This window comes from Callospermophilus lateralis, chromosome 5, assembly GCF_048772815.1.
Source record: "Callospermophilus lateralis isolate mCalLat2 chromosome 5, mCalLat2.hap1, whole genome shotgun sequence".
NCBI classification, from domain to species: domain Eukaryota; kingdom Metazoa; phylum Chordata; class Mammalia; order Rodentia; family Sciuridae; genus Callospermophilus; species Callospermophilus lateralis.
In genome coordinates, this window is record NC_135309.1 from 28,102,787 (window position 1) to 28,391,144 (window position 288,358).

A 288,358-nucleotide genomic window follows, 5' to 3' on the forward strand; every position below is an offset into this window, starting at 1 on the left:
TGTGCAAAAGACAGGTTTCCTGCCCCCTTGGGGCTAGGTATCTACCAGTATCCAGTTAAGGCTGAGAGAAGCCCTGTCAGGTGAAATGACAGAACAAACAGGCAGGGCTGGGGTAGAGACTTTCCACTAAAGCTTGCTGACTAGTGCTGCTCCTTTGCTCAAAAGAACGTCTCTCTTCCTTTCAGATCCTTGGAGCAGAATCCTGAAGCTGCCATTTTCATAGCAGGGCCCTGCTTCTACTTCATTCAGGCAGAATCGCCTGGCAAAAAGATGACAGGCACTTCAGGAAAAACCAGGGCTCTGAAGGAACTGAAAGGACAGGCACCTTTCTCCTCAAGGCTTTTCTGCCATTTAGGGCTCTTCAAAGAAACTGTTCATTGAGATGCAGCCTGAGGACCCTCAGACCAGACAGAAGTCAGGCTGGATCCAATCCTAACCTTGAGACATCTAAGTAAGGCATTTCTCCATTCTGCTCCAGAGATGCTGCCATACTCACAATAAAGGGATTATAGTTACATGAGGTAACTAAATTAGGTGACTGATTTAAAAGCATTTGAGGCATTGTAAAATGTATATAGATATAGGGGATGAAGTCTTGTTACAAAAGAACCCTTCTGTAATGTTTTGCTAGAGCCCACAAATTAAGCACCCAGCTGTTCCTACAAAGGGCTATTTATAGAGGAGTCACTTTATTCAAGTCTCAGGAAAGGGCTTGTGTGAAGTCTTTGCCTTCACCCATCTCACATCATTTCCCAAGTGCTGAGGATTCTTTTGTGGCTTGATGTTGCATCACTCATCCAATTTAAATTGCTATTTTAGAAATGATGACTTACATATATATATACATACATATTATTCCTTTCCCTGATGCCATGTGAGAAAATTTGTGGGGGTGTTTGTGGAGGATGGCTTTAAAAACAGAACTCAGGTTTCTTTTCTTTCTTTTTATTTTTTAATTTTCAATTTTCCACTGTGATGGAAATTTGATTTTAATTCTAACAGGCACATTATTCTGAATGTTTCCATTTTCTGGAAGACATTTTTTTTTTTTTGCCTGATGTTCCATCTTGTCTTTTCACCTTTCAGGAAGAAGTTGTTCAAAAAATTAAAAAAAAAAAAAAAAAAAAAAGCCAGGCTTGTTGGCGCATGTCTGTAATCCCAGCAGCCAGGGAGGCTGAGGCAGGAGGATCACAAGCTCAAAACCAGCCTCAGAAACTTAGCAAGACCTTGTCTCTAAGTAAAAAAAAAAATATAAAAAAGGACTGAGGATGTGGCTCAGTGGTTAAGCGCACCTGGGTTCAATCCCTGGTACAAAAATAAATAAGTAAAATTAGAAAAAATGACTATTACATATGTAGTTGGCTAGATCTTAGGAAGAAATATTTCCCTGATGCCTGGTTTTATTTACTTATAAGGGGGAAGGAATACAACCTTTTGAAGCCACCTTGTTGGAAATCCAGAAGCTTGCCTTTTGCTCCTAGTTTTGCAACTAACAGAAAAATGATCTTAGGCAAGTGGCTTTACCTCTCTTGTTTCCTCATCTATAAAGTGAAGTGGACTGGCTGCACTTCAATATCCCCTGAATGTGAAATTTTACATAATGTCCTTAAAACAGAGGGCATTTCCCTCTCAGGCTTAAAGTACTTCACTAGCTCCCCACTGTCCTCAGGATGAAACCCAAACTCACTTGCAAAGCCTCCCAGGGTCTTCCTGATCCAGCATCTATCTCGTGGGGCTCTTACATGTGAACATACATGTTGTGCCTCACCTAAAAGGAACCTCTTTTAGTTCCCCAAATTTGCTTGGGTTTGACCTTTGGACAAGCCAAGCTTCTTGCTGAGGATGTTTTGTTCTCCCTTTTCTCTCCTCTCCACTCTTTCTCTCAGTTTCCCTACCTAACTTTACTCCTCCTACTGGTATCCCCCTAGCTGTTATGTTACTTCCTCCAACATTCTCTGTGTCTGGCAGATTAGCATTCCTTACCTAAACTCCAATAGCCCCTGAATTTCTTCAAGCATACCACTATGTTGTTGCTTTTAATTACTGATACACTTGCCTTCATCCCACCCATCAACCATCACATCTAAGAGTGTGGAGTATGTCTTGCTCCTGCTGCATCCTCAGAGTCTGGCATGGAGAGTGGAATATCATGGCAGTTCAAGAAAAATGGTTGAATGAACATTGCAAAGTGAAATCTTTATACTTTGCCACTTAAATTTGTAGCTCTCTGTCAATTGTCTTCAGATTTCCTTTACATCCACCCCAGGCTGCATGTCAGCAATGACAGGATCCTGGCTATCAAAGGAGAATTGCTTCATCACTTGGAAAGCTGTGTTCCACACATTGTGGCTGCATGTGTGGCAGGACTGCCTTATTTTTAGATAAGTATCAAATCACTGAGGATATCTAGGTTTTCCTTTAAAAAACCATCAACAGACACTGCTTCATGGAGTATCTGGAAGAAGCATGAGAATTGGTTCTAGAGAGAGAAAACATTAATAATAATAACAACAGCCAGATGAATAAGAAGTTATACTCTATTTATGTATGATGTGTCAAAATGCATTCTACTGTCATATGAAACTAATTAGAATAAAAAATATAAAAAAATAAAAAATAATAATGACTAACATTTACCAAGTGTATTATATCTTTTAATTTTCACAAATTATCTTATTATAAAAATATAATTATTTGTCTCATCTTATAATTTTGGAAACTAAAGCAGTTAAAATAATTTGACCAAGGTGTGAAATCAAATCCATGCTGTTTACCACAATTATACACCTTAAAACAGAGGGCATTTCCCTTCTTCCAATTTATGGATTTATTAACATGCTTTTTTTTATTCCTAAAACATACTTAATATAAGTTGCAAGAATATTTTATATTAAAATTAAAATCTGAATTTTAAAAAAATTAAGGAAAAGTGTATAAATAAGAGATGGGGAGAAAAAAATGTACACACGAACACCCCCCCCCCCCAAAAAAAAACCTCTACGAGCTTGTTAAAATATTTGTTCTAAACATTTCACAGTTAGCAGGAAAAGAGAAACCTGATAGTTACACAATTTACATTAACCATGAGATAACACCTGACCACTTGCTCCAAATTGCCTCATTTTATAGATGAAAGAACTGAGATTCAAAACAGTTATCCAAAGCTGATATTCCCAGAATCCATGAAACTAGGTCGCCTGACTCTTTGAGCATGAAAAAAATTCATTAAAGCCTATAGTTTAACCTGACATTCATTGAATTTTTAGTTGAAGCAGACTATAAGCTAAGCACTGTATGTGAATGAACTCAATTCATCCACACAGAATTCTGAGTGGCTGTTATGCTCTAGTTGAAAATGTAAGGATTTTTGTGGTTCAAACCTCTCTCCAAGGTCATTTGAAAATGCAGACCTTCTGTTTATGTTTTCTTTAATTTTGCTGTTTTCCCACCACTTCAAGAGACTGATCTCCCTTGAAGGTCAGAGGTTTACACACAGCTTGATGGCCCAGAGTACTTCTTTATTTAAACAAATGCTATTTCCAACAATTTTGAATAAGAACAGGTGAAAGAGGGTCTGAGATAGCCCTAACAAGAGATGGAATGCAATAATGTAGCCAAGGTAGGTTTAGATTGCAACAATGTAACAGGTCCAGTCAAGCAGTGCTTCTGTATTCTCAGAGGCTGGTATAAATGGCTTTATGATCATTTCCACAGAATGATTGGGAGTATTGGAATTTGGGGACAAACAGCTCCAACTTCAAGCCCCCATTCTGCCACTTACTTTATTTCTCACAGTTATAGAGGCTGGGAAGTCCAAGATCAAAGCTTGGAACATGTGAGGAAGGCTCCCTCTGGCCCACAGTTAGCACCTGTTGCTGTGTCCTCACATGGCAGACAGGTATAAAGAAACCGAGTCCTTCCAGTCTTTTCATAAGAGCACTAATCCCATTCATGAGAGTGGAGGCCCCATGACCTAATTCCCTTGGAAAGACCCAGCCTCTTCATACTGCTGCACTGGGGATTAAGTTTCAGCATGAAACATTTAAACTGAAACAACTGCTCAGCTGCTACCTCCCTCGTGTTTCAAAGAGTCATTTTATAAATGAGCCATCCTTAAATTATCCTAATTTGAATGTGACGGGTTTGGTCCCAACAGATAAGATGTCCTATTCATTTTTTTAGACCCTGCACCTACAACAGAGCCATAGTAGGTCAATAGCAACTTTTTATGAAATAGATAATCTCTACAACTTCTTCTAACAATATGTACATGATTCTGTTCTCCTACAAGTCATCAATACATTATGCCTTGGGGAGAATCATGAAGTCTTTGTAGATAGGGTCACACGCGGCATACTCAAATGCACACTTGCTCACATACACAGTGCTGGCATCAAGAGGTGACTCCGGGGAGTGGGCTTTAGCACAGTAAATTTCCAACATTTTCCATAAAACCATAACAAATTAAAATGCATTCTAATGTAAAAATCTGTGTTTATTGTGCAAATACAGCTTCTACTCCCAACTCTCTTTGAGAGGGTACTTGGGGAATCCATAGTTCCTTCTGCATATGTGCTCTCTCCCTTCCCTTCTGTTTTTCCCCACCCCCACACTCCCTATCTTGTCAAATGGCATATATTCTCTCTCTTCCTCAGAATGGTAGGATGATGGGTTTGTGTGTTGGGAGACTCAGAGAGAATTGGTGTCTGTGGGGGGAAAAATATTCTGAGAAGCATATCTGTTCATCCAACCTACTTTAGAACATTTCCATGTGGATTATTTGTTCATGGGAGTTGGGCTGGAGGCGAATCCTAGGAACCACTGAGTAGAAGCCACAGGCTTTCTTGCCTATGCCTGCTGGTCACTGGGCCAAGATCTGACTCTGCGATGGACACAGGTATGTGGTGAGCTGAAACATACAGAGTGCCAACACATCAGGGCTGTAAGAGCCCAGCTTTTATTTCACTGAAATTTTAAGAGCAAGGGGAATAACTATTTATTGCTGCCCAGCAGTGACTGAGGAATTCTGAATTATAATTTCCACATGTCACCCACACAGCAGATGACAGTGAGTGAGTGAGTATGAACAATAATCTGGTACTGTGAACAAGGAGAAAAATCATCTCCAAACTGATGTCTCTTCCATCAGCTTTGCCTTTAACAAGTTTACCCATTACGCTGCTGCTAGGATGTATTTTTAAAAACAAATTTGACCTTCCCTTTCTGCTCATTGATATTTCTACCTACAGTGTAAAAGTCTGCCTTCTTAGACTTTTAAAATATGCCTAGATTTATATTCTGTTTCAATTTACCACCCTTTCAGAGCATGCGCGCGCGCGTGCGTGCGCACGCACACACACACACACACACACACACACACACATTTACACACCAATAACATCAAACTGATAACAGCTTCCCAAATATTTTATTTCCTCTACCTGGAAATTATTTCTTATTTCACTTACTTACCAAAACAAAGTTATATTTTATCTCTCAAACTGAATTAGGCATTTCATCTTCTATGACAATGCTACTCCAACATTAATGTATGTATGATCCCCTGCACCAAAATATAAATAAATAGTTTAAATGCAGATTATTGTTCAGTAAGTGATAATGAAGCCTGAGAATTTTTTCTTCTCTCATAAACTGGTAATTCTGTTGCTGCTGGTCCAGGGACCACATTTTGAGTATATTATCCCTCTCCTGATTAATTCTATTATTTTCTGAGTTTCTTTCTGGGTTCTTCTCTTCTTTGACTATATTTCCATTGCTGTACTATAATTTTATTTGTCTACATATCTGCTGTATGCCTTCCCTACCAGACCCAGTTTCTTGAAAGTAAAGACTGCCAAAATTCTTTGTTTCTATAAAGCTGTGTACTGTGCTGAGTGCATGACACATCAGAAGCATTGGAGGGTCCACACTTAATGAATAATTTTGAATGATATACTTTTTGAGGGGAGATAAAACAAGGTAGCCAATTTTTTTTTGGGGGGGGTACCCGGGATTGAACTCAGGGGCACTAGACCACTGAGCCACATCCCCAGTCCTATTTTGTATTTTATTTAGAGACAGGGTCTCATTGAATTGCTCATTGCCTCGCTGTTGCTGAGGCTGGCTTTGAACTTGGGATTCTCCTGCCTCAACCTTCCAAGCTGCTGGGATTACAGGCACTTGCCACTCCAAGTAACATTTGTGTGTGTGTGTGTGTGTGTGTGTGTGTATGTGTGTGTGTAAAACTTTTAAGAGTTTACCATTTGGATAAATTCAGAACTTAAGTCATGAATGATACATTTATTAAAACACAGTTTTATTTTCACATATGCAACTTTGTGTGCTCTATAAAGGGTAAGAGATATTTGTAACATTTTTATTTTGAACACTAACAATGACTGTACACTAATAAATAGTCATCTGACTTAAGTATAAATACGAAGTCTAAAAAGATACGTAGACTCAAAATCTACAAAATGCAACTACAACAAAAACCTTGTGTAAGGGAATTCTCTGTGAATGCAGAGCACCATTTTCAATATGTGAGAGGGAAAATCATCTGACAAGAAGCCCGTTTTGCAATACAGGACACTGGGAGGTGAATGATGTACACGTGTTCAGTTGAAGCCCCAACGACTCTGAGCTTAAAAAAGATAATACCATGCAGAGGAAAGTTTTCTAAACCAAACCACAGAGATCAGTCCATTCTGATGTTTTCCTTCAGGGCTGAATGTCCCAGAAATGGTCTCTAATTAAGGGTTCCAAAGAGAATGCACAAAATGCTAAAATGTAAACAGGGACGATTGTGGATAAGTTGAGTAAGATCATCTTCTGAATGATAGAATTTTATCTTGAGGCTCTGTTTCACAATAATTATGGTTAAAAGTTATGCATCTAAATCTCAAGCCAGCCAAAAATAAAATAATTCAAAAGAGTTGATTGCAACACTATCTGATAATTTCTCTAAGAGTTTAAACTGAACATTGGAGAAAAAGCAAGTTTGTCTTATATAGGGAATACCCCCACATACAAAGTGTCCAAGAAGACTGCAGCTCAAAGTTGAGGTGGATAATTAAGGGAAATATTTATCCTTCTGCGGTAGGATCTACTTTGAAGTTCATCTGTAAATGGCTTCATGCAATGTGATTCGGGTGGGCAGGGAAAATTAAAGGGTTAATTAACTGAGTAACTACAAAGTCACTAACCATGATCAAGATGAGGATGAAGGTGAAGAAAGCGAAGATCCTATTTCAAGTTGGAGCTCCACACGGTCCACTGAGTGGTCTCTGCATAAGCAGCATTCCTCATTGGTGCTGTATTGATTTCTTTATGGGCAGTCTGTGGGTTTCTCCAGTTTTTGATCTCCTTTGCAATCCCTTTCACTCTCAGTAGGAGGCAGTGTTGAATAAAAACAAAGATTCTGGGCTGGGGTTGTGGCTCAGTAGTAGAGTGCTTGCCTAGCATGTGTGAGGCACTGGGTTTTTATATTCTCAGTATCGCATATAAACAAATAAATAAAATAAAGGTCCATCAACAACTAAAAATATACATATTTTTTTAAAAAATAACAAAGATTCTGCAATGGAGTCAGACTTTGGCTGGTATTTCAGCTCTATACTTCCCAATTCTGTCACCTTGGGCACATTTCTTGGCTTTTTAAAATGGGGGGAAATAATATTATCTTCCTAAATTGATGTGAACTCAGGTGCATTCCCCAGGAAGGGCTTGTAGCTCAGTATATGTATCTACTTTGCCATACAAGAACTCAGTCAACAGTTGGACATCCTGTATATCCTGGAAGCACCACAGTGCTTGACTCAGTTTCCATATAAATAGTTTAACCAAGAACAAAGTTCTTATCCCTCTCCTAGAATTTTGGGAGACTTGAAGTCTCAACCTTAGAACTGCTCTCTGTAAGACCACACTGGCCGACACAATGCTGCCCCCTGTTGATGCAGGTAGTATTGTTCAGAGAGGGGGCTGATTCCCAGTGGCTGGAATGATGAGGATTCCGAAATAATCATTTCCTAAGCACTCTGCGTAGAAGAGGAGGCACAGTCACTTGCATGACTTGATACAAAATGGGAGCATTGGCATGGTAATGCCTTTTTTCCTGTTTGTTTGTTTGTTTGTTTGTTTTGGGGCGGGGGGAGGTGGTCCTCTCAGATGCCCTCTTATTCCTGACTAGACATCTGATACCTCATGGTCCAATCATGGGATCTGAATGGTTCATCCGGATCCATCCAAGCTCCTCCAAGGAGTGATGAGGCAGTGTGCTCTGTGAAGCCTCATGAAGCTGCTTCTCAGGACATCCGGCCTCTGGTGTAAGCAGCTGCTTCAGTACATCTACTGCAGGAAACTGCGGCTGACTGCATCACAGCAACCGAGCATGCTTCCTGGCCTTAACCAACTCACTGGTTTTCTTAGAAAAAGAGTCATGCTTCTTATTCTCCTTGGCCCCCATATACTGGTATATTGTGTGGTTGGGTCAAATGAAAATCCCCGGAACCATAGCCTTAGATCCGTGCTTAATGTTAAAAATAAGAATCTGAGCTCCTACACCTTCTCTGCCTATTGTTAAGAGGTGCAAGAAGTGCTCCCTGAAAGCCGTCAGACTGAGGTCTGTGCATTCAGGTGACAGGAGGCCGGAGAGGACACAGTGACATTGCTGCTGTGCTGGCCTGCTCTCAGCTTGGTGGACAACCCCTTGCCTGTGACCTGGCTGCAGGCCTCTGTCAGGAGGCTGCATTCATCACAGGGGCCAGTGCTACAGGCCAAGCTGCCTCCAGGAGTCCTGGGCTGGTGGCAGTTTTTAATGCTCTATGAAAGGAGGACACTCTGCCTTCGGTCACCTGCAGCTCATGGCCTGGCAGTGAGTTTACTAAAGTCCTGATTCTGCGATTTCAGCCAGTTGACCAAAAAGTCTGGAGAAGGGTGGCCGGTCTTCTGGTCTCTGAGGAGGAAGAAAAAGAAGTCTGAGTTCCTTCTACTTATGTGTCATAGATAAATCCAACACAAACCAGTAGAATGCAATAAAAGTATCTTTTGTTAAATTTTAAACATGATTTTATATGTATTGTATTGGTAGCATTATTCTCTCGCTATTATAAGCAGGTATTCTGAAATCAAATCACCTAGCTTTAAATCTCAACTTTACCACTCATTAACTGGGTGATATGGAACAAACAGGTTCCTAAGGCTCTTTGAATTTTAGTTTTGTTATCTATAAAAGGAGATAACAATAAAATTTACCTCATAAAATTGTTTTGAGAATATAATGTCATACATAAAAATACATCATAAAATTAAAGCTAAATCTCATCAAAAAGGAAAATTTAAGCATAAATCACACAATATGTATGATCTAGATGAGGAAAAATGTAACATTCTAATAAAAGAAACCAAAGAAGATCTAACTAAATGGAGACAGATTTTATGCTCATGGATAGGAAGACTAGGGTGTTAAGATATCAGTTCTTCCCAAGTTGATTCAACACAACTCAAACAACAAAAACAAAAACAAACAAAACCAGTAAGTCATTTTGTGGGCACTGACAGACTCTAAAGTTTATATGGACAGGCAAAAACAACAATGACAAAGAACAAAGTTGGAGATGCTGGTCACCTGACCCTATTTTATTTTAGGACTTACTGTAAAACTACAATAATCATGCCAGGATTGTACTGGTGAAAGAATGTACAAATAGATCAATGGAACAAACTGGAGAGCTCAGATATATATATATATGTGTGTGTGTGTGTATATATATACATACATATATATATATATATACATATATATAATATTATCTATATAACTATATATAATATATAGTTATTATGTAATATAGATATTGTATATAGTTATATTTAAATAAATTCACAAAAATGGATCCATCTAATGTAATGTTTATAGCAACTTCATTCATAATTGCTGAATAAATATTATATATAATATATAATTATACTATGTATAATTATATACATTATATGTTTATTATATATATATGTATATATATATACACTAATATATATATATATATATATATATATATATATTAATCTTTTACAAATAAAAAATAATGCTAGAAAAATTGGGTATCTACACAAAATTATTCTAGTAACATGCCTCATCCCTTTCATAAAAATTTACTCAAACTGCATAATAGACCTAAATATAAAATGCATAACTATAAAACTTCTGTAAGATAACAGGAGAAAATCTGGGAAATTTCAGGTTTTACAATGAGTTTTTAGACACAACATCAAAAGCATAGTTCATAAAGAAAAAATTAATATTGAATTTTGTTATAATTAATGACTTTTGCTCTGTAAAAGACACAGATATTATGTTAACTATAATACACTAATAAATATTTAAAAATATACAGAAAATGAAAAAACAATCTATAGGTTGAAAGAAAATATTTGTAAAACATACATTTGATAAAGGATTTTCACCCAAAATATACAAAGAATCCTTAAAACTCAACAATAAGAAAACAACCTGATTGAAAAATGGGCAAAAGATCTGAACAGACATTTCACCAAAAGATACACAGATGGCAAATAAGCATACAAAAAGGTATTCACCATCATGTGTCGTTAGGGAATGCAACTTAAAGCAACAGTGAGTTATCACTATACATCTATAAGAATGGCTGAAATCTGGCACAACTAATACCAATGGATAAGAACAAAGCACACCAGGAGTTCTCATAGCTGGTAGGAATGCAAAGTGGTACAGCTAGTTTGGAAGGCAGTCTGGCAGTTTCTTACAAAGCTAAACATAGTATTACCATATGATCCAGTAGTCACACTACTAGGCATTTACCCAACTGAGTTGAAAATTTACGTCCCATAAATAGATCCACATAAATGGATCCGTCTACATGTAAATGTTTATAGTAGCTTTATTCATAATTTCTGAAAACTGAAAGCAATCAAGATTTCCTTCAGTAGGTAAATGTACAAACAAACCATGGTATATCCATATAATGGAATATTATTTTGCAATAAAAAGAAATGACATACCAAACCAAGAAAAGACATGGAGTAACATTAAATGCATATTACTAGTGAAAAATGTCAGACTGAAAAGGCTACATATTGTGTAATTCCAACCATATGACCATCTGGAAAAGGCAAAACCATGGAGACAGTAAAAGGTTTGGTAGTTGCCAGTAGTTTGGGATGGGAGAAGAATGAATAGGAGAAGCACAGATGATTTTTAGGGTGGCAAAACTATCCTATATGACACTTTAATGGTGGATACATGACATCATGCATTTTTCAAAATCCTTCAACTCTACAGCATCAAAAGTGACCTTAATGTAAATTACAAACTCTAGTAATGACAATTTATTGACAGAAGTTCACTAATTGTTACAAGTATACCACATTTGTGTAAAATATTTATAACCAGAGAGCAAGGAGAGTATTTAGGAGCTCTCTGCATGCATTATTCAATTTTTCTGTAAATTTAAAATTTCTAAAAAATAAGGTCCATTAATTTAAATATATAAAAATGTTAAAAGAGAAAAAAATGTTAAATTAACATCAGCTATTAATATTATTATAGCATTTAATCCTTGTAGAGAACATAAGATTTGAGCCCCCTTTTATGCCATTGTTTGTTTATTTGTTTTGGGTTATAAAAAGCTCTAAGAAGTTGCAGATCAAGCATTATTTAATGATCTTACAGGAAAAATGAGGTTCAGAGACAATTGCCAAGATTAATGGTAAAGAAATGGCAAAACTGTGACAAAATCCAAGTGTTCTGTATAAGTATATATGTTCACATTCTACCTTTTTGTCTTTTAACAATCTGAGTTTTTACTGAGTCTCCACTTCAGCTATTTTCTACTTTAGCTGAATTGTACAATTTTGTAACTCACCAAAAGACAATTAAGAATCACATCAATGTGGCTCAAGGCAGAGCCTATGAACTAAGGATGGGAGTAAGTGAGCTATCTGGGAAGATACGAAATGACTCCAGATTCTGAATTGTTGAATAAATAATAAAAATTTTAATTTAATCCTTTTAATATTTTCATAGTAAAAGTGAACTCCTAGTCCCCTATTTATAGAACTAACTTCCTGTTCTTTTCATGCTTTTATAAAGTTTTTTTTTTTTCTGCTCAAAAAGTTGAGGAGGGTGTTGATATAGCCCCTCTCTATCCTCTTTGAAACTATACTAATGACTTGTGATATTACATAGAAAATTGAATAATATTTAAGGTTGATGTTAACTTTGTTAGGGTTGGGGACTCTATCCAATTGATTAACAGAAAATAACCAATGTTGGTGAGGATGTAAAAATAAGGGAGTGACGGAATACATACAGTCTTGGTAGAAATCTGAATTAATATGTTTATGGAAAACACTATGGAGGTTCCTCAAAACACTAAAAATAGAACTAGCATGTGACCTACTTCTCAACACATCAGAGAGATACCTGTACTCTCATGTTTATTGTAGCACCATTCACAGTGGCCAAGAGGACATTATGTTAAGTAAAATGTTAGACACCAAAAGACAAATGCATGTTCCCTCATATATATATAGAAAGTTAAAAAGTCAATCTGAATGTAGAATAGAGATTAGTAGAGGCTGGAAAAGGTAAGAGGAAGGAGAATGGGGGAGACTGGAAAATGAGTACCAAAAGATATGTTAGATAAAAAGGAATGTGTTGTGTTTCACAGCACAGTGGGCTGACTGTAGTTCACTATAACCTATTGTATGTCTTATAAAAAATTAGAAGAGAAGAGTTTAAACCTCCAAACATAAAGTAATGATAAGGATATGGAAATGTTAATCACTCCAATTTGATCTGCACACACTGTATTCATGTATTGAAATATCATATTGTATCCCATAAAACATGTACAATTACGATGTGTAATCAAAAATTACTTTTAAAAAGTTTATGGATGTTGAAATGGTAACTACCCTGATTTGATCATTACACATTGTATACAAGTATCAAATTGTCAACAGTGCCCCAAAATATGTACAATTAAAAATAATAATTTAAAAAATGTAAAGACTTTCAAAGTTACCTTCCTGCTAATTTGTTAGTCAACCTGCTGCCTCATCCTTCTAAGAGGGAGCCATTCTCCAGGGAACAGGGTAGGCCCTGGCTTAGTGTATTATCATGTATTAAAGAGGGACACCACTTCACCTACTGACCTCTTTCCAGCAATGATTCATGATCTGGTAGATGTGGGAGGAGGCCAGTCGGGGCTTGTATAACCGAAATCCGGTACTGATGTCTTCCACTACCTCTGAGTTGCTTCTGTTTTCATATGGGATTCTGCCTTCGCTGAAGACTTCCCACATCAGCACACCTACAAGCAACAAGGAGCAAACACAGCTAAGAAAGAAGTCAACCAACAAACAAAAAAGGAATCAGGCACTTGGCATTAACATTCAAGCTTCTCCCTCCAGACCACAAGAAGTGCAAAGCAAGTCTGCCTGTGGCCTATTTGGCCTGCCAGTTATTTACTTATGTATTTATTGTCCTACTTTTAAAAAACTGCAATTTCTCAACCTGCCTAAAGGCAAAGAATTCTCAAGCTAAGCTTTTTATTATTTCTAACTCAAAAGCTACAACTGAAAGTTGCAGGGGACGAAAACTGAAATGTCTATACATGCATGAAATAAATGAAGGGAGTGGGAGAGATGTGACACCATGGGTACTGGTGAGGACTGGAAAACTGGAGATCAAAAGTTCTATCAAAACAGGACAGCTATGGTTTGCTCCAGCTAAAGGATGCCACATGGAAACAGAGCTCAGGATTGTCACAATTTCTGATCTTTAAAAACAAATCAGAAATTGGAGACTTCAAAAGGTGAACTCATTATAATTTTTTAAAATGCAAGTCCAGCATCCTTGAACCAAAAATCCAAATGCAGCAGAATCAAATTGTTGAGTATTGGCATGAAACCACAAGCGGAAAATTCCACATCATGAAACTTTGTTTCATGTACAAGTCATTAAAAAAATATAGCTGGGTGCAATAACACAGACCTGCAATCCTAGCATTTCAAGACCGAAGCAGGAAGATCAAGGCCAAACTCAGCAATTTAGCAAGACCTTATCTCAAATTAAAAAAATAAAAATACCTGGAGGTGTAACCCAATTGTAAAGTGTCTCATTGTTTAATCCCCAGTACCCCCCCCAACACAAATGTGTGTGTGTGTGTGTGTGTGTGTGTGTGTATAAAGTCACCCTCAGGCTAAGTGTATAAAATGCATATGAAACAAATAAATTTGTGTTTATATTTGGGTTCATCTTCAAGAAAACTCATTATGTATATGCAAATATTCCAAAATCTGAAATTTGAAATACTTTTGGTCCCAAGTACTTTAAATGAGGATACTCAACCTGTACTATATAAACTAGGAAAAACACATGTTCAGGTTGTCTGTTTTTGACTTCTGATTTAATCCCATTTGCCCTTCTGCCCTCTGTAGAATGGCCACACCCAACCAGGGCTTTATATCGTACTAATATAACCACAGGCCACCAGAACCAGAAGGAGCTTACATATCACCTAACCTAGTGTTTTCAAGATGAGTTCTAGAAACTTGAGGCAGAAATTCCCAAAGTGTGAGCCCCCAACACCTGAATAAGGATCATCTCAGAAGTTTGTTAAAATGGCCAGCTCAGAGCCCTTGGCTCAGAGAATTCAGGGGCTCCCCAGAGGTGCCTGAGGAGTTGGAAGTGCTGAGCCATAAAGAAGACTGTTCAGTACCCTGAGATGCCAGAATTTCTCATGAGATTTCTTTTGAAAGCATAGTGTTGCTGCTAAGGCAGGACTTGGAAATTATTGCTTAATACAAATGTTCTAATGTCTAGATGAGAAAACTGAGTGAAGCTCAAAGAGGTTACTTAACTTGCTCAAAATAGCATGGCTAATTATGGCAAAAAATGTATTTAATGACAAAGTGCAAAGGGCTGAGGCAGGCAGGAAGCTCAGTCCATCCAGGTCTCTGCTGCTCAGGCTTGCCACCCCAGTTTTCTCACACTTTTCTTCACTGAACCATTTATACTCTGTACCCATCCATCAACCTTATTTCTGGACGCTCTTCAGATAACCCATCACAGGGAGGGAGCATTTCAGCCTAACCCTCTAATTAGAAAATGTAGCAGAAAATTCCCAGGCGACACCCTGTGGATGAATAAGCCCCATTCAGAGTCAGAAGATGAAGGTGCCAGTGTGGTCATTGCTTCAAACATCTCTTTGTGTGGCCCCAGCTTGGCACAGTGTGATCAGCTTTGTCATCTACAGAGAAATGGCCATATATTAGTCTTAACCTTTCTAGTTATATGCTCTGGGCAGAGAAGAGTCTCCAAGAATGACGTCAGGACAACTTCTTCCAAGTTCATTCTATAACTTCAACCTGCTTAACAAAGTAGCAGCTAAAACTGCTGAATAGTGATTTGCTTTAATGCAGAAATCAAAAGGATTAATAATTAAAAAACTACTCAGTGCTCAGAATTAGACATTCTATAATGCTAAAGGTTTTAAAACTGGTACTTTCCTTAGACATTTAATCAGCCAGGATCCCCCTTGTTTCTATGATTAGTAAATTCTTAGCAAGCCCTTGGTGCAGAATGGCAAGACCACTCTGAACAGTTCCTATCCAAAAGATAATCCTTACTGTAATCCAAATTGAAGAGATCATCTGGTGTAGTTTTGTGCACATCTTTAGTATGCACTAACCTTGACTTGATTTGACATGACAAATTCAGGAAGAACATTTAGCTTTTCCTACTACACTGGCTTCATTCATTTACTCGTGCCCATTTACACTTTTTAGAATTTCAAATTCCTTACTATGACCTGCAATTTCATTGTGTTCTGTTCTTCCAAGAAATCATTACCCCCTGCTTTGGGGACATATTCAGCTGTTGCACTTGCTGGGCTTTCCGTCAGAGACACTGCTCCCTGGTCCTTGAAATTGTGACAGTTTTCTCTCATCATGCAACTTTTTGCTCAAGAGTCAGCCTTCACAGAGCCCTTTCCCAGAGCATACTAGCTAATGCTGATCTACCCCATTATTGTTTAATTTTATTTGTAGCACTTATTAACCCCTGTTTTACTAATTCTTGTATCTCTTAGCTTCTTTATGTTTCTGTTGTTTCCTCTCCTCCCTAAAATTTGGCTTCTATCTTATGCACTATTACAGCCTGTGCACCAAATTAGCCCCTGGTTAATGACAGATTACTCAAAAAATTGTTGTTGAATGAATAAAATACTTATTGAGGTTAAGTGTGGTGGTATAATATTGGACAAAACATGGTCCCTGCCTTCAAGAAATTTATATTCTAATCTCCTGAGTCTTTTGGCTTTTGACCTTGTAGTAGCTGCTACCAGAATTTTGCTTTTCACTTTGTTTTTCTCTCTCTGCCATTTCAAAAATCTCTAGGAACAAATACAATAATTAGGGCTCTTTCATATATTTCTGGGCTGTTCTTACATAGGACTTCAGTGGGATGCCCTCAACATACAGGGATCAGGGCAGGTAGAGTTATCTACATCTGACTAAGGAAATAGCTGGTCTCCCGCAGTCCTAGATCATATGGGAGTGGGGCCTGGATGACACTTACCAAATGACCACACATCTGACTTGCTGCTATAGCGACTGAAAGAAAACACTTCTGGGGAAGCCCACTTCACTGGGAATTTGGTACCTGTGGAACTGGTGTATTGATCATCAAGGACGAATCTGAGAAGAGCACAGAATAGAGAGATCAGAATGTATGGGGGGCCTCAGTCCCACTGCTGACATTGTGCAGGTACCATGACCCCGTGTTACCTTGTCATCCCAAAATCGGACACCTTGATGACTTGGTTTTCTCCCACCAAACAATTTCGGGCAGCCTGGAGAAGAGATGGGCCAACAAAAGAGAAAAGAGAAATGTTGGTGGCTAGGCAGTAATCCAGGAGTCTCCCATCATCAGTCTGTGCCTTTCCATGGTATGTTGTAAGAGGGCATGGAGGAGCTCAAACGTTAATTAAGCTTCACAAGCACCTGCTGCAAGTTTGCTAGAAAGTTAATCCTTTAACAGGAGAGCAGGCTCTTCTTCACTTCTGGATTCTAAGAAATCCACAGTGTTGTCTAACCAAAGATAGGCTCCAACACAACCTGATAACCAAACCCATGTGAAAGAAAATACTGACACCAGGGATGATATGAAGAAACTGTTTCCTATGTGCTTAGTATAAGAAGTTTTTGAGGTTTTTGATCATCTTAAAGTTATTCCTTAATACGGAGAAACAGACGGCTGCACTGGAAGAACCCTTGGAGATTGAAGACTCCAGTGAGTCTCAAACTTGAAATCACATGGGGAAACACATGAATATTCCTGAGCCCCCCAAACCAGAGATTCTGACGGTGGCCTAGGGTTATTCTAATGTTACTCTGGTAGATGGTGGATAACACTTTAAGAAAAACTGTGCTTGTCCATTTCCCTCATTTTACCAGGACAAAACTGAGGCACAGAAGATCAGAAGGAGTGGTCATTAGCTCCATTCTGGAAGCATGCAAAATGAAACTCAGAGAGCATAAACTATAGGAAGGCGGGGATTAGAGCCCACAAATGTCCTCATGAAACACTTTTCTACAGGACCAATGGGTGGAGAAAGGAAGAAGCTGAGAGAGAAAGGGAGGTGGTCTGTGACCTGTCATTTATTAATACATTCTCAGTCTTGCTAACCCTACATTTCAATGGGATGTGCCCTTCACCCTGCACCTGCTGGTGTTGGCCATGCATGCTCTTACCAAATCTCTGTGGATGACACACTCCTTTTCCAGGTAGGCCATGCCTTCACACACATCCAGGCACATGCCAAGCAAGGTTCCTGCTGCAAAGAGTCCCCTCTGGCTGCGCAAGTAATCCGACAGGCAGCCATGCTCCATGAACTCAAACACGAGGCAGATGGGGGCCTGCTCCAGGCACACTCCATGGAGCTGGACCAGTTTGGGGTGGGAGAGTTTCCTGGAGACAAAAGGCAAGGGTAAGAGCCCAAATCCAGTCTCCCAAAGTGCTAAACCTTCTGTGGCTGAATTGTCACCTTGTCCGACTCTTGGTTTTGAAAACAGAATCCACACCCTCCCCCAAAAGAAATATGTCAGTGGAGCCAAGACCTGAAGGATAACATGGAGTCAGGGAATGTGTGGACATGAACAGAGGCCAGCATAACCGGCATGATATGGAGCAGAGGGGAGACGGGGAGAAGATTGGGAGGTGTGCAAGGTCAGACCATGGCAGACCTTGGAGACCATGTGAGGAAGTGCATTTTATTTGAGGTGCAGTGGGAAGCCACTGCCAGAGTTTGAGAAGGTAGGCAGTATGATGTGGTGTCAGAGGGGTTTGAAAGAACACAGCCCAGGGCACGCTCCCCAGGGTGTCTGCAGGTGCTTCTTTTACCACTCACATCATGACTTCAGCCTCCTCTATGAAGTCCTCTTCTGACATTGCCCCTTCCTGAATGGTTTTGATAGCTACCTTGTCCTTGTTGAGCCAGTAGCCAAGATGCACCAACCCAAACTGTCCACTGCCAATCTCCTGCACAAAAGTGAGCTCCGAGGGATGGATTACCCATTTCCCTGAAGAGAGAGAGGAGGGTGGCACTTGATTTTTAGGGCAAATAATAAGGAACAGGGGCTACCAGAGAACATCATAGCTCTACCTAGAACTTTAGCTTATGTGTAATATAACTCAAAGATGGCACATGGTATAAATCCTAGCCTTAGAATTATTATAGCTAATTACCCTTTATCCCAAATAGTAGCATGGAATGTACATTTAAAACTATTAAAAATGCATAGGTGGCAGTAACATGGAAAGAAGAAGAATGGCAATAATGAAGCTATAAAGAAAAATACATAAATGGATTATTGCAAAGTCCCAGCCATTTCCTAAAATGTTTTTCACATAGAACAAATTTCATTTGCATTTATCACTCATCATCCATTCACCCATCGAAAGCATCTGCTATGTACACAGCACACTGCTAAGCTTTAGGCAGAATGGCAGTGAAAGAGGGGATTCAGAGGGGCCTTCTATAGAGGCCCAAGCTGGTACAGTGACCGGTACATGGCAGGCTCTCAATAAATGTTCAGTAAGCAAACAAAAGGATCGGAGCCTCAGTTTTCCTAAGGAGTAGGCTGACCAGACGATCTCTGAGATCCCAACCAGCATGGACACTTTAGGATTCTATAGTTACCAGAATAGCATGGTTTTCATAAGGAGGATAGAGAAGTATTATCCTATACCAATGTTTTTTCTAATACCATAAACAGCCAGGTCTCCACCTCTTGGAGGCAGAGACTCCACAGTAAATAGTATGGAGTATCTACTGTGAACCAGACATGCTGCTGGTTAGGAATAAAGAGTCCACAGCAGAGTTTCTCAAAGTACCCCTGGGCTCCTGCGTCAAAGTCACCTAGAACACTTTTTAAAATGCAGACCCCAGACCCCCACTCTCAGGGAGCATGTTGTGCTAAGTGTTGCCTAGGGTTCAGGAAATCAACATTTTGAATAAGTGTTCCAGAAGATTTTGATGCACATTAAAGTTTGAGAACCACCAATCTAGGAGATACAAAATGAAGATTAGACCAACTGCTTCCTCAAGTAATACACAGTTTTGGACCAAGAGATACACACTCAGATGCCTTCAGGTTTCAGGCAGATAATCCCAAATGGGTGAAGAAGTTACAGCGGACAGGAGGGGATCATTGTAGGGTCTGCTACATTAGAATGCATACCTTGTTGAAGGTATAAAATTGTTTTGCAGGGTGGGGGTTGTGACTCAGTGGTGGAGTGCTTGCCTAGTGAGTGTGGGGCACTGGGTTCAATCCTCAGCACCAGATAAAAAATATGTAGGGGCTGGGGTTGTGGTTCAGTGGTTAGAGTGCTTGCCTAGCATGTGTGGGGCACTGGGTTCAATTCTCAGCACCAGATATAAATAAATAAATACAATAAAGGTCCATCAACATCTAAAATTTTTTTTTCAAAAATTAAAAAAATATGTAAATAAAATGCATTTAAAAAATATTTTTTAAAAAATTCTTTGTTTGTTTGTTTTTGGTGTTGGGATCAACTCTAGAGCCTGGTGTGTGCTACCACCAAACTATACTCTCAGTTCTAAAAAACTTTTAATACTGCATGCAGAAAGATCAAAGTTCTTGCAAAATAAACATTCATTGATGGGCTCAGTAAAACCAAAGGATATTGATTTGATCTAGATGAATGTTCTGTCAGACAATCACTCCTCCAACACGCACTGCAAAGTTCAAATGTTCATTAGTGCTGCTGTCTACACATATACAGTATAGCTGTTTGGATGGTCATTTGAAGTCTGGGGTACAGTTAGGCTCATGGGAAGTCCACTTAGAATTTTCCCCAGACCTTTCAAGTTGTAGCTCAAAGGCCCAACATTCCCGATGGTGCTACTCACCATATCTCAGCCCTGCTGTGACAGGAGCTTTCTGCCTCCAGGAACAAACTGGATACCGGAGTCGGGTGACCAGGCCTGGGTCGATTGAAAAGCCAAAGGCAATAGTTAGAACTTTGCTCTAGCAATTTTCTAAGTTAAATCACAACAGAAAAAATCTGATGCGAGAGCTACTTTTATTTTAGGAAAAAAAAAAACAACAACCCAAAGTCCAGTTGCTCATATTGCATCTGAGAAGATTCACAACACAGTTGGGTGGGGGTTAAATTCATGATTTCCATAGTAGAGTTTGTTAATGAAATGTGTGAGATGAATCAAATACTCAGCATCCTTTTAAAATTGTGTATTCAGTTATCATTTATAGCTAGCTCATCTGGCATGGAGAAACCAGGTAGCGCTCTTGTCACTTCTAAGTTTGGGTCCCTGTCTGGCTCTGCCCGCTAGCTCTTACCTCCTCCATTGTGTTGGTGATAATTGATGAGGAGAGGGATGGAGTCAAACACGTACTTCTCAGCCACATAGTACCGCTTGGGGTTGTCATTTGTTTCTTTGATGTGATAATGCTTTATACAGGGGTTGTTCTCACTTTAAAAAAAGAGAAGCAATGTTGAGACACCAAGTGTCTACTGGCATCCCTTTCTCATTATTTTTGTTTCCTAATTTCTCACAAGGATGGCAGATATAGTTTTCAACTTGTGTATACCCTTGACAGATTGGTCCTGGTGCCCCCAGTGTTGTGCTAAAATGTACTCTGGGGCTGCGCCTGGATCCTATTGGCAACAGCATTGGATGGATTGATTGTTTCTTTCACAGCTTCAAAGTGGAGGACTGGTGATATAGATGCCATTAGCTGACTGTCAACAGTGTCTGTTGACAAAGCCTCTCTGCCCCCTTAATTTTTTTGTGTGTGTGGCCGGGGTAGGGGGCGACCAGGGATTGAACTCAGGGGCACTCAACCACTGAGCCACATCCCAGTCCTATTTTGTATTTTATTTAGAGACATGGTCTCACTGAGTTGCTTAGTGCTTTACCCTTGTTGAGGCTGACTTTGAACTTGATATTCTCCTGTCTCAGCCTCCGGAGCCACTGGATTACAGGAGTGTACCACTGTGCGTGGCTCTGGCCCCTTAACTTTTATTTGACTTTGAGCAGAAGAGTTGACAGAGTAGGCCTGGTTTTCATCCTAAGAAAGTCCTGCTTGCAGAGTTATCCCTTGGCAGGTGTTTGGAAATTCAGGCGGGCTCTCACCATTCTCTAACCTGCTGAGGGTGGCAGGCTATGACTGAAATATGTACCACAGTGTGGCTTATGCAGAATGTAAGCTCTCCTTCTGGAAGTCTGGGATTTTGGTATATGCTAGGCACAGGGTGCCTACTTCAATTGCCTCCAATAAAATCCTGGGTGCTGAGTCTTTCCTGGCTCCTCTGGTGGGCCATACTTCACCATACTGCAACAACTCCTTGCTGGAGGAACAAAGCACGTCCTGTGTGACCCCACTGGCAGAAGATCTTGGAAGCTGTGTTTGGTGTTCTCTGGACTTGGCTCTATGTGCCTCTTCCTTGTCTGACTTTGCCTTCTATCCCTCTGCTATGTTAAATCTTAATAAATGTTGTCTAGCAGCATGTGCAGGGGGTGTCTTCCTAGTGAATCAATGAACCCCAACACAGACTTGACCTCTCATTTCTGTCCAGCATATCTTATGGAGTTTCAGGCCTCTGACTTCCAATAAACATCCCTAGGACACTTTGAAGATTATTTTTTCTCTTAATATTTATTGCATTTTTTGGTTATTGCCAAAGTGCTTAGCGATTTTCTAACTAGAAGAGGATCTGAGACCTAGATAAACTCTTAGACATCATTTTACAAAGAAAGAGACTGGCGAGGGTGGGGGGCAGCTAAGCAGTGAGTGTCTTACAGTCAGTTTGGCTAGAGCATGAAGGGGGCTTGCCCTGTCAGCCCCGTTGGCATAGGTGCTTTTTGAGCCTTGGTTTCTTCTGTGTGAAGTGAGCTTGGCAGTTTCTGCCTTCAGGGCTTCTCAGGATCGAAATGGTCTGTCAAGTTCTTGGCACATAGTAAGGCCTCAATAAATGTGGAGAGTTTTATTAGAAGATCCAGAATTGGAATTCACATATTTTTTGCTTTTGGTTGGAAATTATCTTTTCTGTTACTCTGTGTATTAAATAATATATTCATCAAATGCAAATATTTCATTTCTTTCAGAGCTCTGCTAATGGCAGAGCTAACCAGAGGAGTACCAGGGGTCCAGCCCAGGCTCTGTCCCTTTCTAACTCTCTTCAGTTCTCTTCCTGGCCCCTTTGGCCTTGGTTCTCCTAGAGAGAACAGGGGAAGCTGCACAATTTCTAGTGGACCTCTACCTGTGATTTTGCTCTATATTACCCCACACCTGAAGTGTCTCTCCCTATTCTGAAGTGTCTCTCCTATTCTGCTGAGCAGAGACAGCACCGTACCTCACAATAGCCTTGGTGAAAACAGAGAGCGTGTATGTTCCCGGAGTCCTGGAATCACGGACCATGAAGGCTCCTTCTTTGCCCTAGAATGGGTTAAAGGATAGAAGGTCAGTGATCTCGGGAAGCCAGGCTCAGCCATGCAGCTCCACTTTCTTGATTATGGAAGGAGGAAGAACTATTCAGAACAGAGCAGACTTTTAGTAACAATGGCTACTATTTCTTGACCCTCCATGAATCAAAGACTACGCTAGGACTGTTTTAGTGGTGAATAAAACAGACACAAGCTCTGCCTTCTGAGGGCTCCCTACCTACCAGACTCTGCAGGTAATTTCCAACCCTCACCACAACACTGCAGTCTAGACATTATTATCTTCTAGTCCCAAGGAGGACATCAAGTGCCAGAAAGCTGAGTTGGCTTTCCCATGACCCACAACTAGTAAGTGTCAAAGTTATTTATTTATTCATTCATTCATTTATTTTGGGTACCAGGGATTGAACCCAGGGGTGCTTAACCACTGAGCCACATTCTCAGGCCTTTTTAAAAAAAAATTTTGAGACAGGGTCTTGCTAAGTTTCTTAGGGTTTCACTAAATTTCCGAGGCTGGTTTTGAACTTGTGATCATCCTTTGTCAGCCTCCCAAGCCTCTGGGATTCTAGGCATGTGCCACCATCCAGCTAAAGAGTTGGGATTTAAATTGTGGTACATCAGCCTGTTCTACTGCTCCATAAGGCCTCCATCAAATGGATGTTTGGTGCCACTTCCCCAGTCCTTCATAAGGGAATAAAGCTACCTCTCCTGGAAGCTCCCTCAGTTCCTTAATGGGAATATATTTCCCAGGCTAATTCCAGTGTGCTGATTTTGTTGAAGGGCAGAAAGAACTTCAAATTCCTGGCTTCATGAGAGAGGTGGGGAGAAGGGAGTGCCTGAGAATAAGCCTTTCATCACCCTGACAATTTTGCTAGCAGGAATAAAATTAGGCACAAGCAAATGGATATGCCAGTGTATTCATTGCTGGTTGGGATTTTAAAATCTGAATATTCATTGCTGGTTGGGATTTTAAAATCCGAATTCCATTTTAAGTACTTCATGCCTAACATTATGCTCCTACCCAGCTATAACTCTGCGTTGGTAACATTTGCAAAGCCTATTATGACTCACTTAGACATGATGAGGGTTGTGAGAGAAGGTTAGAGTTACACTAGGACCTGGTGCAAACAGCATAGCATGTAGTACACAGAGTAAAGAAGACACAACACAAACCAACACAAACTCCTCCATCTTCTAGTCTCAAGGTGCATACACAAACACTTGAGAACCACTGACCTAATTCAGCTCCCTAAACCATGTGTCCCAAACTTTGTTCATTATTACAACCAGCTGAAGAACCTAAAGTACAGAGGAGCAACATAACATAACAGCAAATAGTTGAGCAGCTCCCTGCCTACACCTATGCGCCCAGACCTCCAACATGCTCACCTTGGCCCCTAAACTTTTAAAATTCTTATATTTTGCAGTGTAACTTTATGGACTGTGGAGTTTGGTGCTTACTGACTTCACTGAACAACCATACTCTCTTTATACCAGCCACACCAGCAGTCCCTATCTCCCAAAATGGTGCTGATAGTTACAAAGTTTGTCCTCATGCTTGCACAGGGGTATACCCTGCTTTCAGTAACTTGACTGGAACCCTGCAGGAGGACAGAGGTGGGGTGGGGGACAACTGGCCCTTGTTTCATTGTATATTCATGTCAAACCTATAGATTCCCACATGAACTCTGGGTATGAGTTCTGGGTATGACTCAAAGTCAGAATTCTGACGCTCCCAAGCTCCTGTGCTGAAGTCTCTCAGGAGTCTATTTTGGAACGGGAAGCTCAGACTTGATCTCTGCTTTTCATTTGTAGCTTCCTTTTCCAAGGCAGTGAGCTTGGGCTGCTCTCACTGCTGCCTGAAAGCAGGGGAAGAATTGAGGGAAATAAGAAAGTTACTACCTTTCTTTTTCCTAAGGTAATCTAATATTTCATCTTTCTCACACATTGAGTTTATTTTAATTATTCTTTTTTAATGTTCATTTATTTTAATAAGGATTTATTAAGTGATGGGAAAGACTGCTATAGACAATAAGGTACACATCTAACAAACTTAAAATCAAGTAGATGAAAATCTTTTAAATGAAAATACATTAACCTGTTAAAACAAATTGTGAGAGTTTAAATAAGGAAGAAATTACAGGGCAGGTGGAAAAGTATTTGTTGACTAAATTAATTACAATACAATGAAAATTAAGGACTGAGGTTTGTGTATTATCCTGCATGTCAGTTTTTTTTAATTCAAAAGAATGAGTTATAAACCTTTGGAAAACACTAATGCCATCCTGCTTACATCATCAGACTCTTTGTGGAAATATTCTCTATGATGTGCTCTGTGCCAGCCCTGGGGCATGATAAGAGGATTCCTAACCAAATTCTTATATTTTTTCTCTCTCATAGGAATGTAGAATGTAAATTGTTTATCCAATGAATTGTTAAAACTCTTTTAACTTATGCTTTAAAATCATACTTTTAAAAATTTATTTTTCAAAGATTTTTATCCCTTTGAGGTCAACAGTTTTGTTCAGTTTCTGAAGTAGTGGGATATCAAAATCTCCAATTTAGTTCATTTTTTTCAAAAATATCTTCTGAGGTATAAATTACATGCCACAGCATTCATGCCACAAATGCATGCCATTTTAAGTGTATAAATGGTTTTTAGTAAATTTACAGAGTTGTGCAACCATCACTATAATCTAAGGTTAGACCGCTTTTATCTTTCCAAAGAAATCTTGGTCCCATCTGCATGTCTTCCACAAAGTCTAAATTCTGACTATAGATTTGTCTATTCAAGACATTTTGTATAAATGGAATCATATAATATGTGGTCTTGTGTGGGCTTCTTTCACTTAGCATGTTGTTTTTAGGGTTTATCTAAGTAGTAGCAGACAATGGTAGGTCACTTCTTCTTCTGACTAAATAATATCGTGTTGTATGGATATACCACATTTGTTTATCCATTCATCAGTTGATAGGCATTGACTGCTGTGAATAGAGAATTTGTCTAAATTTTTTTGCTCCACCTTGTTTTGGGGTATTATCCATGTCTTGCAGGTAGCTAAAGCTTGTGTTCAATTTTTTTCTCTTTTGCAAATAGCTTTTGCTCTTGACTTATTATAATGCAATAGGTTAAACTCAAGACAGAAAAAATCATACTCTGAGCAGAAGCAGACTGCATCTGAATTGCAACTTTTTCTAAAGGGGAAGACACATAGACTAAAAAGACCAGACATTTCTCAAGTATCTGTGAACAGAGGTTATGTGAACATCTCTCCCATCTAATTAAGAATGAGTTTTTATTGTTATCATTATTCTTACAAAAAAGCCAGTGTTTTTTTTTTTTTGAAAAAAATTTGCAATTGCCTTAGAGCTCAGCTGTTAAGAGGAAATATTCCATAGGCCCTGGAAAAAGGAGAGGTAACGTTTGCAGTCAGCTCTGCTGAGCATGGAAGGTTCATCTTCTTTGAAACATATTTTTCTTCCCCATTAGCTGTGGGTGGCATTCAGTGACAGTGACAAGGACTCTGGATTGGGGCGAGGCAGCCAAGAGATGCAAGGAATGAGAGGTCCCCAGCATGTGCTTTACCAGGCACTTTTTGCAGGGAGCTCAGAGGTGGTTACAGCCACCATGAACATTGGATCACTTCTATCTCAGCTTTGCAAGGTGGCATTAACTTATGCAATGCTGCCAGACGGGGGGTTCTCACTCCCCTGAAGAATACCGAAGGTCTCAGTTTACTTTCTACTACTTTATTGAAGAAAATTAAAAGGTCAAAATAGAAAAATATTACATGGAGATGAAATATTTATGTGACCCTGGTGTGATGGGAAAATAGAAAGTAGCTCATATATTCTCTTATTAACTCAGTGTGTATGTGTGTGTGGGGGTGAAAGACAGAAAGAGAGAGACAAAGCATCCCTGTTTAGTCCAGAACATGTCACTAAACTCAGTTAATCTGCATTTTATACAAAGAAAACAGGCCAGATACTTTTTTTTTTGTGGGGGGTGGGTACCAGGGATTGAACACAAGGGGCACTTGACCACTGAGCCACATCCCCAGTCCTATTTTGTATTTTATTTAGAGACAGGGTCTCACTGAGTTGTTTAGTGCCTTGCCATTGCTGAAGCTGGCTTTGAACTCACAGTCCTCCTGTCTCAGCCTCCTAAGCCACTGAAATTATAGGCATGCACCACTGCACTCAGCTGTGACACATACTCTTTAAGAGGAATTCTAACAGTCTATAAAATTGTGAATTCCAGATCTTTCCTGATTAAGTGTGTGAGAATCAATTTCCTCATCTATAAAATGGTTTTTGCAAAGCTGCCAGAAGAATTAAGTATATAGAATATAATCATATTCCTGCAATAGGATCCCAGAATCAGGCCTATTAGGGTTCTTATTGGCCATTATTATTACTTGCTATGGTGCATCCTCTGTTGGAAGCTTGAATTCCATTGTCTGTCTTTATCTGAGACATGCTGACTGTGTTAGGAGTATTTTTCTTTTTTTCTGTGCAATTTTAAGGGGACCTTATAGCAAATAAGGTCAACACAATGGTAAGAAATTGTCAAAAGACAGACTGATGATTCATGGCCTTGTCACATTGCATTAACTTTAAGAGTGTCTCTGATATGTAGCTAGTTTAAATTTCTTCTATTGAAACACTCCTGTTATTAAGTCAATACTCTCTCTTTGATACATCTTAGACTCATGCAAATATGATGAACTGAGGCCTTAGACAGAGCTCCTGTCTGAATTTGGGGACATCCAATGTGTGAGATCTCTCTGCAAGGTGTACTAAGTGAGTTACGGGGCACCTGCTTGCAAGGAACGACGCATCCTCTACCTACCTAGATTTGTTGAAACAGAAGAGAACTGCTGAGCTCTAAGGCAGAGTGAGAACAGAGCCACTGAAGAGGTAAGAACAGTGTGTCATGAGGTTAGAAGGTGAGAGAAACCACATCCAATGCATAGGGAAAGAGAGGCCTAAGAGGCTTCTTGGAGGAGGCAACATTTGAAGAAATGACAGGACACTGAGGAGATAGTTTTTAGTGGTTCTCAAATATGGTTAAGTCCAAGAATCACCTGGGTATCACCTCTAGAGGTTCTGACTAGTTAGGCCTAGAGTCCTGGAGTCCAGAAGTTTGAGTTTTTAAAAAATTTTCCCAGTGATGCTCATGATCAGCCAGGTTCTCAAGTTTATTAAGCATTTGATATATACATTTATGCATCCAACAAAATTTATTGAGAAGCTACTTTGTGAAAGATAAAGTTTTGGATACCACAATGCAGAAAGGAACATGATAAAGGGTTTATACTTCAGTGTAGAAAACTGTATGGGGCTATACACTAGAAGCTTTAGCTAATAAAAACCGGAATGAAACAATTCATATCTTGAGAGCCCTAACTTGTAAGCTAAGAAGACTCTAAGTACATCTATAAAACAATATGGCTATTGTTTCAAACAGCAGAGAAGAAATGCAAAATATGGCAAGAAATTTTCATTCAATTCTAGTTGTCCAGAATCTGGACTAAATCTGACAGGACTCACTACAATTTACCCTCAGACTTATCAAAGGAGGAGAAGAGAATTTGGCAAAGGAGTTCAAAATACTAGTAAGGAGGAATTTTTTTTTTTTAAGTACTTGAGCAAGAAAAATGGATTAAGTGCCTCAAAAGGACTGCTATAAAACAGAAATCATCTTTAGCTAGTCATTGTTCTGAGCTGTTTGAAGTGCTGTGTAGACTTCATTAACCAATGTGTGGTTGAAAATAATAAAACAGCCCTTGTTTAAAACTGCCCTTGTTTACCTCAGGCTTTTAATTAATTGTGCCATCTCTTAATTAGTTCTGATTAGCCAGGTTTTAATATGTTTTTCAATAACACAGGTTGGCGGGTGGGTCCAGATGCAGAGCAGCTACAAAAGCATTGTGAATTTGGCTTCAAATAAAATATAGATTCCTGGGACCTAATTTTGAAGATTCTGATTCTGCAGATCTGCAATGGAAATGAGACCTGGAGAATCTTTTTTTTTTTTTTTTTTTTAAAGAAAAAAAAAAAAACATTTACAGTAATTCTAGCATGTTTTCCATAGGGAACCACAGAAACTGATTAAGTGCTGAATTGACATAGAACCAAAGAGTAACCAAATTTGATAAGGACTCAACTAAATTCTTCTTTCTCCACAAAATTCTTCCCAATTCCTGCAGCGTTTACTTGTTTACCTTAGACCATCCTCTGAGTCTTTCTTCAGAACTTGTCTTGTTTCCCCTAGAGCCCCAAAGCCAGGTGCTGTGGTCAACAGTGTCCACAAGACCAGGAGCAGAGGGGCAGCAGGAGTACAGGGTAACTGATTTAGTGCACTGTTTCCTTGTACTCGTTAAGGCTCAGAAGGAAGAGGGATGTCCCCAGGGTCACACACTGAATTGTGACAGAACATGGGCCCAAATTCACTACTTGTTCCTCCATACTATGCTTCATCTCTTCTCATCCCTCTTTCCTATAGTTGCTAGTTCTGCAAATCCTCAGAACATTTGTCACCAGAGATGAAAGCCATTGCTAATCTGACATGTCAATCCACTGCCTTGGTGTCAACCACTGCATGGCTGGAAAAACAGTGCAATTTATTTTATTTTAAGTCAACAGACAGATGAAGGAGACTTACTGTGTCCAAAAGAAGTTTTTCAGCTTTGTCTCGGCTGATGCTCTTGTTATACCACCTGAATGAAGCAAAGGTTCTGTGTCAATAACATTTAAAATGGTTTCATTATTTATTTATAAAAGATAATGCTACCTTTCAGAGGATAGGAAAGGCAGCAGAATACAACAGACACTAGTATGGCAATAGGTAAATCAATGGATGTGTAACCGATGTGATTCTGTAATCTGTATACGGGGTAAAAATGGGAGTTCATAACCCACTTGAATCAAAGTGTGAAATATGATATATCAAGAACTATGTAATGTTTTGAACAACCAACAATAAAAATTTAAAAAAAAGATAATACCTTCTCCCTTAAAAAAAAAAGAATTGTAATGCAAAAAAACAAAGCATATGTATGAAGACATGAATTGGCGTGAACATACTTTATATACAAAGATGAAAAATTGTGCTCTATATGTATAATAAGAATTGTAATGCATTCTGCTGTCATGTTTTTCAAAAATAAAATCAATAAAAAATGTAAAAAAAAATAAAAGATAATGCTAGATGACTGCATGACTGATTGACTCTACAACATGTACAATGAGAAAAATGAGAAATTATACCCTATGTATGATATATCAAAGTACACAACTGCATTTTACTGTCATGTATAACTAATTAGAGCAAATAAAAATTAAATTTAAAAAAATAATGCTAGAAAATCACATGTATATATATTTTTTCTACTAGTGTTTTCAAACTCAGAGGCAAAGTCATGATCCATTTCCAAGTAGTAAATGTTTACTTGGTGAGGAAAAAATAAAACAGAATTGGTAAAATATTGATCATTGTTGAAACTGGATTTCAGAGCATTCATTATATTATTCTCTCTACTTTGGTAAATGTCGTAAATTTTCCATAATAAAGCTTTAGAAAACATTTTTCTTCCTCTCCATTTCATAAGTCAGTAGGTGGTAGGAGTAGGAGGGTGTTAGGATAGCTATAAAAAGCTAATACCAATTTGAGAAGTTAGCAAATATCCTTCTAAAACAACTGCCACATTTTCCTCTTTAAGACAGGTCTTCCAGATCTTTTGTAAAACAATTGAATTATTTTTATAATTTTGGTATCTGATTAAGAAAACAAATAAAAAGTGGTGAAGAAAAATATGTATAATTTTTAGGGAATAAGTTTTTGAATGTTATTATAATTTTGAGTCATGTCCTGACCTTCCCTGCCACTTATTTGGTAGGAGTAAAATGATCTTCATTTGACAATTAATCCAGAGAACAGAAATTCTAGGTGTGGAAGGAATAAACTTGCTTGGCTACAAGAATAACAATGGATAAGAGAATTGGTAGATTGATTTGAGTCTTGTAAACATGGTGGAATGAACTTTATACCTCCATAAGCTTTTATGCTTATTTCATGTGTATACACCAAGCAATTAGAAGTGGCTGCCTAGAGCTGTGCATTGTAAGGTTTGAAGTCAGCCTGGGCACAGGGGTGAATAGGGTCATTATCAAAGAGTGAGGTCTACTTGAATTCAGTTCAGAGGGAGGGAACATCAAGCAAGGGTGTCACAATTTGCCTCCTTCATCTTGTCTGACCCTTCATTTTGCAGAGAAGAGATCTGAGCTCCAACAAGGTGAGGTACAGTAGTGCCTCATTTGTACTTTCCCTTTCTGTGATTTCACTTACCCATGGTCAACTGTAGTCCAAATATATTAAATGGAAAATTCCAGAAATAACTCAAGTTTTAAATTGTGTGCTTTTTCTGAGTAGAATAATGAAATTTCATATTTCCTATTCAATCTCACCCAGGAGGTGAATTTTCTCTTTGCCCAGAGTATCCACACTGTATACACGACCCACTACTAAATGACTAGCTGTCTTGGTTATCAGATAAACTGCTACAGTATCTTAAGTGTTTTATGTTCAAGTAACCTTTATTTTACTTAATGATAGCTGCAAAGTGCAAGAGTAGTTATTGGGGCTGGGGTTATAGGGCATGTGTGCCTAGCATGTGTGAGGCACTGGGTTCAATTCTCATCACCACATTTAAATAAATAAATGCAATAAAGGCCCACTGACAGCTAAAAAAAGAGTAGTTATTATATCAATTTTATTATAGTACTTTGTTATAATCATTCTAGTCAGTTACTATTCTATTAGTTACTATTAGTAACTTCTTACTGTATCTAATTTATAAAGTAAACTTTATCATAGGCCTGATTATGTGGGAAAATATATCTAGAGTTCAGTACAACCAATGGTTTTAGGCATCCACTGGGGGTCATGAAACATATCCCCTAAGGATAATGGGTATGATAGAAATTTGTTCAAGGTCATGTCTCCAAATCAAGGTACAATCAATATGCCAATTTATGATTATGATACCATGTGGTACATGTTTGTCTTATGCAGAGCTTACCTGACAACATTAAGTTCAAGGATAAAATATCATCACACTGAATATCTTTTATATATCTAGATGAATGTTAAATATCTGGATGGTTAGTTATAAGTCTTTTTATTTTCTATATGAGATTTTATAATCTAAAAAATGCAAGCTGATAGTCTATAGCATAAGTAGGGCCAGTGGACTGTTTTGTTTGTATGGTGTGGCATTTTATTTTGAAAACTATTAAAAATTCTTTAGGTGAAAGAATATACCTTTTTATTTGGCCACTTTCCACCATTCCTTACTAATTTATATTCTGTTGAAATTTTTAGTTTCTTTTCTCAATCTACACAAAGAGATTCTGATTAAACACACAAATGAAACCATTCACCTTAGTGGTCATTTTAAATAAATGCCTATTATTTTTCTCCAAAGACATTGACTATAAAAATAATTTTTTTTTCTACTTAAACATATCTCATATATGTTCCATTTCAACTTGAGTATTCTTGTAACTAATGAATCATGCATATACTTGATCAAACTAAATCTCAGGTTGAGAGATTCTTAAGAAAATGATGACTCTTCACTACAGAATCTTAGAATTTCAGCAACAAATAACATGACCCCATTTGAGCTAACAAGGACCACACTGAGTTAACAGGAGTCTTTTTTAAAAGATAATTTTTAATTATACATGGACACAATATCTTTATTTTGTTTATTTATTTTTATGTGGTGCTGAGGATGGAACCCAGCGCCTCACATGTGTGAGGCAAGCACTCTGCCACTAAGCCCAACAAAAGTCTTCATTAGCTCATATTCTTCAGTTCTGGCACCTTACATTTAGTGAGTACTTAATTTTTAAGAAAAGTTTTAAGTAATTATAAACTTACAGAAAAGTTGAAGGACACTATAAAAGAACTACTATATACACTGCACCCAGATAAACAAGTGGCTGAAATTTCATACATTTGCCTTTCCATTCTGTCTGTATATATATATGGATAGTCATTTCTTTTTTTCCTGAACCATTTGAGAGTGGATATTTACTCCTAAGTACTTCAGTGTCTATTTTCTAAAACTTAACATGCACTTATATGGCCAAAGTATAATTTACAAAAACATTGCAACTTAACATCTGCCTAATTGCAGAACCTACCAAAATTTCATTTGTCAACAGAAAAATTTTATGGTTGACCATCCAATGCAGGATGGGGGCATTTAGTTACTATGTCTCTTCATTCAACAATTTCCAAAGAGCACTGGTGATTTATTTTACAGAATATTCCTTAATTTATCTAATATTTTCTCATGACTGAACTCAAGCTGTGCATTTTCTGGGTGAGGAATATCACAGAAGTGATGTTGCACTGGATATTATTCTCAGTATATTACACAGGGAGATACATGATGTCTTTTTATCCCATATTGATATAAATTTTGATTACTTAGATAAAATGAAGCCTACCAGTTTTCTTCATTTTGTAGTTAAAAGCTATTTATAAGGAGATACTTTGAGACTATGTAAATATATTGTACCTCATCAATTTAGTTCTGACATTCATTAATTTTTGCCTGAATAAGTTGGTACCTTGTTATTTAAACTTTATCATTCCTTCTACGTTCTTTAATTGGCCCTGGACTATGAAAAAGAGTCGTCTCTTATTTATTTACTTACTTACTTACCTATCAATCGAACTATATAGTATACATTCTTATTTGATTCAATGAATTATAGTCCATTACTGTCATTATTTATTCTGATACTTAAATTGTCCCAGTTTAGGCCAAAAGGAGACTTTTAAAGGTGACTTACCTGTCCATTTGACATGTTCAATTGTGTACTTTTCTATTTTCTGGATCAAAAAAATATTCCTGTTCTTTCCCTGCCCCAACCCTGGAATCCTGAAGCCATTTCTTTAAGAAGTTCTGGTTCTTTCCAGTGGGGAGTATTATTTAAGAATCAAGACCTAGTAGTAGGTGTACATGTTGCTACTGCGGTGTCTTGGCTTCTGGACCTTTCAGGCCCTGAACTAGGGCATTTATGTACATGGTGAGTACTTTGCATATTATGATCAAATTTTGTTAAACATTTAGCAGTTTCATTAAAATTACATCCACATGGACTTTCTTCTAAATGATGGTTTAGCAAAAACTTTACACAATCTGAACAGATATTTAATATCTATTTGTTAACCTGGTATTGGAAGCATTGCATTAAACCATATTTTATGTCCATATCTCATCTAGTGTTGAAAGTATTTTTTTTCTTTTTAAGTAAGATCAATATTCTTGGGATTCTCAATAGAAACTTTTATTATTACCACAATCTTCTCAGGCACCTGAGAATCACCCTTTTGATAAAAGGAGAGGGCAGCATATGGACTACCATCCTTTCTTATTTAGGGTGGACCTTTATCATCCAGCAGGTCAGAGAATGGAAAGAAGACAGTAGGTCAAGAAAAGAAACCATCAATCAATATTTTACTCTTAACCTAAGGAGAATTCCTTAGTACCATATATATTTTTTTAAATCTTACTCATAGGTTTCCAGGTTATTAGGAGATTTTTCCACCAGATAACTGCTTGGTACATATCCTTCATGCCTGTTAAAAAAAGAAATTAGTGTTTAGACTAATACAGAACTTTTATATCTTCATTTTATAGGTTGAAGTCTCACATAATTTGGTGTTTGTGATATTTTAAAGTTTCCAAATAAATGTTAAAAGTAACAATTACTTGTTTGTTGTTAAAAGTAATTGATTTCACTGCTAAAATATAATAAATAACAAGTGGCTATTTTACTTTAAAAGCTTTGCTTGCTGCTGTCCTCATTGCAAAATTTCCTCTACTGGAAAAAAAGATTAATGTTCAGTCTCTATTTTCTATAATGAAGCATTTTTGTGTGTGTAATATCAGCATTTTTTCCACTTTAGTGCTATCATTTTATAGTCAGGAAACCAACATAATTAAAAAATTTAAAAATGACTTTCCAACCACAGGTTCTGAAAGATACTTCCAGTTGTATCACATGCTTTTAAATTCAAGGCCTCCCTAGTTGAGTTTCTTCAGATATATAAACATGAGAAAATACAATAAGGTCAGGCTGGATTTGGGGGTGGGGAGTCACTTTTGAGTAGAAATATATGCAGTTTGATAAAAACATAATAAAAATAATTATATATAATCATATATATGTATACCATATATATACCATATATATATATATATTACACTTGTAAAGAGTTCTGTAGTTTTCAAAGTACTTTCCTATCCATGATTTCATTTAAAACCAGGAGGTGAGAACAGAACCCCTGTCATTCTCTGGTTTCTGACTTATAAAATGAGATGCCTGAACTAGATTATACATATAGAGTCCTCTCACACTTTGCCAATGTATAAGAAGATATCTGATATTTTCTTTCTTCTTGCCCCATAAAGTGTTTTAATTCTTTACATATAAAGCCAATTTTCAATCTAGTGATTATGTTTCATGGGGAGTATGTAATCTATATTACAGAGTTATTTTGAAGAGTGATGAAAACAGAAATACAGGTGCCAAATACAGAATGATTATATTACATCTTAGTAAGAGATTGCTAAATAACCATGGTACACTTTCTTTGGAGAACTGACATCAGGATCATCCTTAATATAGTGCTCTTGGGAGCCATTGCCAAATGATGGAAACCATCTTGTTCTGAAATTTGTCATTTCTCTCTCTCTCTCTCTCTCTCTCTCTCTCTCTCTATCTCTATCTCTATCTCTATCTCTATCTCTATCTATTTATCTTTTATTGATTCTTTTACTTATACATGAAATTAGAATTCATTTTGACAAAATTATGCAAGCATGGAATATATTGTATTCTAATTAGGCACCCATTGTTGTGGAAGTACACAATGGTGGGATTCACTTAGGTATTTTCATATAAGTACATAGAAAAATTATATCAGATTAATTCCACTGTATTTCTTATTCCTATCCCCCACTCTTCCCTTCATTCCTCTTTGTCTAGTCTACTGAACTCCCCCCGCATTAAGGTTTGGCTCCCACATACTACTGAAAACATTTGACCTTTTTTTTTTTTTGGATTGTCTGATTTCACTTAGCATGATTGTCTCCAGTTTCATCCATGTATTGGCAAATGTCATAAAGTCATTCTTCTTTATGGCTGATTAGTATTCCATTGTCTATATATCCACAGTTTCTTTATCCATTCATCTGTTGAAGGGCATGTAGGTTGCCTCCATTGCTTAGCTATTGTGAATTGTGCTGCTATAAACATTGATGTGGCTGTGTCACTGTAGTATGATGATTTTAAATCCTTTGGATGTATGCTGAGGAGTGGGATAACTGGGTCAAATGGTGGTTCCACTCCTATTTTTTTGAGTAATCTACATATTGTTTTCCAGAATTTTCCCTGTTTTTTGCCACATCATATATTTACAATTATATTATCAGAATAAATAATATATTTGCTGTTGAATAGAATAAATGTATTTTAATAGTGAACTAAAACTGGGTTATGTACTCAAATGATATTCATTCTTATCACTTTTATGTGGATATATAGGACTTACAAAGCTCTTTTGCTTTCCATAATCTCATTGATTTTTCTCAGCACTGTGAGAAAAAAAGCTGATATTATCATCTGCATTTTGCAGATAAAGAAATGGATTCACAGAGCAAGTGACTTGATTATAGTCACACATGACAAGAGTGGCTGATACTGAAGTCCAAGTCCTCTCTCTTCCATCTCGTGTACTTTCCACTGTGCCACACTATACAGGAAGTCCTTTATAATGCCCTTGAAGTGCAGAGCTGAGCCTTCCCACAGGCCACTGAATAAAGGGTAAACGGTCATTTGAGGAAGGAAGACCTAGAAGAAAAAATTCCCTGACACATTTGATATGATAAATAATGTCCATTGATTGAACTGATGAATTTCTGAGTAAGTTCATTTGTTTGTAGTTACAGGGATTTTATCTGCTTCTCCCCAGAACTGGCAAAGAGAAGATGAAGGGAGAAAGCCATGATTCAGCTAGAAAGGGCAGCTCCAGATGAGCTTTGGGATCTGTTCTTAAACTACCTGCCTCTCAAACCACAGTGTGATCACATCTTGCCTATCTTCTTCTGCCTCCAGCTTCCCCTACAGTGGGGTTGATAAGGATCCCTAAAGGGAGGACACCTGGAGAATGTAAATTTCTGTGGATGATAAGTCATGCCTTAATCTTAAATGCATTGTGTCCCTCTATTTTTACCCATCAGATTGGCTTTTCTTCCTTCCTTCCTCGGTATTTATTTTTATTTTTTGAAAGTTTAAAGTGTTTGCACTTCCTGTTGGAAGAGTATGAATTTGGCAAGCTTTTTCAGGATATTATCTATCAGAATTAAGATATCACATACTCTGACCCAGAACTGTTAGAAATGTGATATGTATGTATTTACACACACACACATAATCAAACACACACACACACACACTGGAAAGATTGCCAAGGTGCTAACATACATGAACAAAGCAAAATCTTCATTATAGCCTTGTTTGAAATAACAAAGAAAAGAAATAACCTGAAAACTAAGTGTTCATTACAAAATTATTATAATTAAAAAAAAATTTTTTAGTTGTTGATGGATGGACCTTTATTTTATTCATTTATTTATATGTAGTGCTGAGAATTGAACCCAGTGCCTCACACATGTGAGCAAGCACTCTATCACTGAACCAATTATTATAATTATCATATATTCTAACACTGTACAATTGTGTTAAAAGAGGTAGATTTGCATATGGTGATATGAAAAAATGTCTGAGATACATCACGAAAGTTTAAAAGAAAGGTAAAGGACAGAAAGAATCATCTTAAGGCAAATGAACAAAGGATGGATTTGTATCTGTGTAACTTTCTTGTCCAACACACACAAGAAAGTATTAATAGTGATTATGTTTGTAATTGATAGGGAGGGAAAATAGAGGAGAGCTTATTTTTTCATGCACATTTCTTTCTATTAGTTTATTATTTATTTATTTGCAGTGCTAGGGATCAAATTCCAGGCCTAGCATATGCAGGTAATGGCTCTATCACTAAACTACACCCTACTTTTTTCCTTTTAGCTTCCAAAATCTCCTTGAATTTGTTGTTGTTGTTTTTAAATAAAATATTGGCATAGACTATCCAGATGTTGCAATGCTGGAATGTTCTTTTTCATGTTTTAAATTAATAATAACCTCATACTTGAAACATTTAAACCCCTAATATGAACATGTAAGAATGTTAACACAAGCCAGGTGTGGTGGTGCACACCTGTAATCTCTGTGGCTACAGAGGCTGAGACAAGAGGATCACAAGTTCTAAGTTAGCCTTAGCAACATAGCAAAGAGCCTAGGTAATTTAGTGAGTCCCAGTCTCAAAATACAAAATAATAAGGGCTGGGGATGTGGTTCCATGTTAAGCACCTCTGGGTTCAATCCCTCCTGGTGCCAAAAGGTTAAAAAAAAATATGGGGTTGGGGCTGTGGCTCAGTAGTAGAGCATTGCCTACATGTGGAAGGTACTGGGTTCGATCCTTAGCACCACATAAAAATAAAGGTACTTTGTCCATCTACAACTACATTTTTTTAAATGTTAATACAATGTTTTTATTTGCAAAATGTTGAAAATAACCAATGTCTACCAGAGGAATTTGCTAAATTAGGATACATTTATGTGCTGAACCTATGCAATTATTCCAATTATATTCTGAAGAATATTCCAGGGGTTGGCTAAATACCTCAGATACATTAAAAGGAAAAAAAAAAATAAAGCCGTATAAAGCAGTGTGGATCTCATGCATTTAAATTAAGCAGTAATAACTAGGTTAATACCTCCTAGAGCATTCTGAAGGCTAATAATAATAATTTGATATTTCAGATTAGTGAAGGGCTATGAGACATTTTCCTTTTAAAAATCCTATGGTGAGCAATCATTTATTCATCCAACTATATTTTCTGTACCTATAATGGACTGAACAGTTCAATGGCTGTGGTCACAACTAAATCTTCAGAACCTTCTTTCTGATGCTTCCTAATATAACCACACATCTGCACCATCTCTACACACCTTTTCTTTCCACTGAAAATCAGCACTTCAAAATGGTATATACCTTCAGCCTTACTTCAACACTCAAGAACAACAGTGCTGTGCAGAACAAGTTGCCAATCTCCCAAATTGCTGGAGTCAGTGGAAAAACCCAGGGGGTTTTCAGATGAGTTTAGGGCTGGGAGTGTACAGGGAGCAGGCAGAGAAAGTGGCTACCTTCCGGCCACTTCTGAGAAGAGCAAAGATTCCAGTCACCCCTTCCTCTCCCTCCTGCCTCTGCTCTCCTCTCCTCATCAGTGAGGTGGGCACACTGAGGGAGGAAGGACAAGTCATTCTGGTATGTTCTTCGTTTCCACTGTACCTCCAATGCTGGGACAGGAGCCATGAAGATGCCTTACCCATTCTTGTCTTGAACTCTCCACCAGTGGATCTCAGAACTGTCCAGTAGGTAGTACTCTTCATTGCGCTGCAGGGCGAGTTCCTGGGGATCGTTGGTTTGGTAGTCATACAGGGCAATAACCAGGGTTTCTTCAGGTTCCTGCAGGGATCGCTGGGGAAGAGGTGCCAAGACCAAGCAGAGTCATAAGAAGGAGGTAAAGGTCATAGCAAAGACAGCAAATCCCTGCATTGTAACTTGCTTCTGGATCTATGCCAGCTCAGCCCACCAGCTCCTACCAATCCCTAAGGTATCTGCGGAGATGATCTGTTTTTCTCTAGTTAGCTTTCTTTATATGTTAGAATTATGATGATGAATAGAACTTAAAGGATATCAGTGCCCAATTTTTTTCATTCTACCAAATAAATCCTGACTACTGTGAATGCCAAGCAGTCACATGCTTTCCACAAGTCTGCTGATTTCTCTGCCTGCACCCTACCATAGGCTGCAGCCTCTCCATCAGAGCATCATGCTCCTGTGAAGGAAATGCAGGTGACATTGGTCCATGCTTTGCAGATTTGATTTATGGGTTCACCCCTAATCCACTGAATCATGTTGGAGCTGGGATTCCTCTGAGAGAGATCATTTAATCGATTCTTTCATTCAAGATGGGGATACAGGCCCAGATGGGGAAATGAACACAGCCAGTTTGGGTAGAAGTAGTCTTAAAATGCTATTAACACATAGGCTCTTTCTTTCACTTGAGACTGTCTGGCCTATGTCTCTGACCTGCAGTACCATTCTTAGGATGAAATATTAAAATGAAGAAAAGACTAATGCAAACAATCACCAGAGTTCAGGATGGGCATAGGTTTGGGAATGAGGAAACACTGGAATGATGTAGTTACTGGCTAGAATGTGACTTAGTGTCAGGAAGTCACAGGTTCTCTGAGTACATTAAAGTATTTGGTAGTATTAAAAACACTGGAGTTAAAAAAGAAAAAAAAGGCTTTCTTACTGATGTAGGCATGTCATCCTAGTGCAGCCCAGATGCAGATCTGAAATCCAGGTATTTGTGGAGTTTGTGAGGTGGTGGTGTACTGGGTACTACAGATAAGAGTTGATGGACATGAGGCTTTTGCTGAGGAACTAATGGGCAGAGAAATTGTGCTCAAGGGCCTCTGAGGAAATATAGGAGGGATATGGTATGGCATTTGTCTCCTGATAAGTTTATCTCACTGGTTAATTCTTATGAAGAGAAAGGTCAGAGCAGATTTCTCAAATAATGGAGGTATCCTTCTAAAAGGGTAGCACAGAACATCTGGGGGGAGTATTAGGAATGTTACAAAATTCGAGGTATGCTACACTACAAAATGCTCTTTGGTGCCCTACAGCCTGTACAACTTTTGAATGTCTTTTTAAATATTCTTCTGGTGAGAAACCTGCTTATAATTATGATATGTAAGAAGACCCGAGGCCTAGATCCTACTCAATCTAAGACAGAGTACTGAATTTCCCAGGAATGCTACTACCCAGTGCATGGAGGAGCGCTTACACTTTGCTTAACTGAGAATTTTACCAAGAATTTTTAACTATTTTGAAAAAATCACATCACAAGTATTAACATTATATTTGGGTCATCAGTAAAACATTCCTGCATCAATTGGGTTCCAGCTGTCAATTTCAGTGGGATTCTACCATAACAAGCAATTGGTTATTCCTCCTTCTTCGAGTACAGCCATGCCACAATATTGATATAGAGCAACGTGCTATATTTTTTTGTTTTTGTTTTTAGTACTACACTTACATCATTTATTGATTCTTTTAAAAGGATGTTTAGATAGGTTATGTTATTTATGACTGTCTTTTCAGGATAACAAAGGGATCTTTATAACATGTTTGTCATAAAAAGCGAACAATGGGTTTGATAGGGTTAGGAACCACTAGATTAGAGTAAGAAGATCAAGGGAAGACATTTGTAGAAAATGATGGACTTTGTGCTCAAAAGGCTTCTTGGAAGCTGAGGGGGTACAGTGAGGCTTGAAGTAGATGAGGGTCCCACATCCTGGCTTCTCTGCTTTAAGCCTCAAAACATCCCCTGATCCCCAAGAGCTCTCCTGGACCCAGGTGGGGAGAGCTCCCCTAGGCTGAGGGGCCCTCCTAGACAGCCTGGGTGGCAGTGGCAGGGGTAGAATGCCTTGGTAGGGAGTGAGGGAGAAAGGACATAGGCAGACACAGTGCTGAGTGGCCTCTTAGGAGGCTCTTCTGGGTTGACTGGGAGGCGTCTTAAGGATGAGCTGAGCTCCTGTAAATAAGGGGGCCAAGAGGAATTGGAATTTGGACTTCAGTGGAAACCATGACCTTGTTTGCTCCCTGGAGAGGTCTGGGACTGTCTGACCATGGAGATTCTCCATTTTGACCCCAAACAGCCATCCTTCCTCTCTGGAGGACCTCTCCACAGTCTTTTCTCTTACAGCACGAGGCCTAAAACAGCTTAAAAACATTGTTCTCCTCAGTTAAGAGAGCAAGTAGGTAAAAAGAGAAAATGACTTCAAGCAGCTCAGAGTAAGAGAAATGTTGAAACCGCTTTAGAGGTGTGATTGAAATTAGAGCAATGGTTCAGAAACCCTGTGGTCACAATGTTCAAAACAGTATGGATGCTGCTCCTTCAGGTCTGAAAAGCCAAATGGCAGACCGAGGGGCGATGGACTTCACTTTCATGGACACTGAGAATAAGGCAGGGGCAGACTGACTTAGGTCGAGTGGTATGGGTTTGGGTGGGATTGTCAGGGGAACCATCTGCAAGCGAGAGCAGAGGGGTTCCAAACCACATCTGCAAGGAGAATGTTAAAGCAGTCTTCAGAGGGCCAGTGGAACTAAAGTAAGGAGCTCATTTTCTGCTACAGCAGCACAGCTCTTCCCTGTTGTGAGGGAGTAGGCTGATGACAGATCTAAAAACCAGCCTGAAGTTTTCAGGATTAGATCTTCCTTCATGGGGAAGCTGCCAGTTTTTGAAATGTCACCACGTTGGCTGTTGGGGGTGGGGGGAAAGCAGAGCTCAGTCTTCAAGAAGAAGCAGGAAGAGTCAGAATTGGTAGATTCTGGAATAGAGGAAAAGTGCTTAAATGTAGGTATTGGGAATTATATGACCAGAAAATGAAGGCCAATTCTTTCCTGTTTTTTTGTTTTTGTCTTTTTCCTGTCTTCTTAACAATCTTCCTCAGAGTTGGTGCTGTACCATGGAGTCATATAAATCAGTACATTACAGATTCTCAAACTTGAATGTACCTTAGAATCACCTGGAGGCTTATTCAAAGGCACACTATAGGCCCCTACCCTAGATGTGTAGATGCAGCAGGTTTGGGGTGTTGCCTGAGAAGCTGCCTTCCTGTTAGGCTCCCGAGTAATGCTGATACTGCTGGTCTACGGACCAACCACTGAGAACCACCACTCAAGCTAAAGACTAGCACACCAGAAACTGCATCCTGCTAAGTGTGCTTTAGAAAGCTTCCAAGACATCTCTTGGGACTTGATTTCCCAAGCTCTAAAATGAGAATAAAACTATAACCCTCTGAGGTGGGTAGAAGAGATACTTAGTTTTAACACAAATAATGAAAAATAAGGATATGCTTCATGACAGAGTGTTATCAAATTTATATCTCTAGAGTACTAGTATGTCAAAGCACAGAGTAAATACACAGTTAAATATCTGTGATTATAAAGTGAAATGGGGAGGTGGGGCTTCAGCAGCCGAGTGGCCCTTGAAGTGGACAGACCCACGAAAGAGCACAAAAAACATGCTGAGTTGTGCTGAATCGCCAGGTCTGCGGTATCTACCCAGGGTTTGAGACGCTCGGGCAGGTACCCTTGGTCCTGCAGCTTTGTTGGCCCACCTGTGCCTGGAGCTGGCTACTCACTCACCCTGTTATCTTCAGGAGTAGGAGGAAGAGGCTTCTTTGAAGCTGAAACAAGAAAAACAGAAAAAAAGAAGGTGAGCATGAAACTCACTGGGCCCAACCGGAGGTTGGGGGCCTTTCAGAGAAAAAGGGTGGAAGGAAAACAACAGAGGGAAAGGGGCCAGAAGGAGATGACGAGACACACAGAAACTAGAGTTGGCCTTGGCAGAGCCTGTTTATCTCTTTCACCGCTGGTTTCCAATTGCCTTTTCTAGAAAACACTAGAGACTTCTAGAAATTAATATTCTGAACTTTCTGTATTCCCAGGAAAAACTTGATTGGGGTGGGGGTGAGTCTTGAGCCGTTTTCTGCAGGTACAGAGACTTCCACAAATGTATGTGCCACCTTCTAAGACCAGGAGTGGGAATTGGTGACTCAGGGGACAGTGACTCACTGGTTTCCTGGTGTGTTGTGGGCCTGAGGAGGGGGTGGATGAGGTGGGAGGTCATTGCGCTCCTCTTTGAGTGGGATGAAATATGTTTTTAATTGGCATTGAAAGGCCTCTGAACTTGTTGCTTTCCCTAAACTACAGCCCATCTCTCTCCACCTCACTGTCTGCCTCTCTCTACTTCTCTTTATGTCTCCATATGTCCCTCTCTTTACTCTCTTTCCTCCTTCCTCCCTTCTCTTCTCTCTCTCCTTTTCCTTCTCTTCATCCTTTCTTCTCTCCATCACCATCTCTCACTTTTCTGCTTTGTGGCACTGTGAAAGAAGGTCAGGGCTGGCATGAATAGGTCACAGTTGTGTGTCTGTGTGGAGAAGCACATGTGAGGTAGGGAGGGATGGCACAGGCTTCAGCCCAGTGCTTTCATCATTAGAGATTAGAAGGGAAGGGTTTATATAGGCAGGCAGTGAGGCCTCATCGCAACATGAAGTGGACTTGCCCTTGGACAGCCCACGTCAAGGGATGTGGGAGAGGAGATGAGCACACTGAGGCTGCAGCCCAGCCCTGTGCCAACTCCTTAAGCAAGGGCAGGCTGGGGTACGAACTTGGGCTTACAATTAACAGACAAGGATAACACACACACTAAGAAGAATGGCTCCTACTGCACTCAACTTGAGCCAGAGACTGGTGGTCTAACCTCAGCTCTATCAATATAAGCTGTATAGCCTTGAGCCCCTTCCAGCACCAGACATTCTGTAACTGGCCTTTTTCTTTTTCTGTGGCCTTGTTCTTTCCTTCCTTCCTCTCCCTGTGTGTGACCATGGTATGAAATGTGATTAGGGCTGGCTCTTATTACAGAAACCAGTGATGCTGTGGGTTGGTGTGACAGGATCTATTTCTACTCAGCCATTTCTGCTGCTTTGCAGATACTCACATTGTCCTATTTCAGCCTCAGATTCTTTCCTCCACAAATAAGAAAGACTATTAGACACAGTTAGCATTTATTGAGAACTCTCTAAATGCCAGGAGCTATGCTAAGAGCTTTTCACAACCCCAAAAACCTCCCAGCAACCACACAAAGTATAGGAACCCTGTCTACATATGGTGGGTGAGGTTATTTAACTGAGGGTTGAGGAGATGCTCAGAGGCAGAGATGGCGGTGGGATTGCAGCAGGACAAACCATTAGCAGGTGGCTGCACAGCACACCCATGGAAGTGGCTGAGAGTTGCTAGGTCTAGGTTAATGTTGGTAGGAGCTTGACATGACCAGCACTAGTTATGGTGAGTCAGTCCCATGCGCCTAGCACCTCAGTCAGGTGTCTAGCATTCAGCAGAGGGAACATATGTGCATACTGCAAAGGAATAGTTGCAACATGCACATTGAAAACTGCAAAGTGGAAAAAAAGATTCAAGGAATTTCAGAGTTGGAAGGGGCCATGGGTATTATTTCGTCTTCGGCCCCTAAGATCTCTCCTACCATTTTAGAGACAAGGGCATTGATGGTCAAGTGACTCATCTGAGGGACCACAGTACGGTGCCAGTAGGAATTTGGAGACCAGATTTCTAGTTCGGGGAAGGGCTTCCACTCACTGAGGCAAGGCTGCCCCATGCTGCTATTGTAGTAGCTTCTGCCCGCACTGAAGGTTCTGTTTTTGTTTTTGTTTTTAATCACACACTGCCCTCCCAAGTGGAACCAACAGGGCCAATGTGCAGGATCACTGACTTCTGAAGCTCAGTAAATATTCTTGTGGGCCAATGGACTGGTGACCTTGAAAGACTTTCTTTCCCGAGGGGGAAGGTGAGAGGTGGTGGTTTCTTGAGTGGTGCTGAGACAGGCTGTGACTCAGGAAGCCACGGAAAACCCAGCCACATGTTACATCCGCCTGCTGTCAGTCTCAAGTATTAAGTTAGTGACAGAGAGAGAGAGAGAGAGAGAGAGAAACGAAGGGAGGGAGAGAGAGAAAGAGACAGAAGAAGGAGGGGAAAGGTAGCCATGGTAGGAGAGTTTAGAGAAGAGGAAAGTGGAAGCATCAGCTTGCTTGGGCCATCCCTCATTCAACAATAGATTTGCAGAGCCCTTCCCAGCATGAATGCTCAAGGCCGTCCATTTCTTTACCATCACACATCTACCCTACAAGGCTGTGGGGAGCAAGAGCGGAACATGCCATGCAAGTCCATTAGAGTGAAGCTGCACTTTATTAGAGGTTAAGGTACTAGTGTTATAATATAAGATATAATCAAGTTGCTGTCCAGTTCCCAGGACTTGAGCCTTTGATGCCAAAGACCAAGAAACCACTTCTTTGCTTTTAAACCATAGCCTCCTTTCCTCTGAGATTGTGTAAGTAAAGAGCAAGTTTGATGGGTAGTAAAATAAAGGTATTTTCCTCCCCTCTCCCCGAAGGGTATAGAGTTGAATTTGTGTAATTAGACACATATGTGATGTGATGCCACTTTAACAAATAATTAAGAAATACAAATAAAACATAAATAAGTATAGAAATAATGAATAAGTATTATGTACTTCTTAAGGCTGTCAATATAACTTAAGATTTAAGTAGACTACACCATCAAATTTCCTACCACTAGGTTATATCTCAAACTTTCCTGTGCACACAAATCTAGAGATTTTTGTTAAAATGCACATTCTGATCCAGTAGATCTGGGACGAGACCAAAGAATTTGCATTTCTAACTAGCTCCCAGGTGGTGTTGATGCTGTTGGTGTGAAAACCATGCTTCGAGAAGCCAGAAGGTACACAGACTACCGACCTTGAAATGAATGAACATGAGCAGTGTGGAGGTAAAGAAAGATAATTCCCCTCTGAAAATTCTGAAAACATAGAAATTCACATCTAATCCTTGACAGCCCAGTCCTTTCACACACACACACACACACACACACACACACACACACACAAATGGAATTCCCCGTCTTACCATTCTTAGTTGGATCATACTGGGCACAGCCTACTGCAAGCTTCTCCAGCTGAGAACAGCACCTCCACCTCCCATCCATCCAGAAATTAGGATGATACTTGGACACCAAACTATTATTGTTCCTCGTTTCTGAAAGGGATTGACACCACAGGAGAGTTATTTCCAGGGCATTCTTTCAAGGATCATCAGTGTCATAACCTTACTGTTGTGTGATCTGAGCAAATATTATCCAGAACAGTCAGAAAAATGGCAAATAAATTTACTGTGCTATCTACCGGGGGAACACATGTTAGATTTGGCTTCAGCAGATCTGTGTTCTTCTCTGGTTCTGCCTCTAACCTGCTGTGTGTGTTCCCAGGTTGGGCAAACCCTCATCTGAGCCTCAGTTTCCTCCACTGTGCAATGAGGTTATTAAACTGAATTAGTGAACTTCACAAAGAGGATTTAGGGGCAATGGGAAGTCTGAGAGGGTAGGATTCCCATCTGTTCATCTTCTCACTTCAACCACAACAGTTTTGCTTTTAACCCTTCCAGATGCGAATTTGAAATAAAATTCTGGTAGGAAAAAAAAAAGGGACTCTGCTATTGGAAAAAAAAATAAAAGCATAAGACCCACAGAACTAGCCAGTTGATCACTAATGCTCCTTCCAGCTTCAACATCCTGTGTGTAAAACCCCTGCACAGAGGGAGGGTGCCAGTGGTTATGCTTGGACCCTTTTGATTACTTTTTAGTGTTTGTTCCATCTGTCCCATGATGTTTTTAATAAGGGCACTTTCTGGCTTACCCTGATTGCCGGTTCATATCCCATTTGAGACTCAAAACAACAACCTTGGAAGTAGATAGCATTTGTAAATTTATTCTCAATTTTCAGATAGAGGAATCATGGCTCCAGAGATATAAAGAGGCTTGCTTCTCCTTAGTCCTTGCAGCTCTTAGAGACAGATTAATATTTGAACTTTGATCTCCTGACAAATTGGGTGCTTCAGACTAAAAGACCATAATAGTCACATGGATCCAGTGCTTTTTGGGGGGTGAGTCTTGTTCTAAATGCCTTACAGACCCTAACTCATTTAATTGTCCCAAGAACCTCATGACTGTTATTAGTCAAAATTTATAGCTGAGGAAATAGAGACACACAAAGGTCAAGGAACTTGGGCAAGGTCACACACTAAAAATTGGCTAAGCTGGAATATTTACCTTAGTGACCTGGCTCTATATGCCATAGAATTAAGACACTGTGCAATTATGTCATCAAAAAGGTAAGGCTTAAGAAATGCACTTTTTGATGGCCTGAATGGCTTAAAAGTTAGCTAGTGTTTATTGGGTGCTGACTATAACCAGGATAGTTTCAAGAGTTTTTCTCACATCAGGTTTTAGAGGCAGATTCTGTTATTCGCTCCTCCTCTTCTTGTTTAATAGATGGGGAAACCAAAACTCAGAGCAGCTAAGAACTTGCCCAAGATAGAAGAGTAAATGGAAGAGCCACACGTTTAACTTAAACAAGCCATCCAACCCCAGGCCACACTCTTACCTCTCACTTGTAGCAGGGGTTACAAACTTTTTCTTAAAAAACCAGAGAATAAATATTTTAGTTTTTTTGCTGAACAAGAGGAAAAACTTGTGTGTGTGTGTGTGCGGGGGGCGGGGGGTTCTTATTTAAGACTTTAAAATAGGCTGTTTAAAAATGTAAATAAAAATCTTGGTCTTAGGGTAAATACTTAGGACTTTATCAACACCAAAAGGGAGAAATGTTTGGGGTCAGTTGCTCTCAAACCACATTCTACTCTATTGTAGAACCCTAGCCTACCGTAAGATGAAAAGTCTCAGTGACTCAATGGCACAGGAGTCTGATTACCTTCTTTAAGGGCCAGCACCCAGCGCTGCCGGCTCTCACGGTCTGGAGCAAACACATACAGTAGGTAGTTGTCGTGCACAACCTGGGGACACACACAAAATCCAATGTAAGCAGGGTGCCCAAAGATGGGTGACTGACAGCAGACACATCTGGCTTACTGGCTGAAGGAGGGGTCTCCAGTGTTCGTCATTGTTCATATAAGTAAATCTGGGTAATCAGGGAACTGGTCTCTAAGATGTTTTTATCCAGATGTTTAGGGGCTGTGCAATCAGAGGGTAAACATCCACATCTCAGGCTGCTTGTCTGAGATTCCATGCCACACAAGCTACTGCTGAATTAAAATAGGAGAAATTTCTCCTCTTGACTAGATAGCATGTTTATTTCTCCGTGATTAAAAAAAATCCTTCCAGCATATGTAAGAATAAGTTCTTAGATGACAAATGTGTAACCAGAACTTTTAAAAATTCTTATTTTAAATAGTTAAAGGCTCACAAGAACTTCCAAAAATAGTATAGAGTTCCTGTATGCTTTTCACCTACCTTTCCCCACTGATAACATCTTACATAACTGTAGCATACTTTCAAAGCAGGAAATTGACATTAGTACAATACTATTAGCTAAATGAGAGATCTTTGAATTTCATCAATTTTTTTATATACTCATTTGTCACTGGGATTTTTAACACCTGGGAAATTCATGTCAATCCATTTACTTTTGCTCTTGAAAATTCCAACTCATAGGGGCCAATTTTCTAGTAGGAAAAAAAGGATTATTTTCTATGACACACTTAGTATGGAATATTCACTTCTTATGTTGGCAAGCAAGTATGGGATGTGCAAGGAGATATCCACATGTTTAGAGCCATAAATATCAAGCGTGATAAGTCAGACATACTATAGGTACCTTCCTCCAGCTCTGTTCAATAGAACTTTCTGCAGTGAAAAATAGTCTATAATCATATGTGTCCAACACAGTATGTACTAGCCACATGTGGCTATTGAACATGTGCAATATGGCCAATGTGACTAGGGAGCTGAATTTTTAATATCATTTCATTAATTTAACCATCCATATAAGGCCAGTGGCTACTGTGTTGAACAGCGCAACCATCTTCAGATAGTTCTTTAATTGCAAAATTGGAACCTTTTTCCCTTAAAAACCTTGAGCAATTTATAACCAAGGATCACAATCTGTTTCCCCACATGATGAGTAACCGGCACGGGAACATTACTCCTAGTTACTCCTCCAGGCGCAGAGTAACTAGAACTTTCCTTGAGATATGGAAGACATGAGAGAAAAGAGAATGAAGAAAAACAACCTTTCAAGATTTTGTGCTTAGCCATTGTTGAATGAATGTTACAGCAGCTTTCTCACGGCTTGGTCTAAGTTCTAGGGCTGAAGAGTTATTCTTTCTTCACTTTCTCTCACAATGACTGAGGATTTTAACCGTGATCAGGGAACAAGAAACTATCTGCCCTAGGCCTGGTAGACTTACCTGAAATGGGTACTTATAGTGGCATGGGATGCTAATATCACTTTTCACAATCTCAACACATTTGATTCGGGAGAGTTCAATGGAGCCCTTCAAAGTACGCTTTTTCTGTGAGAAAAAAAATGTAGATACCATTTAAGTAGGAGATAAGACAATATTTTTAACTGGAATGCTTCTAGAAAGTCACTGCTAGATGAGTTCCATTACCTTTGTAAATTAACCCCAATGTTCTCAACCACAAAACCTAAAGCTGCCTCCTGGCCTTCAGTCTGATTAAATACAGTCTAAGAAAAGCACCGAGTAGACTTGTTGGAGAATGTGCCTTCTGAATGGTCTTCTTGACAAAGTCACTATACTGTCTCTGTCCTAGTGACAAATGGAAGTATTTGCAGAACTCGTAGCTGGGAAGTATAGTTCATTTTCCTATGGAAATGAACTAAAGAGTTGCCAATATTCTCTGCTGTGTACCCATCCAATGACATTTTTCACACAGTAATTTTCACCCAGGCCTGACCTGGGTGGTAATGGATGCTATGAGTGACATCTTTCTTTCCTGAGTCTGGCTTCTCCATGTCCCTTATTTATTCACATTACCACAATTCCTTTCTGTTCTCTGTAACTATCCCTCCTGTCCCACTTTTCCCCCTTTCCATTAAATCTTACAGGCCCATGTCTCATTCCCTTGGAAGCTTGCTAGATATATTTCCCTGGTAATTATGGTGTTTGTGATTTTTAATGATGTTACATGTTGCCCATATGTAAGGGTCTTTATGCTTGGAAAATGGATCCCAGGGGATGGGATGATTCCTTACACAATGGGACCGATTCTATTGGTAGGCTGTCAAGCTTCAAGGAAGGCTAGTTAGGGAAAGGCTTTTAGATAGCAGAGGCTTTTCTCAGGTGCCTACAATTAGGCTGTCATTGAGCACAGAGTTTAATTCAGCTATGTCATTGCAAAACATATGATTGTAGATTGTCCTTTCTAAAGAGGTAGCAAATGGTGGTAAAATCAGGACGACATTGGAAAGGAGAGGTTTAAAAATGGGCTTTGCCTCTTATCAGCTCTGTGACAATTCATCTAACCTTCTAGAATCTTGGTTTCTATATCTTATGAGAATAACACCACCTACCTTTTAAGGGGTTGACTAGGGAATAAAAATATGATTATATAAACACAAATTGCCTGGTTTATAACAGGTGCCCTCAAAAAAGGGTACCTTCCCAAATACAGAGGCTAAGGAAATCCTAACGACTACAAAACAGTCATTATACATAGATGTACTTGGTTATCACTGAGATCCATGACATCATCAAATTCTCCAGAAGTGACTACAGTCTTAACTTCCTGCCTTTTGATCCTCAGGCTGGAAGCACATCTTTGCTTTAGTAGTTGAGGCACAGAACTGAGGTGAAAAAACTCAAGAGCTGAGAAATAGACCTCATCAAATACAGGGAAGCTTTGTGATGTGACTTTTTAAATTTTCTTATAAAAACTATTTTAGGCATTTTTGAAAACCAAAATCTATTCATGTTTAGGCAAAGCAACAACAACAACAACAAAAAAACCAACTCAACATGGAGATATGTGGAGAAAATATTTATAATGCCTTATTGTCTAGCCTTCTCTAACCCTGAGGTAGCCTAGGGAAGCCATTTGGAATATCGTTTTCTTTCTCCTGTACATTTATAGTACACACACACACACACACACACACACACACACACACACACGAGTATCCACTCACATATTGGTTAGAAGTTGCTTTTGTAATTTAACATTACAAGGTCTGTCTTACAAACCTCTGCAAACATGTACCCTTTGAACTCAAACTGACTTCTCATTTAGAGTCTTCCACAGCTAGAAATACATGCCCTTGTTCTGCCCATAATCATAGTTCTTAGGAATGGCTGATCTGTTTTGCAAAACCAGAAGAGCACAGAGGAGCTAGCTGCCTTTTCAACACCCATCTGCAACTCTTGTGAGCAAGGAGCCTGACTTTGAGGTTGCCCTGTTTCTATCGCTATGGGTTTATTTCCTTAGTATATCTCGTAAAATGAAACAAAAGGCTCATGGCAGCATTGTGAGAACTCTGTTGGCTGACATTTTTGTGTTTGAAAAAGACTTAAGTTCAGAGCTTTTTGAAGGGCCAAGACCAGGACATCTGTGCCATGCCATCTCCCAGTGGCTAGCAAAGAGGCTGGCCCATGGCAGAGCTAACTAGGAAGAGAAGACCAACCAGGCCAGAACACAGTTTAAATCATCTTAATCAGATTTAGGGCGTTTAACTATTCAGAAAATATTTATCAAGTGTCAGCTATGAGCAAGACGTTGTTCTGAGTTCAGGAGATGGGGCCCATAAACGTGGCAGACTCTCTCATGGGGCTCATATTATACATAGTCCATGACTTAAGATGGTTTGATTTAGGATTTTGTTTTTCTTTGACTTTACAATGGTGTGATAGCATTCAGTAGAAACTGTACTTCAAATATTGAATTTTAACCTTTTACTGGGCTAACAACATGTGGCACCATACTCTGTCTCTCAGTGCTGGGCAGTGGCAACAAGCCACAGCTACGGCCAGCCACATGATCACTAGGGGAAACAATCAGTGCGGTACTCTAGAGTGCATTGTGTTGCTAAGCCAGGATGTTCAGTAGGTTAGGTGATTAAATGCAGTTTTGACATAAGATATTTTGAACTTATGATGGGCTTATCAGGATGTAATCCTATTGTAAGCTGGGAAGGCTGAGAGACAAACCAAGTACTATAAAGAGAATGGACAGGTAGATTTTGTAGATCTCACTGACAGGTCATTAGAGCAGGACCCTGGAGACAAGGCATTCCTGGGAGTCATCTGTGAGCAGGTCTAGGGGAGTGAACAGTCTCGGTAGAGTGAGCAGCCAAGCAAAATCCCTGGGTAGAAAAGTGCTAGGTAAGTATCTCTTTGCAATGGAGCATAAAGTAGAGGTAAATATTAAATGAAGTTAAGAGTAGGGATAAAACTTCTATGTGCAATTCTAAAGCAGCACTGTCCAACAGAAAAAGGAATGCAAGCTAACCATGGAATTTGCAGTTTTCCAGTAGGCACATTCAAAACAGCAAGAGTAACAAGTAAAATTATTTTGACAATTATGTTATTTAGCCTGCTATGTCTAAGATATTATCATTTCAAACTGTGATCAACATAAAAATTAGTGAGATATATTCCTTCTTAGTACTATGCTTTTAAGTGTCTGTATTTTATAGCACATTTCAGTTTGTACTTGCACGTGTAAAGTGCTCAGTAGCCACACAATGTCGAAGGAAGATTTTTTCATTTCAACTCAGATGATCCCTTTTGATTTCTTAATATTCACTGGTTCCAAACATGGATTTTAAGAGACTTAGTCCATCAGGTGACACCAGTTTTGGGTTTGCTCTTCTGTTGGAATGGATTTCATAGTTTACCATCAACATTCCTCTCATTCTCAAATGAGCGCCAGACTTTCCTCCTTCCAATGCATCCTGTCTGGCCAATGTCTCCAGAGGCCCCGAGGCCAGTTCTACTTGGATCTTAGAAGATCCAATCTGTGGTAAATAGGACCAGTTTTTCACTCCTGTCAGTTCCTGGGGAGCAGCCAGTGAACAGGCTACTCACAGTTCAGTCTCTGAGAAACCATGATTGTCTATAATCATCCCCAACAACTCTATTATTTCTGAAAAATGCCAGGATAAAACCTTCCAAGGAAACCACACAAAAGCTGTCAGAGAAAGAGAGAGACCAAGTCAAATCTGCCCTCATTCTTACTTGTTATTCTGTCTGCACCACTTGGGGTAAAAGCCACAGGGTTTAGCTTAGCCTTGTTTCTATTCTTGGCCCAGCTCAAAGCTACACTGTCCTCACATTCGAATGCATTGCCTGTACATCTGCATGTGTCAAAACAATCCAAGATGCTGATGTGTACAAATCTGCATAAAAGGCAAGCTTGTGCAAGTAGCTTTTATATACTATTTCTTTATATGGTATTATTTTGTATAAAATAGAACTTGGATTGTGAATTTCAAAGAGAGAAGCAGGAAAAACAATAACAGACAATAATGAGGGCTTTTTGAGCATTTATACTTCAGGCACTGAACAATCATTTAATCATGATCCAACAAAGTATTATTCTTTTTTTTTTTTTTTTTTTGTGGTACTGGGGATTGAACTGTTAATCAGGGGTGCTATATCACTGAGCTATATTACCAGTCCTTATACTTTAAATTTTGAGACAGGATTTCATGTTACCCAGGCTGGCCTCAAACTTGTGATCTCCTGCCTCAGCCTCCCAACTACCTGGAATTGCAGGTATGCACCACCTTGCCGAGCCATTCCCCCACTTTATAGGTAAGAAAACTGATATTGGGAGAGGTCAGTTCTCTTAGTGAAAGGGCAGCATACAAGCTCAATTTTATGACTCCAGAGCCAGGCCACATAACTACTGGGCTTCACGGCTTTGTGTTTGCTCCGATTTTCATAGAAAATATTCACTACCCAAATCCGATGTTAAGCAATCAACTGCATGACCTATTTATCCAAGCCATGGCCTGGTAGAGTTTTATCTCTGCTTCTGCTGGGTTTCAAAGGTGGAGCACATTCCCCAGTTCTCCCCATAACAACTGTTCTTGACTCTCTAACAGCGCTCCTTCTCTGCTTGGCTAGCAGGCGGATGCGTGAGGACAAATTACATGTCAGATTCCCCCCCTCCAAAGAGGGCATTTCTACTTTTCTGAAAAAAACAGCAGAACTTTAGCTTTCTGCTTTAGTGAGGCAGAACGAGTCCTGGAGCTTTCAGGTCCGGCAGACTCAGATTTGAAGTCTAACCATGTTTCTTACCAGTTGTACAATCCGAAGCAACTCATTTGTTTTCAAAGTGGCATAATTATAGTCTCTGAATCAATGGGTTAATTTAGAGGATTTTTAAAAACTAGATAAATCTATGAGCAAATTAAAGTCATTAAAATGATAATCGGGTCACTCAAAGGATACTTCCTTTCCTTATCTTTTTCAAATGATATCCATAAAAAAAACTCCTTATTCTTTCTTTCTATGACCACATTTTTTGGGGGAATTTTCTTTTGGCTAAGTATGTAAACAAGAACCACCACTGGGGAGAACAATTCTTTACTGTTGATGATTTTGACAACCAAAAGTCATTTGTCTATTTTGCAAATTATTTGTAAAATCAGGGCAAAATCATGAAAGGTACTGGCTTCCTGAACATCTCAATTCACCACATTTGCTCTCTTTAGCTTTATGTATCCCCTCCCATTCACCTATAAAAACTTTTCCCTGAATGTTCTTTTATTTAAAGTATAACTTACCTACTGGCCTGAAGTTTGTCTTGTCTCACAGGACTTTATATTAGAAATGATATCAGAGATTTAAGCTGACAGGGAGCTTTGGTAATGGAATTTTAAGCATCAGCTGAGAATATTTTTCACAATGAGTCATCTAAAGGAGTAGGGCATTTAAGACTCCTGAGATCACAAAGTAAAATTAACTGCATGCAGCAATACCAGTCTCTCTCTAAGATCAGGAGGTGTTTCTTTTTTTTTATCATTTAACATTTTAATAATTGCAAATATATTTATTACAATTTACAGGTTAGTTAAATTATATACACAAATATAATTTTAGCTATAAAATCCCAACTGGTTACATTTAAATCATATTACATTTAAATTGAAGAAGCCAATTTAGAAGTCTTCTAGTCCCTTAACTTCACCTTCCTTAAATTATATAAAAATAAAATCTGATAGTTTTGATTTCAAGTTACAGAGGAGGAGGTGTCATTATCACATTTTGTCACTCAGAAATGGAAATTTTACCTGTCTGTACAAAGTCTTTCACATGCTACATTGACACGTAAAGCACCATTACAAGACTTTAATGTATAAAACGTTGAGTTAAAACCTCCTAGGATTTTAAGATTGGGGGAGGGGCTTATTTACTTTACCATCTAGGAATGGGATGAAATTGACTTGAATTTTTTCTCCTCCAGGTCAATATTAAAATGGTCCCTTCTGTCCTACTTGTCACCATCCGTTCTTTCCTGAAGGAGGATGCAATTTAAATGGGAGAATTCTTAACCAAGCTCTTACTCTTTGACAGTAAGGGCACAATCCCAAGGAAACAATTTTCCAAAGTCCAATGAATGTAAAGATGTCCCATCAAATATGCAGAGTACTAGATTTTGGAAACACAAAACACAACCCAGTGGCTGAACAACAGCATGGTTTAGTCAAAAGAATGTCTAGGCATTGTTACCAAGTCTAGGCAAATGGTGCCTGCTTCCCAACAGACAGCTGGTGTCTGAAACCAGCCTGTTCTCATGGTATTTATTATACTGGACTCTGTAAATGCATCTCCCAGGATCACAACTAAAACGGACGTGCACAGAACACACAGAATAAGGGCTCTGCAAAAATGGGACCAACTTTTATGGTGATGCGCTCCCAGTGTGTGTATGAATGAAGATATATGTATCAACACTGGAGGCAATTCTTAGAGCAAACCAGATAGAAATAAATTAATGACCAGGTAGATATAAACTGAGGTAGTAACCCTACAAGCACTTCTGTTGAAAAATTCATCCTCACACTGAAGTAAGTTCAAAATTAAGCAATCTTCTGTTCTACTTACACTACATTTTGCCTTTACCTGCAGTGAGAGGCACGTGGCAGAAAAATAGACCATTCAAGAGTAGGTTCACATTCCTTCAGCCTAACAGATGCACACCATGTAAAGACAGGAGGTGTTTCTAATGATGATTTTAACAAGGCAATTCAAATATGTTGTTCAATGCCTCTTCTGGATATAGAACAGCCATTGTGCCATCGAAATTCCACAAATCTTCCTTGAGGTGACCCACAAATTCCTTCCCATTCCACTAATTTAGTGTTCTGGGTTTATGAAAAAGGGTGTTCTCAAATGGAAGGCCTAGAGAAACAGAGATTCAGGGCTTGGAAAAGCCAGGATTTAAATCTTTCCATTGACAGGCAGCACTGGGTAAGCTATTTGGGTGCTCTGATCTTAGTTCACTTCCTTCTCATTCTCTTGGATCTTCAGTACTAGTGGGGATGATCACAGCTGCCACTCAGGGATTACTAGGACTTGAGCATCCAATAAAGATGTGATCATTACTGTCTCTGTGGGAAAAGTACCATCTTGTGAAACAGTGTGATTTGTAGTTCCCTGTTGCTGATTCCTCTCCTTTCCAGCCTACCTTCAATGTGATTTAACCCAAATAACCTTTGAAGCCTGGAAAGGCTTGGGCTAAGGCAGCTGATGTCCAGTTCTCTGGACCAATGTAAAACCATGAAACTTTGACCCATCCACACCTGCCTTCTTTTTTTTTCCTTGTTTCCATAAGACCTCTAACTCAGCTAACCCAATCATCTATTTTTTTTCACTTCAGTGTGTTCACATTGTGGTTTACCATGAGGCTGGTTGTGGGGAAAACAATTTAGTTTCTTTAATGTCTGCCTTCTTCAATAGTAGCACCCTGACTGCGCAAAGACAAAAGGCGAGAATTTTAAAAACTGAAAAAAATAATAATGATAAAGAAAAGGAAAGAAATTCTTATGTAGTTTTCAGAAGACAATTTAATCCTCTATTAATATATTCTTATGTAGTTTTCAGAAGACAATTTAATCCTCTATTAATATTATAAATGTATTTTCTTGAAAGAAACTATGAACAAAAGAGTTGTGGAAATGGTCTTGGAATTTGGGAGTAGGTGATAGAGAGAAGGAGTTTTTCTTTTCCCTTCATATATTTCTGTACTCTGGGTATTTTACCATAATCACATACTTCATTTATTGAGCTAAAAAGTAGTTAACTAAAAGAAATAAATATATTCCCTTGTAAGACTTATCCTATGAAAACATTTGTCCAAAATGTATAAGTACAAATGAAAAAGGATATTCACAGTAGTATTATTTACTACACTAAGAAAATCTAGAGAAACATAAAATCCCATTAGTTATGGTTTACCCATCCTGTGATGACTCTGTAGCCATTAACAAAGAATAAAGTTCATTTATACAGAAGGACAAAAATACATATTAAATGTATGAGAGCAGATTTAAAGAGTTGCAGAAGTATTTCATTTTTTGAAAAATAAATAAATATTAATTTATGAAATAACCAAAAAAAGTAAGTTAAGAGAAAAATTATTGTTGCAAGCTGCTAATGTTGGTTGTTCCTTGTGAATGTGAAGGTGGCAGAATTTCACAGAGAAAATAATATATTTCTATAATATCTGAAATTTTAAAAAATGAGCACAAAGAAAGAGGAAAGGCAGAAAAAGGGAAATACAATTTTAAAGTAGTAGACATTTTTAAAACACCACACTGTAATATTACATTGACAGGTGTTTATGGCTACGGGGCACACATTCAACTCAGGGTGGGTGAAATGGTGCAATTCTTTGTGCCTGTAACCTCATAACCCCATTAGCAGAAAGCAGTAGCTAGGCAGCACCTGCCACCTGCTTTTCTGTGTCCAAGGAAGCTCAAGTTCATGACAGTCCTCTTATATTCTTCTTGAGGACTAACAGATTCTAATTAATCTTTGTTCTGTTAGGTGGTAATTTATAAGCAAAGCAAAAAATGCAGAAATAAATTCTATACTCAATTAATGTTTAAGATAACATGGTCCGGGTTGGGGTTATAGCTCAGTTGAGTCACATGCATGAGGCACTGGGTTCGATCCTCAGCACCACATAAAAATAAATAAATAAAGATATTGTGTCCATCTATAATTTAAAAAAAAAAAATTAAAAAAACAAAAAAGATAACATGGTCCTAAGACTAAAAAAGAAGATTTGTTTAGATTTGCTTACAAAAGGGGGCAGAGAGAAAAGGCCTTAGGTGGAAACTAAGATCAGGGACCAAGTGCCATGTGCCAGGCCTGTAGTAGATCCTTCAGGTGTCATACATGCTGCTCTGTGTGCTTTGAGAAGCATGGATGAGAAGGATGAAAAAGAATATTCCCAGTAGTGTTATTTGTTACACTAAGAAAATTTAGAGAAACATAAAATTCCAGTATTTATGGTTCATCTATTCTGTACCTACTCTGTAGCCATTAACAAAGAATAAATTTAGGGCAGGGATTGTGGCTCAGTGGGAGAGTGCTCACCTAGCATGTGCAAGGCCCTGGGTTCAATCCTCAGCACCACATAAAAATAAGTAAATAACATAAAGCTATTGTGTCCAACTACACTAAAAAGTAGATATTAAAAAATAATAATAATAAAGTTAAAGCCCTTCATCTTTACAGAATAGAAAATATGAGATGTTTAATGGGTTTGAAATAATACTTTTTTCTCCAAATCTTTTCAGCACTGAAGAGTCAATAGCCTAAGCATATAGTTAATAATGACTTCACTGAATTTTAGGAAATAACTCCTTACACAAAAGCAATGTTCAATTAACACGGGTTCAGGAAAAAGCAGGTAGAACCAAGTGTAGAGCAGAAAGTGATGATTGTGGGTGGATCCTATGACAAACTTTTAATGGAAATAACTTGGAATAAAAACAAGAGCTCCTATTATTATTAAGGAAGTTACTAACAACTTTGTGGAAAATCAGGTAAAAGAACTGTAGTTGATTCTTGAACATATTTCCACATGCTCAAAGTTGTTAAGAAAACAGAATTGCAAATAAACTATACTTAGATACCATTTTTTTTTAAAAAAAACTTCTCAGACTAGCAAAGATCAAAACATAAGATAACAGTGTTATTGAGGTTTTGAAAACACAGGCATCTCACATGTGGCCCTGGGCAAAGTTAATTGGTACAACTTTTATGGAGATTGATTTGGTCATATTCAACAAGTTAACAGATGCAAATAGCCTTTGACTCAGCAATTCCACTTCTAGAGATTTTTTTTTTTTTTTTCTGTACCAAGGATTGAACCTGGGGTGCTCAACCACTGAGCCACATCCCCACGCATCCCCGGTGCTTTTTATTTTAAGATAGGGTCTGGTTAAGTTGCTTAGGTCCTCATAAAAGTTGCTGAGGCTAACTTTGAATTTGTAATCCTTGTGCCGCAGCCTCCCGAGTTGCTGAGAATACAGGCAGGTACCACCATGCCCTGCTCTGAAGATGTTTTCTATAGACCATGGCTTCTTAAGCTCAGCACCATTGACATGTGGGGCAATTCTTTGTTATAGGCCTCTTCTATGCATTATAGAATATTTAGCAGCATCCCTGACCTCTACACTAATAAAATAAATTTCATTATTTGAAACTGTTAAGACTAGGGACCTGTGGGGATGGAGACAGAGTTTTTCTTTTTACCTCATATTCTTCCATACTCTTTGAATATTTTACCACGAACATATTTCTTTAATTGTATTAAAAAACTGTTAACTAAAATAAATAAACATAATTCCCTTGTAGGACTTAGCCAATGGAAACATCCGTCAAAAATGTGTAAAGATTTAGAAAAAAGTATTTTTTTTTTTTTTTTTGATACTGGGGATTGAACTCAGGGGCACTCAACCATTGAGCCACATCCCCAGCCCTATTTTGTATTTTTATTTAGAGGCAGGATCTCACTGAATTGCTTAGCACCTCACTGTTGTTGAGGCTGGCTTTGAACTCGTGATCCTCCTGTCTCAGTCTTTTGAGCTGCTGGGATTACAGGTGTTTGAGTCACCACAACCGGTTGGAAAAAGGATATTCATAGTGGTATTATTTATTACACTAAGAAAAGCTAGAGAAATTTATATATCCATCCATAAATAGACAAGTAGTTAAATTAGTTATGGTTAACACATCCTGTGGGCTATTCTGTAGACTTTACTGAATTTAATATTCCTTGGCTTTGATTCATAATCTACTTTTGCAATTCTACCATACCCAACTTCCTTCAAATGGTATTGTATACTTAATAGTATTCTTTAAATTGACACTTTTTCCAGATAAGGAAATTGTTTTCCAAAAGAAAACTTTAAACTATCACCATAAATTTTAAAACACAAATTCATAATATCAATTATAATAAACAGAATTTAAATTGAAAATATGTTAAAACTAGTTTTGTCCATGTGCCATCTTGTGTGCTCCTCTTAGTAGAACCTCATTTTGGGTAACACTAAATTGGATCATTACACATGAAATTGACCTTAGTGTGGACTATGAAAAAGGGTGATGTTTGATGTTAATAAACACAGTGTCACTCTCTGGACCCATGATCCTGGGGGCAGATGGGGTTCTGGTCAGCTTCCTCATCCTGTTTCAGCCAGAAACTTGCATTTCTATTTGTTTTCTTTGTGGGGATGAATATAACATATGAGTATGTTAAAAGAGAGTTCTACTATTGAAGAAATTTGAAAAACCCCTGATGCCATGATTTATGAGTAAGAAAGCTAAACCCCAAATAGAGTAAGGAACTGACCAAGGTCACCAGTGTCCAGGCTCCATTCTATTAAGCCACCCTGTTGCTGCTTCCTATCCTCATTCCACTTCTCTAGAATTACAGCCTGTCTAAGTCATCAGTACAGTGGATCCTATTAGTAGATCTAAATCTATGGAGAAGTCAAAAATGACTTCTTTGATAGCTTCCTTATTTCACTTGCTTCTTGATTAGATGCCAGATGGCCTAAACCAAAAAGCTCCTTCATGTGCAATTTTCAGACTCCCTAAGATGGTCAACTAGATAGAATCATATTTTGCAGAGTAGGAGGCTGTCTGAGTATCCCTCAACTCCTACTGTGTAGGTTTGTCTACATATGCCTAAGACTGACCTTAAATCAATTCATCTCACCTCTGCATAAAATACTGTACATTCCCCTCATAACACTCAAAATTTATAAAAGCACTGTTCTTGAAAATCACGATGAGTTTCTTTTAGTTTTATTAGTTCTTTATTAGAATACAATCTTCTCTGGTGGTTCTGTGTACTGCTTCAAGCTGTTTGAAAGATGATTTAGCAGTGAATTGATCAAGGCCAGAAAATGTTCTTTTCCCATAACACAATTATCCTACTTGGGGCAGTCTATCCTAAAAAGTTATTTCAAAAATGACTCAGTCTAACATTAGGTACAATATTTTTTAGTGTTTCAATATATGACATAGTAATCCTACTTAAGGAACTCTAATTTTTTTTTTTTTTTGGTACTAGGGATTGAACTCATGGGCACTTGACCACTGAGCCACATCCCCAGCCCTATTTTGTATTTTATTTAGAGACAGGGTCTCACTGGGTTGCTTAACGCCTCACTTTTACTGAGATTAGTTTTGAACTGTGATCCTAGTGCCTAAACTGCCCAAGCTACTGGGATTATAGGTATTTGCCACCACATCTGGCCTAAAATGCTTATTTTTAAAAGGAGACAGTATAATATTAGATACATGTTTTTTTTAGTGTTTATTATACTTAGAAACAATCAGAATATTGATTCCTAGATGGGAGCTAAGTTTATCCATTTGTCCAGGTACATAAAATAAATGTTTATCTCTCTAATGAACTGACTAAACCGTTAAAAATTCATATATATGAGAAAATGATTATTTTGGAGGATATATATATATATATAAAATCAACCCTTTGGTGCTTTTTATTGTAGCTGGAATAAAATTCAAACTGCTTGCCACGATCCACAGTGGTTCACACAGCTCGGCTCCCATCTCTCACCTGCACTCGTCTCTTGAATTCTGTATGCTCCCAGGCTCTGTTACTCACACAGGTCAACTTTATTTCTAGCTCAGTGCCTTTCCTTTGCTCAGAATGTTTTCCCCCATTTCTTTGCTTGACTGACTCTTTCAAACCTCAGCCTAGATATACATTTCTTCTCTAACCATCTTCCCTCCCAATCAACCCCAACTGCTGCTCAGACTTGCTATAGAGCCTGAGTCTACATCTTCCCTTGCAGTCAGTTACTTGCTTACCGTCTCCTCCACCAAAATGTAAGCTTATGAGGGTGAACACCTCATCTCCATTATTTAAGACTATATTCCTCACTTCTAGAACAGTGCCTGGCATGCAGCAGATGCTTGAGAAATGTTTGTTGAACAAATTACTAAAATATTTCCTTCATGACAGTGTTATATTAAAAATAGAGTTTTTTGTTTTTGTTTTTGTTTTTAAAGAAGGGGGGAAGTCTTATATGTGAATTTTTAAAATAATAAGCAGGTATAATTTTGGTGACTTTAAAACTGTATATTTTACTTTTTAGATTATTATTTTAATTATGTAAATTGATAGTGTAAGATGAAATGGGTAAATTGAACTAAAGTCCCCCATGTTCTGAAGAATACTGTAACTTACTACTTCTAACTATGTTTTGGTTCCTTCTAACTTCCCACTACCCTCCTTTCCTCCTAAACTTCCCAACTCCTAGTTGGAGTTGTATAATCATCATTATACATTCTGATCAACTTTTCTTGACATCCACCCATGAAAGAATATGCAATATTTGTCTTTCAATATCTGACTTAATTCACTTAACACAATGTTAAGTGAAATGCTCCACACATTTTGCTACAAATTATAAGTTATCATTCATTTTATGGTTGAATAATACCCATGGTGCATATATATGACATTTCCTTTATCCATTCATCTGTTGATGGACATCTGGGTTGATTTCATATCTCATGTATTATGAGTAGTATAAAAATAAACATGTGTGCAGATATCCCCTGATAGGCTGATACCATTTCTTCTGGGATATACATTCAAAAGTGGGAGAGATCTATTTTTATTTCCTTGAGGACCCTCCTTAATGTTCTCCATCATGGCTGTACTAATTTACATCCTCACCAACAGTGCATGAAGGTTCCCCTTTGTCCACATTTCCACCTGCATTAGTTGTCTTTGATGACCGCCTTTCTAACTGGGGTAAGATGATATCTCATTGTGGTTTTCACTTGCATTTCCCTCATAGCTAATGAAGTAGACCATTTTTTCATAAATCTGTTGGCTTTTTGAATTTCTTCTTTTGAGAAGTATGTATTTATATCTTTGTCCCCTTTTAGTAGTACTAGAAATTGAACCTAGGGGTACTCTTCCACTGTGCTACATCCCCAGCCCTTTTTATTTTCTATTTTGAGACAGGATATTGCTAAGTTATCAGTCTAGTCTAGAACTTGCAATCCTCCTGTCTCAGTCTCACAAGTTCCTGGGACTCCCAGTGTGCACAGCAATACTCCCTTTTCTTTGCCTGGCTAGATAAGTCGTCATTCTTAGCTTCTAGATGCTTCTTTTGTGAATTCAATTTAAGTTATGTGATCTCTTTTAATTCACTAGATACTGACTGACCTCCTATTAAGTACTAGGCACTCTTAGCTAATGGTGGTACAGTGATGAATAAAGCAATCAAGACTTCTTCCTGTTGATGCAGATAGCAAATAAACAGGGAAACACATAATAAATCCACAGAGTAAGTGAAAACACAAATGACTGAAATATCTATGTACTTATAAAAAAAATGAAACAGGATCCTAGGAAAATGTCTGAAGAGTCAGGGAACAAGACAGAACCTTGTTCTGCAAAACTTTGGGATATTCCAGTCAGTGGGAAAAACTAGTGCAAAGACCCTACACTGGATGATCCTGAAAGAGTGCACCTCCTTAAGTATGTGTCTCATTTATCTCACCTTGGTCCTGGTTCTATACAAAACACATGCACTGGCCTTCTGCTGGCAGTGTTGAAGGTTCAGAAAGAAGGCAAATGTAGTAGAGGCACATAAAAGGAATGTAGTGGGAAATGAAACCAGAAAGGCAGGCAAGGTGGTCTCATAGGCCATAGTTGAGAATTCACTTAAATATTCTAAACAGCCACAAAGGCCATGAAGGGAAGGAAACTATCTGATTTATAATAAGTTTATTCTAGGTGTTGGGTGGATAGCAGACTGTAAAGCTTCAAGTGTTAGCAGAAGTCTTTCTAGAATGGACTGAATCACATGAGAGCCCATGGCTGATGAAAATCTCAAGCAGAAATGCTCAGGTAGGTTTAAGAATATTATCCTCAGAGGATGTTCCTGGATAAGGGAAGAAAGGAAGAGTAAGTCAGGGTGGAGGGAAAAAGAGAACAGAGTTGGGGACTGAGGAGCTGGCCTGACTGCTCCCTCCAGGGAGTCTTACTTATTTACTCCTGCACTTAGGGACCTCCCTTCTGATGGCCTAGGAGTCTTGCTCAGTTTTAGTCTTTAGGCATGACCCTTTTTCTACTTGAGGTTCATTTGTGTAACTCTAACCTCCACTGGATCTATACTTATCCCTTTCTTCCTCCTTTTTTTCCCCACTCTCCCTTTTATCCCTCCAGATGATGATACCATCTTTAACAAATTAGATGCCTGGCCTCACCAAGATATAGTCCAATGGAGACTGTTGTGGGAGAATGACATTAATAAAATAATCATTTTAATAAATAGGCAATCACAACTCTGACATTTACTCTGAAGAAAGGATAGAACATAACAGGAGGAAGAGGATACAACCTAGTCTAGGGAACTCAAGGAAGGTTTTTCTAAACAAGTGACATCTGACATGGAGGCTTTAAAGGTGAATACAACCCAGTGTGGCTGGAGCCTATGGAGATGGGAGAAAAAGGAACATGTGCTGAGACAGAGGAGAATGTGTGGCAGATTCTGGTGCCCATCCTCAGGGCAACAGAAAAAACACTGAAATGATACCTGAGTTTCTGGTGAAGGTCATCAGGACTTGATTACAGTCACCATGTGAATGTCACTTGGGCTGACCTGCAGAGAATGAGATGGCAGGATGGGGTGGGGTGGAGTGCTTGCAAGGAACAATCAATATGAGGTGGCAGTGGTCCCAGGTGGGAGATGTTGGTGGCTTCCAATAGGAAATCTGAGCAGATTTTAGGGGAATGTTCAGAATAAAAGCTGGCCAATTTTCTCATTTCTTTTTGGATACACAAGAGCTCCCCATAGTGAACGAAGACAAAGACATGTCCTGGAGTGAACAAGGCAATTATAAAACTCATAACATACTTCATTGCAAGAGACCGGGGAGCATAGAGTGGTGATTTTCAGGAACACCCTTTGCATTGAAGACTTCAGAGAAGGAACACACCACACACTTTGTCATAAACCAGTCTAGTTCCCAATTACTAACCAGTAACAAATGATAGTAACAATATGCACCATTTGTTTGGGAGTCCTATAGCCTTTGGAGACATAAGAGACCTCAGGCAAGTTACTTAAGCCTTCTTCTCCATTTTCTAATCTATAAATGAGGGTAATAATAGTTCTTAACTTACAAAGTGAATATAAGGATTAGATGAAATAATTCACATTTGGCACGGTGTTTGATACATAGAAGTGCTCAGTAAGTGTTATTACTTTATTGTCATTAGAATAGTGATGATCTTACCTTAGCCAAGGGTTGAGAGAAAATATTTACAAACCACATATCTAATAAAGAACTTATATCCAGAGTATGTGTGTTTGTGTATGTGTTTGTATGTACAATATTTTGAGAACAAGCCAATTAAAAAATAGGCCTTTGCACCAGGCATGCCCATAATCCCAGTGTCTCAGGAGGCTGAGATAGGAGGATTTTAAAAGAGAATCTTACAGCATCATGGGGTTTACAGAGAGTCACAGCTCAAGCAGTAAAGCTGGTCTTTGATTTAGATCTATATGACACCAGAAGCTGTTTTTTTTTTTTTTTAACCACTATGCAATAATGTTTCCTAAAGCAAGGAAAAGCGATCACCTCCACACCTGCCATATTCATTGAGGGAGGACACAGGTTATAAGATATGCTTCATCCCATGTAAGTGATAATGGCTCCCACGCCACAGGAAGCACTACAAGTTTGATCCTTAAGGTGAAATGAGGCAATACAATAGAAAAACCTTCTCAGTTTTCCCAAGGGTCTTTCAGAAGTTCAAGGTGGTACTTGGGCATAACTGAATAATAATCACCTTACTGTGTAGCAATTAGCCTGAAGCTTGTAACATACTTTTTCATGATTTACTTGACATCTCTTGGAACAGGCAGTGTTGAGTCTTTACAATAAGAAAGAGGCACTTCCAGAAAGTAAAGAAGGATTTGAATCCAGCTCTACTTGGCTACACTGGCCTCACCAATCTGTGATGCTTTTCTCCATGTGTGCTACTTTTTCTATTCTGTGTTTACTCAAAGTGAGCCAGAGGTCCTCCATTTTTTCTTTTACCCTTGAAAAAGATCTGGTATCAATCACATGCAACTGAGTGTATTGTTCAGTTAGTGATTACTTCTCCAGAGATTATTTTACTTAAGGCTGCCTGTAGTGTGATAGGTTCAGCTTGCCCTGGATGATTGGTAAATTTCCAGGAATTTGTGAGCTAGTAGACACATCACATTGGTAATCTAAAATGGTCATGATGGGAGCATTTTTTTACAGAGAAATCCATAAAAACTATGAGGGAGGGCTTCTTGACCCCTCTGCCCTCATCACTAACATTGTTATATATTTTATAAGCTAAGCACCAGTCTTTTATCTCTCCTTGTCTTCTGTAAAAGAATTCCAGCCTGTCTATAATCCTGGTGGCTTGCAAGGCTGAGGCAAGAGGTAGGAGGATCACAGGTTCGAAACCAGCCTCAGCAACTTTGCAAAGTTTAAATAACTTAGCAAGAACCTGTCTCAAATTTAAAAAAAAAAAAAAAAAAAAAGTCTGGGGATGAGGCTTAGTTAAGCACCTCTGTGTTCAATCCCTGGTACCAAAAAAAAAAAAAAAAAATTCAGCCACCAGAGACTATTTTGCAAGGAAATTGGCAGGCATAGGAAGAACGTAAAATCATGCCTACCCTCGAGTCACCACCTGCCAACTCTATGCATCTTTTTGACCCCTGCTTCAGTAGGATGAAAAGTCTTCCTGGCCCCTCTGAAAACACTTGTATAGCACATCTCAATAAGGGAAACAGCCATCTGACACCAAAAATGAACACTTGTTAAAATAAAAGGTTCATTCAATTAGCAATGTAATGACAAGAAGAATAGATATTTAAAGTTTAGAATAAACAATTTACAGAATTATTCTTGAGTGTTCTATGTAGCAATTAGCCTGAAGCTTGTAACATACTTTTTCATGATTTACTTGACATTTTTTGACCATTATGCAATAATGGGGTTATTTTCATACAATTTTATAAATTGACAGAAGATTAGAACTGCTGGGAACATAATTTTACAAATGCAAAAAAGAGAAGCTGAGACCCTAAGTGGGGCTGACCCAGGAGTGTACAGCTCCTGATGCATGTCTGTCTCCCCGCATGCTTACATTTAAACATAGAATAGAAGTCCAGGACCCTGATCTTAGCTTGGTTTTGAAGATTCTTTTAATATTTCCTATTATTTGAAGATGAATATGTTATATCACCCTGCCAACTTCTTCAGAGATATAAAAATGATACAAAAATGGCTGTTTTACTAGGTGTTGGCTATGTGACAAGATACATTAAGTAGCTTACGAATTACGTTGAACTATATGAAATTGCCAACATCTGACTTTTATTATCTGCTAAGTGGTAATCTCAAATAGTTGGGCATAAATATATTATCTGATTCTTTGCCATTTTATGAAATGGATACTCTTACCACACCCATTTTAAGATAAGAAGACTAAGGGTTTAATTAAAAAATAAAAGGGTTCTTTCCACAAGGGTAATGCTGTTTATTTATGAGTGATGTACAGTATACTCTTGTGTGCAAATTGATGACCCCAAACTATGTGACTTATATAGGGAATACACAATAATAATTCACATTCATTTTTAGTGACCTTGGATAACTTTCTTACTAATAGATTTCTATCATATTTAAAGAAAATTTTAAAAAAACATTATTTGTGGATATTAATCACTGGTGTTAAAAAACAAGAAATTTGATGATTGTGCATATGTCCTATATAACCTAATGGAAACATTAGGTCACACACACACACATACACTAAAAATTGACTTATGCTATGTGATTTATTAGGTATATACAATGAATCCCGCAAGTTCAAAACTTGGCTATTGATCACCTATCAATGGGCCCTTGCACATAGGTAATTCCATGTGATTTGTGCTTAACTTATAAAATATTAGTAAGAGTCTGCTGAAGATGACCAATTCTTTTCTAAAGACAAGCTAGTGATATTTCACCTGAAACTTTAAAAAGTCAGGCATCCATTGGCTCTAGAACCAGCCACCTCCTCCAGGACTACACTTCATTAAACATTTGAAAACCTGGCTCTCCAAAGACTCCAAACTCATTCCTGCCATTCCTAAGTCATACACTCATGGGGAATCAGAGCACCTTTGTCTCTAAGTAACCATCAAGCACCTAATAGAGTTTCTCCTTCAGTAAAATATAAGCAACAATCTCTCCCTACCTCTCTAGTGATTTAAAAGCAATATAGTGATATAATAAGAAGTCCCAAACATGCTTTGAGGAATTGCTGGGAAGGGCTAAACAAGAGCCACTACATAGAAACAAAGGATTTTTAAAAAAGGAAGAGATTTTGTTAGGTAATTTCCAGTCCTTTAATTTAAGAAAAAAAAAAAAAAACTGACACAGGAGATAGACATTTGTCCAGACTTTATCACTTAATGAGAAACAGAGTTTTGTCTCCTCACTCTTCACCTAATGCTTTATCTGTCAAAGTACATTGCTGTGTTCATTGATTTTTTTCTTTTGTAATTACAGATGCTATGGAATATGAAAATGTCTTCAGATATATCAAAGACTGGCCTAGATAAGCAGCCATGACCCCCTATGTAAGAACCATTGGTCTGCATGCAGAACACTATGGCTTAATATGCCTAGTCTTCTGTGATGTTTTCCAAGGGATAAAGAGGTCTGCAATTGTGCCTTGCAAATTTTAGACTATTAAATGCTTGGGAAACAATTCTAAGATATCATGGAAGTGTTGTCCATTAAAACAAAGAGTTGAATTCGTAAACATGTTTTAATACTGAACCTACCACTTAACCATTCCAAGTACTATTTTTTTCTACTGTAAAATAAAAACATTGGGCTAAATTATTCTTGAGCCCCCTCAAGTACAATATTTTACTAGTCTATGTTCCATAGAATGTAGTATATTTCATACAAAGTTGAAGTTCTATCCAATCATAACATTTGTCACATGAAATATTATTATTTTGTAGGGGAAAAAAGCTGATGAACGTTAAAGTTGTAGTTTTTGGAAGTGAAATCACCAAGTACAACATCTGACCTCTTGACTCCTCTCTACATTCTCCACTGATTTCCCTACTGTGCTCTTTGCTTATTAAACCCAGCGTGCTTGGGTTCCATATTCTATTTTATTCCATGTATATCTTTCAGAGTCAGTGAAGTCTAAATATAACATATTATTAAAAAAAAAAAGACAAAAGAAAGTCTCACATACCCCATGACGATCCTCAAAGTATGCCAGGCTGGTTTTGGTTAAAACAAAGAAGCGAACTTTAAAATTAGAGGGAGAAGTTCTTCTCTTTTGTTGGGATTTCTTGATCAGCTGTTCTTCCAGGAGGATCAAGTTGTTCATGATCCAGTTCTTGAAAAGTGATGCGTCTTAGGCATCACCCCTTAGCACAACAAGAGCAAACAGCCTCTGGGAAAGGAATGTGACAGGCAGGCAGTTGATCTTCAGAGAGCTGCTCAGAGGCACCTCACCTCCAACGTTATCGTTTTATCAACCCTCAGTCAACTTGCGGAGCTTCTCTTCTGATGTCAAAGGCCATAACCACATCCTTTCGAAATTCACAAAACTAAGAGGCACATATAAAAATATATATATATATACCCTTTGCTACATGGTTTGGAAATGATGTTTGAAGAAACTTAGAGTCAAAATTATATTAGTGATTTGATGCTTATTGTCATAGTTCCTGGTTTAGCCCACCCAATAGTTAAGACATCTAGCACAGGAATTAAGAATGTGGGTTCTGGAGCTCATGGAGCCCAGCTTGGGTGTAAATTTCCTGTTGCTACTGTAACAAATTGCTACAGACTTAGTGACTTCAAGTAATGCAAATTAATTGTCTCACAATTTTGTAATTCAGAAGTTTGGAATGGGTCTCACTGGGCTAAAATCAAATTGTCAATGAGCTGTGACCCTTTCCCCAGGGTCTTTATCAGAAAATATGTGTCCTTGACCTTCCCAGCTTCTGAAGGACACCCATACTCCTCCAGTTTATAGCCAACAGTCACAGGTCCAGTCTTCCTTGGAAACCTCTTCTTCCCTCCTCCACTTTTGACCCTTGTGGTTATACTAGGTCCATTCAATCTAGGATCATCTAGGAAAGTCCTATTTGAAGTCAGCTGATAACAACCTCATTCTCTTTTCTACTTTAATTCCCCTTTGCCATGTAACCTAGCATACACAGAGGTTCTGGGGATTAGGACATGGGTCTTACAGGGGCCATTACTCTCTCCTGATCTACCACTGGAACCATCTGTGAGGCCACAGGCAAATTATTCAGTGGTGCTGAGTCTGTTTTTCTTTTCTTTTTTTTTCATCTGTGAAAGTGAATAACAGTGGCTCTAGACAAGGCACTGCAGGGTTCCTCTTTGGCTCACCTCACTTCTTGCTCAAAGGTTCTCACCCCTGTCTACAGTCTGCCCCTGTTCCCAGCCCTCTGTGCACACCCCTCATGCCAGTCTGCACATGCTGCTCATTCTGCCCCAGAATGTCTTTTTGCCTCTGCTTTTTTGGGTTAACTCTGAATTAACCTCGGCCTCCCTGTACTTCCTCAGGGACTCCTTCCTGGTTTTCCTAAGTCAAATCCACCAATCACAACAAGGCACCTTCTACCTTTCTCTTCATTCCCCTCAGAACAGCATTAATCATGCATCTGGAGGGTGACTTTGGGTTGTCTCCTCACTTGAGATAGGGATCTAAGATTAAGAGAGAGAGATACTGAGTCTCAAAGAAAACAACCCAAGAGCCTTTTAAGGTGCAGAAAGCACAGTTGTAAATCTTGAGTGACATGTCCTTGGCCTGTACCCTTGGAAAATAAAATACCTGAGCACAGGGAAAACTGGTAAAAATTTTGTGGCTCCACCTTGCTCCAAGTCCAGTCCCGTCCTAATTACAGCCTTTCTATAAATATTGGACCCCAACCTACAAAAGGGCTTCTCCCTTGAATGTGTAACTACTTTCTAAATAAACCTCTGCCTATGCATTTGTCTGGCTCCTGCTGAAATTCTTTCCATCACATATGCCAGGAACCCTGCTCATCCTGAATTGAATTCCCCCTCCCTCTGGGAACTCTTTGGACCCTCCTGAGACATCTCTTCTCCAGCTACACACTCACTAGTTTAGATGCTCCTCAAGAGTAAGGGATATGTGTGGTTTTACTCACCATCATATACTCAGCAATAAACACATATGAAAAGTTTATTTGAGAAAATGTGTTGAATGGATAATCACCAAATTGGGGTGGGCAATTCAAAGAGAGACTGAGCATAAAACTCTTAGCAGAAATAGATTTGAAGTTTATTTTTAAAATTTAAATTAAAGCTTTTTAAACTTTAAATAAGAGCCCACAGAAGTTTCTCTGTGCTACATATAGATGATTGTTTTTGTTTCCTAAAATTTGTGGAAGAACAGAAATAAATGAATATGCCAGAGCAGCATAATAAAGAATGAATGAGCTCTGAAAACAGAAAAAAAACTTGCACTGGAATTCCAGCTCTGTCACTGATTAAACTCTCTGTCATTTACTAAACTGTTTTTCTTGAAGTACGCTTCTTGCCCTCTCTGATCCTTAGCTTCTTTGGTAGGCCATTTAAGAAGTGCATGGCAGACACCGTGAATACTGAGTTCAAGTAGTCATCTACTTTTGAGTTGGAACATTGTTGAGGTATAATATGTGAGACATACTTCTACCATGAAATCAAAAGTAAGAAATTTTGATGTAAGCAGAGGTGGCATGGACTGGATAGGAATAAATAATGAGACATAATCGTCATTATTACTTTACAGGAGTATGACTCTCAAAAGTTTATTTATTTATTTTTTTTTTCTGGCAAGAGTATTTATTGAGAGAAAAAGTTCAAACAGTTACACTGAAAGATTAGCAGACTGTTTTCCTCTGTGCCAGATCCAAACCCAGAGCCTCTGCATGCTAGGCAAGTGCTGTACCATCCCCAGCCCTTCTCTGAGATTTTTAGTATGACAGATTATTCTATTTAAGTGTCACAGAGTGAGAGATCAGACTTCACTGTTCTATGGCCTGTGGTCACCTTGTCAAAATGTGCTCTATTTGGTACATATCATAACTGCTAATAGATCATTATATGTTGCTCATGCTTTATTAATATGTTAATGCATCATAAAGGAGAGTGCATTAATTATATGATTTAGTCAATTCACACTCAGGCTCTTCTGAAGGAAGAAAATACACTGTTGAATTTTCTACTCTTGATTGTCAGGTTTTCTGAGATTATCTGTTTTTTGTTTTTTTGGTTTTTTTTAAATTAATTTTTATTGTAGGTTGTTCAAAACATTACATAGTTCTTGATATATCATATTTCACACTTTGATTCAAGTGGGATATGAGCTCCCATTTTTACCCCATATACAGATTGCAGAATCACATCAGTTGCACAGCCATTGATTTACATATTGCCATTCTGGTGTCTGCTGTATTCTGCTGCCTTTCCTATCCTCTACTATCCCCCCAAAAGTTTATTTTTGAGTGTCAATTATCATTTAATGATACACTCTAATTTTATTTCATATGTCAGAAATCCCTGCATAATCAAGACACGCACGAGGGAAAAGGAAGGAGATATTTGAATGACCTCTATTCTGTGATTTTAAGACATGTGTATATGGAAAACACTGCACAAGAGTGGTAGAGGTAGGGGTTTTTTTGTTTGTTTGTTTGCTTGTTTGTTTAGGTGTTTTGTTTTCCTGAATATGGCTTGAGGAAGGGATTGCTGTTTTCCTCAAATATCTGCTTCCTTCTTCTTCTTAGGATAACTGACGCCCTGAAGGTTGTCTGGACCTCCAGCCAGGCAGAATAAAGACTATGTTTTTCAGATCCTTTTGTAATGAGGCATAGTCATGTGACTCTTTTCTGGCCAACAGAATAAGGCAGAGGTGGAATTGCCCTTAATAGAAATCTTCATATCGTTTTCTTTAGCTTTTTCCTCTTCCTGTTGATTGGAATGTTGAGATAATGGCTAGGGCTGGAGCAGCTATCTTATATCATGCAGTAGAAATTGCATGTTAAGGAAAAAAAAAAAGCATATGGTAGAAAGAGCCTGGAGTCCTGATGACCATAGATCTTCCATGCTAACCCTGGGTCAACTTTTGTAATACAAAGTGAAATAAACTATTTACTAAGATCCTGCAATTTTGAGGTTTCTTTCACTAGTGGGAAACAGATTCTATCTAATACCATGTACTACCTTCTCAAACTATACTTTAAACTCTTTTGGGAAGGGTAGATTGATACCTGGTTGATTCAGGTTAAGAGATTTATAGACTTCACAGTGTTCTCACTGGGGAAAGCAAAATATCATCAGGAGCTGTTGTAATAGTATCTTTTATTTTGTCATCTTTCTGGAGTACAATCATAAATAATTTTGTTTTCTTTCTCACAGAACTTTCAAAATCACCTACTGGGATTAGTCTCTGTTCACTCTTTAGTATAACTTAAGCAAATCCAATATTTTCTCTGTCATTCTAATGAAAAAGTAAACAAACAATCTCTTAAATAATTTTTTTTTAGTTGTAGATGGACACAGTAACTTTATTTTATTTATCTATTTTTATGTGGTGCTGAGGATCAAACCCAGTGTCTCATATGTGCTAGGCAAGCGCTCTACCACTGAGCTACAACCCCAGCCCAAATAATTTCTTTTTATTTTTTGTTTAAAAAGTTCAGGTTATAGGAGACAAATTTAAGAAGTTCTCACTGCCCAAAGATAGAACAATTTGGGCATCTAAATGAATAATATCTGCAATAAATTGATAAGTAATAAAAATGTTGAAATCATGAGTTCATAAAGTAAATGGGAAAAAAATATTCTAGACAGGTGTGGTTGCGCACACCTTTAATCCCAGCTACTCAGGAGGCTAAAGTAGAATTGCAAGTTTGAGGCCAGTCCCACCAACTTAGCGAGCCCAGCTCAAAATTAAAAATCAAAGAGGCTGAGGATGTTGCTCAATGGCAGAGCACCTCTGGATTCAATCCCCAGTAATAAAAAATAACAATAAAATTCACCCATTGACCATTTTTGGAGAGTGGTGAAGATCAACTTATTATTTTAAAAACTGGAAATAAAAAGGTAAAACCTATTTTCCTGGTCTCTGTAGAACTATATCTCAGTTTAGTAATGAAATATTTAATGATGTGAAGTTCTTTAGAAAGCAAATTAATGATGAAGGAATGAGAAAGCATTGCTACTTTGCAACCCTAATAACATAGCGGGTTATAATCATCAGTGGCTGCTACATCATTACCAAAAAGCTGATAGGAAAATGTACAATTCACGAAGCTGACAACACTTTAACAGACTGAATAATCCTCACATCACAAGAGAGACAATCAGACACTGCACTTCTCCTGAGGTGACCCAATAAAACCACTCACAAAACCACTCACACAGAAGTCATTCCAACAGGAAAAAAAAAATCAAACGTGAATCTAATCAAACCTCTAGATCTAAATTTGAGTTTGTAGAAAATAAAAGAGATAAAGGAATATCCACCTCCCCCACCGGACACGTGATAAAGATGTTAACTGTGTAAGTCCCGAATATTCAGAACACAAAAGAAAAATGACTGGTATCTGCAACAGATAAATTGAAAGGGAACCAACAGATTACAAGAAATTTTAAACACAGGAGGATTTTGTTTGGATTCAGAATTATACAAATTAACTGCATAAAAACTGAATGGGACAATTAAGAAAGTTTGAACACTGACTAGAGATTTGGTGATACTGAGAAACTATTGTTTAGTTTTTAAGGTGTGATGATGACACTATTGTCAAAAAAAGAATACTTATTTTGCATAGAAACATGCCCATGATTGTTGAGACAATGGAATATCTAAGATTTGCTTTGTTACAATCCAGTGAGTGGAAAAAATAGGTAGGGGGAGAATGAAGAAAGTTCTCGAGTAGACAATTGCTCAAGCCGGGTAGTGAATTGGGGGTTTATTAGTGTACTCTGCTCACACTGATAAATGTTTGAAAGTTTCCATGAAAAAAAGTTAAGAAACGCCAGTCTAGTTCAGTGCCCTAATCAGAACTCCAAACACATATTCAATTGAATGCTTTTCTTCAATGTCATCAAGTGTGCTTTGGGATTTGAGGCCTGCTGTCTTTGCCACTATGCCTAACTCCTCCTTCCCCACACACACTAGCCTGGTTTCTAATTTGCCTTCAGTCTCAGGCTACAGAAATGAAGCTACAAAAATAATATAGAGTTAATGCCCTCAGGGTGTGATGGATATAAATTTGCTTTTTATTTTATGGGAAATGTCTGTCATGTGTTCTGTTTGCAGTTTTCCATTGAGGGTTCTGATAGCTGTTCCCAGTAGAAGAGATAACACTCTATCTGGCCAACGAATCCAACCTCCAGGCATTGGGCTTCTGCAGGTCTACCTCTCCCAGCCCTCTGACTCTGTTTTAGATTCCTTTGCCCACTAGGTTGCCTTGGGTGAAATTTCCTTGACAATGAGCCACGTGCCACTTTTTCCTCCCTTGACTACTAGAAGATTAGGGCATTCATGCCCTGCTGTTGATGGATATACCACTTGTTCCAAGTACAACGCCTTCTCCACTGACTCCAAATAAGCAGCTTTTCCACAAGCCTTCATCAGCATTCTGTTTCTCCATATGGGATTTAGACACTGACCCTATATTTCCAAGACTCTTTGAGACTCATACGAGACTCACTGAGTCATTCTTTAAAGTCCATGTCGCTTGGCTTCTGGTGGATGCAAGCTTCCATTCTCCTTCCCTTGGGTTGGAGGTGAGAAAAAATGCACAGCATACTAAAAAAAAAAAAAAAACAAAAAAAAAAACAAACAAAAAAAAACCTCTTTGTCTTGATTTCTCAAGCCTTGTTTTCTAAAGGCAAATACTAAAAAAAAAAACAAACAAACAAACAAAAAAACTCTTTGTCTTGATTTCTCAAGCCTTGTTTTCTAAAGGCAAACACTAAAGGTGGCTGAGCCCTGACTGGCAGAACAGGTTGTGCCTCTATGGATGATATACCACCCTGCTTTAGGATACAGAAGTACTTAATTCCTTTAATTATATTTTTAAAAGGCTTTTAAAAATGAAAGTGAGTTGAGAAAGCCTCACTTAATATCTTATATCAAAAAAAAATCCAGTCAAATTAGCACTGCTGGATCCAGATACTTAAGCAATGACATCAGAAGTCGTGCTTACACCTCCTCAGTTCTGGGCCAGCTTCAAGCTCCTGCAGGTTTTACTCCATGGCAGCAAAATGGCTGCCAGCCATTTCATTTTCTTCCCTCCTAGTTTCAGAAAAGATCTCAGTATTGTACATCAACGCCTTACCGTCAGTGATATGCTCACAAGTACCAATCAGTACAGCCAAGACGATGAAATATTTAGTAGTCCAGCTTTAGGTCTTTACCTACCCTTGGATTTGAAGGTTGGGTTGACTCAGCCCTACCAGAACCCCTAGACTGATGGTGGGGAGGGGTTTCGGTTCTCCAAGGAACGCTGAGTGTTGCCACTTGAGGAAGGTGAATACATGCTTGATCATTGGTGAATGATGAATGATCTCACCCTAACTGGGACCTAAAGACTACTTGATTGTCTTATCATTTGAGGTTCTATAACTCTAGACCTTTTTGGGGTGGAAGATAGCCCCTTTGGATAAGCAAAGGTGCTTCTTATAAAAAAAGAGATCCTGCAAATGTCCTCCTATGATATAGCTTTGAAGTCCTTTATATTCCTATGATTTCCATCCAAACTAAATTGGTATGATATCCATTTTAGCTGTATTATCTAGAACATTCCAGTCGCTACATAGCCTATGCATTAGTCAGCCTATATATTAGACAGACAAACACACACATACATGTATTCATACATATAAAAAGGGGATTCACTAGATTGGCTTACACAACCAGAAGCTGGATAGTCCCACAATGGCCACCTGAAGCCAAGAGAGCTGAAGGAACCAGTAGCTGCTTAGCCCAAGAAGCTGGAGCTTCAGAAGAAGGATCAATGATGTAAGACTGAAGGCCTGGAAACTCCCTGATGAGTCCCTAGTCAGATTCTGCTTTGGAAGAGTGAAGCAGCAGATATCCAATATCATTAGATCTCAGCAACAATCAAAGCCTCCATTCAAGAAGAATTGAGTTTGCATCCTCATTAGGTTCCTTGTTTTTCTACCTTTTTTTTCCATCCATGTTCCCAACCTATTGGAGTGTGCTGCCCACATGTAGAGTGCAATCCCCTCTCAGTGTGCTATCCCACATATCAGTCATTCCTAGAAATACCCTCACGAACATGCCCAGAAGCCTTTTAATCTTAGGCATCTCTGAATCCAATCAAGTTGACAATTCAGATTAACCACCACAGCCTGTTTCTTTTGAAAACAAAAATAACAAATCCTTATTCCTTCTTGTACTATAATGCTAATGAAAAAAGCAGCATGAGTGCAGAGAAGTTACCTGTGTCAAATAATCACTGCAGTGGTCTTGTTTGTTTTGGTACAGGGGATTGAACCCAGTGGTGTTTTGCCAGGAACTACATTTCCAGCTGTTTTCAACAATTTTTGAAGACAAGGTCTGACTAATTTGCTGTGGATCTCACTGAATTGCTGAGGGTGACCTCAAATTTGCAATCTTCTTGCCTCAGTTTCCCAAGTCACTGAGATTACATGGGGTGTTCCAGTCACTTCAGTGTTTTTCATAATGAAAACTACCTATGCATGCATTAGTTAAAGACTAGGTATACTCTATGGTGCACCCATACAGGAGAATATTAACATAATCATGAAGATGAATAAAATATATTTATAATGTATCTAGAAAAGTACAATAAATATTGTTAAGATAAAACAAGTAGAGACAACGTGTACAGCATATCTAATTCTTATAATACAAATGTTTTATGTCTAGATCAACATATATGTATATGCACAGGGCAATATCAAGAATATTACATTATAGGCGTGGTTGTACATGCCTGTAATCCCAGCAGCTCTGGAGGCTGAGATGGGAGGATCACAAGTTCAAAGCCAGCCTCAGCAAAAGTGAGATGCTAAGCAACTCAATGAAACCCTGTCTCTAAATAAAATACAAAATAGGGCTGGGGGCGTGGCTCAGTGGACAAGTGCCCTTGAGTTTAATCCCTGGTACCCAAAAAAGGAGTTTACATTATCAAATTTCCAGCAGTGGAACTAGGAGGGTAAAGAGATGTTTCACTTTTAAATTTATAGAATTTCAAAAAATAATATTGTTGAAAAATATTTTTGTTTCTAATTTAAAAGAAAGCATTAACATGACTAGAAGACAGTGATAATTGAGGTGACCAGGAAGCTCAGAGCTAATTTTTGAAATACATCTGTATCAGGTTCCAAAAGTGATACATATTCTTTATGAAAAAAGCAGATCAGTGAATATAATTAAAAATCCCTTCTAATCTCATCTCTCAGCGATAATCAATGCTATATTTTATATTTTTCCAGAATTAAATTTCACATTTTACTTGCAATAATTATTTTATCTCATGAATCACTTACCTCCCTCTACTTCTATATGGTTTCTGATCTTTATTTTCATTTTTAAGTGACAACTGTTTTATGATTTGTGTGTATGTGCTTAGTTGCAGTCTTCTTCAGTGCAACACCAAAGAAATAAATACATAAACTGAGGTGGACATTGTAAGGGTCCAGCAAAACGTCGGAGGGAGAGACCACAAGAGACCGGCTCCATGCAATTGGCAGAAGGGGTTTTATTGATTCAGCATGCTGAGGCTCCAGGCTCACTCAGGAAGATAGAGCAGCCCAGAGCCCAGAGCAGAGGTCAGGCAGAGCTTAAGTACACTTTTTGGGGAAGGGGGGGGGGTATTTAAATTGATTGATTCTGGGCCCGTGGTGCCTAGTGCCAGGCGACTCAAAGTCCCAAGTTATCAGACCACCAGAGGAGTCAGTGAGATTGTTTACTGGGGCAGCTCCGGTATTGTCCTAACAGCTACAGAGATCAAAGGCTCCGGGGTAGCCGAGGTATTTAACATATCAATGGTCTCTTACTTTACAACCCAAGCCTTGCAGTTACAGACTTCACAATGTCCGGTCTTTTACACTTTAACTCTGGCTCTGCGGCTTAGAATCAGCTTAGAAATTTTACCTTTACAGACATCTCACAATTTATGAACAGCATCAACTAAGAAGGGGTGAGAGGGAAACTGTCCTAAGACTGTGATGAGCAGGAAAGAACTTTGGTTCAGAGTAAAGCTAAATAGAGCAGAGTAGATGAAGGGGACTGGAGGAGGGAGGAAGGGGGAGGAGAAGGGACACTAGTAGGATCATAATGTTGAGAAATAAAATAATTTGAATCGCCTGTCTGACTTCTTTGATGTGTACCAGCTCATTTTCCTTTTAAACCAAGGATGGAGCAGGCTGATTTGCATACTGGGCCACAGGGGAAGATTTCTGTGCCTGCGGGTCTTTTCTGACATCAGAAGGTAAGGCAGAAATCAAGTTGGCTTCCTGAAGTCCTAGGTGCCCAAAGCAAACCACAACTCATCCCACGCCACCTTGGCTTGTGGCAATCAACATAAATGCACTGTGGATTTATTTTAGGCCTGGGGATTTACCCAGCAGGTACATATTGTGTACAGTATGGAAATCTCCCCACCCTCACATCCTGCCTAGCTCATAACATCTCCCCTCACTAGGCTGCATACTCACTGAAAAAGCTGTATACAGCTGTCTCTCTGCCTTGCTTTTCAAAATAATACCTGGGGAACAAAAGATACTGACTTGAAACTTCTTCCCACCATAAATGTACAGGTAGTCTTCAGTGACCTGTAGTCATATGTATCTATATATACTCAGTATAAGTACAGCTTGTATTTTCATTGTTCAAATCTCTTCAACATTGGGCCAATTTAAAATGTAAAAAAAAAAAAAAAAAAAATCCTTAGAACTATGGTTTTGAACTTTCCCTATTTTCTTCAAAACTTTACTTAAGCCAATGGTTCATTAAAAGTAATTTTTTAAAATGTCAGACAGGGTCGAGTTTTTTTGTTGTATTTGTTCTTATTTGCTTTTATCTTTCTTGTTTTGAAAAAATATTATCCTACTGTATTAAATATCTTGGGAGCTGTGATAAAAATCGATTGACATGTGAGACTATTTCTCAACCAACCTATGTAGTCCTATATATCTGTCTTCATTGCCTATTACAGAGGTTCTTGATTGAAATAGTGTTAAGTATTGAAATCAGGTAGTGAAACTAATTTTTTTCTTTTAAAAATTGTTTGGCTATTCTATGTCTTGTGAATTCACAAATAAATTTCATAATAGACTTGATAACTTCTATTTTTAAAAAGGAATAACTTCTATTTTTAAAAAGGAATTGTGGTTTTAACATTTTCCTTACTACAAAATAATGACTATTGGCTAAATATAGTGATAAATATTATTAGTTTCACCATTCACTGAACTCATTCACTATTACCCTATCACATATTTATCTGCCCTCCTCCTATTGTCTCTGTGGCTTCAGTCTATGTTTTCTTACTAGTTTTAACTCCTCTGAAGTTATTAGGATCAGAGCTTATACATACTCCATCATATTTGTTAAAAAAAAGTTACCCCAAACTTGTACATAGAAAACATGTAAAGCAGGAAACATGTATTTTCAATATCTTTAAAGTTCTGTGTAAGGATCATTTAATTATCTAAGAGAATGAAAGAAGAAAATGGAATTGTGTCAACCAGTCAAAACTGGTGTTGCAAGTACTTTTAACAGCTTCAGTGAGATATTTTTCATACAATATAAAATTTATCCCTTGAAAGTGTATAGTTCAGTGATTTTCAGTATATTCCCAGAATTGTACAACTATCACAATTTAATGTTAGAACATTTTCAACACCCCAAGAAATCTGTTACTGATTAAAAGTTTTTGCTCTGTGAAGTTTCACAATAACTTGTAGATCTCTATTCAGAATCAATGCAAATGATTAATGTTTGGTAGAAAAGGTAAGCCCCAAGGTTACAATTTTATTGCACTGGAGACATTTGACCAGTTTTGCAACTAAATTGGCAATGATACTTCACCATTCTTTCTCTATTGCCAGTGTCTGTTCCTTTAAATGTCCTTTGAAGCAGCTTTATTGTATTGGTTCATCCACCATTGATTAATTAGATTAAATCTTTGACATAGGATCATTCTATATTTGTGTCAGGTTTGTGTTTTAAAATGTCTGAAACGTATTTTGACAACCTGAATATTTTTAGAATAATGATGAACACAGAGTGTATGATCAATAACTATATCTTGATCGATTAGAGTTCTGTCATATTTTAAACTCTGGAAGAACACAATGAATTTCCACAAGGTTTTAAAAATCCGAAAATGAATTTAAACATTATTTTGGGCTTTCATCCTCCAATTCTTAAATTTAGTGTCAGAATTAAATTTGGATGAAGCTATGTACTGACTTTATTTCTAATAACAAGGCTTGAGTCAATGAATAAATATTCTAAGAATACATTTTAATGGTGTAATATTTTTACAATCTATAAACCAAATATTATTTATTTGTATAGAGGTGGTAGTATATACAGTGGAACAAAATTTGAAAAGTTTAAAAGGGAATACTTTAAAAATAGTCCCTCTCCTGCTATTTCTCTCATATGACAAGTTGCCCTAAGATAGTTCCTATTATCAGTTTCATGTGCATCTTTTCTCTCTCCTTCTTTCCCTCAATTTTTTATTCAGACCTATATGAAATATTATGGGTGCTATTTTACAACTTGCCTTTTCACTAACATTTACTGAAAATTGTTCAACATAATAATTGCCTCAACTGAAATGAGTCTAGGGGCTGGTCACCTTTCATTACTTTCACTTCCACTACACTTCTTCCTACCATCATATCTTGCAGGAGTTGCTCATTCTCCATTCCTGTCTCCCTAGCACCTATACAAACTCTTTTAAATATGGCAGCTAGAAAGATCATCTTATATATGGATCATATCATCTCCCATTCAGAGCAAAGCCAAAGACTACAATGGCCTACAATACCCATTCATGGAATTTGCTTCTCTATTATCTCCCAATTGCCTATTAGCTTCATCTCCAGCCACCCTTTCCCTAATTCACTTCATTCTTTTCCTGTCCCCTCCTTGGAGTTCCTCAAACATACCAGCCATCAGGGTCATAGGGTTTTGCTATACCCTTTGACTGACAGATCTTCCTCAAGATGTCTACATGCCTGTTCCCCAGACCTCTTTTATGTCTTGGCTTGAAGATCACTTATAATTGAGCCTTCCTTAAATACCACCTCCCCTTCTCCTGCACACACTCCCATCCCACATACCTACTCATCTTTCTCCATAGCCTGTACCAGCACTGGACATACCATATAACTTACTTGTTTACTGTCTATATCCAAGACAAATATCCATAAGGCCAAGAATATTTGTCTATTTTATCTACTGCTATATTCTCAGAACCTAGAACAGGGTCTGGCACAAATCATGCATTTAATAATATTAACCAAAAGAATGGACGAACTTATTCTGCATGGTAATTGTATATTTTTGCTCTATTAATGTGACTTAGTGTAGTACAATTTAACTTTTGCCATATTTTGTAACTTTCATAACTTTTGGTTTCTTGTGACCTCAGTGAAGTTGAGTCTTGTGAAGTTTTGTGAGTCTTGTGAGTCTTGTTGGTCTTGTGAAGACTCAGTGAAGTCTGAGTCTCAGTGAAGTTGAAGTTGAATCTTCTTTGAGTCTTGATCTTTTCCTTAAAAAATAGGGATAATAGTTATACCTATATTAAATATAGTTATACCTATATTTAATCCTATTGTGAGGATTAAAATTTTTTTTAAATGTGAAGCAGTTAGAACTATGCCTAGCTTATAATAAATTCTCAATAATATGATCATGTTATCCATCATTTTTATGATTCACCTGAGAATTCTGTATTGTTGAGTATCCTATACATAATAACATAATGATAATATTAATATATAAGTAGAAAGGGAAAATCAACTTTTTTTTAAATAGTGTTGACTTTTAGCAATTATCCCCTCATAATACAAAAGAAGACACTTTGTTCTTTCTTTAGAGAAGTAACTCAACATCTTTAGCTCTTTATATTTTAGCTCTTCAGGGGTAAAGAAATTTATTATTGCATTTCCCTTTCTATATGGTCCCAAACAAAATACTTGTTCATTAAATTTTGTTGGATGAATAAATGAATGAATAATAAATCTCACTGAACATAATTTACTGAAAAGTTGAAATGTGCTAGGCACTGGAGTAAACACAAGGGATATGAAAAAGAACATTTTGTGACTGAAGTTCATTTCAAGACCTCCACATAGGAATCACTGCATATGGGGGATGTGCATTTATTTCAGAAGTAGTTTTCTAAGTGGGGGAGGGGGAATTTGGATTCATCACCTTGTGTAAAGTAAAAAGAAAGGCTCCAGGAAGTTGTCTTTGCCACAGTTTCTCTGAAGAGCTTTTCAAAGAAACAAAATGTCAATGATTTATCAAAAAGACATAAGGGTAAAGGAGTAGGCATACCAGTATGGGAAATCCTATGGTGATTCAGGACCTCTATGAACTCCTGTGGTTCCCAGTTATGTCCCCACACATATCGCTAACTGCCACATTTGTGTAGAACAAGATTATAACAGTGAGCCATGCAGCTTGAGGTAGAGAAAAACCTTCCATCTTGGGTTCTAAGATCTGGATGAGAATCTGGTGCTGGGTTAGAATCTGACCCTAAGTAAGACTACAAAGCCTCAGTTTTCTCACCAGAAACTTATGTTTTTGAAAAATTAACCTCCTACAGATGAGAAAATGGTTGAGAAAATTGTCTATATCCTGAAAACCACTGTAACTGTAAAGACTCTGGTTCTGACAGGTAGCAGCAGCCCCTCTGGACCATTCATTCAACAGCCACTGTGTGCCTGCCAGCATTTAAATTATTTACACACAGAGGAATGAAATCACTACTTTTGGCAGGCATACAGCCTACTTCCAGGATCTTAAACCATAAAGTAATTCAGCTGAAACAAAAATACATTTGCTGGACGATGGTCTTGGAGGAGTATCTGTACCACCAGAAGTGAATAAATACAAACTAGATATTTACGATAGCAGCATGGTTTCATAAATTGAGCATCCCAACATTTTGGTTAAAAAGAACATCCAGCCTACCCTAGCAGGATCAGCCTGCCCTTGTGGAGGTGGTGGTATATTTGCAGACAGGCTATTGACCCAGCCTTGAGAGGGTAGCTGCTCAGGGGTGAGGACAAAGGGGTGTGTGATGGTGACAGGTCACAAAGGACAGGAGAGGATAAATAAGGTGGTTTGAAGAGACAGAGGCAGAAGCCTTGCAGGGAGATGGGCAGTTGCCATCATTCCCTCTTCTCTCTTAGGGACTCAAATTGTGGCTGGCAAAGATGTCTGGAATAAAGAGACCCAGGAGTAGCGAATGTGTGTTACCTTACTACACAGCCCACAGCTACCGTTCAATGGGTGTGTTCAATACCTCCATGGGGGACCTGCAACGACAACTGTACAAGGGAGGAGAGTATGACATTTTCAAGTATGCACCCATGTTTGAGAGTGATTTTATCCAGATTAGCAAAAAAGGAGAGGTGATTGATGTTCACAACCGTGTTCGAATGGTGACAGTGGGCATCGCCTCCACCAGCCCCATCCTTCCACTACCTGACGTCATGCTGCTGGCCAGACCTGCTAAAGTCTGTGAAGAGCATGCCAGACGTGGCCGGACCATTAAAGGGAGAGGACGGAAGTCTGCGAAGACTCTAGAGCTCACCAGGCTACTTCCCTTGAAGTTTGTCAAGATCTCCATCCACGATCGTGAGAAACAGCAATTGCGTTTGAAGCTTGCCACAGGCCGGACTTTTTATCTGCAGCTTTGTCCCTCTTCAGATGTACGAGAAGACCTCTTCTGCTACTGGGAAAAGCTTGTCTATCTTCTGAGGCCACCAGCAGAGAGCTGTAGCAGTACCCCAACAATTCAGACTGGGGATGGAAATACTGAGGATGACAAAAGCCTACTGGTAAGTACTGACTCAGGAAAATGAGGCAGAGTGCTTTGGGAGAGCATCTCAAAGTGGGTCCTAGAAAGTTTTTTATTGCTCTCTGGGGCTGAGCTGGGAAATGCACTGCATTTGAAAAGGCTCAAGGCCAAATGAGCCACCACTAGGGGCTCAAGTGGAGGTTCAAAGCGCTTCTCCAAAATGTCCCATAAGATTGGTTGTCAGAGATCTTATGTATCAACTACTCTGTCTCACACCTGGGGTTTTAGTTCCTTCTATGACATTCTGATTGTATAATCTCTTCTTGAACTCTTAATACACAAACCCAGACAGCCTCATTTGTTATGGACATTTTTAAAATATATTTTTATTTTTGGTGCATAAAATTGTACCTATTTATGTGTACAGTATGACATCTCAATGCTTGAATACAATGTGTAATGATCAGATCAGGGTAAATGGCCTACCCAACACTTAGACATTTATTTGTTTCTTTGTGCTAGATTCCTAAATCCTCCAAAATCCTATTAGCTACTTTGAAATATAAAGCTAAATGCTACCAACTATGGTCATGCTGTAGTGATATAGAACACTAGAGGTTATTCCTCTTGTCCAATTATACCCCTATATGTGTTAATCATCTTCTCCACATCCCTCCTTCCCTATATCCTTCTCATGTTCTGGTAACCACTAATCTACTCTCTACCTCTATGAGATCAACTTTTTAGTGTAGTACATTTTAGCAATTAGGAAGTGCTTCCTTCATCTGAACCATGTTTGCCTTTCCATGATTACCATGCACTGATTTTTCTTTAAATCAACACAACCCACTTGTGTGCATACACATGCAAAACTTGCTTCTGTAGCCACCAACATGTAAAATGTATCTCCTGACTCAATAATCCCACTTCTAGAAATCTGAAAAGGTAGAGGCACATGTATGTAAAAGAAATTGTACAGCGATGGGGACTTGATTCTGTGTTTTCTTTGGAACTAGAATGGTTGAAGTGAAACTGAGTGATTATTCACAGAGATGCTACTCTTGTAACAAACAAGAGTTTAGATTTGATGGTTGCAAAGGTTCTTCCTATGATAATATCTTGAGTTGTTCAGCTCCAGGATGAAAAAGGAATGGAAAGTTCTGGCCTCTCCTTTTCAATCTCACCTGTTTCTCCTCTCCTTGGCACAGGCCTCAGACATCCATGGAGAAGGAGATCAGGATTCTGGGCTTCTAAAGCTTCATGAACTGTCTGGAGCCTCCTCTTCTGCTTATGCTGGAGGAGAGGGACTTCAAGGTGCTATTGCAGCTGTCATCAGCACTTCGGGATCTACCAAAGAAGGAGCAATAGCAGGGACAACAGGTGGCTTGACTGTTGCAGGGGCAGCAACAGGAGGTGGGTCAGCAAACAGCCCTGCCTCAGGTGCTCTAGGTATAGCAGCCACCATGCCTGGAGGTGGAGGCTCCAGCCCGGTAACTGCAGCCCTGGCAGGAGCAGCCACCAAGGATGCAGGAGAAGCTGGACCTAGCAAGGCTTTAGCAGTTGCTGTCTCCTCAGAAGAAGTGAATGTAGCCTTGGCCGGTGCTGCAAGCGGTTCCACTGGGCAAAGCTCCTCAGGTGGAGCTGTCAGCATCTCCCCAGGCAGCAGCATGAGTGTGGTGTTTGCAGGGACCCTAATGACCAGCACAACAACCAATACAGGAAAAGATGAAGCAGCTGCCGTGGCACCCCTCGTATCAACCTTGCAGAGCGAAGGCTATATGTGTGAACGGGATGGAAGCCAGAAGGTTTCCAAGACCAGCAGTGAAGGCCGGAAGGAAAAAAAGGAAAAAAAAGAAAAGAAGGACAAACATGCCAGTAGGAAAAGTTCCCGGCACCGGAGAGCAGGTGAAACCCATCACAAGGCAAGCAGGGAAAAGAGCCGGAAATCATCCTCCCATCGGTCTGTATCTGAACACCACGGAAAAACAAAAGATGACAGGAAAGACAAAGGACACAGGAAAGGACGCGGCTCATCTCACAAAAGTGCCAGCCATAGTTCCTCTACCAAGGAGTCCAGGAAAATTCACAAAGTGGGGAAGAGCCGATCTGCAACTAGTTCAGTTAACTTAAGTAAGAAATCCAGTAAAATTGGCTCTTTTTTGAGGAGCTTCATGGTTATGCCCAGTTCAAAAACAGTTGTTACATCACGTGATAGAGAGCTAGACATCGTGACCAAGACGGTGGAAAAGCACAACATAGAGAGGAAGGTGGAGAGAGCCCAGGAAGGCAAGGATCTAGAGATCTCTGGTACTGTGACATCTGAGATGACAGAAAGGTTCATCTTTGAAGCCAAATCCATTTAAATAGAAGCTAGAGCAGGAAGCTGTGAGATCAAGGGCTCAGAAGTATACCCAGTGAGCCAATTTCAGTTTTCCTGACTGCAGTTTAAATAATAAAGGTCACACAACTCCAAAATAATGCAATTTTCTGTTTGAATTTCTCTATCCCACAGCCTGGCAATGACCTCATAGTGGCCTCTGTGACATTACCTATGCTCCAGGCAGGTAGAGCCTTTCACCAGAAGTGCAGCAGAGTCAGTGTGAGGCAAAAGCTTCAACCCTTTCTGCCTTTGGTTCTTTAAGACTATGGAGGTCTAGACTATGGGATGAATGCCCCCCACTAGGTCCCCATGGCCATCCTCCCTTTCTTCTGAAGGTCTGTGAACATGAACATTCAGTCCAGTTCACAAACTCAGAAAAGACAGTCTTCATAAACCCACGGGAAAAAGGGAAAGGGTACAGTGGCATTTGAATGCAATGGGGATAGGGGATTCTATCTAGATTAGGGATTGGCAGACCATGTTCAGAGGACCAAATCTTGCCACTGCTTGGGTTTGTGAATAAAGTTTTACTAAAGTGTAGGCACAGCCTTTCAATTATATACCATCTATGGCTGCTTCCACACTGAAATGACAGATTTGCGTTGTTGCCAGAGAGACTATAAGGATCACAGTCTACAAATATTTACTATTTGGCCTATTAGAGAAAAAGTTTGCTGACCTCTGACCCAATCTTAAGAATCCTCCTTCCTCCTATGTAAATACACAGGACAAACTCTCAAAAATACTTACCAGGAGATAGGAGAATGTTTATAGTAAGACCCTTTTAACAGCAAGATCCTGGAAAGAGCTCAAATTTTCATCAAGCAAAAGAATTGATAAAACTGGTATATGCCTGCAGGGCCCGTTAGACAGCAGTGAAAATGAATAGCAGCCATTCACCTTAGTATGGATGAATCTTACACAATTTGAGTAAAAAAATAAAAAAATACCTTGACATTTCAAAAATTTGTCCAGTTCAAAAATAAGATCAAACAATGGTCAGTGGTGCATGTTTTCTGAAAGCAGAAAAAAATAAAGGAATGATAAACACAAAATTCAGGACAGTGGTGACATACAGGGTGAAAGGAGTGACATGTAGGAGGCAGACAAATTTCAACAGAGTGTGAATTGCCATATTAAGCAAGAGGGTGTATCCATGGGAGTTTATTATTGTGACTTTAACATCTTTGAAATCACATGGATTTTAAATTACTGTCAGCTAAGGGGCAGTTGTATATCATTGTCACTACTTTAGAAATACTTTAATCAAATTATTTCACTTATGTTTTCATTTTTATATGTGCACAAGAGAGGTTTGTGACAAACTAATTCTGAAAGATCTTTTGAAAAGTTTAAAATGAAAATTCTGACATAAAAAGAACATGTGGAATTCAGAAATATGGAAAGTGTTTAAATATATTGGTACGAAATAATAGGAGGCCAAGGGTATAGCCGAGAGGTAGAGCACTTGTCTCGCATGTATGAAGCCCTGGGTTTGATCCCTAGTACTGAATAATAATAATAATAATAATAATAATAATAATAATAACGTTCAAAATACTATGTAGTAAATAGCCATATAAATTATGTATGTCTTAAAAGTGATTCTAAAAATTTAAAACTTATTCCACATTAGAAATGAGAATATAAATTTAAAAAATCTCTATTATAAAAAGTTGCATTGGGGCTGGGGTTGTGGCTCAGTGACTAGCATGGGTGAGACACCGGGTTTGATTCTCAGCACTACATATAAATAAATAAAATAAAGGTCCTTTGACAATTTTTTAAAAAAGGATTAAAAAAATTGTTTTTTGTTTGTTAGGGACAGGGTCTCACTAAGTTGCTTAAGCCTATCGTAAGTTCCTGAGGCTGGTTTTGATCTTCCTATCTCAGACTTTTGAGCCACTGAGATTACAGGCATGAGCCATCACGCCCAGCTGCATTGTTCTTTAATTTTTAAAAATGATAAATTCACAAGTCTATGGAAAGACTCCATCTTGAAGTCTTCTCAGAGAATACAACCTATGCCATTTAGTGTAATATTCCTTCTGATTTCACTAAACTTGTGAAAAGAATTAGTGATAGCCAGAAAAAGCATAATGTACCATGGATGATTTTAAGTAATTTTAAAATGGAGTACATTTCCTTGTCACAAAAAAATGTAAAATAATCTATTTCTAAATCTATTTTTAGAAAATTTAGAACACATAGATATAAAAAAGAAGAAAACAACAACAGATGATAAAAATTGGATTTGAGAAAAATGACTGTGGGAAGTTTGTATACCTCTATGAGCCTGAGTGGGGAGACCTACCCAGCCTTGCAACTCTTGGCTTATTCTCTTCTATGACACTAGCATCTATGAGGACAAAATTTGAGTTTATAGAAAAACTTAGGGATCTTCTCCAAAGAAACAAATGTGTGTTCAGAGGTGGAGAAACTCATAGGTATTCTAGGAGGAACAGTGGAGTGCTAGTATAGGGGAGAGCTTTCATCATTGTTCTGGTTGGTGGATAGAAAATCCCATTTTGTGATTTCCAATACTCAAAGACTAACAGGTACCAGAAATTCAAATGTCCTTGGAGTTGACACCTGAATAGTGGGCATAGATAGAAGGAGGGAAAGAGATACATTTAAGGTCTGAGAGGATCACTGGGGAAGGCCCCCTAGGAATTTGAAATCACATGAAATTTGATTGGTTGCTTATGAATTTGAGTGGTTGCATATGAAGTAGAAGAAAACGGAAATTTTTCCAAACCTTTGGCATACAGTCTCAAATTTACCTCTATGCCAGATGCTGAATTATTCAGACAACAAATACCTTAACCTTATGATTGTGCAGACCATGGCTTTATCTTTTGTTCTTCTCCTAGCCCTGTTTTAAACACCTTGCCCCCTTGAAGGGCTTCTTTAATGTGAACATAGTTTATCTAACATGTAAGGTGTTGACTGAATAGACCCACAATTTTAAAAAATGCCACTAAAGTGAAGTGGAAGTGGGGACCTGCCCACCACAGTGTGCTCTGCCAGGCACTTTCTCTGCATTTCCTTTTCTATCTTGATATTTCATCACAAAATACCTAAGTATTTCAAAGCAACAGGCCTCTTCCTCTAGAGAAAAATATCAATTGGGGCATCAAGTCAATACCCCTATCAGATAAAGGACAATATTTTTAGCAGCAATATTCATCACCATGGTAGCAATTCAGCACCTGCAAGTCCAATGAGACAAGATGGTTGATTACCAACAGGTGTCCCCAAATTAAAGTCTGGCATACACACATAAGTACAAAAATAACAGGGAGCTTTTGCCAACAGCAATGTAAGATCACTCATGGGGTTGTCATGTCGGAGTGGAGTCTTTAAAGCAGAGGAAACATATGCTATGGAAAGAAGAAAATAAGGTGCCTGTCATGGGTGGCAGGGTAAGAGAGGTAAGAGAGATGCCAGAGAGAGGGGACAGGCTCAGATGATGTAAGGCTTCAAGATCCATTGTCCTTGGTGTAACAAGAGGTTACCAAAGCATTTTAAGTTAGGAAATGACCATATCAGGTTTGCACCTTTAAAAGGTCACAGTGGTTGCTGTGAGGAGAAATATTGGGGAAGGGGGTCATTACTATGTGACTTTTGTCACTTCCTGACTTTTGCAACAGGATCTAGAAAGATTAGAAGTGATATTCTCAAATACTTCCCATTAGAAACATCTTTATAGACAGACTTAGGGATGTACCACATGGATGCTCCTTCAATGAAGGGCTTGTGGCCCCAGGTGCTGGGCATGGGCCCATTCACAGCCATCAGTTGGAAGTTAACTATGGAAGCTGCCTCAGTTGTAGAGAACTCCCTCATCCAGGTAATGGTCTTCCCAGAGTCCACATGCAGAACTAGACAAGGTCATGTATAAAGCTTGGCTATCCCACAGCAGTACAGATCAACCTGGAAGGGCTCTCTTACTCCCAGAGCTTCCTTTGAAGCCTGTATCCAGGCTGACTTCTCTGTGCACTCATATCTCATCCATGTCTCTTCCACAGGTGAAGGTCCTGAGATTACTTCCCACAACTCCACCTTGAAGTCTTCTCAGAGAATACAACCTATGCTATTGTGTTAGTGTAATACTCCTTCTGATTCCACTACACTTGTGAAAAGAGTTAGTGACCGCCAGAAAAAACATAATGTAGCATGGATGATTTTAAGTAATTCTAAAATGTAGCACATTTCCATATTACAAAAAATACAAAATAATCTGTTTCTAAAATTTGTTTTAAAAAATTTAGAACACAAGACATAAAAAAGAAGAAAACAAATATCCCAACCATTTCCTTAATCATTCACTGTTTACTCAAAACTGGGCAGGCTACACCTAACACTTCCAGAAAGATGAAGTAGACCAGGGGCAATACGGAACTCTCACTTTCGTTCAGCCAGTCAAAGATGCCCCAAGATCTAGGGGTGTGAACTGAGGCCAAGTAGGAAATGTGGATTTCTATAGCCCTTAAAAAGTGAGTGCTAGTGCCCCGCCCTCAGTGTCAGAAGAAACCTGTTAATCAAAAATCCCACTGTTATACCAAGAAGCAGGAAGATCTAAAATCAAATTAAAAAAAAAGATAATCTATAGATGAAAACACCAAGATGACAGAGATGTTAGAATTATCTGACAAATATTTTAAAGCATCCATAAGAGAGAAATTAGAAATACACACACACACACATGTATGTGTATACATATATTGGTACCAGGATTGAATTCAAGGGTGCTTAACCACTGAATGAACACAAAAATCCAGCCCTTTTATTTATTTATTTATTTTTATTTTTTTTTTTGAGACAGGGTCTCAGTAGGTTGCTTAGGACCTTGCCAAGCTGTGCTGAGGCTGGCTTCGAGCTTGCAATCCTCCTGAGCCGGATTATAGGTGTGCACCACCACACCCACCTACAAATATTCTTGAAACAAATGAAGAAATAAAAATCTTCAGCAAAGTAAAAGAAAGTTTCAGCAAAGAAATAATAATAATAAAAGATGTACAGAAGAATCAAGTGGAAATTTTAGAGCAGAAACTATTAAATGGTGTTTAGTAGTTTAAACTAGTTTAATAGTTTAAACTCTTTAAACAATTTAAAGAGCAGAAAACTTAATAGTTGAAAAAAAAGGGAAAAAACTTCAGTGGTTAGGTTTAATAGCAAAATGGATGGAGAATAAGAAAAGAATTAGCAAACTGAAGGAGAAAATAATAGAAACTACTCAGTCTGAACAACTCAGAGAAAATCGACTGGGAAAAAATAATAGTGAACAGAAAGAGCTTCAGGGAACTGTGAGACTATAACAAAAAAAATCTCACATTGCATCATCAGGCCCTGGAAGAAGAGGATAAAGGGCAAGGCTGAAGAACTACTAGAAGAAAAAATAGTAGAAAGCCCTAAAACTTGGCAAAAGACATCAACATACAGATTCAGTAAGCTAAGTGAACACCAAATATGATAAATGCAAAGATTCCACCCTTAGACAAGTCATAATTAAGCTCTGAAAACAAAGAAGTCTTAAAAGCAACAGAGAAAAATGAAAATGTACCTAATAAGGAATTCAAATAACAGTGAAATTCTCATCAGAAACAACAGAAGACAGAAGCCAGTAGCCAATATTTTTCCAAGTGCTAAAAGAAAAAAACTGAAAATCCAGAATCATTTGCCCAGAACAGTTGTCCTTCAATAATGAATACAAAACCAAGACATTTTCAACTGAAGGAAACTATAACAACAACTGTCACCAGTGGGCCTGTCCTAAAAGAATGGCTCTTTTTCTTAAAAAGAAAAAAATATTTCTAGAAAAATAAAATAAATAAATAAAATGGGGGATAGATCTTAGAAGATGATGAAAGGACATGATAAGCAGAAAGATGGGAAAATACAACGGATTTTCCTTCTAACACTTTCTAAATTATGTTTAATAGTTTAAACAGAAATTATTACACTGAGTAATTGGTTTTAAATATTTGTTAAAGAGAACTAAGACCATCATAATGTAAATAAGGAGTAGAATTGAGAAATAAAGGGAGGTAAGATTTTTACATTTCACTCAAACCATTAAAATGATAAAATGAGTAGACTATGAAAAGTAAATAAAATGTAATACCTAGAGCAACCACAAAAAAGCTAAGTATACTTAAAAATTCTATAGACAAATTGAAACGGAATTCTAGAAAATGATCAAGTAACCCACAGGAAGGTAGGAAAAAACAACTAGAAACAAAACCAGAGAGAACATAAAATCACAGTAATTGTATTAAATGTAATAACCTAAATCAATTAAAAGACAATATTGGCAGAGTAGGCTAAAAAGCTCAACCAAACTACATTCTGTCTACCAGAAAACCTCACTTCAAAGATAACAATCTAGGCATATTAAAAATAAAAGAATGAAAAATTATTTTATGAAACTATTAATCAAAGGGAAGCAGAAATAGCTCTATTAATATAAGATGAAATAGACTACAAAGCAAAGAAATCAATGACTAAAACTCTTGTCTCAAGACCAGAAAAAGAAAGGAAAAATCCAACACAACCAAATTGAACCCAAGCTCAAAGACAGAAAGATAGTAAAACAAGAGCAAAAATCAATTAAATTGAAAGCAATGAAACAGCAGAAAAAATAAACAAAACAAAAGAGCTGGTTCTTTGAAGGGGCCAGTAAAATTGCCAAACTTGTAGCAAAACTTACAAAGAATAAAAGAGGAAAGGCATAAGTAACCAACATCACAGATGTGTAGAAATGAAAAAGGTTATAAGCGGATACCACAAATAACTCTAAACACATAAATTTGACAACTTGGATGAAGTGGACCAATCCCTCAAACAGCACATTTGAATATGGAATATATATTGTGAATTGACCTATGTAACTTTTGAAGGAATTGGAACTATGTTTTAAAAATCTCCCTGAAGTAAGTCTCCTAGTCAATATAGTTTCAATGAAGAATTCTACCAACTCTTTGAAGATGTAACCCAATTTTATACAATCTCTTCCAGAAGACAGGAAACTTCTTAGTTCATTTAATAAAGCTAGTAATAGCCTAATACCAAAACCAAAGACAGTATGAAAAAATAAAACAGTAGAACAATAGTCCTCATGAAACAAAAATCTCTAACAAAAGCAATTCAATGGAAGAAAAATAGCCTTTTCAAGATATGATGTTGGAGCAATTGAACATCAATAGGAAATAAAATAAAGTTTGACCTAGTCTTGCACCATATTAAAATATAGAGCTCAAAGTTATCCAAAAGTTATTTGACTTCCTTAATAAAATGTCAAAACTATATAACTTATAGAAAAAATAGGGGATAATATTTGGAATCCAGAATTACAAAAAGAGTTCTTCAATTTAGTATCAAAAACATAATCCACAAAGGAAAAATTAATCATCAAAACAAAAAACACTTCCCCTTTGAATGATCCTAGTACAAAAATAAAGTTGAAAACAGGCACCGTGGCCAGGCGTGGTGGCACAAACCTGTAATCCCAGTGGCTTAGGAGGCCAAGGCAAAAGGATAGTGAGTTCAAAGCTAGCCTCAGCAACTTAGCAAGGCCCTAAGCAACTAGTAAGACCCTGTATCCAAGTAAAATATAAAAAATGGTTGGAGATATGGCTCAGTGGTTAAGTGCCCTTGGGTTCAATCCCTGGTACAGTACAAAAAGCAAAACAAAACAAAACAGGCTTGGTGATGTTAAACTGCGGTCCCAGCTACTCAGGAGGCTGAGACCTTAGGAGGGTCACTTGAGCCCAAGGAGTTTGAGACCAACCTGAGAAACATGGAAAACCTGTTTTAAAAAATACACAAATAAATAAATAAAAGGTGCAAACTGTAAAAAATATGAAATATTTGCAAACCACATATCCAACAAAGAACTAGTATCTAGAATATATAAACAACTTTCAAAACTTAAGAAATACTAAAAACATTAAGGAAATAATCCAATTAAAAATGGGCATAAAATATGAAGATAAATTTCACCAAAAACTATATACAAAGATCATATAAATCCATAAGATATTCAGCTTCATTAATTGTTAAGGAAATGCAGATTAAAACCACAATGAGATAACACTATATGCCTATGAGAATGATTAAAATAAACCTAATAAGTAGGATCAATAAATCCATAGAAGTTTTATCACTCAAAAATTGCTGGTGGGCATACAACATGGTAATGGTACAGCTGAAGTAGACACAGACCCATGACACTTTGCATCCCTTAAGATTAATCTATTTAGTCTCAGACTCAGAACACCCAGATAAACATAAATTGAGCAACAAATATACCATTGATGGTAACTTAAAAAAATTATTACATTTTTAGAGGTCTATTCTTTTGAGAAAAGTAAAAGATGAATAACTAGAGCATTTGAAAATACATATATAAGCACTAGATTATGATTTCCAACCTATTTTAATGTACCTAAGTCAATTTTGTTAAAATATTGGCAAAATTAAAAACTTGTGACTAATGATTTAATCAAATCTCTCAGAAGGGAATGAGACAAAACATTTAGCTTTATAGGTTTAACAGACATACAAGAAAATTAGGAGTTAAGTGGACCAGTCTCCAAGACAACAAAATTATGATAACACACCTGATGTGACAGGGTGAGAAGTCAGCAGAAATACTAAAAACAGGCTGAAACCAGCTAGAAAAGGTCACTGAAATGAAACCCTTAAAACAGGACAACAGTCTTCCCTGTTCTAAAAATAATACTGGGGACTCTCCCAGACAATAAGGAGAAAATTTCAGATGGTGAGGGGCAGATGCAGGAGAGGTACAGTCACTAATGTAACTGCATTTACGTTCACCTCATTATCATAGTAAAATGCAAACCCTTAGGTGGAGACTTAGTAGTGAGACATGTGACACATGGTAGGAAGCATGATGAAGACTGCAGGTACAACTAAAGCCTCATCTCTACATGTGATGACATGAAGAGACTGAGACCTTGCCTACCCTACAGATGCCATAAAAGCCGTATACCTCTGTCTTTTGCTTGAGGCGACCTGACACTCTTATCAGTGCTCTCTCCCTTCCTGCTCTAGAAGACTCCCCAACAAAGCTTTGTCTATGCTTTAATTCTTTCTGGTTGTGTTTCATTTCTACCATCTCCAGACCCAAGGTCCTGAATTACAGTAACACAGTCATTCTGGAAAACAGTTTGATAGTTTCTTAAAAACTAAACATGCAATTATATAACCCAGCAATAGCACCACTGGGCATTCATCCCAGAGAAATTAAGACTTATCTTAATACAAAAATCTTTGCACAAATATTTATAGGAGCTTTGTTTATAATGGTCACGATCTGGAAGAGAAAAGATGTCCTTCAGTGGTCAAAATAACTTACACCATGCCATGGAATAAAGGCTAGAAATAAAAAATAATGTACTATTTATTTATGCAACAATATAGAGAACTATGCTAACTGAAAGAAACCAATCCCCAAAGGTAACATACTGATTGGTTCCTTTTACATAACCTTCTCAAAATAAAATGAAACGTAGAAATGGGCAATAGGCTAGAGATTACAATGTGTTACAGAGATGGGAGTAAGAGGGAAGGAGATATGATATGAAAGGGTATCATGAGAGACTCTTGTGGTGATACGATTGTATTGTGACTACATCAAGGTGGGTATACTGGGTGTGGTATTGTACTGTACTATAGTTTTGTGAGATAGTACCATTAAGGGAAAGTAGGAAAATTGTACAAGGGATTTATCTGTATTATTTTTCACAATTACATGTGAATTGACAATTATCTCAAGACAAAGAATTTAATTTACTTTGCAAGTTGTTTTGGATATGGACAAAAAAATTCTAAAGTTTATATGGAGAGGCAAAAAACCTAGAATGGCTGACTCATTATTGGAAGAGAAAAACAAAGTCAAAGAACTGCCACTAGGAGACTTTAAATTTATGACAAAATTACAATAATGAAGACAGCGTGAAAGGGTAGACAAATAAATCAATAGAAGAGAAAAATAAGCCCAGAAATAGATACACATAAATATAATCAATTAAGTTTTGACACAGAAGCAAAGGTAGTTCAATGCAGAAAGGACAGTCTTTTTGGCAAACTGTGCTAAAACACTGGAAGCAATAAAGATGTCCTTCAATAGTGAATGGATACTAAACTGTGGTACATTCAGACAATGGAATACTATTATGGTATGAAAAAAATCAGCCATGAAGCCAAAAAGAGAAATGAAAGAACTTTAATTGCATATCACCAAAAAAAGACAAACAAAATACTTCATACTGTATGATTCCAGGTATGTAACATTCTGGAAAAGACAAAACGATGGACACAGGAAAAAGTCTGAGGATTTTCTAGGGTTTGGAGGGAAGGAAGTATGACTAGGTAGAGATCAGGGAATTTTTAGGGCACCAACAATTGTATAGAAGACAGCTATTCCCACCACTATATCACCAATACTTCATCAAGATATTCACCCAAACTATTTTGTATAGCACTAAAACAGTGGTGATATGTCAAACCCATGGAATGCACAACACCAGGAATGAACCCAATGTGAACAATGGACTTAAAGTGCTAATGATGTGTCAATGCTGGTTCATCAATATCAACTCTATCACTCTGGTGTGGGATGTTGATGTGAGGAGAGGCTATTGAGTGTGTACAGGGAGGGGGCATATGGGAATTCTTTGCTCCTTCCACTAAATTTTGCTGCAAATCTAAAACTGCTGTAAAAAAATAAAGTCTACTAAAATAGTGGATTGATTATAGAATTACAGAGCCTTTTTCTTCATTCTTGGGAATAAAAGCTTTTACTCCCATTGTACATGACTCTTTAAATGCTCTTTGAAATCTGTAGGATTGCTATCTTTGTCCATTATTAAGAGTACATACAGAGGAAGATACTAATAGGACTAACCAATGTCAAATTTCATAGTAATTTTGAGATCATGTGATTTTTTTTAAATACATGAAATCTAAAATAGAAGGTGAGAACGCTATCATTGAAAGTGAAGACAATGTGAATAGCCTATAGCCCTATCAGCCTGGCTCCATCTGCCTCCTGGAAGGCATTTCCATCACTTAGAGATCACTAACTTTGCTTGATTTTTCTCATTTAACTAGGAAAAGATGTGGTTTATCCAAGGTAACCCATGAGACTGGTTGAACTCTGGTCTCCCGAGCCTTAGGCCAAGACATTTCACATTCTGCTCCATCCTGGTTGAATTGGAAAGCTTCTGAGCCCACGTTAACACATTGAAAGTCAAGTTGGGACTGCGTTAGTGGAAAATAAGGAGACAAAGGAGCCACAGCTTCAGAAGTAAGACAGTTAAATACCATGCATGTCTCAGACTGGAGTCTGTATGAACTAAAGGAATGGCAAGAGTCTGAATTCATAAAATCTGTCTCTGACCTTGGGAGGTCCCAAGTTCTAAGAGTTCTTATAGATCGGAAGCAGAACTAAGTGGGTAAAGATTTCTTCAAATAACTTCAGAGAGGTAATATGTGGGCTTGCAATACTTGGAGCACTATATCTGCAGGATCTAGGACAGTAGCTGGCCTTTAGTATGTGGGCAATAAATACTGCATGAATTAATGGATTTACTAGAAAATTAGCACATCAATAAACTCTTAAAAACCTGGCTATGATGGAATTTTCATCCATATCATCTGAAAATAACTCTGATCTTTGAATGTTAGAGTTGCATAGATCTCCTCTCTTTAATGGTAGTATTAAACTACTGATACCATCTTCATTTAAAATGATAATATTTTGTCCATCATGGATTTCTCAATTTTTATTTTTAAAATGTGGCATTAGAGTATAAATAATAGTATTTATTTTGCACCTGAAGCAAATGATTCACACACCTCACCCTAGTCTTGGTCCTGATGTGATGCTGAATGCAAGCAGCTTGTGTTTGTACACACTTGTCATTCAACATGCAGTTATTTCCTCCTTTATTTTGCTTTTGCTCAATATTCACCTTTCAACCAAACAATATTCAGCATTGGCTATGTGACAGGCAATACTGGGAATAGTCAGGACTGATTCCAGGTTAATCAGGAACTAGGAATAGCCATAGAAATAAAGCAGGCACAAATTACACCTTAAAACAGAGAAAGGAGGACAGAGTCGGTAGAAAGGTAACTCTTATTTGGGTGAACTTGGAGAAACCTCTTGGAGAAAGTCACATTTGAGATGAACTTAAAAAGTGAGCTTAAGTGGATTGGATATATCTCAGATCCTTTTGGGAGTATAGAGGAAATAAATCAATTAAATAAAATGGGTAGATTTTGTGAATAACAGGTATGACAATGGCATGGCTATATTTTCTTTTGTGAGATTCCACATAATAATATAAATATACTTCAATAGCAATAGCTATAGCAAATATTTCAAAAGCACTGGATTGCCTTTTTGTAGGAGTCTAAATCTATTTGTAGTTTTTCAGTTTGGGATTGATAACTGACCATCTCCCTTGGTGGCACCCCATGTGCAGGACACCAATCTTTCTGTTACTGAAGAAAATCTAAACTGCATAATACAGTAGATCCCAAATGCCAGGGTTATTGCTGCCTCCTGCTGGTTAAGAAAAATAAAAATGTAGAGAGCAAAGCAAACTGAATCCCTCCCACATACTGCACAGGTCTGGGTTGTTGAGATTGTTATTCATGATAAGGTCATTCAAACCAATGAAGTAACAACAACAACAACAAAAGAGCAATTAGTAATTGAAATTATACTGCAGACTTCAGGGGAAAAATGCATTATGATTATTCTTGCCCAAAGGACATTCATTTAAATAATATATGTAAGCTGATAAAAATCACATGATAGGAAAAAGCAGGTGCTGGAGATGACAATTTTGTGCTAGCTTCCAATTCTTCTATCTGCTGATTAAAAAGACCAAGATACAATGTCAAGACTGACAAGAGCTCAGAGATTCTTATTAATGAACCTGTCTACCATGATAGAGGTAGGAAGACTAACAAAATCACCAGAGTGCTGAAACAATTAAGACTTTCTTATGCAAAAATAAATAAATAAAACCCTGACCCCGAACTTTAACTATATACAAAATTAATTCAAAAAAGTTCATAGACTTAAATGTAAACCTTAAAACTGCTAGAATAAAACAAAGAGGAAAAATCCTTATGACCTGTTAGGCAAAGATTCTTGGATAGGACACAAAAAGCATGAACCATAAAAGAAATTGATAAACAGAACTTCACTGGAACTAAACACCTCTGCTCTTTGAAGGATGCTATTAGGGAAAATGAAAAGATTAGCCACAAGTTGAGAGAAAATATTTACAAACCACATATCTAATAAAGAACTTATATCCAGAGTATGTATATTTGTGTATGTGTATATATACAACACAACAGTTTGAGAACAAGCTAATTAAAAAATAGGCCATTGCACCAGGCACAATGATGCACGCCCATAATTCTAGTGACTCAGGAGGCTGAGGCAGGAGGATCCCACATTCAAAGCCAGTGTCAGCAATTTAGTGACGCCCTGAGCAACTTAGGGAGACCCTGTCTCAAACTAAACAATAAAAAGAGTTGAGGATGTAGCTCAGTGGTTAAATGCCCAGTACCATCAAAAAAGAAGACATCTAACACTAGGAAAATACCAATTAAAACCACCATACATCTATTAGAATAATCAAGTTATAAAAAGAACAATTACCAGGTACAGTGGTGCATGCCTGTAATCTCACAGCTGGGAGGCTGAGGTAGAAGGATTGCAAGTACAAAGCCAGCCTTAGCAACTTAGCAAGGCTTTAAGTAACTCAGTGAGACCCTTTCCCTAAATAAAATATTTTAAAAAGGGCTGGGGCTGTGACTCAGTGGTTCAGTGACCCTAGATTCAATGCCCAGTACCAAAAAAGTGACAATTAATAAATTCAGATTGAGGAGGCAGAGCAATTATAATTTACAGGTTGCTAGTAGAAATGAAAATGATGTAATCTCTTTAGAAAACTGCTTGGCAGTTTCTTATACAGTTAACAATTCTATTCTACATTGTCATCCAAAGGAAAAGAAAACAAGTCTATACAGTGTCTTATATGTGAATGTTTATAGCAGCTTTATTCATAATCATCCCTAACTGAAATAATCCAAATGTCCATCAGCTGGTAGATGGATAAAAGAATTAGGTACATCTATACAACAGAATATTCCTCTTAGAAAGGAACAAATTACAGATACATGCAACAACTTTGAGAGACTCAAAAGTATTATGTTAACCCATTCAGTCACATCATCCTAGATGTGGACTTATATTGAGCAACAAATATATCACTTATGGTAATTTTTGCACCTGTGCTAATTTATTGCAATATTTGTAGAACTGGACACTTGGAACTTAACAGGTTAAGAGAAAGACACAAGACACAAAAGTCTACATACTGCCTGATTCCATTTATGTAACATTCTGTAAAAAGCAAAATTATATAAACAGAAATCAGAGCAATGGTTACTAGGGGTTAGGCATGAAGGAAGGGAGCTGAATACAAAAGGCCACAAAATAATAAACTTGTTCAAAGAGAAATAAACAACATAATTCCACTCAAAATAGCTACAAAAATACCTAAGAATAAAATTAACCAAGGAGTTGAAATGTCTCCTCAATGCAAATGTAAATATACTGTTGAAAAAACTGAAGGGAACACAGACACACAAAAATGGCAAGATATCCCCCATTCATAGATTGGAAGAATCAATATAGTTAAAATGTCTCTACTACCCAAGGTACTCTATAGATTCAAGGCAATTTTCATGAAGTATCAATGTTATTCTTTACATAAATAGAAAATAAAATCATGAAATTTATATTTAAAAATTGTTCAGGTGATATAAATGTCATATGTGTTAATTCTGGTAGGGGTGGTTACATGGTATGTCTTCATCAAGACTCATTTAAGACTCATATCATTTAAAGTTAGTTTTACTATATATAAATTACACTTCTATAAATCTAGCTTTAAAAACAATCAACAGGGTGAAGAACAACTAATAATATTTCTGATTCCCACTTAGATATAAATGATAGACAATGATATGCCAAGACTCTAAAAGAAGGAAAATGCCAGTTACTATATAACACTGTCTGGTTTTGTCCCCTCACCTCCCTTTACTTTTCTTTTTCTCACTAGTTATAGAGCATACAGGTTTCCTTGCTGTCTCTAATTCAAGAAGATCTAATTCAGTCTCAGGCTCTTTGAAAGTGCTGTTTCTAAGATCTCTGAAAGATTAACTAATTAATTAATAATTAATTATTCATGCTCTATTTCCAAAGTCCCCCACTGTGACTTCCCTAACTACCCTCTTAGATAAAGTAACTACCCCAATCCACATCACTATCACATTAATCTATATATTTTTTCCACCATAGCCCTTATCACTATTTGAAATTCGTATGTGTTTACATACTGTCCTTTGTATCTCTTCATTAGAAGGTAGGGCTTTTGAATTTCTTAATCTTACAGATGTATTCCTTGTTAAACTATAGTAGTTTAGATCCTTCAAACATAGGCAAATAAACATTTTTATGCATCATATGATATGATGTTTATATACCCCCTCAAATGATATGGATTTTATAGCCATTACTCATTTACAGTCTACTGAAAAGAACACTGGAATAAGAGTCAAGTTCTAGATTCTAATCCTGATCCTGCTACTAACTATAAGACACTACACTTTGGGGGTCAGTGATTCCATCTCAAGAAAAAAAATGCACAATTACAAAAACATATATACACAGGGATATTCATCAAACAGTGTAATTACAGTAGCAAAAACTGAGAGAAAAACAATTTTACTCAATGGGGCTCTGGCTAAATTGACTATATCCATCAAAGTCATGCTATGAATTCATTTTAAAAATGATGACTATATACTTGTCCCCACTTATCCAAGGTTTCACTTTCCAAGGTTTCAATTACCTTTGGTCAATCATGGTGTGAAAATAGCAAATGGAAAATTCCAGAAATAAACTGTTTTAATTAATTAATTTATTAGTACTGGGGATCAAATCCAGGGCCTTATGCTTGCTAGGCAAGTGCTCTGTCACTAAGCTATATCTCTAATCCCTTATTAAGTAATTTATAAATTTAATTTATAAGTTTTAAACTGTGTGGCATTTGAATATCTATGGAAAGAGAGTTCCAGGCAAATGCAGTGACCCAGAGTAAGGAATGTGCTTGTTATTTCCTGGAAAAGAAAGAAAGCCAGTGAAGTTGGAGAAGAGTAAGACATGAGCTGGGATCATAGCAGTGGGAGTGGTGAAAATTAGTCCTATGTGAGACTTAACTTGTTTTTAAATTGAAGTAATACAAAAGGCTCATTCCAGTTTCAGTGGAATATTGAGAGGAAAAGACAACTCTTTAGATTTCTGCCTTTGCAAATGAGTTAAATGCTACTGGGTAAAGATGTCTAATACCTTTGGATACAGGAGTCTGATGGGCACAGTGTTCCACAGCCTGCATGTCATCACTTGGATGTGATGGCCTGGATTATATCTGGCTGAGAAGTGGCTTGAGAACTGAGTCCTAGAGCAAATGTGCCAAGTGCTACTGACAGCTGGGAATGAAATGAGGACTGCAAATGACCACTGGAAGTCAGTGGTATAGGACACATAGGTGTCAGGAGTGGAGAGAAAAGCCTGACTGGGGCAGGCTCAAAAGTGGATAAAATTTCTTTACCAAAATACTTGATGTTGGCTGGGGGATTGGGGTGTGTGGTTATTGAGATGGGGAGGAACCTACAGAGCAAAGGTAATTAAAAGACACATTAGCTAATTGAAACACATAGAACTTCTTTGGAACCTGAGATAACTGAAATGCAAATACAAATGTGATAGTTGATAATAAAGAAGAATTATTAATTTATTTTAAAAAAAGAATGATTCTATGGTTATATGAAAAATTGTCCTAACCTTTTAGAAAATCAGGCTGAAACAGAAATGAAATGAGGTCGATGGGCAGATAACTGAAGTTGGGTGATGAGTATTCTTTACTCTCTACTTCTGCTTACACTTGGAATTCTTCATAAGAAGTTTTTAAAAAATAAAACCAAAGAATCTTATTTCTAAAGAGATATAGTTGAGCACTATTATCAGAATTAACAATTTTATTGTTTATGTGTAACATGCTTTGACTTCCACAAATTCCGAAATTTGTGACATACTTCTCATAAAAATAAGCCCCCAAAGAAACATTTACATCAGTTTTCTTGTTTGTTTGTTTTTCACTTGATAATTTGTGGGCTGGAAATATAAAAGGGATCCCTGAATTCCTAAATGAAAATAAAAGTTAATGGATAGTTAAGAAATGGAGATTCAGGGCTGGGGCTATAGGTTTGTGGTACAGAGCTTGCCTAGCACGTGTGAGGCACTGGGTTCGATCCTCAACACCACATAAAAACAACAACAACAACAAAAAAAAGGCATTGTGTCCATCTACCAGTAAAAATAATAGTAATAAAATAGAAACAGAGATTTAGAAAATATTACTGGTTCCCAATCAGGTTCACATATACTTCCAGTATTTATCTACCTATAGATCGGTCAGATAAATATATCTATGAGTATATATCTCACACACAGTCCAATTTCATTTTTTAAACATTACTTTTGACAGTGGGTTAGCGTTAAATTTTTTTTTAAAATACCTGTCTTTATATTTTCTATAAATCAAATGAATGTCTTAATTTTAAGTGCTAAATTTCAAAGGCGGAAAAAAAGGGAAATACTACTTTTGCTGACGAAAGCACAAAAAAATACTCCCCACACCTGGCAGGTTTCTACCTTGCCAAACACAGAGCACAGCTGGGCGACGCGAAGCGGAGATGGCGGGGCAGAGGGCAATGCGCAGGCGCAGTAGCAAGGCACAGTCTGGGGCGGGACTAGGACTTCATTAAAGGACAGTCCTTGCAGCCAATCAAAGGACAGCATCAGCGCCTTCTTCCTGAGAAGGAGACCGGAAATCAGGTTTCGGCTGCGGTGGCGGAGGCGGCTGCTTGAGTAAACCCAGAGCTGCGGTGAGTGGGCGGCAACGGTTTGGGCCTTGGGTCTTCGTGCTGTTTTCCTTCCGAACCCCACCGCTTCTTCTAGGCCGGGCTGGGTACCGGCAGACCCGGCTAACTTCGGCCTCGGAGGCGCTGCCTCGCTTTCCTCACGTGTTGTGAAAGCATGTCCTCCCCGCAGCTCTGAGGCTCTGGGTGGGCAGCCCGGCGAAGGTGCTCTCGGCCCCCGGGCCAACGAGCCCGAATCCAGGCGGGGAGCCTCGGGCTCGGATCCCCAGCCACTGGTTCTCAGCCATGTGGCCTTGGCGAGTCACTTGCCCTCTTTTACGGTCTGTACAGTGAGAATGACCATGGCCATCCCTCCTCCTGGGAGCAGTTGTGAAACGAGCCGAGTTAAAGGGGGTGGCCGCGGAGGGGTACAGCCTCAAACTGACCTTCAGATTCATCCCGCGAGGTTTTAAAATCGACCTGCAGGGCTGGGCTTTGGTGGTGCACCCGGTAATCCCAGCAACTCAGGAGGCGGAGGCAGGAGGGGAGCAAGTTCGAGGCCAGGTTGGTCAATTTAGGGGAGACCTGGTCTCAAAGTAACTGGGGATGTGGCCCAGTGCTGGAGCATCCCTGGCCTGGGGTCACGCCCCATTGCAAACAACAACAACAACAAAATGACATACCGAGGAGTCCATTTCGCAGTAGATAGTTAATCAAATCTCCAAGGGTGGGATCCTGGAGTACTTTTCTTTTTTGATGAAGACTCCCCCAGCAAGCACTAAGTCTGAGAACCGACTAGTTGGTGCTGGTTTTACTAAAATAACATCTCCTTAGGTTTTGAACAGTTCATTCTGAAAGAGGTGATAGAGAAAAGTTATTTATTTTTTTTTTAAAGTTTTTTGTACTGGGGACGGGACCCCAAAGCACTTAACCACAGGACCATTTCCTCACCCCCACCTTTTTTGAATTATGAGACTCAGTTTCGTTAATTTGCTTAGGGCCTGGGCTAATTTCTCCAGACTCCTCAAATTTAACGGATCCTCCTGCTTCAGCCTCCTGAGTCACTAGGATTATAGGCTGAGGCATCACCCTAGGGGTGGAGGGTGGAACTTAATTTCAGTAATATGTGAAGTACTTGTATGGTTTAGACAGTCCCATGCCCTTGTTCCCTCCCCTGCCTCCCCCACAAGAGTTTGTACTTTGGAGTTGAAAGGACCTGGGATTAAGAATTCTCATTGTACCATTTACTGGCCTTTTGATCTGATGTAAACACTTCCCTACATTAAGACTTGGGATCCTCATCTCTAAAATGAACTTGGTAATAGTTTTTAATTGGAAGAATTGTTGTAAAGATTACATTAATGATGGTACTCCTCTTATATTTGGCTCTTCTAATGATAACTGCAATGATGCACATTTGTAAGGAAGCACAGAACTCCCAACCTAAAAAGGTTTGAGTGGTAAAACTTGGGCTGTCCAAATTCTTTTTTTTTTTTTGTAGTTGTAGATGGATAGAATGCTTTTATTTTATTTGTTGTTATTATTATTTTTTTAATGTGGTGCTGAGGAGCAGACCCAGTGCCTCACACATGTTAGGCAGCACTTTTCCACTGAGCTACAACCCCAGCCCTAAAATTTTAAGAACCAGTTCACTAATTGTGTGGCTTTGGTTATTGTACTCTGGTTATAAGAGAACATTCTTGTTTTAGTGTTTGGGTATAAAAAGATGAGAAACCAGTAAAGCAAGGGAGTGGAAATGTTAAGATATAAAGAATGCAGTGGCCCTGGCCTATAATCCCATATATTCAGGGGTCTGAGACGGTAGAATTGCAAGTTTGGACCAGCCTCAACAATTTAGTGAGGCACTAAGTAACTTAGTAAGACCTGTCTCAAAATAAAAAAAATAACCACTGTGAATCAGTGGTTAAGTGCTCCTGGGTTCAATCCCTGGTACCAAAAAAAAAAGGGTTGTAGCTTAGTGTGTACAGTGCTTGCCTGTCTTGGAAAGGCCATGAATTGGATCTCTACACCCCCACCCCCACACCCACAAGACATTTAGAATACAGCTTTTCTGTAAATCTGAATTAAGTTGGAAAAGTTAGTTATAACTGTTTGCAAGTAAACCGTATTATGAACAGTTGAAATGATACATGTTTTCATAAACAACCTTCTATCCACGATTTCTTAATGGTAATGTAGACATTTTTATTCAGCCATCATATCAATGAAGGAGTAGATTATTTCCAATTTTTCTACTCTATTCAGACAATGCTGCATTAAATGTCCTTGTGTACGTCTTTGTGTGCTTGTAGCAGAATTTTTATGGGATTAATTTCTAAAAATGGAATTATTGATTCAAAGAATATCAGCATTTAAAATTTTGGTACTGCCAGATTAAATGTGTGAATCTTTTTTCATTAGTTGTCTAGGTGAATTTCCCCATAGTTTCTTGGGTGGTACTGGCATAAGAACCTAAAGGAATTATGCAGTGATCATAATTGATGTGGCTTTTACTGTGAGGATTGAAATAGGCCTTCCTGCTATGAATTTGGAATGACTACCCTGAAAAACTAAGAGAAGACTGGGACCTGTTACTGAAATCCAGAGCCTACTACATAGGAGAAATTCTAAGATCTGTTTTTTTTTTTTTTTTGGTATTAGGTATTGACCCCAGAGTTGCTTTATGACTGAGTCAGATCTCCAGCTCTTTTTATTTTTTGAGACAGGGTCTCACTAAGTTGCTTAGGGCCTGGTTAAGTTACTGAAGCTGGTCTTGAACTTGGAATCCTCCTGTCTCAGCATCCCAAGTCACTGGGATTACAGGCATGTGCCAGGGGGAATATTCTAATATCTACGGAATAATAGAATGTTTGAAATCTTGATAGCTGTGAGAAGAGTTTTGATAGAGATTAAAGTTTGGATAGAGAAGGAGAGACAGAAGCAACTGGGTGGCCAGGGACATAGGAGGAAAACATGAATGTTGAGGTCAGAGAAGCTGAGAAAAGGGGGGATGTATGTACTGGTAAAGAAATGCATTGTGTGTTGGTATAGTCGTATTGAGTTGGTAACTCATATTGTTCATGACTATTGCACCCTTGATTCTGGCAATATTCTCTGCTCCACTCTGGTTTGGTGGAAACCTAGAGCTGCTTCACAGTTACGGTCAGTTTCCCACAAATTCCAAGAACAGCACTGCTACTAGTATGTTACTTGCCCTACTTAATCTTAGAGGATGCTTTATCTTGAATTTGATAAGATCAGTCTAAAAGAGCACTTGGGAATCTTATTAGATGGTATACCTACCCTTAAAGTGGAACGAGTAAATTATTAAGAGGTTATTGTGACCTAAAAAGTTACTTAGCTTGAGTTGATGTTGAAATTTAAGTAAGAAAGTTGTTGTGGCCATATAAAATTGTGGGGTACAGTAGGATATAAAATTGGGTTATCATTTACTCCAAGAACCTTGGATAACATCAAGAGTCTGAAATTTAGCAATGTTAATTTGTCAAACTGTTTATTAGTATTGCTTTTGGAAATCGAATCTATAATAGAAAACAAAAGTGATTGTGATAACAACGGAAGACAGCATGTGTACTTTAGCTATGGAAAAAGAGTAGAGAAATGGAGGGTAACTAATGAGGGGTTTGGAATCCAGATTTTCTTTGTAGATAAAAAGATGCTACAATATTTTTTAATGCTGATGGAAGTATTAAGGAAAGAAAGAGCATGTGTGCATGGTTGATGATATAATGCTTAATTAGAAAAAAACAGTATCCTTTGCTTATTGTAAATGTTAATAAACTAAGGACACACCAAAGTCAGAAGAAGGAAGAAAATATTCTGCCTCCACCCTGTAATTCCAGCAGCTTGGGAAGCTGAGACAGGAAGATCGGGGGTTCAAAGCCAGCCTCAACAACTTAGAGAGGCCCTAAGTAACTCACTGAGACCTGGATCTCTAAATAAAATATAAAAAATGGGCTGGGGGGCTGCAGTTGTGGCTCAGTGGTAACGTGCTTGCCTAGCATGTGTGAGGCACTGGGTTCGATTCTCAGCATCACATACAAATAAATAAAGGTCCATCAACAACTAAATACATACAAAATTTAAAAAAAAATGGGCTGAGGATGTGACTCAGTGGTTAAGTGCCCCCTGTGTTCAATCCCTGGTACCAAAAATATTATTCTACATTCATTAATGTATTGACAGATTTGATTTGTAGCTCTATTCTAAATCTTTGGTCTGTTTCTGTAGGTTCTTGATCTTTCACAATGGGTGAACCACAACAAGTGAGTGCACTTCCACCACCTCCAATGCAGTACATCAAGGAATATACAGATGAAAATATTCAGGAGGGCTTAGCTCCCAAGCCACCTCCTCCAATTAAAGACAGTTATATGATGTTTGGCAACCAGTTCCAGTGTGATGACCTTATCATCCGCCCTTTGGAAAGTCAGGGCATTGAACGCCTTCATCCTATGCAGTTTGATCACAAGAAGGAACTGAGAAAACTCAATATGTCTATCCTTATTAATTTCTTGGACCTTTTAGATATCTTGATAAGGAGCCCTGGGAGTATAAAACGGGAAGAGAAGCTAGAAGATCTTAAACTGCTATTTGTACATGTGCATCATCTTATAAATGAATATCGACCCCACCAAGCAAGAGAGACCTTGAGAGTCATGATGGAGGTCCAGAAACGTCAACGGCTTGAAACAGCTGAGAGGTTTCAGAAGCACCTGGAACGAGTAATTGAGATGATTCAAAATTGTTTGGCTTCCTTGCCTGATGATTTACCTCATTCTGAAGCAGGAATGAGAGTAAAAACTGAGCCAATGGATGCTGATGATAGCAATAATTGTACTGGACAAAATGAACAACAAAGAGAAAATTCAGTTCATAGAAGGGACCAGATTATAGAGAAAGATGCTGCTTTGTGTGTTCTAATTGATGAAATGAATGAAAGACCATGAAGGGTATTTTTCTTCTTTTTTTATTTTGTTAAATAGCATCATATATTCCTCTCTTTTGGATAGTCTTAAAACAGGTATAACTAAAATATAAAGGAATTTGTTTTTCTTGACTCCAGTTTTTCAATGATGAGATGCCATAGGCAGAATTTCACTGTGTAACAAGCGTAGGTGAATGAGTACACCTGTATTAAAAATAATCACCTTAAAATGCAAAGTGTTTGCTGTTGTGTGGGATATTCTGATTTTTGGAGTTGCAGTAAAATTTTGAAGATATTCTTAATACTAGCAAGCTGTCATCCTTGAAAAACAGTTTTATCATATGCTTGAATAATGAAAGTACAAAGTGTTTAGACTTAATCTCCAAAAAGCATGTTGAGAAAGGAACCCAGTAGAATTAAAAAACGGAACTTTTTCTCATACCTTTTCCTGTAGACTATCTCAGCTTCTTCTCCCTAACCTGCATGGAATGTTGAGGTGGGGATTTTATAAGTTGTGTTATTTTTCCAATTATTTAATCAGTAGGTCCTTTCTTTTCTTTTCTATTTTTTTAGTACTGGGTATTGAACCCAGAGGCTCTTAACCATTGAGCCACATCCCCAGCCCTTTTTATGTTTTATTTTGAGACAGTCTTGCTAAATTGCTGAGGCTGGCATTGAACTTAAAATCCTCCTGCCTTCGACCTCCTGAGCTTCTGGAATTACAGGCATGCGCCATTGTGGCCAGCCCTTTCTTATTTTAGTTGCATGCATTCATTTTAGTAATTAAGATGTCTATGTAGTTAAGTACCCATTTCCTTTAAATCTGAGCTCAGGCTTGCTTAAGGCTGGAAGCCTGCAATGGAAAAAGGGTTTGCTGGCAGAGACTACTAGATGTCTGTCAAAAATGTTTACTTATTTTTGAGATTACTTAGATATGGCTGCCCAGCAAGGGACCACATTTACCCCATTCAGGGCCATGCATCTATGTGGAGACTATGTAACTAAGTTCTGGACAGTAGGAATCTAGGTGAGTCCTGTTAAAATTTCTTGTGTGGTCCTCCTTTTCCTACCATCTGCTCTTTAGATGGGCATACTCAAGATAACTAGATTGGAAGCCATTTGAAGATGGCAAAGATTGTTAGTTTGGACTTTGAATGATTGTGAGAATTAGTTTTTCTTTTCATTAACTCCCCCATCTTTCCCACCCAATTCAATTTTTTGTGAGCAAGAAATAAATTTGTTTTAAGATTTTATTTCTGTATTTTTTTCTCCTTTCACCCTACCCTTCTTCCACCAAGGTGGAGAGGCAGCCTGATATCTGAGGATGCCTGCCTGGTATTTTTGTAATATAGGCCAATATCTCTCACAATGTGGTCCTGGACCTACAGATTCACCTCATCAAGAACTTTTTAGAGATGAAAATTCTTAGCCCTGTAACCAGTCCACTTCATGCTTTGGCTAACCCTTGCTACTCTGCCACTGTGATTTATTTTTAAACTGATACTTTCCCCCACTCCTCTCCCTCTCCCCTTTGCTAACCATAGGAAAGCAAGATAACTTTCTTCCTGTCCTAGGCTGAAGTTGTGTGTTCTGCTCATGACCATAAGAATTAAAGATTCCAGATTTCAGGGCTGGCATCAGTGGGACTGAGAAATGGCTCTCAAGTCTGCAATTATGAGTTAGACCTGAGGTGTAGCCTTTGTATCCCCTCATTAAAAGCCCACCATTTCCCCTGATAGAATCAAATCCTGTGGGAAGGGAATTTCCTGTTTCTCCTTTGCTAGCAAAGCAATAAAACTACTTCTTCCCTTTACTTAAAATCTTGTCCTTGTTACTGTATGGGCATTGGGGAAAAGAACTGAGCTTTCTAAGTATCATCCCCACTCCAGATCTTCTGAACCAGAAACTCTAGGGGTAGCATCCTGTACTCTTGTTTTTTAACAAGCCTTCCATGTGATTCTGATGCACAAGATAGAAAGATAATGCAATTTTCCTAATGTCCACTTTTGACTATTCCTTTAGTGAGTTTCACGTAGCAGAGGATTTGCTACACCAAGGTTTTATTGGCCTTGGAGCTGGAAAAGTTCAGTTTAAAATGTACAGGTGGACTGGGGCTGTAGCTCAGTGGGAAAGTGCTTGCCTCGTATGTGTGAGGCACTGGGTTCGATCCTCAGCACCACATAAAAATAAATATACTGTGTGTTCACCTATAACTAAATAAATTTTTAAAAAATGTACAGGCAGTTGTCTGAGAAATATACTACCTTTGCCTTCATAAACTCGCTTTGTAGGATTTTCAAGTAGACACTTCTTTATTAGGTAGCTACTTTCTGATATGTATTTGATACAGACCTTTGGGCACCAGAGACTGCAGATAACACAATTTAGGTCTCTTAAGCTTTAATCAAAGTGAGGCATATCCTCTGATCCCCTAGTTAGGAAGCAAGATGAAAATTTTCTAGCAATTGAGCAACTCTCCAAAGAAAATTTTGTCTTAATGACCTTGGGGAGGGTCTTGCACTGAGGTACAAAACCGGTTTTTGGCTACTTCTGAAATTCTTGTATATAAAATGCAGGGAATCACCATTATGAATTACAACAGCTAGTTGAATATGTGCATGGGGAGGGGATTGAGGAGTTAAAATACCATGGGTAATCTTTAGAACTCTGGAGGATCTTATTTTGCAATACACAGGACCTGACACTAACTCTTAGACCCTGTCTCAAAAGGGGTTTGGGGATGTAGCTCAGTGGTACAGTGCTTGCCTAACAAGTGAGAGATCCTAGGTTTAATTCCCAGCATCTCAAAAAGTAAATAAAATAAAAAGGGACAGGATGCAGCCCAGTAGTAGAATGCTTTCCTAGCGTGGGCCATACCCTGGATTCCAGCCACCAAATAGAAAAAAAGAAACCCCACATGTTGAACCATTCTTTCTGACTTCTGTGTCTGTCCCTTGGAGTTGCCTGTCTTTTTAAAGAGGTTGATTGAATAGAGGCTAGTTAACTAGGCATGAAGAATTAGGGGATTGCATATCTGATTTTAGCTAAGTCAATGTGTTGAGACCCAAATCCTGTAAGGATTTAACAGTCCCCACTAATGTCCACGTATGGAAGAAGCAGTCTGTTTCTCAGATAAAGGAAGGGATAATACTGATGATACTGGTACATATTCACTACAAAGTAAGCACATGTAAACTTTGATGGCATGTTATGATTTAGATATAAGGTGTCCCCACAAAGGTCATGTGTGACACAATGCAAGAGGGTTTAGAGGTGAAATGATGAGGCTATGAGATCCTTAACCTCATCAGTGTGTTAATCCCCTGATAGGGATTAACTGGTAACTGTAGGTGGGTAGGGTGTGGCCAAAGGAGGTGGGACCCTGGGGGTGTGCTTTTGAGTGGAGCTCTCTTGATGCCATGTCCCCAGTTGCTTTCCCAGCTGCACACTTACACCATGATGTTCTGCTTCATCCCAGGCCACAAGGAATGGAGCCAGCTATCTGGGGACAGACCTCTGAAACTGTGAGCCCCCAAATTAACTTTTCTTTCTTAAAATTGTTCTTGTCAGGTTTTTTAGTCACAGAAGCAAAAAACACTGAATAAAACATAGCAAAAATAAACAAATTGTACAAATAACTGTCGTGAGAGTGATTTCCCCCTGATTATTCATTCATTCCCTGTGTTCATTTGATGAATACTTATTATTGTCCTGTATATGCCTAATACTAGTATTGGATGAGTGGGGAAGGGAAAGAAAAATGAAAGAAAGATAATAAAACAAATGAGTTAAGTTTTGAAGATGATTAGTTTGCTGTCCCACCAAAAATGTATGAGTAGACCTTTTTCCCCACATCCTTGCCAATATACCACAGAGAATCTTGCCGTCATGCCATCATGTATATCCATAAGACACTAATTAAAAAAACAACTATAAATAGCAGAAAAATCTGTAGAGGGATGAGATCATAGGGGAGGGAGGAGGGGAAAGAAAGGAAAGAGGAAGTACTGGGGACTGAATTAGAATAAATTATATTCTATGCTTTTATAATTATGTCAGTGAATCCTAATATTATTTATAACTAAAAAGAACCAATAAGAAATATTGAATGGAAGTTTCAGGAATTAAAAAAGAAAGGCCATTTTGGCTGCAATATTGTAAGGGAAAAGGTGGAGCTAGAGAAAGAAGTGAGGCAGTTGGAGGGCAGAGGCACAGCATGTAGAAAGCCAAAGGAGAGAATATATTCTAAATCTGATGAAAAATCAATTGCAAACATTCATGTAGCACATTGGTAACACTATTCTAATCATTTACATACTGAGTTTTTATTATCCCCGAGTCAACACAATGAAATAACTATTATTTTTACACTCATTTTACAGATGAGGAAGTGGAGGCTCAGAAAGGTTATGTAATTTACCCAAAGTCACAGAAACAGAAAGAAGGCATTGCTGTTTCAAAGCCTAGGTAGTCACCCTGCATTTTAATTTACCTCTCTTGTTTCATCACACTGCTACTAAATCATAGGTAAATAAGTAGAGAAACCAAGAGTGGAATCCAATATGTTAACTGAAACGATCAAATTTGTAAATATGACATGATACCAAACTGAAAGAGAAACATTTTAAGTGGAATTTATGAGTTCCCTTCTTGTATATTAAAGAATTCATGTCTTATTCTCAGACTTCTATATCTTAAAGATATGCTGTCCTTATAGTTCTAATCTTCCTAATCTAAGTCAGGAATCAGTCAACTATTTTGGTAACAGTCCAGTTAGTAAATATGTTAGGCCCTGTGGATTGTTCTAAGAATCAAATGAGAATGGCTACAAAACACTTAACATAGTTCCTGGAACAGTACTTGGAAAGCTATTAAAAATCAGTTAATAACTTCCTTACTAGCCCTTCTTAAAGTTTTATTTTTAATTGGCAAATAATCGTATATATTTACGGGGTGTATTGTGATGTTTCCATACAAGTATACTGTATTTTCACTGGTCTTTTGCTTACCATTGACATTTTGGTTTCAAATTGCAATGTGATGAGGTTACCAGTGAGTGGCGCTCTTCTGTCAGGTTTAAGAAGCTGTAGCCAGTTTTCTAGGAGACTAAAATGAAGCCCAGGCGCACTGCTTATGACACCCTAATATTAGATACCCTAACCCTTAGTAGTTAATGTCAGAATTAATTTAAATCTTTAGATGCCTAGTTGGTAGCCATGAAATCATAGTGGAAAACACCACAGAATGCTAGAATTTGGGCTTCCTATTTTTCAGCTATGTAGCTTTGATTTGGCATACTAACCTCCATGGAAACTGAGTTTCCTTAACTGGTAATTATGATACTCATAGTGTAATGCTAAGAATGAAAGAGAAGTTCCACCTGATTCCTTCTAAAACTCATTTGCCCCCAAGCACATAACATAGTCAGATCTCAGACCTGCTAATCATCTGTAAAGAAGTCTGATTTTGAAAGGACTGTGAGGATACCCAAGAGACTTAAGCTCTGAGTCACTGCTACTGACAAGGGAGAGCGATGAAGGAAAAAAGAGGAAAGCAAAAATAATAGCAGAAATGTAAAAGAAGCATTACTATAAATAGAAGAAACAGTTTAAAAAAGAAGAAAATATTATAGATAACTTTATCCCAATACATTTGGAAACTTAAAGAAAGTGGACTAGTTCTTAGAAAAATTATCAGTACTAATTTAAGAATAGATAACTTGAATAGTTTTCCTAATGATTAAAACAAGGAATCAGGCTGTGCCTCATACTTGTAATCCTAGTGGCTCAGGAGGCTGAGGCTGGAGGATTGTGAGTTCAAAGCCAGTCTCAGCAACTTACTGAGGCCCTAAGTAATCCAAAGAGACCAGGAAAGGACTGGGGATGTGGCTCAGTAGTTAAAGTGCCTCTGGGTTCAATCCCCAGTACCAAAACCAAAACAAATCAGTAGTCAAATTTTCTACAAAGAGAAATTCATGTTCAAATAGCTTTACTGGCAAATCTGTCAAATATTGCATACACACGCACACATACCACACACAAAATAAAAATTGTTCTAATCTTATATAGACTCAGCACAAAAAACTAGGAAGTATTTCCCAACTATCTTTATTAGGCTAATAGTATAAACAAAATATTAGCAAACTGAACCTAGTCATATGTAAAAATAAAATAAAAAGTTAATATTTTATGGTCAATGTTTTTATCTCAAGAATTACAAAGGAGTAGTTAATGTAATCTACTAAAATAATAGATTAAAGAAGAAAAAATAATCTTAACAGATGTGCAAAAAACATAAAATTTAGCATCCATCCATAAAAAAAGAAAAAAAACTGTCTTAGAACATTAGGAATAGAATTTTCTTAATATAATAAATGGTATCTCCACAAAAATCTACAGCATGAATTATAACCAAGATGAAAACCTTAAACCTTTCGTTTGAGAACAGGAATAAAATAAGGATGCCTGCTATTAAACATTAAACTAAACATTAAACTAGATTCCCTAACCAGCATGGTTAAAAGAGAGAGAGAAAAAAAGAAAGATTGGAAAAGAAGAAATTAAACTGTCATTATTTGTAGAAAATAATTGCCAGAGGAAATTTTAATGTAATGTACAGATAATTTATTATTAAATTTTTACTGGTTGCTAAGAAAAATCAATACTCAAAATAAATTTTATCTTAATATACCATGAACAAACAGAAATGAAAAAATTAAACAAAGCTACTATGTAAAATAACATAAAAAATATGAAACACCCAGATATAAATCTAGAAATAAGTTGAAGACTTTTATGGAGAAAATTTTAAATTTTATTAAGAAGTTTTAAAGAAAATATAAATATAAGGGTAGATAACATATATGTTAAGGATTGAAATGCTCAACATTGTAAAGATGTTAAATTTTCCCTGAATTGATCTGTAGATTTAATGTAAGGTAAGCAAATTTCCACCAGGTTATTTTAAATGTGATAAGCTGATTCTAAAATGAATAGGAGTTCAGTGGGGCTGGGGCTGTGGCTCAGTGGTAGAGTGCTTGCCTAGCATGTTCAAGATGCTGGGTTCAATCCTCAGCATTACATAAAAATAAATAAATAAAATAAAGGTATTGTGTCCAACTACAACTAAAAACAATATTTAAAAAAACTAAAAACAATATTTTAAAAAAAGGACTCAGCCATATTACCCTTGAAAAAGGATAAAGAGAATGATATTTCTTCTAAGATATCAACATCTATCATATTGCTACTCTAATCAAACAAAATAGTGCCCTGGCAGAAGGATAGACAAATACACTATTGCATAGAACAGAAAGCCAGGAAACAAATCTATGTCTGTATAATTTTTAAATATTTTTTAGAGTATTATAGTCCTAAGTAATATTGGGGTTCATTTTGACATAACATACATGTGTGGAATTTAATTTGCACCATTTCAGTCCCCAATGCTTCCTCTTTCCCTCCTTCACTCCCTCCCATTAGTTTGAAATATAACAGAGAAGACATTACAAAGTAGTAGGAAAGGGGAAATACTGGGGAATGATATTGACCAAATCATATTGTTGTAGCATGTGCATGAATGAATATGTAACAATGAATCCCACTATTAAGTATGATTATAATACACCAATTTAAAATAAGAAATGACAAAAAAGAAACACAAGTCATGGGAAAATGCTGGAATTTTCAGTAAATAAGTCTGGAATAGAATGTGTGAAAAATCAATTCCAGTAGAATTAAAGACCTAAGTATGAAAGACAAAGCTATAATGTTTTGAAACTAATGTTGCTTTTGAAACTAATGTAATTTAAAAATCTTTAGGAAAGAGAAGAAATTATAAAAGAAAATACAAAACATACTATCCATGAAAGAAAAGATTGGTCAAATTTACTTAATTAAAATTAAGAAATTGCATAAAACATAAAATGAAAATTCACAATGTGGGAGAAAACATTTATAACAGATTAAATCATTATGGAACTAGTACCTAAAATATATAAACTATCTGTATAAATCAATATGAAAAACATAGAAACCCCAAAGAAAAATGGACAAAAGACTTAAACAAACATTTGTTCGTCCCTCTAAATTAAAATGTTTTATAAACAAAAGAAAAAGATGCTTAACTTGTTAATAATGAGGGCAATGAATATTAAAAAGACACTGAGATGCTATTATGCTATATTAGGGGTGGGGTTGGTACTGGAGATATAACCCAAGGATGCTTTACCAATGAGATACATTCCTACCCCCAAACCTTTTTATTTTTTATTTTTTTATTCTGGGACAGATTCTCACCTAGTAGTGAGGATCTTGCTAAGGTGCTGAGGCTGGCCTTGAACTTGCAATTCTCCAGCTTCAGCCTTCAGAGTCTCTGGAATTTACAGGTGCGTGCCACCATACCTGGCTGATGCTATCATATCTTTACCAGTTTGACAAAAAACAAACAAAAACCCCCAAATAAAAAGAGCCAACTTGGGCAATATTTAGGTTTCATGACAATACAAAGTAAGAGAATATGAATATGTAACAATGAATTCAGAAAGCCTTTTTTGAAAAAATACATTTTGTGTGTGTGTGTGTGTGTGTGTGTGTGTGTGTGTGTGTGTGTGTGAGAGAGAGAGAGAGAGAGAGAGAGAGAAAGAGAGAAAGAGAGAGCGAGAGACTGGGAATCTGGTGTGAGTCTTGGGAATTAAGCATCTAACAAGATTCAAGATATTTCTACCCTCTTGCCCATGTATCTCAGAGGTAAAGCATCCTTGGGCTAGACCCCCAGTACAAAAAAAAATATGATAGAATCTCATTATCTTTAATTTTCATTGCCTTAGCTATCAACAAGTTATGCATCTTTTGTTTATAAAACATTCTACTCTTGGAAATATAGTCCAGAGACTCTCATATATGTATACCATGATTTACTTATGAGAGTGCTCAGATGGCAGTGTTTATGATAACTGAAATGGGAAATGAAATGTCCATCTAAAAGAGATTGAACAAACAATTTGAGGTGTATGCATGCCCAGGAAAAGTATTAAGTAACAAAAATAAATAACCTACAGGGACACACAGCATTAGTGGAATTGTTGGATCATATGGTAGTTCTACTTTAAATTTTGAGGAACTCTCTGTACTATTTCCATAATGACTATACTAATTTACATTCCCACCCACAGTGTGCAAGGATTCCCCTCTTTCCACATCCTCACTAGCACTTGATATCTTTGGTATTTTCAAAAACATCCATTTTGAGGTAGTGTCTCCTTGTGGTTTTCATTTGCATTTCCCTAATGATTAGTGATGTTGAACATTTTTTCATTTTTCTGGCCATTTGTATGTTTTTATTTAACAAATGTCTATTTAGATCTATGGCCCATTTTTAAATCAGGCTATTTATTTATTTATGTTATTGAATTTTTGGAGTCCCTTATAAATGCTGAATATTAATCCTTTGTCAGATGTATAGCTTATAAATATCTTCTTCCATTCTGTGAAGGTTTTCTCTTCACTGTGTTAGTTTGATGTAATCCCACTTGCCTATTTTTGCTTTTGTTTCCTGTGCTTTTGGGTCTTATTCAAAATATATCCTTGCCCATTCAATATCCTGAAGCATTTCCCCTGCTTTTTATAAATCCATTTTTAGTGGATTTTTTGTAGCTGGTGAGAGATAGGGGTCTAGTTTAATTCTTCTGCATATGAATACCCAATTTTCTTAGTGCCGTTTATTTTAAAGATTGTCATTTCACTAATGTGTGTTCAGAACACTTTTGTGAAAAATCAGTTGGATGTAGGTGTGTGAGTTGTTTCTAACCCTTTAGTCTGTTCTCTTGGTCTGTGTGTCTGTTTTTTATGCCAAACCATGATGTTTTGATTACCATACCTTTGTAGTATGGTTCTGATATCAGACAATGTTAATACCTCCTACTTCGTTCTTTATGTTCAAGATGGAGTTGGCTATTAAGGGCTTTTTTGGGCATTTAAATTTTAGAATTTTTTTTTCTTTTAAGTTCTGTGATGAATTTCATTGATATATTGATATAGTTTGCATTGAATGTGTAAATCACTTTAGTTAGTAAGAACATGTTAACATTAATTCTTTCACTCCATAATGATCATGGAACATCTTCCCATTTTTTTGTCCTCCTCAATTTCTTTCACTAATGCAATGATTTCTAAAATGATTTATAATATCCTTTGTAGAGATCTTTCACCTCTGTGGTTAAATTCATTTCTAGATATTTTAGTGTTTTTTTTTAAACTATTGCAAATGGGATTTCTATCACAGACAATTCTCTATTGGCCTATAGTAATGCTACTGATTTTTGCATGTTGATTTTGTATCCTACAATTTTGCTGAATTTATTTATTAGTTACTAGTTTTTTTAGTGGAGTTTTGGGGGAATTATACATAAGATCATGTAATCTACAAACATGAATTCTTTTCTAATTTTGCTGAGCTTTGTTTCTTTCTCTTATTGCTCTGCTTAGGACTTCCAGAACTATGTTGAAAAAAATGGTGAAAGTGAACCAGAAACTTAATGAGCTCCTGTCTCAATATAAAAAATTTAAAAAGGGTTGGGGATGTGACTAAGTGTTTAAGCACCCTTGGGTTCAATTCCTAGTATCAAAAAAAAAAAAAAAAAAAAAGAAAGAAAAAAAGAAAGTGGGTACCTTTGTCTTGTTTCAAATTTTAGAAAGAAAGCTTTAGTTTTAGCCCTTTCAGTGTAACGTTAGCTGTTAATTCACTATAAATTACCTTTATTACATTGAGGTATGTTCTTTTTACACATAATTTGTTGAACTTTTTTTGTTACAAAGGGATATTAAATTTTATCAAGTTTCTTTTCTTTATATATTAAGGTGACAATATTGTTTTTGTCTTTTATTTAGTTGATTTGGTGTAACACATTTACTGTTTTGTATATATTGAACCATGCTTGAATCTTTTGTATTAATAGTACTTGATTGTGGCAAACAAATTTTTTTTTTGGCGGGGGGGGGTGTACCAGGGATTGAACTGTGGGGCACTCAACAACTGAACCACATCCTCAGCCCTATTTTGTATTTTTTTTTTTTTAGAGACAAGGTCTCACTGAGTTGCTTAGTGCGTTGCTTTTGCTGAGGCTGGCTTTGAACTTGTGATCCTCTTGCCTCAGCCTCCTGAGCACTGGGATTATAGGTGTGCATCACTGCGCCCAGTAAAACATATTTTTAATGTGCCATAGGATTTGGTTTACCAGTATTTTGTTGAGGATTTTTGCATATATTTTCATCAATGATATTGGCCTATAGTTTTTTTGTTGTTGTTGTTTATTTATCTGGTTTTAGTATCAGTGTAATTTTGTTCTCATAGAATGTATTTGGAAGAATTCCTTTCTTCCTACTATTTGTTGGGATAACCTAAGGAGAATTGGTATTAGTTCTTTAAATGTTTGGTGGAATTCTGCAGTGAGGACATCTGGTTCTGAGCCTTTCTTTGATGAGAGTTTTTTTGTTTGTTGTTGTTGTTGTTGTTACATACTCAATTTATTATTTAGTTTTTCAGGTGTTCTATTTCTTCATTATTCAGTCTGTGGTTGAAGAGTTCCATTGTTCTGGATCTAAGGTGAGGCAGAAATTGTGGTGGAAAGGCATGGTAGGCAGCTAGGAAACAGGAGGAGGGCGGAGAGAGAGAGACATCGGGGCTGGGATAAAATATACTTTTCTAGGGCATACACCCAATGACTTACTTCCTCCAACTAGTCTCTATCTCCTTAAAATTTACAATTTCCAGCTTCCACAATCCATTCAAATTATTAATCTATCAGCTGTATTAATTCACTGAAGAGGTCAGAGCCTTCATGGTGCAATCATTTCCTAAAAGCCCCACTCCTGACATTGCTGCACTGGGGACCAAGCCTTCAAGTACACAAGTCTTTGGGGAACATTCCAGATCCAAAACATAACACCCTGTATAGATCTGAATTATTAGAACTCTACACTGGAAACCACCAAGTGTTAACTTCAGTCAGAAACTATGCTATTGATGATTTTAGTGGGGTCCACTGACTCAAGTCTTGCCTAAATTTGATGTTTTCCATAATACCAGTTAGTAAATCCACATTTAAGCCAGTTCTAGTTGGGTCTTATGTCATTTCCTGCATAAATAAAATATTGGATCTTTGGTCATGAAATGTTGTTGGCAAAAGGACAGCAAAATCAATGTAAGAATATACAAAGACATGTTTTGAGAAGTAGTTAATAGCAAAGGAGAAATTTGCCTGGGTACATGTGTAGTCTTGAAGATCCTGAAATACTCCCTCCAGGTCTGTCCAAGATGTAGGTGGTCTGAAATAGCTCTCTCAGTGTTGGGAACTGGCAGTGGGACAAGTGTTGAAAGTAACTTAAAAAAATGAGCAGACCAAGTCACACACAAAGAAAGTACTTCCATCCGAGGTATGGTTCTTGAACTGACAAATGATTTAATGTTGAATGCAAAGAAATGTTTTTAAATCTTCTCTTAGATCCCATGTATGTTCATGATAGTCACAGTTGTCCAGGAGTGAGGATTATTTTCTGGTTATGTGCCAGTAGGATGTATTGACATTAATAAAAACTACAGAAAACATCTGAGACAGACTCATTATGGAGGAAGATGTAATTTCATGGTACCATGATCATGGCCTTTGCATTTTTTAAAATTCTTATCTTTCAGAATATTCTACAGTAAATGTGACTTACATAAGAAAATAAAGTTTTTAAGTACTGTACAAACACAAGTTAAAAAGCACTTTTAAAGGGAGATTAAATTGGATAGTAATAATTGGGAGTCAGAAGAACTAGGTTACAATTGTTTAACTTAAATTCTTACCCTTAAAATCCAGCCTCTGTGTCTGAGATTAATATAATCTAATTGATATTCTGTGAAATAAATAAGAAAGCATTATCAATTTAAATCAAGCACTTCGAGGGAGCCTGCCTTTAGTGTCACTGTGGCTGCACCCCAATATCCCAATGTCTACTTTTCTGCACTTTCCCATCATATAGGGAGTGAGCTTTTCCAGGCAATTTCTTTCATATCACTCCCTGTTCTCCTGTCTCCTGACCTGGGTAAAATTCTGAACTTCAACTTTATGAATTTTGTAAAGTGACCCCTTAGTTATCTATTATTGTATAATTCTCATTATGCCTAATTCTAATCTTTCCATTTGGATTGTGGAGGCTGTTTTAGAAGTCAGAGATATTTTGCCACTTTTTTTGATGATTAAAGAGGAAACCAAGAACACAAACTTGACCTCTAGAAGAATATCTATCCATTTACATAATTATAGCAAACACTCTACAACCTGCCCTTAAGAAAATGTATGACACAACTTTCTGAACTAATTTAGAAGCTAATTTATTTCAATACAAAATACATCTGATGTGTCCTTTTAAAAATCAAAATATATTGTATATAATTAAAGAATTATAATCTTTGGATGTGTCTTTTATGTTGACCTTTGCAAATGGAGAAACTGGGACATGAAATGTCCATCTGAGGACAACAAATAAACTGTGTTATTTTCATCCAATATTTTCATCTACGGAATTTATGTAGCTGTAATAAAGAATGACATGTTTTCAGAGCTGAAATGCAAAGACATTCAGATTATAATGTTGAAAAAAAAAGTTATAAGCTGACCATCTTTGGTATCTCTAAATCTGGGGCAATTTGGAAATTGTGACGAACTGTGAAGTATCTTGGGACCAAAAGTTAAGCTGAATCTAACTAAACTTTTAGAGCTTAATTTTGATTGCCAGAAATACAAAGAAAAGAGGAGCAATGTAAATGACATACAAGGAAAGAGAAAAATCCAGAATGTGAAATGTTTCACAGGACAGCTGGCTTGTATATACCCAGTCAGTGGCAGAGGGAATAAAGAGAATTCAGACTGAGAAGGAATTAGAGCCACACCAACAAACTGCAATGTGGGGACACTGGGCCTGGATTTAAGAAAGTCAATGGAATAAGAGCACTTTATAATTAATTGGGGAGATTAATTATATACATATATATATATGTATATATATATATACTTATATAATATACATTAATTATTATAATTTATTGTATAATTATAATTTTTAGATAATTATTAATTATATATTGATAAATGTGACTATGGACTATAATATGAGGTGCAGAAATGAAGAAAGTCTTCATTCTTAATTTTATTTGTTTTGTGTGATTATGGTAGTATGATTGTGCAGCAGAATTTCCATTATTTTTAAAGAAGATACACATGAAAGTCTGTAAAGGTGAAATAACATGTCTATGGTTTGTTTTTAAATACCTTAGCAGATAAAATAGAAAAAAGAAAATACAAAGTGCTAAACCTTGTATGTGGCATACTGTTTCATAATAGAAAAGGTTAAGAATATATATTTCATTTTTTGTATGTTTCCATGGGTTATTTTGTGTATTTCCATGGATTTATGAAAGTGGAACCCCCCTAAAGGGTAGAAGGAGAAATGGGGTATGTATGGAGGGGTGGGAACAGCCTTCTTAACATAAGCTTTTTGTATTACTTTAAATGTTTGCATTCATAAGTATTACCTGTTATTGTTTGGAGGTTGTTTGTATAGGTAAATGTGATCCCCAGTATGGAGACCATGAGCCTTAAAGGGTTGGGGCCTATTGGGAATTGAAGAGGTGGCAGGGGTTGTCCCCCTCAAAAGGGATTGAGGTAGTTCTCATGAGGCCCTGAGTTAGTTCTTGAGAGGGATTGTTGTAAAAAGAGCAAGGTTGGCCCCTCACCTGGTTTTTGGCTTCCTGTCTGCCATTTGATGTCTCCCTCTTTCACACTTTCCCACCATTGTGATGCGTCCTCCATGATGTCCTCATTGGAGCTGAGCCAATGCTGATATCATGCCCTTGAGCATCCAGAACTGGGAGCTAGAGAAACCTCCTTTCTTTATAAGTTACCTAGTCTCGAGTAACAGAAAACAGACTAACCATTACTTAAACACTGTTCAAAATTTAAATAACAGCCCAGTGTAGTAGAGCATACCTGCAATCCCAGTAATTCAGGAGCCAGAGGCAGGAGAATTGCAATTTTGAGGTCAGCCTGGTCAATGTAGCAAGACTGATCTCAACATAAAAAGTAAACAAAACAAAGACACACACACACACAACAAAACAAAACAAACAAACAAAAACAACAACTGGGGATATAGCTCAGTAATAGAGTGCCCCTGGATTCAATCTCTAGTGCTAAAGAAAAAAATAAAATTTTATTTAAAAAGGGTGGTGCGGGGGTTGCAGTTCACTTACCTGGCATCCTCAAGGCCTTGGGTTCAATTCTCAGGACTGACAAAGAATTAAAAGATGCAGTGTAGGTTTTTTGTACACTTATATTCATAGCAAGATTATTTGCAATAGGTGGAAGCAACCCAAGAGTTTACCTACTGAAAGCAGAAATGTGACCCAATTTCAGACTTAAAAAGGAAGGAAAATTCTGCCTGTAACCTCAGGTACTTGGGAGACTGGGGCAGGAGGATTGCAAGTTCAGGGCCAACCTGTTTCAAAATAAAATAAAAAGGGCCGGGGAGATAGTTTAGTAGGACAGCACTCCCACATTCAATCCCCTGTGACTGAAGATTTAGATTGTTTTTCAAACAATTGAAAAAGAAATAACTCAGCTAGGCACAGTAGTGGCAGGCCTGGCTGTTGCAAATAAGTCATATTTTAGACAATAGTCATGTGTTTGGGTAAAAAATCTTGAGGACTGTATTAGTATAACAGGTTATTTTCTTTTTGTTTTGTGGAAAGTGTAAAGCATTTGAACAAGGGCTTTAATGATGATTTTTTTCCTTGCACCCATGCTGTTGATGACTAAATGTAATAGTCTGATCATGATATCATATAATTGTGTCTATTAAAAAATCCAGCTGGGGTTGTAGCTCAGTGATTGAGTGCTTGCCTAGAATGCACAAAGCCCTGGGTTCCATCCCTAGCACTGCAAAAATAGGTAAACAAGCAAATAAAACAAGCTTCAAGGAAAAGAAAAAAAAATCACCAAGAAATCAAAACTGAACGAGTGTGAACATTTTCAGGAACAGGCCTCTACACACAAAGAGAAGGGATTAGAGTAGGTCTCTAGATGCCTTCATGCCTGGACTTTAATAAAATAATAAATTGTTAATGTTTTATAAAGGTGATCTCAATGGCGATTGTAGAGATGGATAGAAAATAGAGTCATAAGCCACAAAACTTATTCCTTGTAAGAAGGAATCAAAAGCTGAGAGCTAACACTTTTAAAAGCCTTGCCCAAGGTCATGCTGCTAGTGCATATGTCACCAGCCCCATGTATTATCCACTCTGCCCTATGCTTAAACATGGATGTTTTCTGGCTGTTGTAAACCACGTGGGAAAGCATATTTAGGACAAAGGTTAAATTCATGCAATGTGATGCAAACGTGGAAAAGTCTGGGGCTTAGGAGACTTGTGTTCCTATTCTAAATTACAAATCACATGCCTTTGGGCAAATAATTTTTCTTGAGTCTCAGTTTCCTTGTGTGTGAAATGAGGCAATTAACTATGATCTCTTGAACAACTACCACTATGTTATGCTATTTAAGTACATATACCAAACAAGTTGAATGTTTCTATTAAATGCATTTAATGGCATCCAGGTGACGAGGAAATTCAGGAAGGCAAGACATAGAGGAAGGCCAACTGTGTTTTCAGAAACCACTCAGTCTGTAAACTCACTTCCCTTTTGTAAAAAAGCTTTGGGATTTAAGGTATCTAGATAAAAGTCACTCTCCCAGGGCTGAGGGCACGTGGGGCTGGTATTGCCTCAGGTATGAATGGTGTGGCTGGAACACAACGTTTTCTGGCAGTTCATGCCAGAAGCCCTCCGAGAGTGAGAGTACCTTGTGTTCATGAGATGGAACAGAATACTCCGGTCTCCTCAATTCCATCCAAAGTCAGGGAGTAAAAAAGCATTACCAAGAGGAATATGACTTTCCTAAAAGGCAGGGTTTGAAAGTTTGAAGGTCGAAGTCAGACTATTAGAGCTGTACGTATATCACCTATTCATTTTATAAATTTCTAAGTGAGGAAGCTCAGATTCAACAAGGTATAGGACATGAATGAATTTGTGTTAGAACAAGGACAAGAACTGGGTCATGATCATATTGGCAGTTGTCTATGGATGTGAGGATAAGGAAGTTGCCATCCATTGTTCTGTTCTCCAGCTCCTAGTTCAGTGCCTGCATAGAGTACCTGCTTTATGAGCACTGACTGAATGAATGCATGAACCGTATGACTGCATTTTATATTTCCCGTTAACCAGCCCAACTTGCACACTGTCCATTTTGGACCTACTTAATCTAAGTAATAAGATGAGGGTTCTTTCTACTGGCTATGACTAACACTTTTGTTCCTCTGAAATATTGCTTCCTCTTTGTTGAGGCACCAGGACAAACATCATCATGTTCACAGGATATGTGGGGTGTGGTATGACAAACAACTGGGGCTTCTTTTGATGTGACTGAAGATTTAGCAGCGTCAGTACAGACATCATTGGTAGTTAGACACCCTCAAGTGTGGTCTGGCAATCAGCAGAAGTAGCTGCCATTCATGTGATTGTGGAGGAAAGAGACAGTTGGAGGAAACACTTAGTTCATCTGGAGAGTTCAAACTGTGCCTAAACAGAGTCATCCTCTGACTCTTCCTCTGAAGAGCCCATGTTTTCACATCTTTCTTTTAATGGTATCCTGTTACTGCTGCTGCTGCTGCTACTTACAAGTAAGTGTGGTGTGGGTATTTACAGTTGGAGAATGATGCTGGACGGAGGGCAAGATAGCAAGAGATGCAAGGTGGTCCTCACAACATCATTTGTTGAGGTACAAGTTTGGAACCCACCTAAATGTCCACCGGTGGAGGAGTAGGTAAATAAATGTGATATTTCATGATACACACAGTAAGCCTGACTGAATATACTGGTATAGAATGTCTTTCAATCACAATGCTTTTGAAAATACCAAGGGGTCAGCATAATGTACGGCAGGCTCCTCTCTGTGTGTGTGCATTGGGAAGGAGAGGGCATATCTTAGCCATTTCTTAATGTGGGCTCCAGGGAGGAGAACTGGGAAATGGGAAAAAGATGGGGGAGGAAGTCAGACTTCTGATGCACTTTTTATACTGTTTGAAGGTCTTAACCTATAAACGTGTGTGTGCTGTAAAAGGAATTAGTTTTAAACCTCAAAACAACCTGTGAGTGGCTTCAAATATACTAGCTTCTTATTTGGCCAAAGCTATTTATTCACTGTGCCCCTGGGCCTTTTGAAAAAAAAAGAGAGATTTGTGTTTGGATAGCCACCCTTGATTGATGAGTAAGTAGTTCCTGACTGACAATGAGATTTTCTGTTCGTCCATTCCAACAGCTGTGTCTTCTCATGTTCACAGAACTGTCCACAATTTTCTCCTAGTTCTCAAAGTGGTGGTTCTGATAGGAAGGGTCAAGGACCCACGATACGTGGAAACTGTTAGAAATACATGTTCTCAGACTCCACCGCAAACCAACTGTGCCAGGAACTGCAGCGGTGGAGTCCCCCATTCATGTTTTCACAAGGCTTCCTGGTGATTCTGTGGCTGCTCAAACATTAGCATAGTGAACCATCCTCCAAAGGGGGCATCAGCCGTGTTCTCCTCTGCATTCTATAGAGCTTTGTTTGCTGTATTCCTAAAATAAACTAGCCTCACTCAGGGTCTTGCTCTCCTTCCCTCTTTCTTCAGGGTCTTCGGAAGGGGAATACATAGTTGAGGTGGGTCAGGATGCCAGTTTGCCCTGCAGCTACAAACCCATCTCTTCAGAGAGTCTTGTGCCTGTGTGCTGGGGCAAGGAGTCCTGTCCTATATTTGGATGTAAGGATTTGGTGCTCAGCACTGATGAAACGAATGTGAAAGATCAGAAATCCAGCAGATACCAGCTAAAGGGGAATTTCCACAAAGGTGATGTGTCCCTGACCATAGTGAATGTGACTCCAGCTGACAGTGGGACCTATTGTTGTCGGATCCAGTTTGTAGGACCAATGAATGATTACAAACTAAATGTGGAGTTGATCATCAAACCAGGTGAGTGGAATCTTTGCATGCCTTCTCTATGCCTAAGATTCACATCTTAATCACAATAAACATTGATTTTTTACTACCTCTGAGTCCCCTAATTATAGTTCTGGGGATGGACCCTGAAGACCTAAAGTTTAATAAGCCCTACCTGTGATTTCCAGCAATGTTTAACACCCTCCAATATATTTTGAATGTCCTGGATGATATCTACAGAACTGGAAGACAGCCTAGATTAGTGATTAGGTACCCTAACTGCTCATTAGAATCACCTGGAAAAGCTAGGGTATGGTGGCACATGTCTGTAATCCTACTGACTTGGGAGGCTGAGGCAGGAAGATTGCAAGTTTGAGATTGGCCTCAGCAACTTAATGAGGATGTAAGTAGCTTAGTGAGACCCTGTGTCAAAATACAAAATAAAAGGGCTTGGCATGTGGTTAAGCACCCCTGGGTTCTCTCCCTGGTACAACAACAACAAGAAAATCATATGTAGAGATCTTTTTAACCACTACAATGCTTGGGCCCCACCCACAAACAGAGAAATCAGCATTTCTGGAGATGGAATCCTGAACATCAGCTTTTCATGGATTCTACCCCAGATACAACCAGGATGTGAACCACTGGACTTTGCATGTGTGTTGGGGAGGGGTACAGGTTCTTGTATGTTTTAAGATTTATAAGGCACATACTTTGTGACCGAATGGGGCCAGGTTCCAATCCAAGTCTGCATCGTACTAATTGCATAATCTTAGAAAAGTTATTTGAACTCTGTGACCTCCTCTGTAAAATATGATAATAATACTTACATATAGGCAACTGAATGGATAATATTTTATGCAAAGCCTTGGGTATGGCCACTTGTGTGATTCTTAGTTCCATTAATAGTTAGACTGTCACAATGATGACTGCCTCTTACCTCTGTCAAAAGTTTGAAGTGTGTGTTCTCCCTCAATGAAGGAGTTCAGCTTGGTTTGGAAGCTGAGGATGTGTCTGTCTTCATTTATTGTCTTTCACATTTTTTCTGCTGCTCCTTTGATTCTCTGAAACAAGCTCTCTGCACTCAGAGAAGTCTCATCCTTAATGTTGGTTTCTGACATTAGCCAAGGTCAACCCAGCTCCAACTGCCCAGAGAGATGTTACTACAGTCCTTCCAAGGATGCTTACCACCGAGGGACATGGCTCAGGTAATACATGGGGCATAGGAGGAAGCCTTTAGCAGGTGACTGAGCTCAGAGGATGAGGCATGGATGTTTTTCTGCACCTGAAACAGTGTTTGAAGTGAAGGTGGTAGTGAAGACATCCTGAGTTCAGATTCTGGATTAGCTACACACTAGCTAAGTGACCTGGGCCAAGTTCTTTTACTTCTCAGGACATTAACTTCCTCTTCTGTTCAAGGAATGAGTTTGGAGACTTTTGGATTCCATGACCCAGTGAAGTTCCCCACCCATGCTAAGAAAGAATTTTGGTGATCTATATATTTGCCAAATAAGGAAAGAAAAGTATCTATTGCCATTATTTCATTAAAAAAACATTGTCTTTTAATCTTATTTTACTTTAACTTTTAAACAATAAAATTATTTTATTTTATTTAATTATTAAGTAAATCTAACTTAATGGAAAAACTCATTACATCATCCTCATTATTTTCTGATTTATTCTAGGACCAGTGATATTTCTGCATGTATTCGCCCCAATCCATGTTCAGGGACTCTTAGATTAGATGACTTCTCTCTAGCTGAAATACAGCCCATCAGCTTCCTCAGCTTAATTCTTTAGCTAGTTCACCAAGGTACTTCAGAAGAGAAGGTAGGACAGAATACAGACCTCAGGTCACCTTGATCAAGAATGTTAATACTATGATTCCTGGTCCGAGTTTTTGTCTCTCTCAAATTCTATGAAGCTCTTTTTTTCTTTTTCCTGTAAATTGAGGTTAAAAATAGGGAAGTGTCACCTCATAATGTTATAAACCATATAAGTCATGCCTTAAGAGTTTTAAGTCAAAAAATGTATCTAAAATGCTTAGTTTCAGTACTGATTATAGTACGTACTCAGTATAGGTTAGCTATTGCCATGAATAATATCAGAAGGAAGAATGAGATTATGGTTAACTACTTCAGTGACAAGTAGAATGGGTACAAAATCCAGCTCTTCTTATGAGCTCTGTGAAGTTTCCCACCTCTCTGAATATCAATTTTCTTATCTCTTCAAGGAGGGCAATACCAGTGTCTACTTCATAAGGTACTATAAATAATAAACAGTAGGGGCTGAGGGTGGGGCTCAGTGGTAGAGCGCTTGCCTAGCACATGTGAGGCACTGCATTTGATCCTCAGTACCACATAAAAATAAATAAATAAAATTAAGGTATTCTGTCTAACTACAACTAAAAATAATAATAATAATAAGAGTAAACAGGATAATGTATGTGTAAATACAGCATAGTACCTGGCCTATAGAATTCATTTAAATATTATTTATTATTATTATTATTATTATTATTATAGTGATTAACTTCACGTCCTTAAAGGTTCAGGCTTTGGTTGTTCTCTAGTGACTGGAAGCCTTCATCTCTTTTGTGATTAGTGAGGAAATTAAATACGGCAGGAACAGATGATCACCCACATTGTGGGATAATCAATCATACAGGTGTTTATTATGTGCCATTGTTTTATTTTAAAGAACTTACAAATATAGACCTAGATGGGATGTCAGGGATCATTTAGTTCCACTTTTCCACCCTGTTCTTCCATGCATCTTCCAATATCACCACTGAGTAGGTACCTGCTGTATATCATACATGCAGGCATACAGGGAATAGGGAGTTCACTTCCTTGCCTATACCATGAACTGAAGTCCCCTTCCCCTTAGATTTTGCTTGTTAGTTACTCCCTCCAAGATAACAACAAAGGGGCCATCTCTTACATCAGAGAATATAGGGACTTTACCTAGATAGAATTTCTGAGCTTTTCAAAAGCCTGAATTAAGAAAATAGTTGAATAAGCAAACCAACAATGGCGCCGCCCCCCTCAAAAGGCAATTGCTCCAAAACAGGAAAACAAAACTAAAAGTGAAGTTAATGAACATCTAACAACTTGCCTATATGTAACATTGTGTCAATTAATCAAGGTGAGTCAGTTCATAGGTAGTCTATGATTTTTGTTTAATGTGATGTGATTGCTTTTAATGTGTTCAATATAAAGTGGAGTGAAGCCTTAAAAAGCCAGGGTTCCCAGGGCTTTGGAATGTGCTAAACCCACCTGAACACAGGACAAGTGTCCTCTCCCTTCTTCCTAAAGGAGGTGGGACTGGGTCATGGGTGAGTCCTAAGCTCTGGGAAGACTAGTTTGAATTCCAGATTTCTCATAGGTAAAGTACTTCTGTGATCATAGGTAAAGTACTTCTCTAAGACTCAGTCTCTTCATCTGAAAAAATGGGGAAAATGCTCTTACATACCTGTTGTGGTGAGCACTAAATGGGATTGTGGCTTTATAGTGCTAAGCACCACGTCTGGCACACAGACAGTGCTGAGCAGATAAGGACCACTGCATTCATACACTTTGATGTTCTCTCTGCCTGCAACCCACCCACCTCCTGGGTTCTCCAGAAAGAAACACTGCAACTTCTTCCAACTGTCCCCCTCACCTTGGCTGATGGGCAAATCTGTGAAAATAGGCTCTGATAACTCAATGTGCTCCATCCATTTTATAGATCATTGTCATAGCAAATGAAATTAAAAAAGAAGAAGAAGCAGCAGTCAGTCTTAACAGTTAGGCCAACAGCCAAAATTATAGGGAAGCAGAAACTGGATTTCCATTTGAAAATCTTGCATGTGGTTAAGATTCATGTTTACTTAGCAGTTCCATTGTGGTTTTTATACCTTAATTTGCTAAATTCCTTTCAGGTAATAGGCAAAATATAATCTTGTTCATATCTGTTTCTTAAATAATTTTAGGACGAGAGTATACCTTTATAATATTGAAATCATAGTCTGCTAAACTATTATTTAGTTGAACCTGATATACATCTTAAAGGGTTTAGACTTCAAGGTTTCCAGGAGACAGCCATGGTGTTTAAGGAGTTTAAGAGTCTTCTGAGGAAGCATGCTTTGTTTTCCCAAAGCTGACAAACAATTTGTGTTTAGAATATAGTGTCCACAAGATCAGGGTCTGGGGCCTGGGTTTGTGGCTCCATGGTAAAGTGCTTGCCTAGCATGTGTGAGGTACTGGGTTTGATTCTCAGCACTGCATATAAATAAATAAAATAAAGTCCATTGACAAAACTAACAAAATATTTTTAAAAAATATCAGGGTCTGTTCCATCAGGTTTGCTGCTCTCCCCTAAACCTGGCACAGAGTTATACATTATTCCTTGACTCCTTAATCAGATAAAAGAAATAAACAAATCAACCAAAAGGAAAGATGGTGAGTTGACAGATGAGCAGCGTGGTCTTTGAGGTTGTGAGGGTAGATGGTAGAGAATGTATGCTTGAAACCAAGTGGACCTAAATTGGAAGGTCATTTCTATCATTCACTAAACTCTGTGACCTTGGAAAGTCACTTAACTTCCCTAATCCTCAGTAGCTTCATCTGTCTAAGGGGACTAACAGTCCTGACACTTTAGGATCCTTATTTCGAATGCTAAGTGAGATACTTCATTGAAAGTTTGGCACAATGCCTGGGTCCTGGTAAATTGTAGCTAGAGCTCTTATTTCTTATACTCTGTCTCCCTCCTAATGAATAAATGTTAAACTTTTTCTAGAAAATGGATTTTTTTCATTTCTTTCAAAGTCTAATTAGAATATAATGACTGTCATCTTTGCTATTGAATTTTTGTAGAAGCCACTAAAGCCCTGTGGATAAAAACAAGCTCCCTATTCAATATAAGTCTTCCTGACAAAAAATCTGTATTTCAGGAAATAGAAGTAGTAGGGTTCATTATCTAGATGAATGCCCATGGTCATCCTGAAGTTGATTTGTAAGCAATCAGTAAATTCTGTTGTCTCTCAATTAGTTATTGTGAAGAGGATGGGGAAGAATTAGTTTTAAGCAGGGTTATAGACATCATTCAGCTTTTTCTGATACAAAAAAAAGTTTTTAACTATTGACTATCTTCCCTCATTTGTGTGTGTTTGTGCTTGTGTAGTGGAGACACAGACCCTGGGGACCTTCCATGATAAAAATCAAACAGTAAGTAATTTTTGTGTGTGCGTGCTAACAATCTCAACTACATAAAGAAAATCTTGCTTTAGACGTCTTCACACCTACCATTTCCTTGGGATGGAGGAGGCTTACCCCCCTGAGCTTCAGATTCCTTGTCTGTAATGTGTTGATGATGACAAACCAAAAAGAAGAAACATTAACGTGTTGTTCCTCTTCTCAAATTTTACAGTTGTTACCACTGTGGAAGTTTCTAAGACTTTCCAGCTTCTTCCAATACACTTCTTCTTGCTTCCCTTATATCCCAGGCAAAAGGTTGATTCTGAAATTTGTTCATTTATATTGACAGAACATCAATCCGGAATATTCAAAGCCAAGAATTTATGTCATTTAAGCATAAAGTAATACTTTATTTTACCATAGTTTTAGTGTTCCCCACATTTCCAGAGTGAAAGAAAAATCACAAGAAATCAAGCTTGTAATGGTGACTTAAAAATTATTTTTTTTTAATTTTTATTGTTGGTTGTTTAAAACATTACATAGTTCTTGCTATATCATATTTCACACTTTGATTCAAGTGGGATATGAACTCCCATTTTTACCCCGTATACAGATTGCAGAATCACATCAGTTGCACATCTATTGATTAAAAATTCTTTGAGGGCACATCTGGGAGTCTGTGTTGCTTTGACTGAATCTCCTACCTGTATGTTCACATCTGGCCCTCAGCATCCCATTTTTGTCCCTCCCTCTTTGCAATCAATGACTGCCTTTTGAGTACCTCTGTGTGACTACAGTGCTTACTGCACAATACTTTGCAGGCACAGTCTAGCTGCTGCAGAAGTAATGTGCATTGAATAAATGTGTACATGTTTATTGAATAAATGAAAGGTTTAACTCTTCCCCAATTGTTTTAAAAGTCCCCACTACTACTGGTTTTAAAGGAAGATATGGACTGAAATTTTTGAAATAGGAGGATTTTTTATGTCTCTCGATTATCATAAAAATAAATTAATTAGAGAAGTAGCAATAATGTCTACCATTGATTGAACATTTATCATGTGTCAGGCCTTGTGCTAAGCATTTTATATTATATAAACTTAGGTTTTCCAATAATTCTGGAAGTTCACTTAACACTTGGTGATCGAGCTGAGATTTGAATCTAGCCCTGTTTGATTGCCAAGTCCTGGTTCTTTTGTTACATTATTTCTGGGAAAATAGGTGTTTCACTGCAAGGCATCCAGTGTAGACCACTCTGAAACTCTCTGGGGGGACACAGGGTATGCTAAAAAAACAGGACTCCACTCAAAAGCCCATTTTTTGGAGTGTGGGGAGAGATCCATTTATTAAGAGCTCTTTCTACAACCACAGTGCAGAAGAGAATACTCCATTTCTTTGTTAACTCCAATAATTAAACTAATCCATGTCTTTTGTGGTTTGAGCCTTGTCTAAAAGGAGACAGATCAGGGGTAGTTTTAAAGTCCCTTCCATACTGTGATGCTGTGAAAGGGATGGTCTGACTCCAAATCTTGGTATTGGCTGAGTACACAGCTAATTTCTGAACATTTGCTTCTTAAATCCTGTTTTGTGTTTGCATAGCAGATATCCACATTTGCTGATGAGTTCCAAAGCTTTGGAGCAACCACCAGAAGAGGCCTCTATATTGGAGTAGGAATCTCTGCTGGGTTGGCTCTTACGCTTATCTTTAGTGCTTTAATTCTCAAATGTAAGTTGTTGGATATGGTTTATCTTTCCCTCCGATAGGAACTGGAAATGTTTGAATGAGAACAAACCGAGATAAAATTTGACTTTGTGCTGGGCATGGTAACTCACGCCTGTAATCCCAGCAACTCCAGAGGCTGAAGCAGGAGGATTGGAGGCCAGCCTCAGCAACTTAGGGAGACCCTAAGCAACTTAGTGAGGCCCTGTCTCAAAATTGAAAATAAAAAGGGCTGGGGATGTGGCTCAGTGGTAAAGTGCCCCTGGGTTAAATCCCCAGCACAAATATATGTGTGTGTATATATATATATATGTGTGTGTGTGTGTGTGTGTGTGTGTGTGTGTGTGTGTGTGTATAAAACTTTGTACCTAAAGGTGATTAGGTAGGCTAAATACCCACTATACTTCTAAACCCTCACAATAATAATAGCTAATAATTATTCAGTGATTACCACATGTCAGGCAGGTCCTGTGTCAAATGTTTCACATACATTTTATCATCATCACCATTAGCAAGTTTCAGAGCTGGGATTTAAATTCAGGCAGGATGATTCCAGTATTTTTTCTGCATATCATTAATTAAGAAGACATTTTTTTTTTCAGTGCTGTGAATTATTGAACCCAGGGGTGCTCTAGCACTGAGAGACATCTCAGCCCTTTTTAAAAAATTTTATTTATTTATTTTTATGTGGTGCTGAGGATTGAACCCAGTGCCTCACATGTGCTAGGCAAGTGCTCTGCCACTGAGCCACAACCCCAACCCCATCCTAGCCCTTTTTATTTTTTATTTTGAGACAGAGTCTCCCTAAGTTGCTGAGGCTTGAACTTGTGATCCTCCTTCCTTAGCCTCCTGAGTAGCTGGGATCATAGGCGTGAGCTGCCATGCCTGACTCTTGTCAGCTCTTGAAGTGTAGCTATTCCTTGTCTAACTGCCCAGTCAATAGCTCCACTTGGATATTTCACACATTTAACAAAATGGAGCTTCCAATTCTATATTATTCCATCTTCCTTCTCTGGTCTTTTCCATCGTATTTTACCATTGTCTGTCTGGTTGTTTAAGCCAGAAATGCAGAAGTCATCCTGCTCCCATTCCTACCTCTTAAGATGCAGTCCAATGTCAGTTCCTGAAGTCTTTCTCCAAAATATATTTAAAATCCCTTATTCTGCATGTCTTGGCTACCACCTTACTATAAGGCACTGCCATCTCTGTTTTCTTCCCATATCTTTGTTCCTCTCCCTCCTTCTTCCACATAGCTGACAGTGATATTAACACCCAAACAGACATATTGCTGTCCTTCAGTGATTTCCTATAGGTCTTAAAATAAAACTCTAACTCCTTATCACTATGGAAAAGTCCTGTGGCCCCTAGCCACAGCTTACTCCTCAGCCTTCACCTGGGGCCGCTCTCTTAGCCACTTTTTGGTTTCAGGAATCACCCAGATCTTTCCTGGGGCTTCTCTCTTCTTAGAAGGCTCCCCGTGGCTCTTGACACCGCTGACTCATTCTTTTCTTTCAGAGCTGAACTTAATGATAGTTTCTGAGAGTGTTGCCCTATTCTCTGTTTCAGTATGGTTTTGGTTTCTCTCATACATCACACTTTGAAATTATTTTGTTTTTCTACTTACTTACTCTTTTCTTTTCCTTCTACCCTATCCGCTTTCTTCTCTTTTTTCTCCTTTCTCCTATGCAAGCTTCGTGAAGTTAGGATTCACAATTCACCTTTGTGTCAACCATGCCTAGCAAATTGCCAGACACTTAGAAGAGGCCTCGTGGTATTTGTTAAATAAGAAAATGCATCTTCTTTATTTTCTAGCATAGTACATAGAACAAACTAAGATACACCTGGTGAGTTTGATTTAGTTTCTTCTAAGCAGAGACCAGATTTCCCTAAACAACAATTACCCGCAGTGAGCCCATTTTATTTCTTATTTATTTTACCTAAGCACATTTATTCATTTTACTTTCCTCTTTACCTAGGGTATTCTCATAGGAAAAAGAAGTTACAGAATTCAAGGTAAGAATAGGAATGGGAGAGGGAGAATCTGAGCGGCCCCCTACCCTAATATAGCTTTGATTTTTGCCCTGAGAAGGTTTGGCCTAGGGTTTTGGGGGTCTAAGCTTGTATTTCTTTTGCCTGAAGTCTAATTATGAAATGCAAATTTAACATGCTGCTCTGTTTGCTCCCTGATCCATCTAGCTTCCTTAGTTCTAATGGTAATGTATAGAATTTATCTCCCTATTATTAAGAAATGCTTATTTATCTCTGTATTAATGGGGATTTTTTTCAGTGAACTGAAACCTCAACTTATTGAGCACTTACTATATCCAGGGGGGTCAGGGCTGGACACTGAGGTAACCAAAGTGAACAGGAAAACCAGTCTGTTATCAGGGTTTTTATAGCCCCACTCAGGCTTTTCAGCTGATGATATATAGGATCACCAGGGCACTTAAGCCAACTGATGCAGGACCAGCCCTGTAGCAACTGAATTGGAACTTTGATGATGAGGACTTAGCAGATGTTTCTCTGAAAGCGCTCTGGGTGGTTCTGTTGTGTAGTCAGGGCTGAGAGTTAATTCGGGTCCCTGTCTTCATCATCATTTCTTACTATTTACACCATCCATTCCTGATCGACATAGGTCACACTCTTATCAGATTTTCCAGTTTTAGTAACATTTGGTGCATTACAAGAATGTAATGTATTTTGAGAAACAAATGACTGTCCACTAAATACTATCTAAATCACTGATCATTTTAGACTAAGTTAAATGTGGTATATTATAAAGACAAAATAACATGTAATAAGAAGTCAAATAAAGTAACAAATAAAATATTCAATGATTAGTGTTCTTCATTAAAGCAGAAATTGGGAAATATGATTATTATTCAGAGGTAACATTGATAGGAATTAACTCATCATTTGTGAAATTATATGATTAATGTTCATCCCTGTCTACAAATTGTAAACTCCACAGAAAATTAGGAAGTTGTCTGCCATATTAATGACTGTATTCCCAGAACAGTGCCTGATCCTATTAACAATCAATATTAATGATAGAATAAATTAGTATTTTTCACGGTTGACTTGTGAGGCAGGACTCACATTATTTCCATATTACAGACAAGGATACTAAAACACAAAGTTTACTAACACTTAACCTCTATGGGATTTTTGTGCCCCATTCAATTCTGTCTCTCTAGTTGCATAGAACAGTGTGTAACATACTAATTATTTCTTGAATGAAAACAAAACATAGTGTATGCCTGTAATTCTAGCAACTCAGGAGGCTGAGGCAGAAGGATTGCAAGTTCAAGGCTAGCCTTAGCAATTTAGTGAGGCTCTAAGTAACTTAGTGAGACCCTGTCACAAAATTTAAAAAATATATATGGAAAAGGCTGGGAATGTGGCTCAGTGGTTGATAGCCCCTGGGTTCAATCCCTGGTACTCAAACAACAACCACCACCAAAACCAAAAAAACAACAACAAAAAAGATTTATGCAAATCTTAAAGCTAGCTTGTATCAAAGAATATGAACTCTAATCTGATTGGATCTACAACATAATTGTTTCCAATTCCTTTTCCTTTTGAAATTGTTCAAGCTCACAGAAAAATTGGAAAGACAGTGCAAGGAACAACAGAACCTCCACCTGAACTCCACATGTGGCATGCTGTACATTCTGGCTTTGTCCATTTCTTGATATGCACAATGGTTTTTCTGAACCATTTGTAAAGATGTTGTAGACATCTTAACACTTCACCTAAACATTTCAGCCTTTGATGACTAAGAATAAGGATATGCAGTTTTTCTATCTAAGAAAAATGAGGTTAATTCAGATTTTCTCAGCTAGTCCCCAAATTATTTTATGGCTTTTCCCCCCAGTTGACATCCAATCAAAGATCATACATGTCTCTTCAGCAAAGCCTAATCTTATTATTATTATTATTATTATTATTGGTATCAGAAATTGAACTCAGGGGAACCTGGCCACTGAGCCACACTCCCAGCCCTATTTTGTATTTTATTTAGAGACAGGGTCTCACTGAGTTGCCATTGCTGAGGCTGGCTTTGAACTCTCGATCCTCCTGTTTTCAGCCTCCTGAGCTGTGGGGATTACAGGTGCATGCCTCCACACCCATCTTTTTTTTTTTTATTTTTTTATTTTATTTTTTTATTGGTTATTCAAAACATTACAAAGATTGCAGAATCACATCGGTTACACATCCACATTTTTACATAATACCATAATAGTAACTGTTGTATTCTGCTACCTTTCCTATCCTCTACTATCCCCCCTCCCCTCCCCTCCCATCTTCTCTCTCTACCCCATCTACTGTAATTCATTTCTCTCCTTATTTTTTTCCCATTCCCCTCACAAACTCTTATATGTAATTTTGTATAACAATGAGGGTCTCCTTCCATTTCCAAGCAATTTCCCTTTTCTCTCCCTTTCCCTCCCACTTCATGACTCTGCTTAATGTTAATCTTTTCCTCCTGCTCTTCCTCCCTCCTCTGTTCTTGGTTGCTCTCATTATATCAAAGAAGACATTTGGCATTTGTTTTTTAGGGATTGGCTAGCTTCACTTAGCATAATCTGCTCTAGTGCCATCCATTTCCCTGCAAATTCCATGATTTTGTCATTTCTTAGTGCTGCGTAGTACTCCATTGTGTATAAATGCCACATTTTTTTTATCCATTCATCTATTGAGGGGCATCGGGGTTGGTTCCACAGTCTAGCTATTGTGAATTGTGCTGCTATGAACATCGATGTGGCAGTATCCCTGTAGTACGCTCTTTTGAGGTCTTCAGGGAATAGTCCGAGAAGGGCAATAGCTGGGTCAAATGGTGGTTCCATTCCCAGCTTTCCCAGGAATCTCCATACTGCTTTCCATATTGGCCTCACCATTTTGCAGTCCCACCAGCAATGTATAAGAGTACCCTTTTCCCCACATCCTCGCCAGCACTTGTTACTGTTCGACTTCATAATGGCTGCCAATCTTACTGGAATGAGGTGGTATCTTAGGGTGGTTTTGATTTGCATTTCTCTGACTGCTAGAGATGTCCACACCCATCTTAAAGCCTATTCTTTTAACCTCATTCCATGTTGCCTGCAAAATCCTTAAATCAACCGCAACACTTTTCTTTTCACAGTCTCATCACGCTGGCCAACCCCCGTCCCTCAGGGTTGGCAAATGCAGCAGCAGACAGGATGCGCTCAGAAGAGAATATCTACATCATTGAGGAAAACATATATGAGATGGAGGACCCGAATGAGGACTACTGCTATATCAGCAGTGAGCAACAATACTGACCACCTCTGGGTTCTCACCTTTTTATGCCATTGAATCCAGCACCTTCATTTTTGACCTTGGTGTTGTTTTTTTCAAAACTGAGACGTGTCAGCTAAATGGTTTTACAGGTTCTGTCCAGGGGCACCAAGAAGAGTGTTCCTATTTTCTGGAGATAATTAGCTCACATTGGGGTTCAACCCTGACCTTTGCTATACATCATTATCTCTGTATCCCAGCTAACAGAGGTACCCAACCTAGAGACTGCCAATCATGGGCATTAGACTTCAAATGTACTTTTATGCACATTAGGGATTCTTGATATGAAATCTCTCCAAGAAATTCAGCTCATGAGAATGTAGAGTATACTGTGTGTTGAGACATGTGCTTTTTTTCTTTGGTACAGATAGTCTAAAGGGGCACTGATTTTCATGGAGGTCTGTAATCCTTAAAAAGGTACAATAAGCCAAATGTTGTGATACATACCTGTAATCCCAGCAATTTGGGAGATTGAGGCAAGAGGATTCCAAGTTGGAGGCCAGCTTCAGCAACTTGGCAAGGCCCTAAGTGACTTATGGAGATACTATCTCAAAATAAAAAATAAAAAGGTTGAAAAAAAAAGAAAAAGAAGAAAGAAAAGGAAAAAAAAAAAAGCTTAAGATACGAAAGGAGGGACTGGGGCTGTGGCTAAGCGGTAGAGTGATCACCTAGCATGTGCAAGGTGCTGGGTTCGATCCTCAGCACCACATAAAAATAAAGGTATTGTGTCCAATTATAACTAAAAAATAAATAAAAAAAGAAAGGAATGATCTTGAAGTTTCCCTCTGAGTTTATGCTTTTTTGAATGTTGCCTGTCCAATGGTAAGTGCTCACCTCTGCCTCAGTTAAGAAGACAACTCAGCAGGCCTGTGGTGTGGCTGGAGAACATGGGGAAAAGGAGTGTGTGTGTGTGTGTGTGTGTGTGTGTGTGTGTGGCCAAGTTTTGCTTGTTGCACTCTCAAAGGGAAATATCTCTGCCCAACTTCTCCATTCATGGAGAGAACTGGAGCTGTATTTTCACAGAAGAAGAACTAGTGACCGAGACACAGATTCTGTTTCCTGGTGAAAAGGAGGCAAAGGCTTCCAGAAATCTGTCTTGTCAGCATCAGACCCCTTAATGGAAAGACAGAGGTCCCTGAACTTAAATTCCAAGTTATCGGAGACTATCCTTGTCTTGTTTATTGTTGCCTCCAGGCTCTTGCCTGACTCTGAAACTTGCTAAATAACTTCAGAATGCAGAAAGGGAACTTTCTGGAGAGACTTTCCATTGTAGAGCTCAGACAGAGCAGGAGTCTGTAACTTCTCTAAGAATTCACAAATACTCTGAAGCTCCCATATCTGTTCTTATCTGGCCAAAGTGGCCTTTGTTTCTCAATATCCTCTTCTTCTTTTTTTTTTTTTTTTTAAAGAGAGAGGAAGAGAGAGAGAAAGAATTTTTTTAATATTTATTTTTTAGTTATCGGCGGACACAACATCTTTTGTTTGTATGTGGTGCTGAGGATCGAACCGGGCCGCACGCATGCCTGGTGAGCGCGCTACCGCCTGAGCCACATCCCCAGCCCTCAATATCCTCTTTCTATTCAGGATCTTGTTACTCTTTTATGTTTTTCTCTTTCTGCCTTCCTTAGCACATAAAGAATGTGAAATATGTCTGTCATCCCTGACTCTGGAGGCTGAGGCAAGAGAATTACAAGTTCAAGGGCAGCCTGGGCAACTTGGTGAGACCCTGTGTCAAAAAATTAAAAGGCTGGGTGTAGCTCAGCGATAGAATTCCCTTAGATTCAATACCCAATACTGGGTGTGTGTGTGGGGGGTGAATCAACAATATGGACGTGTTGCTGACTGAAAATCGCTCCTCCACAGCTAGCTGAGGAGGAAATTGCTACTGGATTGAACAGAGAAGATGTTAGTCACTGAGCATGCAGGCAGTCTGTTTGTTTTTACAAGTCTTTCTGGCAGTCTTATTGTGTGAATTAGATGGTATTTCGGCTATACATAAAGAGATTCGGAGAGCACTGGCTTTCTATAACTGATATGTAAGAGATATCATTTTGCAAAACTAATATTGTAGGCAGCAGTTCTCATACAGGCTGACAAATTAAACACAAGTTTTTTTTTTTAAAAATCATGAAATTCTAGTGAGAAAGAACATGAGAACACATTTCCCAACAATATTCCTATCCTATAAAAATCTTTAAACAAGAATATTATACAAATATGATTACTGCAAGGGTATTCATAAGAGATTTTCTATATCAATAGAAAAATTGTTGATTAGATGGTACAGTTAAAACGAACTAGGAAGTTTCATTGAGTTTTTTGGTTAATTCAACAAATACTTATTAAGTGGTTACTATGTTCTGGCACTGTGTTTGGTGCTGGGATCATGAAGGAGGACCAAAAAAGGCAAATCCCTGGCCTTATGAAATGTCACTTAGTCTGATAGGAAGGAGAATTCATGTCCATTTGTCCATTCAGTGAACATTTATTAGCAACTACTCTTGGGCAGGCATTGTTGTGATACCTAAACAGCATAACCAAAGCAGTCAAAACTGCTCTCAGCAGGGGGCAGTGGCACACTGTAATCCCAGCTACTTGGGAAGCTGAGACAGGAGGATCACAAGTTCAAAGTCAGTCTCAGCAACTTAGCAAGGCCCTAAGCAACTCAGTGAGATCCTGTCTCTAAATAAAATGCAAAAAAGGGCTGGGGATGTGGTTCAGAGCCCCTGAGTTCAATCCCTGGTACCAACAACAACAACGACAAACAAAACAAAAACAACTCTGCTCTCATGCCACTGATGCTACTTGTCCTCTGACAATACTCTGTGATTAAGCGAAAGGAAAAGTAGTTCTAGACTAAGTGTATGTAATTGATTTTTTTTGTTTGTTTTGGCCTTAAAATTACGGGAGACTGAGCGCAGTGGTTGCATACCTGTAATTCCACTGCCGTGAGTCAGGGGAACTGTGACGTCAAGGCCAGCTTTGGCACCTTAGCAAGACCCTGTCTCCAAATTTAAAAAAGGTCTGGGAATGTAATGCAGTGGTAGAGTACTCACCTAGCACATGTGAGACCCTGTGTCCATTCCTAGTAAGGGAAAAAAAAAAAAGAAAAAGAAAAGAAAAACAACAAAAAAGAATATACCAAATATACCAAAATTAATATTGTTATATCATTGAGACAAAAGGTTGGGAAAGACTTTCACTTTTTTCTTTCTTTCTTTATTTTTCCTGTTATACTTAAATTATTTTATGTATTTTCTTTGGTAATAAAAAGTGAAGTTTAAAGATTATAGCAGTGTTTTCCTGTCTGCATTCCTTTTCATAGGAAGAAATGAGGACCTGGATGGGTTAAGGTCAAGGTCGGCAGTAGGATGTGACAGTAAGCCAGGCCTGGGATCTTGGTTTTGAGAGTAGGATTCACTCTACACTAGTATTATAATGGAGAAGTTACACAGGGAAAACAACAAAAACAAAACCAGAGAAGGGGAAAGGGCCCAGGAGATGGAGAGTAGTAACTTCAAGTGTTAAAAACAATGCCACCACCATCCCAAGGCTTTAATGAGGGGTTTGACAGAACAGTGCACATCTCACAAGTGGCTGCAACTCAGCTTGGTGCCCAGGTCTTGGTTTGGGAGTGTACTCTTTGGGTGTCCTTTAAAAATCTATCCTAGCCTAGCACCATGGTATCCCAGCACTGGAATCCCAGCACTCTGGAGGCTGAGGCAGGAGAATTACAAGTTTGAGACCAGCCTCAGCAAACTTATGAGACCCTCAGCAATTAGGTGAGGCCCTATCTCAAAATAAAAAAGAGCTGGGGATATAACTCCGTGTTAAAGTGCCCCTGGGCTCAATCCTCCTTTTCAAAATAAGTAAATAATATTTTTTAAAAAACTATCCTAAACTTATGTAGTAAAATCCTAATGCTATTAAATCTCTTTGACCCATTTTCTTCCAAAGATGGATATGGAGGAAATGCCTTATCTGCATATGATAATAATGCAGCAGGGCACGCTGGTTAAAAGTGAACATCTTAATCCAGAAACAAATGTGATGTTATCTTCAATGTCTTTAAGTGGACAGTGAACATGGTTTTGGTTCCAGGGCTGAGGAGGCCCCACAATCTCTTAATTCTCTAAGGAAACATTCTGTAGTACACAAGGTAGTGCCTTCTAGCGGTCTGAACAGGAACTGGTCACTCCTAAAATCCTTGTATACAACTTCAGAACCCTGGTCCTCTCAATTAATGTTAGAGACATCTGAAGGGTGTATATAAATCACACTGGGACCTGCTATGCTTATAATTTTTTTTTTTTTTTTTGCACCGGGGATTGAACCCAGGGGCACTCAACCACTGAGCCACATCCCCAGCCCTATTTTGTATTTTAGACAGGGTCTCATTGAATTGCTTAGCCCCTCGCTTTTGCTGAGGCTGGCTTTGAACTTGTGATCCTTCTGTCTCAGCCTCCGGAGCTGCTGGGATTACATGTGTGCGCCACTATGCCGGGTGTGGTACTGATTTTTGAAGATGTCAGTTTATTTTCCTAAACTTCCTAGGGGAGAGATAGTAGTTTTTTATTTGCATAGAATGTTCCATTCTTACTTAGCCTGGGTTGATCAATAAACATTTATTAAAAAAACATGTTGAATGGCAGAAAAGTGGAGCAGAGGTAGTTAAAACCGGCTTTCACTTCTGCATCTGCCCTACTGATGTGGACGGGTCCTTGATGCTGTTCCTCTTTTTTGATTTGTTTATTCATCTGCACATTGAGTGGGTTGGCCCAGGTGTTTAAAGGAGCTTCATGCACCACCATCTCAAAGTCTGCGTGATTTTTCAGACTTAGATTTTGATTTAAAATTTTTATCTTTGCTGAATCTTTTTAAATAGCCCAGCAGAGTCTGGTGGTGCACGCCTATAATCCCAGCTACTCAGGAAGCTGAGGGAAGAGGATCGCAAATTCCAGGTTAGTTTCAGTAACATAGTGAGACCCTGTCTCAAAATAAAAAATTTAAAAAAAAAAAAGAGCTGGGGATGTATCTCAGTAGCAGAGCACTCCTGGGTTCAATCCCCAGTACCATAAAAACAAAGATAAACCCCTCACTGGGTGCTGTATGAATAATTCTAAGGAATTATGGAAACAGGGAGATAAGAAGAAGAAGAAGGAGAAGGAGAAGGAGAAGGAGAAGGAGAAGGAGAAGGAGAAGGAGAAGGAGAAGGAGAAGGAGAAGGAGAAGGAGAAGGAGAAGAAGAAAACAAACAGCCCAGCAGAAAACAGATACTGAAGAAGAAGAAGAAGAAGAAAACAAACAGCCCAGCAGAAAACAGATACTATTCTAGTCCACTAATATTTCCCTAGAATGTGTTTAAATTAGCAAGTGGGTCAAAGATTGGCTGATTGAAGAGACTCTGTTTTCAAACACACTTCCCTGTGCTGTTATTTAAAGGTGTGGCCAAGAGATAAGGAGTGGAATCCGGGAGAAGCTGTCTTTATCTATGAAAACCTTTGGAGGGAATGTGACTGACCACCAGAAGGAAAGGTTGTGCCAAGACCTGTCTGCTGACTCATCGGTGAGTGGGCCAGTGGGGCACTCTGCAGACTCACTCTAAAGACAAAGCCAGAACACCCACCGTGGCTTGGACTTTCTCAGTGTTACATGGGATTAGGACACTAGGCCCATGAGGACCCAGTTGGTAGAATAGGGGAAGTGTACATAAAATGGAGCTCTTTGGACTTGGGGGAGATATTTATATTTATTATTATTAGTAGTACCAGGAATTGAACCCAGGGATGGTTAACCAAGGAGCCACATCCCCAGACCGTTTTATTTTTTAAATTTTGAGACAGGGCCTCCCTGAATTGCTGAGGCTGGCTTTGAACTTGCAATTCTCCTACCTGAGCCGCCCTCCAGAGCTGCTGGGGTGACAAGCATGTCCCACTGTGCCTGTCTGAGAGAGTCTCATTTAAACAGAATAATAGGCTTATATAGCTGAATTACTGGAGCTTTTTGTGAACAAGGTTAGCATGAGAAACAGGGAGGAAGAAACCTGTCGTGTGGAACCTTTGGATTAAGCTATATTACTTAGGTCAGTATATGTAGGTATTTTATAAGATTACATGATATGGAAACAGCATTTTATGAATAGAGGGCATAGTCATATTAGCAGTTTTGTTCATTGACTTTTGTGATTTGTAAAATATTTATAAAAAAATAACTCATTTTCTAGTGTTATGTTGGGTGAAAGGAGTCTGATGTTGGCTACTGACTTTTGCAGGTTTATGGTAGTAAACCACTGAAGTTGTAACAGGGGGTCCACTTTATGCTTTGCATATATCCCTGGCTGTTCTGCGACTGCAATTAATTTTTAAAATGAACGTGTTTCTTTCTCTTGCTCTCTTCCTGCTCCTTCCTAATCTCAGGGAACACAGGATTACCTTCATTCCCCATTTTGGACAGTTATCTGTCCTTGAGCACCCACCCACCATAGAGGAAGGAAGTAATCCATACTTTGGGAAAGGTACTAGAAGATCTCAGGAATGGTTATCTCCCCAATTAACAAGTGAATTACAGCTCCAACAGAGGGCACCTGGAATGTACCCTTTGACTCACTTCTTTAAAACCCCCTGTTCCTCCTGATGGGAAGAATCACAGCTTCTGGGACAGAAGTCCCTGTGTTTCTTCTTTGCTAGCAAAGCAACAAGCCTTCTTTTTCTTTTTTTTTTCCTTCTTCTCAAAACTGCGTCCTTATTATTAACTGGACACTGGGGACAAGGACCAAGCTTTTGGTGACAAACTGACAAAGTTCAATGGAAACAGGCACAAGTGTTTTGGTTTGTTTCAGGTGGTTTGAGGAGTGGAATAGAAGGGTGTGGCCTGCCAGGGAAGGTCAGCATCTTGGATTGGAGTTTGCCTCCAAGGTAGTGGGAAACCATTGAATGATCTTAGGGTAGGGGAGATATTTAGAGAAATGCCTGAGAAGATTGAAAACAGTTATCTCCCCCAGGGCCTGCAGCTGCAGAGAGCCAGAGACCTTGGTCCTCTTGAACTGGGTTCCCCTTCTTGACCCCTTAATTACAGTGCCACCCAGGTGCTCCACGAGGGTTGCACATTCGACCTTAGTGCATCCACTCTCAGAAAGCTTTTCTCAGATCTCTTTTCCATTGTCATTGTGAGCTTTTGATGAAGTTCTAACTTCACCAAGGAAGCCATCAACCCAGAGCTTCCATAGACGTACCCACTGAGAGCATGCACCCATGAGACTGTCATGTGAGAATATGTGTTTCTGAAGAAGGGTCCAAGGAGTCCCCAGAGAGCTGAAGGAACTTGACTCAGGGCCAGCGGGGGTTCTTGGCATATGGGATGGAAAGGGATTTTAGCAATGTCCAGTCAAAGGCATTAGACAAAGGTTTATTTAGGAAAGTAGATACATAGTCAAGGGAGATTGGGAGCCACCTCAAGAGAAGAGAAGCTTTTGGGGAAAAGCAAGGAATAAGGATTAAGAGGAGAACACCACCATTTCCAGAGGGAGAGACGGAATCCTGTCGTTGGGGGTGTTGATATGTACAGAAGGATGGTTGCCGGGGTTGGAGTAGAAGTGGAATCACACAGTTCCACACCAGTTTCCCCCGCACTTGAGCATTGTTCTCTTGTTACAAGGGCATGGGTCAAGGGTGTGGCCCGAGGGTACCTCCCTGAGGAGCTGCAATTGTTCATGGGTGTATCCTGCATTTCAGGGTTTTGTAGGCACTTCTGGAACTCTATATCTCTCCCTTTATTCCCAAATTCCTATCTCTGATGCGATAGGCAATGGGATCTAAACCAAACCCTCTAACAGGCATTAGATTCCTTTCCTCCATTGCTCAGCAAAATTTCCCTTTCTTTAATCATTTTTTTCTTCCTTTTCTAGATCATTTCCAGATCATACATATGTACTGTTATTTTTCTCACTAAAAAATATCTCTCTTACCATACTCTCCAACTTACCTTCCTTCATTTTTGCTGTTTGTAAAACTCCTTGAAAGCATTCGCCGTTTCCAATTATCTCCTGATTTTATTCTATTTTTTTAACTGAAGTAAAAAAAAAAATTCTTTTTTTGAAGTAAAATTCTCAGTAACACACTCAGGTCACTGGTGATCTCCAGGTGGCTCTGTGCTACGGGAATATCTCAACTCCTGGTGCTGCAACTTCTGTCTTGTGATATTTGCCAGGTGCATTTGCTTCTTTTGACTTCCTTTTACTTTTTCCTCTTTCCTTTCTTAGTCCGCCTCCAGTCTTATGTTGGTTCTTCTTCCTTTTCCTGGCAGAAGGCCCTGGGGCTTAATTCTTGGCCACAGGTGCCCCTTTGCGCATCCAATTCAGGCTCTTGGCTTTGAAATACTGTTGTTTTTTTTTTTTTTTTTTTGGCCCATGGCCTGCCCCCTTCCCCACCATGGTAATTGAACTCTACCACTGAACCACATCCCCAGCCCCTTTTTATTTTTTATTTTGAAACATATAAGTTGCTGAGGCTGGCCTTGAACTATTGCTTCTCCTGCCTCAGCCTCCAAAGTAGCTGGGATTACAAGTGTGTGCCACTGTGACTGACTTCAAATGCCATTTCTAAGCCAGTGAATCCTAATGTGTATCTTTAACCCAGACCTCCCCCCTGAATGCCAGCAATCTCCACTTGGGTCTAGAAGATACCTCCAACTCAACTTGTCCAAAACCCAGACTATTTCCCAGAATGCCTGTGATCCAGTGTTCCCCCTCTTGGTGGCACCTCTTGTCTTTCCACAGCTTAGGCCCAAATCCCTTGAAGTCACCTCCAAGATCCTCCTCTTCTCAAATCCCTCAGAGAGGTGTTTGTTGAACCTTCTGAACACACAGCACCTGAGTGCCAGAGGTTCTTTTGTCCCCTCCTGCTATCCCTTCCTTTCTGAATCCCTATAGCAGATACCCTGGGGCTTCTCTCCTTCTCAACCAAGTAGCCACAGAATCCTGCTCAAAGTAAGTGAGATCCTGTCACCCCAGGCCCCTGCAGGACACTCTTTTTCTTTCATGTGGAGTGAAAGGTGCAGGTGAAAAGGAGAGTCCTCAGACAAGGCCTCATGAGCCCCTGAGTCTGTCTTCCCCTCTCCACTTGCTCCTCAGCATTATGCTGTCTGCCTCACTCTGGTCGGGGCTCACTGGCCTCTCCCAACACACAGGCCCTCCCCTGCCACGGGGCTGGTGCCCTCCTACTTCTCTTTTCACAGAAAGCTCTTTCTGGAGTGACTGACTCTGTTCTTTGGCCTCGTTTAATAGAACCTTCTCAGTGGAAGTGGAAACCCTGTTCAAACCCGACCACGTTATCTAAAATCGTACCCCCACCTCTCTCCAGCTCTGCCTCCCTAGCTTCCTTACCTCACTCTGTTTCTTTTCCCTCTTCTCACCTGCTCACTCATGCCTGAAAGCTGGCTGTCTGCACTCACACACTCATGTGACGGTGAGCAAGCTGTTAACCTCCCTGAGTCTTGGCTTTCTTCTTCTTCTTCTTTTTTTTTATATTAGCACTCATCACTTTGCAAATATACTAATAAATGATACTTTTGTTATTTTTCTAGATATATACATTTATCTTCTAAGTTAAATTTAAGATACACCCCACAGAGGTCTTTGGTTCATTGGTATATCCCAAATTAATAGAATAATGTCAGGAAATTACAGAATAGTCCATATTTATTGTCTGAGTACATTTTTAGTTATATTTTTATTATCCATTATCATTATATTTTTATATTGCATTATATCATATTATTATATATATGATGTTATGTTATATTGTTATTATCCACGATAAACATGCATAATTTGCAATTTTTATATCTATATTTATGATCTGAAAAATGAATATCATTACATTTTGTTAAATCAGTGTATAAGAAAAGGAAAATCGCCAGGTCAGGGCATTGGGTGGGGTGGGAAGAGGGCTGTGGAAGGTATCGAGGCAATAGTGAGGGGAACTGTAGGATTCTAGGCTCTCCAGGTTTGGTATAGAGTGATGGGAATGAGGATAGTAATGATTCCCTAGTTGTGGAGCTGGGTTAAGGGGTAAGTCCACCAGGCATAGTGATGCACACCTGTAATCCCTGCAGCTCAGGAGGCTAAGGCAGGAGTATCACAAGTTCAAGGCCAGCCTCAGTAACTTAGTGAAGCTTTGAGCAACTTAGCGAGAACCTGTCTCAAAAAATTAAAAAAGGGGGGGGGGTGGGTGCTGGGATGTTGCTCAGTGGTTAAGCATGCCTGGGTTCAATGCCTGGTACCAAACAAAACAAAACAAACAAACAAACAAAACCCTTAGCTACTCAGGAGGCTAAGGCAGGAGGAATGCAATTTAAAGGTTAGCCTGGCAATTTATAAAGACTCTGTTTCACAATAAAGTATAAAGGGCTGGGGTGCAGCACAATGGTAGAACATTTTTTGCCTAGCATGTGAAAAGCCCTAGGACTCAATCCCCAGTATTGCAAAAGAAAACCCAAACAAAACTGAACACTGTGGAATTGTATAGCTATTCAACCTCTCAGAGCTGAGGTCCCACATCCTTGTCTTGACTTTCCTTCCTTAGTTCCTCCTCTTCAAGCACCTTCCACCGGCCCTTCTTGTTTTTCTTCAACTTTTAATCTCACATGACACTTTTTAAGGAATTTTCTCTCACCCCCTTCTCCCTCTACCCTTGCCAAAATGAATCATCTTTCCTCATGACTTGGACTTCCATTTATTTATATTCAATCAATATTTAAATTGCCTTAAAGAAGTTTATAGTTTAGAGTTGGGTGCTGTCCAACAGTGTAGCTCTGTGTAATAACTAAAATCTTAATCAAAATCAAAGTAAATGAAAAATTTTTAAAAAGAATATTTATTTATTTATTTTTGGCACTGATGATTGATCCCAGGGGTGCTTTACCACTGAACTACATCCCCAGCCCTTTTTCTTTTTTTATTTTGAGACAGGATCTCACGAAGTTGCTCAGAGCCTTGCTACATTGCTGAAATTGGTCTCAAACTTGCAATCCTCCTGCCTCAGCCTCTTGAGTCACTGGGGTTACAGGCATGAGCCACTATACCCAGCTGATTCCCAGAGGATTGAAATAGTGTAATAATAGACAGAAGGGCTGGTTGACTACTTTAGATTGAGAGTGGAGGAGAAGAAATGTCTAAAGAGGTGACATTTAACCAGGTTCAAAAAGCAAAAGGAAAATCCGAAACGGGTGGGCTGAAAGAAGGAGTGCGGCAGAACCTTAGCAGAAAAGCCCTAATGCAGAGATAAATGTGAAAGAAAGTCCAAGTGGCTGGGGTCAGGTGGCAGGGGACAGCATGGTAGAAGAAGATATTTGAGCAATAGGAAGGACCACATTACTAGGACTTTATAAAAATCTGAGTAAGGAGTTAGGATTTTTTGTTTTCTTCCTGAGAGAACTATGGGAGGGGTTCCATAAGTGGGAGATGACAGGGTCTGATTATACATTTACCATTTATCTCACTCTGCCTGACTTCATTAGTTAGTTGCTTACTTACCTGTGTCTCCGACTGATTGTACAATCCTGGATTTTTGCATCCTTAGTATTAAGTCATGCTCCGTTAGCTTTGGTGTAATAGTAACGACTCATAGACCGGGATTAAGCTCTTCAAAACGTCGGCTCATTTATTATCTTTGAATATGGTAAAACTAGTCTCGGAATATTTTGCCTCCCAAATAAACAAGGCAGGATTTCATTCTGAGTGAGCCAATTTCAGCATCGCTTCTCCTCCCTCTGGTAGGCGAGATGGGGTCAGCAGTGTTCTTCATAAAAGGTGGAGAACAGAAAAATGATCAGAAAAGTGAATATCATTACATTTTGTTAAATCAGTGTATACGAAAAGGAAAATAGAAGGATAGCAAGTCCCCAGAAATGTGCTCATGCCTTGGTAGAACTCATCTTGTTGCTCAGTTGAATTAAAGAGCCTGGAGGTTTCCTTTGGAAATCAGGAAGGGGCTAAAGATCATGATTCAATCCCTTTGTTTTCTAGAAGAGAATTTCAAGCAATAGTCCATGAAGGCCCCATGAGACATCCTGCAATGTGGGGCTGAGACAAGCCGGAGGACTCTAAGGGCAGAGAGTAGCATAGCTCTTATGTGGCCATCTGATTTATTTATTTTTTTTAAAAAAAAAAAGTAAAAAAACTGAGTCTGATGTGGACTCTGAATGTTGAAATCTTAGTTTTGAATGAAGAAATGAACTTTTGTTTATTTTAATATTTGGCTGCCAACAACTTTTTTTTATTTTTATTTTTAAAAATATTTAATTGATTTTATTTTTTAAATACATGACAGAATGTATTACAATTCTTATTACACATATAGAGCACAATTTTTCGTATCTCTGTATATAAAGTATGTTCACACCAACTTATGTCTTCATACATGTACTTTGGATAATGATGTCCTTCACATTCCACCATCATTGCTAATCCCCTGCCCCCTCCCTTCCCCTTCCACCCCTCTGCCCTATCTAGAGTTGCGAGCATGGGAGGAATAGAAGAAATGAACTTTTAAACACTATCATGGAAAACACCCTGCAGGACAGATAGAGTCTTTGAGCCACTGGTTTTTAGCATCAGGCTTCAGGTCTCTCCCAAGGAGAGACTGCAAAGTCAGCGCTTCCCACTCTTGGGCAGTGAGGGACCCAGGGCCTCAGTATGCCAAGTCCTTCCATGTCTCCATGAAACCAGTTGTGGGCTGCAAGGAGGCTGGAAGTATAGCACCCCTGCCTCCCTGGGAGGAAGTTACTGAAGCTTTAGCCCGGAAGAGGAGTTAATCAAGTACTAGGCAGGCTTGCTTGTGTTTCTGTGGTTTAATGATTAAGAGTCAAAGTCAGAAGCCAGAAATCTGAAATCCAAGCACATCAACCACCCCAAGCCTGAGCTTCCTCCTCCACAGATGGGGTTAAAAGCAGCTGCTTTGGGGCTTTGTGAGGATTGAATGCTTGTATGTGGGTGCTTGGCACAGGGTCTGCTCCACAGCAGATTCACAAAAGCTTTAGCTAATGTTATTAGTGCACCGTTTAGGTTAGTTTTCAAAGTTCTACCACAGGTCTTTTTGCTTATCTACCCATTCCTTTCTGAGAGACAGAGTAAGTAATTTTAGTGTTATTTTATAAGTGAGAAAATCAAGGTTTGGAGTTCAGTTAGCTTTGCTTAACCCAGATTTGTGAGTGGCACAGCTCAGATCCAAGTCCAGTACTTCTTGAAGTTTTCTCTGGATGGCTTAGTAAGATGTAGCCTGAGTCATAATGTTGGGTTCCAGGAATGGTTAGGCCCAGTACTTCACATTCTTGTTGATTTCATCGTGCTAGTGGACCACCCTTCAGTGACCACTGATTAGGAACAGTCCTGTGTCCACTAGAGGACAAGGCCATTTCTGCCATTGGAAGGCTGGTCTTTGCTCAAGTTATGCCATTGAGTCACACTTGATCTCTGCTTTCAGTGTTGCTTTTTTTTTGCTGCCTCATGTCCTGTGTCAGGACCAGGAGTTAGACTGAGGCTGTATGTGGGGGAAAGAACTAGGAGATAAGAGATTGTTTTGGAGGACAACTTTCTCTATCCATTAGGAATAGGAGCAGAGCCCTCTTGGGAGCTGAGGGAGCCCTGAAGCCATTACATGTGGCCTTCTCTCATCTCTAGCAGAGGAGGCTCACGTGGTTCACAGTCAGGGCAAAAGGAGAAGTTGCATTCTGAGAGTAAGACCTGTTCCGATCCTATTTGGTGGGGGCCACAGTCAACCAGTCTGTTTTCTCATTTTCCATCAGAACATCATAATGCACCCTGAAGTTGTTGTGTTAAGCCTCATACTGCTTCTAACAGGTAAGTGAGCAGGTGGGCTGGGGGGTTGGGTGGGTACTTGGTATGGTGAAGGAAGATAGTTGTTCTTTGCAGTTTCTTAGATGGTTATGGGTTATCTGATGAGCAGAACCAGGATGAAAACTTACTCCAGAGAAATTGCTTAACGGCTATCAATTACAAAATCGATTGCTAAGTGAGCAGGACAAGATGCAGAACCATATTTCACATGCTGCCATTTGTGCTTGAACAAAAAGAGGGGCGGTAGATGTATATGCATAGCCAAATGTGTGTAAGAAATAGTAATTACCCTGGGGTGTGGGGGGGCTGGGCAGAGGAGGTGGGGATGGGGTAGAAGGGAGAGTTAGCTTGTCATTACTTCCTTTTTTGTCTTTTGGAGTTTTTAAACAATGTTCACTTATTTCATTTAAAAATAAATACTTGCCTGTGGCTCATGCCTGTAATCCCATTGAGTTGGGAGACTGAGGCAGGAGGACACACATTCAAGGCCAGCTTCAGCAATGTAGGGACCAACATGGCTAGCTCCTGTCTCAAAATAAAAACATAAAGAAGACTGAGGATATAGCTCAGTGGGAAAGCACTGCAAGTTCTATTCCCCATACCATAAACAAATTAAAAGAAAAACAAATAAAATATTTTAATTCAAAGCTTTCTGTACACAGGGCGAAAGTTTTGAATAAATATTTCCTAAAATTTAAAGACTAATCCTGGAGGGTGGGATTATGGGAGAAAGTTCTTTTTTAAAAATTATATACTTCTATAAACTAATTATGACATCATGTGCTATATTTGCAAAAATCATTAGGCAAAACCAAGAGAGTTTCAGGGCTGGGTTGTAGCTCAGTGGTAGACTGCTTGCCTAGTATGTGTGAGACACTGGGTTTTATTCTCAGCATGGCATATGAATACATAAAAAACTAAAGGTTCATCAACAACTAAAAAAAATTCAGTGAGAAATATATCCTTATTTTATATAATAATGATCTTTTTTTTTTTCTCTCAGAAAATTTCCTACTCACAGCCTGGTCCTGCCTGTTAGTTAGTAAATCTCAAATTAGTTCTCATTTAAATATTTTCCAATTCTGTGGCTGCCTTGTGTTAGTAAGCCTTGCTTAGTTGCTGGGCTGTCATCAACTGATGACAAGATCCCTGCTTAAAAGGCTTTTGGATTGATCCTAACACTCATGTGAAACTCAGTAGCACCTGGAAGTATTGTAACCCCATTTTCCAAAAATCAATTTCTGAAGAGTCTATTAGACTTCAGCCCTCAAGCCAACAATGTTTCAAACAAACATCAGTCCTGCTTTTGTGTAGGAGAAGTGGAGTAGTGAGGAGGTGATTTCATCTGCAATAACAGTTTTCAAAGGCCATGAAAATTAAAAAATTAAAAAATTAAAATTTAAGTGCAATAGAATTAATTCTTTTTTTAAAAAAAATGTATTTCAATGGATACAAGTGAATTTGGAAGAAAGAACTGAGGCACTGGAGTGGGAAGGAGACTTTTCTCTAGGCTTCAATATCCTTGGTGTTATTTTCATTTTTAAAAGTCACAAGTTTACATTGCCTATTTAAAAATCAATAATATGAAGGTACCTGGTGAACACAGGGTAAAATACATACATGCAATACTTGAGTATCATTTGGTTAAAACCTTTTGAAAGCAATTTGGCCATCTTCACCAAAAGATGAAAATATTCCTTCCCTTTATCCTGGTCATTTCTCTCTTAGAAATTTATGCCCCCAGGGAACTTAAATACAGTAAAAGTAGAAAGATTTTGTCACGTTACTTACAATGGTAACAATGAGAAAGAGCTTGAAAATCATCTAGTGCAAATAAATTGTATTGTCTACAAATATATGCATTAAACAAAACATTTATTTGAAGAATATGCTAAAAACTGTTTATAGTATAAAATTTCAAAATCAATCTATAAAGCCATGCCTACAAAGCAAACTGTAAAAAGAAAAATGAGAATAAATAAATTAAAAAGTGAAAAAAATATTTTAGGAAAATATCAAGGCCTCATTCTCAGTTTCTGCTCCCTGTGTTCCAGATGCTGTGGTTTCTTATACTCAAGTGAGTGGAGTGGTGGGTCAGCTGGTCACTATTCCCTGTAGCTACTCAGTGGCCAGTGGAGTCACATCCATGTGCTGGGGCCGAGGGGCATGTCCTGCATCTAAATGCTCAAATGAACTCATCTGGACTGATGGATCGCAAGTCACCTTCCAGAAACACAGGCGTTACAAGCTGGAGGGGAACCTTTTGCAAGGGAATGTGTCTTTGACCATAGAGAATGCAGCTAAGACTGATAGTGGCCTGTATTGTTGTCGAATTGAGCATAGTGGGTGGTTTAATGATATGAAACTCACCTTATCCTTGGAGATTAAACCAGGTAAGCTTGTTTTGTTTCCTTTGATCTTTTCCTGGAAGTTAACTGAGTTTTTTGTTGGGTAATAATTTCTGTTTTCCTATAATAGGGAAATAGAAGGTTCATATAATCCTGTTTGCTGACAAATACTTGCTCTTGAGAAACAGAATAACTTATTTGTGTAGATGAAGTCCTTCAACCAACCTTGATTCAAGGCCAAAGGCTAGAATGAGCAAACAACCCCCTAAAGCCTCCTTCAGACACGCTTGCTCGCATTATTCTTCCATAGTGAAACATAATGAATAGTTTTATCAAGCTGAATCTATTCAGCTTTAAAAACTGTCCCTTTTTTTCCCCTGAAATATTGTCTTAGAAGAATGTTAAAATGTTCATTCTTCACATTTTAAAATCACCAAGGATTTCAAAGCTCAAAAATGAGTAATGAAAGGTACTGCTATGTAGACATACAACATCTGGTTTTAACAGCTGTCAACTCAATCTTGTTGAACATTTACATATATATAAATTTTTATAGATATAAAATTATTTATATAATATATATAAATAGCTATATATAAATTGCTATAATACTTTAAATATAAATTATTTATATATGACATTTATATGTATGGAAAACATATGTATATACACACATATAAATATTGTTTAGGCATATAATTCTAACACTTTTCTTGCCCTACCTTGGATATCATATCATATCACAAAACCCCCCTTTAAAAATTAAAATGACCTTATATGAAAGCTTTTGCCACCCAATGCCTATTAACCAGTTGCTCATAAGAAGTTCATGAAATTAAAAAATCTGGGAAAATTATAGTTTTCTTCTTTTCTCACTATTTAATGAAAGGAGTAGATTCTTGAGGATTTCCTGGTTTCTGGTGTTGTTTCCTAATGAATCTCCTTCTACTAAGGTCTTATTTTGACACTCGAATCTAATACCTGTGGCCTCAATAAACTGTCTCTCTTGCTCTCATTTTATTTTATTTATTGAGGCATATGAGATGGAACCCAGGTCCCTGCACATGCTAGACAAGCGCTCTGTCACTGATCTACAGCCTCAAAGCCCTCCCTGCCCTGCCTTTGTTTTAAATTAAGGGGAACTTTATTTTGCAATCCCTCAGCTTTGGGACTTGGTTTGTTTGTCTTATAGAGACAAGCAAGATGAGGTCAATTCTATTGGAATAAATAGCTGACTCTGGAGAAACTATGCCTGGGAGGCAATTTAAGGAAGCCAAAAGAAGTTGGTGATACAGTGTGCTGTAGGAAGATGTGGAGAGGCAGCTTGCGGAGAAGAAATAATAGGGTTATGATTGCAACCTTCTTGAGGTTGTGAAATTATCAGCCTGGCTGAATTTAAAAAAAAAACACAAAACAGCATAGAATAAAATTAGCAGGAGGCTTTTATAGTGTTTAGAAATTCTTTAATAGGTAGACGTTTACAATAATGTTTGGTTCAGTCAGAACATGAGTCCATAACTGAGCCAAAGTGACAATCTCTAATAGCCAATTCTTAGCTTAAGTGTTTTTGTGCTTTTAAAATTCTAAGCTTCCTCTTTAACTCTCCAAGGGCTTCTCACCAGCTCTTTCTACCCTTGTAGTTTCCCAGTTTTTTACTGAGGAATATACCCTAAGCAAGAAAAGTTCATGAGTTGATTAGAGTTTCTCCTCCCCATCCTTTGATCTGCTTTTTGCATGTATTCTTTTTTTCCCTCAAAGATTAGATTTTAAACTGTGAAGGGATGGAAAGTGGAGGTGTTCAAGCCTACAGCTCTGCTTTAGGTTAAATCAGCAATCTATAGCTCCAGGGCCAAACCAGATTATATAATTGTCCCACCAACTGTTTTTATAAATAAAGTTTTTTTTTTTGTTTTTGTTTTTTTTTAATTAATTTTTATTGTAGGTTGTTCAAAACATTACATAGTTCTTGATATATCATATTTCACACTTTGATTCAAGTGGGATATGAGCTCCCATTTTTACCCCATATACAGATTGCAGAATCACATCAGTTGTACAACCATTGATTTACATATTGCCATTCTGGTTATAAATAAAGTTTTATTGGAACAGTCACACACATTCATTTATACATTGTCAGTGGTGGCTTGCAAATTGATAGGGTTGAGTAGTTGCTACTGAAACCATATATTTTAGGTTCCCAAACCCCAAACATTTACTATCTGACCCCTTATAGGAAAAGTTTGCTGAATTCAATTTCTAAATAATGGGTTGAGCATCCCTAATCCAAAATGCCAAAATCTGAAAGTTTTAACATAGTCATGGTACTACCTACAAGTGGAAAATTCTGCAGTATGAAACAGCATTAATGAAAGCATTATGGAAACTTACCTTCAGGCAATATGTATAAAATGTATCTGCAACATAAATGCTTTTATATGTAGATTTGTGTCTCATTCCTAAAATATCTAATTATGCATATGCAAATATTCTGAAATTTAAAAAAAATCTAAACTCTGAAATACTTCTCAAACATTTTGGATAAGGGATACTCAACCCATATCTCTTAGATGGGAAGCAACCTTAGAAGGTCTGGTTCACCTTGTAACCAGATATACAATTCCTTTCTACAAGTCATGGCAGGTGTTTTAGCATAGCAGATGAATGTGATTTAGGCCTGAGTTAAAATGCAAGCCCTTGGGGCATCTACGCTCAGGATGGACAGAATGGACCACTATTTGGTAAACGCAGTGGGCTTGAGAATTACTGTTTAAGTCACTTATCACCAAGAGGGCAAGGAATGTACATACCAGGAGCTGCCACATAGGCACTGAGTGCCCCTTAGACTTGAGCGATGAGAATGTAGTTGTGGCAAGCCAGCCATGGACTGTGTGTGAACTATAAGCACTGAGTGCACGGGGTGGACTGAGCCAACGTTGCCCCTCTCTTTGGACAAGGAATGTTAAGCATCTTTCTGTTGCTCTGCCTATGATCCCCACACAGCACATGAGATGGGTGTGGCCTTCCGAGATGTCAGTCAACCTGCTGATAGCAAGGCATCACGAAGCTAGCCTTAACCCTGACCCCTTGCCTCATTTGAATGACTTCTCCCCAATAAAAGGGTTTAGCACGTGCTCCTCGCTCTCTTTCTTCCCTGCCTTGCCTCCTTTGTGGGAGCTGGGTCAGAGGAGCCATCACAGAACCCAAAGGAAAAGGTATTTCTCTGTCTTTATGTGATTATTTTATGTCAGCCCATGTTCCCCCTGGAGTGTCCCTGACTGGTTTAGTCGTGTGTCCCAACTGGTACAGGCTCTAGACACCTTCCCTGTCTCACAGAGTCGTTTATAAGGATGCATAATGAATGATATGCATGACTGATCTTTTAAAAATTGCTTCATTGTAAATGTGAAATATCTGTCCTTACCTCCCCAATCTTTTCAATGCTGCTGCTTCCTTTTGGCTTATGGCAAAGAACAAGCACTCAGGACAGAGAATTCTGCCTAGAGACCATCTCCCATTTGTGTGCAAGGGGACAGTTTTTGAATGGGGTGCTTGCTTTCCTACTGTTCAATTAATCATTGTTTTCATGTTGATTTCTAACTCCAGCCAGAGACACAAGTGTTCCTATGACACCTAGGGTCTATACCTCTGCTTCTTCAACGCCAGCACACACACAGAACCACAAACCAGGTAAAACAGATGAGGTTTGGAACCCTAGGCATTCTAATGAGAGGCTGCAGGCCATACTCTGCAATGTGTCAAGACAGAAGTATAATCGAGGGTGAGGGTTCTTAACTGGGCTCCCAACATGGGCTTCCTTTGGTCTGTGATCCTACCCTCTTCTCAAGTTACTTGAATGTTGGGTATGTTTAAGCATTTATGTTGGGTATGTATAAGCATTTGAAGAGTGAGGGCAGTCATTGCTTTTTATAAAATTCTAAAATGATTCATTATTAGCCAAAAAATTATTTGGAGCACTGATCCAACCTACCCAATGGGGATGGTGTGGATCTGGTTCAGCTGGGTATCCATTTACGATGAAAACATGGGGAATTCCAGAGGCCAAGAGTTACACTCTTTGGATTCAGAACTCATTTCGTCCATTCTGAAGTTGGGTCCTGCAGCTGAGAATTATATTTCAACCAAGTTGATGTTTTCTGTTTCCTGTTTGCCAGGTACTGTGCTGCATGCTTTGCAATGTTCTGTCATTCATTTCTCAGGAAGGTTATATCTATTATAGGTGTGATTCAACCCTGTCTTATAGTTATGGGAACTGAGACACAGAATCAAAAAGTTCATGGTTGAGCGGAGTGTGGTGGTGCAGGTCTGTAATCCCGGTGGCTCTGGAGACTGAGGCAGGAGGATCCAGAGTTCAAGGCCAGCCTCAGAAAAAAGCGAGGTGCTAAGCAATTCAGTGAGACCCTATCTCTAAATAAAATACAAAATAAGGCTGGGGATGTGTCTCACTCCTGAGTTAAATTCCCAGTAACTCCCCCACCAAAATGTTCATGGTTGAAAATCATAAAGATAGAAAGTAGTTGAGTTAGGGCTCAATCTCTGTTCATTTGAATTTGGGGCCGGTACTTTTAACAGCGGATGGTGCCTTCTATCAGGAACACTGAGCTTTATGTTTGAGTGAATTTTCTTGTTTTGACATTCTAAATGATAATGGCTTTATAAAGCTACCTTTTTTTGGGGGGGGCAGTCAGTGTCTTACACTGCTTTGCTTCAAGAACCCTTTAATTTATTGATACAGCGTGGAAATTACAAAAGTGCTACTTATTTAATAAGTGAGCATTATATTTAAGGACCTCAGGGATGTCAAATATACCTGTCCATGCTCTCAATTCATGTCACATTGTCCATACTTCAAATTCAACACAGATAAGTTTAGATTGAATACAAAGTAGAAAATGATTTACAGGAGAGGGAAACATGTTCCACAGACACATTTAAGCTCAAGTCTTCTATTTCCAGGATTAAAAAGATAACCTTTAGAAGAGATTCTCAAAGCCCCCTGAAGCACTTTGACCCCTTAAGGTGACTCTGGATTCTGAGGAGTAACCTAAGTGTCACAGCCTCTTAGTGAGAGAAATCTGATGGAACATCTTGATTTCCCAGGACTCCCATTAAACTACGTATCTAACCAAGAGGGATCTATAGGATTGGACTATGAGCTGAGTTTGGAAGAGAGGACATTAGATTATAACTGGCATTTTTGAGCCATAAAAATTTGTAAGAAAAGTAGGTTTTTTTGCAGGCAATTGAACACACTGGAGAATCTCTTGGACTTTCTCAATATTGATTTAACTTGTAACACATAGTTTGTGCTTGCTAAGGTGGGTGGATTTGTGGACTTGGTTTGGAAAACATGGAAAAGTTACTGGCTTCATTTAAAGCTCCATGAACCCCCTGGGGTATGGTATTAGTAGAGTCTTAATCTTATCATGATAGTTTCCTAAAGAGGTTGGGTTCAAAGTTGATCTTCACAGTCCAGGAGAGAGGTGAGCACCCTAGCTAATCTTTTACGCAGGGACACTTTGTTTTACATCTGTGTATAAGCTAGTTGCCTAAAATATTCATGGAAGAACTGAAAATAAGGTTGAAAGAGAAATGAAAACTGCTACAAAGACCCAAACTTGGAGGAAAAAATTAAACTCAGGAGATTTCTTGCACAGAATTAAATTGGGTTAAGAATGGCCATCTGATTCTCTTGTGCTGTTCTGGTTAATTTAGTCCCTAAAGAACCAAATGCTCTTAGAGGTTTGGGCATTAGAAACAAACAAGAAAACAGGTCAGAACACGAGAAAGGGAATGTTGAAACATAAAATTTTCAAGACTGCATTGGGGAAGCCAATGCAGAAGACCACTGAGCAGCAGTTAGGAAAGCCCTGGGTCAGGAATTCTTGGTCAGCCACTACCACTAATTGGCTCCAAGATTCTGTGGTGTTCTAAGGGAGTCACATAAACATCTTATAAAGAGCTAGGTGACCAAGCCTGCATATCAGGTGAGCTGTTTAATAGGGAAGAAAGGAAAGATTTCAGAAAAGGAAAAGGAAATAGCTTTGATTTAGAGAGTTCCCAGTATCAGCTTTCTGGTGAAACATGAATGATAGATGCTTGCATAGCATTCACAACACCTTGGGTTCAATAAAGTTCTGACGAGAAATGGAAGATGAGTCAGATAACACAGGAAATCACTCTTAACAAAGGAATGGTTAGAATGCAAGTGCAGAAGGAGAGGGGATCAGGGTCTATCTGAAACTCTGCTTTTAGGGTTGCAAATCATTAGCTAGGCCAAGATATTTTGCAACCTTGTCATCTTGAAGAGACCTCAGTAAATTAAATTTTGTACTTGTTAGTCAATATGTGCATCTGTCCAGAAAAATGTGTGGACAATCTGGTACTTAAATAGGGTCAAGAAATCCAGAGTGACACCATAGTGAAGAGACTTGGGCAAGTTAGTGGAAATTCCCAGGCCCTGTTCCCTGAAAGTGAAATGTCACTCATATTAAAAAATGAAACTTAACTGGGTATACTGTGTAAGATGTGCTGTTGTAGACTCTTTATTTAAAGGAAGTATAAATGACTAGAAGAATAGAAAGGGAAATAATTCTGTCTCTTGTTAAAACTATCTAGAATTTTATTTAGATGATTTTTTAAATAGTTTTTGTCTTGTTTTTAGTTATAGGTGGACACAATACCTTTATTTGTTTATTTTTATGAGGTGCTGAGGATCAAACCCAGTGCCTCACATGTGCTAGGCAAGCAATCTACCACTGAGCTATAGCCCTGGCTCTGGGTCATGTTCTTGTCATTATAATAAAGTGACTAGATAGCAATACAAAGCCTGAAGGCCATCTTTGAGTAAATCTCTAAGAGGAGTTAGAATGGCTGGAAGTGGGTAGGTGGGAGCCATTTTTCCTGAGGAAAGCTAGGTGAGGGAACTGTGGGAAGTTGGTGGTAATTTATAATTTCAGTTTTGTTTTGTTTTTTACTTTTGTTCGGGGTGCAAATTTCCCTCCACAAATGGAACATGGTTCTTCTGTTGTTTTTGTTCTAGTAGCTACTTTACCTACTACAACTCAGGCTGCAGAGACCCAGACTAAGACCCTGCAGGAAACAAGGACATCCTCTGCCAGCTTACCACTCTACTATTGCCCAACAGGTAAGTACCTTCTCTTCCTGAAACCCTGGGAGTATTCGAACCTTGATAACCATTGACAGGGAGAGCACTCACTCTGGAGTAAGACAGTTCTGACATGAGGGCTGAGGAGGGCCACTCTCTCTGAATCTGTTTTATTACATGTGAATGGATGTAATGCTGCTGATCTTATAGAATCCTTAGGAAGATTAAATGAGATGAAGGGCCTGGGACATGGTTGCACAGGGGTTAAGTGATAGATATAATGGCAGCTACTACTATTACTGGGGACATCCTGAATCCATAAGACCAGTACAGGCAACACGTATGATTTGGAAATATCTACATACATATGACTCAATTTTCCTAAGTCAAATCAACCAGTTTTGACTCCAATCTCATTACTGGTCTTGATCTCTTGGGTCAGGGCCTTAAAAACAATTAAATCCAAATACCAAAATGTCCATCCATGTTGTTTCCTCCGAGTTTCCTCCTAAGTACAACCTGGGGGATCCTAGCTACCTTGGCAATCTTGTATTTACATGGGCATTCAGAGGTGGTGCTGCAGTCTACATGTTTATGTCCCCCCACAAATTTAAATATGGATATCTAATCCTCAAAGCAATAGCATTTAGAGGTGGGGCATCTGGGAAGTGACTAGGGCCCTGCCCTCATGAATGAGATCCGTTCCTTTATCAAGAAGCCTGAGGGTGCTAATTTGCCCTTTCTTCACTTGGGAACTCACAAAAGGCACTGTCTCTGAGGAAGTGATGAACTTCATCCTGCACTTCCTGGCCTTTAAAACTGTGACCTGTAAATTTCTTTTGTCAACTAATGTGCCTGGGGCATTTTGTTATGGCAGCCCAAATGGACCAAAACAGCACCAAGGATGTATGTCACGTTGAGATCCTGCTTCTCCCTCTGAACATTCTGCCTTATTGCCCAGAGCCTGGTCAGGCCCCATAAAATCTCCACTCTTTAAAATATGGAGTTAATCTGTCTTTTCTTGATGAGGAAAGGTGACACAGAAGCCTGTCATATTTCTCAGCTAATGCACTTTGTTACCCACAGTGCTCAAGTGTAGAGCACATGGCATGCAGAACCTCTTTGTGATTCAGAGCTGGCTTACGTGTCCTTGTACCTGTGCTGTAACCAAACAAGGTCAAGCTTTGCAGGACTCCATGTGTGTGTGACTCACTCTACTCAGTGGTTGCAATCTGTGGGGCCTCACCCCCTTATGGCCTCCCTTTTGCCAAGTATTCCTGGAAACTGGTTAATTTAAAATGGACCTGCCGTGAAATTCACACAGGGACACATTCAGTAGGGATTAGATAATGGTGACATTTGGTTTGGAAAGTGGAGTCCTTAGTGGAAACTATTTCCAGGCACAAAAACAAAATGAAAATAGATAGAAACACAAGGTAACAGCAGTGGGAGCAGCTGCACCCCATCTTTGAGTATGTGAGGAGGAAAAAGGTAGGAATGGGGACTCATTCTCTAAAATATCATGTCACCAAAACCTGGTCAAGGTAGAGTCTTCCAGAATGAAACAGACACCTGAACAGCTGTGTCCCCAGGATTTGTGTGACTGCCAAGTCCTCACTGTGTCCATGTCAACCCTCAGCCGATTAAACCTCCACAGAAGCAAAGAATGTTAGGTCTGGAAGGGATTTAGGTTGTCATATGGCCAGCCACCCACCTTCAAAAGATGTGTGCCAGGAAGCTTACGCATTATCTCATTGAATTGTTTCAAAGCAGAATAGGGAGACTTATAGTTTTGCTTTGGAGACACACAGTTCCCAGTTCAGTCACCAGTTACTAGCTGCATGCCCACGGCCATTCCTCACTGGATGACAACAGCAAAGGATGTGGGGGCTTTGCATGGACTCACCTCCACCCTCTGCTCCACTGTCCTACAACAATGGTGATGATGATGATGATGTTAAAACGGATATTTTCTAACATAGTGTTAAGTACTTTACATGCATCATCTAATTTAATTATACCAAATTAAATATATACTTTTAATAGCTTATAGTTTAAATGGATGCTGGCTAGAAACATCTGTATATTTGTGTATATATTTCTATATAGATTTACACACACATGCATATGTATACATGTATATGTGCCTATGTGTGTTTGCAAAGGGCTCTGATTATCAAGGTCACATTGCTAATGAACATTGTAAGCATTGAATAAACACTTTTATCTAATTCAAGTTTCATGATATTTTTACTACTTCACCCAGGTCTATTCTGAAGGTGATAATAAATCACAGAGCCTAGACTCTAGATCTGTCTAAACTAGATATTGCCTTTGATTCTGTGTAAACATAGTAATGTAAATATTTGGTGGAGGGGAAGGATTCATCTGATTTTATTCCTGCTGGGGATGTGTATTCTTAGGGAATTGCATAGACCTCAGTGTTTGCCTTTGGTGAGAGTGCAACGTGTGGGGTGCTCACTAAGCAGAGGCTCATGTCATTTGCTAAAGCTGAAAGCATGTTTCACCAGTCCATCTGTTACAGCACCCATAGAATAGGACTAAAGAACTGGTTAGGATGTGAAGTGCTTAGTATATGGTAGATACTCAGGAGAAACACTTCTGTATTTGACCTATAGATGCCAACAAAGGACAAAATGATTTATTCTCTTATAAACTAAATGTTCCAAAAACACTTGGAAAATTTGAATGTTCAAAACATCAGGGTCAATATATCTTATACAAAATCCCATCCCTTAAATAGTAGATTGTGCATTGGTCTTGCAGCTGATAATAGCAAATATTTTCTAAAGTGCTTCTGGACCAACATCTAAATACATTGGCATATAACTTGAGAATTGCATGCATCTTGTTTTACACATCATGATATATTTTTTTAGTTGTAGATGAACACAATACCTTTATTTCATTTATTTGTTTTTATGTGGTGCTGGGGTCTAACCCAGTACTTCACACGTGTGAGGCAAGCACACTACCGCTGAGCTACCACCCCAGCCTCTAAAGTGCATTCTGAATAGGGCTGTTCTAGCCTAAGTTGCACAGGTTGCCTCTGGGTGCTCATCTGCAGTTTCTTAGCAGCATGAAAATATTGATTACCTTCAAGTGTGATCTAGTCTGGTTGCATGAATGAACTTTTCTGATTCCTATGAAATTGTAAAACTTTGTGTTCATATATTTCTCCCCATAAAATAGGAGTCCAGGGCTGGGGTTATGGCTCAGTGGTAGAGTGTTTGCCTTGCATGTGTGGGGCACTGGGTTTGATCCTCAACACCACATAAATAAAAATAAAATAAAGGTATTGTGTCCATCTACAACAACAACAACAAAATTTTTAAAAGAGGATTCCATTGTCAAAGAGCCCTTGATAGAAAGGTGAGGAACCATGACCTCATAGGATAAGGTTTTAAAATGTTAATAGCTTGGCCGGACTCTTGGGAGGCCAGCAGCATTTGGTGGCATAATTATTCAACTTTCCATTCATTGCCAGAAGGCAGTGCGAATATATATAGTTTCTTCATTGAAAATCCAATATTTTTGTAATTCTAATTAATTTTTCCTTCTTGTTAAACAGATGGGAACAGCACCATGACACAGTCTTCAGATGGCCTTTGGCAAAACAATGAGACTGTAAGCATATTCCTCCCTGTTTTATTAGTCAGGCTCACTTGTCTGTCTTCCTGGAAGCAAACTTGCATCTAAAGACTAGTACTGTAAGAGTAGCCATAGGTTGATTTTTCTCTCCTTAAAAAAAGTTGGAGAGAAGGAAGAAAAGAATTGGAATCTTAAATAGGATGCTTTAAGTTGAATAGTTTATTGAGGTGTGTCAGTTTGTTAGGTGATATTTTACTAAATAACGCATATGCATGCACACATACACACACCACTCAAACTTAGCTGTGGTCAAAAATTAGGACAAAAAGCAATGAACTAATTCAAGGAAAGCATGTTAACATACCATGAAGGGTTTTATTTGGAATGGAATGGAGCAGAGGCCCTCCCAAACAGAAATACAAAGTAAGCAAGAGTCCTGCCCAAGGACAGACCCACTAATGTCCTTTTCCCACACAGGGACCATTCTATGTGGAAATTCTTAGGCCCCTGTGAATTTTTTTCTGCACATATCCCTTCTCATATGATGACTTATTTAAGGTATTAAGGTCTTAATTTTGATTCTGTAGGGTATTCCCATACTTTTTCTGCAGTGAGCACAAGAAAAATCAGAGGAACCCTAGTCTCATGATACTTATCAGGGATTTTTGACTTTCCAAAGAAGTTAGACAAACTTATCAATCAGGTCTTTTCTTTTGCCTCCTGAAACAGCCTTTGTTTTAGTATGTGCAAGTAGTTCAGAGGCAACAAATAAAGAGTCTGAGGGCAGAGAACAGTCCTTCTGATAGTGAATTGTGAGAAAGGACACACACAGTCATTGAAAGAGAACTTCCCAAAACTCTGGCAGGGTGGAATTGTTTATTGTGGAACCAAATGATCTCATGCTGTATACCTTAGTGACAATAAGACTACATAGCAGCTTGGAAGGCCTAGGCAGGATTGCAAGTTCAAAGCCAGCCTCAGCAAAAAGCAAGGTGCTAAAACTCAGTGAGACCCTGTCTCTAAATAAAATACAAAATAGAGCTGGGGATGTGGCTCAGTGGTTGAGTGTCCCTGAGTTCAATCCCCAGTATGCCCTGCCCCCCCCCCAAAAAAAGACTACATACAAGTGATATTTTAGAAATTATCTTATACCACCAGGCCCTGATTGGTCTGTTGAAGGTAGATAGAATCTGTAGGTATTGGAGAGATATCAGAACTATCATTATATGAATTTTTATTGTGTTGCTAAATGATCAGACTTATAGCTATTGTTAAAAAACAAAACACTGAATGATGAGTGGCCTTAGTTATGTGCAGAACAGGTATATATAGCAGCAAGTAGAAGCAATTTAGAAGCATGTTCAAGATCAACAGTAGCAAAAATGTGCATTTTTTTGTGTTTTGAGTAAACATGTCAAGATCTAGATATCTAGCCAAAACATACAGATTCTATCTATATTCATCAGACTGATCAGTGCCTGTGCTGTATAAGATAACTTTTATATATATAGTTATATATGTAATTTAGTAATTGTTCCTGTTCAGAAAAGACCCTGGAGAGACAAAACTTGAAAAGAATCCATAAAGCAAACTGATAATAGTACTTGTTTCTCGATATTAGATATTGGTTGAGTTTAGTTTTCTTTTTTATGCTTAGCTGAGTATTCTAAAACAAACATGCAATATTTATGTCATATAATCAAAAAACAAAAGCAAAGCCTGCTTCCTTGACCTCCATTCTCCAACTGCCTATCCCTTTTCCTCCTCATCACAGCATATTCTTTCCCTCCCATATATTTTCTAGGTCCCTTCTAAGCCATGATGACCCAGTTACTTTCCTCCTAATAGCACCTTTACCCAAGAACCCTATTAAATATGCAAAAAGCAAAAATTCCACTAAAATGTAAGCTCCATGAGACTTACAGAGATTTATGGCAAAAAAAGAGAGATCTTTTGTAAGTAGATAGTAACAGCTGTGAACTTACTATAAACTCTACTAAATATGCAAACAGAGGTTCAGAGAGGCTAAATACCTTGTCCACAGCAACTAAGTAGAAGAGTAGGGATTCTACTTCAGAGGTTAACCTCTTATATGGGAAAACACTTGATCTGTTTCTCTGATCCTTCACTTTCACTATCCAATGAACTCTCCTTGGAATTAGAGATAAACTATCATGCCTAACATGATACCTGGCATGTTTCAGGGGTCTTTCAGGATGTAGCATCCCCTTATGATCTGCACTAGGAGATTTAAACACAATTCTACAATTCCTACCTGATTCCACCTGATTACTAAAGTGTTACTCAGGGTCATGTTTGTGAGCAGGGCTACTTTCCAAGTCTTTATCATAACACAGAATCTTGAATTATATGTAAAAAAAATACAGACTACAGTGAAAGATCAAATTCAAAAATCAAGCACGTCATATAACATCAGATCAAGTCAACTTATATATGAACAAAACTGTTTATTTTCTTTCTTATATCATAGGACCCTGCATTTATGGAAATAGCCTATTGACTTTTGAAACATACATAATTTGCATACATCATACATAAACCTGCTTTAAGCAAATAGTTTGAATGTTGACAAAGGTTTCTGTTGTCCTAAAGCACATTTTGAATTTCAGGTCATCACAGAATTTCACTGAGATTCTTTGGTCTTGTTCTCAATTTCTAGAAGTAGTGTCTGGTGCCAATGAATGGGGCGGGGGCAACATATGCAAACAACGGCCTTCTATTCATCATTCTCAGGGAAACTTTTTCAGTCTGCTGCTGTTTCCTTAGCAGGTCTTCCCAGCACAAAGCCCAATGACCAATGGCGGACTCTATGTCGGAATCACAATTTCCACCTTGGTGTTGCTTGCTGTTTTGATTGTCATAATTATCAAAAGTAAGTCATTTCCAGGTTATTCCCAATGACTAGAGCAAGGGTTCTACAGACACTGTCTGTACTTAAGTGACTCCACGGGGCATGTGATAGGAATCACATGACTTCCCTGAGTCCCCAAATGCTCATCTGTAAAACACACATGGTAGTGCCTCTTCCTCATGGTTGTGCTGGGAATGATTTCTGGCATATGGTAAGTCCACAGCTGTTACTATTTATTTAGAAAAGATCTTTTTTTTTGCCATAAATCTCTGTAAATCTGATGGATTTTTTAGTGGAAGTTTTGCTTCATATCATTGTTTCTTAACTTTGTTTCTAAATTATTGGTTCCCTGAAGAGAAAAATTCAATATCCTCTCCATAAAATAAATTAAATACTAAGAAATAAGAGTTGCCAGATGTGGTGGTGTACACCTGTAATCACAATGGCTGGGGAGGCTGAAACAGAAGGATTGAAAATTTGAGGCCAGCCTCAGCAACCTAGCAAGGCCCGACACAACTTAGTGAGACCCTATCTCAAAATAAAATAAGTAAATAAAAAGGGCTGGGGATGTTGCTAAGTGGTTAAGCATCCCTGGGTTAAATCCCCAGTACCAAAAAAGAAGAAAGAAAGAAAAAAACAAAATAGAAAGAAGAATGTGCTGCATAGGTTTGAGATTCGGAGGTGACGGGCCATTGTAACACACACGGTGTCCTCTCTCCTCCCCTCAAAATATGTTTTTTTTGACCCCTTGGGGTGATATTGTTGATGATACCAGAATACTTATTTAGTACATGAAGAATGGAGGGGGAACTATTTGCAAAATAGGATTAGAACAAAGGTCTTTAAGAAGTAGCCACCCAGGGCTTCATGGCTTCATGCCCCTTTTGTGAGGGTTGTGTGTGTGTGTGTGTGTGTTTGTGTGTGTGTGTGTGTGTGTGTGTTTGCTGTGTTTCTCTCAGTGTAACCTGCCCCTCATGAAAGAATCTCAGTCATCTATTTTATACAACATTATCCATGAACTCATTACCAATCTATTCCATGGGTCTGGGCAGAAAACTGAAAACTGATTATACTTGTTAAATTTAAGGAAATTTCTACCTGATAATTTAGAACTTGGTTAGTCAAAATGATTATTTGGAAATTGGGTAAAATACCTTAAATATGTTCCCCTCTTAAACAAAAGCAGTTACTTATTCTCTCTTAAGGAGATGGATTACTGGGAGTATAAAATTTGATAAAAGTCTCTGATAAGAGGTGACCTCTCGGATGGGATCTTATGTCCTAGGTAGCCTAGGACAAACCTAGTTTATACCTGTTTTCTAGTAGATTATTATAAAAGTCAAGGGGTTTTTCAGTTTTTTAAATTAAAAAAAATTTTTTTTTGGTACTGAGGACTGAACCCAGAGGTGCTTAAGCACTGAACTACATCCCCAGCCTTTTTTATTTCTTTTTTTTTTTTTTTTTGATAGAGGGTCTTGCTAAGTTGCTGAGAACCTCATTAAGTTTCTGAGGCTGGCCTGGAACTTGTGGTCCCTCTGACTCAGTCTCCTGAGCCAGGTGCACACCATCATGCCTGGCTCATTCTTTAAAATGAAAGATAATTTAGTAATTCCATTATAGCAAGTCAGGATATATGGGTGAACATCCCAGACATTACTGAAAATGAGACACCGAGCAGTAAAGAGTGTGCCTGGGTCCTGTAATCTCCAGTGGGGACACAGGAAGGAATTGCTGAAGTCATGGGGGAAGGGCTCAAGTCACAACAAAACAATAGACTTGATTGGAAGAAGATATCATGGACTCTGTTACTAAAATGTTCCACCCATCTTCCTCCCCTATTTAGAGTATTTCTTCTTCAGAAAGAAGATGCAGCCACTAAGGTAAGCTTGAAAGGTTTGGGGTAGAGATCTTTTGATGTCCCTACCGGAGTGAAGAATAAAGAGAAATTCCTCTCCATTCTTGTCCTAAACTACCCATTCAACTACTTGGATCCTGAAATTCTAGTTTAGTGAGCACCTTTGTCGTTACCCATACCTTGCAGTGACATTTTTGGCTTTCTGTATTTCCGTACAGTTGTGGCAGAACCTGTGCAGAAGGGCACCTCAATCCTACGCTCTTAAGTGAAAAGAAATGAATTGCTTGACAGAGATGTATATTGAAGGAGTTGTACTGATTCACTCTTACCCTTTATTCAACATTTATTTTATTGAGCATTGATTGAGCACCTATTATATTACAAGTTGATGAACAAAACAGAGAAAAATAAAAAATAAATAAACAAGGCCCTTTTCATGCCTGCAGACAAACACCAAGGATAACAGAGCAGGGAGATGAACTTTTGATTGAGCCCAAGGGAGCAGATGATTTGGAGGAGGATAATTCCTGACTGAAGGGGCAGGATGGGCAAAGGCTCTGACCACAGCTCCCCCCACATGCAGCCTGCTCCACTCCTTTACCCCTGAGGGCACTGGAATTTACTCTATTTGTGAAGATCTTTCTGTCTGTCCTGCCTGCTGCCCAGTTAAAGCTTAGATCCCCTCTAGTACATCTGTGGCGGGCAGTCCCCTGCCCCCAGTGAAGCCAACTAGCCTGCTTCATTCCCTTCAGCATGGCTCTGAGCAAGGACATTCTTTGACTCAGTATCTATGCCTCTTGGGCTGCCCTCCATTATTCCTAGTTCTCCTTCATCGGAGGCTTACGCAGACTCACCCGTGTCTGAGTTAATGACATGGCAATCCCTAGACCGTGCCTTGGACAGGGTCCAGCACATTGTGATTGCCCAGGACACGCTGGCTTTTATTATTTTGATCATGCCCTTCACCGCCATAAACCTATGAGGTAGGCAGTATTATTAGCCTCATTTTACAGATTAGAAAAACAGGTTCAGAAATATGGAGGGACATCCAAGGTCACACTACACAGTACATAAAGGACTCAATCTCGGGGACCCAGGCTCATAAATAGTTTTCACCAACTGCTTCAAAAAAGGAAAAGGAAATGCTTCTTATTGGTGAAAAGTCATGGAACATTGTATCATTTTAGCTATTTGTTTTCTATTCTTAAGAATATTCTACAGTTATCTTTTTTTAAGAGGTTCACTTTTTGCATTAAATCATAAAGAAAAAACATTATATAAAATGTAAAATATAAAAAAAGTAACACATTTTAATGTGAGATTTCCTCATGACATTTTCTTTTTGGTGTTTCTATCACACTGACTCATTTGAGCTTATTGACACCTAAAATGTTTTCATAGATCTGTAACTAAGCCATTTTAAGGACCATAGAGAGGTTTTATCTCATTTTTTTAAAATAAATTTAATTTTTTTGCAGTGTTGGGGATGAAACCCAGGGTCTTGCACATGCTAGGTGAGCCCTCTACCACTGAGCTATACCCCACACCTTCTCATGTTGCTTTAAATATACCAGTGGGGGCTTGTTCTTCATCTGGGGATGAATGAAGACTTAGGTTCCACATTTTCAGTAGTAGAAACTATCACTGTATACAGATTACAAAATACCAGCCACATCAAACCCCTATCGGGTGTTAAATCTGTTTCTTCCCTGGTTTGTACCTCCTTGATTCCTATGAGACTCAAACATCCATCCACTGTGGGTACCCCACATAGCAGAAGGTATAGAGTAGACTCTCCAAGTAGTCATACTAAAGCATCTCCTGGCACTCATGTGAAAGGCAGGCACACGGAACACCAGCAGTTCTCTCCAAAAAATTACAGCCTTCCTCTCCATTGTCTGCCCTTTTGTGCACTTGGTGTGTGTGTGAGCATATGCGTGATAAAAGCAATCAACCCCTGATTTTGAAATTTGATCATCAATCACAATAAGGTTTTCTGACACCATGATCTGGTACACATTAGTAAAACAGTACTATTCCATTACATCCAAGACTTTTCTATATCTTCCAGGGTATAGATCACTAAGCAGTTAAATAGCCTTTTACAGAAGGTCACAATCCACAGTTGTAAACACACCAGTCAACCAGTTCTTAGCCACATTAAAAAATTATGCATCTTTATTTAGTAACTCAGTTCCGTCTCAGATATCTGTCTTTTTACCTTTCCCATTATTGTATTCTATTATATGATACCCTGAAGGACACCTGTATATATATATATTTTTAAATAGTTCTTAGGTTGTTTATATACTCTCCTGTAACTTAATCTTCAGGGCAACACTTTCTCATTTCCAGAAGGTACAATTCGTTTTATAGTTTGTGTGAACAGGGGCTCTTAGATTCTCAAATATCCAATCTTGCTGGATCATAAATACAAGTGCGGCTCCTTCCTTAAAAGTGACCTTCTTTTTCCTTACTCGTGTTATTCTTCAACACTTTCTGCAGCATGGCTTCATTGACTGGTCCTCAAATTGGAGTCCTGCAAAGTGAAGCAAATGCGCGAGCCCGAGCAGAAGACAACGTGTACATCATTGAGGATAATCTTTATGTCATGGAATAAGACCCAGGGGCACTCTTGGGGTTTTAAGTCCATGACTGCAGAAGGTAGTGACCGGATATCACCATGTCTGCCTCCTTTTAAACTCCAGGATCACTTTCTCCATCATTTCACCTGGCATTCCAACAAGTCAGCCACATCAGATAGAGTGACTCTCTAGCTCAAAGCTCTGTACAAACTCATTAACAGCATTCTAATTTTTATACTAAAACTAGCTCAGTTTTTCCAGGCATTGTAGAACATTCTTTCACCCATGAACAATTTAGAATTCTGTATTTTCTTTAGACCCCCCCCCCATCATTCTTGTATCCATTAAAAAATTGATTAGTGATACAGGAAGGGAAATTTGTCCAAAACTGTCAGGAAAAAAAAAGAGGAACAGTTTTTAAGAATCAAAAAAAAAAAAAAAAATTCAACTGAAGACTTCCTTTGGAAGCCTTTCATGATTACCTCTTATTGTTATATTGTAACCAAAAATGTTACCTTTCTTATGTTTCCTAAGTTCAATTCATAAGGGACTGCAGGTTTTTATTTCCCCCATGGGGACATAGAAATGGGTGTGATTTCAGTACCTTAGAAATATATGTTTTCTCCTGGCTCTGGAAATGTGATGAATGAATGGACTGATCTGTGGATCAGGATGGATATTTTAGCCACAAAGACCTGCAGTAGGAAGTGAGGACCAAGTAGACTCCAGGGGAAGAAAACCATTTACCTTGGGGTTCCGTACATTTATGCTACTTCTACTTGCACTTGTGCCATGGTGCTAGGCAAATTTTTTCCCTCCCTCCCTCTCTTCTTTGTTTCCTTCCTTCCTTCCTTCCTTCCTTTATTTCTGATACTCAGATTGAACCCTGGGGTGCTTTGTCACTGAGCCACACCCCTAGCTATTTTTATTTTATTTTATTTTTTTACTTTGAGACAGGGTCTTGCTGAATTTCTCAGGACCTGTCTAAGTTGTTGGGGCTGGTTTTGAACTTGTGATCCTCCTGCCTCAGCCTCCTCAGTCACTGGGATTATAGGCCTGTGCCACTGCTCCCAGCTGATGCTAGGCATTTTTGTAGACAACCAACAGGCTCTCTGAACTAATTTTCAGAATGAGGAGGGTCAGAAATGAAGGGGAAAAATGAGGGAGTAGGAAAAAGGACTGTCTGCCTTCTTTATTGCAAGTCTAATAATGCTTAAAATTATCATTAGTGTCTTCTAATATTTCTAAATGATTTCCAGACAACTTTCATATTTAAAGTTATTTCAGAAAGCTGAAAGTTGAAGGGTCTTTTTCCTCTCTAATTAATTCCAAGACCTTTTTTCTTTTTCTTTTTCTTTCTTGTTTTGGTAATTCCAAGACACTTTGGTTTTGCCAAGAGTTAAAGAGAGGTGTATTGTAAGGAATCTTCAGTCTTGAGTCACTCATGTGATTATTTAGAAATGTAAATGTGCAAGGGCTGGTATTGTCAGAAAAAAATATTTCCACGTGAACATTTAATAGGGTTGGGTATTAATTTCAATTTCAATTTGAGTGAACCCTGAAATCATGGCTGGGGTTCAGAGCGACTCATGCCATAGTGGTCTGGGAGCGTGCTGTCAAAGACCACATTTTCACACTGTTCTGCAGAGTTCTAGGAAATCACGAGGTCTTCTGAGTGAGGGTTCTGTGGGCAAATGAGATCTGCATACATTCTATTCTGGGTTTGCCAGATGGAGTCAGCCTGGTAAAGTCTAAAAATGTATTATGTTCCAACTAGAGTGTTTTCTTTTCTTTCTTGCCTCAGATTCTTTTTTTTTTTAATCTGAGGCAACATGCATTAATTTGTGGCTTTGAAATCAAAATCTAGATTTATAGTATCAATGGGAAAGCTTGTCAAGTAGACAGTACTCTTTTGGTTTTGTTTATTTTGCTTTGTTTGCACATGCTGGGGGTGGAACCCAGGGCCTCCAGTCTGGGCTGCATGCTTAAGTGGTCCAGGGGTCCCTTAGCTGGGACTTTGAGTTTATGATGTCTGCTCTAGACTCCACATTGTTCCTGGAGATTTATTATCCACGCTAAAAGATCTGGGAATCTAGTGTACTGTTTAATCTTGCATTTACAAAACTTGTTTGAACACACAAGCTCAGTATCTAGTAGAATTGTGTGAAACAAATTACATGGGAAGTGATTGGAAGCCCATCAGTACACAGGATTAAGAATAAGACTTGATTTTTAATCTTTTTATCACTGACACTAGATGACATTAGGATAACTTGTTCTTTATGCTCAGCTTTTTCACCTATTAGGTATAATCTTCTCCATACCTAACTTGGTGTTTAGTGGTAATTCTAATGTAATGTTACTTGTAAGAAATCTTTGAAGCTGGGTGTGGTTGTGCATGCCTGTAATCCCAGCATCTTGGGAGGCTGAGGCAGGAGGACCTTGAGTTCAAAGCTAGCCTCAGCAATTTATCGAGTACTTAAGCAACTCAGTGAGACCCTGTTTCTAATAAAATATAAAAAAAGGGTTGGGAATATGGCTCAGTGGGTTAACTGCCCCTAGGTTCAATCCCCAGTAGCAAAAAGGGGTGGGGGGAGAAGTCTTTGAAAAGGCAAAAACACTAAAGAATGCATAATTTTCTCCTAGAAGATTTTGTAGTAATTGCAGGGCTAGCATGCATGCTTGGTAATTATAATATCTTACATTCATAAATCTCTTGTTCTATGATATCTGTTTAAAAAACAGTGTTTCTTTTTGAAACAGTTAATGTTGAATAGTTTAATTATTACCTTATACTACAGAAAAAATTGTCAATAACTGGGATGGAGGATGGTAACAAAGAAGAAAGGGGAGAAATTTCATTATTATGACTTTTTTCTGTAAATATATCAACCTTATAGATCATCTTGAATTTTGTTTTTATCCTTCAAGATACAATTGAGGTTCCATTACCTATAATCTGTCCTGAAGGAAGAGGATGTGGCTATGATTAAGACTGAGTATTCAAATTTAGGAACATTTGCACATCTTTAAGAAATAGCATAACCGTTCATTCACTGATAGCTGTAAAGATGGGGTGATTCTGTGAGCACATGAAAGCAGGGGACTCCTCGTGGCTGCATGTGCATTCGTTAATAAAGGAGATTTGTTTGCTCTTTTTGAAAACTGGCTTGTCATTTTCTCAGACTCATCTTTTAGGTTGGGCCAGGAATCTTCACCTTGCTGGGACATGACCAAAGTGTCAAAATCTGGCACCAGGTGCTGTTCTGGAGAGATAACAGAGACCATTCTGGAACTCCAGTTCTTATGAAGTTGAGATTGAGCAGGGAAGAAACATAAAATCCACCATTCCTATTAATCATTAGTGCTAAGGCAAAAGAAAGAAATTGTGATAGAGACTGGCTTCTTGATGGCATTTGGGGTCAGAAAACTTTGTTGCAGGTGTGTCCTGTATGTTGTGAGATGATGACCATCATCCCTTAGCTACCCATTTAGATGCCAGTCAGCCAGTCACACCTTCTGGTTGTGACAACTGGAAATGTCTCCTGAGGGGCAACACCAGCCCAGATGGAAACTGCCATGACAGAAGGCATCTGGTGGGGTTGGGGTGGGGTGAGGTGGGGATGGGGGATTGGGGCACTCGATGCACTTTAGCCCCATCAGGCTGCATTGGGGAAAGACGTGACATTTGAGGTGAAACCAAAACAAGGTGTGGGCAGCACAGTCACATGAACATCTGCTGAAAGGAATATACCAAGTGAAAAGGGCCTGGGTCAGGAAGAAACTTATGTAAAATGAGAGGGGAAGCCGTGTTCCAAGAACCAAAATACAAGTAATGGCTGTAGCAAAGCCATAGAAAAGAGAGAAAACGAGAAAAAGTGAGGCTGGAAAGATAGGCAGGCTGTTCCACCAGGGGCTGGATGAAAGCGGGGCCCATGCACACATCTGTTTGAGAAGAATCTTGGAAAACAAATCACTTCAGCATATTGAAGGTTAAACCTGCTATCCCTAAGAAGAGTCAGTGACTCTGTTCTAAGTTCAGGGTTAGCCCTCTGAGAAAAAACCCAGCATGGTTGGGGTGTAATAGGGGGCAGGTAGGACAAGGGCAGAGGGGAAGGATACATTTTGCAGCCACAGGCTTCCCATAGGGCTGAGTGATGGCCCTAGGCCTAAGAAAAGGGTTAGCAAAGTTTGTCCTTCATTGCACTGGACCTAGCAGCAGCTGAGTAAACTTCCCAAACTTGCAACTTTTTAAAAAAAAATTTGTTCTTCCTAGATATACATGACAGTAGAGTATATTTTGATGTATTATACATACATAGAATAAGTATGACTTGTTTCAATTAGGATCCCATTATTTTGGTTGTGTATAACATGGAGTTACACTTATCATGTATTCACATATTAGGATAGGAAGGTTATGTCCGATTCATTTTACTGTCTTTCCTATTCCCATCCCTCCTCCCTTCCGTTCATTCCCTTTTGTCAAATCCGATGAATTTCTGTTCTTCCCCTCACTGATTGTGGGTTAGCATCCGTATATCAGAACATTCTGCCTTTGGTTTTGGGGATTGGCTTATTTCACTTAGCATGATAGTGTCCTGTTCCATCTATTTACTGGCAAATGCCATAATTTCATTTTTCTTTATGGCTGAGTCCTATACTGTTGTGTGTATATGCCACATTTAAAAAAAATCCATTTGTAGAGCACCTAGGTTGGTTTCATAGATTGGCCATTGTGAATTGTGTTACTTTAAACATTGATGTGGCTACAGCACTGTGATATGCTGATTTTAAGTCCTTTGGGTATAAATCAAGGAGTGAGATAACTGGGTCAAATGGTGGTTCCATTCCAAGTATTCTAAGGCATCTCTATACTGTTTTTCAGAGTGGTTGCACTAATTTGCAGTACCACCAGCAATGTACGTGAACCTTTTCCCCCACATCCTCACCAACATTTATTCTTACTTGTATCGTTGATAATTGCCATTCTGACAATTGATTTGAATTTCTCTAATTGCTAGAAACGATGAACATTTTTTCGACTATTTGTTCCTCTTCCTCCGTGAAGTGTCTGTTCAGTTCCTTAGCCCATTTATTGATTGGGTTATTATTTTTATTTTTATTTTTTGGTGTTAAGTTTTTTGAGTTCTTTGTCTATCCTGGAGATTTGTGCTCTATCTGAAGTCCTGGTGGTTAGAGTTTTTCTCCCATTCTCTAAGGTACTCTGTCTTGATTACTAACCTTGAAACTTTGAGAGGCAGTAGTCAGTTTGGGGGCCAGGGGAGTGTTGCAGGAACCTTAGTTGATCTATAAGTGGATTTTCAGAAATAGTTACATATTTTAATGTGTATTTTTTAAAATGTATTTATTTATTTATATGCAGTGCTAAGAATCAAACCCAGTACCCACACATGCTAGTGGAAGTACTCTTCCACTGAGCCACAATCCCAGCCCTCACTGTGCATTTTTAAGAAATTCATCAAACCCATGATTTAATGGTTGCTGTTTAGAACGACTAAAATTTTAGAGTTAAATCATCTAAAGGAATGTGAGTGAATAATAGTGGAGGATAAAGTGAATATGGCAAAGGTTATGTGGACACCTGAGGTCCAGGAGGCGATAAATGAGATCAGCTGGGAGCTTGTTAAAACAGATTCTGATTTGGTAAGACAGGTGGGACCTAAGTTTTGTTTATTTAAATGACAGGAGATAAGCTCTTATCGATTATTTTTCATTTCAACAAAAATATTCAGCCTTGGTGACAGCATATATTGAAAGAAGAACATAAAATGATTCTTCATTGCTATGTATTTCAGAAGTAAATCTTAGGAAATGAATGCAAAAATTATATTTTGGACTGCATGGATATTATAATGACACTTCTGAGGCCAAAGAAAAGACTTCACTCAGATTCCCTTAAGTATAGGAAAACACTTGTAGAATTATAGGGGAAGCATTTATATCCTGATTACCATAGGTTTCATGCTTTGTCTAGGTTCATAGGGCTCCCTGGAAGGAAAGAAATGGCAGTTTGTCATTCAATCTCCCTGATCAATGTCTTCTTTTGTCACTTGATTGTGAACAGTTTGGGGAGGTTGTAGGATATACGTCCTCCCAAGATGATATGTCTTTTTTTTTGACTTTTGATCACATCATATTTGTGAGGGAAATATACATGTAGAGCCCTTGGTTTGCCCACGGCAAAGTTAATGATAACCAACCGAAAAAATAAGGTGGCCTTGGCAGCCTTGATGTAGTATATGAGCAAAGTATATGTGAGGCTACAGGAAAAAGACTCAGATAAGGTTGGCCCTCCACTCCTGTGGGCTCTGCCTCTTCAGATTCAACCAACGGTGGGTCAAAAATGTTTGGAAAAAAAAATTCCCTCTGTACTGAACATGTACAGACTTTCATTCCATTGTTCCTTGAACAATATAGTGTAACAACTATTAATGGAGCATTTGCATTGTATTAGGTATTATAAGAAATCTAGAGATGATTTAAATTATGCAAAAGGATTTGCAAATAGAATGGTACTTTATATAAGGTATCTGAGCATCTATGGATTTTGATATCTGCCCGAGGTTCTAGGGCTGATCTCTCCTAGGTGACCAAGAGACTACTGTTGTTACTACTCCTGAGCTCCCGGGAATCTTGATTTTCAGATTCCCTCAGTGACTCTCAAGTACACTGAGGGCCTTTCCAATACTTACTTGGAGTCTTGGTGGCCACTGTGCCCTTCCCCAGTCTTCTGAGATCTTCCTTTACACACCACCAGTGTCATCAATATAAAAGACAAGATCTGACTATACCGTGCAACTGCTCCCCATTGGGTAAATCTCCCAGCTCCAGAGCAAGCCCATAGCAAGCCCATAGCAAGCCCATCAGCACATACCCTGAGCTCACCTTTCCTGCTCCCTGGGATCCCTCACCACTGTCCTCCCATGCATACAAATGCTTCAGATGCCAGGGATCACCCCACCTGCCAGGAGTGCTTGTCTCCTGTTTCTCCACTGGACGTGCCATTCTGCAAGCTCTGCTTCAGGGTCCTGACTTTAGCCCTCTGTATCCCATCCCCCTGGACAGAATTAATCTTCTGAGCACTTACATGCAGCCTTGTTTCAGTTACTCACTAAATATGGAAAAAACAGGAGAGACTCCCACAATGTCGGGTATGGTGTTAGTGCCTTGCTGGATCCCTCAACATAAGAACAGGGTCGTCCGGCCTGTGTGGTATCCTTGGATGAATGATAAAGAGACCCCTACCTTTTCTGGCTGACGCAGCCCTGAGTCAGGAGGTTATACATAGAGTCTGACCTGGGAGCTTTGTGTTGTACAAATGAAAATCATAAATGGTGACCCTAAAACATAGTTCCTTATATTTGAGATGTTTAGGTTAATGATGCTTTTTATATTCTGAGGGAGGTGACCATATTTTCTGAGCACTCTGTTTATACTCAGTGTTATGTATATTTCTATGAGCACTATTGAATAAATTGACAGGAAGAAGGTGTTCTAGAACCTTCTAGGGCATGTTGGGGATGGGAAGGGAAAAGAATCTTTACAAATATCTGATAAGTTTATTTGACTGATTTGAGCGCAGAAGTCTTAGTGAACCCCAAGGACTCTTTGAGGTCCATAATTTGAAGCCTTGACTGAACATTAGTTATCTGGGTAGGTTGGAAAACTACCCATGCCCAGATGAGCTGAACCAAAATCTCAGAGTCAAGAGAAGTGGCCCACGCCTACAGTCTAAATTACTCGGGAGGCTGAGACAGGAGGATCACAAGTTTGAGGCCTGTCTTGGCAACTTAGCAAGACCCTCTTTCAAAATATTAAAAATGGCTGGGAATGTAGCTTAGTGGCAGAGTGCCTCTGGGTTCAATATCCAGTGCTGAAAAAAAAATAATTAGAATCTCAGGATGAAGGGGCAGATGTTATAATTTAATTGATTTTTGTGTGTAGCTCGGGCTGAGAACCACTGACCTCAAGAACTTGGAGAGGGAGGATGACGGCGTGTTTTCATATTCTATGTGTCAAGTGTTCCGGAAGAACGTAAAAAAAAAAAAAAAAAGAAAAGAAAAAACCAGGAAAATACCAACAGTGGGCTAGGACAGGTGAACAATCCCAAGGGCTCGGAGCCAGGTGACTTCAGATGTGTCCTATGGCAACTGCATTATATTGCAGGCAGCCAGGGAATAAGAGTCTAAACGCTTCGAGGCATTAGCAAGGCTTCCCAGGAAGCTGATCCACAGCTGTTCTGCTGACTTGTCCTTGAACCTTCTAAGAACACAGTGTTTCACCCACAAACCAGAAGAATAAGCAAAGAAGAAAGTCCCTGTTGGCTTGGAAGGAAATGCTCGAAGGTAACCTCTGTTTTATTCTATGGATTGCTGAGATGAAGCTTCCTCTATCTGGTGGTCCCTGCACCTGCGTGGGCCTAAAAATATTTTGATGATGACTGATTTGCACATTTTTTAATAGACTTTGGATTTTTTTTGTTTTTTAGATCAGTTTTAGGCTTACAGTAAAATTGAGCGGAAAGGACAGAGTTCTCATATGACTACCCTCCCCATCCAACACAAACACACACACACACACACACACACACACACACAGAGATCCTTCCACATAATCAGTATTTCTATCAGTGTGGCACTTTGGTTAGAATTAATGAACCAACGTTGACACATCATTGCCAATTAAAGTCTATAGTCACTAAATTAGAGTTTACTCTTGGTGTTATATGTTCTAGTGGTTTTGACAAATGTGCCATGACATTACCCAACACAAGTTTTGCACAGAGTAGTTTCACTGCCCAAAAAACCACCTGTGCTCTGCCAAGCCATCTCTGCCTCTCCACAAATACCTGATCTGTTGCCACAGTTTCACCTTCTCCAGGAAGTCATTTAGTAGGCATCGTCTACTATATAGCCCTTCCAGATCAGCTTCTTTCACTTATCAATTGAAGAGTTCTTTGGATATTTTATCAGCTATGTTGATTGAAGATGTTTTCATATGCATTTAAGGTTCATCTGTTTCTTTTTGTTGCTTCATTACTCATTTATTTTTATTGCTGAATGATTTCCCATGGTCTGAGTGTGCCACTGTTTATTCATTCTCCTATGGAGGAACATCTCGATGGCTTCCAAGGTTTGGCAACGATGAGTCAAGCTACTATAAATATTCACATGCAGGCTTTTGTGAGATGTTAGGTTTTCAACCGGTTGGGTAAGTATCAAGAAGTGTGATGGCTGTCGATGAGAAAGAAAATGTTTAGTTTGATATAAAACTGCCAGACTCTCCTCCAAAGTGCCGAATCATTTTTCATTCCTACCAGCAATGAATGTGAGTTCCTGTTGTTCCATATCCTCACCAGCAGTTGGTGTGGGATTTTAGCCACTCTAATAGGTATGCAATGGTATCTCATTGCTCATTTCCCCAGAACATGATGCTCAACATGTTTTCCTATGCTTTTGTTGCCATCTGTTTAGATTCTAGTAGAGGAGTTTATTTAGATCTTTATTTAGATTTCTTGGTCATTCTAAAATTGACCATTAGCTTATTACTGAGTTCTAAGAATTCTTTGGATGTTTTATCAGGTTTGTTGATTGAAGATATTTTCTCCCAGTCTGTAACTGTAACTTGCTTTCTTGTTCTCTCTCTCTCTCTTTATTAGTTTCTTGTTCTCTCTCAATACCCCCTCCATCTTTTTTTTTTTTTAGGACCAGGAATTGAACCTAGGAGCATTCAACCACCAAACCACATCCCCAGCCCTTTTATGCTATTTCTACATTTGCATTTGTGCCACGGTGCTAGGTATTTTTCCCTCCCTCCCTCCTTCCCACTTTTCCTTCCTTCCTTCCTTCCTTCCTTCCTTCCCTCCTTCCTTCCTTCCTTCCTTCCTTCCTTCCTTCCTTCCTTCCTTCCTTCCCTCCCTCCCTCCCTCCTTCCTCCCTCCCTCCCTCCCTCCCTCCCTTCTTTCCTTCCTTCCTTCCTTCCTGGCACTGGGATTGAATTCAGATTGATCTGTCATTGAGCCACATCCCCAGCCCCTTTTATTTTATTGTTTTTTACTATGAGACAGGATCTCATTAAATTGCTTAGGGCCTCAATAAGTTGCTGAGGCTGGCCTTGAACTTGTGATCATCCTGCCTCACTTCCTGAGCCACTGGGATTACAGGCATGCACCACAGAGCTCGGCACCTTCTTATTCTCTCTCTCTCTCTCTCATTGGTTCTTTTTAGTTTACACGACAGTAGAATCCATTTTGACATAATTATACAAGCATGGAATGTATCTTGTTCTGTTTCAGGTCCCAGTCCTTCTTGTTCTCTGGATAGCATCTTTTGCGGAGCAGAAGTTTTTTAATTTTTATGAATCCTCCCCAAAATTGTCATTTCTTTTTCTTTCATGGATTATGTCTTCAGTGTTGTATCTAAACAGTCATCAGCAAACCCAAGATTATCTCAATAATCAGTTATCTTCTAGGAGTTTTTAAGTTTGGCTCTTTATATTTAGGGCAATGATTTGCTTTGAGTTAGTTTTTATGAGGGGTGTAAGATATGTGTCTATGTTTATTCTTTTATATGTAGATGTCCTGTGGATTCAGCTGCATTTGTTAAAACTCCCTTTGCTCCATTGTGTTGCTTTTGCTGTTTTTTTTCAAAGATGAGTTGACTATGCATATATGGGTCCATTTCTGAGATCTCTATTCTGTTAAACATATCTCTTTGTCTATGATCATAACAGTAACTTGCTATCTTGGTTACTGTAGCTTTATGGAAAGTCTCTAAGTTCGGTAGTGTTCATCCTCATTGCTGTTTTCTCTTAATATTATTTTTGCTACTCTAGATCTTTTGCTTCTCCATTTTAGAATCAGTTTGCTGATTTTCACAAAATAAATTGCTGGAGTTTTGATTAGAATTGCAATGAATCTGTAGATTAGCTTGGAACTGGCATCTTAGCAATGTTGAATCTTGCCATCCATGAACATGGAATATCTTTTTATTTATTTAGTTCTTTCATTTTAAAATCATTTTTAAGTTTTCCTCACATAGATCATGAACATGTTTTGTTAGATTTGTATGAGAATATTTCATGCTTTTGGCACCAATGGACATAGCATGGTTTTTAACATCCAATTCTAATTTTTCATTGCTGACACATAGGAAGGTAACAGAATTTGGGTACTAATCTTATATCCTACAACTTTGCTATAATTATTTATTAATTCTAGTAGTAGAGTTTTTTTGTTTGTTTGCTTTTCTTCAGTTCTTTGGGATTTTCTTTCTTTCTCTTTTTTCTTTTCTTTTTTCTCAGTTCTGGGGATTAAACTTAGGGCCTTGTGCATACCAGGCAGGGACTGTACTATTAAGCTATTCATTTCCAGAAATTCTTTGGAATTTCTGCAGACAATCATGTTACATGTGAACAAAAACTGTTTTATTTTTTATTTCCTAATCTTTATACCTTTTATTTCTTTCTCTTGTCTTATTGGACTTATTTCTCTTTTTTATAGGACTTTCAATATGATGCTGAAAAAGAGTGGTGAAAGTAGATATTTATTCCTTGTTCCTTAGTTTAAAAAGTACTGAGTTTCACATCATTAAGTACAATATTAGATGTAGGGTTTTTCTTTTCTTTTCTTGCTTTTGTTTTAGATTTTAAAAACCAAGTTGGGGGAAGTTCCTTCTGTAGACTCACACTATTTAAACATTGGTTTCATTCTTTTTCTTTTTTTTTTGAAATGGAGATTAAACCCAGGATGACTGTATCACTGAGCTACACCCACAGTGGTGTTTATTTTTATTTGAAGACAGAATCACAGTAAATTGCTAAGGGTGTCACAACATTGCCTGGCTGCATTCAAACTTGTAATTCACCTGAATTATGAGTCAATGAGATTACAAGCCCGTGCCACCATGCCTGGCATAAAGGATAAGTTATAAGAACTCTAATGGATGCTTAAAATGAAGGATAGTACTGAATTTATGTATAAGATTTGCAATTCTGAAATAGTCAATTCAATAACCCAGATAGCTGCAAAGCGGCAGTGTGTAGAGTGTGGGTATGCTGGATAAAAATGATGATTCACATTCCAGGCTGAATGTACTGGGCCGTGAGAGATTTCATCATGCTACTCAGAAGAGCATGCAACTCAACACTTATAAATTATTTATTCCTGGAGAATTTCATTTAAAATTTCCAGACTGTGGTTGACCTTAGGGAACTGAAACCATGGACGGTGAACCTGTGGATAAGGGGGAACTACTGTAGCTGATAAGAGTCCATGATCCTATGAGGCCATTAAGTGAAGGTTCAATGTAAGTGCAGGGGCTATTTTTCAATCCTTGTTATGCTTGACCTCTTTGTAGCACTTGACCCCACCAACAAAACCATTCTTCTTATAAATCTCTTTTCCCTTTTATTTCAAGGAGTGGCCCCACTTTTCTTTGTTTTCTTTCTGCCTCTGCATTTGTTCTTAGAGTCTGTAGCTGGATCTCCTTAAATGTCCAGGTGCCCTAGAACTCCATCTACTTCCTGTTCTTCCTTGACATTTCCTCCCCATTCTCTGGATATCTTCAAACCTCTATAGCAGTCAGATCTCTCTCTTGAGTTTCAAATAAATGAAATTCAAAGTCATGAAATTCTGGCTGGGAAATTTCCCCTGTATGTTTCATAGAGAGCTGGAGGCTTGTGTTTCTAGATTCGAATTTAGAAACTTGTAGACTTACTGGTCCAAATAGCTTCTGAATAAAAAAACAGATGCTTCTAGGATTGTCATCTTTTGCTTCATTCTCATGCAAAGCTCTGTCTTCATCCCCTATTAGCAATGCATACAGCCTGTTGATTATGTCCCCGGATAGCTTTAATCTATCCACATCCTTCTCTTCCCACAGGTGTTCTCTCAGTCCAGGCCTTGGTTAACTTGGATAGGTTCCTGCAGTGCCCCCCACTCCTTGGCCACTCTTCCCTTGCTTCCCTCCTGTTTATTATCCACACAGTCACTGCAGAGACATGCTTAAAGTACAGAATATGCCACATTTCTCTCTTGCTTAGACGTCTGCACCCCCCACCACTCACCCATTACCTAAAGAAGCAATGGATCTTCATGTGGCCCCATTATACCTACTTGCAGGTCACTATTGTGTCCCTCCCCCAACCCCACCCAGTCCTCCCTGTTTCCTCCACCTTATCTTTCAAATAAGTCAATGGCTTATCTTCCTCTCAATGCATGATGCTGTTTCTCACTCTTGCTCCTTTTCACTTCCTGGTTCCACACATTACCTTGCTTAACTCATTTCCCATTCACCTTGCTCAAGCTTCAACTTTTTCTGATAGTCTTCTCTGTATTGTTCTCTCATGCCTTTCTGTAAGATTGTGTCTTCATTCTTGCATTTATCAAACTGTGATTTCTGTAACGGTCTTTCTCTCCTGTTGGCCTGTGATTGTTCTGGGGGCAGACACTGGGTTTTATTTATCCCCATTTGTCTTGAACCTCCTTTAATGCCCCCCTGGGTGGGGGCACATTGTTGGCACTCATTACATATTATTTAATATGTAAATACTTGTCATTTCTCCTTTAGTCTTTAGTTTAACCCCTGTGGTAGATTAAAGAAAACCTACTTCTTTGGAACTTGGAGTGGGAAGACTCTCTGGTGGCACCACTGGTCCACACTCCTGGCATTCACATCCTTGTGAAACTCCCTTCTCATGAGTGTGGGTCAGCCTAATGATTTGTTTCTAACCAACAGAACACAGCAAATGAGAATGCACCCTCTGTCTTGCTAGAAGCTTCTCTGTTGACTCTCCCTTGTATGGTTTTGATGAAGTAAGCCATCATCGGAGAAAACTACACAGCAAAGAACTATGACAGCCAGCGAAGTGCTGAGGCCCTCATCTGACAGCTCGCAGGGAGCTGAATTCTGCCAACATCCCTGCAGATGAGTGGTGGAGTCTTTCCAGGTGAGCCTCCCAGTGAAACTCTAGCCCTTGACATTAGCTCCCACTCCTTCCTCTGGCTCTCCTCTCGTAGTCCTTCCATCCTGACACACACCACTTCTTGCCTACTCATTTTCTCATCACATCAGCCTTTATATTTCTAGGAAATTCCATGTTCCTTCCCATCTTAGCGTCTTTGAATTTTATACCCTATCTTCTCCATCTGGAGACCTTGACTTGAGCTCACTGCATGGCCAACACCTCCCTTTTTCAGTTTAAATGTTACCATATTTAGTCTGGGTTCTCCCGAGAAAAAGAACCAGTAGAAAACTACCTATCTGTAGATAGTGATATTTGTTTGTAATCTCTTTCTCTCTCTCTCTACCTGCCTATCCACCTATCCAGGAGGAGATTAGTGAAAGGTGTTGACTCACACAACCGTAGAGCCTGAGGATCACTCAGTATGCTGCTTTGCAAGATGAAGACCTAGGAGAACCAGTGGGGTCATGTGCAGCCTGAGAACTGGTAGGCTGATGGTAGAGATTGCAGTCTGGGTCTGAAGACTTGAGAACTAGGAGGACAGAAGGTTGATGTCCTAGTTCATGTAGTCAGACCAAGTTAATGCAACCTGCTCCTTTTCTGTCCAGTCCTTCACAGATTGTCAGAGGTCCACCCACACTGTGGCACAAGCTGCGTCATCAACGTGGACCAAGTGCATTTGTGTCTTTCTGCAATGTCAGAGTTTATTGAGTAACAAAACATTCACAGGTTATACCACTTTCATCAGTGGTATAGTTCACTGAGTAATTGTGGGTCACCTGGTAGTCATAAACTGGGTAGTCACAGGTCTTTTATTCCAATCTTAATTTCTGATATCTGTAATGCTCAAGTCACACATATCAAATCTGAAATATATATGCGTGTGATATGTGTATATATTTTAAAGACACTAAGGTGGGAAAGAACATGGAATATATATCAGAAAGGCAAAGCAGTAAGGTTGTCCTAGAGATTTAGAAGGCTGAACTCTAAGCAGAGGCAGAGAACAGACATAAATGTAAATAGTCACTGTAGGTGGTCAGATAAGATTTGGAACCAGCTGAAGAACTTGTTCAGAGCCAAAGTCTGGATGGCAGTCTCATAGTGTCAGCTTGGAGTGGGACTTGCATGGTTTTATCATGGGTAGGAGAAACCACACTGTGCTAAAGACTGAGGACAGAGACACAAAGGTTCATCTGTGTGGCAATTTTTCTGGTCAAGGCTCATGATGAGAGACCAGGTGATGTGGTCAGGGTGCCACTGTGTCTGATCTTGATCTCTCTTTTTATGGGTGTCCAGTCTGGGAGTTGCATCACTTGGTGGTTTGGTGTGATCTCTAAGCTCATGGTTCTGGTTTTCTGTTATGAGTTTGATATTCATATACATCCATGTGTTTCTGACTAATTTGATAAGTTCACTTGTGGTCATTCTTATTAACACAATTAATTTATTTATCAGTTTATGCTTTAAGGTTATGCTAGGCAGATGGTGTTTGCTTACCTGCATAAACAAGGTGTGGAGTCATTCCACCTCAGCCCTTAAACTCAAAATGGAATAGCTTGTGGCAAACTACTGTGTAACAAAATAGACTAACCACAGATTTAGGTACAACCTGCAAACTGCTGTTCTCTACATCATGGAGTGACTCAGAGCAGGACACAGCCTGCTCTCCACAGTAGGGTCATCTGCTTTCCTGGCTTCACTATTCCAATGCCAGGCTCCTCTGGAAACACCCTCACAGATACACCCAGAGATGATGTTTAACCAGCTCTGTGGGCACCTTGTCACCCAGTCAAGTTGATACATAAAATTAACCATCACGGTCACTTTCTCAGAAAGACCTTCTCTGATCAATTTTTTTTCCCCACCAACTTTAATCTACATTGATATCTATACATCTTTGTTTCATTTATTCATCACAAAAATTAATTCGATAGTTTATATTTTCTTTCTCCCCCACCACTCTAAGCTCCATGAAGGCACGGGCTGTAGAAGTTCTAAAAGGTTGAACAAAGGGGGAAAGGAGAGGAAAGTAGCTCAAGGAAAGAAGTGACCTGGGGTGTGGGCAGGGGATCTTCCAGCAGTGCCTCAGGGCTTGCTTTCAGTGGGAGTCAATGAAGTTAACTGAGAAATGTAGGCTGAAGCCAGGGCAGTCTCAGACTTCTTAGGAATACTCAATCTCTGCCTTTTCAGACTTTATACTACCTGTTTAATAACGTCAGCCTTAACTGACGAGAGGGTAAAGAGGGTAGAAGGGAAAATGGGGTTTAAGTTAGTATGTTTTTCTATCTGTGGAGGAAAGTCTCTACCAAGCTAGTAAAGGTTAGTTTTCAAAAAACTAACTATTGATAAAAATCATGAAATATGTGTTTACTGTGAAAAAATCAAATAATACACAAAGCATTACATAAAAGGAGAACTTATTATGTTATCAATATTGAAGTATAGTTCTAAACAAATTGCATAAAAATCTTAGCAGTAGAAAACTGATACCATCCCAGGTGGATAGCTTAAGAAATTGAAGCGTTCAGGGGGAACCAACATGGCGGCCGGCGAGGAGGCAGAACTTTCAATACTTCTGAAGTAACGGCAGTAACAGGAGCAGAGAGTCTCATTAATACACCTACATGCGACCTGCTGAGGGACTTCTAGCAAAATTCCGCTGAAAGGAGACCTGCCGGGAATTAGTAAGTCTATTGGAGGGGTCAGTTTGTCCCAGACGAGTGAATCTTGGCAACGTGAATCCTGCAGGCCGCCGCGGAACTGCCGCTGCCCACACATTGCAGCGAACTTACGAACGGCCACAGCCTGCTTGGGCCCCCACCGGCCGGCTCAGAGACGGTTCAACGCTGCAAACAACCACCCCCCCACCCCTGCCGGTTCGGCGCTGCGAACGAGGACCCCCACCCACACCCACACCCGCGCTCCTGTGAACAGCTCCCGCGGGGGCGCAGTCCCGCCGGCCACTGCTGAATTGCCGCTGCCCACACATTGCAGCGAACATACGAATGGCCGCTGCCTGGCTGGGCCCTGCCAGCCCGGCTCTGTGAACCGCGCGCTGCAAATGACCACCCCAACTCACCCCGCCGGTTCGGCCCTGCGGACGACGACCCCCACCCCACGCTCGAGTGGACAGCTCCCACCCACCGGGCTCTGCGAAAGGCCCCGCCCACACGGCAAACGGGCCCCGCCCGCCCGGATCTTCAAACAGCCCTGCCCGCATGGGGGAATCAGGAGTGACGCAGGACCCGAGGCGTAGAAATCCCGGCTACTGCTACCACCAGTGCTGACAACTGAGGTCTTTTGCACCAGCTTCCGGGGGCGTGACTATCAGAGGGCAAGCAAATTCGCTGGGGGTTCTCAGCCCCAAGCTCTACAAGCTTAGGGTCCAAGAGAATGGCAAAAAGGGAGAATGTGCCCAGGCGTTCATGAAAACAGGGCTCACAGGAGCAGCAGACCTGGCGTGTAGCCAATATTGTGGTGAGCGTCACCAGTGCACTCAGGATTGGAGACCCGCCCAGTCCAGGAGGAAGAGCTGCTGCACAGTGACTGGCTCCCGCCTACTGAGAGGAGAAGCTTGGCCCAGTGGGCACAGCTACACCTACTGGAAGAATAGTGAATCGAACTCTAAGACTGCATTTACTAAAATTTTTTTGTTTGTTTGTTTGTTTTTGTTTTTGTTGTTGTTGTTTTCTTAAAAATTTTTTTTAATTCATTTTATTTTATTTTTTAATATTAATTTTCATTTTTATTATTACTATTATGATTTCTTTTTAATTCTTTTTAATTTTCTATTTCTTTTCTCTCTTTCTTCTTTTCTTCTGTGTTTTCATTTCTTTTCAATTCTCTTATTCCCCCTTCCTTGAATTCTACCTGCTTACTCTCATTCTCTTTGGTGACTTCTTGCCTTCCCTTATAATACTTTTCCTCCCAAGCATCAAATAAATTTATAGGAGTAAACAGTAACTCAGCAGTCAAACAGAACAAGAAGTAATATGAGCCACATGAAAAAGCAAGGAAGAAAAGGAGTACAAACAATGCAGGGCAGCTTAAATATTCAGGAGGATATAGATTCATCAGAAAAATGGTCATATAAGGAACTCAAGGAATACCTTAGACAGATGGAATGGAACCTTAAAGAGGATACGAGACAGCAAATTCAAGCAGCTAAAGAACACATTGAGAATGAATTACAAAAACAGATAAAAGAAGAAGTTAAGCATCCTTATCAGGAGATAGAGATTATAAAAAAGAATCAAACAATAATCTTAGAAATGAAGGAAATTATAAACTAAATTAAAAACTCAAATGAGAGTATCACTAATAGAGTGGAGCAAGTAGAAGCCAGAACATCAGATAATGAAGACAAAATATATCATCTTGAAAAGAGTCTAGCCAACTCTGATAGGCTGGTTAAAAATCATGAGAGAAACATCCAAGAGATATGTGATAACATTAAAAAACCAAATTTAAGAGTCATCGGGATAGAGGAAGGTATAGAGATTCAAACCAAGGGAATGAGTAACATGCTACATGAAATAATTACAGAAAACTTTCCAGAAATAAAAAAGGAAACAGATATACAAATTGGAGATGCATACAGGACACCGAGCATACAAAATCAAAGTAGACCAACGCCAAGACACATTGTTATGAAGATATCCAATATACAGAACAAAGAGAAAATATTAAAAGCTACAAGAGAATGGAGGCAGATTACATTCAGGGGTAAACCAATAAGGTTAACAACAGATTTTTCATCACAGAAGCTGAAAGCGAGATCCTGGAACAACGTATTTCAAACACTGAAAGACAATGGATGCCAACCAAGAATTCTGTATCCAGCAAAATTAAACTTCAGGTACGACAACGAAATAAAAATCTTTCATGATAAACAAAAGCTAAAAGAATTTGCAGCCAGAAAACCAGCATTGTAAAGCATCTTGAGCAAAACACTATACGAGGAAGAAATGAAAAACAATAACCAAAGCCAACAGTGGGAAGTACCTCAGTAAAGACAGACGGAGGGGGGAAAGCTAATCATGGAGAAACAAACTAAATTAAAAAAAAAAAGAGAGACTAATAATCAAACATGGCTGGAAGTACAAACCATATATCAATAGTAACTCTAAACGTTAATGGTTTAAACTCTCCAATAAAGCGACATAGACTGGTAACATGGATTAAAAAAACAAGTCCAACAATATGCTGCCTCCAGGAGACACATCTGACTGGAAAAGACATACACAGGCTGAAGGTGAAAGGTTGGGAAAACATATACCACGCACACGGTCCTCGCAAGCAAGCAGGGGTTGCCATCCTCATATCAAATAAAATCGACTTCAAGACTAAGTTAATCCAAAGGGATAAGGAAGGACATTATATACTGTTAAAAGGAACCATTCACCAACAAGATATAACAATTATCAATATTTATGCACCAAATAATGGTGCTGCGACGTTCATAAAACAAATTCTCCTCAAGTTCAAGAATCAAATAGACCACAACACAATAATTATGGGTGACTTCAACACACCTCTCTCACCATTGGACAGATCCTCCAAACAAAAGTTGAATAAAGAAACTATAGATCTCAATATCACAATCAATAACCTAGACTTAACTGACATATATAGAATATATCAACCATCATCAAGTGGATATACTTTTTTCTCAGCAGCACATGGATCCTTCTCAAAAATAGACCATATATTATGCCATAGGGCAACCCTCAGTAAATATAAAGGGGTGGAGATAATACCATGCATTTTATCTGATCATAATGGAATGAAACTGGAAATAAATGATAAAAGAAGGATGGGAAAATCCTATATCACATGGAAAATGAACAATATGTTACTGAATGATCAAGCGGTTACAGAAGACATAAAGGAGGAAATCAAAAAATTCTTAGAGATAAATGAAAATACAGACACAACATATTGGAATCTATGGGACACAATGAAAGCAGTTTTAAGAGGTAAATTCATCGCCTGGAGGTCATTCCTCAAAAAAAGGAAAAACCAACAAATAAATGAGCTCACACTTCATCTCAAAGCCCTAGAAAAGGAAGAACAAAACAACAGCAAATGCAGCAGAAGGCAAGAAATAATTAAAATCAGAGCGGAAATCAACGAAATTGAAACAAAAGAAACTATTGAAAAAATTAACAAAACTAAAAGTTGGTTTCGCAGTCTGGCTGGGCACAAGATCACGAGCCACTCAAACAGGAACAAACTTTATTTTTTAAATAGCCACCAATACCTCATATGCGCCCGGGAAGAGTCCCGATCCACACACGCAGCGTTCTCCCGGTCTCCTCCTGGAACCCCAGAGGAAGTTCCTCCCCAGGAATTCCCTCCTACTGCACTTTCCCAACCAATGGGAACTCTCCAGGAGTCCCGCAGCAGGCAGAGGTGAACAGCAGGAGTCCGGTATCCATATGAATGTAATTTTTAACATAATCATATCATCTCAATGGCTAGCTGGCATCACCTTTCAATCAAAAATGCCATGCATCATATTAATTGGCTGTGGCTCTTAGCATCTCCCAGCTTCTGTTTAATTAAGCAACAAGCAATGTGGCTAGGGACCGTGCCTGTTAGGTTTGTCCAATTCAACATATGGTTCTTACCTGTCATCGGAAAACTGACCTTTAGGCGTCAGCCTCCTGTCTTAGGTTGATACCACTGTAATTGGATCATACCCATCACTGACTACCGGTCCAGCATATAGCCATACTTGTGGATAGGCCTATGCACCAGTGGGGGGGTGAGGTTCTTTGCCTCACCTCTGTTGGCCCCCAGATTTGACCTTGGTGCCAGTGGGGGGGTGAGGTTCTTTGCCTCACCTCTGTTGGCCCCCAAAATTAGACCATCACTAGTAGAAGGGAGGAGGATACAGAAATGCCATGACACCAAATCAATTGACGGCTCCTTAGGAAAAATTGCATCACTGGTGACACATCAGCAAAGATACGCCAGCATTACCATAATTCGCTGCATCAACAGATAGACCACAGTGCATACAAGTGATACATAGTCCAGGCAAGTTCTGTAAGCAGTTCAAAGCGGAGGAATCTATCAATATGTCCATTTCCTCCCAAGATAAATCGACTCATTGATTGAGCATTACTTGTTGAGTTATTATTCATTGATGTATCAGTTTATACAGTTTGTTGTGATAATTATCGAAGAAGTTGTAGTTTGTTTTCATCTTTGTCTTCACCAGCACTGGGATGAAAATAGGAATTTTGACAATGATGTTAAAAAAAAATGTAACATTTCAACAGGTACTAAGAAAACATTTTTTTAGAACAATTTACATTATCCTGAACAGAATTATTAAATATAATGAAAAGGAAAGGTGAAAGTAAACAAACAGATCTGTTAACCTGCTTATTTGTACATATATTAAAACAATCTTCAACAGCTGTTTACCTAATTTAAGTTAAACCATTAAAACCATGTGAATAATAAAAAAATTTGGATCCATTTATTCATATATGATATATGGACATACGCACATACAGACATACAACACAAAACAGAAGTATGCACACGTAACATACAACACATAAGACAATAGTAAAGGCCTTGTAGCTTTATCTAGGTGAAATCTCCATTGCAATGTTAAAAACTCCACAGTCAAAAAATAAAACTGATCAGAAAAACATTAACCTAGGTCTGTATGAGCTCAAAAATAAAATAGAACTTTATAATGTGGGAAAAAGCAATAATAAAATAGATATTGAAAAAAGCATCCTGGTTAATCACTGTCGCAGATGTAAGAATAGCCAAGCTGGAGTTCTGGATATCAGCTGTTATGGATTTCAGTCAAATCATCTTCTTTTTGGTTTGTAGAAATTGTTTTAGTTAACCTCTCTAGAATCCAAATCGGCTGCTGTTCTCCCTGTGGAAAAACACAAACAGAACCCCAACTCCAGACAATCACTGGGTCAGGACCTTTCCATTGTCATGTTAGAATATCCTTCCAAAGTACCTTAGGCTTATGTACATTTTTTGGATTCAAATGTCTTTCCGCAGCACTAAGCCCTGATGAATCCAAATTTAAAAAGTTTAGCGTAAAAAGGGTTATTTTAAGTTTATCTTTGGGGGATATATACCCCTTTCCAATTCCCTCCTTTTGTTTTAATAAGTACATTTTAATAGTTTGATGAGCTCTTCCAACTATGCCTTGTCCCTGTGGATTTTATGGAATTCCTGTTATGTGAGTAATGACAAATGATGAGCAAAATTGTTTAAAAGAGGTAGAAGCATAACCAGGACCATTATCTGTTTTTAACTGTTTTGGAACGCCCACAGTGGCAAAATTTTGTAAGCAATGAGCTATAACATCTTTAGTTTTTTATCCGGCATGAAGGGAGCCCATCAAAAATCCGGAAGAAGTGTCAACTGTAACATGCAAATATTTTAATTTTCCAAATATACGGGGCAATGGAGGAACCCAGCAGCACCATCAAGGTAGTGCCCAGGACACATTATCCATTAAATCCCTCACAGACAAACTAGTGGGAGCGCCGGGTTGGACATCTGCGCCTCTGCAAGTAATTAAACAGAAGGGGGGAGATGCTAAGAGCCACAGTCAATTAATATGATGCATGGCATTTTTGATTGAAAGGTGATGCCAGCTAGCCATTGAGATGATATGATTATGTTAAAAATTACATTCATATGGATATCGGACTCCTGCTGTTCACCTCTGTCTGCTGCGGGACTCCTGGAGAGTTCCCATTGGTTGGGAAAGTGCAGTAGGAGGGAATTCCGGGGGAGGAACTTGCTCTGGGGTTCCGGGAGGAGACCGGGAGAACGCTGCGTGTGTGGATCGGGAATCTTCCCAGGCACATACCGGATTGCCTGGAGCTCTTAGTTTGGGCAATGAATTAACAGATTTCTACACATGACATACATATTTTCTCCACAATAGAAGAAGCTATAAATTTTCATAAAAGGTTCCATGTCAATGCTAATACTTTATAAAAGCGTTTTAAAATAACTAAAGAACAAGCCAGACATATAATAAAACAATGTCAAAATTGTGTGACATTTTTACCACAAGTTAATCTTGGAGTCAATCCTAGAGGACTGATACCTAACCATATTGGCAGATGGACGTCACACACTTGCCAAGTTGGTTCTTCGAAAAAATAAATAAGATTGACAGACCCTTAGCCATGCTAACGAAGAGAAGAAGAGAGAGAACTCAAATTACTAACATACGGGATGAAAAAGGCAATATCACAACAGATGCTACAGAAATACAGAAGACAATTAGAAATTATTTTGAAAACCTATATTCCAATAAAATAGAAGATAGTGAAGACATCAATAAATTTCTTAAGACATATGATTTGCCCAGACTGAGTCAGGAGGTTACACACAACTTGAACAGACCAATATCAATGGATGAAATTGAAGAAGCAATCAAAAGACTACCAACTAAGAAAAGCCCAGGACCGGATGGGTATACAGCGAAGTTTTACAAAACCTTTAAAGAAGAATTAATACCAATACTTTTCAAGTTATTTCAGGAAATAGAAAAAGAGGGAACTCTTTCAAACTCATTCTATGAGGCCAACATCACATTGATTCTGAAACCAGACAAAGACACCTCAAAGAAAGAAAACTACAGACCAATATCTCTGATGAACCTAGATGCAAAAATCCTCAATAAAATTCTGGCGAATCAGATACAAAGGCACATCAAAAAAATTGTACACCATGATCAAGTAGGATTCATCCCTGGGATGCAAGGATGGTTCAATATACGGAAATCAATAAATGTTATTCACCACATCAATAGACTTAAAGATAAGAACCATATGATCATCTCGATAGACGCAGAAAAAGCATTCGACAAAGTACAGCATCCATTTATGTTCAAAACATTAGAAAAACTAGGGATAACAGGAACTTACCTTGACATTGTAAAAGCTATCTATGCTAAGCCTCAGGCTAGCATCATTCTGAATGGAGAAAAATTGAAGGCATTCCCTCTAAAATCTGGAGCAAGACAGGGATGCCCTCTATCACCACTTCTATTCAATATAGTTCTCGAAACACTGGCCAGAGCAATTAGACAGACGAAAGAAATTAAAGGCATAAAAATTGGAAAAGAAGAACTTACATTATCACTATTTGCGGATGACATGATTCTATACCTAGAAGACTCAAAAGGGTCTACAAAAAAACTACTAGAACTAATAAATGAATTCAGCAAAGTGGCAGGATATAAAATCAACACACATAAATCAAAGGCATTTCTGTATATCAGCGACAAAACTTCTGAAATGGAAATGAGGAAAAACACTCCATTCACAATATCCTCAAAAAAAAAATAAAATACTTGGGAATCAACCTAACAAAAGAGGTGAAAGATTTATACAATGAAAACTACAGAACCCTAAAGAGAGAAGTAGAAGAAGATCTTAGAAGATGGAAAAATATACCCTGTTCATGGATAGGCAGAACTAACATCATCAAAATGGCGATTTTACCAAAAGTTCTCTATTGGTTTATTGCAATTCCAATCAAAATCCCAAAGGCATTGCTTGTAGAAATAGATAAAGCAATCATGAAATTCATATGGAAAAATAAAAGACCCAGAATAGCAAAAGCAATTCTAAGCAGGAAGTGTGAATCAGGCGGTAAAGCGATACCAGATTTCAAACTATATTACAGAGCAATAGTAACAAAAACAGCATGGTACTGGTACCAAAACAGGCGGGTGGACCAGTGGTACAGAATAGAGGACACAGAGAATAATCCACAAAGTTACAACTATCTTATATTTGATAAAGCGGCTAAAAGCATGCAATGGAGGAAGGATAGCATCTTCAACAAATGGTGTTGGGAAAACTGAACATCCATATGCAACAAAATGAAACTGAACCCCCTCCTCTCACCATGCACAAAAGTTAACTCAAAATGGATCAAGGACCTTGATTTCAAATCAGAGACTCTGCGTCTGATAGAAGAAAAAGTTGGCTCCGATCTACATATAGTGGGGTCGGACTCCAAATTCCTTAATAGGACACCCATAGCACAAGAGTTAATAGCAAGAATCAACAAATGGGACTTACTCAAACTAAAAAGTTTTTTTCACAGCAAGAGAAACAATAAGAGAGGTAAATAGGGAGCCTACATCATGGGAACAAATTTTTACTCCTCACACTTCAGATAGAGCCCTAATATCCAGAATATACAAAGAACTCAAAAAATTAGACAATAAGATAACAAATAACCCAATCAACAAATGGGCCAAGGACCTGAACAGACACTTCACAGAGGAGGACATACAATCAATCAACAAGTACATGAAAAAATGCTCACCATCTCTAGAAGTCAGAGAAATGCAAATCAAAACCACCCTAAGATACCATCTCACTCCAGTAAGATTGGCAGCCATTATGAAGTCAAACAACAACAAGTGCCGTGAGGATGTGGGGAAAAGGGTACTCTTGTACATTGCTGCAGGGACTGCAAATTGGTTCGGCCAATTTGGAAAGCAGTATGGAGATTCCTGGGAAAGCTGGGAATAGAACCACCATTTGACCCAGCTATTGCCCTTCTCGGACTATTCCCTGAAGTCCTTAAAAGAGTGTACTACAGGGATACTGCCACATCGATGTTCACAGCAGCACAATTCACAATAGCTAGACTGTGGAACCAACCCAGATACCCTTCAGTGGATGAATGGATTAAAAAAATGTGGTATCTATACACCATGGAGTATTACGCAGCACTAAAAAATGACAAAATCATGGAATTTGCAGGGAAATGGATGGCACTAGAGCAGATTATGCTTAGTGAAGCTAGCCAATCCCTAAAAAACAAATACCAAATGTCTTCTTTGATATAATGAGAGCAACTAAGAATAGAGCAGGGAGGAAGAGCAGGAAGAAAAGATTAACATTAAACAGAGACATGAGGTGGGAGGGAAAGGGAGAGAAAAGGGGAATTGCATGGAAATGGAGGGAGACCCTCATGGTTATACTAAATTACATATAAGAGGTTGTGAGGGGAATGGGAAAATAAACAAGGTGAGAAATGAAATACAGTAGATGGGGTAGAGAGAGAAGATGGGAGGGGAGGGGAGGAGGGATAGTAGAGGATAGGAAAGGTAGCAGAATACAACAGTTACTAGTATGGCATTATGTAAAAATGTGGATGTGTAACCGATGTGATTCTGCAATCTGTATTTGGGGTAAAAATGGGAGTTCATAACTCACTTGAAGCTAATGTATGCTAATGTATGAAATATGATATGTCAAGAGCTTTGTAAGGTTTTGAACAACCAATTAAAAAAAAAGAAATTGAAGCATTCAGAAACGTACTGTTGTTTAAACAATACGAAAGGGGAGGAAACAGGATGTGAATACATTAATTTTGATTTTAGAGCTGTGCGGTCCACTGTGTTAGCCACTAGCTAACTTTTCAAAATGATGATTATTATTGCCATTGTTATTGTTATTTTTGGTACTGGAAATTGAACCTAGGGGCTATACTCCTAGTCCTTTTTATTTTAAGACAGAGTCTTGCTAAATTATCCAAGGCTGGACTTGGTTTTTATTATAGTCACGTGCCATTGTGCCTGGTTCTCAAATATTATGTTAAAAGAATTGAAATTAATGTAAATCAATGGATGCGTAACTGATGTGAGTCTGCAATCTGTATACAGGGTAAAAATGGGAGTTCATAACCCACTTGAATCAAAGTGTGAAATATGATATATCAAGAACTATGTAATGTTTTGAACAACCAACAATAAAAAATTAAAATAAAATAAAATAAAATAAAAAAGGCTTTTTTACTCAAAAAAAAAAAAAAAAATTGAAACCATCAGTTATGCTAGCCCAGTTCAAGTGTTCAACAGCCACAGGAAGCTAGTGGCCACCTTTCAGAATAGCACAGGGTGAACCTGCCTCCCCAGAGTGATCTGGTGTCGGGGCTGCCTCTAACCACACCCCACAGCCGAAGACCCTGTTTCCTGTCTCCCTTCTCATTCTGTAAGGGAGATGTAACCACCAGGCACAGTTACCATGCATACTCCAACAACTTTTTTTCTAAGTAATGCAAATATAAATACCCCCACAATACAAATTTTATTTTGTGTTGTGTTTTTTAAAATGAGATTCATATTTATCTATAACTTACTTTGTTACTTAACCATTGATTTTGGTTCTACCTCTGTGTCAATTTTCAAGAAACTGCCAAAATATTTTCCCGAGTGGTTCTAGCATTGGCATTCCCCATATGCCAGCAATTCTGGTGAGCTGACGTCTCTGGGTGTTTGTCAGCATTCGGTGTTAACTTTTCAAATTTCAGCCAATTTGATGTATGTAGTACTGCCTCATTGTGGTTTTTTTTTTTTTTTTTTTTGGTACCAGGTGATTGAACCCAGAGGTGCTTAACCACTTAGTCACATCCCCAGCACTTTTAATTTTTTTTTTTTTTTGAAATAGGGTCTTGCTGAGTTGCTTAGGGCCTCCAGAAATTGCTAAGGCTGACCTTGAACTTGAGATCCTTGTTCCTCAGCCTCTCTTCCTTAGCCTCCTGAGTCCCTGGGATTTCAGGCATGAGCTACCCTGCGGGCTTAGTGGTTTTAATTTGTATTTCCCTATTGATCAACAAGGTTAAACATCTTTTCATGTGCTTGTTTGCCATTCATATATCTTCCTGGTGCTTCTTTTTTTGTCCATTTTCTAGTTGTGTTTTATTTTTACTGTTTTGAGGCTTCTTTATATTTTCTAGGTATTAGTCCTTGAATATATGGTTACCAATTATTTTTCTCTCAGTATGTAGCTTATCGTCTCTTCCTTTTAATGGGTTTTTCACAGAGAAAAAAAATTTAATTTTTTTAAAAGACACTAACCTTTATTTTTTATTTATTTGTTTTTGGGTGGTGCTGACGATAGAACCCAGTGCCTCACACATGCTAAACAAGTGCTCTGCCATTAAGCCACAACACCAGCCCCAATTTAATTTTAATATAGCTTAATTTATTTTTCTTTAATGGCTCATGCTTTGGATGTCTAATTTGAGAACTATTGTGCTGATCAGTAGATGCAGATTTTCTCCTTTTTTTTTTTTCTGAAAAGTTGTACAGTTCTGTGTTATATACCAACTTAAGTCCATATCCATTTGAAGTTTAATATGTGTCTAAAGGGTGAGATTTGACTTTTTTTTTTTTTTGATTATGGATATCCAAATGTTTCAGCACTGTTTTTTGAAAAGGTTATCTTTCCTTCATTGAATTGTGTTTGTATATTTGTTGAAATCTTTTGGGCATATTTTTGTGGGTCTGTATCTGGGATCTTCTTTTAGTTCAGTTGACTGATAAGTCTGTCCCTCTGTCAGTACTGAATGGTACTTGAGGCCCATAGCTAGATGTCTTAAAAGTGGGTAGAATGATTCCTCCAAGTTCATTCTACTTTTCCAAAATTGTTTCAGCTCTTCTAATTTCAGTGTCTTGCCCTACAATTTTAGAGCAATTTTGTTTCTGATATTTTAATAAGAATTACATTAAATCAGCATAGCAATTTATGGATAACTGATATTTTCACTGTGTTGGATCTTTCAATTCATGAACAAAGTATGTCTCTCTATTTATTTAAATCATCTTTAAAGTTACTTTCCTCAGCATTTTGTAGTTTTCAGCATGCAGATCCTATACACCTTTTGTTAGACTTACATTTAAGTATTTCTTTTTAAAATAATGTTAAATGGTATTATAGATATTTTTCAATTTCAGTGCCTTCATGGTCATTATTAGCATATAGAAATGGTTACATTTTATTTTGATGTTTATCTTTTATTTTGCATAGTTGCTGAATACACTTTGTAGTTCTAGGAGTTTATTTTTTTTTTAAACTTGGGAGTTTCCTATATAGACAATTATTTTACATGCGAATATGAAGAGTTACTTGTTCCTTTTTGATCCACATGCCTTTCATTTCCTTTTCTTGCCTTATTGACTTGGGTAGAACTTGTAGCTCTACGTTGAATAAGGGTAGTGAGAGTAGACATCCTTGTCTTCTTCCCAGTTTTGGGGGAAAAAATTCATGATTTCTCTTCAGTATGATGCTAGCTATAGATTTTTTTTCCTATATGCCCTTTCTCAAGTTAAGGAAGTTCTATTTTTATTTTTCTGAGAGTTTTACTTGTGGATGGGTTTTGAATTTTATCAGTTTTTTTTTTTTTCTTGGTTACTGTGCAGGACTAGACTGATTGATTATCAAATGTTGAATCAGTTTTATGTTCCTAGAACAATTCTGCCTTCCAATATTTATATCTATATTAGTGAGGGATATTGGTGTGTAGTATTCTTTTTTATATTGTTTTCTTGTTCTTCTTTTTCTTTTTATGTTTGGTGTCAAGGTACTATCAGCTTTAAAGACAAATTAAGAAAGTGTCCTTTCTTATTTTCCGCAAGAGCTCATGTAGAATTGGTGTTAGATGATCTTTAAATGTCTGGTAAAATTCTATAATGAAACTCTCTAGTCTTAGATATTTCTTTTTTGGAAAAAAATTTAAAAGTTATTAATTTACTATATAATACTTACAGGGCTGTTTATTTATTTCTTTTTCTTTTTTTTTATTTGGTACTGGGGATTAAACCCAGAGGCACTTTGCCACTGAGCCACATCTCCAGTCATTTTTATTTTGAGACAAGGGCTTGCTAAGTTGCTGGGCTGGTCTTGAACTTGCCATCCTTCTGCCTCAACCTCCCGAGCAGCTGGGATTACAGGCCTGCACTACAGCATCCAGTTTAAAGGGCTATTTAGATAATCTGTTTCATATTGGAGAAATTGTAATAGTTTGCGCTTTTTGAAGCATTGAACCATTTCATCTAAATTGTCAAATTTCTTCGTGAAGTGGTTCTTATTCTTTCCATGTCTGCAGAGGGGTCGTAGTGATATTCTTGTCTCATTTGTAATATTGGTAATATATGACTTTTCTGTCTGTCTGGCTGCAAGTTGTTTAATTTTCTTGTCATTTTCAAAGAACCATTTCCTTGTTTCATTATTCGCTGATTGTTTTTCTTTTATCAGTTTTATTGATTTATGCTCTCATCTTTATGGTGTTCTTTCTTCTTTTGTCTTAGGTTTCTTTTGCTTTCTTTGGATTTCTTTTGCTGATTTAAAAAATATTCTTTAGGTAGGAGACTAAAGTACTGATTTGAAAATTTTCCTCTTTTGTATTCACATAGTTCAATAAACCTCACTTTGTCTCATTGAAACAATTTTCATTCAAATCATTGCATTTTTAAAAACTCCTTGAAGCTTTCTTTTTGATAGATGGGTTAAATTCTGGACTTAGACTCCAAGTGTTTGGAGGGTTTTCTATTACCCTTCCGTTATTGATTCATAGTCTGATCCCATTGTGGTCCAACACTGTAATTTCAGCTCTTCAAGATTATTTGAGGCTGTTTTATGGCCCAGGATGTGCTCTACCTTAGCACACATCCTGTTGTCACTGAAGAGAATGTGAGTTTGGCTGTTAACACATTTTACAAATGTCAAGTGGATCCTGTTGGCTGGTAGTGTTGCTGAACTGTCCTGTCCAGCTATTTAAGTAGTTGAGAGAGGGATGTTGAAGGCTCCAACTAAGACTGTGTTTCTTTTTCTATTTCTGTCATTTTTGATAGTTTTTGCTTCACAGATTTTACAGCTGTGTTGTTTGATACATACTAATTTAGAATTGCCATGTGTATTTGTGGGTTGAAGATTTTTATTCATATCAGTGTCCTTTTCCATCTATGGTACTATTCTTTACTCTGAAGTCTACTTTATCTAATATTAATACAGCAATTCATGGGGTTTTTCTTGAAGGGGGGCGGTTAGTACCCGCGATTGAATCTGGGGCAGTAACTACTGAGCCACATCCCCAGCCCTTTTTATATTTTATTTAGAGACAGGGTCTTGCTATATTCTTAGGGCCTTGCTAACTTGCTGAGGCTGGTTTTGAACCCGTGATCCTCCTGCTTCAGCTTCCCCAGTGGCTGGGATTACAGGCAAGCACCATAGTACCTGGCCAATTTATGTTTTGTTTTTTTTTTTAATTTATGATTAGTGTTTGGTAGGTTTTACTACCTTTTTATTTTAATTTTTAACCTGCATTTAATCTTTATATTTGAAGTGTAGATAGCCAAAGTTGGAACATCTTTGAAAAAATTCACTCTGACAATCTGTTTCTTAAGTCATGTATATAGACCATTTCTATTTAATATAATTGTTGCTACATTAGGATTTAAAGTATGCAATTTTATTTTGCTTTCTGTTTCTTCTGTTTTTTTCCTTTTGCTTGTATTTTTTCCTGCCTTCCTGTAATTATTTGAATTTATTTAGAAATATGTTTGATCTCCCTGTTCTCGTGTTCCAAGGTCTATATTTTTGTATAGCTTTTCTGGTGGTTTCTCTATTTTACACATATGTAATTTATCACAGTCTACTGGTTTTGTTATTTTATCAATTTGAGTCAAGTATGGAAACCTAACCTGCCTTTGCTTTCCCCCATTTATAATATATCATCTTAAATATTTCCTCTATTACATTAAGAATCTCATTATCATTACTGTAATTTACTTCAACCATAAAATTTGTTAAGAAAAATTAAGAGTATGTCATTTACTGAAAGTGGACAAAGCGAAGGATATTTTGTTAAGTGAAATAAGCCCAACACAGACAAGTCCTGTATGTTCTCTCTCATATGTGGAGGCTAAAAATGTTGACCTGTGTGTAGAAGAGTGACGGCTAGAGTCTGGGGAATGAGGAGAGTAGCAAAAGGGAGGCTGGATTTGATCAGTGCATGACACATGCATGATTTGAAATATTACGCTAAGCCTCAACAATTGTGATGTGTGCAATTATTACATGTGAATAAAAATAAAACAATCTAAAATATTTTAAATTTGAAAAAAAGAAAACGTGAGAATAGAAACCTGCTTTACTTGCCCTTAGTTTTGCTTATCACCTTCTCTCTTCATTTTTAATGTTCCAGGACTCCTTTCTTTATTTTATCATTTCTTTTTTTTTGTTAGGAGAACTTCCTTTGGCCATCCTTTTGGGGTAGGCCTGCTGTCAACAAATTTTCTGATTTTTCCTTCCTCTGAGAATGTCTTTATTTCCCTGTCATTCCTGAAAGTATTTGCCAGATATAAGATTTTTCTTTCATTGTTCTTTTACCACTTGAAAATATGTACCATTTCCTTTGGCCTCTTTTGTGTCAGATGAGAAATTTGCTCTTACTCTGATTGGTATATCCCTTATAAATAATGCATGATTTCTTTCTTTTTATGGGTGTGAAATAAACTTTTGGTTTCCTATGGCAATTTTATTTTATTTTATTGGTATGGGGATTGAGCCCAAGGGGGCTTAACCACACTGAGCCACACCCCCAGCTCTTTTTATTTAGAGACAGGGTCCACTAGTTGCTTACAGCCTCGCTAAGTAGTTGAGGCTGGCTTCAAACCTGCGATCCTCCTGTCTCACCCTCAAGCTACTGTGATTACAGGTGTGTGTCACGATGATGGGCCTCACATGAAATCTTGAGGTCTCCACAGCTTGTTAAATCTGCACATTTAAGTCTTTTGCCTAATTTGACATTCTAGTTGTTATTTCTTTCCATTATTTTAGTCCCACTCTTTTCTCTCTTCTCCTTCTGAAACTCCAATAAAACAAGTGTTTCCTCTTTCATTTTATCCCTTGGGTTGCCAAAACACTCTTTTTTTTTCTCAGTATGTTTTTTCCCTAAGGTTCAGGTTGAGCCAGTTCTATTACTCTGTCCTCAAGTTAATGTCTATCCCTTAAAATCACTCTAGTAGAAGTCTACTCATCAAGCTTTTATTTCAGTTATTGTATTTTTCAATTCCATCATTTCCATTTGATATGTGTTTATAATTTCTATTTACTTGCTCCTACTTTATTTTCTTTTTAATTAACACAGAGTTGTACATATTTAAGGAGTACAGTGTGATATTTCAATACATGTATATAGTGTGTACTTGATCAAAGCAGGCTAATTAGCATTTCCATTTCCTTATTATTTCTTTATGTTTGGAGCCTTTGAGCTCCTTTCTTCTATTTCTTTATAAAATATTACAGTAGGTTCTTGTGAACGATTTTTACCCTACTGGGCTGGAGAGCACTGGAATGTAATCCTTCTATCTGTTCTGGTTTCCATGATCCAGCCTTCCCCTATCATATTTCCTCACTACCTTTCCCAGCCTCTGGTTGGGAAAGGTAGTGAGAAAATTACTGTTGTTCTTTTAGATTGACTTTTTTTTTTTTAAGCTTCCACATATATACAAAGAAGATGCAGTATTTGTCTTTCTGTATCTGGTTTCTGTCAGTTAACATGGTGTCCTCTGCTTCTATGAAGTTTTCTGAAAATATAAGATTCCATTTATTTTTATAGTTAAATAATATTTCACTGAATGAATATATATGTACATGCATATATCTACACACATACATAATAAACAAATACATGCATCTCTGCATACATATATATGAACAATGAGGTAGATTCTCTATATTGTCTATTGTTTTTAGTGCTGAAATAAATAAGGGACTACAAATATCTCTTTGATATACTGATTTCATTTCCTCTAGGTACATACCCAGAAGTGGGCTAGCAGGATTGTATGCTTGATATATTTTTAGCCTTTTAAGGAATCTCCATGTATGATTGTACTAATTTACATTCCCACTAACAGTGTGTGTTTCCTTTTTTTTTTTTTTTTTTTTGCTTTCACCATTATTTGTTATATTTTCCTTTTCTGATAATTGCCATTTTAACTGAGGTGATGTGATGAGTCATGATGGTTTGGACTTGCATTTTTCAGGTGGCTAAAGATGTTGAACATTTTTTTCTTATATTTGTTAGTCATTTGTGTTTCTTCTTTTGAGAATGTCTTTCAGATCATTGACCAATTTTCTAATTTTGTTTGTGTTTTTAGGTTTGTGAGTTCCTTATATTTTCTGGATATTGATCCTTTGTCAAATGAATAGCTTGCAAAGAGTTTCTCCCATTCTGCAGGTGGTCTCTTTCTACTGTTGATTGTTTTCTTTGCTTCATAGAAACTTCTTAGCTTTATTCAGTTCCATTTTTAAATTTTTTGCTTTTGTTGTATGTGCCTTTAAAGGTCTTACCTAAAAACCATTGCCTAGACCAATATCTTGAAATGTTTACTTTATGTTTTCTTCTAGTGGTTTCATAGTTTCGGGTCTTACATCTATTTTAAATTTACTTTTAATTAACATGAAAGAAATAGGGATCAAGCTTTAATCTTTGGTATAAACATATCCAATTTTCCTAGCCCATTCCTGAAAAGGCTGTCCTTTCTCCAATGTATGTTTTTTTAAACTTTTTTTTTAGTTGTAGATGGACACAATATCTTTAATTAACTAATTAATTAATTAATTTCTTTGTAGTGCTCAGGATCAAACCCAGTGCCTCATTTGTGCTAGGCAAGCAAGCACTCTACTACTGAGCTGCAATCCCAACCCCCAATGTATGGTTTTGGACACTTTTTTGACCATCACTTGGCTGTAGATGCATAGAATTATTTCTGGAATATCTATTTTAATTCTTTGGTCTTTGTATGAGATTTTTAGGCCAGTACTGTGCAGTCTTGGTTATTATAGCCCTGTCATATGTCTTGAGACTAGAAATAGTGAGACTTCAAGTTTTATTCTTTTTTTGCTTAAGATTACTTTATCTGTTCTTTCTATTTTTTTCCCCTTCCATATAAATGTTAGAACTCTGATTTCCATCCACTTCTGCTGGGCACTGGACACACTGCCTGCTTCTGTGGGGTGATGGGTGAGGCAGAAGATTGACATATCACTCAGCCGTACTGAGACTTTTGGCTAAAAGTCAGAGGACCTAGTAGGAATGAGGCCACTCCATGGTGGAATGCTCAAAGGTGAAGATTTCAACAGATTTTGAGTCAAGAAAGAGTGACTAGAAGAATTGGGGAAACCATCTTATGCTGCTAGTGAAAGAATAAGCTGATGTGATTTCCCAAAAAAGTATTGGACCTTATGTAGTTACATATTCCAATCAACATAGTAATTTTCTTTCCAGGCATTTAAGGAAAATAATCATAAAAAACATAAATATTCAGGAACGAAAATATTTTTAAGGTGGTAGTTATGTACTTATTTTTAACGTATGATTTACTTACTATTTTAGCTAATACACATAAATATATTCTCTTTATGAAACATTCAAGCAATATAGAAATAGAGAAGTTTTTAAAAATCTTCTTTTTATTTATTTTTTTAAATTGCTTTTATTTTTTAAATACACAACAGTGGAATGCATCACAATTCTTATTACACATATAAAACACAATTTTTCAGATCTCTGTTTGTATATAAAGTATGTTCACACTAAAAATCTTTTCCTGTTCAAACACCTGCCTACCACTTGCCTAAAGATTTTGTTCCATGCCCTCATATTCTTATGTATGTTTGACAGACACATGATTGTAATCATAAATGGAACTAATCTGTTTCTAAACTTGTAACAATGCATCTCAGTTATTTTCCTACCAGTGAATATTAGGGTTACCTTTTACCCCATTTGCATTTTCTGTCAATAAGCATGTTAAATGTATTTTTGGATTTTACCTAATGAAAAATTTCAAGCATTTCAATGGGTGTAGGTAATGATCATCATGGTTCGTACCACAAAAGAGAGATGAGCAGGCATTACGTGACTTCTGATGGAAATTCACATCCCCTAATAGACCCAAACACCAAATTTGAATCTGGTCAAACCTGTAGATTTGGATCAATTTATAGAAAATATAGGGAGAAGAGGAGCATGTTAAATAGCTCTGTGGGGATGAAATCAGCAAAATCCAGACTGTGGAAACCACTATGTAATGCTGACCTGATCTTTTAGCAAAAATTAAAAGAAAGAAAGAAAAAAAGATGGTGGAGAAACAATGGATTAACAGTCTTAAAAAAACCTATTGTAAACATCAGATAAAAACAGATTAAAGACTTAAATGTAAGGCCTGAATCTAAAACAGTCACCAGACAGGGATCTGAGGGGGTTCCCCAGAAGGTAAAAGGGGCCTCAACTCAGCCCTGGCAGGTTCTTGACTTACCAGAGAATTTCAGGACCTGGAAAAAGAGGCGCAATCAAAGATTTATTTGGGAAGGTAAGAAAATTTATTCAGGGAGGAGAGCAATAGAGCCTGATCCACACTCAGAGCAGGCATGTGGGTGCTGAAGAGTGACACAGTTTTGGAGTCTTGGGTTTTTTTTAAAGGAACTTTGTAAATAATGAACATAAGAAGCATGTGTGTGTTGGGGGTGTCAACTACCTGGAGGGCTCAGTTCTCTTCATCATGGAGCACAGGGCAGGTCACCGTGGTCTGGCTCTTTCAGGATCTCTAAGTTGACCTCATTTGGTAAACAGATAATGTTTAGAAGATGCCCACATCATAAGTCTCCAACAGTGCTTTCCCTTGGCTTTATTGAGTCTCATGGAAATACATCATGTGAACTAGCAACCCATGTGGGCATTAATGAACCAGACTCTCAGTACGCTAACACTGAAGGCTTTTTAAGAATTTATGTCAGAAGCTGGCACACACCTGTCATCCCAGCAGCTTGGGAAGCTGAGGCAGGAGGATCTTGAGTTCAAAACCAGCCTCAACTTCGCAAGGCCCTAAGTGACTCTGTAAGAACCTGTCTCTGAATAAAATACAAAAACAACAACAACAAAAAACCCACCAAAAGCTGGGGGGGGGGGCGAGGGGGATCGGTGCTGGGGATGTGGCTCAGTGTTTAAGGCCCCTGAGTTCATTCCCCTGCACCAAAAAAAAAAAAAAAAGAATTTTTGTCTGGAGGAAAAAATGGGCTTGGGGAGTAAAGGTGAGAATAGTTGTGGAGATTTCACTTTGCTGTTAGTCTCTTTTCTATCTATCCTAATTTCTTCTATCCTACCTCAGAAGTACTACAAGATCATGAGGAAAACTACATTACAATGATTTTTTGCATTTGACCCCAAAAGCACAGATTGAAAATCAACAATAGACCAAAGGGATTGCATCCAACTAAAAAATTTCTCCATAGCAAAAGAAGTAGTTAACAGAATGAAGATATGACATATAGACAGGAAGAAAAATATGTGCAAGTAATATACCTAATAAGGATTTTTTTTAAAAAATCCTCAATAGCGAAAAGTATAACCTGGTTAATAAATGGAAAAAGAATGAAACTGAACAGACATTTCTCAAAGAAGACATTCAGAAGGTCAACAGATGCATTAAAAAATCCTCAACATCATTAATCATAAGGGAAATACAAATGAAGGCTACAGTGAGCTATCATTTCATAAGTGTCACAATGGCCAGTATCAAAAAGTAGGAAAATAACAAGTATTGGTGAGGATGTGGAGAAAGGGAATTCTTGGTACACTGTGGGTAGAAATGTGAATTAATACAGCCATTATGGGAGACTCTATGGAAGTGCCTCCAAAAACTAAAAATAGAATAATTAGCATATGCTCTTGCAATGCTACTTCTGGGTATATATCCAAAGTACTTAAAATAAGTATCTCAAATAAATATCTGCCCTCTCTTGTTCATCTCTGTATTATTCTCAATAGCCAAGATATGGTATCAATCTAAGGGTCCATCAACTGATGAATGATGTGGCGTATGTACACAATGGAATGCTACCACTGGTTTTAAGTAGCCTGTGACTAGATGGGTAAACCTAGAGGACAGGTGAAATCAGCCAGGTGTAAAAAGACATATGCCACATGGGCTTACATCTACTTGGACATGAAATCAATTGAAGTCATAGGAGCAGAGCATATAAAGGTGGTTACCAGAGGTTGTGGGTGGAGGAGAGGGGAAGATGCTGGTCAAGGGCATAGGGTCTCAGTTAGATGAGAGGAACAGATGAGAAGTATTTAAGGTAATATGTTAATTAACTTGATTCCACCATTTTACACTGAATACATAAAGCATCACAATGTACATGATGATTATAAGAAATTTGTCAAAAAATTAAAGTAAAAATTTAAAAGTGTATTGGAATATACTATTTTTATTTTGATCCTGATTCAGACAAATTATAAAAATCTAAGCAAAAATACAAAACTGTATTCAGTTTCTCCAGAGAGAACAAATAGGGAATAGATAATAGATTGATTGATTGATTTTGATATAGAGATAGGTAGAGAGAGAGATACATGGCGAAGAATTTATTATAAGTGGATCACACGATTATAGAGGCTGAGGAGTCCCATCATTGGTCATTTTAAGCTGGAGAACCAGAGAAACCTGCAATGTGGCTGTCCAAGTCTAAATGAACCAGAACCAGGGAGGCTGGTGCAGCAATTCTCTGAGGCTAAAACCTTAAGAACCCATGGAGCTGCAGATGCAAATCCTAGAGAGTCTGAAGGCTGCTGGAAAACCTGCAGTTCTTATGTTCAAGGCCAGGAGAAGAAGGGTGCCCCAGCTCTAGGAGACAGAAAGCCAATTTGCCTTTTCTCTGCCTTTGTCTGGATGCCTACTTGATTGGAAGGTGCACCCCCACATTGAGGGCAGACCTTCCCAACTTGGTCCACTGATCTGTCAACCTCCTGCAGAAACATCTTCAGAGACACTCCCAGAAATAGTGCTTACCAGTTATCTAGGTATAACCTTAATCCCATCAAGCTGACACCAGAGATTGACCATCAAACACAATTAGGGAAATTTAAACACTTATTGCTTATTCAGGGATACTAAGGAATTACTGTTGAATGATTTTAAGTAGGACATTGGCATTTTGATTATGTTTAAAAAAGTTATTGTTTAGAGATATATACTAAAGTATGTGTGTATGGAGTGTCAGGTGTGGGATTTATTTTCAATAATTTGGAGGTGGGAAAGTGGGAGGTGATATAGAAGAGGAAACACTGACCATGAACTAATGTAATGGAACAAGGGGAGTTCATTTAATATTTTTTTCTACCTTTATTTGTATTGAATATTTTCTTTGATGAAAGAGTTAAATAAATTTTTTTGAAGCATAGGTAAAATAGAGGGCATTAAAATGACAGAGTTTTGTAGAACTAGCAATCTAAATTTAGGCTTAACTAGAAAATGGTTACTAAATTTGATTCAACTGTTTTTCTTTTATTATGATATGTTCTTATTATTTTAAAGAAAATAGGCATTTTTTAAGCAACAAAGACCATTTATTTATTAAGTTTTTCTATTATCTATTCCCTATTTGTTCTCTCTGGATAAACCGAATACAGTTTTGTATTTTTGCTTAGATTTTTACGTTTTTACATAATCACCATCATTGCACATAACAAAAGTAATGATAATTCTTTAATACTGCTGCCTGTTTGAATTTCCCTGTGCCCCCATCCCAAATATCTTTTTATAACTCTTTAATTCAAATAAATAACCCAAACAATACTCATATATTTTACTTGGATTTTTAAAAAAATGTTTCTTTTCATAGGGAACAGTGACTTCCCTCATTTTTTTCTGTGCCTCTTACTTATTGAAAAAACTAGGTGAGCTGTTCTCTAAAATGCCTTGTATTTTTCAGTTAGTTTCACTTCCTGAGAATGAGCAGTTAAAGCTAAATGCCTTGGGAGGGGAAAGAAGTGGGCAGAGGGTTAACAAGGATGGTGGAATGTGATGGACATCATTATCCAAAGTGCATGTATGAAGACACGAATTGGTGTGAACATATTTTATATACAAACAGAGATATGTAAAGTTGTGCTCTATATGTGTAACAAGAATTGTAATTGTAATGCATTCTGCTGTCATTTATTTTTAAAAAATCAATTAAAAAAAACACAAAATGCCTGGTTAGATTCAGTTTTAAGAAATTTCGGGGAAAAAAATTTCACAAATGGTGTTACCTAAGGGCTAATTCTGATAGTAAGGAAATTTGGGAGGAAAACTTGTCCAGTAAAGGAGACTTATTTAAATAAATTGTCTTGTATCCTCAGAGTATGTAACCAGACATAAAAGACATTAAAAATATTTAGTAGAAGAAGAGTTAAATTGAAACTTCAAGAATATGGAATGCATTTATGGTGCAGTCAATGAAGAAAGAAAACTAGTTAAAAGGATAGATATGCTGTGTGGGATTATGGTTGATAAGGTTGACATCAAAATAGTATTGATTAGAGCCAGATCATAAGCTATTTTTCCTTTTCTCCTTTGGAGGAAATAGGAATAAATAATCACCATGTATTATTCCATAATGATAACAATAAAAAATGGAAATTCTTTCAAAAGCACCCTCCAGAAATAACATGCTGTAAGGGTAGTATAAACCTCCGTGGCCCGCAGTTCCTCAGTCCCTACAGACCACCCTCTTTGCAAAGGAGTGTCTGGTGAGCAGTCAGAAATGACTGGGCTCAGGGATCCTGTGTGCAGAAGAGGGTGGAAAGGGCAAATTGGAAACAGAATGTAAATGTATGGTACTTTAACAAGTACCAGCTCCATTTCAACCCAGAGATTCAGGGAGCCCTCATCACAGGCATTCCCTGTCCCATGACTGAGGCGCATTGGGCAGTCACCCTAGACACAGTCCTGATCGTGTCATGTGGTCACTCCTTCCCTGTGCCATGAAAAGGGGCACCAGAGGCCAGCCAGGCCACAGCTGTGGAAGGAGGACCTAACTTTGGGCATCTTGCCACTTAGGGTTCCTTCCTGTGTGCCCGCCCTACCTTGACCACTTCTTATTTCCTTGGGACTTCCTTTTTTCTGGATGGCTTACCATTCCGTCATTGATTCTCGGAGGACACTTGGTCGGCCGGGGGGTTCTATTTGAGGCAGGTTAGGGTGGTGACAAGATGTTCAGGCTCCATTGGACTCAGGGTCTGACTCTACCCCTTGTTATCAAGCATCCTCAGGTGAGGAATCAACAATTCTCAGATGCGGTGTACATAAAGTGTCACTGGAAACACAAGATGTGAACTTGAGGCCGGGTGTGGTGGGTGCACGCCTGTAATCCCAGTGGCTCAGGAGGCTGAGGCAGGAGGATCATGAGTTCAAAGCCAGCCTCAGCAAAAGCAAGGTGCTAAACAACTTAGTGAGACCCTGTCTCTAAATAAAATACAAAATAGGGCTGGGGATGTGATGCAGTGATTGAGTGCCCCTGAGTTCAATCCCCACTAGCCCCCTTGTCCCCCCACCCACCAAAATGATGTGAACTTGAAAATTTTCCAAATATTGGCCATATGATGGGAGTTTTGCAAAGTTTCCAATGGTGAGATTTGGGGCTTAAGCAAAAGAAGTTTTTTCTCCTCTACTTTCCAACTAAGTATTTAACAGAAAACAGTATTAACATAACTTGGGATACTAAACATCAAATTTAATGCAGCTGAAAGAAATAGAAGGAGCAGATAACAATTATTCCTTTTTCTCCTTGCTTACACCCACTCACCCTTTTATTACAGGAAAAAAAAAATGTCTTTAGCTGAATATATGCTAAAGCTGTTTCTTTGTACTTTATTCTGTTTTATAAGAAATGAACTGGAGAAAAAAAATCTTGTATTTCTATTGAGCTTTACATTTTACAATATATTTTCACATACTTTGATAATTTTTTTTGTTAATTTTCTTAGATTTTGCTGTATGTTTTCAAAAATAGTTACATGGTGTATAATTTGCAGACAATAGAATTCACCCATTTTAAGTGTACATCATATTGGCTAATGCATACAATTGTGTAACCTCTACCACATTCAAGTTACAGAACATTTCCATCACTCCAACAAGTTTCTATGTACCTCATGCAGCAGTTACATAGGATGACTATGCAAAGAAAAGGGGCAACTTCATCATCTCTTTCCCTCTCCCTCTTAAGCAAATACTAATCTACTTTCTGTCATTCTGGTTTTGCTTTCTTTTAGAATAACATATAAATGGAATAATATACTATATAGTGTTTCTTGTCTATATTTTTCATCTGGCATGATGGTTGTTCAAATTAGAACATTCTAGTTATACATAGTAACTGAGCTCATCCCTACAAAATCATGGATGGAATCTGGCCCACTCCACTTCAGTCCCTGTTTCTCCTCCTTCCCTCCTCCCAAACCCCTCCCTCCATTCCCCTGAACCTCCCCTGGCTCACCCATTTGTCCACCGTTGATCCTTACTTTCCACACACACATAAAGGTAAAATTCCCTGTTATATATTTGTATATGCACATAAAGTGATTTCATTTCATTTTTTTCCCCTGCTTTCCTTCTCCTTCCCTCTTGATTTCCTTTTTCTGCTTCACTGGTCTTCCCTACATCTTTATGTTACCCAACCCCCTCTCTTCTTTCCCCTATTTTGATTTAGTTTGCACATATGAATGAAAACTTTTAAACCTTGATTTTCTAAGTCTGGCTCATTTTACTTAGCATGATGTTCTCCATTTCCATCTATTTACTGTCAAATGCCAAAAATTTCTTTTATGGTTGAGCAAAAACTCCATTATTTATAAATACCACAATTTCTTAGTCCACTCAGAAAATATTATTTTTGATTGGTATGTATAAATATTTGTTCACATTTGTGAAGTCTCTTGCTGTTATTGCATGGATCAGTAGTTTTTTTTTTTTTTTTTTTTTTTGCTAAGTAGCACATTGTGTCAACATTTTCAGTGTTGGGCTAGTTAAATAATGCTGCAATGAATATGTATGTACAAGTCTTTGTGTAGACATGTGTTCATTTCTGTTGGGTAAATACTGGAGAGTGAAATTGCTGGGCCTCATGGTGAGTACCTAACTTATTATCCAGCTATTTGTGGGAGGGTATTTTGATTCAGCACATAAACTCTATGCCATAGAAAGGCATCTATTTCTATTTTACAGGTCAACTGAGGCATAAGGAAAATTTGGTGATTTCCTCAGATTTTTTTTTACTATTAAACATTGGACAACTAAGGATGTGACTCTCCAGTGCTCGCTTGGCTTTTAGTTTGTTCTCTGTTTTCTCTCCTTTTGGTTTAATACAAGAAAGTAAGTTAATTGTTACACAAAATCAGAAATATAGGTTTACAAAGGAAGAAGAAGTGAAAAATCCTGTTCTGTCTACCCAGAAGATACCATTGCTAACATTTTTAAAACTAACATTTCGGGCTTGTGTCTACGCGCTACTTCTAACAAGAATGAATTGGGATTGTTTATCATTTCTTGCATCTGATTGTCACACTCAATCACGATGACCAATTTCCTCACTGCTATCCTAAAGATATTTTCACATTATCAAATGTGTACCTACAACATCCTTTTTTTTTTGTGTGTGTGTGTGTGTGTGGCATAGGGTATAGGGATTGAACCCAGGACTTTGTGCATGCTAGGAAAGACTCTACCACTGAGCTATATCCCCAGTCCTATAACATTCTTTTAAATGGTTGCTGAATCTTTCTTTGATGACTCAGTATGAATCTTCATATTGATGCACATGACTTTTATGTTATTAGTTATTATTAGTGTTGGTCATATTTGTTTTTAAGAATTTATTTATACTTACACCTAATTTTAGATTATAGTTTTGCATTTTGAGTTAATCATTTGATCTTAATATCTACCAGTCATCAAAAGCATAACCCTGATTTCTTACCCAGGTACCCAAGTATAGTGTGGGGATTGGACTTGGTGTGAAGATGGACTAATGAAATTTATCCAAATGAGAAAATGTGTGTTTTATATGAAACACTTGGGTAAATGATTTGAATTTCAACCCAAATAAATATTTTTTAATTTGACTATGGAACAAAACTCTTCTACTTACAAAAGAGCAACAACTTTGAATAACAATTCGGACATGAAGTGTCTGAAAGGACCAGCTTCCTTTAGCAATGCAACTCTGGAAGTTTCACTTCTCTCACTTCCTCTTCTCTTCCCCAACTAGACAACATTTGAAAAACATGGACTTATTTGAAAGAGCTTTTGTATGAGAGTAGAGGTTAGTGCTGATGGCAAGGAAAGAATCAGTTCAGTATCCTGCCAAAATGACAATGATATACACACTTGTTCTCCCAACATGTGCATTCCCAAATTGTCTTTGTGCCTTGGTATGAACTTAACTTACTGCCCTCAGGATGGTCAATTTTCTGGCACTATGATAAAATTCCTGAGAAAAAAAATTTCACCCCCTTGTCTTCATTTTCTAAAAGAGGATATTTTCAGAGATTGAAGGAGAAAGAAAGTTAGCTATCATGTAGCACAGCCTCTTCATTTTATAGATGAGGAAGTAGGTGGAGAACATATTGTTTAGATTCCATTCTACATTTTCTTTTTGCTGTGAAGGTTTTGTTCCTTAATTCTTGGCTTATGTAAGTGTTTTTGAAAGGGTTGTTCCCTTAGCAACTCCTGGATTCATTTTCTGGATTTTCTAACAGAAAAAAAGTCTTGGATGAGGTTTAATCTACTCAGTACTATTTCAATTTGAGGAGTGAACTATTCAACTTCCTTCACTTAATCTGCTGTATTTTCTGTATTTTTAGCCTTTCTTATTTCACTCCTTCCTGTTTTAGAGGAAGAAATAGGCTGGTTCCTTTGCAAAGGCAAACTTGTCATCTCATTCTCCTTTTTCTTTTATTTCAAAATATTTTTTTTGAAAAGTAATTCATGTTCATTGAACACAAAGTGGAGAACCGTGAAGAAGTCACCAGCATTTCTCCATGTCAGCGATCATAAGGTATAAATCAATTGGCAATGAAAAACACAAAGTAAGCAGTATCCTGATCGAGAATGCACAAAACCTTTATGATGAAAAAATCTAAAACTTTATTAAGGACAGCAAGAAAACCTGGAGGAACGAGTTCATGCCTAAACTAACTTAAAATCTGTAAAGATATCAATTCTTTCGGAGCTAATCAGGCCATTCAAGGAAATTCCAATAAGAAAATCTAGTATGATCTTTTTAGGCATGCAACAACTGAATGTTCGATTTTCACAGAAGCATGGAGTATAAAATAGGTTAAAAATTAAAAATAACAAAAGCAGTCAGAGGGGTTGGACTCCGTGTAATGTCAAAGTCAGTTATGAAACCTAATAATGAATAATGTGATACTGGCACAAGAACAAAAAACCCATTCCAACAAAGAGCATAGAACATATACCTTTACATACAATTACCTACCTATTTAATATCTACATGAGGGAGAGAGGGCATTACCTATGAATGAAGAAAGGAGGTATATTCAGCAGATACTAGTGGGAAAGATTATGATAGGAAAAAAATGAGTTGGATTCACTAACTTCATACCACATATAAAAGTGAGCTTCAGAGGAAATAAAGACTAACTGTGAAAGCAAAACTAGAATATTTACAGGAAAAATGGGCAAATATTATGGCAATTTTTTCTTTCTTTATTATTATTATTATTTGTATTTGTTCTACTTAGTTGTACATGACAGCAGAATGCATTTCAATTTATTGTACACAAATGAAGTGCAACATTTCAATTCTCTGGTTGAACACAATGTAGAGATGTGCCATTTGTACAATCAAGCATGTACCTAGGGTAATGATGTCCATTGCATTCCACCATCTTTCTTTATTATGGCAATTTTGAAATGGGAAAGAACCTTTAAACAAGAGCCCCCAAACGAAAGCCATAGAATAATTCTTTTCTTTTGGTAGAAGGGATTGAACCCAGGGACTCTTAACCACTGAGCCACATACCCAGACCTTTTAATTTTTTTTATTTAGAGGCAGGGTCTTGCTAAGTTGCTTAGGATATCACTAGTTGCTGAGGCTGGCTTTGAACTCATAATCCTCCTATCTTAGCCACCCAAGTTGCTGAGATTACAGGTGTGTGCTACCACACCTGGCCCATAGGATAAATCTTGATGAATTTTCTTTTTCTTTCTTTCTTGGTTCTACTTAGTTTTTCTTTCCTTTTATTTTATTTATTTATTTATTTATTTATTTTTGGACATGCTGGGGATTGAACTCAGGGCCTCATGTATGCTAGAGAAGTGCTTTGCCACTGATCTACATCCTCAGTCCTTGATGGATTTTAATGTCAGAATTTTAAGAATTTTAGCTCAATGAAGTATCCAGTGGACAGAGTTGGGATAGAAATAAATGATGCATCATTAGAAATTACTTTTATGTTCAGAGATGACATGCGGAGAGAAAGAGAAAGAGAAAGGAGGAGGAAGGAGGAGGAGGAGGAGGAGGGAGGACTCATAGAAAATGGGCAGAGGAGTGAGAAGTTAATTCACTGAAGGGGAATCAGTTACCAAGTATGTGAAGACATGATGAAACTGACAGGTGATCAAAGAAATCCAAAGAGAACGAGCAGAAAGTCACACATCACATCCTTCCTCTTGGCAAGAATTATGAGATAAGGAAATACTGTTAGCAAGAATGTGGGTGGGTATACAGAGCTCTCATGCATGAATGATAGGAGTAAAACTGGTCAATTGGTTTTGGCAGAACTCAGTGACAGTAAGTGTGCAACTTGCCTATGATCGAATAATTCCCTTTTTGGACTCCTATTCCGAATAAGGTCTTCCTTAGGCCCGTGTAGGGAAATGTATGAGGTTGTTCAGTGAAAGGCTACTTTAACCATTTCTCTTAGTGGGGAGCTGGAGACAACCTAGCTAGTCATCATTAAGGAAATGGGTGAATATAATAGGCCATATGCTCACAGTGGTATATTATGCAGCAGTTAAAAGCTGTAAGGAAAATATACATATGGTAACAGATCTTAAGGTCATCGGGTGCAGTGAAAAAGAAAGAAGAATGAGATCTATAATAAAATATTTTGCAAATTTAAAACATAGTGTACAAGCAATACCATGTGTCTTTCACGGATTCTTACTTATTCAATGACATATATTCAATACATTAAAGAAAAACTGGTGTAGACATTGAGATAACAGAGAAAAATATGAGGAAGCTTAACAGACCCATCCTGATGCTGTGCCTTAAACCGTATGATGAACTCAAGTCTGCACCTGTGAAAACACACACATTTCCTTACACAAGAAAATATATTCATTCAACAAATCATTACCGAGCACCTTCTGGGGTGAAAGCCACATGTCACCCAAACCCAACTGCCTAGAAACAACCACTTTTGACATTTTGTACACCTGTGTTCTTTTTACCCCCTTTCTCTCGTTCCTAAATGGTTGACTAACAAACATTATACTTCTCGGCTGAAACACATTTCCCCTTTTGAATGACGTCTTTCCTAATGCTACAAAACCTGTTTTCCTATTCTAAAAATAACCCCAAACATTCTATGACCATCCTCATCTGCCTTCCCTTTCTCATCTCAAGACCAGGTCTTCAAATTGTTGACCAAACCAAATTTCTTACCCACTTCTGAATCTAGAATAACATCATTTGTTTCACTCTTCACTTAAAACTGCTTTCTCACAGGTAGAGGTTTCTTAATTAAGATCTCTTAATTTTAATTTGATGTCTTCCCCCTGTTTAGACCAATAAGTATTGATGGGTATAGACCTCGATGGACTACAGAATGATGCTCATACAAGTCCCTGTGTTCAGGAGGTCACACTGTGTTAAGAAAATAAATATGGAAATGGATCAGATTTTTAAATGCTTTTTATGATTATATTGGAACTACTCTAAAGTTCCCACACTGCTACATTAGCTGTGTGCTATGTGTTATTTTTAATTTACACATAAAATTGTACATATTATTAGAGAGCATAATATGTATCAAGTATTTTAAAACAGAACTTCTTTTAAAACTGTAAAAAAAAGAGGAAATGCTGAAGGGAGTTCTTCAAACTGAAATAAAGAAACAATCAGTAGGAAGAGAACATTGGAAGGTGTATATCTCACTGGTAAGAGGGTTCAGACAAATTCAGAATGCTCTAATCTTGTAAACATGATACGTAAACCATTGATAGTTGTAGAATGAAGACTAAAAACTATTAAAAGTAATAATAATGACTACACTGGCAATGTGGAAAGATATAAAATAGGATATTGAAAAATTTAACATGTGAGAAGGAATGTAGTGCAAGCCTAGAATTTTTATTAGTATATTTTCTGTGTTTCTTTTTTTTCTTATTTTTACAATCATGTTAAGTTACTATAATTTCAAAATAGCTTATTATAATCAAAAGATGCCTGAATTCAGCCGTACAAAAGAATGAAATCCTGTCATTGCAACAACCCAAATCAAACTGGAGATCATTATGTTAAGTGAAGTTAGGCACAAAAAGAAAAGTACTGTATCATCTCCCTCACATGTAGGAGGTAAAAAGTTGGAATCTCCTAATCTTACTTAGTTCATTTATCCTTCAACATCAGACTGAATATTCTCCAAATAACTTCCTGGGTCCTGGAAATTGTCCTAGAAAGGCTGTTACAAGAGGCTGGAGGGAGGGAGAAAGTCTGAGAAATGGATACTAAATTGCAATTAGAGGGGAAATAAGAAAATCTAATGTAATATTGTACAGTTGTGTGACTACAGATACAAATGTGTCTTATCTAAATATGTAGCATTTATATTTATATAAATGCTTTTAAATATTTTCATCATAAAGAAGTAATAAATGTTCGAAGTGGCAGACATGTTTAACCCAATTAAGCAATGTACATATATGAAAACATCACACTATACCCCATTAATATGTAGAATTTTTGTGTTTTTATGTATCACTTAAAATTTTAAAAATTCCACATATTATTATGGTGCCATGTGATGTTTTAACATGTACCCATGTGCAATGTTCAAATCAGGGTAAGCATATCTGGAAACATTTATCATTTTTTTGTGGCAAAAAAATTTCAAAATCCTTTCTTCTGCCTGTTTTGAAATATACAATATAATTCATTTATTGTTAGAAATAGATAACCTTAATGTGATGTTCTAATTATAAGGATAATGTTATGCTCAAGTTGCTTCTGGAGCTCAAGGGGGAACTTTGGATCCAGGAAGTTATTTGGAGAACATTCAGTCTGATGTTGAAGGACAAATGCCTAGGAGATTCTAGGCGATAACTCACACCTGAAATCCCAGCAACTTGGGAGGCTGAGACAGGAGGATCTCGAGTTAAAAGCCAGCTTTCTGCAAAAGCAAGTGCTAAGCACCTCAGTGAGACCCTGTGTCTAAATAAAATTCAAAATAGGTCTGGGGATGTGGCTCAGTGATGGAGTGCCTGAGTTCAATCCCCAGTACCTCCCTGCCAAAAAAAAAAAAGACATTCTAGACAAGTGGGTAGATGTACATGTGAGCTTTAAATAGTGTAATACCTAAGCCCCACAACAGACTGATAAAATCACAATGTCTTGAAGTTCTTTTTGTGATTTTTAAGGTGCAGACATATCTGAGAACTAGAGCTCCATACTGAGAGCTGAATAGGAATAGGTATTGAATGTCTAATAAGGACAGAATGTCTAATCTTAGACTGTCTCACTCCGAAAATATTCTTAACTCCTTATTGCTGTTTCCACATAACTGAGATGGTTATTAGTCAGGATATGTTAGGTTATGCTGCAGTTAAGTGCACCCAATTTAGTGGATTCAGACAACAAAATTTTGTTTTGTTTTCTTCTGTTGGGGTCATGGGAGTGGGAAATATGGTTCTAAATGATGTCTTTCCCACCCAGATTGGAGCTAATTTTTTTTCTAGGGAAAGGGAAAATAAGGAATTATACACAATTCTCTTATAGGCTTCTATCTGTGAGTAACTGATGGCACTTCTGTTCACATGTAGTAGCCAAATCAATTCATGTGGTCAGCTCTAATATCATGGAGACAGACCTAATATCCCTCAAGTGGTTCAAAGATAATTTTATGTTGTAAAAAATGACTATCTTTGGTAGTCAGCTTTCTGTTGCTGTGACTAAAATAACTGACAAGAACAACTTAGAGGAGGAAATGCTTACTTGAAACTCAAGGTTTCAGAGATTCAGTCCATGGTTGACCAACTCCATGCTCTGGGCCTGAGGTAAAACAGAATATCCTGGTGGAAGGGCATGGTGAAGGTAAGTGGCTGAGCTATGGCAGCCAGGAATAGGAAGAAACAGGGACGATCCAGGGATAAAATATAAAATCCCCAAGGGCACATCCAAGTGACCTACTTCCTCCAGCCTGGTCCCACCTGCCTATAGTTACCTCCCAGTGATCCATTCAAATTATTAATCCACCAAATAGATTAATCCACCAATTGGCTCAGTCTAGAATCTAACCACTTCACCTCTGAACAATCCTGATTTAACTAACATGAGTTTTTTGGAAGATACCACATATTTAAGCCATAACATTAGCACTAAGCTATATGAAATCAAATTAAACTCAATGACCATAGGGAACTAGTTACATTCATCTGAGTTTTCACACTATCATGTAACCTAGAAGTAGTGATTTCACTGGATTGATGCCAGCTAGGACCTCCCCAGGAGAATTGAATGTTCTATTTTTTCTTTCTTATATCTATTCTCCCACTTTCAATTTCTCTTTTCCCCATTCATTAATACTTTTATTTCACACACCAATCATGATGCTACATTTACCATTCATCACATTCTTTTTATTATCATTTTTTATTTATATATGACAGCAGAATACATTACAATTCTTATTACACAAATAGAGCACAATTTTTCATATCCCTGGTTGTATACAAAGTATATTCACACCATTGGTGTCTTCATACATGTACTTAGGGTAATGATGTCCATCACATTCCAATACCATTTCTAACCCAATAACCCCATGCCCCCTCCGTTCCCCTCCAACCCCTCTTCCCTATCTAGAGTTCTTCTATTCCTCTCACACTCCCCCTCCCTATCCCACTATGAATGAGCCTTATATCATATCTCCTTATATCAGAGAAAACATTAGGCATTTTGTTTTTTGGGGGGGATTGGCTAACTTCACTTAGCGTTATCTTCTCCAACACCATATGTTTACCTGCAAATGCCATGATTTAATTCTCTTTTATTGCTGAATAACATTCTATTGTGTATATATGCCACATTTTTTTTATCCATTAATCTACTGAAGGGCATCTAGGTTGGTTCTACAGTTTTTGGCTATTGTGAATTGTGCTGCTATAAACATTGATGTGGCTGTGTTCCTATAGTATGCTGTTTGTAAGTATGCAGTATGTTTTAAAGTATGTTTTGAGTATGTAGTATGCTGTTTAAAAGTAGGCCCTAATTTCCATCATGTGCGATTAGGCCCCAACTTCCTTAATAAGACTCCTTTGGTGCAAGAATTAAAATCAAGAATCAATAAATAGAATGGACTATACTAAAAAGTTTCTTCTCAGCAAAAGAAACAATCTATGAGGTGAATAGAGAGCCTACATCTTGGGAGCAAATCTTTACCCCTCACACATCAGATAGAGCACTAATCTCTAGGGTATTTAAAGAGCTCAAAAAGCTAAGCACCAAAAAACCAAGTAACCCAATCAATAAATGGGTCAAGGAATTGAACAGACACTCCTCAGAAGATGATATACACTCATTCAATAAATATATGAAAAAATATTTATTATCGCTAGCAATTAGAGAAATGCAAATTAAAAATTTCATCTCACTCCAGTCAAAACGTCAGCTACTATGAAGACAAACAACAATAAATGTTAGCGAGGATGTGGGGGAAAATGTACACTCATACACTGCTGGTGGGACTGCAAATCGGTGCAGCCAATATGGAAAGCAGTACGGAGATTGCTTGGAAAACTGGGAATGGAACCACCATTTGACTCAGCTATCCCACTCCTTGGTCCATACCCAAATTCAATTTCTTAACCCGATCTGGCCTTACCAGGAGAATTGGAAGTTGAAATTTTAAGATTTCAACACTTTATGAGTTTCTTCAAATGGAAACTCTTTCACATTTAGAATATTAAGGGAAAAAAGAGTAACTAAGACTTCTTGAACTAACGAGAGCATGCATACACCCAGGTTCCATTTCTCCTTTTTGACTTGTGGCTCCTCCCTTTGGAAGAGTGATTTCTAAAACCAAGTGACTCATCTCGACTTCCTCCAATCTTTGTTTCCTTTGCTTATAAATCAAAACGTTTCCCTAATACTTTATGATGTCAAAGAACTTACCCATAATTAGTTTCCTTTGATTCCCAGATGAACTCTGTGGTGAAAGGATCATCCAGTCCAATTTCATGAATGCAGAGACTCAAAGTTCAGATGGAACCTCACAGAGATTTCTGAAGTATTTACGTCTAATAATAGCCACCCTTGTCTTCTTTCTGGTTTGTATCATTTTTTCCATTTACAAAGTCAAAATATTCATTCATTCATTCATTCATTCATTCATTCATTCAAGTCTTTGTCATTATTGGAAGCTTAGCATTGGGCCAGCTGCATGGGGTGTATGCAACATGGTCTCTTGAGCTCTGTTAATGAAAGTATCGCTCATTGCTTAACCAATAGCCTTTACTTCATCTATTAGGACTCTAGTAGTTTTTAGGAAACCAGCATATTTCATTCCTTGATCTGAGGAATCCTAAATTCCTACCCCAGGCTTAGAGGGTGGCCCTGATTGGTCTGAACCAGGCACAGCCACCTCACAGGATAGATTTGAGGATAGGCTATGGATAAAGTCATCTGAGAAAAAGGTTTCTTAGATAAAGATTAAAAAAAATCAAGGACTAATCATATCAAAGCCTCTCTGCCTAACCTTTCCTCTTTCCAAATATGAACTTGTTGACCAGATATAGACCAGCCCTCCTGTGACCATGCAAGGATACACCAACAGGAGAAGCAGAAGAAGAATCCGAGCCCTTGATATTTTCTAATTCCTGGGCTTCTTGTTATCAGAGGAAAAACAAACCCCTTATATAGTCAGGCCTCTATGAACTGTATTTTCTGTTGTTTCTGGGTAAATAGACTCCAAAATGACTTGATTGACTGTTTTGGTAACAGATTCAAAAAATTCTTCCAATTTGGGATTGTATTAAGGTTGTTAGTCACTGCCTGTCAATCCCTGCCACTTTCGAGAGACCATACCCCATTCCCAATCCCCATTGTTAAGGTTTCAAATGGACTGGTTAGACCCTGCACAGTGGGGTTTTCCCCTGATGAGTATGGCTGATCTGAGGACAGCCAAGCACAGAATGACCTGGAACCCCAACCTGAGGACTTCCACGGAAAATGAGAAGCAGAAGGACTCAAGTTCTCTTGGAGGAATATGGAATTTCGAGTCAATAGACTAGGTCAATGAGCTCAGACAGCTATCAGAGCTGTGGTCACTGGGAGGATTTGGGGCTGGAATATGTAACATAGACCATGAGAAAGATGACATGCCAATCAGGGAAGCGTATCAGAGAGACCCAAAGAGGTACCCCCAGAGGGGTATAGGGCAAGTGATGCTTTGAAGTTTCCTAATGAAGGACCAGCTCCAGATCATGTGTACCTGGGTCATGAATCACCTCGTCCAAAGGGCAATACAAATGAACCTCTGTCCTTAAATAAACTCTTATTAATACAGTAAGCACTAGTAACTATATTTTGAATTATGAAAAACATAATGTCTTCCAATCCCTTTCCCTGTATATTTAGTAAGATGATCCTTTACATGTTTTTTTTGGGGGGGTGGGATTACATATGAATAAGACTAGAACTGTGCTTAGCACATAGCCACAGTTCACTGAATATGAATTCCCTTCCCGTTTCCCTAAGAGCTGAGTTGGAATAGACCACCTTGGAAGAAAGTATAGAAGCAGAGGCTTGATCCCATGTATCAAGCTTTGGAAGGAATCAGCTTCTCCAAGTGAACAGGTATACTTCCTTTTCCTTGCACCAATCCCCACAAGGAAGGAGGTTACAATGATCAGTTATGCCTAGGTATGCTCACCCTACTTATATGATAGGGTGGATCCGTATACCGAACCAGGAGGGGATGTTGAGTAGTCCATGACAAGAAAGTTGAACTATGATGGGCCATTTGGTCCTCTTGGCATCTCTAGTACTACCTGGATAATAACCACTAGAGTAATAACTAACATGTGTTGGGTGTTCATTATTGGCTGGGTAATCTGCCAGACGCTCTTCACCGACCATCTCATTTAGTGTTCATCCAAGATACTGGTATTACTATCCCCATGGAGGGGAAAGTAGAGCACAAGAAGGTTGAGTGAGTTGCTCAAACCATGTAGCTTGTTCTTGTAGCTGTAACCCAGGCTGTCTAATCTCCCACCCCACAGGAAATCATAGGAAATAAAGAAGCCTATGTAGAAGTCATAGAGTGAAAAATAGCTTGCTGCGTAGACCCATGTAAAGATTGAGATATGAGGTGTCCCTTAATAGCTCATGTGTAGGATGATGCAAGGAAGTTTAGAGGGAAATGATTGGGTTATAAGAGCTTTGACCCAACCTATATCAGTTTATTAATCCACTGATGTAGATTAACTGGGTAATAACTGTAGGCAGGTACAATGTGGCTGGAGGAGGTAGGTCATGGCGGTACTCCTTTGGGGCTTGTATTTTGTTCCTGGTGAGCTGAGCTCTCTCTCTCCTTCCTGGTTGCCAAGTCCTGAGCTATTTTCCTTCTTGATGCCCTTTGCCATGATTTTCTGCCTCATCTTGGGCTAAGAGCAATGGACTAAGTCATCTAAGGACTGGAACCAGGAGCACCAAATGAACTTTCCTCTCCTGTTATCCTTGTCAGGTCTTTTGGTCTTAGTGATGAATCAGCTGACTAAAACAGCATCCTTGGTTGATAATAAGCAGAAGAGGCAACTCTCCCCCCCACACTGAAATAACATATAATATGGTCCCTTTTCCAGGAATAAGTAATGTCTTTTCCTCAGGAGAATATACAGTCACACACTGCCCAAGCTGGGGGAGATATAGAGATTTTACCAACTTGTTAGTTCTGGACACCATTTTAATAAAAATAGTCCCAGCTGTTGGAATGTATCAGTCCTATGTTTATTCTCTCAGGCTCAATAATCCCCCACAAAAGGTGGGCTGCTTTTGTCCTGAGGACAGTGCCCATATTCCTTCCTGAGGTTTACCAGGATCTTCATGATCTGCTTGCTGTTCTAGCCCCCATCTCTCTGCACTTGCCCTTTTTCCTTGCTTTTGAGGGTTTGCAAACTTTTTCTGTTAGAACCAGAGAGTAATTATTTTTAGTTTTGTGGCACATATGATATCTGTTACAATTACTCAACTCTGCCATCATTGCTGGAAAACCGTCACAGACATCGTGTTAAAAATGGACATGGCTCTGTTGCAATAAAACTTTATTTACAAAAATGGGTGTTGGGCTGAATTTGGTTCAAGGGTTACAGTTTGCCTACCATTGCTATAGCTGATGAAGAAATGAATGAATAAAAATGAATGCATGGGATTTCATGTAATGCTATTTATCAGAAAGGGAGTACTAGCTGCTACCAGGGTCTCTCCATGATAAAGACCTGCATTCTATTTTCATGCCATTATGTAACAGCCCTTTTTTAATCCTTTCTGGTCTCCAGATGCTGTATCTGGAAAATGGGGATTGAAAATTCTTCTGCTTGAAAATATCAAGTCCTTAAAAAATAGTATCTATGGTTTATTGGTTTTTATTCGCAGAGCCTAATGACTTTCTCACATGCCTGGAGCATAATACTTTAAAAAGCCCTTGCTGGAAGATTGAAAAGTTGAGGTAAATCAGGCATTTGGTGAAGCGGGTGATTGGACCAGATAATAGGGCTACCTCTTAAGGTTAGAAGAACTTTAAAATCATCCACCCAAGTTACCACTGTGCAAAAGTCTTTCTAGGTTTAAAATTCCAAATGACTGAAAACCTGACACAAATTGGCATAAGCCCAGAAGAGAAATGCTGGTCACGGATGAGCCCTGCTTCAGGAGCTCACACCGTGTCATGGGCTCGGCCGAACCTTTCTCTGTTTCTCCACTGGCCTTCTGCTTGATTGGTTTCTTCATCAGGCAGGGTTCTCTCATTGGTATTGGTGGTACAGTGGCTAACACCAGCTTCAGGTCACATTCTCACACCTCAAAGATCAGTTAGAAATAAAGAGGGTCCCTATCTCTCAAAGACCCAGTACACATCTCCAGCTATGTAATCTTGACTTTCTTTGGGTCACCTGCCAATCATTATGGTCATGAATGAAATCAACACTGTGTTGATTTGATTCTCCCGAGGCCTGGCTCCACATGCAGAGAAGGTGGCAAAGACACAAAATACCCAGGAATGCAATGGACTGTCCCTTTAGTAACACATTTAATATAAACCAAGCATCCAATTTTGGTTATTTGTAAATTCCTGAAAGTCTGTCCATGGATCCCTCTGGATACCAAATTGTTATTAGCATTTCTTTATCTAAAATAAAGGAATATGTGCAATAAACACATATTAAATAAACTTACTTGATAACAGCTTCAGATTTACAGAGAGATCACAGATAGTTCAAGAGAGTTCTCATATGACTCCAAAGATGCTTCCCCAATAAACCCCACTGAACCACCCTTCCTGTTGCTCAGAACATTTGTCTCCCTCCACCTTGAATCTATGATGCCTCCTAATTTGATCTTTGACTGGTAGATTATCATGAAAAGTATACTGAACAACATCTGAGGCTAGGTCATAGGAAGGAAATCTTTGCTGATTATTCCTGAGCCTGCTGGAATGCTGATTTTTGAGAAAGCCAGATACTATGTAAAAAAATTCATACTGTCATACTGTAAGGAAGCTTAGGATGCCAAGTAAAAAGACCAGGTGGATAGTGAAAGGTGCCAGTCCAGCCCCTAGCTCTTGTAGTTATTCTCAGTTCACTAGACCTGTGAGGAACAGTCAAACAGCCCAGTTAGTCTTGAGATGACTCCAACTCCAGCCATCAAACTTGAATGAGAACTGCCCAGCTGAGCACAGTCAACCCAGGGAGGTGAATAGTAAATTGTTTAGGCACTCCGTTTTGGGGTGGTTTGTGATTCAGTGACAGAGAACTGAAACAGATGTTCTCTAGATCTGCCCTGCAGCTGTCTTTCTGGAATTTTCCATCCCTTGAATCGATATCCTATTTTCTAGATCCTGTGATTTTGTTTCCTGGTTAGTTTTAGGGTTTTGCTACAGATTTCTCTCCCAAAGCTCCCTAAGAAATGGGCACGAGAGATAAATTTTGTATTAATCTATGTCCAAAAAGGTGTTTATTATATTTTTACATTTGAGTAATAAGTTGGTAGGAAATAAAATTCCAGATTGAAAATCATTTTCCCTTCAGAATTCTGAAAACACTTCTCCTGCATTCTTCTCTAGCTTTGTTTTTTAGAAGATCAACACCATCTGTTTCCAAATCCTTTCAATGCAATATCTTTTTATGTTCTCTCTGAACTTTTATAATGTCTATACTCATGTCTGATGTTCTCACATTACATGGTAGTGCAGTAATCATTTTTTGTGGACATCTTTTCATTCATGGATTAGCATTTAGTTGTCCTCCCAATCTGAAGACTCAGATCTCTTATATAATGCGAGTTTGGGAATCTTTTTATTTCTTTTTAAACATTGCTTTAATAATTCCTTTCCTTCTGTTTTTCGTTTTTGAAAATGTACTAGGACAACCTTAGTCCTATGGCATTTTAGGTTATTATACTTTCTAGCAAATTTCCTTCACTTTATATTTCAAATATTACCTCTATCCCAAAACTTTTCATGAAATATTAGCATAGAGACATATTCTTAATTTCCAACAGGGCTTTCTCAATGTCTGATTTTTTTTTTCCTTTTTATACTTTCTCTGTTCTTCATTGATGTAAAATATTTTTTTGGGGGGATACCACCTTCTAAAAATATTTAAAAAATTTCCCCCCTGCTCTTCTCATTGTCTTTGTTTCTTGTTCAAGTTGTAGGCTTTCCTCACTCTTGGCTGAACTTCATGTGTCTATTCACATCTAGGAGTGACACACTGAAAGCTAGTACACGTTCTGTGTCCATGGCAGAGGTCAGGCACTGCTGGCTGTATTGAGGGGGCATTGGGTGTCATTGTTGGGGAACACCTGAATATCAACATCTGTAAATGTTTTATAGGCCAATTCAGTTTATCCAGAGATTAACTCTTCCAGTTTCCTGGGGATATGGTGGGAAAGGATCTCACAGTCCACAGGCTATCAGTGGTAAGAATTGATGTTTATATTTTCTCTGTGTAAGCAATATTGAATGTTTGCAGCTCATTTAGCTTGACATAATTAAATGAGGCTTTTAAAAAATCTAGAACATTGGTACATCTTTAAATTTCCTCTCTTGTGCTAGATAGGATAGGCTTGGTCTTATGGAAGCACTACCCTAGGGTCACAGGTCAAAAGGGAATGTGATTAGAGATCAAAAGTGTGGACTTTGAGATCAGGAAGTCTGAGTGTGAGTCCTATTTCTACAACTTTTTAGCTGTGGGTAATGAGTAATGTTTTTAAATACTCTTAAGCCTCATTTCCCTTGCCTGTTAAACAGGACAAATGATATTTATTTTCTAAGGTTGGGGATATTAAATAATATACTGTATGACTGAGCTGAATACCAGCATATAATTAAGTCCTCAATAAGCACTAGTGATGAAAAAAATCCTGATTTATAGAACACGTCTGTCTGGATGCTAAGCATTGAATTGATTCTTCATCTACCTTATTCTTAGAGATATGATTGTACTGCTTCATCTATAGAATCCAAAGAAGTCACAAAATCACCTGTGTCAACCCCTGTAGTCTGGTTCATGGGTTGTCTTTTGTGCTTTGTCCTATTAAGTGGCTTCTTTGACAAGTAGGTGGTGTGGGCCTAGATCTCTGTCTGTTGTACAATAGTATGCTCCTCTATTGAACCTCTTTTCTTTTCTTTCTTTTTCTTTTTTCTTTTTTTTGTATCAGGGATTGAACTCAGGGGTACTTGACCACTAAGCAACATCCCCAGTCCTATTTTGTATTTTATTTAGAGACAGGGTCTCACTGAGTTGCTCAGGGCCTTGCTTTTGCTGAGGCTGGTTTTGATCTCCCGATCCTCCTGCCTCAGCCTCCTGAGCTGCTGGGATTACAGGTGTGTGCCATACCTGGCTCTCTTTTCTTTTTTTTTTTTTATTTATTTTTAATTATTTTATTTGTTCTTTTTAGATAAACATGATAGTAGAAGGTATTTTGGCATATTAATATACATGGATTATAATTTATTCTAATTAGGATCCCATTCTTGTGGTTGAACATGATATGGAGTTCTACTGGTCGTATATTCACATATGGACATAGGAAAGTTATGTTGGATTTATTCTACTGTCTTTCTTATTCCCATGCCTGCTCCCTTCTCTTCATTTCCCTTTGTGTAATCCAGTGAACTTCTGTTCTTCTCTCCCTTTACTTTGCTGTGTGTTAGTATCCACATATCAGAGAACATTCAACCTTTGTTTGGTCTTTTGGGACTGGCTTATTTCACTTATCATGTTAGTCTCCAGTTCTATCTATTTACCAGCAAATTCCATAATTTCATTCTTCTTTATGACTAATATTCCATTGTATAGATGTACCACATTTTCTTTATCTGTTCTTCTGTTGAAGGGCACCTAGGTTGGGAACCTCTTCTCTTTTCCAGTAAATTGTAATGGTGTTTTTGATGATTGGTTGCAGCCCTGCTTTTCCTTCTGCATTATCAGGGCAAGGTGACCAGGGTAGAGGGTGAAGGAGAACCCAGAACAGAAGTGAAGCCAAATCCATCTAACTTATCCTTGGCTACACTGGGGGACCCACAGGAAAACAATTGCTAGTGGGAAGATTAAATTGCACTTTGTCACAAAAACTACAGGAGTCGGGGTGACCATGGCCATGCCCAAGTTACACATGCTCATAGCAGGTAAGCAAACACATGGATGTTCATGCACACATAGGAGATTCCCTGACAAGCGTGGACAGAGGCACATGTACACCCCCACCGCCACTCCACACATTTGTGCACACACACTTATCACCAGGACAAAAGTGCTCAGCACATTTTATCGCAGATCCCAAATTGAGGGAGGCTATTCAGGATGGGGGAAAGGGAAGATAATGAGACAAAGAGAGAACTGAAACTGAAATGTCCCACCCTGTCAGCAGTAAGCATGGTATAAGAAATGGATCTTGAACAGACAGACAGACAGACAGACTCCTGTCAAAATGTCCCAAGGGCCTCTCCTTCTCTGGCTGGTGATGCAGTTCGGGTGGATTTATCTGGGTAAGTGTTCTGGAACCTTCCCCTATAAGCGCTTGTGTTACCCAGGTGTTCACCATGAGATTGATCTGGGAGCTTTTGGGTTAGGGTAACTTGTGCTTATGTTGAAAATGACAATTTAAGAGAAGACAGAGGTGAATGGGAATAAGAACTGTCACCTGCAGGAGCTATGTTATCACAGTTAGAGTCAGAGCAATTTGTTCTGGTAAGAACCCTTGCTATAATTCTTATTATTCTCTTTATTATGGGAGTGTTGTTTGCTTTTTGTTTTGTTTTGATTTGCTGGGGACAGGGCTTCAAGGGGAGGTTTCTTTCCTGCACATTGTTTCCAGGTTTTGAATGTTGTAATGCACCACTTAGCTTTGGCCAGTGACACCCTTTGCACCCCGGGGTTTTCTGTAGACACTTGCCTGAGCTAAGGTTGCTTCCCAGTCACTAGCACTGACACGGAATTGCTCTGCCTCTTCCATGTGTAAAATGAGGGACCCAAGTGAGACCTCTGACTATCTATGATTCCAGGATAAGACAATATCTAATGGCCCTGCTGTTTTGAAAGTCTGTGTTTATTCAAGTATAAATTTTAAATACGTCCTGTAGGAGAGAACACCTTTGTTCCAAGGAAAATCACTTTGTTCCCTCTCTCCCTCAAGACCACATTGTGCTATTCTTTCTGTTTCTTTCTTTCCTCTCCAAGCAACTCCAAGCAACCTCTGGTCTCCACTAGTCAGCCTTTTCCTGTCCACCCTGTAGCCTGAGTTCTGGTCTCGGTGCTTCTGCTGAGTTCTCCTCCACCTGTAGGAGTTCCTGCATCAGAGAACTTGTCACCCAAAGTAACTGCTCTCTTCACGGCCTCTGGTGCAGACGCTTTGTAGGCTCAGAGAGGGCAGGACAGGTTGATTTATTTCTTGTATCCCAGGACCTGATTCCATGCTTGATGCATAATAGACTGTCAAAGAATAGTCTAATGAAGTCTCTGTCACTTTGACATGTCATTTTGGGTTCGGTGTGAGCACTCCCTTTTTAATGTAAGAAAATGATGGTCTGACTATCACTATTTTTTACTTGTCTTTATGTTGCCCTGGTAGCTTGAAGTTTGGAGAGTTTTGTTATGTTGAAATTTGCTTTATCTGTTCTTTATCTGCCACATGTCCTGCTTCAGACAGGACAAGAATGGGCTTCTCCCATCTTGCTTGAAGGAAACAGCACCTGGTAAATCGTATTTTTTTTTTTTTTAACATGCCTTTTCTAAAATGGTCAACTTAGAGGAGAGTGACTCCACAGAATTACCAAGGATCAAAACTGGATGTGCACCTAAGGGGTATCTAATGAAACCCTGCACTCTGTAAATGGTGAAACCAAGCCCTGGATTGGGAAAGGGACATCAACTGAAGAAGAAACCTAGCTAGCCCCAGAACCTTGGTTATACCCACCCTGGTAATTCCACAGAGGGGAAATTGATTCGATTCCAGTATTTCCTTATCAGGATACTTTTACAGCTGAAGGAAAAATTCTTGTCCCGTTTCCAAATCCCAATGTGCTTGGTTACTTCTACTTGTACTTAATTAATTTCACATGGCATTTGATACTTCATGTCATGTGAACCTTAGACAGCTTCCTGAAGTGAGTACCTCCTCTTTGTCATTTTTTTTTTTTTTAGTTGTAGTTGGACTTATTTTACTTATTATTTTACTTATTTATTCTTATGTGGAGCTGAGACTCGAACTCAGCGCCTTGCACGTGCTAGGTGAGTGCTCTACCACTGAGCCCCAGCCCCAGCCCCTCCTCTTTGTCTTATGATGATGATCACTGTGGCTTTTCTGGAAGAAGGCAAAAGCCGTAAGTGGCAGATGAGGTTACAGCGTGACGCTGAAGGGTGTTTTCTACCACACCTCACAGAATGCTTCCTTTTTTCAAATATTGATTTTTAATCAGATGAGTAATATAGAAACTCCCTTACTGGAAAACTAAAAATGTTGTAGAGCCAAAATCCCTTCTGATCAGTACGCCTGGTTCCAGTCCTTTCCCTGTCACTGTGGAGGTAATTGATGTCATGAGTTTGGTCTGTCCAACCACAGACTTCTCTATATCTCAGCCCATAAGAAATGCAAACTGTTCCATTTATTTATTGAAAATGTTTTATATTTTATGTCTTCTTTTGAAATTGGCCCTTTCCATACATTAAAATAGTTTGAAATTTTCATGCAATTCATATAGGACTTTCTAACACTATTAATCTACTTAGACTTTCTGCAATCTAAGAATGCTGCCATTCAGCCATTCCACACACAGACACTGTCCATAGCATTCACAGACTGCAAAAAAAAAAAAAAAAAAAAAGATTTGCCAATAAGCATCCTTATGCATACATGTTTCTTGAGGGTGGATAACAAATATGAAACTGTCTAGCATAGCTAGGACTTGTGTGTATTGAATATTAATAGAAACTACCAGTGTGTCCCACTGTATAGCTCCGCCAGTTCACACCCTCATTTTATTCCAGTTTGCTGCAGGAGGCTGAATCCTTCCCTTCATTCCCCCAGTGTCTGGGAGCCAAGAGTTGATTTTATATGTTCTAAATTTTTGCCAGTATAATGGGTAAAATTAATTGGTTGCTCCAATTTTCTCCCATCTTTGCCAGTTTTTCTATTGGGTCTTTTGTTATTATGTATTAGGATGCCTCCTTTAATATCACAATGTTTAGAAAAATAAAAGAATCACCAGTAGAATATATATATTTTTTTTTCTTTTTTTCTTTTTCTTTTTTTTTTAGTACTGAGGATTGAACCTAGGGGTGCTTAACCACTAAGCTACATTCCTTTCCCTTTTTTTATATATTTTATTTAGAGACAGGGTCTCCCTGAGTTGCTAAGCACCTCGCTAAGTTGCTGAGGTTGGCTTTGAATTTGTGATCCTCCTGCCTCAGCCTCCCAAGCTGCTGAGATTACAGGTGTGCACCAGGGTGCCCAGCGTATTTTTTAATTCATTTACCAAATAGTCATAGGAACAAATTCATAATTCAGGGGTTATTCATTTCAGGTGTGTGTTCTACATTGCTAACACTGTGGGGAGTGAGGACAATGTACTTCTTAGTTTTTCCCTGGTTTTATGGGGATAAATGGACTTCCCAGTACATCTACATAATCTGCAAAGCCTTTCCACTGTGGAAAAGTGAAGAGACTGAATCAAGGAAGATTGAAAGCTGGTCCAAACTTGGAATGTGCTTCCATTGTTAAGAGCCAACTGTGGAAAGTTCAGGAAGCACATAGTTTTACTTACCACCTGGGGGACTCTTGGGCTTCAGGATCACCATCTCCTAAGGAGGAAGACCTGGATGTTCCTGAGACAGGAGGAACATGACTCTACTTACCATGTTATACAACTCAGCCAATCAGCTCCTTGAGTTAGTGAATAGAGAGTCCCATGGGAGGGTACCTTGGAGAAAATAATTAGCAGAAATCCAGATACTGGAAAAGGTACAGGATGTTATTTTAAGGTTTTGAAAGATATATCCTCTTGAGGTATCACTTCAATAGCATCTAGCAAGGGTGTGGGTTTTAGAAAAATTGATCATGGTCAATTGAACCAATGGGTTTGACATGTGCAGTAGTGAAAATGTTTCATGTATTCCCAGAGATGGAGGTAATTATAGAAGAACTTGCCTGGTGGTTCTCAAACACTGGCTGAACAGCCAACTGCAGCAGAACAACCTGCAGAACCTGATTAATGTACCCATCCATAGGCCTTGGTCTCAGGGAGGCTGACTCTGATTTTAGCAATAAATTTATGTATTTTTAACAAGGTCCCCAGGTCATGCCCATGAGAACCAAGGTTAGGAAATACTGATGTTTCATTTTAGAAACAGTGTACCATTCCATCTCACATAGCTTCCATGGTAAATGCAAACCTCCAGAATTTTTATATGTCACAGCTGCCATTTTATTTTATTTCCACATTTTTATTGGTGCATTTATTGTACATAATGATGGGATTTGTTGTTACATATTCCTACATGCACACAATATAACAATATAATTTGGCCATTATCACTTCCCAGCAGACGGCTGCCATTTTAGATAATTCTGTGGCCCTTTCTAGCTCTAATATTTAAAAAGCACTAAGTGAGATAAGCTTGGCATGAGAAGCCAAATACTGTATGATCTCACTTACAGGTGAAATCTAGCAACAGAATAGAAGGGAAGATGGGGAAAGGAGAGATATTGATCAAAAGGTCTAAAATTTAGTTAGACTGGGACAATAAGTTTTAGTGGTCTATTGCACTGGATGGTTTTTCCCAGTTAAAAATAATAATGTATATTTCAAACTTGCTGAAGGACTTAATGTTCTCACCACAAAAAAAGGATGCATTGGTAAAGCGATGAACATGTTAATTAGCTTGATTGAAACTTTCTACTGTATATACATAGATCAAAACATCATATATACCCCCTAAGTGAACACAATTATTATTTATCTATTAAAAATGAATAAGTAAACATCTATGAATTCCTTTTAAGTTCGTATTCTCTAACATTAAAGAAATGATCTAGAGAAGCAATTTCCATTTCCAATACTGAGAGGCGAGAAGGATAATGGAATATAGTTTAACAGCTCATCTTCCTGTCATGGTGCACTCTGGGTTGGGAGACCCATTTGAGGCATTTGAATCAGTAGTACATGATATTGGCTTATTGAGGTTTTGGATTAGTTTGCATAAGACAGTGAATTGGATTACAGGGTCTGGGCTTTGATTTGAGAATTTATTGGTTTATTGAATGGTAGTCAAGATCAGAGTGTTTAAATCAGTAGAAAGCTCTCACTGCCAAGATTAGTTTATAGACTCTGGTGGTCGACCATCTCTACTGGGGGTGAAAGTGTGTGGAGTTAGGAGCTCCTGGGTGCTGAAGGGCACATCAAAATTTTATGCTAAAAAAACCCTTCTGGGCACACTAGTGCAGGCCTGTAATTACAGCTGCTTGCAAGGTTGAGGCAGGAAGATGGCAAGTTCAAGGCCAACCTTAGTGATTTAGCAAGACCCTCTCTCGAAATAAAAAATAAAAATAAAAATGGCTGGCAGTGGTAGAGTACCCTGTGTTGAATCCCCAGAACTGCAAAAACAAAACAAAACAATAAACAAAAACACAGACTATAATTCTTTGCATCTTCCTGGAAGCATCTATTTGCACGAAAGCTGTGCTGCATGTCTGAGAGATTTGAGTCATGTGCAACTTAATGTTTTCATTTTTCCCTTGCAGTACCAACTGCATCAGAGGATACCGTGACATCGTTTTTGGGTCAGTCAGTGACTTTGCCCTGTTTATATTTGTCCTGGTCTCCGGACAGAAACAGCATGTGCTGGGGCAAAGGCCACTGTCCCAATTCCAAATGCAGCCAGGCACTTCTCCACACGGACGGATCTAGAGTGCTCTCTAGTGCGTCTGAAAAATATAGGCTTCTGGGGAACATCCAGAGAGGTCATGTTTCCTTGACCATCTCCAACACCAATGAAGAGGACAGCGGGATGTACTGCTGCCGCATAGAGGTGCCAGGCTGGTTCAATGACGTGAAGAAGCACATTCGCTTGGTGCTGAGTAGAGGTGAGCACGTGCAGACGGGCTTGTTTCTGGGGAAGGGGCAATTCAGTGACTAATGGGTGTCTGGTGAGATTGGTATAAGTGTGACCAATATATCCACAAGAACAACTTAGAGGAGGAAAAGTTAATTTGGGTTCATGGTTTCAGAGGTTCAGTCCATGCTCAGCTGACTCGTTGTTCTGGGCCTGGGGTTAGCAGAACATCGTGGCAGAAAGGCCTGGTGGAGGGGAGCAGTCAGGACATGGCACCAGGAAAGGGTAGAGGGGAGAGTGCTCAGCTCAGCAGGGACAAAACACCAACCCTAAAGGAACACCCTCAGTGACCTAGTTCCTCCATCCATACCCTACCTGACCACCATTACCATCCAGTTTATCCGAATCAATGGAGAAATCCACAGATTAAGTCGCAACTCTCATAATCTAATAATTTCACCTCTGAACATTCTTGCATCCTACACATGATCTTTTGGGGACACCTCATATCTAAGACAACCATGGGTGATAGATTCACTGGTGGTGGTGAAGAGACTGTATTTGCCTAGATGATAATTGGAAAGATTAGACTTGAAGTGCTAAGCCATGGTATGAAGCAGGAAAGGAAACTCAAACACCTGGGGCCAAGACAGCCTCAGAAATGTAAGAGGTTGAAGGTGGGGAGATGGAAGAGAAAGAATTAATTGCGGAGTCAAACTGAAGAGGGCAGCTGCTGCTTCTTTAGGGGGTTGTCTGCTAACAGAAATTTGGGCACAGTGTTTTCAGATCTCCCAGTTTTTATATGTACTGTAGTGATTTTTGCATAATTTTTCCAAATAATAATTAAATACATACTATGTGAACTAAATAAAATGTGTTCATGAGTAAGCTTTAGCCTATTAGCAAATGGTTTGTGACTTCGGACAGAGGGAAAAGGGCTGGGGATCTGGAGACAGAGTAGTTTTTAGGCATATATTTTTTCTGTTGCCATCAGTGGCTTCTGATAAAATTTAGAAAGCAGGGGACTTCTAAAGATCTGAGCTGTGTAGAACAGGCTGTTTAGAGCCTCTGGTTAAATTATGCTATCAATAATCCACTTTAGTGCTTGTCCACCATGTAGATTCTCAAAGTGAGGTGTGTATTATGCCTGCATCCACATCAACTGGAAGATTCTTGGGCTCTATTCCTAACAGATCTGTGCCTTGGAAGGCAGGATCTGGATATCTATATTATTTTTCCCCCACATTTTTAACTGGTACATTATAGCTATACACAATGATGGGATTTGTTGTTACGTATTCCTACATGCACACAACGTAACAATGCAGTTTGGTCAATACCACTCCCCAGCACTTTCCCCTTCTTTCCCCTTTCCCCACTCACTGGTCCTTTTCGTCTACTGATCTTCCTTTTATTTTAATGAGACCTCCCCCCACGCACTTTTCCCACCCCTTTTTTCCTCTCTAGCCTCCACCTTTGAGAGAAAATATATGACTCTCGACCTTCTTTGACTCATTTGACTTAACATAATGGTCTCAAGTTCCATTCATTTTCTTGCAAATAACATAATTTCATTCATCTTTATGGCTGAATAAAATTCCACTGTGTATATATGCTACGTTTTCTTTATCCAGACATCCGTTGACAGATACTTAGGCTGGTTCCACAGTTTGGCCATTGTGAATTGTGCTGCTTTAAACATGAGTATGCATGGATCACCATAGTATGATGGCTATAATTCTTTAGGTTAGATACAGAGGAGTGGTATGGCTGAATCATATGGTGGTTCCATGCCTAGTCTTTTGAGGAACCTTCACACTGTGGATATCTATATTCTTGAATCTCTCCATTGACTATGAAACACTCTAAAATTTGAGAACAACTAAAAAGAATGCTTTAAATTAAAAAATTATATTTTTCTTTTATGAGATTGAGGGTATTCTAATTTTGCAGAAGAAAATGAATTTTGTTGAAGTTAAATGACTCTGACCCAAGTCTTCTCTTGACTTGTCTGGTATAACTAGCTATTATTTTATAAAATAGTAATTGACTTTCATACTCTCCAGGGTCACTTCCAAGTTCATTTGGAACAAATAGTGTCTTTTTGCCTCATTAAAGTCTAGGGAAATTTGACATATTCTAGAGAAGATGAGATGCATAGAATAAACTATAGATAATGAATTTAGATGCTTATGGAATGCGTCATGTTGGCATGAACCAATCTTTAATATCGAAGTAAATGACATTCTCATCAAAAATTGCACACTTTGGGTGCATTTTGGATGCATTAGTTCATTCATGCATTCATGGAATGCTATTGGAGTACCTATGATGTGCCAGGCACTGTGAGGGATATAGATTCACAGAGGAGAACAAGACAAATGCTGGGATTTCCTCCGAAGCTTACAGTCTAGTAGAAGTAGATCTTGAACAATAATAATCAAGCAAACAATAATAATCAAGTAATTAAATTTATAGCATTTCTGAAATGCCACAAATGCTGTGGAGGTGAAGTAGGAGAGCACAATACAGAGAGTCCTAGAGTAGTTATTGCAGAATCTGGATGTCATCTCCACAGAAGGGACCTTTTAGCTGAGCCCTCCTTTTTTTTGGCAGGGGGTGGGGTGGGTACTGGGGATTGAACTCAGGGGCACTTGACCACCGAGCCACATCCCCTGCCCTATTTTGTATTTTAGTTGGAGACAGTGTCTCACTGAATTGCTTAGGACATTGCTAAGTTGCCGAGGCTGGCTTTGAACTCATGATCCTTCTGCCTCAGCCTCCCCTGAGCCCTCCTTTGAGGGAGGAGTCAGCCTAGTGCATAGATAGTAACAAGGAGAGAACAGGATGCAGCACACACAAAAGTTCCTATGGCTCCAAAGTCAGTGATGTGTTCAGAGGTCTGAAGAAAGTCCCGATGGCTGGAAAAAGTGAGAAGAGGAGGCTGGAGCCATGCGATTGGAGCCTGGGCAGACCAAAGCATGGGGCTACGTTTTTGGTCACATAGGACCCTACCTACATGTTAAGCAGGGACAGGCATGATGAGATCTGTCCCTTAGAAAGATGACTGTAGCCAGTATGTGAAGAATAGATTGGAAGGGAAAGGAATGAAGAAACCAACATTAGTGAGCATTCCAGTGGCCCAGGCCAGTGGACCTGGTGAAGGTGATAGAAGTGGAGAGAAATGGACAGGGCCCCCCCCCGTACATTTGTGTCATTTCCTTTCCTCCATCTCTGCTTGGTGCCAGACACGTCTTGTATTGGTTACAGCCCCAACAACCACCAGGAAAATGACCACCTTGCCCCCAACCACCACCCCTCACATGACGACAACCACAGTGGTGCTTCCAACAACAGCCGCGACGACCCCTGACCTCACAACCAGAACACCGCTTCAGACAAGGGCCACCTCGGGCTTCACAACGTCTACCACATGCCCCCTGACAACAATGACCTCCCTCCCGGAGGTGGCCACGAGTCTTCTGACCACCGGGCCTTCTACGGAAGGGCCTGTCCTCACCACAGGTAGATGGCAGAACGGGGCCCCTGTTCCCTTCCACTGGTGAGAGGTGCCCTGATTTCCTTAGAATAAGGTTCTCCCTGGGGCAGCCCAAGAACCTTCTCTTGGGTCTTTGTGGGGGTGTGCGAATACGTGTTTGTATTCGTGTTCAAGGCCTGTCATCACAGATACCACGTGCCAGTGGCTTAAACAGGAGAACCCATTTACTCACAGCTCTGTGATCTCGGAGTCCAGGGTTCAGGTGTCAGCAAGGGTGGTTTCCTGTCAGTCCTCTTTGGTTTGTGGATGCTTGTCTTTTCCCTGGGTCCTCACATGGTCTTTCCTCTGTCCTTCTGTGAGACCAATTATATTGGACTAGGTTCCATCCATATGATCTCCTTTGGCCTTAATTACCACTTCAAGGGCTTAACTCAAAATGCAGTCATATTCTGCAGTACTGAGGGTTGTCATGTCAACATGAATACGAATGGGGGGGGGCAAGATGCAGCCATCAAGCATAGAGCACTTGTGTGTGTGGATATTATTTCACTAAACTGTTCCTTTATTGTTTTTCATGTTTTCTTTTTCTGTTGCTTTTCCTTTGCGTTTTTTGACAAGTCAGCTTCCTGGGTTCTCCCCTTGACCTCTCAGGAGTCTTGCTTCCTAAAGAACCAGGAAAGTTTATTTGGGGTCAGACTCCAGCGTGATCCTTTTGGGGTGAAGTCTCTGCCTGGGCTTTAGGGATTGGTTGAGGAAATGTTTTTAAAATAGGTCAACTAGTTCTATCCTGGTTTCTCTATATTTCCCCTGAATTTTTCTTGACCCTGCCCCTTGTACCTCTCAAAGTGACTAGCTCCATTGCTTGGTGGGGTTTGTTTAAGCTTCCTCCACATTTCAGCCCTGATTCTGAGGTGAGAGTATTGGAAGACAACCACAAGGCAGCATTTAGCAGCCTCAGTCAGGCTCAGATAATTCCAGTGGCTTTCCAATATTGAATTGGCTGATTCTATGATTCTCTGAGTCATCATCGAAATCCATAAACTCTAAATTATTAATCAATTTTGCATTTTCTTTTCAAATTCCTTTAAGCTTTAAAATAATCATCTTAAAACATCTTAGTTTCTTTTCCTTGAGTCTCAAAATTACCTCCCATCTTTCAGGAAAGCTGGACATATAGAGAAACCACAAAGCTGACTGTTTAAAAAAAAAAAATGGAGGGCTTGTATGTCTTGGCCCCTCCTAACTCCCCTCCCAGGCCCCTCCCTTGCCCCTCCAGGGCCCTCCCAGACCCCTCCCACCTCTCCCCAACTCCCTCTCCAGGCACTTCCCTGGCCCCTCCCCATCTCTGAATACTACCACCTACCACAAGTACCGTTCACACTGTTATTTTTTAACTGCCTTTTATCAAACTTTTTTCTCTCCCAGAATCAGCAACTTTTCGTGGTTCCAGCGCATCTTGGAGAAGCATCAAGGCAACTTCTGCAGACACTGCCGCGTCTACAGCCAAAGGTGAGCGGACCCTCACTGTATCTTTCCTCACCTCTTGGATTAGAGAGAAACACTGAGTAAACCTGATGCGGAGGCTGGGCATGGTGGCCTAGGTCTATAATCCTAGCAACTCTGAAGGCTGAGGCAGGAGGATCGCAAGTCGGAGGCCAGTCTCAGCAACTTTGTGAGGTCCTAAGCAACTTAGTGAGACCCTGTTGCAAAACAAAAAATAAAAAGGCCTGGGAATGTGGATCAGTGGTTAAGCAGCCCTGGGTCATCCCTGGTACTAAAAAAAAAAAAAAAAAAAAAAAAAAAAGTGTTGAAACAGAAGACTACAGATGACCTTGAGGCCTTGAGGCATTTGTGCCCTGAAGTCCGCCTGGGACAAGTTGGCATCAGAGCAGCCTTTGTGGTTCGCTAAAGGTAGCAGGTGGCCTCTCTAGCATGTGGTACTCTTCTCTCTCATCCTCATTCCAAGGACTTTAATTTTCTTTGTTGAAACTCAGTGGGATGTTTGTTTAGTCTTCTCCCTTTGTTCTTCCAAAGGGTCTGAAACTCGGGTTCTTAGGACTACATCCCAGGGGACGCGAAAAGAGAGTGACTCAGGGGAAACTGGCGATTCAGTGACTCCTCTTCAACCAGGTGAGGGAGCTGTGTGCTTGTGATTGGTTTGTCTTTGGCCATGGGAACAATCTGCCACATGACTGCATGTCTTAGGATTCTGCTGATTCTGATCCATTGGGGCCTATTCCACATCCTCCTGTGAACTGGGGTCAAAGTGAAACCCGTCACAAGCCTCAGGGAGGGTGGCTTCTGCCCTCCCATGTTCATTTCTAAAGCCCCTCTGTTGAACTCCACCAGAGTCTTCTTTAGCAACTTCAGACTTGAAGCCAGGAATAGTGGTAGGAAAATCACAGCTCATTTGTCAAACCATTACTTATTTATTTTTAATGTACATAAAGACAGAAATGGAAATTCTCCTTGATTCATTGTCCTCAATGCCAGCCTCTTCACCCCCCAAGATAATCACTATTAATTGAAGATGGTCATTCCAGATTTTTTTTCATTCCCTTATGTGTGATGTGTGTGTGTGTGATGTGTGTGTGTGTGTGTGTGTGTGTTTTAAGCCATCATATCATATACAATAAGGTACTGCATGTTATATGATGCATATGATATTTGAGTAAATATCATTATTTACTTAATGATGTATATTGGACCACTTATTTTTTCAGTTCATGTACAGACCAGTATCATTATTATTTAGTTGAATTCCACTAAAATAGGTCATACCACATGTACTCATAATATCTATTGCCGATTGGATGGTATTTCAGTTGCTCCAAAGTTTTTCTATTATAAATGATGCTGCTGTGAACATCCTTGAATATGCATGCTTCCTTCAGCAATTATGCAAGCATTTCTCTAGATAGGTTTGGTGATCAAGCAGTAAAAATGCTAGATTGAAAAAAAAAATGTGCCCTTTTCAATTTAACAGCTATTACAAAATTGTCCTTGAGAAAGGCTGTGCTGATTTATTTTCCCACCCACAGAATATCTGCTTTCCCATATCCTCCCTATGCTTGATATGACCATTTTATTTTTTTCAATCTCCTGAGAACATGTCATCTTGTTCTTTTCCTGTTTTGATTAACCGAGAGTTTGAGCAACTATGTCAATCAGAAAACAGCCATCCCTTAACTCAAAGGAGGCAATGTAATAGCACTCACAGGGCTCAGAAGATGGGAGTGGGGGAAGGGGTAGACAGGAGTGCATGGAAGCAGGGGGAAGTTTTGCAATGAGACTACAAATTAAGATGCAATGTGAGTGTGAACTGATGTTGAGAAGTTTTGGCTTGCATCAACTCATACAGTGTGAAGATCTGGAATGGAAGTTGATAGCTAGAGGGAAACTGGGAGACAAGATACAAACCCTCTTTGTTCAGGGTTGAAGTGAAGTTGGGGAACTACTTTTTGCAAAGGTAATGGAGGGTCAGGATAGTGTCCCCAAACTACTATTCTCTATTCCATTTTAAACATTAGATTATTTTACACAGAATTACAAGGGAATAATCTCTCTTCTTATTTTCTATACTATCCTGATAACATTAATTTCACTCCTTCTGGACCAAATCCTAGGACAGAGGGAGCCCTTGCTGCAATGTCCATAGGTTAAAGCTGAAGAGGAGCTTGCCACAAGGCCAGTAGGGGCTGCTTCATTTAATTGCTCTTAGCAGATGCCCAGAGAGCTGTTTTATCTAAGTTTCCCAAGGTCAATAGTTTTCAGGTACCAGAACCAGGAAGTCTAGCTCTGATTGTTTTTTTTTTTTTTTGGGGGGGGGCGGTGAGGAAGAGTACTAGGGATTGAACTCAGGGGCACTCAACCATTGAGCCACATCCCCAGCCCTATTTTGTGTTTTATTTAGAGACAGGGTCTCACTGACTTGCTTAGTGTCTCGCTTTTGCTGAGGCTGACTTTGAACTCATGATCCTCCTGCTCAACCTCACAAACCTCTGGGATTACAGGCATGTGCCACTGAGCCCAGCTGATTACATGTTCTTAAATATGACTTGACTTACCTAGCCTTCCAGTCTGAAATAAAAGGTCATGATTTTTTTTTCATTTATCACCCTATTCTTCCCATTTTTTTATTACAATGAAACACAGTATAACTGCAGTCACCACCTATTGAAGACTTAACTGTATATTAGGTGATGATTGAAAAGTTTTTACATCCATGTTTTTACTTATATCTCGCAGTGATCACCCAGCAGGTACAGCTATGATCCTCATTTTACAGGTAAAGAAATGGAAGATAAGATAATTTATTAAAGAAGCCGATACTTTGAGGCCCTTTTTCCCCACTGTACATTTTATTTGTATTATCTCTTATTTTTCATGAATTCCTATGAGGTAGGTAGAGTTATCCCCTCTGTTTTAGAGTCCACGAAGATGAATAACTTGTCCAGTTGATGGCAAGCCTCGATTTAACCCATGTCTTTCCGACTCTAAGGCTACTCTGACAATCCCATGCTGCTTCCTTCTGATCTCCCCTTTGGAGCCTCTTATAGAATAAGGGTTCTTCTTTGTTTTAGCAAAAATGTTTTAACCCAATTTAGAGGGACTGCACTTCTCTAGGTCCTCCCCAACTCCCATTCTGGCTAATTGTCTCTAATTCCCTCCCTATTTCTTCACAATTTTTTTTTTGGATAGTAAGACTTCTATGGTTGAGGGTTAGTTTAAATCCTTAGCATTCCTCAGAGTAGCACTTCTTCCCTCCACTCTATGGATACTTAGAAATGGAGCTCAGAAATGTGGAGCCACTTGCCACAGATCACATAGCCAGACAGAGAGAGAGAGAGAGAGAGAGAGAGAGAGAGTGTCAGTCACACCCAAGATTTTTCAGGGATTTTAAAACTATATCCATTTTTAAAAATAACTTTATTTATTTATTTTTTTAATGTGGTGCTGAGGACCTATCCGGGTTCTCACACATGCTAGGCAAGCACTCTACCACTGAGCCCCAGCTCCAGCCCACTATGTCCTTAAATGAGGATTGTCTATAGATAAACTTAGGGTGGAGGTGGGGAGCATAAATCCCCTGAAATTATATGTAGACTTTTATGTGTTTGTGTGTATACAGTTTTCTGTGGAAAAGCTCAGAACTTTCATGGGATTCTCCAAAATTTCTGCAATTTCCCGAATGGTTAGGAACCATAATTCAATTACAAACACAAACACCCACAAATGAAAACTCTGATGAAGATCTTACGAAGATTGTTTTCTCCCTCTTAGAAGTCTAGCAGGAGCATGCAAACTCTTAACCCTTTAAGACGATTCATTTCATTTATTTCTGGGAAGCAGAAGTACGTGCAGTGGTCCCAAATTGTTCCCTAAAGCCTCGATCACCATTATTTATGGACTCCAAAGCCAGAGCAAATAGAGTGGACTGGGATTAAGTCCCCTGCTGATTGTATCTCAGTCTCACTTTAATGGCTTCAATATCTCCAGTCTTTTCTTTCTAGTCCTCCTCCTGGTCTCTGGGTGGCCTTGGCTGGGGTTTAAGAGGACCCGAATGCTCATGAGTACATCGACATTTTGTGGTGATTTTTGTTTGTTCCCCTTCTTGCTCTGTCCTTTCTGAAATCTCAGTTTCCTCAAACTGTACAATGAGGATAACAAAAAAGGGATTTTAAGAAACAGTTAGGTGAGGAAAGGCATGCGTGTATAACCATTAGCTGGTAAATGACTGTCACCATGAAGGATTCCTGTGTCCTTTTTTTACATTTCTGCTGCTAGTCCCCCTCACACACCTTCCTTGTTAGGTTAATCCAGAAGGATAATGAGAGGCTGTTAGTATCCATTGTCCACTGACTTGCTATTCCTGATACATTCGTAGACACTTTGTCATTTTTATTATTTTTTAAATTACTAATTACACTGGGGAAATAGCCCCTGACTGATAAAATTATGAACTTGAGGAAGTTATAAAATCTTTAAAAATCTTATAGTAGTAATTCTCTATGAATAGAGTAAATTTGAGATTCTGAATGCTTTCCACTGACTCCTTTTTAGGATGCTCTGCCGAACTGGTGATTATTGGCTTTATTACTGTGGGTAGACGTCTTCATTCTCTTGTTGTTTTGTCTTTCTTAATCTATGCTCAATTTTGCTCAATCTATAGAGGTTCCACTTTGTAGTTTAGACTTGAAAAATCAAGTTCTATCTGAAAAGGAGCCTTGATCTAGCTTGCCATTCAAGGGCTTCCAGATTCATGTTTTTTATGTTATAAGGCCACTCTATGTCCACATCTTCTAGTTTAATGGCCCCCTCGCTCCAGTTATAGAGTCTTTGGTCTGCATCAAGAAAAACTCTACCCAGGATTGACATCCTCACCTCCACTCTTTAACTGCATAGAAATGGAGCTCAGAGATGCAGTGACTTACCCAAGATCACACAGATAGACAGAAGGAAAGCTGGGACTCATAGCCAGGATCCAGGTATACTGACCATGTATCTACGAACTCCTAGAGTGAGAGGTCGGTGTAGAGGGAAGTGTTGTGTGGAATACTGGGGAAACTGAGGCACCGAGAAGACCAGTGATTTGAGAGAAGCCTTTCAGTGAGTTGGGAAGAGATCTGCCACCAGAGCCAGCTCTCCTGATCTTGTGCATGGACGGCCTTTGTCCCAGGACTGGCAGGCCTTCTCTCTCAACAGAGCTCCCTTGAGACAGGGAAATTTCATATTCACTCCTAAAGTATTAGGATTCACTTTTTTCTCAGCTCCTCAATGGATCATCATACCAATCACCAACATGAAGTCAAAATAGTAGACTAATTTAAATTTAATGCACTTGAAAAATGCAAGTCAAATCTACAAGATTTCATCTTGCTCTAGTCAGAGTGGCAAGGAACAAGAATACAAACAAGAATAAGCGCTGGCGAGGTTGTGGGGAGAAAGGAACACTTGTACATTGTTGGTGGGATGTACACTAGTACAGTCACTCTGGAAAGCAGTTTGGAGATTCCTTAAAAAAACTAGGGATGGAACCCCCATGTGACCCAGCTATCTCACTCCTGGGTACTTTCCCCAAAGATATAAAATAGGCAAACTACAGTGACTCAGCCATATCAATGTTTTTTTAAAATATTTTTTAAGTTATCAATGGACCTTTTTTGTTGTTGTTTATTTATATGCAGTGTTGAGAATCAAACCCAGTGCCTCACACATGCTAGGCAAGCGCTCTACCACTGAGCCACTACCCCAGTCTCCACATCAACGTTTACAGCAGCACAATTCACAATAGCTAAATTATGGAATCAGTCCAGATGCCCATTGGAAGATGAATGGATTAAGAAATTGTGATACACACACACACACAGACACACAGACACACAGACACACACACACACACACACACACACTCAGACACCATGGAGTTCTACTCAGCCATTAAAAAGAATGAATTTATGGCATTTTCTGGTAAATGGATGGAAATGGAGAATATCATTCTAAGTGAAATTAGCCAGACTCAGAAACTCAAAGGTCAAATGTTTTTTTTTTTTTATTTTCTCATATGCAGAAGCTAAGAGTACAGGAAAAGAAAAGGTGAAGGAAGGATAAGACTACATAAAGAACCAATTAAACACTAATTAATAGATAAGTGAAAGAAAATCTAGTAGAGTAGACGAAGGAGAAGCGGGAGGAGGAAGGGAAAAGGGGAAGGGAAAGGCAGGGTCATGAACTTAAATCTATTTCCGTGCATATATGAGTTTGTCAGGATGAACCCAGCTACTCTGTATAATAACCATTAAACTCTTAAAAAAATTAATGCACCCAAATGAACATGAGAACTTGAGTGTAAATCTAGTAAAATTGGAAGCAATAGTGTAGCTCTGATAATGTAACATTTTTCTTTTTCTTTGCTTGTGATTTTTGGCAGTAGCTTCTTGTGGTTGTTTATTTGTCATTTTTAGTTCCAGGGACAGGAATGATTGCAGAGTGGGGTAAGGATGCTTTGGGGAACATTTTTTCCTACTACTGTGTGTTCTTTGAAAGCCAGCACAAGCTTCACTGTCCAAAGCAAGCTGGCCTCTCCATGGAGTCAAAGGATCGTTAGAGGAAAACTGTAGCTGGAGTTGGAACTTTCTTATCTTTCTCTTGTAGTCTGGCGTTTGGTTTATTTATTTATTTATTTTTTGGCATTTGGTTTAGACACATGGAAAAAGGTAACATGATCTTTACTTGCTACTCTGTACGTGGCACAGGACATAAAAACCAGGAGCTTCTGGACCGTGTTCCATGGGAAGGGGTGGGAAAGGGCTCCACATTTTACTGGCACAGACAGGTGTGTGGGGAGCAAGCCAGCATGGGGCTTCCATGTTTTGAGATAGAGATGTGAAAAGTTCACTGGGGCCTGAAGAAGTGAGAGATGGATTCTATCTTGGAAAAGAGAGCCAAGGTCAGGGATGGTTTTACTCAATGTTCTTTGCATTGATTCTTCCAAGATGAGATCATTTCGTCGATGGAGGATGAGGGAAGCTCCTGCAGGGTCACCTAAGGGCAGGGAGACCAGCTTGAGCAAACACAGGGAAGATTGACAAGAGCGTGAACTCTCTAGAGATGGTTTCACAGTCCAATTTCAGCTAATGGAGACAGGAAGCTGTGGCGAGATTCTTAGGGACTTGAATGGCGGATTGAAGAATTTAGATTTCATTCATTCCAGATTCCTCCGGAGGAACCGTTCATGACTTCTGAGTAGGGAATGCCATTTCCAGCTCTGTCTTGGGGACAAATGCTCTGGTGGGAGTGTGGCAGATGCGTTAGAGGAGCAAGCCTGGAGGCAGACAGGCTACCCAGTGGGCTCCTAGAGTATTTCAAGTCAGAGAGGAAACTCTGGACCCGAATGCTGGTAGCAGCAATGGTAGAGAAGGACGCGCCAATCACTTAGGACTCAGGAGTCAGAGGACTTGGTCACAAAAGAAAGAAGGAAGCCACTTGGGAGACTGGGTTGGGCTAACTGGTAAGGGAAGTGCAGAGGAGGAGCGGACTTTGTGTGGAAGATCTTGCAATTGATTGACATGCCTCTGAGAAATGGCTAGCAGGCAGTTACAAGTGTGGGTCTGGGCTGACTCCTGATGCCAGGGTGGAGGGGGGTGCCTTTCATCATTGGCACTTACCTTATCAAAATACTTACTGTGTTGGGCTGAGGATGTGGCTCAAGCGGTAGCGCGCTCGCCTGGCATGCGTGAGGCCCGAGTTCGATCCTCAGCACCACATACAAACAAAGATGCTGTGTCCGCCGAAAACTAAAAAATAAATATTAAAAAAAAATACTTACTGTGATGATGCACAGAGTAAATGCTAAGAACTTGTCAGTCTGCCCTGATTTCTTGTGTGTGACCTCAGGAGGGATGGTTCAAAGATATAATTATTGCTAATTGCACTTAATTGAGTGCTTATTATGTTCCAGGGCTGGGCTCAGTGCTCTGGATACAGTGTGTCCTTCTGTGGCATTGTCTAGACCTGTGAGGAAGAGTCTAGTATCCTGTCCAAGAAGAAGAAACAGGTTTGGAGAGACTAAGGAACGTACCAGAGTTTGAGCTATGGGTCTCTGGGGCTCTTGAACCTGGCCCCTTAAACACTTCATTGTGTCATCAGCAAAGGGGGGGTGAGGAAATCTCCTGCAGGGTCACCTAAAGATATTGGGAGGTGAAGGGAGAGATGAAGAGGTGCAGAGGAGGGTCCCCTCTCCCCTTGCCCTGTTGAAGGAACACTAGGGAGAAAGTGGTGGGATAAGAAAAGCCAATAAAGAGGTAGACAGGGAGATATCAAAAGCAAGATGGGATCCAGAGGGCACAGGGTCAGAGGAAGCTGTCAAGGGTTAGGGAGGGTGTAGCTGTCTGCGAGGAAATCCTCAATGCTGTGCACTGTGGCAAGGGGGCCTCAAAGAAGAAGTGCAAGAGAAGTTAGAGTTAAGAGGAGGAGGCTGAGGAACTAGCGCTTAGAGTCCATGCAATCTATAAATATCAGACCAGGCTTTGGGTGGGATCACGGGAGCTTTGTGAAAAATATAGATCACTCTGCTGAAGCCAGGACTTGCCACATAAGAACCCCATGCAATTGGCCAAGAAACTATATGTGTAGAAATTTCCTCTGAGATTCTTTCTAAGCCATCCCAGCTGCAGTTCTGAGAAGTACAGTACAGTCTGCTTATTTTACAGAGGAGGAAACTGAGGCACCAATGTATTTGAAAAGCTCAAAGAGAAGGAGGGACCAGCCCCTTGGTGAGACTCTTCTGGTTCCCAAATGAGAGCTGTTTCCCCCATTCCGCATTGTTTCATTAGATAAAAGGGAGCCCTGTTGGAACTGGATACTTTTCTTGGTCTTTAGTTGATCAAGGGCATAAAGAAGTTATAAGAGGAATTGTCATTTCTCAGTCCAAGCTCAGCATAAGGAACAGAGGGGGGCAGAGAACAAGGTAGAGCTCAGGTTTGCTCGCGAATGCCATCGTTAGAAGCGAGAAACTGGACGCTGTTGATTTCAAAGTCCACGTCTTCTGCGAGGCATTAGCAGATCTGTTTTCTCTCTCTTGTTCCCGGTGCTGCTCACAGACTTGAATCGGTTGGTAGGCTGACATTCCGGGGGGATAAAGCAGAAGGACAGACAGTGGATGCTCACGATTCTTCTCACAGTCGCATTATATCCTATCCGCCGCACAAATGGTATTTTTTATTAATAAAGTTGGAATTGAATCCATGTCATTCTAGCATCTAGCAGCTCACCTTCAGAAAGGTCAGCCAAATAAGATCAAAGGCAGTTGTCAAGCTTCAAGAGTTATGTCTGGCAAGTCAAACACAGAGGGGAAAAGAAGTCACGTTTGAGGCATTGAAACAGAACACAGAGCCGGACCAATGCTGGACTGTGACCTCTCTGCAGGGACAAATGTCCTCCTATTATTGATCCAGGGAGGGGCTTCCAGGCTCTTAGAGAAAGCTCTGACTTCACAGGGGTGCAAGGTTCATGGGGAACCTAAGTGATAACATCTCTGTTCTCCTCACTGGGAATAATTCTATTAATAAAGACAAAAATGCCCTTGGCAAGAGCATGCCACATGCGGTTGGTAGGTGTGTTGAGCCCTGCATGCTCGGAAAGAAGGGAAGAAGTGGAATCTGTAACCAGATGTCATTGCTGTGTCATTTACTAGCAATCATCATTAGCTGTGCAACCTTGGGCATGGTCCGTGACCTCTCAGAACTTCAGTTTCTTCCTCTTTCAATCATTCTTTCCACGTTTACTTAACTCATAGAATCATTTTGAAGCTCAGTGGAAACAACATATGCTTCACGTCCTTCTGATGCTTCCGTTGTGCTCATAATAATCATTGATGTCAATGTGCATTAGGATCTCCTTCTCTAAAACTGTACCCATATAGATGGCAGCTGACTGGGGTTTCATTCTAAATGGATTGCTTATTATTGTAGTCAGTTTCCAGAACAGATCTTTGCAGAACAAGGTTTCTGTGGGCTCTTCCCACAATTTACAATGTCCATCAAACCCAGAGGATAAGGGCTTGAGCTCTGCAGGTAGATAATCTTGGCTCTGAGATTTGCTCTGTCCCTTCCTAGCCACGTGACCTTAGCAAGTTGCCTAACCTCTCAGGGCTGCAAAAGTTTCCCACTGTAAGACAAGGACAATAACCATGCCCACTGCACAGCATTTTCTGAGGATTAACTGGTGTCAAACATGGAAAATACCTTGAGCTGTTGTTTGGCTTGTAGTCAATTCTTAGCTGCATTATTGTTGTTGGTACTATCAATAATTCCAAGGCTGCTTGGTAGAACACTTAGCCCTGAGTCTGGAGTTACTGATCAGCTGGTCTGGTTATAACAGAATGCCAGATATTGCCCTCAGAGGGGTGTCAGAGGGAACAGGTGAGAGTGGAGGGGTCTTATCTTTGCTTCGCTGACACCCTTAGATTGGCACCCAAGAGAGGAGCCTGAGCCGGGCCCTCTGGTGATGAGATTTTGCTGCTGGGCTATCTCAGGAGCGTGGAGGGTGGAAGCAGTTTTCCAACCGGGGTGCCCCTTTTTCTAGAGTTTCTGTTTCTCTCCTGTTTACCTCTCTTGTGTGAAATGTGACAGCATCTCAGCATTCCTTCCTCTCTCTGATCCTCTTCCGGTATCAACATCATTTGCTCTCTGTTCCCTTTCAAAAAAAAAAAAAGAGGCCCACACCCACTTTTGCTCTGGTAGCTAAGGAACCCCCGACTCCTGAATGTTCTTCTCTTAGGTTTATTAATTAAAGTGTATATGTATTGTGTTCTTTTGGCTCATTCCTTATAGAGGCTTCCAGATTTGAAAAAATATATATGTGAGTTCAGTAAATGGGTGTTTCCACTTTTTTTCAGGGGAGTTCTGAAGTCCCATGTCTGTTAGTGCTGACCAGCAAGGTCAGCAAATAAGAATCGTGTGTAGAAGTCAGCAAACACAGGTTCTTGTCACGTTCCTTGGAACTCACTACTGTGAAGACTTGAGCAAATAAACTTCTCTTTCTCGATTTCAATTTCTCCCTTGACTAAATAAGTAAATAAATAGATAGATACATAGATTGATAGATAGGAAGCCAAGGAGGTAATTTTGAATTCCTCCCAATTCTAAAATATTCAAATTGCCATTTTGGGGGGATACCTTTGCTTTCTCTGGATTTCTTAAAACCATACCACCAGTGATCCAGAGAGGGCAGCATAAGCCAGGGGTTCCTCACGAAAGGAAAGAAACTTCTCAGAAGGCCTGCCGTTGTCACTTTCAGAACCCTAGGATTGTGTTAAGATGGTGTGGTTGAATTGACTTATTTCAGAACTAATTTTGCTTGGGAAGTGGATCCACATGAGTCGCGGGGTCTATCAAGAGCGTTAAAATGTACCCACTGAGAAGATGAAGTGCAGTTATTTCTCATTGATTTCTGGCTAGAATTCCTCTCTCATTGGAGAGTTTTTGTTTTCAAACTGGATTTTAATGCACTTTTTCTTTTCTCCCAGAGTGGCTGAAATCAAGTCTTTTTTTTTTTTTTTTTTTGAGTCATTCAGATTTGGGTTCAAATTTCCTGTTATTGTCCCTTTATTGTCTGAGTTATCTTGGGCAAGTGATTCAACAAAATAAATAAATAGGAAGTAAAGGAGGTTAATTCCTTTCAACTTTAGTTTGCATGTCTATAAAATGGTTTTTGAAAGCAACAAATGTGATGATTTACATAAAGGGCTTGCCACTGGGCCAGGCACCTAGTTAAGTGTTCCATAAACTGATTCTGGCCGGAATCTAGTAATCTAAAGCAAATTGTTACTAATGGAATGGGAGCAGGGATGATATTTAAAGTGGAATCTTAAAAGACTTTTGAACGTAAAATGTCGATGCCAGCTCAGAATGGCACGTAGCACATGGTCTTTGCTGAGTGAGATTGTGGGTTCTCCCACCTGAGGCAGAATCATGTGGAAGGAGAAGTCTGTCGTCACCTGAGGGTCTCATTGGAAGGCTCTTCAGATTAGAACTGTGCTCAGATAGGATGCGTTTAATTTCCTGACTCCACTGCGTTGTTTTTGCACCAGTAGGCTCACCATGCCAGGGCCCAACAAAGTTTTTCTGTACAGGGCCAAAAGGTACATTGAGGCCTGTGGGCCACAGTCTCGTCTGGGTTACAGCCACTCAGCTCTGCCACCAGAGTGCAGAAGCAGTCATCGCCAATATGGAAACAAATGGGTGCCACTGTGCTTCCATAGAACTTAGGGGTGCAGAAATCTGAATTTTGAATAGTAATTCTTCTCTTTGCTTTCCCCTCAACTATTTAAATCTGGAAACAATCCTTGGTTTGTGGACTGTACAGAAACCCTCCATGACTGGCCTTGACCCTCAGGTCATATTTTGCAAACCCTTGATCTACACCATGCAGACTCAGGAGGGTTCCTTGGAAGGGACGGGTGGACACTCAGCTTTTTCCCAGGGCAGAGCAGCTTCTGAATGCAGCTTCCTACCCTATTAGGTTTTATGTCCTTAGATGGTCAAAGTGCAGTTCTTAGTGCCATAGTTTTCTTGCTTAAAATTTATTGACTTTGCAGGTTACAGAATAAATACATTCTCTTGTGAAAAAACAAAAAGGTTAAAACATCATCAAATGAAAGTTCATATGTGTTCCCCTCTCTATGAGCAAGAGATAATCACTGTAACAATAATAAAACATAATAATATGTTTTATTATTTTTTACAAATTTTTTCTTTCCTCTTTCTATTCCTCCTTCTCTTCCTTTTACAAAATCATCCTATGTTCTCTTTAAAAAGATTTTTTTTTGGTATTTGTAGATGGACAGTCAGCCTTCATTTCATTTGTTTATGTTTATGTGGTGGTGAGGATCGAACCCAGTGCCTCACACATGCTAGGCAAGCCCTGCGCCACTGAGCTACAGCCCCAGTCCACATTCTATGTTCTTTTAAACTCACTTTAAATTTTATTCAACAAATCTTTTCTGCAAAGCTACTATATCCTGCATGGATTAGACTAAATGATATGAAATATTTCTTAAAACAATTTTAAAAAAACTTTTGTCTTTTTTATTACCATGTATCAATTGTAAAAACTAATGGGTTTGACTGCAATGTTTCCCTATGTGAGTATATCCTATTTTGATCATGTCCATCTTCCTTAAAAACTTTTTATTTTCAAATAATGTTAGATTCACAAGTAATTGCAAAATCAGCCTGGAGAGCTGTCCTAGGCATTTCTTCAGCATCCCCCAGTGGTAATGTCTTATATACATTGTCCAAACCAGGAACCTGACATGGGCACAGTTCAATTGACTAGTTATTATCCCTACTCAGATTTTATCAGTTTTTATAGATACTCATTTAAAATTTTTTATCTATAAAAACATCATCAATCAATCAACTTCTATTGGGCATCATTCTTTATTGGTGCTGTTAGATCCAGGGGCATGTACTTTTCTATTAGCACCTCTCCAACCCTTGTTCAGCTGTGGGCTGCTGGGTTTCAAACAGCTCTCTTCAAGGTTTCACTTAGAAGGTCACCACAGTGCTGCTTCAGAAAAATAACACACAGCCTCCGAGTCTGCTTTTGACTCAGACATCTTGGAGAATTTCCAATGATTCACACATGATATGAAGAGTGTTTTACTGCTAAATTTTTCTAACTATTTGAGAATATTTAGAAGTTATGCAAAAGTACTAATGAGAACAGATTTAATTTTTTTTTTTTTTTGGTTATAAGTGGACATAATATCTTTATTTTATTTTTATGTGGGGCTGAGGATTGAACCCAGTGCCTCACGCATGGGAGGGGAGCGCTCTCCCTCTGATCCATAATCCCCGATAACAGATTTTTAATTATCTATAATCTTACCATTCAAAATCAGATGTATTTGCTTTAGTGTTTCTTTTTAGTTTTCTTTGGGGAGCAAGAGGTATGCGTGTGTTTCTGTATATACTTTTAAGTATCCACACATTCGTTCCTTATGCTAACTATAGTACCATATCCTTTTAAAAGATTAGTATGCAAAGATAACTTCCTCAGGTCGTTCAGATTTCTTTGTAATAAGACATGCAGAATTATAAAGGTGAAAAAGACATAGGAGATCAGATGGTAAAATGTCAGCATTTTCAGATGAAGGCTGTATAGCTCAGAGAGGGGAAGTGTCCTGGCCATGGTCACACAGCTAGCAAGCATGGGATAAGCACTTACTGATGGTGGAGAGGGTCCCAGGATGCCAAAGTAAGAGAGGTTACATGGCAGGACTTGGAAGTCCTCTAAAATCGGGGTTGTTACAGGAATTCCATTTTATCAAGTACCCTTGCCTACCAAGAAATCAAGAGACCACTTCACTAGTTTATAGCAAGAATTCTAACTACCAAGAAATCCCTACTTTAGTGTTTTTCATTTAAATAAATGCTTGCCCTAAAGGGAAATCTAATATTAATCAGAGGTTTTGGTGAATGTGTAAGCTCAGAAAAAGTTTTTCTTTAAAAGATTTTCAAAATTTTTAAATAACACCTAATAATGCTACCTATCTGTGGGGTACCTTGTGATATTTCAATACATGTATACAGTGTGTGCTGGTCAGATCAGGGTAACTGATGTGTTCATCGCCTCAGACATTTATTTGGAACATCAAAAACCCTAATGGCTATTATGAAATATACAATTACTTGTTATTCACCACAGTTACCTTATTCTACTGGAGAACATCAGAAGTTATCTGTTCTACCCACTTTTCTCTGTAACCATTAACCAACTTTTCATTCTCCCTTCCCCCTGAGCTTTCCCAGTCTCGCTAGTAACCACTATTCTATGCTCAACTTCTCCGAGATCAACATATTGAGCTTCCATATAGGAGTGACAACATGCAGTGTTTTCTTGCTGTGGTTGACTCATTTCACTTAATATAATGTCATCCAGTTCTACATTGCTGCAAATGACAGGATTTCATTCTTTTTTTATGATTATATAATATTCCTTTGTATATTGTATACAGATCCCATTTTCTTTATCTGTTCATCTGTTCGTGGATACCTTGGTGATTCCATATCTTGGATATTATGAAAGGTGCTGCATTAAACATGGGAGTGCAACTATCTCTTTGACATACTGATTTCATTTCCTTTGGATATATACTCAATAGTGAGATTTCTGGATCATATGGTTGTTCTATACTTAGTTTTTTGAGGAAACCCCATACTGTTTTCCATAATGGTTGTACTGTTATTACCCTTTATCCAAATCCTTACCCACCAACATTTTTTTTTTTTTTTTTGGTCTCTCCAATTATAGCCTAGCTAGAGTAAGGTGATTTGGGCTTTGTGGTTTTGGTCTGTGTTTCCTTGATGATTAGTGATAAGCATTTTTCTTATACCTGATGATCGTATGAATATCTTCTTGAAGAAATGTCTATTTAGATCACTTGCTCATTTTTAAATCAGTTATTTTTTTTTGCCATTGAGATGCTTGAGTTCAAATTCCACATTTATTCTGAATATTAATCCCTTGTCCACTGAACAGTTGACAAATCCTTTCTCCATTCTCCAGCTTGTCTCCTAACTGTTGATCTTCTCCTGTGCTGTACAGAAGCATTTTAGTTTGCTATGACTCCGATTTTCAAGTTTTGCTTTTGTTGCCTGTGCTTTGAGGGCCCTATAAAAAAAATCTTTGCCTATTCCAATATCCTGGAACATTTCCTCTATTTTCTTTCGGTAGTTTCATAATTTCAGTCTTACATTTAGGTCTGTGGTTCACTTTGTGGTGATTTTGCAATAGTGAGAGAGGTAGGAGGGCAAAGGCTATTCCCCAAGAAGGTCACAGTCTGAGGTTCTAGGTGGACATGGTTTGGGAATATTGTTCAACCCACTACAATGCCCTGCTCGGAACTGCTTTCTAGAAACTTCCGGGAGTTTTCTGTCTTTGTCTGATTGTTTTGTATGAGAGCCCAGAGCCTGGAGAATCTGAGGATGAGGAGACACAGCCATCAGGGAAGACAGGGTCTCAATTTGCTTAGTCCCCATCCCTGCCCATCAGCTCGGCTCCTTTTCTCACTGACTGGGATTTCTCTTGCTGTTCTGCATACAATGCTGTAGCCCCTGGCGAGCTTTCCTTCTAGGCTTTTTAGCCTGCTCCAAAAATGTGCTCTTTGGTATCCTGCAGCCGTGTTAGTGTTTGCAAAATGTCTCTCCCATTAGGCAATTGCAATTTAGAACACAGATTAGATTTGATAAAACTGACCCAGGCTGGCTTTTCCCTTTGATGGTTTCAGTTTCAGATTTATCCATCACAAGTGATTACAATGCAACCGGCTTTTGACAGAACAGGAGTAGGAGTTTTGAATTCTTACCTGCAATTTCCAGCTCCAGGGGATAATAGCAGAGAGAAAAACAACAATAACTTAGTTGTAGGATATGAAAACACGGCTGAACTTCCTCCTTGGGTTTTGATGCTCCTAGGCATTCGACAAGTCGCTTTCCCTGAACAACAAATAAGCTCTCTGGTACCAATTATGAGCCCTACACAAGCCAGCACATTTCTTCTTTAGCCTTAACTGCAAGTAAGCTTGGAACCCGGGTGGTGGTTTTAATGATCCATCTCAGCAACTATTAGCCTAGAGTCTACTCTATCCAGGCACCCCCCCCCCCGCCCCCTCTCTCTGTGGTTTTTACATTCGGCTTCTGTTTCATGGTTTTATTGTAGATGTGATTTTGTGTCCTCCTGGAGGTCTTTCCCCCTGCTCTGCTTTCCAACACATCTCTTTCTGATCTCTCTGACTGTTTTCTCTGTTTGTTTGTTTTTCCCTCCTCCACCCCCCTCTGCCCACATTTTAATGCTGATGATTCCCACAGTTCCTGCTCTTCTCTCTGGACAGGCTGCTCTTAGATTTCTTATCCACTCTGAGGATTTTAACAGCTCCTTGGATACTGATGACTCCCAGATCAGTATCTCCAAATGCCCTCTTCCAAAATTTCATTCAAATACATCGATTGCTTGCTAGGCAGGTGGTGCTTGTGTGTGTGTGTCCGGGGGGGGGGGGGGGGGGGGGGGGGGGGGTACCTTAAGCTCCTTGACCTCCCTGAGCTCCACCCCTCTCTCTCCTAGACTTGCACTTCTGCTTTCTTGTCCCTGTTCCCCATCTTGGCTGACCTTTATGTAGGGCCTTCGTGACTCAAGTAGGAATTGGGAGTAAATGAAGACTCTCACCTATTTCTTACCCCACATTCGGTCTCCATATCCTGTCATCTCCCTACTGAACAGTTCTGATATCTGTCGGTTGCCCTTCATTTCTACGAGCTCTGAACTTCAAACCTGGGAAAAAAATTCTTGGCTGGGTTGGTCCCTTTTCCCTGCCTTGGATCCTATCCTACCAAAACATTTCTGTGGTTTCTCCCTACCTTAGACTCAGGGAGACTTCCCAGCAGCACCCTCCTGGACTGTTTCTGCCCACCCTTCTTCTCCGCTGCCACTCTGGCCCCTGGTATTGCCCACAACCGCTCACCATAGGCAGGGCACCATGCTGCTTCTTGCTTCTGTAACTTCCCTGTCACCATTGCGACCAGGGAGTGCCTGGGTCACTATTCCCTGCCTGGTTAATTCTTACACAGCCTTAACTGTGCTTATTTATTCAATAAGCATCTAGTGAGCACCAAAGTATGTGTGGAGCATTAGGGTCCCAGCAGTGAACAGGCAGAGGGACTCGTGGAGCTCCATCCAAACAAGACCTTCACTGAATGCCACGTTGAGCCATGTGCCACATTATCACCTTGGTCTGGGAGGCTGAAATAATCTTTTGACCCTCTTCTCCAATGTGCTGTGATTTCTTGATGGTCGCAGGGGCTGTGCCACATACACCTCAGTATTCTTAGTGCCTGGAATGGTTCTTGGCACTGGGTAGGTTCTCAGTAAAGCTCCCTTGTCACTCAGCTGTTAGTTATGAGTAATTAACTCCACGTTTCAGGAGAAGCCTGCCCTTCACATGAACGCTTTCTTGGCTCTTCAGAACAAGCCTGCCATCCTAGACACACCCCGATAGCCAATGCAGTTCCTTCACAGAATTTCACAGTTGCAATTGATTATCTTTTCAATTACTTACAGAACAGCCTTGTGTCACGTGATGATGGGGACCCTTCTAAGAAATGCATCATTAGGGGATTTTGTTGAGTGCAGCCTACATAAAACTTCAGAGTACAGCCTGGGCCATGTGGCCCTGGTGTGTGTGGCACAGCCTATTGCTTCTGACCTATCACAAAGGAAAAACATCAAGTCGAGCACAAGAGAAAATCGTGCAGTGGAGAGACATGGGGAACACGAGCTGTCACAAGGATGCGGGGGTCACAGGGCATGCATGCTGTTTTATAGTAGACTTTTTTTTTTTTTAAAGCAGAAGGAATACACTCTAAAATAACAATAAAGCTCTATTATAGCAAATACACAAGCCAATAACAGTCACGGGTTGGCAGGTATCATATACCGCACATAATTAAATGTCTACCCTTTCATGTGACTGGCAGTGCGGAAGGTTTGTTTACACCAGTGTCACTGCAGGTATGTAACACATTGCATTGTGACATTATGACACCTAGGACATCACTAGGTTATGGAGATGTCTTGGCTCTGTTATCATCTCACGGGACCATTGTTGTATATGTGGTTCGTTGTTCTCCAAAATGTTGCTCTCTGGGGCCTGGCTCCATTTTTATTAAATTTGGTTTTCTGCAGTGAGTTGTACCTGAGGTGTAAGGTGTGGCCAGCACCGTGTGCAGCCTGTGATACATGCCCCATAAATACGGGTTAACTGAAAGACTGACAGATTTCCATGCTGGAAAAGATCCTGAAGGCACTGTGGGGGTCTATGGAAAACTTAGAGCCCAGAGTCTTATTCCTACCTCTGCAATGGGGATGTTCCTCGGGATGATGTTGGAGAGCAGATGAATTTCCAATTAGAACCACGTCCAAACAGATATGCCTAAGTCAATTATAGAAAAAAGGAAAGATGGTATCAAAGCATTAAACAGATCAGCTGAAATTCCAGACGGCCTTGAAAGAACTATTTCAGGAGGTAGTTTTTTTTTATTCTCCCATAGGAAACGTGTAACCATTTCTCTCTCCTTTCCTTCCCAGCATCCGAGATGACAAGTCCCACGCAAAGTAAATCAAAAGAGGTAAAAGACCTGTGAAGTATGTGAAGTATCTGACTTAGATTTTAAAAACCCACAGTAGAGGTTTGCATAGATGAACTAGGGAGAGCAGAAAATTGATCAGGGGGAAAAATGCATCGCAACTATTACAGAATACTCAAATAATTTGTAGACTTGTACTCGGGGCAGACATAATATTGATTGCCACTTCTACAAGTGCAGATGTTCTGAAAGAGAAACAAAAACCATATATAAAAACACACAAAATCATTACGAGCTCCTTCTGTGTGGCCCGGGATTATTGACATACCGCAGAGTCAACACCTGCCACCAGTGTTCCTCTTCATTTCTGAGGGTTCCCTTCATTTATTTTTATTATTATAAAAATGACTGAAGTCACTCTGAGTGAAAAGTCCGGGCAGTACAGATGTCTGTGAAGGAAAGGGACGTCTCCTCAGAGACAATCTGCTGTCTTTATCGCCACTGTCCCCATAGCCTAGGGCATTCTGTGTGTTGGAGAAGGGGACAGGAAGGGAGGAAGGAAATAGAGAGTGTGGCTGGTCAGTGGGTGATAAATAGTGTATGTTTGTCAGGCATCCTGGCCCATGTCTGAAATCCCCGTGACTTGGGAGGCTGAGGCAGAAGGACCACGGGATCAAGGCCAGCCTCTGCTAATTAGCGAGACCCTATCTCAAAGTTAAAAAAGGGTTGGCAACCCCAGCTCATTAGTAGAGTGCTCCTGGGTTAAATCTCCAGTACTACAAAAAAAAAAAAAAAAAAAAAAAACCCAAAAAAACAAGAAAAGAAGAAAAAAGTATGTGTTTTATGATAACTAGCTATATTGTTACCAAGTAAAAAAATAGTGAAAAAAATAGCATTATTTTTACATTCTTACAATTCTGTACCTAATGGGAGACTGGAGGAAGCCTCACACCTGCTTTCCACATCCTGTGTGAGGGAGAGCCTTGAATGATGTCATTGCTGGTCACATGACCTTTGGGAAACTCAGGACAGAAAGACAGTGAAAATGGCAAATAATGTCCCCAAGAATCATTCTGATCTCATGGGCTCCCTGACTCCACTTTGAGAACCACTGTGGTAGAAAATTTGAAATTGAGCTTCATTTTCTCTTAAATCCTGATTTCTCTAGAAGCCCAAGTCAGCCATGATAAGAACTGCACGGGCCCCGGGGAGGGGCCCACAGGGTTAGGCAGTGGCTGGGAAAGAGATCTGACCCGGCACCCAGCATGGCTACTTTTCATCCTCTGACCCCTGAGCTGCACGGCCCCTTATGCCTCATGTCCAAGACTTAGGAAAATTCAGAGATGTAAGTAAAATCTTTCAAGTTTTCACATACAAAAAAAAAATTTTAAAAACCTAACTTGTAAGACTGACTTTATTTGGACATCGAGACACATTGGGTAGCTCGGGGTGGAAAGTGGTCAAATAGCTGGAGATTAGAAGGCATCATGGGGACGGATGTGACCTCTGGTGTGGACATTCTGAATGAGTGGGCCAATCGACCGCCTTGCCTGTGTCTCCCCAGAACCACGAGACCAACCTGGTGGTGATGGTCGCCTCCTGCCTGGGGTTCGTGCTGTTGGTGTTGGTGGCTACGTTTCTCCTGCGAGGTAAGCTGGGCAGGACCGGTGAGGAGGAGCCCTTCAGAGCAGGGTGACTCTAGCAGAACCCCTCCGTGGACACTTTCTGCATCCTGTCCCTATCTTCCATCCTCAAACAGGCTCATCTCTTATCACAGTCCCCATCCCAGCCAGGGAGGTTACAGGTAAACCCATCTCCATAAGGTGCTAATGGCTTTGTGGACTGTCCTCCTGGTAGAGTCTACATTACATAAATAAATAAATAAATAAATAAATAAATAAATAAATAAATAAATTTTAAAAATAAATAAATATATGCACCTTCACTGATTGGACACTTACTCTGTTTTTTGGAGGGGGGTACTGGGGATTGATCTCAGTGGCACTTGATCACTGAGCCACACTCCCAGCTCTATTTTATATTTTATTTAGAGACAGGGTCTCACTGAATTGCTTAGCACCTCCTTGTTGCGGAGGCTGGCTTTGAACTCGAGATCCTCCCGCCTCAGCCTCCCAAGCTGCTGGGATGACAGGTGTTTACCACCGTGCCTGGCTGACCCAGGACTCTTGACATGCTAGGGGTTCCATCTACCTTACTCCTTTAAGTGGTAGGTACTATTGTTGCTGTCTTAGGGCTGAAGAAACCCTTTGCTAGGATTGCCCCAGGAAGAAAACCATAAATGATCTTGGGCTGCTGAGTTCCCTAAAAGCAGGCTTTCTTAACCTAGGGGCTACAAATGTCCTTCATGGGGAGATGCAAATACCTGGAAATCACTTGCAAAAGTGTTCATATGCCCGAACCTGCAATTTTCAGGGGACAGGGTCCATTTTTTTGTAATAAATCTTCAAGCTGGTCCATGACATTGAACACAGACCCCACCCCACCAAAGAAAAAGACACTGAAACACTGCAAAAAGCCAAGAAACAAGAGTTTATGGTTTTCTTGAAAAGTACAGACGCATGGCTGTAACTGATACCCCTTATAAAATGGAGAGAAATTATTGTTTCAGGGCAGCCGGTCACCAGATGAGACTAGCAGCCATCCCAGCTGGTTTGGGCGATAGGGAAATCTGTGTATTTCAACACCTGTTCCAGGTGAACACCCCAAAAAGAAATTTAGAACTTCATGGAAGCCCATCAGCCATATTAGCTGTCACACAAAGTCATAGTTACAGTTTTGGGGAAATTCTCCGTCGATCTCATACAGAAGGGTTTGAAAACCTAAATGAATACTTTACTTCTGGGGCCACGGATGACTCATCAATGAAGCCGCTCCCTGGGGTTGCCCTCACGTGGGAAAAGCTGAGTGACTCAGGGCTCCTCCTTAGGCCCAGGAAACAGCAAGCCTCCATCTGGGGAAAGGTGGCTTCCCGGCCATCCGTCTGGGGGGCCTCCCTTTGGGCTCTCTGGAAGGGAGCCCTGGGCTTTCTCCAACATCCCACTCCTTCTAGCACAGCCCCGCTCCTCACATTGCCCCCTTGTCTTTTCAGGGAAAGTCACGAAAACCAGTTGTTTGCAGAAACACAAGAGGTAATTCATCTTCCATGACTGATGGTTGTGATGATTATACAAGCTGTTACAAATGATTAGATACTACCCAGCGGTTTAATGACTCATGCTTGTGTTCTGATTAAACACAGCGTTGGAGAGATGTGGCATTAGAGGTGGAAAGGTTGTGGGGATTTAGCTCACATTAACCTCTGTCTCAGTTAACACTATATATGTTAAAAAGAAATGGAAATACAAAGGCAGGTGGCATTAATAGAAGTATAGCATGCAAAAGAAAGAAGGCGATGTGTCACTGTACTCTGCTTGAACTTTGTTCAACCCTGGGTGATTGATTTTAAAAATATCTTGTTAAATTGGAATTCATTGAGAGGAGAGTTGGGAGGATGGACAATGAAAAAAAGAACACTCAGAATATTATTCTTGGGATTTTATTCCTCTGCCCAATGAATTTTATATATCTGACTTGATCTATAGCTTTAGGGGAAATAAAGAAAAAGGTTTGGTGTAGGTTGCTGATGAAGGTCTTGCTTTCCTTAACTCATTGCATTGAGAACTCAGTGTTTATTAACTAATAAGCATCAACAAGCTGGGAGACAGAGGCTCCCCAGTGTGACTTTCCAACATCATACTTGATGATCCTTTTGGTAAATAAATGCATAGGCCATGATCGTATATTTTATTTTGCTAAGAAAGTTTCAATTTTCTTGTAACAGTTAGGCAAACACCCTTCATGTCCTGCAGTCTCAGTTTTCTCATCTGTAAACCTAGAAGCTTGGACAGGAGGGACTCCAAGCACAATTTCCTCTAATGGCCTTGGTCAGTTGCAGGGTAATTTAGCAGCATCTGTAGTGTGTGTGTGTGTGTGTGTGTGTGTGTGTGTGTCCCTGCTCTTGGTGTTGTTTTCCCTTACCAGATTTTCTTCTCTTCACAGATTAGACAAACTCGGAGAAAGCAAAAATGCCCTCAATGACATGCACCGTGGACAGGACGATGAAGATGGGCTTTTCACTCTCTAACTTGCTACTTTTTCTTAGGATTGAGCAAGGCCCTGATGCTTGAAATTTCCATTTAAGTCTTGTGGTGTTATAAATTTCGTTTTTTTTTTTAATGTTTCGACTATTGTGTTGATGTTATGGATTCGGTTTAGTTTTAATTTCACACGTGAGAGGTCTTTGGGAGACCACATCTTCTCTGCCTCGTGCTTTAACCATCTCTGCAGTGTCACTGATCAGTGATCTTCCATATGATACTCGGGTAACCTCATCCCCACGCCACGGCAGGAGTCCAGCCAACCTGAGGGCTGCTCTGAGATTAAGAAATATTTGAAACAAAGTCTGTCTCCGATGGCATCTGCTTCTGGGTCCCTGATGAATTCCTTGTGCTGATACAGAACATGTCCAATCTCTCCTACCTGGAACCTCTCCAGAGGATGGCAGGAGAACTTCACGTCTCTATCCTGCCTTGCTTCTGGGACGCAATTTCTGGCCCATCCTTTGGTTTTGTGTTCTACGTGTTTGTAACTCTCCTTTTTCTGCTCAGCTTTCTGAGTTTTGGGCCCCACTGCAGGTGTCGTCTGAGCAGCCTGGGATCCGTGCCTTATTAATAATGCAGGAATGATGTGGAATCACACCATCATTTTGATTCAATCCTCAAACTTCCCAGTTTTCTTCTTTTTTTTTCCTTTTTTTTTTTTCACATTCTAGTATCTTCAAAGGTGACTATAGCGTCACCTCTTAACTCTTGATTGGGATATTTAATTTGGGAATCAGCCAGAGTCCCTCAGAGCCAAACATGGTGAATGACAGGGACGGTGCCTGGATGTGACAGCAGGGCCATCCAAGTACATAGCTCTCAGTAAATTCATGGTGATTTTCTCCTCAATAAGAACACACTCATTTTAAAACGTTAATGATACCAGCATGAAAACCCTAGGAGAGAGATCAAACTCAACAGTCACTGAATGAGTAGATGTAAAAGTGTGTATCAGAGAGACTCCTGGCTAGCCAGTAGGGACAGGAAGCCTGATCTGAGCATGTTCAGACATGCTTCCCAGCATGGGTGGGGTAACAGCTGATGGCAGGAGCACACCGCCCTGCAGGTCACATCTTTGGGATTTCTACTCTACCGACATTACCTTAAGGAAAGAAAAAAAAATATCAGTCTTATGATTTGACCTGTGCAGCCTATAGGTTCCTTGTCCTCTTAGTTCATAGGACACTGATCCATTCAGCAATTAATAAAAATCCCTTGCTTGCCTGGCACAGTGGCACACGCCTGTGATCCCAGTGGCTCAGGAGGCTGAGGCAGGAGGATCCAAGTTCAAAGCCAGCCTCAGCAAGTTAGTGAGGCCCTAGCAACCTAGTCTCTAAATAAAATATAAAAAAAAGTGTCGGGACGTGGCTCAGTGGTTAAGTAACCCTGAGTTCAATCTCTGGTACTGAAAAAAAAAAAAAATCCCCCTCTCACATATACATTAGAAGAACAATGGGCCCAGAGCAGCCTGGCCCATTTGGTTGGTATTTTTAAAAATGACGGATATGGCCTAAGGAATAGAAGCAACTAGCAGAGGATCCGGGGTTCTTTCGGTTCTGTTGTCTCCATTAGTTTTGACATTAGCTTGAGATTCTAATGATCACTGACTAGTGTGCTGAACTCAAACATTTATTTAGAAACAGAGTGGGGTTGGGTCTAAAGTCAGGTTCAGGGTCTCAATTTCCCCATCTAGAAAATTGAGAGGGGGCTAGATGACTTGATCCAGGTAGCCAGGTTGCAATATTGTGTGAGCCAACAATATGCCCACCCTAATTTAGTTCCTGCTCCCATCCATCTTCCTGAATAACCATCAGTGTCATTACCAACTTGGGTCTGATTAGAAGAAGAAGATAGCAGATACCTCTGAAACACAATGCTTAAGCTCAATCACTATTTTTCTTCTTTGCAAGAAACCATCTTCAATCATTTCCCAAATATTTTTCTGAAACTCCTGGCTCAAAATAAGAAATTTTTCTATGTGAAATTGTAGTATTGAACTATTAACTAATATTGAACTATTAGACTAGTAGTTTTCAGTCTTAGTGGAACTTTATAATCTCCTCTCCCTCCTCCTCCCCCTCCTCTCCCCTCCCCCTTCTCCTCCCCTCCCTCTCCTCCTCCCCTTCCCCCCTCCTCCTCTCTCTCCCCCCTCCTCTTTCTTTTTTAATGCCAATTCCGGACTCTTACCCTTTAAAACATTATTTTAGTCTGTGGTGTGACCTAGGCATCTTTTTTTTTTTTTTAATGTCCCAAAGCAGTTCTACTATGTAACTAGGGCTAAGAACTGCTGCTCTAGCCTGGTGATTCTCAAACCACCAGGCACTCAAACCAGCACCCTTAGCATCATCAGAACTTGTTAGGAATACAAATTCTTACCCTCCCCTCTAGCAACTGAATCAGAGGCTCTGGGAGTGGCTCCCAGAGGTCTGGGTTTTAACAAGCCCTCCTGGTGATTCTGAGGCATGTTGGAGTTTGCAAACTCTTATACCATAATCATCCCTAACAGGTGGATTGAGATTTCAAGGAAAAATTCTGCCTCTACCATGAGCCCAGCCAGACAAAGGGTTTGGAGTGTCCAGCACCAGCAGGTGGAAGTCCTGCTGCTTCCCCTCACTGAAACTGTCACTTTACTGCTGCTTGGACCCTTGCAGTAGCTTTCTCACTGACACCACCACCAAACTCCTTTTGCTGTCTGTTCTGCACACTATGACAGAACTGCCTTCCTCAATGCAGATCTGAGATCCCTGTCTCCTGGCTTCCAGCCTTTCCATCTGCAGCCCTCAGCCCTAGATAGAATAAGCAGGCTTAGGGTAATGATGTCCATCTCATTCCACCATCTTTTCTATCCCCTGACCCCTCCCTTCGCCTGCCACCCCTTTGCCCTATCTAGAGTTTGTCTAATCCTCCCATGCTCATCATTACCCTAAGCACATGTATGAAGACACAAATGGTGTGAAATACTTTGTATACAACCAGCGATATGAAAAATTGTGCTCTATATGTGCAATACGAATTGTTTTTTTTAAGAATAGAGAAATTTAAATTCTGAATTGTATTTAGTTTTAACTTTTTTAGAATAATAACCTTTCCCATATTAAATATGACCTGCAAATTTTGGAAATTAATCCAAATTCTCAATATTTTTAGTACATAAAAGTGTTAACATGGAATACTTAGCAACATGAAAAATATATAATTAATCAAAGTATGTTATGTGCATATCTGGATATGCCACAATGAAACCCCACTATTCTTTTTGTTTTTTAGGGGAAGGAGATGAGGAACCAGAGATTGAACTCAGGGGCACTCAACCACTGAGGCACATCTCCAACTCTACTTTGTATTTTATTTAGAGACAGGGTCTCACTCAGTTGCATAGCACCTCACTTTTTGCTGAGGCTGGCTTTGAACTTGTGATCCTCCTGTCTCAGCCTCCCAAGCTGCTGGGATTAAAGGGTACATGTATGAAGACACAAATGGTGTGAAATACTTTGTATACAACCAGAGATATGAAAAATTGTGCTCTATATGTGCAATATGAATTGTAATGCATTTTGCTGTCATATACAACAAATTAGAATTAAAAAGAAGAATAAGCAGGCTCAGGGTATGCCTTGAGACACAGTGACAAACTGGTCACAGGCCAGGTAGCTGATAACAGTTGAATAAAGCAAGGGGAGTTCTTGTGGCCTATGGCAATTGGAGTGTTTGTGTGTCCAGTTAAGGGCAAGAAAATTCCAAGTTAGTTAAAACAATGTCCCAGGCAAACAATACACGGCTGTGGGCTATAAAGGTAATCAGTTTGGGAGTAGGTATAAGTAATTGTTTTTGTTTTTGTTTTTCTAATTAGAACAAATTTTAAAAAAGAGGTGGGTTTTTAAAATTAATTTTAAAATATATCTGCTAAGACTTCTTGATCAGAGGAAGCTGTTGGTGTAGTTGCTCCTCTTGTTCTCTTCATGTACTTGGGATAAATTGGTAGCTGTGTCCAAACAAGTTCCTAGTATCTATTGTGTGCTGGGGAGGGGGAATCCAGGAGGGACAATTGCCTCCCACAAGGAGCTTAAAGTCTAAATGAGAGCAAACACACGTGGGAAGTACCTTACAATGGAATCACGCTGTTTCCCAGTTTCCATGAGACAGGGTGGCAGTTTGGCTCTTATAGCTGATGGTTATGGGTAAGTCCAGAAGCAAACCTTGCAGATTCAAAGCAGCCTAACTCTTCAGCCTTGACCTTGGCCTTTCTAGGCTAAATGAAACAGGTAACACACATATTTTAATGAGCATTTTCTGTATTCTGGGTATTCTATTAAGTCTTTCAAAGCCATTATCTTACTGGATCCCAGAAGAAGGACCAATGAAGCAGATGTATTCCTCCTGCTTTGGAGCTGAGAAAACAGAAGCACAGGCAGGTGAAGGAGCTTGCCCAAGGTCACAAGGTCCAACTTCTGGAATTGGAACAGGCCTGAAGGACCTTGCATTCTGGACCACTACCCTGAACTTCTCAGAGAGGGCTGTAATTTATAACATCTTGCATAAGGTGCTGAGGCACTGACCTGCACTGGACCCAAGTAGATTTAGTTTGCTCAGATCCGCGACAACCTGAGTGTAATATCAATGGTTCAATGGTTCTCCAATCCCAGCCTCTTTGTAGCTCCATCTTCCCTTTTTCCCATATTATTGACTCAGAATCTGATTTGCATTTGCAGAGGAAACAGCGAGTGGAGAACCTGGCAGAAACCTTAATGATGCCAAGAGGGACACATTGAATGGAAATGTGTAGAACTAACTCATGAAGAGCTGAAGCCAGCTGTCAGCAGGCTTAATGAAAGGTTAACAGGAATTCAGCAATGGGCGGCTAGGGAGACTCTTTGTCTCTCTAAAGAAAACAGAAAATTGAGAAGTGGGCTCCCTGGATGGAGGCAGGAGCAGAAGGAGGAAGCCACTGGAAACCACAAGTCTGACTCTAGAAATAGAGTTTCATTTAGATTTGTAAACATGTTACAGTCTTAAAAAAAAAAAAAAAGAAAAAAAAAGAGGTACTGTGAGTTCTCAGTATCTGAGCATCGAAGGACAGTGGAGGGAAGTGCTCGGGAATAAGATGAATGCTACTGCTCTTTTGAAAAAGGGGTGGGGGTGCCTAAATGGCTGCTCACAAAACAGGAGGTGGCTTCACTGTGCCTGACCTGAAAAGATGGTGTCCTGCAGTCATGTGCATGACCCAGGTTGCACATAGAGCAGCAGGGGCGGGGAACAGGAAAGATCCTCATGCATCCTTCAATTCAACCCCTATTTTTCAGCTGAAGAAACTGAGGCCAGGCTTCAGGCCACACAGCAAACCAGAGCTCCAATAAGGACCTACTCTGTGTTCTCCAGGCTTACCTCAGTGGCTGTCATCAACTTGATACTTGGATTTTTCAAAGTTCAACTGCATCTGCCTGGTTATTGCCCTCCTGAGAATGACAGCCGCTAATCCATGAGGTTCTCATGGAATCTCAGCATTTCACAACCACAATCGCCAAGCCATCTTTCCCAGCTTACTGCTGACCTGTGGTGCATTGTTCTCCCCCAAAAGAGGAAATGGAATGCAGAAGAGGGGAGCTTGGCTGCTCTCTTGCTCCCGACTACCATGACACATTTGTCCTAGTTTGCCCGGGACTTTGCCACTTTTAAATCTCAAAGTTCCACATGTTGGAAACAAAATCCCTCACCCCTACTCCCAGGCAAACTGTGATGGTTGGATCAATCCAAGTCCATAGCTAGAGATCAAAGGCAACCACTTTCCCAGTTCTTTTACTGACAGACACTGCACTTGACATTGTGGTAGTAACCAATTTTCCTGTGACTCTGTAGTTGATCCCAAGTAGAATTTAGCTTGCTCAGATCTGGTGTTAGAATAGAATACTATCAGATCTAGACTCTAGGCTGTTGGCATTCAAAATATGGGGCTCAAATCAGTGGTATTTTCATCTAGCAATTTGCTAGAAATCAGAATCCTAGACCTTAGTCTAACCCCCTGGATGGGAATCTACAATATAACTTGTAAGATGTGCAAGTGACTCACATGCACATTTCAATTTTAGAAGTTCTGGTCTAAAGCATTGATTTTCAAACCTGGTGTCATGTTGGAATCACCCAGCACCTAAAAACATACTGATTCCTGGCTTTCCTCTGAGGTCCTGGTTTGATTGGCTTGGGAGAAACCTGGGCATTAGGAGTTTGTAAAGCATCTCAGATGACTGTAAGCAGCAGTGTTCACAAACCACTGTTCTAAGGGCAGGATAGCTCTGTGCCAGAAAGCAATACTGCTAATTAATCAGGATAGAGCTTGGCTTAAAGTTACAAGCATATGTAGTTTTAGGGCTCTCACCTGATTTCGCTCAAAGAAATGATCAATAAAATTGGTGAAAAAAATCTGAGAAGCCAAGATAATGACCAATTATTATGAAACAGGCTTATCGAAGTAACTAAAAGCCAAGATGTAATGTTTGGTCTTTGGATGTGATAATGAGAACAGAAAAGATAAACAGGGAAGGAATGTCTGAGGGTTAGGATGGTGGTATTCATCTGTTTAGAGGACAGCACAGGGATAATGAAGTGATGCACCATGATTATAAGAGAGACACAGGGGATTGGTTAAGTGGAAATCTTGGTTACAGAACAAGGAACATGATAAAGAGGCAACTGACAGTCCTCTTGTACCTGAATACAGTGGGAGACCCCTGCCAGAAATCAGATAGGCATTCATTGCCTCATTAAAATTGTATTCAGCTGTAAGTAAGAGAAACTAAAAATAATGACTTAATCACTAAAGACTCTATTTCATATTATTGGAAGTCTGACTTGGAGCTGTTTCGGGGCTGGTTCGGCAGCTTCCAGAACGAATTATTAGTAAGGTTTTTGCTACTTTCTTGGTTCTTCCCTCAGGATTCCAAGATGGGCTGCTACAGTCTGATATGTTTCCACACAAAAACATTTCTTGAAGGAAAAAAGGAAGTGACAAGTGGGACTTTTCCTCTAATATTACTTTTTACCAAAAGAGAAATTGCTCATAAAAGTTATTAAGTATTTTTTCATCTGTTCCATTGTCCAGAACCTGGTCACACACATAGCCTCGGGCAAAGAGATTGAGATTGCCAGGGCTAATTTACACCAATCACAGTTCACCCGCCAGGCCAGACACATCATCACTCAAACAAATATTAGGATCAGTTAGCTTGGGGAAATGGGAGGCTGTTGGGCACACAATCTCAATTTCTGCCATATTCACTCATCCAACAAGAGCTTGCTGGTTTCTCCTAGATGCCAAAGGGTCTCGTAGGGTGCTGGAGGCTAGTAATGGATATGACAACCCACACCCTGTTCCCAGGCAGTTTACAAAGCCATTTTTATCTTTAGTGTGCATTTTATGATTCCAAATGATTGGAGCATTTCTGATGTACCTGAAACCAAAAGAGGAACAGGAAAAAATTGTTTCGTTGTTCTGTGTACACACCTTGAAACTCCGGAACTGTACCTTTGATGAAAGTATCACAATTCAACAGAGGAATAGAGCTGATATTTCCAGACCTAGGAAGGAAGGCAAATTATGGTAAGAATTTGTAGCTACAGTGAAATGTTACAAGCTTGACAGAGTAGTTGGCTTTAGCAAAGTACAATGCTGCAGAATTGAAAATAATCGTATCTTTTATTTCTACACCCCTTCATATTTTCTAAACATTTCAAATGCAGAGTGCTCTGTGTTTGAGGAAGGGCAAATTTTTATTTTATAGGGGGGAATAAATGGAAGCACAGAAAAGCAAAGCCATGTTCAGGTTCCCACTATTATTAATGAGAACCAAGTGTCCTGAGTCCTCCTTAATCTAATAGATCAATATCATCATTATAGGATGCTCAGGTACCTAGCTTTTTGCTCAGATCTCATAACAGGACTAATGAGCATCACTAATATTATGTGAGTACTTGGAGTAGGTCAGATATTTCCCTTAGCACTTTCAATGCATTATTCTATTAAATGGTAACAGTATCCCCCTGAAGTGGTTGCTAGTTTTATTCCTGTTTGACTGATGAGGAAATGGAAGCTGAGAAAGAGAAATTGGCTGGTCCAAAGTTGAGATTTGTTAATCTGCTTTCGTTAATCAGTTGAGCGTGTTAATCAACTTTCCATCACTATGACCAAAATGCCCCAGAGAACAGCTAAGATGAGGAAAGACTTATTTGGGCTCATGATTCCAGAGGATTCAATTCAAGGTCTGCTTACTCCATTGCTCTGGGTGAGGTAGAACATCATGGCAGAAGGGCCTAACCAAGATGATCTGCTCAGGTCATAGCAACTGGAAGTGGGTGTGGAGAGAGAGACAGACCATGGATAGATATAGACCCACCTGTGCCCCTAGGAACCTACTTCCTCCAGCCACACCCATCTTAGTGTCCACCTAGTAGTCCCTTCAAATTATTAATCCATCAAGTGGATTAATCGAACAATGAGGTTTTCTTTCATAATCTAATCATTTCACTTCGGAACAATTCTGCATTGCCTAATACAAAAAATTTGATGTGTTGGGGGGGGGGACCCTCACATCCAAGCCAAATGGATATGCAATTTCAAAGCATGGAAATTTACCTGGTGCTCTGGCCCCTCCAGGTGTATGAAACCACCCCGGTGATCTCTAAATGGGGCAGGTAGAAAGGACTACTCACCTGTGAGGTTTAGGTTTCCTCCATCTGCTGTAAAAGGATGGCTTGCTCTTCTTCATCCTTAGACTGCAGGAATATGACCAGTCTGGAGATGGGCCAGCAGCGGCAAAGGGCATGAATGTAGACGGGGGCCATTTAGACTTATCTCCAAATTAATTCATATATTCAGGTAAAGCGATTGAATGATCAGGATTGAAAATTTAAGCTGTACTACAGATTTGCCCTTCTCCATCTTTTTAAAGTGTACCATGAGAACCTTAAAAAGAAGAATGAAGCAGAGAGGAGAGCAGGAGGAGGGGGAGGAGGAGGAGGAGGAGGAGGAAGGAAAAGAAGGAAAGAAAAAGGAAATGGCTTGGGCCCCAGGCTTCTTCAGTCAGCCCTGGGCTCGCTGCCCTCCTCTCTGGCCTTGTCCTCCTCCTGCCCTTATCTCTCTGCCACCCTGTTTATCACGGCTCCTCTGTTCCATTTCTCCCCTTCTCCTCTCCTCCCCTTGGAGACGGAGCTGGTGTCTTATCTCCCTTCAGCAGCTCCATCATCAAAATCCTATCATTTTTTTCCCCTCCTGACTCAGGATGCCTCTGCATCATTATAATCGGTTCCTCTGAGCTTTGGTTTTTAATCTCTTCCCAGACTCGATCTCAGACCCTTTTTCACTGAGATGAAAAAGGCCCGGAGGTGATTACAGGAGCCCACAGCACCTTCTGGGCCGGGGATAAGACGATCAGGAAAGAGAGCAAGATTGTTCTTGACCCTCATGCCCTGGGTTTGCCCTGGTGAATCAAGTTTCTTAATTAACCCAAGACTGTCCATCAACTAATGCGGCAAACTCCACCATCCTCTCTACAATTATTGTTGAAAAACTTTGTTACATGTCAGCTCATGGACAGAGCACAGGTCCTGGAGATGAACCAGCCTAAACACGAAGTTGTCATTGTCCAGCTGGGTGGGCTGGGAAAAGTTGCTTGTGTTAGTTTAGTCTCAGTTTTATGATCTGTATACTGGGAGTAAGGATGGCATCCTCCTCATCAGTGAACATGAAATGGACTAATGTGAGTAAAGCAGTTAGCCAGGTGGTACAGAGTAGGTGCTCCATGATGAGCAGGGGCTGCTGCTGGCCACTCTCCAGGCCCAGCAGGTTTGGAGACATACGGGCATGTTTACTGATTTTGCATGATTTCCTAGTGAGGATGCACCCAATGCACTTGGAGAACTGGAAAGTCCAAACGGGGAGGCGGCGGGCGGGGTGGGGGATGGCTCTGATTCATCTTAGGAGCTGAGCATGTATGTCCTTCTCTGTGGTTCTCATACTCTAGGGAGCCTAAGAATCATCTGGGAACATGTTAAAATGCATACATCTAAGCCTGAACCCCAAAGATGCTGATTCGGAGAAACAGGAAGATCTCCCCGCAGCAGCCCATATTTTTATACCTTGCTCAGGGGAAGAGTGCTGAAACAGAGATCAGAAGATCAGAGTCTGAAAACACAGAGCACTCATATTAACCATTCGGATTCCTAACCATTTCCGCCTTGCCACTGTTTCCTGAATTCTCAGCAGGCTTTACCTTCCCAGGACACTGCCCCCTCCATCCCTGGCTCTTACTCTTGGATTCTGCTCCTGGTTCAGAGTTAAACATCTTTTTTTTTTTTTTTGGATATCAGAGATTGAACTCAGGGGCACTCGACCACTGAGTCACATCCCCAGCCCTATTTTGTATTTTATTTAGAGACAGGGTCTCACTGAGTTGCTTAGAGCCTCGCTTTTGCAGAGGCTGCCTTTGAACTTGTGATCCTCCTGCCTCAGCCTCTCAAGCCATTCAGAATACAGGCATGCATCACTGCGCCCAGCCACAGCTAAACTTTTTGAATGCTCCTAAGTGACTGCGGTTGAATCTGGCTATCTTCTGCAATATGTCCTAAATTCTCTCAAAGTGATCTGAAGCTCTCATGACCTCTGTACACCTGGCATAGGAGAAGTGGGTGTTCTTTTTATGGGGTTGTTACTTTGCTGTCTTCATCAGTCAGATGTTACTGTAACCAATAATTGAGATAATCAGCTTGTAAAGAGGAAAGTTGTTTGTGTTTTTTTTTTTTTTTTTTTTTTTAGTGCGCAGTTTTGGAGGTTTTGGTCCATGACCCATTGGTAATGTAGCTTTGGACTTGTGATGGCACAGGGCATCATGGTGGAAGTATGTGTTAGAGAAGGCCTGTTCACCTCATGGTCAGATGCAAAAGAGGAAGAGATCAAGGTTTCACACCCTCTTGAGGAGTATTCCTCAGGGACTTAGGACCTCCCACTAGGCCTATCTCTTAAAGCTGCTACCAACTCCCAACAGAGCCAAGCTGGGGAAATAGCTTTTGACACAGGGGCCTGGGGTGACTTTCCACGTCCAAAATATAGGATCATTCTCTCTTGTCTTTCCTTTATCCTGCTGGAACCAGACATCCCACTGGGCTTCCGACGTCATGGAGGATCTTGGAAGACGGTAAATGCATCATTTTGAACTTGAGTCTTGATTGAAAACACCAGATGTATGGAATGTAGACAATGTGTGGAATGCTCATTGCTCCTAAGGTATATGCTGGAACTTATTTTTTTAATTTTTATTGTAAAGTCATCTCCTGTATCTCGGCTCACTGTGGAATTTTCTACCTCTACTAAATGATGAGGAAAGGAATAGAAAAAAAAAAATATTTCAGTTTCCATCTGGATTTTGGTTATTTGAGGATTTGTGACATGTTGAATTAGATATCATGCAATTATTTAAGCTTACACTTTCATGGAGACCTAAACAGCAGAAAATGGCATGTAGAATAAAGGAAATGACAAGGGTATAACCACTTCACACCCACTAGGTGGCTGCTATCAAAAAGGAAAAAGGATGTGGAGCAATTGGAACACTCATACCTTCTGGTGAGAATGTACAGTGACACAGCTGCTTTGGGTAACAGTTTGGTGGTTTATGAAATATTAGACATAGTTACTATTTGACTCAGCAGTTCAACTCCTGGGTATATATTTTAAAAAATTGAAGATATATGATCACATAAAGGCTTATGCTTGAATGCTCCTAGAAGCATTATTTACAATAGCCCCAAAGCAGAAATGACCCAAACGTCCATTAACCTATAAACAAATGTGGTATATCCATACAAGAGAATTCTATTCAGCAATAAAAAAAGGCATGAGGCTCTTATTCATAATATGATATGAATGGACCTCAAAACTTTATGCTAAGTGAAGAAACCAGAAACAAAAGACCACAGTGTATGATTTAATTTATATGAAAGGTCTAGCCTAGGCAGATCTAGGGGGACACAAAGATTAGTGGTTATGTAGGGTTGGGAGTTCAGAAAGTGAGGAGTATACTAACAGGCACTAGGTTTCTTTGGGGGGGTCTTGAAAATGTTCTAAAATTACATTGTAGTGATGGTTGCATAACTTTATAAATATACTGAAAACCATTGAACTCTACACTTTAAACAGGTAAATTAACAGTATGCAACTTATAAGGCAATGAAGCTCTTAAAAATGGTATTGTTTGAAAATAAGGTGGGGGTCTGACCCCCTTGGAAAAAAAAAAACAGGCATCACAATTTTCTAAGACCAGAGTAATTTTTAAATCGCAAAATTTCATGCAGTTGTGGTTGATTAAAGTTTCCCTGACTTATGTTTTTTACATACTGTGTGAATGTAAATGCTATCCAAGAGGCTTCTGTCATTGCCTGGAGGAAGAGAACTTTTGTGAATGAGAAGGGGAATCTCTGTGTGTGTGTGTGTGTGTGTGTGTGTGTGTGTGTGTGTGTGTGTGATGGGAAAGTGGGTAGGCCAAGGGAGTGCTTCAGCCATACAGGAGGTAGTTTTTAATTACAAAATTTGTTTAAATGAGGTAGCCTGCGCCTCCGCTGCCATTGTGCCAGCCCCTCAGGTCTCAGTGACGGTTGGGTGACGCTCCAGAATGGGAAACAGGCCAGTTTGGGAACAGATTGGATCCAGCTTCATTCAACATTACTACCAGTTATTAGATAATGAAAGAGCCGAACTAGGTGCAATTTATATTGGCACATCATGCCTTACGTGGGAAGGACAGCAGTTCCAGGGCACAGCTGCCATTGTGGAGAAGTTGTCTAGGCTTCCGTTCCAGAAACTCCAGCACAGAATCACTGCACGGGACCATCAGCCCACACCAGATAGCTGCATCATCGGCTACTTAAATCATTTTTGTTAGTTGTTTTTATTATACAAAAGGTGCACACAGTTTCAATATTTAAGGTCTTTCCCTTTCTCCTGACATCTCCAATTCTCTTTCCCAAGGAAAACTACCTTTGCCTGTTTGAGTTATGTGTCTATTTATTTTTTATTTTTTGTAAATGTTTAATTCATAAACAAGAAAAATGCATGTATTAATTTTTCTATTATTCAAAAAGGATTACACTGTACAAATTGCTTGCTACCTTATTTTTTCCTACTTTATAGTTATTTTGAAGATCTTTCACTACCAACACATCCAGATCTACTTAATTCATTTTTTATTGTTGAATAACGTATCATTATATAGATTATTAAGACTGAGCCTATTGTTAGTTAGGCTGAGACCATTCCTTTACTATTACCAACAACACTGAAATGGAAATTCTTATATGTATATCTTTGTACATTAAAAGAAGCACAACTGCATAATATATTCCTATAAGGAAGGCTGACCCGAAGCATATGTTTGGAGAAATTGTGGTAGATTGGTTAGTGCAACATTCTGCTCCAAAGTATTTTCCCAGTGTGTACTTCAATTAATTATACTCCAAAATTCTGAAATGCCTATTTTTGTTTCTTTTGTGTGTGTGAACAACAATTCGTTTTATTCTCCAGACTGATGACCTTTACCTTTTTTTTCTTTTTTCTTTTTCTTTTTTTTTTTTAAGGAGAGAGGAGAGAGAGAGAGGAGAGAGAGAATTTTTTTTTTTAATATTTATTTCTTAGCTTTCGGCGGGCACAACATCTTTGTTTGTATGTGGTGTTGAGGATCGAACCCGGGCCGCACACATGCCAGACGAGCATGCTACTGCTTGAGCCACATCCCCAGCCCGACCTTTACCTTTTAATTGGAGCAATTTATTTATACTTAAGTGAATTAAGGATGTAATGTAGGTTGAACTCTATGATCTTATTTTGTGACATTTTGTGCTGCCTTTTTTTGTTCTGTTCTTTTTTTTGACTTCCTTTTAGACTTTTAAAAATTCTGTTTCTAATTTTTTCTCTATTCAGTTGAAAGTGGTATAACATCTTTCTGCTACTTGAGAGTTTTCCATACAAGGCATAACTATCTTTACCTCATCATAATGTTGATCAATACTATTATTCTTCTCTTAGACTATCCAAGACCTTAAACACTCTAGCCAGGCATGGTGGTGCCTGCCTGTAATCCCAGCAGCTTGGGAGGCTGAGGCAGGAGGACTGCAAGTTCAAAGTCAGTCTCAGCAACTTAATAAGGTCCTAAGCAACTTAGGGAGACCCTGTCTCAAAAAAAGAGTTAAAGAGAAAGGGCTGGGAATGTGGCTCAGTGGTGAAGAGCCCTTGGGTTCAGTCCCTGGTACAAATCAAAAAACAAGAAATGTTATAATTCCATTTTATCTTCCTTTGATATATTGCTATGCATTCTAACTATATGAAAATTGATTAATCTAACATAATATTATTGTTATGTTAGACAATCACTGTTTACTTGGTTTTGTCACTTTTTGTGCTCTTTATTTCTTTCTGAATATCTGACTTTCCATCTGGTATTATTTTTCTTTTCCCTAAAATACAGTTTTTAGCATTTCCTTAGTGCAGGTTATTTTCAGTCAGCTTTAGAGATATTTTTTACATCTTTTGGAGACTTTATTTGGCTTTCCTTCTAGAGAGGATATTTTCCCTGGGTTTAGCATCCTTGGTTGGCAGTTACTTTCTTTCAGCATATTGAAGACAATTTAGCACCCTCTTCTGGCTTCCATTATCTCTGGAGAGAAGTCAACCGTCAGTGTAACAATTGTTCTTTTGAAGTTAATCTGTCTTTTTATCTCAGGCTGTTTGAAGAGTTTTTTTTTTTTTTTCCGCCCTGGGTTTGGTTTTCTGCAGTTTCACTAAGAATGTGTTCAGGCCTGATTTCATTTTATTTATCCTATTCAGGTTGCATTTAACTTCTTTCATCTATAGATGTATGCCTTTCATCCGTTGTGGAAAATTATCAGCTATTAGTTCTTCAGAATATTCCCTCAGCTCATTCTCTCTCCTTTCTGTTCTCTAATTTTAAAGCAACCAGTTTCTCATGATCTCCTGTTTTTCAGCAGCATTATGGATAGTGTCTTCTGATGTATCTTTAGATTCAAAATTCAGTTTTAAGCCAGATCAAATATTTTTTTATAATTTATTAGAGTATTAATTTATAATTTTCTAATCAGTTCTTGAATTTGTATTTTCCCCCAAATCTGTTAGTCAGTTCCCTGCCAAAATATTTAAGCCTCACTTTTAAAAACCTTTTTCCTCATAACATTTGCCATTTTAATCATTTTTATGTACAATTCAGGGACATGAATCACACTCACAATGTTGTACACTCATCATTATTTCCAAAACCTTTTTACCTCATCAAGTAGAAACTTGGTATCCATTAAGGAATATTTCCCTCATCCCCGCCTATCTTCCTTCACAGCTCCTGACAACCACCAACTCTGCTTTCTGTCCTTACAAATTGTCCTATTCTAGAAATTTCACATAAGCAGAATCATATAACAGTTGTATTTTTGTACAGGATTTATTTCAGATAGCATGTGTTCAAGGTTCATCAGTGTATAGATTTCATTTCTTTTTAATTATATTTCTAAATAGGGCTGGCGTTGTGGCTCAGTGGCAGATTGTTTGCCGAGCATGTATGAGGCACTGGGTTTGATTCTCTGCACCATATAGAAATAAATAAGATAAAGATCCAGCAACAACTAATAAAAATATTAAAAAATAATAATGTTCCTAAATACTATTCCATTGTGTGTATATACAGCACTTTGAACATTCATCTGTTAGTAGATACTTTGATTGTCTCCACCTTTTGGCTGTTGTGAGTAATGCAATGATCATTGACACATAAGTCAAAAAAAAGTCGCTGCTTTCAATTTTGTGGGGAGGGCTACATACTTAAGAGCAGAGCTGCTAAGTCCAATGGGAAGTTTATGTTTGGCTTTCTGAGGAATCAACATGCTGTTTTCCATAGTGGCTGAACCACTTTACAATCCCCCCATCAAGGTGTGAGTATTCTGATTTGTTCATATACCAACACTTATTTTCCTTTAAAAATAATTATAGCCATCCCAGTAAGTGTGAAGTGGTATATCATAGTTTTGTTTTTCATAATGATGTGGAGCATCTTGTTTGCTTATTGGTCACTTATGTATATCCTCTGAAGAAATATATATCCAATTTCCTGGCCCATTTTTTTTTTTTTTTTGCATTTTAAAAAATTGGTGCATTATAGCTGTGCATAATGATGGGATTTGTTATTTGTAATGTTATTACATATTCATACATGCAAGTAATATAACAATATAACAATATAATTAATATAATAATATAATTCGGCCAATATCAGTGCAATTTCTCCCTTTGATTTTCATGGGATCTGCCCCCAACCTTCTTTTCCTGTTCCTTCTTTGACTTCTGCATATGAAAGAAAAAATACAACCCTTGACCAACTTCTAGGTTTGACTTATTTTGCTTAACGTAATGGTCTAAGTTCCATCCATTTTCCTGCAAATCACATAATTTAATTTTTCTTTATAGCTGAATAAAACTCCACTGTGTATAGTTTTATGGTATAAAATGTATACCACATTTTCTTTATCCATTCTTTCATTGGTGGGCACCTAGGCTGGTTCCACAGTTTGCCATTGTGAACTGTGTTGCTATAAACATGGGTATACATGTATCACTGTAGTATGATGCTTTTAGTTCTTTAGAATCAATACTGAGGAGTGTTATATGACTGAGTCAGACAGTGGTTTCATGCCTAGTCTTTTGAAAAACCTCCATGTTGATTTCCATAGTGGTTGTACTAATTTACAATCCCACCCACAGTGTAAAAGTGCCCCTTTTTCCTCCACATTTTCTCTAGCACTTATTATTTGAATTCTTGATGACTTCCATTCTAACTGGTCTGAGGTGAAATCTCAGTGCAGTTTTGATTTGCATTTCCCTAATTGCTAATGACATTGAACATTTTTTTTTTTCATATTTTTTGGCTATTCATATTTTTTTGAGAAGTGTCTGTTTAATTTATTTGACTGAAACATTTTTAAATTGAGTTGTTTATCTT

The 288,358-nt window shown here is 38.9% G+C and overlaps 6 protein-coding genes across 8 annotated transcripts; 5 read left to right on the forward strand and 1 right to left on the reverse strand.

Moving 5' to 3' along the window:
* Nucleotides 1-8,812: 8,812 nt before the first annotated feature.
* Nucleotides 8,813-70,704, reverse strand: Itk (IL2 inducible T cell kinase). Of its 2 annotated transcripts, XM_076855728.1 has the most exons (18): nucleotides 70,552-70,689; nucleotides 50,169-50,273; nucleotides 48,674-48,755; nucleotides 46,818-46,946; nucleotides 43,454-43,502; nucleotide 43,406; nucleotides 39,563-39,714; nucleotides 34,624-34,689; nucleotides 29,695-29,749; nucleotides 22,940-23,022; nucleotides 20,923-21,056; nucleotides 20,475-20,549; nucleotides 18,450-18,621; nucleotides 17,794-18,010; nucleotides 16,828-16,892; nucleotides 16,619-16,737; nucleotides 13,192-13,349; nucleotides 8,813-8,953 (listed from the first exon to the last, which is right to left on the reverse strand). In XM_076855728.1, exons 1-18 carry the CDS (start codon nucleotides 70,687-70,689, stop codon nucleotides 8,882-8,884), a joined length of 1,872 nt encoding a protein of 623 aa, XP_076711843.1. In that variant the 3' UTR covers nucleotides 8,813-8,881. The 2 variants fall into 2 exon arrangements, with proteins under 2 accessions (XP_076711843.1, XP_076711844.1); XM_076855729.1 differs by lacking the exon at nucleotide 43,406 and having other exon boundaries at nucleotides 43,462-43,502; nucleotides 70,552-70,704.
* A 15,104-nt stretch (nucleotides 70,705-85,808) lies between these two features.
* Garin3 (golgi associated RAB2 interactor family member 3) lies at nucleotides 85,809-88,758 on the forward strand. The gene is made up of 2 exons (XM_076855730.1): nucleotides 85,809-86,435; nucleotides 87,604-88,758. The coding sequence occupies exons 1-2, from the start codon at nucleotides 85,809-85,811 to the stop codon at nucleotides 88,756-88,758; spliced, it is 1,782 nt and encodes a 593-aa protein (XP_076711845.1).
* An 18,024-nt stretch (nucleotides 88,759-106,782) lies between these two features.
* Nucleotides 106,783-112,001, forward strand: Med7 (mediator complex subunit 7). The gene is made up of 2 exons (XM_076855731.2): nucleotides 106,783-106,844; nucleotides 111,069-112,001. The coding sequence occupies exon 2, from the start codon at nucleotides 111,086-111,088 to the stop codon at nucleotides 111,785-111,787; it is 702 nt and encodes a 233-aa protein (XP_076711846.1). The 5' UTR covers nucleotides 106,783-106,844; nucleotides 111,069-111,085; the 3' UTR covers nucleotides 111,788-112,001.
* Nucleotides 112,002-129,476: 17,475 nt separating this feature from the next.
* Havcr2 (hepatitis A virus cellular receptor 2) lies at nucleotides 129,477-143,343 on the forward strand. The gene is made up of 7 exons (XM_076855732.1): nucleotides 129,477-129,537; nucleotides 130,528-130,866; nucleotides 131,958-132,041; nucleotides 135,997-136,040; nucleotides 137,610-137,736; nucleotides 139,707-139,743; nucleotides 142,877-143,343. Exons 1-7 carry the CDS (start codon nucleotides 129,477-129,479, stop codon nucleotides 143,034-143,036), a joined length of 852 nt encoding a protein of 283 aa, XP_076711847.1. The 3' UTR covers nucleotides 143,037-143,343.
* Nucleotides 143,344-156,795: 13,452 nt separating this feature from the next.
* Havcr1 (hepatitis A virus cellular receptor 1) lies at nucleotides 156,796-180,402 on the forward strand. Its single transcript, XM_077109377.1, has 8 exons — nucleotides 156,796-156,907; nucleotides 158,959-159,297; nucleotides 162,859-162,942; nucleotides 166,316-166,420; nucleotides 169,974-170,029; nucleotides 172,781-172,886; nucleotides 174,709-174,745; nucleotides 177,226-180,402. Exons 1-8 carry the CDS (start codon nucleotides 156,862-156,864, stop codon nucleotides 177,338-177,340), a joined length of 888 nt encoding a protein of 295 aa, XP_076965492.1. The 5' UTR covers nucleotides 156,796-156,861; the 3' UTR covers nucleotides 177,341-180,402.
* A 56,981-nt stretch (nucleotides 180,403-237,383) lies between these two features.
* Nucleotides 237,384-271,655, forward strand: Timd4 (T cell immunoglobulin and mucin domain containing 4). 2 transcript variants are annotated; one of them, XM_076855734.2, is made up of 9 exons: nucleotides 237,384-237,458; nucleotides 242,708-243,049; nucleotides 246,289-246,543; nucleotides 247,943-248,026; nucleotides 248,552-248,647; nucleotides 267,164-267,204; nucleotides 268,727-268,811; nucleotides 270,272-270,311; nucleotides 271,222-271,655. In XM_076855734.2, the coding sequence occupies exons 1-9, from the start codon at nucleotides 237,401-237,403 to the stop codon at nucleotides 271,304-271,306; spliced, it is 1,086 nt and encodes a 361-aa protein (XP_076711849.1). In that variant the 5' UTR covers nucleotides 237,384-237,400; the 3' UTR covers nucleotides 271,307-271,655. The 2 variants fall into 2 exon arrangements, with proteins under 2 accessions (XP_076711849.1, XP_076711850.1); XM_076855735.2 differs by lacking the exon at nucleotides 246,289-246,543.
* The last annotated feature ends 16,703 nt before the right edge of the window (nucleotides 271,656-288,358 follow it).

Bases quoted from the DNA above. Each gene is read 5' to 3' on its own strand.
- Itk (XM_076855728.1), bottom strand. From the start codon at position 70,689: ATGAACAACTTGATCCTCCTGGAAGAACAGCTGATCAAGAAATCCCAA. The intron at 18,622-20,474 runs GTGAGTAGCACC...CTCTCTCTTCAG, and splicing joins CACAGCAGGGCTGAGATATG to GGAAATGGGTAATCCATCCC. The intron at 16,738-16,827 runs GTAACACGGGGT...TGCTCTTCTCAG, and splicing joins TCCGATTTTGGGATGACAAG to ATTCGTCCTTGATGATCAAT.
- Garin3 (XM_076855730.1), top strand. From the start codon at position 85,809: ATGTCTGGAATAAAGAGACCCAGGAGTAGCGAATGTGTGTTACCTTAC. The intron at 86,436-87,603 runs GTAAGTACTGAC...TCCTTGGCACAG, and splicing joins AGGATGACAAAAGCCTACTG to GCCTCAGACATCCATGGAGA.
- Med7 (XM_076855731.2), top strand. From the start codon at position 111,086: ATGGGTGAACCACAACAAGTGAGTGCACTTCCACCACCTCCAATGCAG.
- Havcr2 (XM_076855732.1), top strand. From the start codon at position 129,477: ATGTTTTCACATCTTTCTTTTAATGGTATCCTGTTACTGCTGCTGCTG. The intron at 132,042-135,996 runs GTAATACATGGG...GTGCTTGTGTAG, and splicing joins CACCGAGGGACATGGCTCAG to TGGAGACACAGACCCTGGGG. The intron at 136,041-137,609 runs GTAAGTAATTTT...GTGTTTGCATAG, and splicing joins TCCATGATAAAAATCAAACA to CAGATATCCACATTTGCTGA.
- Havcr1 (XM_077109377.1), top strand. From the start codon at position 156,862: ATGCACCCTGAAGTTGTTGTGTTAAGCCTCATACTGCTTCTAACAG. The intron at 159,298-162,858 runs GTAAGCTTGTTT...TTCTAACTCCAG, and splicing joins ATCCTTGGAGATTAAACCAG to CCAGAGACACAAGTGTTCCT. The intron at 170,030-172,780 runs GTAAGCATATTC...CTGTTTCCTTAG, and splicing joins TTTGGCAAAACAATGAGACT to CAGGTCTTCCCAGCACAAAG.
- Timd4 (XM_076855734.2), top strand. From the start codon at position 237,401: ATGTCCCAAGGGCCTCTCCTTCTCTGGCTGGTGATGCAGTTCGGGTGG. The intron at 237,459-242,707 runs GTAAGTGTTCTG...TTTCCCTTGCAG, and splicing joins GTTCGGGTGGATTTATCTGG to TACCAACTGCATCAGAGGAT. The intron at 267,205-268,726 runs GTAAAAGACCTG...GTGTCTCCCCAG, and splicing joins CGCAAAGTAAATCAAAAGAG to AACCACGAGACCAACCTGGT.